Consider the following 205,336-nt stretch of genomic DNA (forward strand, 5'->3'; position numbering starts at 1 on the left):
GACATCACTGTCGTGCCTCAGGGGACCATTTCAGGATGCTCCCTGGAAGTCGTGCCCAGGTCACTTTTGGCATTGGCCAACTTATGCTCAGCTCTGTTGCTTTTCTCCCAGAGAATAAGTTATGGGAGCAACACAGCTGTTCCTGTAGACTGATCCCTTCTCCGTGTATCAGCAGATGTAAAGGGTGATCTGCATTGTACTCACTGCTCTGGGGAAGGCTGAGCATCCGTTGTTGCTGCTTGCACCAATGGTCCAGGTTCAGCTCCTATGTGTCTGTCTTGCAAAGCCTCGCTTAGCTTTGGAGCCTGGAAAAGGCTCTCTGGGGAGTCTTGGCCTGGAGACCACAGCTTCCAAGCTGAGCTGCTGGCACTTCTGCTTCCACTTGTGACCTTAATGACACATCCTGATGGCAATTGTTCTCTGAGCTGGAAATCCTGTCTGCTCTGCTGTGGGACTTGTGCTCCCAAGCAGCTTGAGGTCTTCAGTCAATGCAGTCAACCCTTCCAGCAAGGGAAATGACTCTTGCCCTGCTGCTCAGTGGCAGCCACCTCTCTGGCACAAGCTGCTCCATTCCCTGGGCTTGGCTGCTCAGCAGGACTAGCTTTAATGTCCTTAAATATTTTTCATCAAAAATAAAAAAAAAAAAAGCAAACTGGGGAGTGGAGAGACAAAAGAAGAGGAAGCCAGGAGTTAACCATAAGTGGCTTTGAAGGGATTTTTTTTTTTTTTTTTTTTTTTTTTTTTTTTTACTTTCCTGGCTTGGAAAGCAGCTTGGTGGAAACTGTCCTGAAGCTCTACCTGGGTCATACCTGGGAAGTGGAAACCCTGAAAGCCATTTCGGGTCCGTGCATAGAGCTGAAAGCCCATAGCCAGGAGGGTCAAAGGACTCTGTAAATCTGCTGCTTTGATTTCTGAAACTAAGTTGTTTTTTCTTTTGCCCCCCGTGCCTGGATAGTGCAAAAGCATGTAAGTAGCCATTAGAGCAAATTACTTAATGTCTTGATTTAGGTTGCCTTTTTGTTATGTTTGCACCACTGGCATTGGTCTGTGTTCCTTCCTGACTACATATTTTTGAGGCCTTGGAAACTGAAAGTTGGATGATATCCACCAGGCAAGAGTCTTAGCAAAGCATTTGAGTTTTCAGATCTCTGGGGAAATATATTGACTATTTCTTGGTCTGGGGGAGGGGAAATAACAGAGATTGTGCCATGGTGAGTTTTTCTGGGGAAAGCTGGATTCCTCGGTGTGATTAGTCAAATACTATGATTCAGCCCTCCCCCAACAAATGAGGCATCCAGAAGTATGCAGGGAGTTTCTCTTGCTTGAAATTCTGGTCCAGAGGTTACGTTTGGGCTGTATAACTCAAGTTTTTCTTCGTAGACGTAAAAACTGCACTTGATTACCAAAAGAACTCTTTTGATCACTTTTCTTAAAACAGGGACACATTAAGAAAAATAGCATGTGAGTTCATAGCCCTAAGAAAGACAGCATGAGCCCACAGCATCCTCTTGTGTATCACATTATCTTCTTGCCCAACCCCTGTGCGTTGTCTAGCACCCCAGGGGTTAGTGGCAAAACCAGTATTTTCTAGCTAATATTTATCTGGATTTTTTTAAATAGTTTGCTGAGGCTGGGTTCATGCCTCTCGTTCCCTGCCCACAAAATAGCAGCAGGGTGATGGTTCCTGGCACACTCTCATTGTGGGTATACAAGGTGGGATAGCCCAGCAGGGTGAGTCCTGGAGATGCTGTACAATGATGAACAGACATTCTCAGAGGACCCATTTCCAAACTGGTATGGACATCGCACCCACTCCGAGGCTGTAGCCCGGGGGATGATGCTGCATGTAGGACATGCTCCAGCTGTCCAGCCTAGGCTTTGGAGACCCATGACCGTTCAGAAAGCAGTTTGATGAATATATCAACATAATTAACAAATTGGAAGAAATTACCACAAGCATGCCAAAGCTTCCCTAGAAACTAAACTGGGAAGACTTATAGGAAGTTACGTGCACACCTTTAGCAAGACAAGGCTTGAGAGGAGAGGTGATGTTTTGTTCAGAAATATTAATAAAAGATGTTGTTTCCTTCTACAGACCTGACCTCACTGCTCTGATGACACTGGTATTGGTAAGTGCTGTGATTTTATCCATGACTTATAAAATTTGCACTCACCTGAAGCATCAGGGAAGCTGATAGGGGAACTGAGCGATCACGTTGAAAAGATGCCGCCAGTCTCATGGCACAGGAGAGAAGGTTGAGAATGGGGTCAGATAGGTGTTTTCAAAAACACACAAGTAAGTGATCAGTTGGTCTGGCTTTTTTTTGTTTGTTTGTTTTACACCCTTTTTCCTGGACTTCAGGGCCAAGCTTGTGGTATTTGCATGCTTTGTCTTGGCATGGCAATGACAGCTAGCTCCTCTTTTCCTGGCTGCAACCTCCATGTTACCCATGGGGGAACTGTAGAAGATCAGCCCAGATCCTCCTGCCTGTCCATACTCCTTTCCAAGGTGCTCCTTCACAGACAACCAGGGGCCATGGTGCTCTTCCCTGGTCTCTCCCCAGCTCTAGCACTGCTGCGGTTGCCTCTTCCTCTGTGAACTTGTGTGGTCTTCTCTTGAATCCCTGTGAGCCCCATTGTCCATTAAGAAGTGGGATCTGTGCTTCAGGTTTTCTTTTTGGCTTGTCTTTTGAAACCCCCTTGAACGTTGCAGGGGGTAAGTTGCTGCTGGTGCAGCCAGTTTTGCAGAGGTTGATGGGATCCTGGACTGTTCTCTCTCCAAAACACTCCCCAGCCTGGGTTTGGGCTGAGCCTACACCTTCCCCAGGAGGGCTGCCAGTCTTGGCTTGATGATCACACGGGAGGGAGAATTCGCCCTCCCCTTGCTAGTAACAACGGTTAATCACATCCACCATTGAATAGCAGGGTCTTATAGGGATTTGGTTTTCCCTCTGAGTCACAGTGGCAGACGCCATCTCCCTGGTGGCCAGGGACTGGTGGTCCTAAACCCCTCTTTGAAACACTGGCTGCCCAAAAACTCTCTGAGATGCCCTCAGCAATGCTCGCAAAAGAGCTCCCATCGCTTCACTGGCCCCAGGAGCCAGGGAGTGTCTGGCTGAGAGTGGGTGGGATTCAGGGTGCCAGCATGGAGGGTGCTTGCTAGGGCAGGCAAGCCACCGGGCCCTGCAACACATGGTGGCTGGCCAAGCCCCACCTGCCTTGAAAGAAGCCTCCTCAGCGGGTCTGCAGCTGGTGTTCAGTAGCACAGCTGATGGAGGACCCACAGTGAGGACTCGGTTCATGTGGCTTGGGAGAGATGCTGTGCTGGGCATGCGGGGAGGAGCTGGATCCCTGTTTGTAAAACCAGTCCCGTTCAGGAAAGCTTGTTCCTAAGAACTGAGGTGTGGTGGAAAAATGTTCTGCTTTGCCAGCTGCTAACAAATGCCTGGTTGGCCATGGGAGCCAGGATCCACAGATTTACCAGGTACCTGGGGCAGATCTCCACTGGGAATAAGATGCCGGTTTTGCTTAAGGGCTGCTTAGATCCCAGTGGTGGGCAGAGGTGATGGATGGACCGTGAGAGAAGGTTTGGCTTGGCTATTCCCTCAGGAGCTCCCTCGCCTTTCAAGGATATGGCAGCCAGTCCGGAGAAGGGACTGAAAGCCTTTGACTGTCAGGTGGAAGTTGTTGGTTTTTGTAATAGTGTTAGAAACCTGATTATTTTTGTGACTTTTACCCAATTTTAACAGGGCTTTGTCAGAAGCAAGGCAGCGTGAAAATCTTGCCGAAGCTCACCCAGCAGTTGATAAGCACAGATATCAATGAGTCAGGCAGTTGAAAGCCCTTGGAGCAGTAATTAAGGAGAGCAACCTTCCCTCGGAGGCCATGCACCAAGCTTGTTGGCTCCTTCCCCCTGTGGGCACACTTTGCTTTTTTTGCTCCAAGCCGCAGCTGAGGAAGGCTTTGCATGTGCAGGGCTGTTGCAAAGCCTCCGGAGAACAGGCAAGGAGGAAAGCACAGGGAATCGGCCATGGTTTGCATGGTTTCTGTGGCCCAGAGATGGGGGTTGTGCCTGGGGGTGAGATCAGATGGACAGGAGGAGGCAGTGGCTGCAAGGACAGTGGGATGGGGTGCAGGTGGCCTTGGAGGGAAGGGGACTGGTGCAGCTGGAGACCTCTGGAGAAGGTGGGGCTGCAGCAGGTCCTGCCCCAAACCAGCCATGGGTGTTGGAGCAGTGGCAACTTTGGGCTTCCATTGATTAAAAATTGTATGTTTTCCATGGAAGGTGGATTGTGAAAAGCCTGAGATCTGAGAATCTGTGGGTTTCGGCTCCACTGCCGCTCACCCTGGTCCTGGGGGTCTTGCTGGGCAAAGCCTGTCCAAGGTCAGGTTGCTCTCTGGTGTACTCTGCCTGCACGCTCCAGCAGTTTTGCAACATGCAATTCCTTTTTCTTGTTATTTCAGCTCTGGGAAGAGCACAGCTGGTGCCGAGAGCCCAGCCTTTCTGCTCATGGCTTCCTCTGCTTCGGGCATCCCCGGAGCACGTGCAGGCAGTTTCCGCTCTCCTCTGCCTGAACTGCCAGGCTTGCCAGCACCGACCCCACCACTCCACGCTTGCCCTTCCCATCTGGAACATGGGACGTGGTTGTCGAGAGATCCTCTTGAATGAGTTGCAAAGGGCTTGGGGATAATTCAGCTCCCCAAAACTGAGTGGATGACCAGAGGGAAGAGATGGAGAAGCACCCCAAGGAGAGAGAGGTGAGGAGGATCTCCCCGTCATTTGCTGCCCGTACTACCGAGCATTGCCAGTCGCATGCTGCATGTCTCTGCTCCCAAGCTGGGCATCACAGGGGCAGAGCTGCGGGATAGTGGAGGATAGTAATGTATATAAACATAGCTTCACTGGAAACCAGGTTTCTTAATCTTCCTAATAACTAATAGCTCAGCTCAGTGCTCATCCGTTTCTCCAAACCAGGGGCTGACAGCTCCCTGGCCATTTGCTTCTGAGAAATGGCCTTCCCTGTAAACTGAGATCAACTGATAAAATTTACTGATTTAGTCAAAATTACTCCATTGCAGCTGCTTGTTTGCATGCTTGCATGGTTTTGGAGGAGTTCTAGCAGAGAATGTGTCTTGGGAGGAATCGACTTACTCTAAAAATACTCCCCTTCACCACCAAATCCAGAAGGTTTCAGGGAAAAAAACAAAAGGTGGGGACAAAGCTGTACCCCTCACTCTACCCACCTCCCTGCATATTTCCTAAGCCCATGAAACTGGGTGGGGAAGGGAGTTCCCTACTCCAAAAAATTCAAGGATCAGGTTGGTTGTGCAGACTCTTTGCCACCCTGATGTTTGTAAGCAGATGGTGCATGAAAAGCCTCGATGAGAAGCTCTAGCCACCAGAGTAATCAACATGAAAACCTGCTTCTGGAAAAAGTACTTTCTTCCTGCCTTTTAATAGCCAACTGCAGGGTGTTCCTGGTGGAACACACAGATTTTCAACAGGCTAAATAATTATGTTTAATTAGTTTTCATTAAGGTGATGCCAATCCACTCCTCTATTTGGAAACTCGCTTAGCTTCTGAAATGGCTTGAAAACAATGAAGCAGGGAAAATATCCTACTCACACCGCACTCATTTCCATCCGCCATGGAAAAGAAAGGGACCACCAGGCTCCCTGGGCTATGCAGCGACTTTTCAGACTTGGCAAGAGAGGCTGGAGCGAGTTTAAAATTGTCTCAGTGATATGTTTTCATTTTCCCGCCCAAAGCAAAAAAATAATGCTGGGGTTGCTTCCAGTCCCTCACTTCCCAGAGGCGGCAGCATCACAGCCCTGGTCCTTTGGGGTTGTCTTCTCCTAGGCCAGGTTCCTGTGGTGGCCCATGGCCGTCGGGGCTGTTGCTGGTGGCAGAGGTGAGCCCAGAGCAGCAGCAGGGGAGGCTGTGTCTCCTCCCCTGCTAACAGCATGCAGGCATTCCTTACCACATCCCTGGGCATCTTCTTGGCCCTGACCTGTTCAGTAAGTGGAGGAAGGATGGGGAGGTGATCTGCCTGCAGCCTGCGATGAGTGACAGCACAGATAACAGCCTGGCATTAGCGGGTTTGCTGCTCTGGCAGGCAAAGCTGAAGCCGTATGTGAAATGAGCATTTTGAACAGCTGGGTGTAATTGCCCAGTGCGCAATGCTTAACCGAAAACACAGTGACATCCCTATCGCTCCATCTCTGTCAGGAACGCATGCCCTTGTGCATCCCCTGCATGTTCTCCACTTGCCTGGGGTTGGACCAGCCAGGTAGGATACAGGCAGGATCAGGCAAGACCAGGTCCAGGATCATGTTTCTGCATGGGGCCACCACTGACCAACACTGGGAGGCAGGACCAGAAAGTGCTGGAGCCCCATGGCATGTAGGCGTGGGAAGTGCCCACCCTGGTCACCCTGCTCACGGAAAGCCATCAGATGCCCTGCTGGGAGACAGAGGGGATTTCCCCTCTGGTATCTGTGTTACGCTGTCTGCACCGTCAAGCTGGCATGAACACAGCTGTGGTGGTAGATCCTCGGTCCTCGCTTGCTCTACTTCTGGGTCATTGGTTTCCATCTCCATCCTCCCCCTTTGAATCTACGGCACTCGTTTCCAAATTATGTGTGCTCATATTGGTTTCCTTAAGTTCTGCCTTTTTTTGGTCTCATGTCTGCAATTTTCCATTGTGCTGGAGCCCAGCACATTCCTATTTAATTGGGGAGTTAAACTGGGGGGGCAAAATGATGCCTCTCCAGACCTGCTTTTACCAGGGTGCACCCTTGGTTTGGGGTATCGCTCTGCAGCAATCACCGACTTTAGTCCCAAGTGCTGAGTCCTTACCAAGGAGCATCCTTCTCACAAGTGTTTATTGTACACATGTATTGGTGGGAGAAAATAAAACCCAACACCCAGATGCATACCTCCAGCTGTGTTAACCAACCTGGCAGCATACAGCCACCTCTTCATCTGGTCCCAGTCCAAATCCTGTCAGCGATAAGGGGAAATTCCCCAGTCAGACAAACAGAGGAAACCATACCAGCATTCCAGTCAGTCTTTCCAAAATATTTTTTGATGAAGGGCATACGCCCTCTGTTTGAGCCCAACGAGTGTCCTGTTTACCTTTCTTCTTGGACTCTGCAGGCTGTAGAAGGTGGGAGATGTCCCAGCATCACCTGGCCCAAGGAAAAGGGGAATTACTCTGGGAAGGCTTGAAGTAAGACCCTGTCCTGGCACTTTGCTGAGACGAGAAGATGCCAGCAGCACAAGTGAGGCTTCCTGGGATGGGGGTTGCGAAAGAGGGTAAGAAACATCTGAGACTTGGCACTGTGTGGTGAGGAAGGCTCTACTGTAATGAGCTACAGCTCTTCTTTCGCTCTTCTCACCCCATATGTGTCGGGTTTACTTCATGTCATAAGAAGATGCTGCTTCTGTGAATAGTAGTGTTGTCTTGTAAGTGGAAAGGGGCTCTGTGCTGCAGAAGGAAATGTTGGCATGGGGAACCCATCAGAGATATGGGTTACTGGCCAGTATGGCAGGAGCAGGAGAGGGGCTGGATTTGCCAGGGTACATTGTTGTGCAATGAATGAGAAATTGCTTGTAAAAGGACCTTATCATGTACGAATACTGAGTATGTTAAATCAAACCGCACATAAGATTCCAGATCTTATGTCTGTGCTCTCCATGTGCAATACCCAGCAGCACTTGCAAGGTCAAGCTGGCAACCAATGCACAGCATCCTGCACATTCCTTAATCTGTCTGCAGCAACCCCAGGAAGCTGTAGCTGCACCAAACTCTCCCTATTAAGCATCTTCAGACTGTCCCAAAGATGGCTGGAACAGCCCATGCTCCAGTGCAAACCCAGCCCAGCACCACATGCCCATCAAGGCCATCTTTTCCCTGCAAGAGAGCCCTGCCATGCTGAGGAGCACTCAGGGAGATGGCCACAAGCGCCTGGAGGGGAACGACCCACATGGGTGCAGGTGGGAGAAATACAGCCTCCAGCTCTCATGGCTGGTGCCCAGGAGATGCCCTCCTCACCACAGGCACAATGAGGGGCACAAACCGCTGCCTTCCACAAGGGATTTGGGTGCTGAAGATGAGGTTCCCGTGGCTGGTCCCTCCAGGAAGAGATGTTGGCTGTCGCTTAGCACTTGGCGATTTGCTTAGCCTCTTATTTCTGGTGACGGAGGGCTGCACTGCAGAACGAGGAGTCCTGGGCCAGCTTCCAGATGGGGATGCAAACAGCAGGCTGCTTACAGAACGATTTCTCCTGTTTCGGTGCTGCTGGGCTCTCTTGTGAAATGTCCTGCCTGAACGAAGCCTGTGCTGATACAATGAGGGCTGGCTCCAGGGGTGCAGGCTGGTGGAGGCAGGGAAAGGCTGTGGGCTTGTCTGGGAAACAGAGTCCTCTGCAAGAAGGGGAAGACAGCCTGAACCCCTGCCCTTTCAACACCTCTTGTGTTGATGACCTGTGATGAGGCTGCCCAGTTTCTTACATCAGGGATATAATAGTTATTTTCCCAAACATCTGTCTCTCTGGACCATTACATGGTGGACCAGGCCACACCGCTGCCTTGTGACCTCAGGAAAACCCAGCTGCTTTGTCCATCTGGATGGCACCATCTGCAGCTTAGGGAACCTGCTGCCTGTGCCCATCGCAGATTCTTATTCAATGGGTTCTGTTCACACCAGGCTGTAACCTTCCCCCTCTTTCTTCCAGATGTAATGAATTGTTAAAGCCTCTCTGATTTCTACTTATCCCCAGCTTTGTGTTGCACCCTTGGTGTCTCCTCTGAGAGTTTTCCTGGCTGACAGGACAAGTCAATAACTAGATTGGTTGATGTGCCTGTCCTTGGGTCTTCCTCCACCTCTTGGAGGGGCAGCAGCTGTGCCAAGGCAGGGCATTGAATCCTAATCAAAGACCGTGTCTCCCAGCCTGGTTCAGACTTTGGACGACAGTCCTTTCAACGTCCCACAGGTCTTTGCAGGGTGATATCTGCACCCCCCCCGCTTGGGGTCTCTACCAGTCCCGAAGGCCATTGCTCTTCTGCTGGGTGGGATCAGGATCTCATGCTGAACATCGCAGGGATGGAGGCAGGCACAGAGGACCAGGTGTGTGTTTGTCTGAAAGGCATAGGGTTTCACAGCAGCCCAGGGGTGATTTGGGATTAGTGCTGACCGTCTGGCTCTGTCGCTGTCCTGAAAAATCAGAGTGCCTTTGACAGGCAGTGGGGACGATGGAGGCTGGAGAGGAGGTGCTGTTTTTTAATGACATTGTGTGTTCTGGCCCTGAGCTCGCCTGCATAGCCCTGTTCTCCTCCCATGCAGGCAGGACTGGAGAAGCAGGTGCTTGGGACCAAGCTGAAGCTCAGCACGCACCAGGGGGCTGGGACCGCACATGCAGTGGCCAGCTGATGCTCCACAGACTAGAAACAGCAGATGCTCTCCCCTTCTCTTTCAGCAGGGATGTTAATCCGAGCATGCGCTCCCCACCAGCAGCCAGCAACCTCTGCAGGAGTTAACTCACCCAAATTAAGAAAAATTAGGAACCTGCTTCCTGCTGCTTGGATGGACCAAGTGAGATCTGCACTGCTGTCTATGGAAGCAGAGGGGGACTGACTTAGTCTTAATTCCTCATGGCATCTTCCCCTCCCACCACTGCTGCGTCATTTGTGCCCAGAATGAGTTTGAGTTGGTTGTGTTCATCTGAGAGCAAATCTCCTGGTGGGACTGGAAAAGGAGATGGGTCTCTAGGTGCCTTTGGCCTTCTTTTGGCATTGGGAGCCATCAAAGAGGGCAGCTTGGGTCCCTGGAAGACCCCAAATGCAAGGGCCTCTGGGGATGGGAGGAGGTAGCCTTACAGCCTGACTCATGCGAGAGAGGAACTGTTACTGGGCTCCACCTATTCCAGCTATGTTACAACCCACTTGGTCTAGCAGGGGAGACGGCTCAAGCCCAGAGATACCGCCTATAAGCAATGAGTCAGTCATTGTCCAGAGAGTCTCCACGGGACAGACATAATATCTTCTTTCCTTGGCTGTCTTCTCAGCAACTGCATCCTACAGCTGGCCTGGCTTCTCCTGTTTTGTTTGCTTCCTCCTGGCTGTGGAGTGCTGTCGCTGGAAGAGGAAGTGTCAATGGTGCCTCTCAGTCTATTCTACCTAAATTTAAACCACTATTTTTGTCTTTGCAGGCTCATTGTGTCCTGTTTTAAATTAGGAACAAAAAGTTATGTGAGGAAAGGTGGTGTCCTGTGTTTGGTGCTGTGGTGAGATGAGCCATTGCGTGATGAAGACCTTGTGCCAGAACAGCCCCATGCCACTGTCGGTCATCCTCTCTGCGAGGGGCAGGTTTTTGTTTCTTGTAGTGGTTCCCCAAAGGAGCAAGGAGGAGGCAGGAGTGGGATGGGATGACACGTTTCTCTTCCCAGTTGAATATTTCCAGTCAAGAGGCTCTTTCAAAAGCATGTGAGCACACAGATAACACAGATGGATGTGTTTCAGGAAGCGGTTCCCAGAACCGGCTTGACATTTCTCATTGGTGTGACCTGGACCAAAGGCTGTCCTTGTAAAAGAAAGAAAAGCAAAGCTGGGGTCAAACAACAGGAACAGTCATTGAGGAAACGATCCCTCGCTGCAGTTAATGAACTCACAAGGATAACATGCTGTTCAGTGTGAGTCAGAGCTTTTCCTACTGTGGTGCTGAGGGGAGCACAAGGGTGTGGGGTTTCTGCTGTCTCTTGGGCATCGTGGAGGAGGGAGTCTGGGCTGAATGGGATGAGGACTTCGGTGGTTCCTCACCGAAAGGAGAACAGCACTCAGGAAGGAATGGCTTGACAACCGCCACTGACGTTGTCCCAAAGGCTGTTTGCGGAGGGCTCAACAGCTGGCCTCAAAAAGTGCATTGGTGCCCATGCAGATTTCCATCGTTCTTACCAGGCATTGACCAACCCTGCCAGATGAAGCTACTCCTCCTTAACACCAGCCCCACGAGGAGATCTGAAGAAAGAAGAGAACTGCAGAAGGACTGTGCAATTCTAAATGCTGACCAAACCCCCCTAGTGCAGGTGTTAGCCTCTGCCATCCCACCCATATGGCAGTGGTGTGTGGTCCTCCCTTCAGGTGAGGAGCTCAAGGGAGTTTCTTCTCTAAAGAACAGCATCTCCTGCACCTCTCCTTTTGCTCAGGGTGCAGGGAAACTATTTAAAATGCCACTTCCAAGGGAAAACAGGTAGCTTGCTCCCTGAGCTGTCAGCTCACTCTTGAAATGATTGACTTCAGGTGATCTTCAGTGGACCACCATTGCCCACATCCTTTTTACGTTGGGGCATACCTTCCCTTATGGTTCCTCAAGCTTCCAGCTCTGTGTTGGGATGCCAGAGAGCTGGAGCGGGGTCTCTGTGCAGCCATCCAGTATGACTCCTATTAGTGGGATCTCAGCCATGCCTTTTGCTTTGGGATTCAAACCTAATGACAGGTCCTTTACCTAATGTTCAGCCACAGCTGTCAGATACAGACTAGGAATACAATGATCTTGATTCAAAACAATTAATTTCTAAGGTGCGAAAATTCAGCCCCATCAGGAACATGGTATCTGTCTTGGTCAAAGGAGTTCTTCTAGGTAGGAGTGGTCCATCATGGCTGTCAGAACAATTTACTGATTTCCCCATTAAAAAATAAATATTTGTCTTGTTTTCTAGGGTGAAGTTAAGCAGCCATGGCAGAGGCATACCTGGCTGAGAAGTCGGTCAGTTCTCTGATGGGATGGCTCTGAAGCAAGCACCAGTGAAGTGTGAAGGCATGCTGTGAGGATCATCAGAGCTGACAGCTCTTCACCAGATGTGTTTATTTCTTGATGTTCTGCTTCCTTATTTGTGTGTCAATCAACGACCATTGCTCTTCTTAGAGCAGCTATAAATAGTCAGGTTTCTCCGGTGACATTAAATCTAAGCTGGCCTGGTAGTGCTGAAACCCATGAGGTAGAGGACTGTTGGCTGGACTTGGTCCAAGGATGCAGTGGGTGAGTCACTCCCTCTGCCAGCCCCACCGCAGCGGAGACAGTGGTCCATGAGGCAGGAGGCGGTCCGGGAGCAAAAGCATTTTCTCCATCAGGCTGTTCTTAGAGGGGTGTAAGAGCGTGACTGCACTCACTGCAACCGGCATGGTTTTCAGGGAAGACTCAGGGCAGCTTCTTCTTGGAGGTGCCGAGAACTTCAGATGCTGGCCAAAACCTCTGTCATGCGGTTAGAAAAGGAAAATGAAAGAGGGAAAAGAAACCCTGCTGTGTCTTAAATATCTGGTTCTTCACGAGTGCACCGGGGACAGCAGCATGCTGAGGCTTGAGTCCATCACTCCTGCAAACCCCAGCTCTGATCCTTTCTCCCTGGGGTCACACCATGCTTGGAGGACTGTATCCTGCCATTGATGTTTACTTGAGCATCCAGATCAAGAGAAGTTGTCACTAAAGGGAGGAAAGTGCTGGCTGTGTGAACAGGCTGGTTTTGAACCTGTCGCAAATAGACCCCAAGCATCTCCCCAGCTTGGGAACCTCTTGGTTTGTCCTCACAAAATAAAGGAGAACAGGAAAGAAAGGATCCTGTTTCCAACCTGTTTGACTGTGAAAGCTTTTTTTTCTCTTGTATTAAAAAAAAAAAAAAAAGCACATTTTGTTTCAAACCCAAAACTTTTCACATTCATTTAGAATGTGGAAAAGAAAAAAGAAGTTTCAGAGTCATCAGCCCATTTTTGAAAGGAAGCAGTGGCAGATTACTTTGCTCTGAAATGATTATTTAGGAATGTGAGCCAATCCATAGTACTAAAAAAGCCATGATTTAAAGGAAATGTTTTGAAGTTGTGAAAGGGAAATGTTGCAGCTAACCTAAGATTGAGACTTTGGTCTGTTGATGAAGCTTTTCAAGAATAGGGCTTTTTGTCTGGATTTGGGATGGGAGTGGTTTGAGGTTTCTCAAGCTCTCCAGGTACAAGAAATCTGAGACTACACAAAGCAGGACTCAGATTTCTGAATTATTATCTTTTACTTTTTCCCCCTCCACTTCTTTATGGAAAACTGACAGGATTTTTGAATTCTCTTCTTTCCAGTGCTCCTCTGGTACCTGCACAAAAATTCAGACAGGGTCTCTTCACCTTTAGCAGCCTTACACCAGTGCCACTGGACACAGCTCTCACAGGGACTTGCTCCCACACTTGTCTCCTCCAGCGGCGCGGGGAGGAGATGCAAAGAAGCAGTGTCCTCCTGTCAGATAGAAATCAAGAGCTTTAAAAACTATTCCTGGGCCTGCTGTTTACCTATTTTATGAATTGAGAGGTCTTGTCACATTTTAGTATCTAGTTTTTTCTTGCTCATAGCCCATTTAGATTATAAGGGGATTATTTATTTGTTCACCTTCCCTCAAAGTCTTATGGTTCCTCTCATAATTTGCTCATGCAGACTAAAACGGATCTCACTGGATGTCTTGCCCCTCCATTTTCCCTATTAAAAAGGGTGTTTTCATGAGCTGTGCCCATGGTGACTACTTGTGTTGCTGTCCATCACCCTGGACGTGATGGTTGGATGGCTCTCCATCCCTCTTGGTCCATGCCACATGTGTGTTCGGTGTCTCCTTGGGTCCCTCCTGCTGAAGTGGGAGTGGCTAGAGGAGAATGGAAACTGTGATGGGATGATTCCTATGTGCATCAGCAGAAACAAAATGTCATTTCCATTGGAAAATATTTCAAGGTGTTTCAGCCTTTCAAGATGAAACAAAATCTTTCCTTGCAAAATGTCTATTCCAGCCATTGTTCCAGTTCAACTTGCCTGTTCCAAGGAAAACAAATACATTTTGACTTGAAATGGCTAATGCTGGTACCAGCTCAAAATCAGCCCTTCCCTACCACATATTCAGAGTTAGGAGAGGATCTTGTTGTGATCAAAAGCCTTCTTACTGTTTTTATTCCAGCTTCTCCAAACAGAAAGTTTCCAGCACTTTTTGTACGATGGACATTGCACCTTTCCATCCTGCCCTGGGTGACGCCTGGGTCCTCTTCTCGGGCTGCAGCCTGAGATGGAGCCAGAGCTGCCAGCAGCAAGGTATGGCCAAGCCTTCACCTTAATTTTGGGCTTCTAGCTGCTAAATACCAATGCTGGAGTGAACCCCATGGGAAGAGGCACCCTGCAAAGGTATTTTGCATGGGGACGTAAAGAGCATGCGGCAGTGTCTCTCCTGGGAAAGCCTCTCTGGAGGAGGAGGGGAATGAAGAGATCTGAACTGCTTTGGGCATGCAAAAATGGTTCTGTCAAAACCAATTTCCAGTAGAGCTCTACAAAACACGTGTCAGCAGGGGTTGGTGGCTGCCAAATGTCAGCGTCTTACTCACAACTGCCTCTGCCTCACGTCCAGCATGAGAACAGGTTTTATTGGTTTGTTTTTGGTTTGCTGCTTATTGAAATTTGGGCTGTTTTATTTAGTGGGTTGAACTTTACACAGTGACAGCCAAACCATACATGCACACTCTCACAGTATCAGGGAAATCTGGAAGATTTTGAACCAAACAAGGAGTTTTTATGAAACTTCCAAGTAGCTGGGGAAAAAAAAAATTAGATGATTATGCAACTTTGGCACTTTTGTTGCCATCGTCATTAAATAAGTCAATATATAGTCTAATAAAAGTATTTTGCTGCATATTAGTGGAGACTGAACCATTTTCATTGCAAACATATAACTCTTATTCCATATTTAATGGTGCCCAGAGCTTCAGGACTTGCAGCGGTATGAGTACAGTCTTGCGGAATGAGATGTGCTGAATTCACTCTCTTTTATCCTCTTTTTATTGAATTTAACCTTTTTTCCAGAGGGAAGTGGACAAGCATCCAAACTTTGTGGTTTAACTGTCCTTACCACAACTTCAGGAGGGATCAAATCAGAGCCACGATTGCCGTACATTTGGACTAGCTCCTTTCATGTAATGGGGTAATATTCATTAAAGCTTTTGTCTACTTAATTTTTTTTTAATTTCCATTTGAATGGTGGCTGCCAGAGCACTCTGAGGTCTTTTAGAGGTGGAAGAACAGCTAAATAAAATCATTACCAAGGTAAAAGGTCAATATATCCAACAAGCATCAGCTCTTCGAGGAGGTGAAGATTTCCAGTGGGATGTGACAGATGTGGGCACATTGGGTCTCCCCATCTCCGAAACCATGAAGACCATCTCAGCCCTTCCGCCCCTTTGTGGGGCTTTTGTGGGGACTCTGTGGTCATGTTGATCCCTTGTCTGTCAGAGAGCAGAGACTCATCACCAGGAGTGAATAAGATAAGAGGGTGCCGCATCACTCATGGTGATGCATCTCACACATCACCTGCCAGACCTTCGCAACAGGAAGAGGAGGCTGAAATGAGCTCTCCGTCAGCTCCTTTGCTGGAGAGGCCAGTGTTTCTGGATTGCACCCAATGGAGAGCAGTTGTTGAGGTAGGTGATGCTGAGATGTCACTTCCTTCTTCCCTGTGCTGGGATGTGTCACCTGCCAGCAGCCAAGGCGTGGGATATTCTTCTGGATAGGAGCCTCCTTGAGCTGCTCAGGGTCTGATTCGGTCACACGTCTTCCCCTCATCCCTTAAGATGGCATCTCCCTAGACCTGCTATCAGGGGTTTAACAACATACCTATGAGCAGCAGCAGTTTTTGGTGCTGCTGCATGCAGTCATAACAGAATTGCCCTGCAACCGATTTCAAGGCACAGGAGGGCCTGGAAAAGTCTGTCTCTCCTGGATATGTAGGTCCATGGAGGAATTTTACAAAAATACTTGACTCTATCTTTCTAGGCTGCAGAAGTCTTGCTTAGGGGCACTGTTCTTGAAATATTTACCAACTGTAAAGTTTATTGGCAGTGGGCAGGGTTAAATTAGACTGTCTCATCATGATCACTTGAAGCAATTTCAAGGAAATGCAATCCTGCTTTGAATGGCAGAGTCAGATCCTTGTCTGCCTCACTTAATTGCTTTTACTACAGGATACTGATGCTTTAGATTGCAAATCCTTCGAGGCAAGGACTGTCTCTTTGTTCTTGGTTTGCAGAACACATCCTGCAACGAAGGCCAGGGCTCTGGCCTGACTACAAACATCTGGTTATTTTGAATACTGTACTCAGAGAGTGCCAGGAGGGCTTTACAGTGGTGGCTGGAGGGTGTGAGGGTTGCGGGGTCCTCGCTGGCGCAGCCCTGCTGGGTGCTGACCCCTGGTATTCACAGCACCCACATTGCACTGAGTGAGGCACATCATCTTCCATCCCTGTGACTGCTCTTGTTTATGGTGGGGCAGCATTTATTGTGCATGCAAATGTCATGCAAATGACTAGCTGGGGAGGGTGTGGAATAAATAATCTTAATTCCAATCTCCCACCTCCTGCTTTTACCAACCATCAGAGTTTCTTCTCTAGAACATGCTGAGCAGAAGGCCCCAAATGTGACACCTGGGGGCTGGCATCTCCAAAAGCTATTACAGAGAAAGGAGAGGTGGAAAAGGTATTACAGAGAAAGGAGAGTTGGCTGGTCCAACGGGCACCCACCAAAATAACCCACGCATCAGGTCATCTCCAGTTTAACCGAAGAGCCTTTGGTATATTACAGCAGGGATTCAATTGATGGTGAGACTCAAGTGGCCTAATTATAAACAAGACTTACTTAAAACAGAAAAGACAGAGGAAAAGAAAGTGGCTGTTTAAGAGATGTGACATAAAGCACCACCAGGGCTCATTTAAAAGCATTTCCTCCACTCCCCTGTTCGCTTATAGCACTCTTAAAAGTGGAGGAGCTTTCTGCTTTCCTCTCTGCTCTTCTTAAAGACTCAGCCTGCCAAAATCATAGCCTCCTAGTTTCCAGGCTCTGCAATCACCCTCACGATGCAATTGCAGCCCTGCAAAGCTTGCCTTCCCATTTATTCCTCCAGAACACACCTTTCTCCTGCCATTGCCCTGCAAGAGGTTTGGTTGACTGGGTTTGCATATGGGATGGAAAGCACAACAGAGTTGCTTAATGTATTTATTAGTCACCAGTGCAGACAAATATCCTCTGCTTCAGGTTAGCTGGTTGTGGGTCATGGGAAGGATGGTTTAACGCTGACACGCACCTTTGCCATCATCTTCAGTATAAACTACCTGCTCTCCCATCCCGCCTTGACCTCACTCCTAATCTCTCAGTATGGCTGGCTTCCCTGCAGGGCTGGTGGTGGCCTTGGCCAGAGGGTAAGCAGTGTCACATCCTGCGCTGGGGCTCGGCTGTTTCCTGTCCTAAAGCTCCTCTGTACGTGCCTCTCCACCATGGGGACTGTGGTGCCCCCTTCCTGAGGGCTGGACCACCTCCTCGGGTGCCGGTAAACCACTTTCCCCTCGCTCTCCATCCCCAGGAGCAGGTCGGGCTGTGAGCCAGACAAGCCTGTTCTTCAGGTATGGCTGTGTACCTCCCTCTGACCAGTATTTCTGCTCCAGATCAAATATACATTGCTGGTAAATTAAAACCAGCCTGTCACGGTCTGTAATTTCCATTGCAGTCACGGGCATTGGCAGGAACCGCTGGTGCACGCTGCCCCCTCCATCCCCTTTGGTCCTCATTCCCCACTGTGCCACACCACCAGCCCTGGAGAATAAATGGGGTTTCCAGGGGGTGGGTTTGGTGTGCTGGTCTGCAACCCCAGGGACTGACTCTGCTAATGCAGGGGGGGTTGCTTTTAATCTGCATTCCCAGAGCAATGTTTGTACTTGCAAGTCTGAAACCCTCCAGGAGCCCCAGGGGCTTCGTGTTTGCTTCCGCAGAGACTTGTGCTGTCCTGGTACTGGTGTGCAGCAAGTAAATTGGGGGTCATGCGGCTCCAGGAAGTCTGTTTTTAAGCTGTGTGAGGTTCCCGAGTAAACACAGGGATCACCTTTCACTCCCTTCCTAATCCTACTCGCGACAGCACCACCCACAAAGCAGGAGACCCAGCACATCTCAGGTGATAACCTCTAGGGCTGCTCGTTTTATGAGCTGTATGTAGGGCTCTGATCCTGCTTTTGTTCCTTCCTCTCTCTTGCAGAGCCTCCCCAGGTCTTCCCAACACAATGTGTTTCTCTAAGTGTCTGTCCATCCTCGCATCTCCTCCCGTGGCTGACGTCTGTGGTAGGATCTTCATCGCTGCTATGTTGGAAAAGACCAGAAGTTTGCTTGCTTGGATCACATCTCACTCCCTTCTTCTGCTGAGCCAGGGGGTCCTGGGGTCCAGTCCCTTCTCCAGCTTCTAGTTTTATCCAATGACAGAGGATTTCCCAGGCTGGGGGATGCATACAGGCTTGCTATGGGCTTCCCTGTTATTCCTGGATCACATGAAGCCACCAAAGAGTTGGGAAGCCAGCTAAGTTTTCTGGATCCACACCTTTGGATCTGAGGAAATAACTTCTGATGTAGCAGGAACCAGGTTCCTTGGGATGTCTGACCAAACAGTTCACATTTTGCCATCTCCAAGATAGGAAAATTAGTTCCTTGGCCCATTGTTCCCTTGGGGCCAGGGCCGTCTGGCTCCAGACCATGGATGGTGCTTCAAGCAAGCCTGTATGAAATGAAATACTGACTGCAAAAGTCTGTCTCAGTCCTACATCACTGATAGGGAGGCTGCTGGGAAAAAAACACCTTCCTTTAAGAAGGATCTGCTGGTCCAGCTTCAAATGTAGCAGGGAGTGTCGTACTGTGCATGCATAGCACAGTGGGAAATCATCTTCCATGATGGGATGCAGTGTCTCTTCATCTGGTAACAAGTCTTCCCAGGGGCCAGGAAGATCTTCCCAGTTGAGTCCTAGTTGGACTCGATGATTTTTATGGGTCCCTTCCAACTCGAGATATTCTATGATTCAGTGTTGGTCAGTATGCATCGCCTTTTAAAGCCCAGTGGGCAAATAATCATTGAGAAGAATAGGTTGGGGATATCATGGAGGAAAACTGAGATGCTTCAGTCCCTGCCAGATTGAAACCGGGTGGTGAAGCAGAGCTAGTCTGGTCCTCACCCCATGAAAGCATCAACCCACTGCTTGGTAGAAAGAAGTAAGGAGGATTATGCGGGGAAAGAGAACAACCGTGGTCATGTTGAGTGAGTTTGACCCAATCTCCTCCCCAGCAGAAAAGTGGCTTTTGAGGGTTCTGATGTTCTATGAACAAGGTGAGCATACCCTGGTAGCAAAGAGGGACCTGCCTCAGTTCCTGCATAGCTACACCAGTGCAAGTTTGGTCTGCCCATGGGAAACATGCCTGGTGGGTAGGTTTCAATCGATGGCTTGTTTTGGATGAGGGGAGATGGTGGGGTAGAGGATGAACTGGTGGTGTACATGGAGAGCTGCAGGCCTGATTCAGCTTTGCTGGTTGAAGTAACTGATTCCCGCTCAGTTAGCAGCAGCGAGGTTTTCTCCTTCCAGACAATGTCTTGGCCAGGGGAGTGTGACTGCTGTAGGAGGAACTCATTTCAAAAGCTGAGAAAGAAATGCAGCCCCAGGAGCCGTGTAAAACGAACCAAACCCTGTCGATATGTGATCTTTCCTGCCAGGCACTTAACACCAACTGTATCGCCTTAACGAAGCACGATGAGAAGAATTTGAAATTAAACTCTCCTCCCCTTGTCAGCGCCACTGTAAATCACTTTCCTCCTGTGCACTCGTCTGCAGGCCGAACTATTCTTGCCAAGGCTGTAACCCTGCAGGAATGAAAATGCAGCGGAGAATCCTCAGAGTCCTATTTTCTCATGTGCATCTCATTTTGTTACTCCTGTTGCACAATCTATTGTCTAAGGTCCGTAATTTAAAAGCGATGTCGGTGTAAGAAAGCTAGAGCTGAATTTGTGTCCAAGGGCTGGAATTTCTCTTGCAGCGGGATAAAAACTTGAGAGATGTCAGCAGTGCTCTCCAATGATCCCATCTAGGTGGGCAGAGCCTGCTCAGGATAGCCCTTTGCTTCTGCTGCAAGACAAAGCACCTATGCCAGCCATGGGGAACCTCGTGGAGCTGCTGCAGCACACCAAGTACTGGATGCATCCTTAAATTGTGCCTGCCTTTAATAACTGAAACCACCATGACTGGACTTTTAAATTCAGATTTGTCAACTTTTATTATATTATTTACTACAGCTAGATAAGCTGCCAAGGCTTGGGCAATGCTCCTCGCTTTGGAAAAATGTTCACTGGAAGCTTATTCATGGGAGAGTAGACCAAGGCACTGCATGGCATGGGTAAGCAAGATGTGCAGCCCCGCGGGGAGGTCCCCAGCGCTGTAAGTGGCTCACAGCTGGGTGGGAAGCAGGTGTTTTCTTGCCTTACCTATTGCAAGAGCTGCGGATTGAGAAATACAATGGCAGTGTGGGTTGCCAGCATGATTTCTTCCTGCCTTCCAGCAAATCAGCCCCGCTGGGGCATACCTCCGTGCCCCAGATCTAGCAGGGGCTTGCCGGGGGGTGGCCCAACCTGGGGAGCTCAGTGCTGCCTGGGGACCCAGGTCCTTTGGTTCGGAGCACGTCAGAGGCTGCTCCAGCCTCCGTCCCTTCCTTGGCCAGCCAGGATGTGTGGTCAGTTCCCACCAAGGACCCGCATCCCCGTGGGACAGCGACATCCAGCCCATGGGGGTGTTCACCAGAAGCTGCATGCAGAGAGCCCTGATTCCCTTTTGACTCACTGCAGCCTTTTACTTCCTTTTGTAAGGGTTAACAACACCACCGGCACGGGGTTTCCAACCCCATCCATGGGATGTGTCATCAGGGCAGGGGTGTTTCTGCCCACTGCCCATCCTGCCCACTGCCAGGCAGGGCACAGGCTTGTTGGGGATCGTGCCTCTTCCCCGGTACGTTTTGCTGCATGGAGACAAATTTGTATGGAATAGCTGAAGTTAGTGGCTGAAACAGCTGCTGCATGGAGGTGGTTGTTATAACAAAGAGAGTGTCATGGGTCTCTACAGAATAAACTGAAAAGACAGGGCCATTAGCGAGCAGGTCAGGCACTGCCTGAAAAATAAGCTCAGCGGCACGTCGGGCTCGTGGGGAGGATGGGCGATGAGCAGAGATGTTGGCTTGCTTGAGCTTTTCTATTGGTGAGGCTGAAACTCTGTCTCTTGCCATCGAGTGGCGGATAAAAGGGCTCAGCTAACTCTGATGGGGGGAAAAGGGTCTCTTCACATTGCGTCCTGACCCCAGAACTAGCACATTTGGGGATGGGAGTGGGAAAAGAGAGATGGGAAAATGGGATACTTTTTTTGCCACCCATAGGCCAGTGGTACCCACCTGTCCCTGCAAGCAGTGCTTCTGGGACAGGGTTAGGAAACTGGGAAGCTGACAGCCAAAATTAGCTCTTTTTATCTTAGCAACGCTAATTTTCACGCTGCTTTCAAGCCCTATGCCTAGTCAGACTGGTGCCGGACCCCAAAGATCCTGACCTGGGTGTCCTCGCAGGGTGGCTTGGGTGAAGCAGGAGAAAGGGAGTGCCCAGGGAGCCTCTCCCATGGGTGCAATGCACCCTCTCGTGGCGAGCAGCCACGGTGGGTGCCCGCTGAGCAGGGCTCAGCTCCTTGGCATCATACCAGGGTGTAGGTAGGGACCCGCCAGCTCTTCCATGGGGAAACCATTCAGGGAACTGGGATTTGGTTTCTCCAGGCTCAGGGCACCCCGAGGCAGGCTCCATCATTTCCCATGGGGTCCCCCCACCTCTCTCCCTGCCCTGCTTTATGTAGGGAAAAGCAATAATTTTGACAAAATACTTCAAGCTGGCTTCCCCTCATCTGGGATCAACCTGCCCTTCTCCCTCTGACTTTTTTCCTCCCTGTGAGGAGCCTGCAAAATAAATCAGTGCTTTGCATAAACAAAGCCCTGGAAAGATATTGGTAAAAAACCAGTGCTCAGGACCTTCACAAATGCAGTTTTTTCCATGAGAGAAAAGCAGGAGAAGTTTTTTTTCTCTGTAACCCCTTAACCCAGGGAGGAATTTCTCTGTCTGGCCACCCAATTTCCCCCCTCCCACCACCTGGGAGCCAAATCTCGGTTTGCTGAAAGGTGCCTCCCCTTCCTCTTGCCCCTTCAGGGGGACTTGAATTAAAACATCATTTGCTTTCCCTGCAGGAAGGCTGCGCTGCTGGTGCCTTGTCCAGCTGCGTCCTGCAGCCTCGGATGTGAGCATAGCAGAGGGGAGCTGCTGCAGGTGCGAGTGGTGGGTCGGGGTGCTGGGTGTCCCCCACGGGTGGGCAAGCATTGTCACACTGCCGCGGTCCCCATCCCCAAACCGGTCGGGGCTCGGCAAGCCTTCACTCCCACCTGCTCCCTGCGTGCTGGCATTAGCTTCCTGTGACTTTAAAGTTCCCTCGGCGCACAAAGCAAAAGAGGGAGGAGAAAGGGTTTCATCATCGCTCCCGAGAGCAGACTTATAAAAACTTTGTGCTCACGCTGCCTGCCTTACTCACGGGCTTGGAGGGTTTTCGGTGCAGACCGTGCGTGCTGCTGGTGGCAGGACAGGCCGGAGAGGGACGGGAGCCGGTGTGCAGCCCAGCTATTTGGGGCTCCCCGGGAAACCGCCACGATGGGAGTCCACCCCGAAGCCGGCAAGTCCCCAGTTGACGTCTCCAAAAGGTCCAGCACCTGCTCCCGGAGTATCTTCTGCAACATCAAGGTAAGGAGTGGTGCCTGGCAAGGATGCATGGCTTCTCTGGCGGGGAGGGAGGAGGATACTTGCGCGGAGAGTGACCCCAACCCATCCCATGGGTCCCCACATCCCCGATACAAACCACCAGTAAAACGAAGAGTGTTTGCTAAGATGCAGAATTTGAAAGTCAACTCCTCAGGCAGTCCTGGATAATGCTGCTGAGGTCTGTCCTGCTCAGCACATGGGAAGGGCTGGGGGGCTTGGTGGGTTTTAGAGTGGTATCCTGCACGGCGTGTGGGTGTTGTGCCCCGTGGAAGCGGTGTGGGCAGCTCTCTGTGAGCTGCGGAGCTTACCCACAGCATCCAGTACACAAAGTGCTGCTGCTTAGGGAATGATTAACCACATCCTGGTGCAAAAAGAAAACACTGCCCTATAATAACACTGATTTGCTTTAAAAACCTTGGTAAGCAGGGCATTTTGAGTGACAGAAGCAAAATCTCGGTGGGTTGAAGTGGGTTTTCTGGTGTTGGCTGCCCAGTTACTCACCTGCCCCTATTAGCAAGGCAAGAGCTATCATCTTAAAGATGGTCCTTGCCTGAGCTTCAGGCTCTTGAGCTCACTGCCTGAGTGAGAAAACACCAGCCACCCTGACCACCTCTCATGTTTTAAACCCTGCTAACCATCGTGCTTTTACACCGTGCCTTGCCCTGTCTTTTTTTCCCCATGCAGCACATTTTGGCCCATTTTTGGATGGACACCGAGGCTGCTGCACATGCTGGGACATCCACGTGCATTGGCCAGGACTTCCTTGGGCGGGGGTGATTTTCGTGCCTCGCTTGGCAGCACCTTTGCACATTGGCATCCAAAGCAGCCGGGTGCAGTCTGGGGGAAGAGCAGCTCCCAGCAGCACCTGCCCATGGGCAGAGCAGCTTTGGATACATGAGAGGGGCCACCAGCTGGCAGGACCCCCTTGTGCTGGTGCTGCCGGTCGTGCCCAGGGCTGGGGTGTGATTTTTCCACTAGTGTTATTGAATAGGAGGGTGTGTTTGCTGCAAGGAAGGGTTTGTCAGCGCTTCCCAGCTAAGCATGTTTTCAGGAGTATGCAGCCATGGGTAGGGCATCGCGGTCCGGGATGGGTTTGGGTTTTGTTTGCCACCCATCTTTCCTCATCTTGTGTGAAGGTTGGCACTGCCCACTCCTCTTTGGGCTGTGCTTGCTTGGGGTTGGTTTCTGGGCAGCAAAAGTTTCACCAAATCGTGGGGCCTCAACAGTTCTGTCAGGGTGCTGTGGGGATGCTGTAGGGTACCATGGGGCTGTTCCCAACAGGCTGCTGCTCCTGGGGGCTCCCAGGGCTGGAGGCATCATCCCAGGTGATATCTTCCAGTCCTACAACCCTGAAGGTCCCCACTGCCCGGGCTGGGCTAGTCCAGCAGGTGACTTGATGGCCCTTTTTGGCTGTGAGTTCCAGGAGGAAAAGCTTGAGATTACCCTGGGTAATTTAGTGCTGCCTCTGGGCTACTCTGACATGCCTCTGGAGGGGACTGGTGACCTGTCCCCTCCTCTGGTGGAGGTGCAAAAGTTAGCACTAACCCCCTCCAGGCTGCTCCAGTAATGACCATGGCTCGGTGTGAGTAACGTCACCAAAACCAGAGCCCTTCTTGCAGTTCATCCTCTTTCCTGGAAATATGTACAGCTTCCTTCAGCTGCATGCTTGCAAAAATATCCTGGAACTGAAAAAACAGTGCCAAACTCGATGCCTTTTTCAGGCTGTAAAACTTCGGGGTTAAAAAAAAAAGCCCCAAGAAATCTTAATCCATTTCTGCATCCCATAGGCAGCCGCAGGACGTGGGCTGTGCATGCCGCAGGAGTCGGGCTGGGCGCTCAGCACCCCACACACCCAAGGGTACTTGGTCAGGGTCTGTGTCCAGGACCTCCTAGGGGCATTTGGCTGAGGGCAGATGACACAGGGGTGTCACTTTTCTGGTGGCAGGAGCTCTGGCTGTGCTGGGAGGTGCCTGGCCGGCTGCCTGGGCCCGTCAGCTCCAGCTCAAATCGCCCAGCGTCTGGTGCCAGCTGGAGGGCTGAAGTCTTAATTTCAAAATGAGCAAGGAGCCTGGAGCTCCCCAGACTGGCCAGGCACCCACCACTGAGCCTGTCTGGAGGGTCCTAGAAGGTGATTTTGGAGGGAGGAGTGGTGCTGCAGCACCTGGTGTGGCAACTGTTTGTGGACCACATGCAGAGTGACCCCAGGAGCAGGAGATGCCACCAGAGACACCCCACCTCCCGCCTCCCCTAGCTGGTGCAAATACAGCTGCACTAAGGGAAAACCAGCACGTGAAAAGAAACACTTTTGTTTTAAAAAGTCAACAGGTTTTTGCTAAATCAAGGGGAACCAGCCCTCGATTTATCACAGCCCAACACCAGCACCGTGCAAGCACATTAAGGAACAGTTTGAGCTCTATCAAAACATGCTTGTTGGCATCAGACGTATGATAGGTACCGTCTGGGATGGTGGGGAGTCAGGACACCTATCCCTTGGTGAAAAGTTCTTGCTTTAAAAAGCAAATGTATAGAAATTGACAAGCAATGACATCCCCCACCCTTTCCTGACCTGTTCACTTTTCCTGTGCTGTGACATTTGTGTTAAAAATATATATACATTAAAAAAATAACTGCTTCAAGGTAGAAAAGCACTAGCCTGTGTGCAGTTGTCAGCCCCAAAAAATTAGTAGAAAATCAAAGTGCCACAACTGGATTTCCAGGTTTGGGAAGTTGTTTTGTTGTGAATGGGTCATCAGAGGGCAAGGCGTACAGTAAACTTCTCAGTTTATATGGCTTTATAGCTCTTGTTTGTATAAGAAGACCTTGGTGCTGCAAATAATGTATTATATAAAGTTTTCATCCAGCACCTAATTGTGTGGGAAGCTGCTGGCATCATCCCACAGAGAGACAGGTGTTATAAAGGGGGTTAAATTAATTAGATGCAGCATCCTCCTATAAGCAACGGCAGTTTCTGACAGGGATGGTATTTCCAGCACAAAAAAATCCCCTAGTTGTAGCAGGCTCCAAGTCCTAACCACAAAGCTTATATTTATTCCTGAAGGCTCACGTGCCAGGATCATTTTCAGAGTGCCTTTTGCAGGGCTGGGGCCAAAAATAACAAATTATTTTTCTGTGCAAACTGTCTTGCTCCTCCATGTTCCCCACAACGGGGAGCGCCACCTCCCTGCACTGGTTCCCATTGCTCTCAGGGTGTTTTTCAGCACTGGCCCCATTGCTGCTGATGTCTGGAGGTGCAGGAGCATGATGGTGGAAAGCAGTGGTTTTAATGGTTCTGCAGGGATTTGAAGAGCCGGATGGGGACGGCAGCTCTGGGGATGGATGGTATGGAGGCACTGCTGGGGATGCAGGATGACCAGTGCAGAAGCAGGTGCTCGGGGAGGCAATGCCCTGTGGATGGGGCCGATGGCTCGTATCCGTGCTCTGACATGGGAGGCATTTACAGCTGATCTCTGTACCCTAGGGGAATGCGGTTGGTGACAGTTCCTTGTTGCTGCTGTGGAAGTTACTCCCTGTTATATGTGGGTATTAATGACTGTAGCTAATACTGCAGTTACACCAAATGGCACCAAGGCTCTGTCTAGGATGATATTTAAGTGCACCACCTGGCTCAGCCAACAGTGTGTTTGCTGTCTGCACCGTATCTCATAGCTGGAATAAACCTGGTCATTGTGCTTATGTTTTTGAGTGCCATCTCAGATGTGGCAGGGTTGTTTGAACCCCTCTAGAAGCTGGCTGTTTGTCTTGAATCACCTTGAAGAGAGAAAGCAGAATGCAAAAGGCCTTCAGTTTTTGGGCCTGGGAGGTTGCTGCTGAGCACTGTCCCCTACGAGAAGCCTAGAGTATCTCAGTAATCCCACAGCAGTGGTGGAGATGGGTGATGATGAGCAAGGACAGCCCCCTGCTTTGAAGTTCACCAGAGCTTCCAGGGTTGTGCTGACTGGCACTGGGATTTTGGGGGGTTGCAGTTGTGCTGCTTGGCAAACGTGGGATGAAGCCAACCTTTAGGTGGATGCCAGCACCCAGTGGCACTGGGGACACATAGGACCTCACAGCCTAAAGGAATAAAACAGGTTTGAAAGGTGGAGGAGAAGTGGATGGTTAGTCTTTTTGATACCCATGCATGGCCCATCAACCCCCGGTCCAGAGTCCTAACCGCTGTCCCTAGTCATGCCCACCTTGCCCTTCCAGACATCCCACTGAAAAAGGATTATTTCAAAGGCGTTATCTATTTGCAGTGCCTCAGATGTTTTGGCTTCTTCACCTTTATTGTCTCTTTCGTGGTTTTGTGCTGTTTTAGTTGATAGCTAATTGCTCATTCGGGATCCCCAGAAACATGACAAGGAGGAGAGCTTTATAAATATCTTGTTACTTAGCTGAGTTGGACTGGTTTCAGCTGGAAGCCAGTTAGCTGGAGAGCGCAGGGGAGCAGTGTGAAATGGTTGGGAGCGCAGGCAGGGGGAGGCTTTTACCTTGTCGACCGCCTGGCATGGAAAAGGAAGCAGGAGGATAACAAAGAGTTATTGTCACTTCTGTCAGCTGGAGAGGGTCCAGGGGGACATTTAAAAGCCTTAGGGGCAGATTTAAATTGGGTGCTATATTGGGGCAGGGAGAGGGATGGTATGGAAGAGTGTAGAAGAGGGGACAGGAAGGTCAGGAGGAGACTGTGGGCTCTGAGTGTGATAAGGCTTTAAAGCATCCCAGGGTGAAGATGTTGGGGGTATGTGGGGTGCAACAGCCGGGAGTGGGGAGCTCTTCCCTCCCTGGGGAGGCTGGATGCCTTCTGCAGAAGAAACAGGAGCCTTGCCTTGGGGTCTGAGGTCCCAACAGCATCAGGGCAAGTTTTTTGTCCCTCCCTTTAAAGGGACTAAAGGAATTTGCTGAGAGAGTGTATTTCAGAAGCCTGGAGATGTAACAGTTGTGCTGTCATATCCTGTTGGAAAAGATTATGAATTGCTTTATTTAGCTGTTAGCAAGAATAGGAGATTCATCAAGTCATTGGTCTGAAGACAGCATGGCTGTACGTTTGGAGAGGGAAGCACCGAGAGGAGAAGGTAATTGTTGATTAGGGGCATTGGTTTAAGCAAGAAAATAAAAGGATATTCCAATACTGGGCACTGTGCAAGGAGAGATGGCGAGATGGATGAGCATTTGTAGCAAAGAAGCAAGCAGGGTCCTTAGGACAAGTGGGGTGTCATGGGGAGAGGGACCCGCTGTGACTGGGGTCTTCCAGCATTCGTGGTGATGGTGCTGGCATCAGAAAGCAAAGGTTGGGTTTGGATGGATCCGACACTGTGTTTATGTCTGATTTTGGTGGGATCAGGTTTCAAAAGAGAAGAACCGCCTGGCCTTCACCAGCAACACCGGCAGCAGGATAAGGAAGAAGATGGGGAAGAGCCAGATGATAAAGCAGGTTGGAAAGTTTAGTGGGATCAAGGTCTAGGAGACATGAAACAAGATAATTTTATGAGGGGCGAGGTGATTCAGTGCCCAAACACAACCAAGGAGTGGTCAGCATAGATAAGATTATCATGAGCAAAATGGGAGAGGAGTGTCGCTGATAGAGAGCACGAGGCATGGCCAGGGCTGTGGGCGTGCAAGAGGAGTGTTTACATACGCTTGTGGGTCAGGGAAAACGAAGCCAAGCTGAAGCTACCTTCAAGGAAATCATGATCGGATCCTGATGCACCATAAAGAAAAGACCTTCAGAAAAAATGAAAAAGCAAAGACCCAACCACACAACCTACCTGCATGCTCGGTCTGGTTGCAGGAAGAAAGAAGGCTGCTTAACGATATACATCATATTTTGTAGGCAGGAGTATTTTCTCAGCAGCAGCTTGGGAAGCACCAAACCCTCGCACCTCACATGCTGAGGGTCTGGTCTCAGCAATCCTCCGCAGCCAAAAACCTCCTTTCTTTCTGACATCTGCAATGCACACCTGCACGTTAAGGCAGGGACATGTTTTTATGTCCCCTGGAGCGCTACCTCTACAGCAACTGAGCAAAGCAGGGCTTGCACAGATCTTGCAAGGGCATCGGGATATGGTGCAGGGAAATCCCATGTGTACATTCATTGCAAAAAGAGCAAATGTTGTCTTTGCACTTGACAATTGGGGGTTGTAAAGCATGGATTACTTGGCAGTAGACAGTCATCATTGCAACTAATAATCTGGGCAGCGGCATGCTTCAGACAATCCCTAACAATTTTAATTTTTTTATTAGTTTATTTTTTGCAGTAGAAATAAAATTCAGGAGCCAACTTCTGCCATTGGACCATGCTCCAGGCTCAGAGGTTTTGTGCTAAGGGATGTGTTGTGTGGCAGGGTATTTGGTTCCTTCTGTGGAAATGTTGCTTTTTTTTTTTTTCCCCCCCATCTTTCACGGTGCTTTTTGATCTATAAATCTAGGCAGCTGCATGTAGGAAAGAGATGCCAAGGAGGGACGTATTTCCCTACGCATGTCTGTATACTTTTCATTTCCAGCTGATATATTTCTTTTGGACTGAGTGATCTCAGCCGTCCTACTGCAGGAGGATCTCTTAGTGTAGTGAGTGTTGATCATATATAAGCCCTAAAATAAACAGCCTGTCTTCTCCCTGACTATTAAAATTTTGGGGATATTCTTGCTACTTCCTAAAGTTCACCCCTCCCCTTTCTTTTTGCCCTTTGGAACCTCAGGAGCGTAAAGTGGAAGAAGCCTTCAGTGGTGGGCACATTGGGGTCTCCTGCTTTGGGCCATGACTTCCCACTAAGGTCAAACAATTTTGCTTTGGCCCTCCGGAGCCCAAAATGCAACTTTAATAGTACTATGTGGAGGGAAAGAGCTAACAGAGCATCCTTACTCCTAGTCCTTTCCAAACATTTACTCCAGCCAGATTCATTTTGCGCCTTCCTGCAACAACTCTGGCTCTTGGCCATGTCCTACCTCGGTGTCATCAGTCAGCTAGGAACAGCTCTCCACTCCTCTTTACAGCTCCCCAGTCAGCTCTTGCATCCATCTAATGAATTAAGCCCTGGCTTTTTCCATCCACGCTGTTAGCGACGCTGCCATGGGAAGGCTGCTGGGCATGGAGGTTAGCACCGGTGCGTGCACGTGAGAGCTGGAGCCAGGAGCTGCCAATACTCTCTCCTCGCAGGGTGAGCTGCACCACCACCGTTTCCACTTTCTCTATCTCCAGGCAAGGCTGCCAAGGTGAAGACACTGAAAAACTAGGTGAGGGATGACTTTGGATGTGAGTGCTGCTACTACAGCATGAAGCTGTGGAAGCGGAGCAAGGAATTAACCCTTAACTCCTCCAGGTGGCAGAGAGGAAGGGGCAGTGGCCGTGCCGCACATAGCAGCATCTTCCCAACTCCCTGGTACCTGCAGAGCAGAGCCAGGCTCCTGGATCCTGGAGGAGGCTCCACAGAGGCAGTTCACTCCTTTGAAATAAAAAGAAACCTGAACTTTTTTACCTGGCCTTGACTCTGACCCATGTTGAACACATGCATGCTGGGGTTATGAAGCACTTTGTGTTTGCATTTTTTTCTTATTTAACCCAACTTGCCAAGCATTTTCTTGGCTGCCTTGGAGACCAAGGGAAGCTCCCCCCCAAAAAATCTCTTATGAAACAGTCTACCTTTCATAATAGGCTTTTCTAAAGTCTAGTCTCCATGTACCTGTTTGTTAAGGCTAGTGACAGTGTTAACAGTGCATTATCTTACATAAGCAATATGGAAAGAGAGACACATGAGATAAGGGAATACAGCTTAGTGGACCCAGTATATGACATGGGGTAATGCAAGTACCTGCTGCCTGACAGCAGTGCCCGCAACAGTGCCTGCTTCCAGTGCATTCTTCCAGCTCCAGGAGCAGCAACCTCCCTCTGACCCCAAAAGCTTCTGACCCCAAGAACACCCACCTCAAGGACAGGTTTAACCCTGGCTCTGGCTTCCTCATCCTTGTCTGCTTTATGGGTTCAGCATGAGGCTGGAAGACCTCCTTTCTCCTCCCAGAGCCTTATTTTATTCCCTGTGAGTTTCAGGGAAGTGGAGAGGGTGCGAGTGGGTCTTCTAAGGTGGCTGCAAGGACTGAAACCCTGCCTCAGATATTTCCCAGGAGTGCACCAGCCACTGTGGCCATACCTGGCATCCCACGGGGACATCTTGGTGCCAATATAGGATCTCAGCCTTGCTGCAGCATCCTCATGCCTGGGCGCTGCCTGCAGCCCAGCCTGCCCCCCGCCCCTGGCCCCACCAGCCCTCTGGGTTGAGTATTTGTTGAACACGTCTCCCCTGAAGGAGATTTGGGTTGGGATTGACCGAATAGCTGCCAGATCTCTGCTTTGAACCTGAGAAGTGTTGTCCAGACCATGGAGGGACCACTCCCCTCTCTTTCCTGCAACAGGGTGAGTTTCTCTCCCTTAAAAAAAAGCATTGCCCTGGGAGGTGCTAGTCCCCACGAACTGGGTGGGGGGGAGCAGTGTGTCTGTGAGGGACCTTCCCCCAGGTATTTGCTTCCCTTTTAAATGAAGTGCGTCTTGGAAAGGAGTCAAGTGTCTTGTATAAACAGCCTGGAGTCAGGATCGCTCAGGTGCTCTGAAGGAAACATGGGGATGATTAAGAGGGGATTTTGTATGTGTGAGTGTGGGTGCATGCCTTTGGCCTCTCTGCGCTGCTCCCTGGCTGCCGGCAATTGCTGCTTGCCTGCAGCTCCAAAAATACACCAGGCTGTGATGGGAGCATCTGCTCTGGAGGGTCAGCACTTTGTATTCACGGGAGTGTCCCCGACTCCTTAACCTCCCACCATGCCTTCGCCTTCAGTGCCATTGTGTCAGCTTTGTGTCAGCAAAACCTCCCTTCAAATGAGTTTGGCTCTTCTTTAAAAACCCCTTCTTCATTAAGTGTTATGGAAGATGGATGATAGCAACTCCATCCCCTCCTGGGGTTGCTCGGCAGGTGCGGGGGGCCAGCGCAGCACATCTGGTGCTCTCTGCAGCTGGAAGGGACCAGGTCAGTGCTGGTTTCCATGGACCAGCAGGTTGTGGGTGGTCAGCATGAACATGTGGGGATGGGAACGTATGGGGAAAGGGACAGGGATGGGAGAGACCTGTGAAGACCTGAGAAGACCTGCGAGGGGACACAGGAGAGCGGTGCCCTTCATCTCCACCAGCCTCAGAGGTCTGCTCTTCCCAGCCAGAGCGTCTTGGCCAGTGCCAAGGTCAGGCGGTGCACAGGCTCCTTTTGGGGAGCCCTCCAAGTAAGCCCCTCTCCCAGCTATTTGCACTCAGAGCCTTCAAGGTTTGGGCGATCGTTATTCTAATTAGAATTGAGTCTGCTGAATGCAGGGGAGGTCTTAAATCAGGCACATCTCTTACCTCTGGACAGTTGAAGTGCATCTGGAAAAGCCGAGCTCCAGCTGCACAAGTCCTGGAGCAAAGGTTGTTTTGCTTTGCTCCGACTGTTTTGGGTGACAGCATCCAAGGGCTGAGGCTGCTGTGTGGTCTCAGTGCTAGCAGTAGCAGGGGGCAGGATCGGGTCCCCTAAGCATCCCTCCTGCTCTTCTGCCTTTCCTGCTAATCCTGCTTGCAGGAGCCAGATTAGGACTCATGGGCAGGGGGGGAGCAGTCGTACCCCAAAGTCTTTCTCTCCCCTTGTTGGTGCTCTCTAGCTGCATTTCTCCCACCTTGCCTTCCCTCGTGGCAGGCAGCCCCAGCTTGTTCCCAGGCATCTCAGGATCCATGGCCCCGTTTTTTCCATCTCCAGGTTATCACCAATGCATAAACCCCATCTCAGGCCATCTCCTGCCAGCTCTGCCTTTTCCTGCCTGCCCTCTCTGACCACAGCCTGTCCCTCTCATCTCCTGCCCTCCATCCTCTTGTGAAGCACACGCAGTGCTGATTCCCCATGGTCCTTCCATGCCTCTACCTTCTCTCCATCCCCTGCCAACCCCAGTATTTGGGGGAGTCAGGCTGCCTCTCCTCTTCATCTTCCCTCCCTACCAGCATCCACTCTCTCCCCAGCACTTCTCATCTCCCTGTCTGCCCTGGAATTAGGCTGACATTTGCTGCGCTAAATTCAGCCTTGGTGATCCACCCTCTTCCCTCCCTGTTGGTAAACAGCTTGGCTTCTCCAGCTAATGCCTCACACTGGGAGAGCTCTCCCTCCAGCTGCTCTGCATCTCAGGCAGTCCCAGCCCTCCACTGTTTAGCCAGTGCTTCCTTATTTGAATGACTTCAGTAGGGTCTGGCCAGAGTTGCAGGAACAAAAATTAATGTCCTCTGGCAACAAGATCCCCTCTCCGTTTCTCATCCTCGCAGGAGTCACCTCTCTGCTCCAGACCAGCCCGGCTGGACTAATTACATGGTGATCCCAGGTCAGGATTGGGGAAGGTGAAGGTGGTGGATCCAGCTATCATCCACAGGACCGTGTGCTGGGATGGGCTTTTGAACGTAGGAGTTGATAGCTGGAAGGTGTAGAGGTCATTTTGCTTCAAGAGTTTACTTTCAGATGTTTCACTTCCACTTTGTCCCTATCTGGGAGGGTTTCCCACGTTACACCCCACGTCATTGCTCTGCGGCTTCTGGTCGGGGCAAAGTCCCAGCCTGGGACTTTGTCCTCTCCTGCTTGGCTACCATGGTGGCAGATGCCTGCTTGATGTTAGCCTGTCTGCTGACACCCCTCCAAGATGTGGCTGGGGAGTTCATGATGACAGCTTGTCCCTGTTACCCTTCTTCCCTCTTTTTTTGTCTTTATCCTTCTACTTTTCTGTGGTCTCCAGGTTGTTCACAGCTTGCCCTCACATTGCTAGGGCTCCATTTTCTCTTTCCCCTCCATCTCCATCCTCTTCTCTTCCGCCGTCTGTCAGCATCTGTCCCATCTCTTATCCTTTTAGATACCCAGCTGTGTCTTCTGGCTGGTGCTTTCCTCCCTCGCAGGAGAAGCTTCCCAGGAAGCCATCTTCTTTCCCATCTTCTCCTATCCAAATTCTCTTGCAATTGCCTGACCAGCCCCAGGTAGATCCCCAGGGCTCTGCATCCTCCTCTGCTCCCCAAAAAGCCACTCCACCCACCTACAGCATTTGCATCCTCCGTGTTGGGTGGACAATTTCATTCTTTTTCTGTTTTTTGGGGGTTTTTTTTTCACACAATGGGTCAGGGCTTCTGGGCACTACCGCCATTTCAAATAAATACTAATAACAAGTGTTGCTGCTCTCCTAGCCAAGGACATAAGGAATTTGTCAGCCCTGCAGTACCTTTGATCCCCCATTCATCATCTTGGGCTTCCCGCCGTTATCTTTGTGGGACACGCTTCCGGTATTCAGCAAATATTTGATTTCCTGTGAATTTAAATAAAAAGACCTTTGCCCTTTTTTTTTTCTTTTTTAAATTATTTTAAAATACTTTTGGCACCGTGTGGACGCATTCCATTCCAAGAAAAATAAAGGAAAACTCTTCTGACTAAATATAGATCAAAAGACACTTGTGAGCTGCCTCTTGCATCCCCGGCTGAGAGTGCTTTCCTCTCCCAGGCCACCCGGGCTTTCGACTGTGCTTCTGTTCTGCCCCATAAACTCTTTGTATTCCCTCCTGTGCTCCAGGCAAGCTCTGCCTCCGTTCAGCTTGGTTTCTGGCTCGGCTCACAGCCTGGCTCAAGGGAAAGATGCTGGGTTTAGAATACTACAGAGGTCTTCCAGTAGTGAGACTATGTTGTGCATAATTCATCCTTTCCCTCTGGGGCTTTTAAACCCCATTTTCAACTTTTTCTTGCAACACCCTTTGGAGCAGGTTTTGTTAATTGGCTTTACAGCCGAGTGAATCCAAGAGGCTGACTGGAAATACTCAGGTAGTCTAAACCAGCATGGCTCCCTTTCAGCTGTGGCATGGCAGCTGCAGCGATAGCCTCTTAACATGGTCTCAGGAGCACCCACCAAGTCTATGCAAAGTCAAGCCTGTCTCACTGATTTACCATTGTACAACTCCCAGTGCAACAGGTCCTCCTAGGGTTGGAGGGTTGCTCTTGAGGGCTGCACAAGGGTTGCCCCAGTGCAAATACTAATGAATATTAATAACGGTAAAGCAGAGGAAAGATAAAAACAGAGCTCCTTGCCCTCTCTTCTGAACACTGCATCATTCATTTTGCAAAGCTAAATTAATTAGGGATCCAGGACTCAGCCCTTCAGTAGATCTGTTGCATGTCAGAGATGCAGCCATGTTGGCCATCTTGAGTCCATGTGCATATGACTCTCAAATCCCTCACACGGGGCATGGCCTCTAGCAGTTACACATCAGCAGGGCACTAACTGGGTACTAACTGGGATGGCACATTTTTTTGCCCACAGGTGTTTGTGCTGTGCCACGGGCTTCTCCAGCTCTCCCAGCTCCTCTACAGTGCCAACTTCAAGAGCAGCCTCACCACCATTGAGAAGCGCTTTGGGCTCTCCAGTCTCTCCTCGGGTTTCATCTCCAGCTTGCACGAGGTAACTGGGTGAGATGCTTGTGAGGGGGCTCCCAGGAGTGGCCAGAACACAGGGGGACCTTCCCCAAATAGGGTCTCAGGGTTGTTCACACTCAGTGCTTCCTTGGCCATGCCTACACATGCTGGATGAAGCAGATGTTGCTGTACACTTGGACATTTCTTCACATTTCACTCCTGCTGTACCATATGCTGGGAGGTTGAAGGTGGGGTTAGGTGGTGAAGATATGGCCTTGGAGGGCAGCAGCAGAAAGCAGATTGCGTCACAGGAGACCACTCTACCCTGGGATGCCATACATCTCCAGCAGAGACACGCCTGGGAGACATGCAATGTGATTCTTCTCCTTTGGTCACAGTTCTTACAGCTTTTGCGAGGAAGAGCATTTTATTATGAGTAGTACCCACACAACTACAGCTCCATGAGCAAGTTCCAGTAAAAGTATCTGTTTTCATAGGTGTCTCATTGGCTTTAGGAATGACCCTGACCTGAGTCATTCCCAGCTTTCTCTGAAAGAAGACCCTGGCCAGCAGTCTCTCCAAGATCTACTGCCTTTCTCCAGTGGTCCCAGCTCCTGATGGCCCTGTGGCAAAGGGCTGACTTTCACTGTCATCATATTGCTGAGCTGGCCAAGGATTTTCCCACAGACACTTTCTAATCACTTACTCCTCTGGAATAAGTTTTCTAGTTCACATTGTCATGAATTGTATCCTTTCTGGTAGCTCTTCAAGGCCAACTAGGAAAAGACCTGCCAGGAGAGACTTTCTTTTGATGACAGAAGTGCTTGGTGGCGGCCCACCTTGCATACAGCTAGTCTTCTCACATGGGATCCTCCACCAAGAGACTGAGCACTGGGAATCCTCCCAGGTCCTTGGGGAAGTAGATGCCCAGGTCTCACCCCAACCAGCACCTACATCCAAGATTAAAAAGACTGGTTCAAAGCCTGTTGAGACTAGTGAAGGACTTCCCACTGATTGTGACTAGGTCCAAACCATGCAAAGAAAGAGACCCAGTGTGGACAGTTGTAACATTGGTAATCCTGAACTGGCATAATTAAGCCCTGCAGAGTATCCCACCACGCACAGCAGTGATACCTCTGTAACCTGTGTGTTCCTCATCTGCTAGAGAAATTATTTATACTTATGAGACTTAATGCCTGGAAAAGTAATACCAAAGCAAACATTACATAGAGCAGTCTGTTACTGCAAGAATATACAGGGAAAAGGATTGGAATAGGACATATGCCATGCTGTTAAAACATAACAGCTTTCAGACAACTGATATATCTTTATTTCTCTGCTTTATGAGAGGGATTCCTGCGCTTTACTCCAGCTTTGTGTGAGCTCCCCTGCCTGTCCAGGACCACAATCCTTTCACATTGATGACTGCAGCAATTCTAAGAAAAAAAACCACAAAGAGACAAACAAGGGAGCCCATGTAAACATAAATAAAAAGTATTCTTAGCCATACATGCCAAGGTTAAAATAATGTTTAGCTTGTCCCAAGCTGACAAAGCCCATGTAATGGTAATTTTATGGTGTTCATTCCCTTGCCTGAGTAAGCTGCATGTTTTCATATCTTTTTAGCTGATCATATCTGCAGTTGCAAATGTCCAGAGTCACAAACATTTGCAATGAGCAGGACTTTGTAGCTGGGCTCGTGCCTGCTTAGTCATGGGAATGGAGGCAATATGCTTCATTTCTTGCTGTGTTTGGGGGCATCATTAGTTTATGCCACATCCTATGGGGTGGGGGGCATGTGTGGGTGCTGAAAAAAGCCCCAGACAGATCACAAGGAGGTTGTGAAGCTGTCCATGACAACAAGGGATGCACACATGTGACAGAAGCCAAAGAGTTAGCCCGCTGGCTTTTGATGAGAAGGAAGCACTGTCTTGCTGTGAATGTGTAGGGTGAAGGGCTGTCCCATTCCTGCTTTTGTGGGGATCAAACACCACCTGATAAGAGAGCTCTCCACCCACCCAGACACAGTCATGGGGGACCAGTTATAGAGTCTTGACTTCCTCCGTGACATCTTCTAACGTTCTCCCCATTTTGCTGTGCCCTTTCCAGATTGGCAACGTGGTCCTCATCATCTTCGTCAGCTACTTCGGCAGCCGAGTTCACCGCCCACGGGTGATTGGCGTGGGGGGGCTGCTGCTGGCGCTGGGAGCATTCCTGGTTACCCTGCCCCACTTCCTATCAGACCCTTACGAATACACCACGCTTAGTGCTGGTAAGTGCCTTCATCCTTATCACCATGAGCTGTCCCAGCACAAATCCATCTCCAGTTGCTCTGGGCTGGATTATCCATGCCTACCCAAAAAGAGGGGTTCTATCCAGCGCACACACGATTTAAATGCAGTGTTTGGCAGGAAAGACTTAAGGCAGAGATTTACTATTTTAAGCCTGACTTCAGTATAATTTTGCAACCCCTTCTGAATGCAATAATTACATGTGGCATCCCTTCCACCTCTTCTGTGCATGTCATTTGAGCCACGGTTTCAGGTGCTGAGTGCTGTGGTCATGGTGAAGTACCTAAAATCCCCATAGATGCTCCTGAAGGCCTCCAGAGGGAGCAGTCTGTGTTTCAAGTTCAGCAGGCAGGATCTCTCTCTCCAGGCTGCCAAGACACCTCTCCCTCCCATCAGTGCTCAACGAGCTTGCTGTAGGGCTGAGACCCCTGAGATAGCCATCATCCCACACAGACATGCCACCCCAGGAATATTTGTAAGGAGGTTCAACATTCAGTGAAAGAGCATATCCTTCCATGTGTATACTATAAAATATACTTGAAAACTAATTAACTAGCTTAATATGTTATTTTTAATATGCTTTTCTCCTGGCTGTGCCCACCCATCTCTGTTCAGATCTCTAAGCACGCCATGTCCCTGTTTTCTGCACGGGTGGCATGGGTCCCTCCAACCTGCTCCTGAGCATCCTGGAAATAGGTTTGCTTTCTGTCGCATCAGAAGAGCCTCAGCTGCAGCTCTAAAGCTGCATTACTGGCTAATGATGACAGCATTGTTATTAATGATGACACATCATTCAGCTATCCAAAAAGCCAGCCAGGGAGAGAGTGTGAGCAGAGAGAGCATACAGGGCAGCGGATTTGGGGCAGAAGCCCTGGGATGCACGAGATGCTGGTTCTGCTGCTGATGCCCTGTGTGAGTGTGGACAAATCATTTCACTTCTGGCTTTTCTGGGGCACTGGTGCATTTCCTGAGGGGGCTCAAAGGCTCTGCAGTACCTTGCCACTGAGGCTTCATGCTTTTCTGAACGCTGAGCTGGATTCATACCAGAACAGTTCTTGCCATATCAGTCTCATTTGGATGGCCCTTATCTGCTCAAGAAGTTAATAGCTGTGGCACTGTAAGTCAGTCTTCACATGCTCTGGGGGCAAAGCAGTTCAGCTGGCTGATAAGAAGGCTTGAAAGTGCAGTCTTCATGTGTGTGTATGCCTTGTTGCACCAGCTAGGCTTTGACCTTCTTCTCCTTTCTCCTGGTTTTTGTGCGTGACAAAAGACGTTACTCTTGGTGGTCTCACTGCAGGCAGCTGAGAGCTGTGGCAGTGCAAGGGAGAAGAGCAAACACTCCTGCTGGAGTGTTTCTGGCTTCCCTGCAGCCCTGCTGAGAACCCAGGCTGAACGCAAATGCAGCTGATGGTTCGCCTATAGCCCAAAGCATTTTGGAAAGGAAAGGAACATTATCTTTACTGGAGTCACAGAGGTATTTCAGCATGAGAAGTGAGGTTGTCTCCTTGCTGCTGAGCAGTATATGGGTGACAGAGCAGAGTTAAGATCTCCTGTCCCCAGGGCCTGTTCTGCTCTAGCCAGTAAGTCTTATGATCCATACTGAGGAGAGCTACTGGTTTAACTGGGCAGGCTTTGGGAACAAGCTAGTGTGTACGACAACAGCTCCAGTTTCCGTGCAGAAAGCAATACGCAGAAGAGCCTGCATCATGTGCCACAAGGCTGGCTTTGGTCTTCCCAAAGTGACTTCAGCCCTTAAATCCTTGGGATGCCAATGAGCCTTAGCCTTCTTGGGGATTGCCACCTCTGAAAACCCTAAGTCACCTCAGCTCTGTGCCAAGTTGCTCCCCCTGCACCTGTGCCACCGAGGAGGATGGCAGCAGTTGCAGCAGTGCCAGCCAGGGAAAGCCTTCCACCTGTAGTTAGAAGATACTTTCTCCTGGAAAGGCTTTGAGCCCCGTGCATTGTGTCCTAGCCTGATCCTCTGGGCTCAGGGAGCCTTGGCTGTGCCAGGGAGCTGCTGGGTGGCCTTAGGCAAATTGCTCCCTTTAGTTAGGTCCTGACTTTGCCACAGCTCAACAGGATGCAAGTCCCAGATGGGGAGCAAAGCACAGCGAGGACAGAGCTGCTCACAGGTGCCTGACAATCTCTGCTCCCACCAAAGGGTTAGAGGTCCTCTGGCTTTGCTCTCCCACATCAGCTCTAGGAAATCTGGCGCCGCCGTGGCTGATCTGCAAGCCCAGATCCCATGAAATGTTATTAAAAATGATGGCCCGGCATGGGGCTGAGAGTGTGCTAGCACTGACGCAGAAATATGAAGACCAGCTCTCTGCTGGCTTGCAGCTGCCTCCCTGCTACGCAGCCTCAAATGTCTCCATGTTTTTCAAGTCAGCTGGTTTGGAGAGCGGATCAGGCATCACATGCCAAGTTTTCTGACAGCTTTAATTCATGCGTCAGGCTATGAACTGGTCAGGATTTGGGACAGGGGCTGCTCTTACTGTGAAGGAAACAAGTCGAAGGAGCAGGTATCATCCTGCTCCCTGCCTGGAGCCATACATGTCTTGACACGGTATTTACAGCCCATGAAGATACTCCAGTCCTGGTTGGAGTTTGCATGGCAGTCTTGAGCAGGGTGAAGATCTCCCCATGTCCAGACGGTATGAAGAAGTAAGGTCCTTGCTTTGGAAGGAGGCAGGCTGCTCCTGAGCGATGAGGGCAATGGAGATTCAGGGGCAGGGTGTCCTGCTCAGGGCAGCCAGGTCTCCCCAGAAAGCATCGCTCCCTGTTCCTGCCCGGGTACCACGAGGGAGCAAAGACCACTGATAACAAAAAGCCAGCCATGGGTTAGGTTTGCCCTCATTAAACTGAGAGTGGCCTTGCTCCACAGCATGCAATCTGGCATGGGAGGCTTCTGTGGCTCTCTCTTGCTGCGGTAAAATCTTTATTAGAAAAGGAGCTTCCTTCTGTCTGGCAGTGTGGACCCTTTAGACAACGTGGCTTCAAATGGACTTACATAAGGATTTTTGTGGTGGCCTACTATCAGGAATGTGCTGCCGCACTACGCCAATGAAAATCCCTAATCACCTGACAAATACTTGTTTTTGTTTTATGTCTGTTTGCTCAGAAGTGTAGAAAATCCACAGTTATTACATTAACAAGAAAGACATGATAGGAATGTTGAACTAATTACAAATAATTAAAAAAAAAGAAAAAAAGAAAAGCCAGAGTGGGAAGAGCTAGCATCGAAAGACCAGGACTTACTCTGTTTGCTCCGTAACACCTTCCTTTTGCATGAAAAACAGGTTTTTCCATCCATGAATATTTAGGCTTTTCCACTGGCTTTGACACCATCTGTCCAAAGGATTTTGTCAGTTGGCTGGGTCCAGCATTGTTGCAGCTTTGATGGAGAGCTTTTTATCCTCTGCTGACACTTCAAATGCAGCTCGCTGGAGCTGGGCTGCAGAGTTGACCTTCACAGGAGAAATTAATTTGCTTCCGTCTTCTCTGATCAGCCTGTCTTTAAAAGCTTGATAAAAATCACAGCCTGGCTGTTTGCTATGCTGACCTCAGTATAATACCCCAAAGGAAGGGAAAGGTGATAAGAACTGCTAAATAAAATGAGCAGTCCATCCAAAATCCAACAGTGTGTGCCTACTCAGCAAATTTGGGAGATTTCCGGTATTTAGGGATTTAGTGTGGGAGGAGGCAGGGGACGTGCCCAGCATTGTAATGCTCGTTCTTCTCCCTTTCAGGTAACAAAAGCCAGGTCCAGGCTGAACTCTGCTATGCAGAGAATAAGTTTGTGTGCCCAAACACCACCCAGGATCCCCAGAAGGAGGCCAGCAGTATATGGGCAATGATGGTCATCGCCCAGCTGCTGGCTGGAATCGGGACGGTTCCCATCCAGCCCTTTGGGATATCCTATGTAGATGACTTTGCAGAAGCAAACAATTCCCCGCTGTACGTTGGTAAGTGGGACAGTTGCTGTATGTTGTTTTGTTTCCTCCAGACCTTAGAGGTGAGATGTAGAAGTGCTCATTTGGAGAGGAACCTGTGGACACGGGTTGAGCAGCGAGTGGGACTCAGATGAGATCCTCCCCCATTAAAACGCTGGGCTGTCTCTCCCCTTGATAGTCAGCTGTTCTCTGTAGGGTTATATTTATGGTGTGGGTGTTAGGAAGCCAAAGAATCAGGGCAAGGAGATAAGATGGATGAGCTGGGGCTTCCTCCTTGTGTCTGTGAGAACTTATGCCATCCATGGGGGGAAAGAGTAGTAAGGAAACCTTCTCAGAGGCCATCTCCTGCTCTTACTGAGCATTGGCTGATCATGGTTTAACCAGAGGTATGACAGCCTGCAGGAGCCAATTAATACAGGTTTTGCATCAAGGGTTCAAAATCAACATTTTTGCTGTGGAATCAGTCCCTGCCCAGTGGGGGCTCCCAGGCTCAGGAGGACTTCTTGATTGCAAAGAGATAGGTGCTGGCTTCCATGTTAAACTGCAATTTTTTCCCTGTGAATGGCAAAACCCATCTGCTGCTGGCCTGCCTACGTGAGCTTTGAGCTCAGTCCATAAGTTATTTAAAAACCTGATTCCTCCTCATGCCAAACAATGTCTTTAAAGCAGCCAAAGGCATCAGAGTGATTTAGGAGTCGAAAGCAGATGTTCCAAAATAAGGTGAGCGCTAAAGGAGAAGGAAAGCCTTCGGAATTAGACTCCCAAGGACAGGCTTTGGACAAGCCCTGGAGTGCTTGGCAGGGTCTCTAGACCCACCCAGGCGTGCTTTGCTCCGAGCTCCTGCTGGAAAGGGCTGCTGCACTGCCTAAAAGCCCTGCAGAAAGTCTTCTGGGCAGGTAGTACTCACTCCTCTCAGCTCAAATATAGTAGTCTGGACTGGCAAACGGAGGGACAGAGCATCCTTGTCTTCCCCCTTGCGGCGAGGGGTCACTGTTCTCAGGACCTCTGAGTGCCCTTTGGATTCCAAAACCTGCAGGTCCTGAAGATGAAGGAAAAAGGGACTGGCTTGTTCTTTATAATATAGGTGGTCACTTTAGGGCCGTGGGAATGTCCGTGTCAGGGGGTATGGCTACTGTGAGTCTGGATTGCCTCAATACAATGTAAATACCATTGCCATTTGAGGCTTGTTTTGTTTTAGGTCTCAGTATCTTCCTATGAAAGGGAACACTGCTGTCTATGTATGAGGTTAAATATTCCTTCTCTAAAGACCCTGCCCTTCAATACTTAGTTTATGTTGTAGAAACAAAAGCACTGCTTTGCCTAATTGGAAAAAAAAAAGCTTTTAAAATAGGTGCATAGCTGAGGTATAGCAGTGGGATCAGGCACTTTCATACCCAGTATGCTCAAAGTCTCCAGACCAGCAAAATGCACAGAAATGGCCAATGCAATTCAAGCAAACTGTCTCCTTTTGAACATCTTAAGAAGGTTGTGCAAACAATTTCTTTCAGGGAGGAAACTTGAATCCTTTCATTCCAAAGAAGTCAAAAGGAAACATTTTGACCTTACGGGTTAGGTCCAAGTTATCTATTTTTTGAACGAGATAGTTCAGCTGAACCGAGGGTGATCTGCTGGCCTTTTTGCTCTCAGCATCTTTCACCTCCCCTGAAGTTTGCACCAAATGTTTTTGCTTGGATCTAAGGACTGAGATGTCTTTGTTTCCTTGGCCTCCTGTACCTGTAGGAGATTAAAGTCTCCGTCACCTGCAGGAGCCCAAGATGCCACCATCCTGCCGCTCTCTGGGGTTCCCCCCTTTGTCACAGCGAATCATGGATATTCACAATGTAGCTGACAACTTTTAGCACATCGGCAAAGCCTTGATTGCAGCAGAGCAGAGGGACTTTTTCTGCAGGCAGCTGCCTGCCCTCCTCCTAATCCTGTTAGATAAACACCACATTCAGCATCTGAGCAATGAGGATCTTCTTATCATGTGCCACTTGATAAAAGATGGTTTCTCTCCTCTGCATGTCATAACACAATTCCTGCCTCACGTGGGAAGACAAAAGCCGTATCTGCATTGAAGCTACAGTTCCCTGCTCACACTGGTGCTCTCTGCTCCCTTTTTTCAGCCATCCTCTTTGCCATCGCTGTGTTCGGCCCTGCTTTTGGATACTTGCTGGGATCCGTGGTGCTGCGGCTCTTCGTGGATATTGGAAGAGTTGACACTGGTGAGTATTTCTCAAGTAGTGATGGTCCTCCTAAAAGCCTCTGTGAGTCAGAAGGTCACTCTGAAATGACTGGTGGCTTCTGCTACCAGTCCCGTGACCCACAAAACCCACTTCCCTGGAAAGACCTGACCTGGAATAGCACCCCCAGTGCACTTCTCCACCCCATCTCCCTGTGAGGAAGGCTACAGATGGTCCTGAGCCACCACTGAAGCAGAGCCCTGCGGTAGGGATGTTTCAATGTCCTACTCATGGGCACTCATGGGCACACCCACCCACTGAAGCGCTGGTGGTCATTTTTGAGGTCTGCCCACTGCCACCACGCTGAGGAAGTATCACACTACCCCAGCAGGGTGGTGGAGAGAAGCAGGGACATCTGAAGCATCCAGGGATGGAGAAGACAACCACAGGGCAACCATTGCCCTGCGGGTGCACAGGAAGGCTCAAGTCTAATCATCCTCCTCCCCACCACCCTTCACCAGCATCTGCAGAAAGAGGGACCAAGCCAATGCCACCGCAGGGCTTATTTTCATTATCTGCGGTGTGTGCTTATTATTTCTGGTAACTTAATCGCTAAAGAATTCTCCTCAGCTCCATCATTAATGTGGCTTTTCCTGTGTTTCCTTAGAGAGATCAGAGCTCGCCTGACATTTTTGTCCGGTGCCTGATAAGAATAATAAATGAACCTGGGGCAGGAAACGGCAAAAAGCCTTGGCTTGCTCCCCATGGCGGCAGACAGATTTAGCAGCCTCTGCCCGGTCGCTCCATGATGACGTCCAAGCTCCAGAGTGGAATGGTCCTGTTTGGGGAAGCGGGGCAATTGTTTCAGTGGGGTGTGGGCTCCTCTCCTGCCACACCCTGGCACAGGGCTCCCACCCAGAGGCTGCTGCTGGTTCCTTTCCCAGCCACAACATCCCGGCGATGGGGAGATGCGGTCTCCATGCCAAGCCAAGCAATCTGTCAACCTCCTGTGAGCATCACTTGGCCCAGCCGAAGGATGTCTGTGCTGGAGACGGAGCGGCTCTCACCTTCTCCTCCTTTTTCCGGAGAAGGCGCCCAGAGTTTCATCCACTCGGAAACCAGGCTCATTAACAAGCGCTCTTCTGCCAGCACAGGTCCTTCCCTTGGTTTCTGCAAGCAGAGAGTGACCAAGCCTGGAACAATGGGAGAGCAATTTTTTCCAGGAAAGCGGCTGTGCCCTTTCCCGGTCCCTGTCTCAGCATCCCTGGCAGGCAGCACGGTCCAAACCCACCGTACGCCCCAGGCAGAGGAGGATGGAGTCGGGCCCCCGTAATCACCGCCTTGCTGGCTGGCTCGGCGGGGAAGAGTTGAACCTGTGCCATCAGCATACTTCGATGCTGACTAAATCCATCCTACAGTCATTTGGGAGGCTCGGCACAGTTTGGATGGGGAGTGGCGGTGCAGGATCCTGGCCAGGGGAAAGGAGGTCAAACACGACCAGGGCTGTTCTTGCTACCAATGCTGGTGGGAGCTCCCACCTCCATCCATTTGCTCTTCCATGCCAGTGGAGACACCCTTGAACTGTGCCCACGTGGACCCTTTGTGCTCCACCGGTCCATATTTGCATGGATGTTTGCCCCTTTCACCCTTAGACGTGCAGGAGCAGAGCTCTTACGATGGTTCCTTGTGTCTTGCAGCTACAGTGACCCTGACACCAAGGGACCAGCGGTGGATTGGAGCCTGGTGGCTGGGACTGCTGATCTCCTCAGGCTGCTTGGTGCTGACATCCATTCCTTATTTCTTTTTCCCTCGGTACATGCTGAAAGGAGAGGTGAGATCTCATCTCCAGAGGGCCAGAACATCTTGGTGCCAGGGCTGCGCTCAGGGAGGGGATACCTGGTCCCAGAGGAGAGGGGTGGGAGGGAGGAAGGGAGCCCAGCAACTCTTCTCAGATGTGGTTACAACTTCTCACAAGGGAAAAGTCTTCCAAACAAGCTCTGTGCCTCTAACACGTGAAGGACTAGACCCTTCACTTCCTCACCATTAGCTGGAAAGCCAGAACCAACACAGCTCAGCAGACCAAAACCAGACCTCATGCCCTTCCTGCCAGCTGCATCAACAGCATCTGTTGGGAAGGTTTTGGGTAGACCTGCACCTTCCCTGGGGCAAAGTGATGGCTGGGTGGCTTCTTGGGGTTCCTGCATGCAGTCCTCCTTGGTAGGGGTCTGTCCGTGGGGACTCGACCCTCCTGGGGTGTCTGACCTGGTTCTGCTGGTGATGGCTGTATCTTAACTCCTCACTGCAACACCTTCTCCAAGGTGACGCTCCCCTGATGCCAGCAGCATCATCTTCAGTGACAGCCCCTGCTCGGAGCAGAGCATCCTCAAGTGTGGCATACATGGGAGCAGCACTGGAATAAAGCTGGGCATCGGGGTTCGATAAATGGGCTTTTCCTTTGGGAAAAAAATGCAGAAAAGAGACAAGTTTCCCATTAAAACAAATTTTAAAAGATGCCAAACTATCAAAACATTTCAGTGTTTTCAAAGCCAAGCCCAACTGGTTTAGTTTCAAATATAGTTTTGTTTTGTTTTGAAACTGTTTAATCATCAGTCCTTTCAAGTTCAAAATCAAACCCAAAATATTTCATCGTTATAGCTAGAGGACTCACCAGACTTGAGATGACCTGTCTCCAACTTTCATTTTCAGACCTTTTGCAGAATTAAAAAAGAGGTATCTTGTCAGGGTTCAGGAGAGGAAAGCTTTCCAAGCTCTTAAAACCTCTCTGAGCAGGACAAGCTTTTGTCTTGCAGCTCTGCTCAAGGGCTGCAGTGTTTTTTGTGATAATTCACCTCTTTGCTGTGATGGCCAGGAAAACCATCAAGCTTGGCAGGGGATCAAAGGCATCTGGGACAGACCCTGCTCCTCCCAAGCCTTGCTACGTGCCGGGACGGTGCTACACATGGGTGCTCCCCTCTCACCGCAGGCTGCTCTTCTCTCCCTCCCCAGGAGCCAAACATGGAGGCTGGCATGCTCAGGAAGATGGAGAAGGGGGTGGCTGAAGAAACCTCCCTGCTGGAGTTTATAAAAAGTAAAGGGCTGGCACTTAAAGGCGAGGGTGATCGGGGGCGCCGGGTCATGTTGGGTGGGTGGAGACCACCACACCAGTGTTTTCAAGCTGAGAGTGCTTGTTGGAGGCCTTTGAGTCTTTCCACCACATTGCGTGGAGATGCCAGGGCCAGCTCAGGCACCTCAAGGGCTGTAGCGCGCCCTTCCCTGGGGACTACGGGAAGATGGACACAGCCTCTCTCTTGCTGTAAGACAGCGATGTTGAGGTCTGTGGAGCCTGAATCATCTCTGAAAATGGGTTTGAGGATCTTAAATGGCATGAGCACTCTGGAAAATGCTAGCTGGGTGGTTTAACCCACGGCTCCAGGAGAGGGCATGGGGCTGCCGGCGCCATCAGCTGCCGCCTTGAGAAGGTCACCGCACTGCAGCTTACACCAGTTTGTTTATGCGTGGCTGAAACGGGCTTGAGTAGGGATGTCACTGATGAGACAGATCAGTTTAATGACTTTTTTTAGCTCCATGATGACTTCTTTCCAGCTAAAGCCCCCCCCTCCTTTCCCTCTCCATCCACTGCAGTCATATCCTGCGGCTGTCAGCTCCCTTTTCTCTCACTGGGCTTTGACAAACAGCGCTGGGTCTCCACGGCGCACTCTGCTAGAAGGGGAAAGCTAATTAGAGACCAAATAAACAGAGCTGCTCCTGAGGAGCCTGGAGTCAGTCCGCCTCTGCTGAAAGGCTGTCCTGGCTGGGGAGGGGGACATGATGTCCACCAAGAAAATACAATGTGTTCATCAGCTGCAGGAGCCAGACCCTGCCCATGCACAGCCCATGCACAGCCGGCGGGGCTCTGCCAAAACCCCTGCAGCTTTGTTCGTTTGTACCCCCCGAGGGTATGGCCCCTGCTCCAGAAAAACAATTGCACTGTGGCTGCTAAGTGCTCCGGAGGCTTGTGAGTTTGGAAAGCGTGGGAGGGAGGGTGGTGGGCAGAGCTGGTCCTCCACCTCGTTTCTCAGGGCACTTTGGCCATGGTCCTGACTGTTGCCGGGCCAAATTAGGGTGTCTCTCCTTTCATTTTCCCATGGCCTTAGACATACCTTGTATTGACTCACTGGGAATGGTGTAAGGGTAGGGTTTTTTCACAGTACGAATTGCTGATGTGAGGATCACATGGCCAAAACACATTTTCCCTGCTGTTTCCCTGTAGGATTCCCAAAGATCTTTCTCAGGCTGCTCCTCAACCCCCTCTTCATCCTCCTGGTGCTGGCTCAGTGCAGCTTCTCCTCAGTCATTGCAGGACTTGCCACCTTCCTCAACAAGTTCCTGGAGAAGCAGTACGGTGCCTCCTCTTCATATGCCAACTTTCTCATAGGTGAGCACAGCCAGGCAGCAGCAGCTGTAGGGTGAAAAATATCCATCAACGGGGAGCCACCTGCCCGTATTCCCCAGGCTTTTTAAATCCTGCGGGAGGAAGTCATTGGAAACTCATTTTCAGATGAGACCTAGGGATCACTTCGAAATGGTTGATGACTTTCCTGACCTGAGATGCCTGCAGAAGGCCAGGCTGTCTTGCACCCTCTCTAAGACTGTCTACATTTGTTCGCTCGCTCTTGCGAGCCAGCAACCGCTCTCGTTGAAAACATGCAGCCCCACCAAATGGGTGAAGCAGGTCTGGATCACTTGGATGCTTAAAGAAGTTGGCAAGAGCAAGCAATTATGCACCAAGCTTGATCTTTCATCTCTAAGCCAGACTCCTGAGGCTGAGGTTTCTCATGGGTGCTGATTGCCTTGGGTAACGGTGGGGTCTGTGGGTTCTCCCAACCACCACGACGTCCACATAGCCACTACCTCCACCCCCTGCCAGCAGAGAGGTGCTTGGCAGGCAGGACCCCAGCTAACGCCTTTGTTCCTCTGCAGGAGCTGTGAACCTGCCAGCAGCAGCTCTCGGGATGCTCTTAGGAGGAATCATCATGAAACGCTTTGCCTTCTCCCTCCGGGCCATCCCCCGGTTTGCTGTGGTGGTGCTTGTTTTCTCCATCCTCATCTGCCTGCCCATTTTCTTCATGGGCTGCTCCACAGGGCACATCAATGGGATCTACCCCCCCAGGTAACGCAAGTGCTTGGGTTGTTTCCAGCTTCTTGACCTGATTATCCATGGGGTGGGATACATGCAGGTGGAGGGGAAGAGGCAGTAGACATTGCCACGCTACTGCTTGCTCCTTAATCCCACTGCCTGGAGGAGATCTAAGCATTATACAGCTTAGGAAGGGCATTTATTCCTGATTTTCCGTACCAAACAAGCAGGGGGTATTTTTTCATTCTGGATTTCTAAGGGGAAATTAGTAGTATTAGTGCGCCCATGTCCACATCAACCCCACACATGGGCACCTCGCACACTCCCTTTGTTCCAGCTGGACATCACCTTTCTCCTCACCTGGGTGGAAACTTTTGGCTCCTACCATGTCTTTTTAAGATAAAAATGATGTTTGACTCCACCACAGCCTTGCTGTCAAGTGTGTTGTGCTCATTTCCAAATGCACTGCCAGCAAGGGGCTTTTGTACAAATGTTTCCCTTCGCCAGCAATAAGCCTCCTGTCCCAGGGGTACGGTGGAGGGGTGAGGGACAGGGCAGTTCATGCGCTTCTCCCACTTAAAAGCCACTTAAATAACCATGAAGGAAAGCAACAGCACTCTGCAAACTCATGTGTGGGTGACATGTTTGTATTTTGCTCTGAGATCTGCATGGCATGCACCACAAATTCAGGAGCGTATGGAAGTCCGCTGAGGCACTGCCATCTCAAGCTTTCTGCACGAGAGCGAGGCTTCAAATGTGAGGAGATCCCTCAGCTCAAGATCAGGTGCTGCAAGTGCTAAATTTTGCAGGGCACCTTGGCCTCACAGTGTTCACTTCTTGCCACTAGTGTCAGGTTGACTGCCTGTCTCGGCTCCTCTGCGACATACCAGTCCTGATGGGCTTTGCTGGTGTAACTGGGAGCTGGTGGAGGGACTTGCATGGAAAAGGAGGCTTTTGCCTTGTATTAAATTGGAAACCTGCTCCCTTGCAATGGCAGCAGTGCCTAAGAGCCTTTTGCCTGGGTCCCCAGGTAGCTGTGGGCTACATGGGTGGGTGAACATGAGCTCTGCCCCATCCCACCATGCCCAAGGGCAGGTCCATGGTGCCAGCTTCCCGTAAGAGATGGAGCAGCCCCAGCCCACCATGTCCAAAGGCAGGTCCCTGGTGCCAACTTCCCACAGGAGACAGACCGTGCTGCTCCAGCAGATGAACTCCCTTAGGTAGTAAGGCAAGACAGGACAGATAAGCAGTTTGTCCTCTTGACTTTCACGCTGTCGTCAGGCTTGTTTGGAAATGAGCCCGCTTCCAGTTTCTGTCTGAATGGTGTTTCCAGCTTGGGCTGTTCACACATCTGTTTGTGCAGTTCTGGATGGAGCCCAGATACATTTCTCCAGGCATTTGGCTGATTAGTTTTCAGCTGGGGGGGGGCGGAAAGTAAGTGTGTGAGTACTTGTTTGCAGACATAACATAATTACTGCTAAGTTCACTGTACACTTGCGGAGGTACCTGCAGGGGATCAGGGTCTGGCAGAAGGCCAGCCTGCTGCTGGTAGTGTCCCAGCACAAATAGGAATGGGAAAACTGGTTAACTAGTAAGAGGAATTTTTCTTGCTCCTGTTCTATTTCTTAATATTTTAAATTTTTTTCTTCTCCTTTTTGGCAGTACATTGAGTTCCCAGCAGCAGGTTAAGCCACCGAGTGGGTGCCACTGCTCTGAGCACATCTTTCACCCAGTGTGTGGAGAAAACAACGTGGAGTACATGTCCCCCTGCTTTGCTGGCTGCACGAACAGCACCGCTAATTCTTCCACTCCCAAACAAGTGGTGAGTGAAATGAGTGGTTTGCAAAGCAGAGTATACCTTGCTTGCTGGTGATGGTGGTGGAGGCTGCAGCGATGCTGTACAAACCTGAAAAATGCAATAATAAAGGTGGTAGAGCCTTTTTGAGGCGAGGAGCAGGGAGGTCTACCAGAGGAGCTGAAGTCCTGAGAAGGTGCAATGCAGAATTGCTGTAATGCTCTGGGAGTCTGGTGGAGAAATGGGCATGGCAGCACATCTCATTGCAGGACACCATGGCCATGCCTTAAAATTGGAGCTGATGCTCTCATCAGTCTTCTGCAAAGTGATGTGATCTGGTGCGTCACTAAAAACCCTGCTCTTGGCTTTGGGAGTTTTATGTTTGTTTTTTCCAATTGTTTCCAACAGATCTACAGGAACTGTTCCCTGATCCCTGCTGGAAACAGGCTGTCTTCTGCCAAAACAGGCTCCTGTCCTCTCAGCTGCTCCCACATGCTTCTTCCTGCCATATTCCTCATCTCCTTTGCTGCCCTGGTAGCCTGCCTGTCCCACAACCCCCTCTACATGATGGTTTTACGGTGAGCAATGGGCAGGGGGGGATCGCAAGGCACTGGGGGAAGTGTGGTGTGATAGCTTCTTCACGCTGGGATCAATGGGGCCTCTTAAACATGCAACCAGGCCAAGATACTTGGCCAAATACAGAGCTGCCGTGGCAGCTCTGACCTCCCATGGCTTCTCCCCTGCAGGGTGGTGAACCAGGATGAGAAGTCATTTGCCATTGGAGTCCAGTTCTTACTAATGAGGCTGCTGGGTGAGTGTCTATCTCCTCATGAGGCTGGGGGGGAAGGCAGCAGGGTGCTCAGAGGCTTTCTTGAGCCCCAAGAGTTGTTTAACCTCCTTGGGGACAGCAGGCAAAGCATGCAGGCAGGGCAGGGCAGGCAGCCTGACTCTATCCTCTCTTCTTCAAAGCCTGGCTGCCGGCTCCAGCCATGTTCGGTGCCCTCATCGACTCCTCCTGTATCTACTGGCAGAAGCAGTGCACCCAGCGCCGGTTCTGCGCCTACTACAACAATGACTTCCTCCGCAACAGGTATGGTGGGGATGACCGCGGGGATGGTCCCCAGCTCAGCCTGGTGCTGGCTGGAGGTGCCTCCAGACATGGTAGCTCCCTACTCTTCTCTCGACAGATACCTGGGGCTGCAGGTGGGCTACAAGGTGGTGGGCACCGTCCTCCTTGCCCTCATCGGCTGGAAGGTGAAGAGAAGCAAGGAGTACAACGTGCAGGAGAAGGCAGCGGGGCTGGTGTAGCCCACCTGAGGACTTACTCCACATCCCCCATTACCCACTGCCAGTACTTTGTCTTTTTTGGGTTTGTTTTTCCTTCTAAGGGAGTGACTTCACCTTAGCAGCTCTGAGCTCCTCTCCTGCAGCCCATGGCACCGCCATGCTCCTGGCGAGGAGTGCTCCGTGCCAGCCCCATTCTGGGACCGACTTCTCTCAGGCTCTCCAGCTGCACCTTGTCCATCACTTTGGGGAGGGGGCAGCCCCTCACCACCTGGAGCAGGAGGCAGATGGGGGCTGGAGTGCAGCCCCATCCCATATACCCAGAGAAGTGCCTGCTGTGGGCGATGGTCCCCCCTCCTGTGTGACTTTTCCAGCCGGGTAATGCCCTCCTGGCTGGATCAGGAGCAGGGGAGACAGCTGCCAACCCTGTGGGACTGCCCCGTGTTCCCCCCACCCACCCACACCCCTCGCAGAGGTCAGCATGGACACCACACACATGTTGTGAAAAGTTATCACTAGGGATTTATTGCAGAACATTTTGGGAGTTTGTTGCTTTTTTTTTTTTAAATAAAGGTCACTTTTCCAACTGCGGCGCTTTGCTGGTTTCCCCCTGAGAGCTGTCCCCACTGGCAAGGTGGTGGGGATGCCTGCAGGTCACATCCTGGCAGATGCCGAGTGCATCCCTCGCTGGCAAAGGTGAAGAAATGGTGGCAGACAGGGCATGTGCTCTCCCTGTAGCTCCCCAAGTCATGAGGGGCAGCGGTGCCTGCCTGCGGCCCCATAAAACCTGCTGGCAGCCCCAAGCCCGTGGCACAACGCCTGCAGTCCACTGCACCCTGTCTGCAGCCCTCTGCACCCTGTTTAAATCATCCTGCCAAAAGGCACCTGCACAATGCAGCACACAGCAGGCAGGGTGTGGGGGGGGGTCTTAGGGCATGGCACTGCAGGCACGGGGTTGCAGGGCTGTGCAGGCATAGGGATGTGGGCAGGAGGTTTCAGGCAGGATTCATGGGGCAGCAGGTAGGGTACAGTGAGCTTTGGGCATGGGAATGCAGGCAGAGGCCTGCAGGCAACACACAGGGGACTGCAGGTGCTGTAGGCAGGGTTGTGCAGGATGTATACCTGCCTGTGGCATATCTGAAGGGAGTGCAGCAGCTCCAGGGCCTCCTGAACCGCTCTGGCAGAGCTTCACCTGCCCCGCAGAGCTACCTCAGACCTCTCCTTTCCTGGCAGGATGAAGGCAACCTGCTAGAATGGGAAGAGAAGTGTCAGCTGGTGGGATGATGACTGCCTGCTGTCACCTGTAGAGTGTGACATGGGAGTACCATTTGACCAGTATCACAGGAATTGCTTCATGAGCTTATCAAGAGCCTGGCACCATGCAAAGGACACACACTCCATCTCACTGAGCCGATACTGCTAAAAGGTGAAGCCAAGCGCAAAGGGCTTGACATGAATGCACTAGATCTGAAAAGGTCACATCTCCTCCATGGCTCCTGTAGGAGCGTGAAGCATATTTGCCACCTGTAGAGGACCATGACAGGTGCTGCTGGTCAGGATTAGCAATACCATCCCCAGGGCTGAGATAGCAAAGGGTGCTGGATAGTCAGTTGGTGGGTCAGGACCAGTGGGGTCCACGGCCAGGCACAGACATGCCATGGCTGAGCTGGAGACGGCTACACCTACAACGTAGCTCAGGAAGGGACTGAAGGGCCAGGGCTTAGCTAAGATTGGGCTCCTGGGCCCATGGGCAAGGAATATGGGCCAGTCAGGGCCACCACACCTTCCTCCTCCTCCTTTACATTGTAGCTGTATCCCTTCCTGGGCAGCATCACAGACTAAAAGGATAGGAAGAGATAGCAGGGGAGTGGAGCTTTCTTGGGTAAATGTATTCAGCCTCTGCTGTCCTCACCCCATCACTGTGCAGGGTACGGCATGACTTTTCTTTTCACTGTGCTCTTGACCAACAGCCCTGCTGCATCCATGCTTACGGAGGGACTAAAGGAAAAGGAGAGGAGGGAAGAGGACAGGAGGGGAGCTGCCTTGGATTTGCTCTGGATCAGCAAGTCTTTATGAAAATGAGATCTGTCCACGCTATTCCTATTCCCCCTCCACCTTGCAGGTTTCCCCTTAATGCTCGCATGACCTTCCTTAACTCTGCTTTCTCCACCTTCATCCCATCAGGGGTAACATCAAGCTGGACAAGTCCCAGGAGGTGCTGGCCAGCGAAAGCATATGAGGTGGCCCAAACAGGGCCAACACAGAAGTTCCTGGCCCCAAAGGTGCCAAGGTGGCTGGGGCTGGCCAACGGCTCTATGCACAGGAAAGGTCACAGTTGCAACACCTTGTTTTGGGAGCCTTGGAAACCACCACCACTGGGATGCCAATGTTCAGGCATCATGCTATTTTTGCTTTTCTTTGTCTTTCAGCAATCTCTCCTCCACTTCCATGTCGTTTCTGCTATCCTGGATGTCACTGTACTTGTCGATCTCCTCCAAAAGCACCCTTCCTTTCCAGGGGAATAATTTGCAGGCAAAGCACAACCCATAGTGAAAAACATGACCAAAAGAGCTTTAAAGTACAGTGAAAGCCTCAATCCCTGCAGATGTGTAAATGCAGTGGGGGGACTGACTCTGGGTCAGGCAGCTGGAGCAGAAGGGACTGAGTTTATAACATCCTGCTGTCTCGCCAAAGACATCTAAACACACTGGCTGCCAAGCTGCAGCCTGAGGAGCAGCTTGCCCAGCCAGCAGAAAGCCACAGGCTGGGAGCAAGGTTTATACACAAGAGCAAAAAACAAAGCACAAAGCTGACTGAGGGGAAAAAAAAAAAAAAGAAAACAACATTCAGAGTTTCCAGTTCTGCCCTTTTCCCTCAGCCACTGGGGAAAAAGAGCCCCAAATATTTAACAGGTAAGTCATGGAGTGCAGCCCAAAAGACACATGCAGCTCTGCAACAGCCCAACGCATGCTCCATCCTCCAGCGCAAGCGGCACTGGGTGCCGTACAGCCACCCCCGAGCCCCGCAGCCATGCTCAGACAGGGAAAGCTGAGGTTTCTCCATCCACCTGTAAAGCTGCAGGTTGCCGTAGCCACCTCCGCCACAGAGGAGGGCAGGTGCTCTGTGAACCGCAACAGCCATGCACAGTGCACTGCAGCTGGCTTGAGTTTTCCTGTGCATTTGAGCAAAGTGCCTTTTTGTTAAGTTTTTTGGTTGGTGGTTTGGGTTTTTTTGCTACATGATTATCAAGTCTCTAACATTCAGACTAAGGAGTAAATATGCACCCAAAAAAATACCCCAAAAGCCCTGTGTGTGGCAGAGGCATTGGTTTTTGACAACGCAGACCTGGCCACCAAGCAGGAAGCTTGATCTCCAGCATCATGTTGAGCAGAAGCAAAACCCCAGTCCGGGCGGATTTGACACCACTGAGAAGAGGCCAATACAGACAGACTAAACCACGACTTCAGAACAAACATTTAAGCAAAAAATTTTTATTTAAGGAATACTTTTAATAACAATAACTTAAAACCAATTATGGCCTCATGCTACCTTACCCTCAGCAGAAGCTAGTGCCTGGCCGTCGCTTTTCAAGGAGACAGGTCTTTGCAAGCAGAATAACCACCCAAAGAAATAGCAATATTCTCACTTCAGCATTATGGATTCAAAGCAGGCGGCCTGGGAAGGAGCTCCAGCTAAAGGAGTTCAAAGCATGACAAACATGTTCCAACAATGCTCTGGCTGCAGGAAATATAAGAATATAACGTACTTTGTAAATATAACCATCCCCGCCTCCTGCATGGATAGTAGAAGAGCCACTGGGTTCACAAGACTAGAAATGCAAGGCCCAGCTCCACCACGAGCCCGGTCTTTGCAGAAGACTGTTCTTGCTCTTCCCGATGCTACTAACACTTGGCAATGCTACAGGGAGGCAGAGGATGCCCCAGACAGAAAGGAAAAGAACACAACAGATCAGTTGAGTGATGAAGGAAGCATCAAACCAGGGAGGACAGGAGCCTGCAAAAGACAGAAAAGGTCTACCGGGAGCCAGCCGCTCCCTCCTACCCCAAAAGGGGAAACAACAAAAACAAAGGAAAAATTTCAATGCCATAGGACCTCGCAATTTGCAGTGTAGCATCCTGGAAAGCAATCCTCCTCACATAGGTGCTGCACAGAAATGGCACCCAATCAGAGCACGAAGCTATACGAAGTTGCTGGGCAGGGCAACTGTGTTTTAAGGCCGTTCAGGAAGGGGAAGCTGAACGCCCAGCACAGCACCAAGGTCTTGTCTCCCACCTGACCAACACCAATGCTGCTGGAAGATCTCCCTTTGGACAACCGATGCTCCTGGCCAGAGAATGGGAAGGAGGAGAGCAATGTCCTTTGAGAAGTTCAGAAGCATGCTAAATCAGAGCTCTCCAACACTCCAAGCCTCCGAGCAGCCTGCTGAGCCACTGCGATAGCTACAGCAACAGGCATTCCCTGAATCTTCCCTGCAAGATTAACAGTTGAGATCACACAGGAGACAGACACCTGTCATGCCAGATCTCGCGCATAATGTAGGTATGAATCTAAAAACATGCCTGCCTCATATTTGAAGCTAAGACTCTACTATAACTCTGCCACGTGGAGAATGTGCATACATGTCTGTGGGAGAAGAGCCTGAAGTACGGGAAGGAGAAGCAGAGCAAAAAAAGCTATGTTCAGGACATAGCCCTGCATTAAAGGAAAAGGTCCCAAAGAAATCACCCAAAGACACAGCAAAGGACACAGGCAGTACACAGTGGCAAAGGCAGATCAGCCAGCCTGGTTTTGGCATTTAATAGACCACTCCAGTCCCACAGAAACAGGACTGCGCTGGTTTGGAAGAACAGGAAGGTAGGAGACACGGAGGTAAACAGCTTTTTATACTCTCCTCAATGACTGCCCAACAGAGAGAGTCTGTGCACTTTGCTGGGGCAGCACAGATGATGTGCACAGCGCTCCCAAGCACTGAGAGGCTGGGGAAAGAAGTCAGAATCAGGAGGTGATCAGTAGCTCTGAGAGGTAACAGGGTTGCAATGCTAAACCAAGGCAAAAGACAACACACAGACTCCAATCTCTAAAACTCACCTGGCAGTTCACTTCTTCCTAATTTGCTTGGCAACTACCAAATGAAAAGCCTAAATATTAAGGAAACACAGAAGTCCAAAGGGTAAGCATCCCAGAGGAAGACAAGGGGAGAGGAAAAAAATATTGCAGTGTGAAGAAACAGTCAGAGGAAATCACACCAGCAACTGTGTCATGTTGCTCCCAAGCCCATGAGCAACAGAGGAAGACACCGCAATGCTGGTTTCCAGCTGAAGTTTCTTCTACAGCAAGATGAGATTTAGTGCTTCAGACCATCTTTTTCCTTTCAGTCTCCAAGCGTCCCGCCCCCCCAGCCCTGCCCTTTTCTGTTCAGGCGATCTTGGCCAGCCATTTCTCGAGGCCCTCGAAGTCGGCATCTCCCTCCTCTCCCTTGCTGCCCCGAGCACTGCACTCCATGAATTCCACCTTCATCGGTAGCTGGGAGAAGTCGAAGTCCTTGCCCTTCTTCCCCAGTTGCGCAGGGCCCCCAGTGGCTGAGCCATCCAGACTGGTGGGGGCTGCAGAGCGGGTCACTCGTAAGGTGTTGCTGCAGAGAAGGGAAAGAGTCAAAAACTGTGAACCAGGGGAACGTTACCTACACCGTGGCTACTCAGATGTTTTGGACCCAGCTCTGTCAGCAGGATGCCAGCTACACCAAGGATAGAAGGTGCCATGGCTCTGCACAGGCAGGGACAGGCACTTTGGCCACTTCTCTTAAATACCCGCTGGAAGGCACAACTGCAGAGAGGCTCAAGAGAGCAAGACAGACAGGAGGCCACTCAAGGAGAGGGTGCTTAAACAGGTTTTGTTCTGCAATAAACAACAGCAAGAGTCAGGTGATGATGTCCTCATCTGAATTTCCCCAATATCCCCATAGCAGACACCAGTCACCAGGCGTTACATATGGTTTAGCCCACAGCGCTCAGGATCTGCACTAGTTTAACAGGTTAACTGGGAAGAGAGAGGCACCCGTGGTATCAGGCATCATGCAGGGGCTCACCCCTCTGCTGCTTGAGTGTGCCAAATACCTCTGGGGACTGAGAGTCTCCCCACTGCTCCATGAGCAATGCCTGCCCAAGGACCAGGCTGCAATGTCACTGCTGCTCCTGCCCTTCAGCTTGCTGCAGCATCTCAACTCCCTGCCACATGCAGAGAGGAAGGATGGACCTCCTTGTCCACACTCACCAGGAATTCAAGGCAGAGGCAGCACAGGGAGATGGAACAGCCCAACAGATGCAGAGGCACTGCGATTTGACTGCCTATGAGGTCCCAAAAAGTGAGGCTAGGGAAGTCAAGGGGCTGCATCAGGCACACATGCAAACAGCAATCTCTCCCCAGGTCTTTGACTGCCTAGTAGAGCCTCATGGCCGGACTGCTGCATCTCTTCCAGAGACAGAGCAGCCTGGCAATGCCTGCTCTCAGTCAACCCCAGCTACTCCTTATTCATAGAATCGAGCTAAATTAATGGGGCACAGGGAAAGAACAACACTGCCCAGAGATGCGAGTTCAGGAATAAGAGAGCAGACACCTCCTTGGGTTCTCCACACAAGGACATCCAAGTACGGCAGTGCAGGGAAAGGATAGCAGCAATCTGCCAGCCTGCAGGAATGATACTGCCTAAACAGGGCACATATAACCTACCTAGAAATCCAACTTCTACACACAGCTAACTGCCAAATGCCCAACATCAGAACCAAGGAACGCTTACTTTCCTGCAGAGCTTGAATATGCAGCAACTGATTTCTCCCTTAAAAACAGGAATGTCAGGTATTCAGCCTGGAAGAGGCACCAGCAATAATAACCCTGCTGCCGTCTACTGGCCAAAGCGATTATAGAATCACAGAATCATTTAAGCTGGAAGAGACCCTTAAGATCACCGAGTCCAACCATAAACCTAACACTGCCAAGTCCACCACTTGGCAACAAGATGGTCATATCCCACGAACATGGATTTGTCTGGAGACCAAAGAGCTACACTCCTCCTCCTACCCCCAAGACCGCCTTGCCACTAACTGCAATCCAGCAAACAGGACCCACAGGCAACAGGAAGGCAAAATATCCAGTTGAGTGTGTGTGTGTAAGCAAAATCTCTACTAGGTGCTGGTGGAGAAGTCCACCACAGCACAAGAGCTGCACAGGTCTCTCCTAGAGCAGATCTGACCCAACTACAATTATGGGACTCACAGGCAGAATCTTCATGCACAGAGATTAAATATAGCTTAAAAAAAAATCAACTTCTACTTGCCCCCTCCCCAGATGGACTTGCCAGCTGTTGACGCTGCAGCTATTCAGATGGCAGCTTACAATGCAGCACAGTCTACAAGCCACTTTCTCCTCCTCCCACTTCCTCTTACAATCTAAAATTAGCACCAGATCATACATCATCTGTCTTCCCAGGTTAATGTCCTTCCTAAGGCAGATACAGAGCCAACACAGGGTCCCAAACAGGCTCCTGCAACACCTGTTAGCAGACCAGGAAAACTAGATGCTCTCTCCCCAGCTCTCAAGCTTTGCATGCCAAGCCCTCAGAGCAGCCCTGCAAAAAAAACTGTGCCAGTAGAACTAAGCAGAGCTACTGAGATCTTCACACCATTCACAGAAAGTCTGACATTTGGAAGCCAACCCTGCCTGTACCTGAGAGAGGACCCAGATACCTCCCTGGGCCATGGGAGGTATCGCTTAGCCTAGGGATGGCAGCTTTTAGGAAAGGATTGGGATGTTGTTTCTCCAACCCACAGCTTCTAGAAGGCAATACACTGTCTGTGCTGCCTACTGCTTTTTTACGTGCTTTAGCAAGGAGCAATCTTCTCTCATCCTGGTTACACCTACACAGACAAAACAGACTGCTCTTTCTCTACAATGAACTTAGATGTGGCTCAGGGGAGCTCACTGAGCACTGAGGTAAGAGATAGAAAGGAGGAGAGAGAAGCTCAGAGAGTTTAAGATCCAATTTCATACTTACAGCTCTTTCTCCAGCTGCTGTTGAATAAGTTTTGCTGATTTTGCCATTGTGACATCTAGAGAGAGAGAAAAGAAAATGAAATCAGCTCTTTGGTTTTATGTCGGAATTCAGAACCTGGTTCCTCCTCCTAAAGGTACAGTAAGGTGTGCTCATATTGTGCAGTCATAAGAGTTACCAGGACAAAGACGGCTGTGTCTGCACTAGGATAAGGGATGCTGGAGCTTTGGGTTTGCCGGCATGAATAGGAGCAACCCAAAAGTCTGATATAATGTAGGGAATTAATTTCTTCTTGCTGGGCAGTAAGTTGATTCAAACAGAGGATGGGGGTTTGATGTCCCACCCATGAGGCCCAGGACTCTCACCTGTCCTGGTATTATAGAGCTCAACACAGCACTTTTTAACCTATGGCACGTGGAGTCATGCAGGCCTCAGGCAGCTCCTGAAGTAGTGCACGAAATAACTAAGAAAAACAAATCTGACACTGCCCAAAAGCTTCAGATTGTTACACTGGGATCCACACCTTCACTGTAAAAGTTGTAGGGATCTGAAAATCTAGCCCTTTCCAGTAACTGCATGTTCCTGCTAGTCCAATCAAGAGAAAACATATAATCTTGGCAGATAAACGACTGTCTGATTTTAACATTGAAACTACCAAGTGTGTACAGATAGTTCATTATGCTCAAGTTGATCCTATTTTCTGCTGCCTGCAGATTCAGGAAGACAGTCCTGCACAAGCAGAAAGCCACCTGCCTTACTTAAGCCCATCTAAAAAGCTGTAGCTCTCCCAAGCGGTGCTTCTCTGCAAAGCTATTAGACATACCTGACCTAAGAATTCTTCCGATGGCTGCTAGAAATGTTCCTGCTGAGTAGTCCAAGTTTAAAACTAAGTTCCAGCCTTCATTTTGCTGAAATCCCAACTCCTAAGAAATTCAGTGTCCGTGGCATGAACCCCTATCACTCAAGGACTGAATCTGATGTCCAGCCTGCAAGGCAGCACACAATACCTTGCTTATTGCAAGCGATCAGCAGCGCAGGTGCATTTTTGAGCACAGTGCTATCGATGAGGACCTGGTACAGGAACTCCGCCACATCCTTCACCTCCCGCTGGAAGGCCACACTGTCCACCACAAACACGATGGCTCTGGAGGAAAGAGGGAAGAACATGTGCTGGGCCTGAAGCTCTGCAACCATCTTCCCCTGCAAGTATTCCAGCCTGGGCTAACACATTTGTTTCCACAACTGATCTCATCCAACCCAAGAGCAAGTTAGCATGTGCTGGCTGAAATACACCCCCCATTCAGCCCCAGCAGAAAATCTTTCCCTCTCTGCCCCACGGATATACCACATCCCCTAAACACTCCCCGCTGCAGTTGCTTTGCCTCCTGATGCACTACAAACACAGGTAAGCGGGAAAGCAGAACAGTAACTAACCCCCACTACCCCACTGCAGAGCTCTGACTCTCAGGGCACCACCACACAGAGTGAATCCAGCCCAGCTCACAGCATCCTCGGCACCATCATTTGGTTCACCCCTGTCCAAAACATCACCTGCTCCCTCCTGCCCTGCCAATCTCCTCCAAGTTACCTGGCTGCGGCCTTGAACCTCTCCAAGAACTGAAGCCGCAAACTCTTATGGCCTGGAAGGTCGATTAAGGTCACGTTAGCGCTCTGGGAACAGAAGCGAGAAGGTATCAACAACACCTAATCTAGGGGTACCTGTGATCACAGATCAAGGAAAACCAGTCTGACAGTGGATTCCAGTCAGCCTGGTGCTGGGGCAGCAGTGGGCGAGTGAATCCTGATACGGGGCAGAAGCACGTAACTCTCCCAGAGGTGCAGCCTCTCCAACAGCCCAAACAATTCTGACAGGCAAAAAAAATGCTGAGGAACAACATTCATGGCCAGGACTCAGTAAGGAGGGCACCAACACCAGCAAACCACCCACCAGAGCTGAGAAAAGAGAAAAGAGCTGACCACAGAGAAAAGAGAATGTTCAACCCGTTTCTCATCCACAGTACCCCCCCTACAACTACCACACACACGGTGCGAGTGACAAAGCTTCATCAGTCACCTCTCTTGGTACACCAGCAGATTTACACTGTCCCTGACAGCAAGCAGATCTCTGTACAGCAAAACCACAAACTCTTGTCCTGCAAGTCCCTGATACAGGACACTAATCCCACAGTCTCTGAATCAAGATATCTATTCACGCACAGAATCTACCTAACTGCAAGTCTACCTAAATACACATAACTTCACTGGGAATAACACAAAAATGCCCTTGCAAGAGACTTTTTCAATTGAAAGCTACAAACGTTTCCCTTTCCACAGGTTGCCAGCCAGAGAAAGCAGTGACATTAAAGAGAACGAATGCCTCACGCTCCTGACCGAGATGTGGCCAAGTAGGGCCACGTCACCGTTCAAGATAATGCTCATTGTTCTCAAGAGGGGAGAGAACACTACACAAGACCCTATCTACTCACTGCTCTTTAACGGAAACCTTGTCTACAATTTAAAAAAAGAAAAGCAACAGTCTGCATTGCAGCATTCCAGCACCTCTCCCCCTCCAAATACCTCCTGCCTGCTCAATCTTAGAGACACAAATATAAAAAAAAAGCGCTGCACTTCCCTTTACTAAGTTTTTAGCCTCTTATTATTACCAGTTACTGAGGACTGCCACAGAGAAGCCACAAAAACATCCTCTACTTTTACAATTCACCAGCACATAGTGTGCTGCCAGCTTGCTGCTTTCACTGCCACATGTGTGCCCAGCAAGAGAAACTCTTCTGAAATGAAGGAGATCACCATAAATTGAAAATAACTAGGTCTGTGGTAGCTCAGGACCCAAAAGTAACCAAAACCCTTTTTGAGACCATATGAAGTTCAGCTGGGAGACTCTTTTTAAGCCTGCTAAAGCTTTTAAATTCAGATTATCTTGGGAGACACAGAAATTACTGCCCAGCAAACAAATCAAACACGACAGAACAAAGTTCCCTCACAATCTCCTTCCTGCTCCGAACCACACCGCTGTCCCCACAGTGCTGTATGTTTTACTCCACTTGTAAAAGCAGCTCCTTTTCCTCTCCTATAGGAAAAAAAAAACCCACACGCTACCCACCTTTCAAAACACAATACACAAACATGGTTTTCAGTCAAAAAGGTTTCATAGTTTGACAAGCAAAGAAAAAAGAACCTGTGGAGACGAGAATTCCCTAATACCTCCCAGAATTTTCCTACTTTCTCAGCGTGCACTGCCTAGAAAAATCCTATCCTACACTCAGGCCAAACTGGGGACTGATTTCAAGCTGGGAAAACTGAGGAGCCCAAAAAGCATCAAGTCAGGTTTAGCAGAGGGAGCAGGAAAACAAAGGCACCAGCTGGCTGTAGCAACCACGCACAAGTTACAGCCAAAAACCTGCCCGCTCACCTTGTTGTTGCTGACTCTGTAAACTGCAGAGCTGTCGGTTATCGAAGTCTGGGTGTCGCGGTATTTGCCTGTCAACAGCTGTGGAAAAAAAGTCATTTTCAGAAAAAAGACACTGGAGGAATGCTGGCATGACATTTCATCCACTCAGAAACCGAAGTGATCTGTAAGGGGTAACAGACTTCAGATATCTGATTTCAATTTACATGCATGAAACAATTTCAGGCTTTTTTTTCCCCAAAGAATTTAAAAAACACTCACTAAGGAAAAAAAAAAAAAATCTATTTATATACTGAATCTCCACATTGCTAAAACAAGAAAGAAGACAGCGTGCCTGCAAATCCCTCGGAGCACCTTCACCTCCGTACGAGAGGACACCAGACGGCTGGCAGGGCGGCGGGAGCCGACCAGCTCCCCCGCCCGGGGCTCCTTTCGCGGCCGCTACGAGCCCCCCCCCGCCCCGGCTCCCCGCTCACCCGCGCGAAAAGCAGCGTCTTCCCCGCGTCGCAGAGGCCCAGCAGCAGCACCGCCTTCCGGCTGCTCCTCCTGCCCTGCACGAACCTCCAGATCACTGCGGGAGAGAGGAGGGAGCACCTAAGCCCGCCGCTGGCGGCACGGGCGCCCCCTCAGCGAGCGCGGCCCGGGGGACGGCGCTCCCCGGCAGGCTCGCAGGGAGCGACCGGGGGAGCGGCGTCCCCTGCAGGCCGCAACTCACGGAGCGTGACGGCGACAGCAAGCAGCGCCAAGAGGACGGAGAGCACGGCGGGGTCGGGCGCCCGCAGCTCCCGCCGCAGCGCCTCCAGATGCGGCTCCAGCCTCCCCGCCATGGCTGCCCGCGCGCACACGTCGCCGTACCCCCTGCTCCCGCTTCCGGCCCCGCGGCCTGCCGGGAAGGGCAGGCGGCGCGCGCAAGGGCTGCCGGGAAGGGTGGGCGCGGGTTCTCACGGGAATTGTAGTTCCTGAGGGGGGAGTCCCCGCGGCCGCGGCTGCTGAGGAGGAGGGAAGGGGGAGGCGGGCTGGGGCCAGGCCCAGGGCTCCGCGGCTCGGACCGGCCCTGGAGGTGAGGGAGCACGTTGCCTTGACCGCATGAGGGGGTGTTAATGCACGGCATGGCGCTGGGGGCGGTGGGTGGCTGCAGTGGCCTGAGAGCCATGGAGGTCTGGGAGGTGATTGCCCCCCTCGGCTCAGCACCAGGTCCTTGCTTGAGACTCAAACATCTTGAGATGTTTGGCCACATCTAGGTACTGCATCTGGTTTTGGGCCCCCCGGTTCAAGCAAGACATCCATGAATGATAGCAAGCTCAGAAGAGAGCCACCAAGATGGTCAGGGGACTGGAGACTTGCCCTGTGGGGTGCGGCTGAGGGACCAGGACTTGTTGAGACTGGAGAAGAGATGGCCACATTTGTACCAGGCATCAGGAAGATGGAGCCAGGCTTTTCATGGTGGTGTAGGATGAGGAGCAATGGGAATACATTGAAACAAGAGAGGTTCAGAGCGGGTATGAGAGAAACTTCTTCCCCTTGAGGACTGTCAAGCAGTGGGACAGGTTGCCCAGGGAGGTCATGGAGTTGCCATCCTTGGAGGCTCTCAGTGCCTGACTAGGTCAAGCCCCGAGCAACCTGGTTGACCCCTTTCTTTGAGCAGGAGGTTGGACTGGAGACCCCCGGAGGTCCCTTCCCGCTTGAATTACTCTGTGATCCTCTAGTGAGGTTCCTTTTTTCCATGCCTTCGACTTGTCAGACAAGGGGTTACACCTGATATTGAGTACAGATGATGCAGCTTTTCTTGGGGAAAGTTTTCTAACTGTAGCCATAGTTAGTTGTAGAAGCAGGCTCTGAGGGGCGCTGTATCTCTTTCTATGCTAGTTTTTAAGAACAGGTTAGAAAAGCCATCTGTCCAGTATATTTCATCCTACATAAATGTGAGGAACTAAATTTCATTGCTTCCCGTCACACTCTACATTTCTGTCTTCCAAGGTGATCTTCAGTCAGGCTAGCAGACTTCTCACAACACATACCATATGCGTCCAAAAAATCATCATTGTGAGCCCATCAAAATATTCATTCCCTCAAAGCCAGAAGCTCTTAGCATCTTTCTGCTCTCAGCAGCTCTTCCATGCCTGCCTTGACAACAGGGTTGGGACCTGCTGGATTACTCCAGACTGTTCCTCTGAAGCGGAGAGCCTCAGCAGACATTTTGTCTTGCCTTTTTATTCTCACCATGGATCAGAGGCAGGCTGCCCACCTACATGTTTGTTTTCAGGTTGGCAGCACGTCGGACAGACTACCGAAACACACACGTTTCTAAGTAAGTCCTAGATTTTTTTCAGAAAGGAAGTCTAAGCCCGGACTCTACCCGTCAATATACTTACGTGTTTTAAGAGTACTGCCTGGTGGAAATGACTCAGATCCAGCCAGCTGAGATATGAGATGGAGTAATTTCTATTCAAACCTTCCATTATACAACCACTGTATTTTTTTGGTTTGGTTTGGTTTTTTTCCTTCCCCACCCTTTAGCTTCCCTGACATAAACAATCTCCCTCTTCCTGTGTCCCAACCACACTGGGCAACTGTCATCTGTTGGGGAGATAATGGGATAACCTGGGTGAAGCAAAAGCACAGAGAATACAAAACATCTCTTAATTAGTGTCTAGGGCATATTTAATCCATTTTGCTTTGGCAAATGTTGAAACAAATTTCTCTAACAGGCAGCAATAGCCTTAAGTGGCAATAGCCACGCTGGTATCTGGCACTGTCCTACAGCGAGAGGTACTGAGGAAGGAATGGGCTTAAGGACCGTTTTGAAAAATCTCAGGACACCCGTTTAGATTTGAGATTTTATTTCTTGCTGTGATGGCAGCAGAGAATGGTAAAGTCTCAAACAGCCACTTTCAGAGTGATGAGGAAGGGCAGAGAAAGTAGTGAGGCAGAGGGCCCTCTGCAGGTTGGTGTTCGGTGCTGAGGGCACGAGAGGAGTCATGGCTTAAGTTTCCTCCCCCTCCAGCAAGGGTCCTTCCCATCTCACTACTTGTCCTGAAGGAAGGTGCACACCTGGAGGAGATCTGAAAAGGGAAAGGACAGGGAGAAGTTCAGATCCTGCCTTTAAACACTCCCATCCCACCAGTGCACACCCAGCCATGCCAACAACATCATCGCGTGGAAAATATATTCAGTGTGCCACAAAAAAATGTGTATTAACCACAGATCGCACTGAACACACACTGATGGGACAGGGTGGATTCTTTTTACCATTTCTCAGAGTGCATATTTTCTAAAGGTGAGTAAAAATCTTTGATTCCCATTGATGCCAGAGCAGCAGACTTCAAGACTGTTTTCAGTTCATCCAAGGAACTTTGAGAAAAGTATACTGGCATCTTCATGAGTTATCCTCATTTTGCTTAAAAAAATTAAGTGGACAGCTACAGAAGAAACTGTTCGTGCCTGTGAGGCTAAGAACTGCAATTCACCGACTTCTTCCTGGGGCTGTTACAGTTACCTGATGGATTGCAGGTATTGAGGCTAGCAACTGAAGCATAGTATTGATCTCCGAGGAATTCCTTGTATGTTATTCCATCGCGGAGTTTGACCAGACACTTGGTCAAGTCTTTAAAGAGAAGGTCCTTCGTCTGAGACTCAAACATCTTGAACCTGTCTTTCTCGATTCCTTTTGTTCCAAACAGTTTCTGAAATAAAGGCACAAAGAGATAAGGGTGCGTTAAAAGTAGAAAGCTGGCAAAATTCAACTCATACAAGCCTAGCTTAGTCCTAGTTCTTCACCATCATCCTGCGGAGCCCCCAGTCAAGCTCCAGAAATTTAGGATTGAATCTTCTGTCCATGTGGTTAGACGAGGGATCTCTCAGTGGTAAGCACCATTGTGGCACGACTGTCAAAACAATTTTTTTCCATTTTAACATGTCACTACATGGAGAGCCCATCGGCAGATGCTGCCAGCAGGTCTTATGCCTTAGCCATGAGTTGAAAGCAAAAGGAGCTGACTTCCCAAGTGCCTCTCAGCAAACCCTGACGGTGGAGCAAATATTAATGTTTTCAGTGTAAAATCAATCAGAGGTGGTTTAACCTGGTTACATTTACACCAGTAGCTGTAAGACCATGTGTGTGCAGGGAGGCTGCTGTCCTCCCGGGGCTGGACAGTTTGGTGCCTACCTCGTGCCTACATTGTGCCTGACCCAGCTGGGTTAGAGACCAGGCACCTCAGAGGAGCTTCTGAAACACACTTGCAAGAGCAGGCATAGCCCGAGAAGGAGGTGATGATCTCATGTCACACAAGTATAGCGTGACAACAGCAACCACTATGATCCAGCTGTTACTTAAAGGGGTATTTGCTAAGGTGGCAGAGGAGAAAGAGCAGTTCAGAGGGGATGGAGGGAGGGGGAAGCTAAGGGACAAGGCTGTCACCCCATATCAGTAAGTTAAAATCTTCCACGTTTCGCTGACTCAGGGAAACTCACAGCACCATTGTGCTAAAAATGCAAACATGCCACATAAAAACAACCCCAGAACATTTCTTCTGCTGTCAGTACTACTAACCTCTTGCCTCTCCAGCAGCTCACGGACTTTTTTTGCTTTCTCAGGGCGTGTGATCACAGCATGGGTAGGAACTTTGGCCAGGTGGCAGTCCCTGTAAGCCATGATATTTGCCCGTTGCCCATTAGTGCACAGCAACTCAAATTCGTCCATTTTCAGATTTTTGGCCCAGTCTTCTTTATTTTTGCCTTTAAAGAGAATTGGTTTGGAGATTCAGAGATCTTGTGTAGCAGAAGAATGTCAGCCTCACAACACCTAAGCAAGGCATTTGTCCCTGCCTACATGTGTGCTGGCACTTGGAGACTTGGCATGTGCAAAGGAGGCTGTAAGTAAAACTCGGGAAAAGTCAATGGGATGAGTCAGACTCTCAGAGCAGGCTGGGAGATTTAGTTACATCTCCTTCCTTGCATTTTTTCTCAAATGCTTGGAAAACTTCAGCTGCTGCTTTCAGAAATGTGAACTGAACTTTTAATTTTCAGGCAAGCGGGGAGCTAGAGTGCTGCATTAAGGTGTCGAGGCAGGAGTCTGTGGTTAAGGGACCACCTAAATAATTGCACAGCTGAAATTAAATGATAGTTAGCAGGGAAGTGTCTCTGCAGCAATGCCTGGGAAGAGCCACCCCGGGCAGATGGCATGTGCTGATGCTTGAATTCTGTTCCTCCTGTGGGAGCGGTGAGATTGACGGGATGAGCAGGTAAAGCTTGCTATTACCTTCTGCACTGGGAGCAAAAATAATGCAGATAGGGGAAGGCAGCCCTGCCAAGACCCATGCAAGAGAATAACCACATACCATCAGTGTTTTCCTCAACGATTGAATGCTTAATAAAGGCCACATCCCCCCGCTCGACCAGACACCTGGGAAGTACAAAGAAAGGTAAGTGATGTGGGTGCTTGAATTCTGGCCCTTTCCCACAGATTTGATTCTGACCTAAGTCTTATTTTCTGAAATTAATCTCCAAGGACAGCCAGGTCTAGGAGCTCTGCCATGAATATTTTAAGGATATCTGAAACACAGTCTTTTAACACATTCTGGAAAAAAACATGCATCCTTCTCACATGGTAAGTCGCCATAATTTATTTTATTGTCAGAAAGAAGCAGTTTGGCCAGGTTCAGCATTCGCTTTGCTTTCTGCAATGCCTGCCTGCACGTGTTCATAGCTTTGTAAAAACACTAACCTGCACCAAAAGGACTGCAAACCCTGAAGCAGGGTCTCTTTGCTATTAGATGCAAATGAAACAAGATTCATTCTCTTTTTAAATTCATGACCAATATGAATTACTTAGACTTGAGCTGATAGTGAGTGGGTACAGAGGAGATGGCACTGGGGCTGACCTCTGGTCTCTGCACTTCTTAGAGGACAGCTCATTTTAACTAAGGCAAGCAGCATTTTTAACAGGGAGTGTCTAGGGGCAGCATTGTTTGCAGGTCCCCATCTTTTAATACTCCTTATTTGTATTAAAAGTGTAGTACTGCTGCCATTGTAGGAGGTCTGACCAAAATGCTTGTGCCTCTCCAGGTTTGCCTAGAGGCACCAGGACATTAGTTTTACAGAACAGGAACCTTTTACATCATTTTGCAGGAAGCTGCGTAAAGAAAAAATGTATAGCATATGTATAATATTACAGACATATATACCTTCAGCAGTGTAATGGACAAAAAGAGAAGGTCAGCAAATTAGCATCAATAGTACTCTGTATGTGATCTACCTATCACCTCTGTGATTAGCCCCAGGGTACTTGAGAGCAGCCTGAGTGTTTCCACCACCTACCGGAAAGCTCCAGTGTATCCATAGTATTTCTCATGGCTGCTGGCGACACACTTCTCCGGTGGGACCCCCCCTGAGCCCTTGCAGAGCTGGCAGAGGCGGGAGTTAGGAGGAGACCCGGGAGCACAACCCTCACTGAAGTATTCATCTGAAGGCAGGAATGGGAAAAATTCACTTTTCCTGCACTGAAAAGTTAGGTTTTCTTTTAATAATACATTCCTGTGCTGAATTTGTATTAGTGGTCACTGGGAGCTGGGAACCGGCTATAAGGAGCACAATTCAGTGGACAGCAAATCGCATGCATCCAGTTTTCACTATGAAACTTGTTATTATTGATAATGAAGTGGGGCCTAAGGCTCAATTGCACTAAGCACTATCTTGGCATAAAAAGAATGTTTTTGCTGCAAACCATTCCCAGCTCACGCAGAGCCAGGCCAAGACTCCTCAGCCTTTACAGGTTGGCAGAGTTGTGTTTGGCAGCAATGCCAGAGCTCTTGGGGGAGAAGGGACAGTGGGAAAGGCAGGCAGGAGGATGGAGAGGCTGATTCTAAAACTTACTAACACTAGTATCTTCTTGCGGTTAGAGATTTCCTTTTAATAATTATATGCTTAATTTGCCTTGGTCCATAATATTTCCTGATTATTTTTGTTGGACCGTAATTCTCACCGATTGAAAGTTGAATGTAGAAGTTGATCTTCTGAACAATCTCTAAAGGCCCAGAGCCAATGCAGACTTTTACCCCCTTATTCTCAGGCAGTCAGATCAGTCCCTTTAAGTTTCTTGAGCAATGATCAGCCACTATCCCCTGTTCTCAGCCCTTCTCCTCCCTTCTGAGATTCATAAACCCATCCTTTACCCCCACTCCACAGCCTGCACAAGCACCAGGCCCCCTATACCTGTGGCCGCCTGTATTCCCTTTTAGGGAATACCTTTTGGGCTGCTGCAAAGGGAAGAGGAGAGATGTGAAAAGAAAGCCAAGCCCCCCCAAAGCAGCTGATGTGCCCTATCTCACTCTGAAGCAGTCACCAACAGCCTAAAACTTTGCTCAGTGAAACCTTAAACAAGAGAATCTTCTCCATTCCCCACCTCCAGGTGGGAATCTTTGAGGCCCAAGAAACTTTGAAGATCAGACGAAGGATGGGAAAACATTCTTGCAGGCAGATTCCCAGCTCGAAGAAATGGATGCAAAACTCGACTCACCGAAATTGCAGTTCCCCGTCTTGTTGTGAATCAAGCCCATGGGGATGTTCCAGCCAGCAGTTCTCCCAACAGCGGTGTGGCATGACTTCTTGCCCTGTAGATTGTTCCATGTGATAACGCTGTCAGATTTCTTCACAACAGCCACAGCAAAGTAGGATGCTTTCAGAAGATAAAATAGAGGAGAATTAAGGACTGACCCGAGGATCCCACTGTGCTTCCTTAGGAGAGCATTGGTTCCACTTGGGAGAGGGCACCTATGAACAGCGTAGCAGAAATACTTTGCACTTATAAATTATTTGCCACGCAACGACAACAGAAGAATTTGCAGATGTGATGCATCTACTCCCACCATGCTCCTGGGAAATTATTATCCCTGACATTTCCCCACCCCCCCAAAACTCTGACACTTGGGTATGCAAGAAGGCTATAGCAAGACATAAGTGATGATTTCTTATGCCCTCTGGATTTCTTATCCCCTCTTTAGCAAAGGACAAAAACCTTCGCTCCTCTCCCTCTTCCCATTTCTATAAAGAACAATTTCCTAATGCTACAACTCAGACCCTCTTTCCCTGTTCGCAGCCCTGGCACCGTTATGGTGTGACCATGCTCCAGATAGCAGCAACTAAGCACAAATCTCTGCCGCTATCGTATGCTTTGCCTTGGTATCTGCTTGCAGACCCAGACTTTCCCTCTGACTGCTGAATTCGTCTCCCAAATTTTTAGTATCTACATTGGACACAGTGTAATATCTACTGGACATAGACTCCCTTTGTGTGGAGACTGACCATTTATTCTCCAGTCATGACTGCATATATATTTTTCTACTTATATCCATCAGGACTGTTTTCTGTCCCTCGGTTGGCAGTAATTACCTGGTTCTCCTTCTGCTTTGCTGCATTGACTGTCATCTGAGGGAGAGAAAAAGAAGAAGATATTAGATAAAAGATATGGCAAATCCAAAAAAGGATTGAGCTCACTAATTTCTGGAGAAACTTTATTCTGGAAGTGACTATTTCAGGTAACACCTTGTGCATCGACAGAACAAAGCACAGCCTCCATCTGCTCCTCTGAGCTAAAACAGCTAGTTTTACCGAGGCTGGTGCTAAAGGACAGGGATATCGTGATTAAAATGAAGAAGACAGGAGCTGGAGGTCATTGTGTTCCTATTGATGACTGTCGATGCCCACTCTCCCAGGGCTGTTCCACCTTCGTGGAAAAGTGAGGTGTGCAGCGGTGAGCAGAGCTGCCTCAGAGCACCGTGTGTTTTCTGCAGGATGCAGCAGTGAGGCTGCTTTCTAGATTTCAGAATAAAAACAGTGCTTTTGCACCAGCCTGTTCCCCACCACCTGGACCCAGAGGGGCAGCCCGGGCTATGCTTACCCTCATAGCTTTCTCCCATCACTGGCACCAAGCCACATACACCAGCAGTATAGACAAAACCTCCATCTAAGCTGATAGCATCTGCTTCACCTTTCTGAAATGAAAAGGGCGCAGTGATGAATGTCCCCAGACATTCAGAATGTTCCCAGTCCCAGAATGTCTGCAGCTGTATGTCCCCAGACCAGCGCTTTTCAGAAATCGGATTGTAAATGAAGCACTCGATGTAAGGGAGAAGGGCTTGGGGCTAAGGGGACTGAGAAGCCATCCCTTAGTGTACAGACAGATGAGGTCTCGCTGATGCAAGCAGAAGGAGTTTTGAAATTATTACTCCCATGTGCTTGTAACCACCTCCAGCAGCAGCTCTCCTCCCCCAGGCACTCGCAGGCTCAGGTGTGTGTCTCTCCTAGCCTGCTTCCCTGGCAAACAGATTTCCTCATCTCACCTGTCCTTTCAAGTTTGCATTTTGTGCTGTCATCATGGTACTGACCCAACCCTCTGAGCTACCACCAGCATCCTCGTCTGTGCTATGGAACCACTCCTCTTCTAAGCAGGCAACTGTTTTTCTCTGCACTTTACAAAATCTGTATTTTGCCTTCCTTTTCCAAATAAAAAGTTACTTCACACAAGAAAATTGCTTTTTATTTAGGAAACCTCAAAAAAAGAACACTGTCCAATAAATTTTTTTGAAAAATGTTAATCGGTGAAAAACTAGTCGAGCCTTTTCCCTGTGATGAGGTTGGTTTTCTGGTATTTCTTGCAAAGCTCCCGATACTTTATTTTAAAGTCTAACCCCCCTCTGCCCCATCTACTTGCAGGCTGAAAGAAGCAACACTGTTCTCTGAAAGGTTCACAGGGAGAAGAAAAGAAAAAAAAGCCATACCATGATCTTAATAATGCAGTCCTTGGTGTTGTCTGCCACGGTACACTCCACCTCCCCGTTGCTCACCACACTCCAGAGGTCACACTTGCTCTTCTCATTCTTGCCTACTGCACACCACCGTGTCTTGTTTTCTCTGCGGTTGGAGTTCATCTGATCTGTAAAACCAGCAGAGGAAAACAAGGATAAGCCTAGAGCCCTGCTGAACAATAAGGCAACAAACAGGCTACTTTCTGGGTGCGTGGGACTCAGCCATGAAACCATCTGTACACACCAACCTGCTGCTGCCCAGTGCAAGACATTCTTGTTTAATAAGCCCTGGGCTGGCGTGAATAGAAGGGATGATTCTTAAGCTGAAGGATGCTCAAAAATCAACATACCGGTCAGAAAGGAGACTTTCTGCATGACACAAGCTGTTCACACAGGTTTGTGTTAGCTAAAACATCGCAACCACTAAACTACCATGCATTAATAGTACTTGGTATTGCTGCCTATAATATACTCAGCATTTCTCCAGACCTCACAGCCCAGACAACCATGAGACTAAGACCAGACTGAGCTGGAAAAATACAACCTAGTTATGTTTCTATGAAGTGGCATTTGAATAATCTGTTTCGATGCTACATAAAGTCCATGCACCCCCTTCCATAAATGCCATAGCGGCTGAGCCTACCACAGAGATCTCTGAGCAACTATACACTTTAAGTGGATTTCAGAGGTCATTTGTGGGATGTTTGACTTTCAGAAAGCCAGCTAGGACATCAGTAAATGCTTGATGGGTCTAGATGGGAGTAAAGGACACTGTTTCCCTCAAGTGGCCAATACTGGACCTGGTGTCCCGGGGTGTTCCTTCCTCTTATGTCCCAGAAATGGCTTTTCTAAGCAGCAGTTTTGACCATGCCCAATCCCTACCACCAGCTGAATAACCATCGGCAATTTTTTTTGTTGTAATTGTGATGAAGGTACAAGGGGTAGAGTGTGTGTAAATTTTCCACCTTTGTCAGTGTGGTGATGATGTTATTTTGACTTTGGAATCAACAAATTCCTTTTGCTGATATAAGTGAAGTTTGTGAAGATTGTGTGATTTTAATTATAATACCTTTCACAGGAAATATTTTGCAGAGAATACTGTCTGTTTGAAAAAAATCATGTTCCTTTTGCCCAGACATATTTGCTGATCCCATCTTTTCAATGCAGCTCACACTGGCATGACATTAGTATTTCATGTCCTGCTTACCTCTCTGAAGGCTCTGGATGGCACTGTAATACTTAAAGCCCAGGTAGAGCTGGGAATCCATCAGTGGTGGGATACGCTTCAGCTGTATAGCAGAGTCTTTGAAAAGCAAGTCTTTGAGGCTTGGGTCCTTCTTGCCAGGTGGCCCAAAGAGCTGGAAGGTGCTGGTTGTGCCCACACCAAATTTTTCCTGCCATGAGGGAAAAATAATCAGCAAATGACCATACCAAAGCGCTTGGAAAGCTGGAGAGAGCAAGCAAAGCCAGGGGACAGAAGAGGGGATGCTAGGGGAAGGAAAGAAGAGCTTGACGATACCTGTGCTTTTGAAAGAAAGCTCCAGATGTCATCAACCTTGCTATCATCTCGAGCCACAACAGCGTGGGCAGGCACCGTGGCCCAGTGACAGACTTTGTAGTTGTCCACAGGCTGACGGCGGCCATCCAGACACAGCAGCTCATACTCATCCTTCTCCTCCGGGGCATTTTCTGGAGGAAGGGAGGAACCATGAGTTGCATCACCACGAAAGTAGACAAAAAAGCCAGTCTGGGGCAGCTTTGTAATTAATTTATTTCTGTGGAAGCTCGGGGGAGAATTCTTTGCAGAAGACAGGTTGCACATACACCCTTTGCAATGGTAATTGGGTCATCATGGTCATACAAAGGCAATGCAGAAAGGAGAATACATGTGCCTGTGAAAGAGATTATCTCTGCCTCTGTCATAACTAAACCAACAGTAAGAGGCTTTATGTGGCAGTAGTGCCTAGACATCCAGGCATGTACAAATAGATACAAATACAAATAGATTTACAAACACCATACAAATGGATTGAACAGGTCAGGAGCCGCACATGGTCTGTGAAGGCCAGTAGTGTCAAGGCTGAAAACAGAGACCAGGTCAGAGATCACAGGATTACAGGAGAACTCAGGTGAGAAGGGACCTCTGAAGATCTCCAGTCCAAGCCCCTGCTCAAAGCAGGAGTAGACCAGGTTGCTCCCGATGGATCTGGAAAACCTCCAAGGTTGGAGAATGCACAGCTGTCCTGGGCAACCTGTCCTCTTGGACAGGTTGAGGACAACTTGACTGTCCTCAAGGGGGAAAAAATATCTCCTTGTATCTGGTCCAAACGTCTCTTGTTTCAGTTTATGATTATTGTTTCTCATCTTTCCACTGTCCACGTCCGTAAAGATCTTGGCTCCACCTTCTTGCTAACCTCCTTGTAGGCACAGGCAGGCTGCTCTGAGGTCCCCCCAAAGCCATCTCTTCCCACCCCGCTGAGCATCTCCTCGCAGCAGGACAAGTGTCCCTGCCCCGTGACCATCTTGGTGGCCCTCCACTGAGCTCACTGCAGGTCCTGGGCATGCCAGGCCATCTTCCATCTCCGAGAGGTGCAGAGCCAGTGAACTCTTGCTGTGGACTGAATTCCCTCCAAAATCCCTCCCAGAGGAATGGATGAGCGCAATTACCTACACAATTGCTCACCCTGTGCTTGCTATGATAACGTTACAGCTGGCTCTGAGATATGGCACCAACGATAATACCATTGAACTTAAATCAAGCAGGTTTTCTTTCTTCAAAGAAGAATCCCGAAGAAGAAAACGTGGACCCCACCACAATCATATTTTTCAGTAACAAGGATAATTCAGTCCACAGTGTGCAAAACGTTTCTAGAGATGAAAGGAGAAGAGGTTTGGGGCAAACCCGGAGAGGAATGAAAGCCTGCACAGTGTAGACTAATTGCAGGATGGAGTGGCAGCAAGAGGTTGGACTGGAAAGGAGAGAAACAAGTGATCTCGCAGGCCTACCTTGAACAGTTGTGTGTTTCACAAAAGCCACATCTCCTTTTCCATCTTTCAGACAGCTGCAGGTAGGAGGAACAGAAGAGATGTTAAAAAAACAGACATCTCCTGTTTCAGCAAATTACTTCGGCACAAACTGCAACTGTAGAGCAGTAGTCTTCCCCAAAAAAAGCTATGCTGGCAGGGAAGAAAATGTAATGGCAGAGAAGTAATGCTCAAGAAGCCCAGTTAGACTTAGCACAATGCTAATGTTGCATATTCTTAAGTCTGTGCAAAATCATAAAACCCAGCTGCCTCTCTCATCTCCCGCTAGCTGCCTGATGGTTATTACTAATTGGATCTTTAATTATCAGCACTCCCAGTTGTTCTATAAATTCAGTCTCCTCAGGACCCCTGATTACAACACAGCCCTCCCTGGTATAACAAAGACTTGCATGTGTCAGGGCTAGAACATTTCCCCAAAGGAAAAATAACTTCCACTCACTGAAAAGCTCCAGAATATCCAGAATAAGGTGCTGTGCGGGAACATTTGGTTTTGGAGTCCCCCTTGCACTGACGGCACAGTTTTTGTTCAGTGGTGGCACCAGGCACGCAGCTGGCAGAGAAAAAATTGGCCACCGCTATGGATGAGAAAGAAGCAATAGTTAGTCCAAAATTCACTTTTACAAGGACCTGGAAGGAAGGGGATGCACAAAGCATGTGAATGACTCAACTGCTCTGTGAGCCACCTCTGGACCTCCGCAGAAGATCGGGCAACATTGCTTTCACCGTAACACCGCCCCTGGCTTAACACCAGTCCATTTATCTCGCCATTTCCCACCTCACCTTGCTCAATGGAGCCTGAGTCTTTGCCATCCCACTTGATGTCTCCCCGGTGGAGGAGTGTCCCAATGGGGATGTTCCAGCCAGCAGACCTGCCCAGGCCCGTGTGGCAGGAGGTCTTGCCTTGCAAGTCATTTATTGTGAAGCCTGTTCCTTTCTTCACAACGGCCACGGTGTAGTAGATGATTGTGGAGCCTGCAGTGCAGGAAAAAACAGGAAAGCAATGAAAAAGCAGGATTTATGAACATTTCAAATCCTGCCAAACCCCCAATTTCAGAGAATAAAGTGCTGCACTTCCAAATGATTAGCAGCTTTGCTTGAACACTCATGGTCTTCCCATTTTCTTAGGGGTGAGCTACACTGCTAATACTGAACCAGCGCCGCGCATTACAAATTGTAATGGTAAGTGACCTGAAAATACTATCACACGCAAAATGCTTTGCCGCTGGACAGACATTAGACGTGCCTGTAGTTTTGTAAGAATGCTTCAACAAGTCTTTTTGGCAAATCTTCTTTGGCAAGTCTTTTCTCAAATGTCATTGCCCACTGAAGCATACATGTAAGCCTTGCGAGACTGAAATTCCACATTTAGTCTTTAAAATTATACCTAGGCCATCACGTGCTATGTATGAATAAAGTGACTTAGTTTTAGGGGTGGTAGGAACTACAGCGTTCCATTTAATATCTGTATTTCCTTAGCTACCATGTTCGGAATGACTCTGCCGTGTTGCTTTGATCCTGAATATTGTGTACAAACAGGCTGAACACCAGGGCAGAGGTCAAAAGGGATTGGGAGCTTTGGACGTGGTGGGATTGCATGAGGCGAGATAGACAAAAATGGAGAAATAGTGTCTGTTCAGCTCCCAAGAGAAAGATGGGAGAGACGAAGGATAGTACACAGAGTGAGCAGGGATGGAGCAACAGAGCTAAGTCTTATCAGAAGGGATTGCTGCAAAGCACATTTTATGCTTCTCTTCTTTCTTCTGTGCATTGCCTGCACCTCTTGCCTAGGTAATCTCAACTGAGTGTTCCTCCACAACCACTAATGGCAATGCTGTTGCCTCTTCAATCTTTTTTTTGTCTTGATGACTGCACAGGAAGATACACAGGTTATCTGTGCTATCTAGCTCAGTGTTTTACCCACATAGTTCAAGGTCACTGAAAGCAGATCATCTCTGGGACCAGCACAGTTTTTATGCCATCCTTTGGGACAACTATGATTTCTGCTCATGATGCTCTCCTTCCATGGCCACTGCATTATCATGGGATCAGTGACTTTCATCGCAGCTAATGTCAGAAATGGGGCACTGGCTCTGCCCCTTTCCATTGCAGTGACTCTATGGCCATGGGTAATGATTCACATTTTGGTGTAACTGTCCCCCCCACCTTCCCCTCTGGGATCTGGAAGCCAGGGGCAATATCTCGGACACCCAACAGAAATAATGTGGGAACTCTGCATGGAAAGGATGGCCTTTGCACTATCAGTTTGTTACCGCCACTTGGCTTAAAAATATTGCATGAAAGTGTACCTTCACTTTGTTCGTAGACCTCAGCAGCAATGGGCTTCAGCTTGTAGGGGGCAAGGCCTGCCTCAAAAACTTGACCACTGTCCAAGCTAATGGCATCTGCTTCATTATTCTAAACAACAAAAATATTTCAGTCAATAAACAAAGAGCAGGGATGCATGAGGGAAAATGCTTCCCGTGAGTCTCTCCTGGATCTTTGTGGGTGAGTCCTTCTCTACAGGGGGATCACAAGTAACAACCAGTGACTCAAAGGAAACCCCAACCTTTTCCAGGTGTAACAGGCTGCTGAAACATCCTCGGTGCCCAGCACAGATACTTGCTGCCCACTCACCGAAATGGCTTTTATGCAGTCAAGGTACGTTGCTTTCTGCAGGCAACTCAGTGCAACACTCTCGTGTTGCATGTGATCCCTTAGGCTATTGCATTTGTTCTCTTCTGCTGAGGATATTGTGCACCATTTGATGCTTGCCTTGGGGGGAGCAGCAAAACACAGAGCTGTAGAAAGAACCAGAAATAAACAGTCTCAGAGAGGTAGAAAGGCACCAAGTGGAGAAAAACAGCATCTCTGTGAACACACGATCTCTGGTTCCCTGCAGTCATGGCCTCAGGTGATAGCCGGGTGCAGGATCTCCCTTGCAGATATCCTAAGTCATGCAGGAAGGCCGTTTCTTTCTTGCCTGTTGTGTGCACCTTCAGGAACATCTGGGAGCATCATTCCTGTCCCTGGGCAATGGATGTCCTGCACAGCATTGTGATTCAAGCAGCCTGAGCTCATGGCAACATCCACAGGAGCAGGAGAACAAATCCACACACTTCAATAGAAATCAAACTCAAGACTGCAAAAACGGAGAGAAAAGGTGGTCCACTGAAGCAGTGTCTTTGCAAATAATCCCAGAGGGAGAGCAGCTCTGACCTGGCCAGACTATATTCTGTACGTTGCCACACATGACCTCCTTGGCAGCTAGATGATCTGATATATTTAACTGTCTCTTTGTATCTCACCTCCTCCACTACACCCAGTAACAGAGATGCCATACCACCTCCACAGTCCTCTCTCCTAAAAGTCCCCTAACCAGTAAATGCAGCTGACTGGCTGCTCTGGGAGATCGGAGCAAAGCAAAGACCTCAGGTGGACACAGACTTATGCCTCCTTCAGCAACCTAAACACCAGAAACATTGGAAAATTGCAGTTAAAGTATGTGGCTAGCCCATGCTGCACACTTCACCTTAACTCTGCCCCTTCCTGGCAGGACTGTGCAGACGGAGAGGCTGTATGGACAGCTTGCTCCCTCCAAACCCTTGATGGCACATTTCATTTAAACATCTCCAGATTAACCTGTGCTGTTTCCATTTTCTCTTTCACCTCTGAAATATTCTCTCTTACTTGATTTTTGAGCCATAACCCTGCTGGCAGACACCTCCCCTCCTCCCAGTGGAGATGCTGAATTTGGCCACAGGGAGAATCCTTAGCCCTAATTCCTACTGCCATCATCTACTTTTTCAAGTCTTGGCTGCACAAAGCCATGGCCACCTTAATCTAGTGCTGGCAGCCATCCTACCCTGGGCAGAAGCTGGACAGGGACGTCCTGAGGGAGTCAGCCCAGCTGCACTGGTGAACATTGGGAAGGCAACGGGAGCCTGAGTGCCACAACCTCTGCCACAGAACTCTTGACTCCTTCTGTGTAGGGGAGGAGAAGGGACCCTTCACTGTTAATAAGACATCATTGCGTGCTACTACTCAGCAAAGGTGCTCAAGGACTTTCCTATGCCAGCGGCACAGGGAGCACTTCCCACCAGAGGACATTAATCAACATCACACTTTATGGGGGATCAGAAGAGACCCACTGCCTAGTCCGAGAAGGGGACCTCTCTTTCCCTTTCCAGGCAGCAGTCCCCAGGTCAGGTGTAGACGGCAGCAATCTCCTTGCTGTGGCTACCTGCCCATTGCCTGCCAAAACGGTGAGCAGAGAGAGGAAAGAATAATCACTTCAAGCAGAGCCAGCTCTGCAGCGGCACAATTTAGGCATAAAATACACAGGAGCCTGAGCAAAGTGCAGCCGCAGCAGGAGGACGGAGCAGCGCAGGAGCAGAGCGGGGAGTTTGTGGAGTCGTTCGTTAATTAAGCTCTATTTTATTGTCACTGCCTTCAGGTTTAACCCAACACACATGCAAGGCTTGGCAGGGAGGTCTTGTTCTAGTTTCTCTCCCCCTGGCTGAACCCCTGCTCCTCTCCTGGCACAGCAGTTTGCTGGAGGGTGATTTTTCCTTTCGCCCCACGGCAGCAGGAGTGCAGAGCCTCTCCCGAGCAGTTCTCTCCCCAGCAATGGGTGCTGAGCATCCCTCCCCCTTGCCAGTGCTCAGCAGCTTGCTGTGGGGAGCTGCAGACCTCCCTCCAGCCTCCATGGGCTGGCCCAAGGAAAAAGCTGCTGTCATTAATGCTCAAAACACCATCCTTGTTGACAGAGATCCACAGCTGCCAAAGCAAGCATCTGGCAGGGACTCCTTTGCTTTTACATTTTGGCTTTTACTTAACAGCTGCCTGGGTCTGGTACATGCTGCAGCTCTAAAACAGCCTCATCTAGGGGGAAAGCCTGGGGTCCTGGGAGGTTTTGACTCTTCCTTTCCCCAAAACTGCTTTCAGCAGACACTTACCTGCTATCCCAAAGGACAGCACAGTAGAGAGTACGAATTTCATACTTGAGCGGGGAGTCAGGTGCCGAGGAGGGGGTGCAGCAGCCTTGGTCACAGACTGTCCCCTCCAAGTCTGTGATGGCTCTGGAACTGCTTTCTCCCCCTTTTATAGAGGAACAGCCCTGGCTGTGTTTGCAGAAGCAATGACCTAATACTGTTTGTCCTTCCTTGTTTCTCAATAGCTCCTAAATTGCCCCCCTCCCTGGATCAGCCCATTTTTAGGAAGCCTTTCACTTTGGCACAGGCACTTTTTTCACTCCGCAGGCAGGAGTTAGAGCAGGGCAAGGTGCTTTTCATTTTACAAGGGGCTTCAGATGGAAAATTGCCAAGCTGTGACATTTGAATTCCCCTGCGGGCTGAAACACCACGGGAGGGGCTATTTTCTTTGTGCTAGCCACCCCCTGCCTTGCCCAGCCTAATCTCAGAAAGTCCCTGCTGGATCCAGACCCGAGTTTTGTATGTTTGCCAGTAACTGCTGCTGTCATGCCCATCGCCCTTTGGCTTGCAGCACCCTGAGTGCCTGCCCGCTCCCTTGCACCCTCTTGGCAATGGCAATGGGGTTGAAAGGCAGTAAATGTTTCTTACACATGATCTGGCAAGCTCCTTGCACAGGCAAAGAAAGTCAATGGCAGCAACCAGATGGCTCGATCAGTGCCCTGCAGCCAGAAGGAAACATCACGCTGCACATTTATTAAGTTCTTGGGATGAACCTGGAAAGAAATGCTGAGATTAACAGTCACCCTCTTCCTCCTTCCTCTGCAAAATCTCTCCATCCAATTGTATCACTCCTGAGTTATCTCCCTGCAGCCAGGACCAGTGGCACATGGCTAGGTTTACGAAGGTCTGCCTTCATGACACTGTCCCAGGCTCAATGTCCTGATCTTTGCTGTAGGCTACAAGACCAGCTTCAGGTTGACTTTGGCACATGCACAATAAATAAGAGTCCCTGGACCACATCAGCTAGCCCACAATCCCTGGCAGCATCCCTAGACAGCAGCTGCTAGGGCTGGTCCACCCACCATGCCCACCCGACACAAGCTACAAGAGTGCTGTAGGAAGGCCAGCGGTGAGGTCCAGCTCCCAGGCTTGCTCTCAAGAGAGCCTCCCTTTGTGATCTTCTGGATCCCCTGCACAGGTCCTTCCCCTCCTGTAGCCTGCACCCTCCATGCGGCAGTGCCATGGGCTTGCCCACAGAGGGCTCCTAGCTGAGGTTGGCTGGAAGCACCCTGGGTTGGCTCTTCTCCCTCCTCCCAGCAGGCTCAGGGCACAGTGACCTGCAGGTGGGTAGTGGTGGCCAGAGTGGCTTCAGTGCAGGTGGGACCCCAGTGTCAGGTCAAGGATATGGCTCTACAAAGTGACCCAGGGAAGGGGGCTGCTGGAGACCTTCAGGCAATGACCACCTCCACTGTGGCACTGTGAGCCTGCCCTACCTGTGACTCTGGCTGCTGGAGGTCCCTACAGGCTGAGCAAGAGGCACTCATGGCCATGCTGGTTATTTCAGCATCATCTTTAGCAGTTCCTTCAGCATGGCTAGTTCCTATTTCTCATCCCTTCATCCCCTGCTTTCCCAGAAGTGCAGCACTTCTTGTGTCCAGAGCATCTCCAAACACACTGCAACCTGGGGGGGAGACTGACTTGCTCCCACCGCAAGCCTTCCTTCCCTTTTAAAAGATCTCCCATCTGTATTTGGTCCAGCAAGCTGTGGTCCTCCAAGGTCTTCCTCCACTGAGACACATAGATGCCACTGAAATCCATCCCCAGCTCCCCGTGGGTCTCACCAATCCTTGCCTCATTCAGGGTAGGCTTAGCAATGTCCCCATCCATGGGAAGAAGAGGCACAAGGGCTCACAGGTGGCTGTCCCACATGGTTCGTCCATAGCTTTTTGTTGATTTGTTCCAAAATGCCTCTTCTAACAGATATCCCGAGGAGCCTAGAAATTGCAGTGCCACTGAAAAATCAAAGATATCTGAGCACATAAATAATGGTGAAAATATTTGGACATCTTGACTCCACAAACTAAGTAGTTACAACACTATCCAGAGTAGATAGAGGTATTTTTGCCACATGACAGGTGAAGGGAAAAGATGCAGAAGAAAGTTTGGAAAACATAAAAGATCTGTTCAAGCAACAGAAGAGCAGTTGCTGGAAGAGCCCATACTATCTTGCCTTCTGCACATGGTTCCCAGCCTTTTTTACATGGACTGCCCACTGCTCCTCTCTCCCCTCTCAAATCGCACCTGCATCCCCAATGCACTCTCTGTATCTGCCGATGTGCTGTGATGTGGTGATGTGATGGGTGGTTTCCACTTTACACCTTTTTCCCTTGCCGTCCCAGATGGCATCAGGACAAATCCAGGGACGAAGGAAGAGGCTCGGATTGCAATAGATTTTACTGCTTACCTCTTGTCCTCCAGCCTTTACCAGTAACCTCCTGGATTTCCAGATGTCCAGCCACTAGTCATCTGGAAAGTCACCAGCCACATACAGAGCAGCTTCTATACCTGCTTTTGATGCTATCAAATCCTACCTTTCTCCACGATGGATTTCCATTCACCTCCTGGTGTGCGCCCATCTTGTGGCTGCTCCTTCAGCAGCTTTGCGACCTGTGGCCAAGATCCGCTGCTCCAGCCTGCCGCAGAGCAGCCGTGGGGAGAAGCTCTTCCAACACACAGCTTGCCTTGGAGGTACCCAATGGCAGAAGCACAGCAGATTGGTGATGTGTCCTCTAGGCCACCTGGGCTTGAAGGCTCAGACCTTGATCTCCAAAGGACCCAACAGGCCTCCAAGATGCTCCTTTCTGAGGAGTACATCCCACCAAGGGAAGCCTTGGATGGAAAAGGCAAAGTATTCTGGCTGGCCTCCAGCTGCAAAATGCCTTCCTTTTGGGGTCCAGGAGGGACAAACTTCTTGGTGCAACTGTCTTCTTCCCCTGGATGTCTATCAGACAACTGCTTTTCCAAATTTTGTGTTAAAAAATGCACGTTTATTCACACAGTGTGTCCTCTCTTTCAGTAAATACACACACATGCTTCTACAAGTTCTTGTTAGATCCATACCTCACTGCCTGGGTGCACGTTTTTGTACAAAAAGAGAGCTCCTCCCATGCCCAAATGCATGTGTCTGGCTGACTAAGCTGAGATTGAACAATGAGGGCCAATTCTTACTAATGATGGAAATTCTTGTTGTCTTTCAAGGTAAGAGGTCAATGCTGTGGCTCATGCAAGCAGGAACAGCTTTACCAGAAAGGACAGATCTAAGCCAGTGCTTCTCAGACTTTGTCCTTGTTATCCAGAAAGCATCAAGTGTACATCTTCATGAGATGAGCTGAATTATTATTACGCATCACAAGTTCGTTCTATTGCAACACTACGGATCGCGGCTGTTCTGTTTTCAGAAAGAGGATGCTGCTGAGAATTACACAAATGATGAAGAAATACAAATTAACACACCCTCTGACCAACCACGGGTCATTGGTGATGCATAAACACATCTGAACCCCAAGGAAAGAACAGGGCTCAGCTGCATGCTAAGTAAACTTGAAGGTAGAATAATGCTGCTTATTTCTACATCTCCCTTATTACTGCAACCCCATATGTGTACGCTGTGGTTTGTGGTTGAGATGAGGCTGCACTGGAGTTTTGGTTATGTCCAAAGGAAAGGACATTTGTTGTAACTGGGCTGGGATAAAGTTAGAGCTGGCACAATTGTCTGGGAGAGGGCTCGGCTTTATCACAGTGCTGGCTGCTCCACATGGCAGAGCTCATCCTGGAGCCAACGCAGCTGAACGGAGGCTGGAGCCGAGCTCTGGTTGTGTGTGCATGTGGGGAAAACATTAACCGGGGAGAGGGGAAGCTGCAATCAAGGCACCACACCAACACAGGTATCTCGCCCAACTCTTTGGAGCAGTTATTTCCGTAAAGGTGCTCCTATCCAGCAGTGGAGGCCTTCGGAGCTAATGCTTCTGTTCCCAGGGGTCACCAGGCTGGCAGTTGTGTGATGAAGACCCAGCTCACCTTGAGATACTAAGGAGAAAAAGCACTGAAAATGGAAGAAAAAAAAAAGGAATCAATCGAACCTCGAGGTGGGATGGGCTGAGTGCAGAGGGCAATATACACCCACCAGGACTTTGGGCTTGTCTATAGAGTTGGCTTGTTTCCCTGTAGAAATGGGAATGTCTAGTTTGTGGCTCAGAGAAGGCTGGAGCCTGCCCATGACAATGACATCAGTGTGGTCAACCACAAGAGCTGGGCTCAAGTTCTTGTCCTGTCCTGGCCCCACAGGTCACGTTGCAGCAGGTGAAGCCAAGAAGAGCAGCCTGATGGGAACCCATTTTCCCAGACCATCTTCCCTGCTCCTCTGTCAATAGCCCAGGGTGGGACACAAGGCTGAGACTGGCACTGAACTGGCAACAGTGCCCATCTCAAGAGATGGAAGACGATGATGCTGGGTGGTGAATGGATGGAGAGCAGCCCTGCGGAGAAGGACTTGGGGATATTGGTGGGTGACAAGTTGGACATGAGCTGGCACTGTGCAATTGCAGCCCAGAAAGCCAAGCATATCCTGGGCTGCATCCAAAGCAGCATGGCCAGCAGGTCAAGGGAGGTGATTCTGCCCCTCTAGTCCCCTCTAGTGAGACCCCACTTGGAGTACTGCGTCCAGCTCTGGGGTCCCCAGTAGAAGACAGACATGGACCTGTTATACAGCTGGTCCAGAGGAGGGCCACAAAAGTGGACAAAGGGCCAGCACAAAGAGTGCTGGAACACCTCTGCTATGGAGAGGGGCTGAGAGAGTTGGGGTTGTTCAGCTTGGAGAAGAGAAGGCTCCAGGGAGACCATACTGTGGCCTTTCAATATATAAAAGGGGCTTATAGGAAAGATGGAGAGAGACCTTTTACCAGGGCCTGCAGTGACAGGACAAGGGGCAATAGTTTTAAACTGAAAGGGGGTAGATTTAGATTGGATGTAAGGAAGAAATTTTTTACAATGAAGGTGGTGAGACACTGGAACAGGTTGCGCAGAGAAGTTGTGGATGCCCCGTCATTGGAAGTGTTCAAGGTCAGGTTGGATAGGGCTTTGAGCAATGTGATCTGGTGAAAGATGTCCCTTGCCCATGGCAGGGGGGGTTGGACTAGATGGTCTTTAAAGGTCCTTTCCAACCCAAACCATTCTGTGACTCAACGTTCAGGTACCCAGGAGGGGCAGGGACAAGTCAGGGGGCTTTGGCAGGGCTGGCTTACCTGGTCAGTGTAAGCATCTGGGGGAAATCCCAGCCTCCTGCCCGATGCCGTATCTCTCCCGGAAGAGGGAATCATTCATCTCCTGGAGCCTGGGTCAGCATGGGGCTTGCAGCAGCTGTAAGCCACACTGTGCAAGTGCCAGCTCTGTGAGTGTGGCCGTGGCAAACGGTGGACTGGGACCAGCTCAGCATTCCCCATGGCTCCCAAGGCCTGATGGATACTTGGAGAGCTGTGACAGTCTTTCCAGAAACATGCTTTCAGCCCCTGTTTGGACCTACAGGTCAATTTTGAGGCTGTGCTCCAACTCCAGAGTCATTGTGGTTAGTTTATTTTTCAGGAAATGCCACAAACCAGTTTCCCCGCTGGTTAGGAGAAATACTTGGTGTCAGGTTTTGACCGTGTTGCAATGTGCTGTTTTCTACCTGGGATGAGCTGAACTGGCCACTGGAGAGTGGGAGCTGATGTTGCTTGAACCAATATTTGCTTCTAAGTATTGCTTAATTTCTAAACCGCACACAGCAAACAAAAGAGCTCTCTGCCAATTTTAAGCAGCTCTTCCTGGCTCAGAGCACTAAGCCCAGCTGCAGACTGTAGTCTCTTGTCCAGAGCTGCTTACCATGTCATGCCATTACAGGTTTGCATTTTTAGGTTGGAAACTAATGTCAGCTCAACAGACAGGTACCAGCAGTTCAACCCTTTCTGTCTTGCACAGCAGCTCTGCAGGACAGCACCACTGCCCCACATCCTCTCCGTGCACATCCCCGCCTTCAGCAAACACCAACTGGTCCAGCATCGATGAGGAAACAGGTTTCTCGACCTCCTCTCTCAAGCAAGCCACCACTAACCCCCCTGTCCCCTTGCTGAAGTCAGCAGTAGTTTCTGCTCTGCCAGCCAGTGGTCCATGCAAAACTCACCCTCTCAGATATGCAATTAGTGCCATTCCTCCTAATGAAGGATTCCAGTTTGCTTAATTAACCCAAAGATTAACAGGATTACCAGCAGCTCTGTGCAACCTTGAGAGCTGTGATATTCTTGAAGGGCTTTTGGAAGAGAAGGCAGAAAACCGCAGTGGGTTAACCATTCCTGCTGAATACACGCTTGCAAATAGAGCGGCTGGAGCCTGATAACATTCACCCCTATTCCCGTGTATTTTCCAAAGATCTGTGGGAACAAACCAGTAAATACTGATAACCGGGAAAGAAAGGGCAGGAGCGCCAGCTGCCCTGCATGGCCACAGCGCCCTCGGCTCCCCTCCTGCAGGACCCCCAGGTCCCGCACCAGGTAGTTGCCCAACTTTTCTGTCCACAAAATGGTTGTGTCCAGCTCTGTGGAACATGCCAGACAGTTTCCACAGGGGCCTGTACCCACCACGAGATGCTGGACCATCCCAGAGGATGTGGCTGCGTGAGAACAGGAGAAAGGGTGGCTTATTTCCAGGGGAGGAGGGAGCTGTGGCTCACATGAGCCCCTGTGCACATATCCAGGGACAAGGGAGTAGGGGAGTGAGCGCGGACGTTCCCCTGTGGTCACAGAGCCCAGGTCACCAGGATTGGGACAGGCAAGACGGTGGTGGAGCTGGTCAAGAAGACCCCATGGTGAGAGGGGAGCAAGAGCGGAGAAGCACAAGGTGCACCTGGAGGTGAGCCACAGCCACCCCACCCCACCACCACAAGGGGACACCCAGCTGGGTCCTACATCTTTGGCTGCCAAAGGAGGAGGGGGACATCACTGAAGCAGGCAGAAGAAAGCTCCTGGCAGATCCAGCCAGCCTTGCTCAGGGAGCAGCCCTGCACGTGCTGCAGAGGGATGCTGGTGATTCAGGTGGACCAAGAGTGACTTTGCAGGAGCTGTGGGCACAGAGCTGCTGGTGGGAGCAGGCAGCAGAGGCCAGCAGCCAGAAGGACACAAAAGGAGAAAGCAAGGGGAGACACCAAGAAGGGAAGACTTGTGAACTGGCTTCGTGGAGCAGCACCAGCAGCACAAGCCCCGGGGCTGGCAGTGCTGGCTGGCTGCTGGAGCAGCTCTTGCTGCTGGATCTGGCCCAAGGAGCAGGGACTGAACCTCTTATCATCCTCCGCAGCCCATGGGCAACCCGGCTGGTCTGGCACAGCCACCCGCCACTGCACCCAAGCATTGTGTTCAGCTGTTGGGTAGCCACTCTGGCCAGAAATGAGATTTGGTCATTAAATGAACAGGAAAAGGGTCAGCTCACCAGTGGGTCAAGCTGATCTCTACCACTTGCTGTTCAACCCCTTTCCAGTTAGTTAATTTGTGGTAATCATTAATACCAAGCCCCTGCCCGTATGTGGAGCCTCACAATAGCTAATTTTTGAACTGTCACCGCAACTACACGCTGTTACATGTGTCCTGGTTGAAGCCACCTTCCCGTTTAAACACTCTTACGGCCAATACATTTCCTCACTGATTAATAGTGGTTGTTTTGAAACCACCAAAAAAATCTGTTGGCCAGCATTCTCTTCCACTTTGTAATTTTAAAGCAGCATTAAAGGGAATTAATGGAAATAAGGCTTCAGAATAACAACAAAGCTTAGTGTTTATTGGAGACCCTTTGAACTCTAGTTAAATTAATTTTCCTTTTGCTCTTGAGATTTTCAAACACAGATCTGGCAGTTCAGCAGTCACGAGCCATGCAAACATCTCACTCTTTGGAGGTCAATAGCTAAGTACGACACCAATGACTAAATAGTGGACCCAGGACCTGGGAGGGCATCTCTCCCCTGCCAGCGTTGGTGACCACCATACCATCTGTGAAAGACCTCCCCTGCCCAGGGATCTCGTAAGGAGCCCACAGGCAGGCTTGACCTTTCAGTGCCCCCTCTCCCTCCCAAGTGGCAGAGGAATTTGTTTCCTGGTCATTGGTCAAGATGTTCTCATCAAGATAAAATCCGAGGGGAACAGCTCCTCCCATCCTCACTGCTCCACTCCCTGGTCACCCAGAGCTGGCACAGCCCTGAAGGCACTGCTGGACCCTGGCTCTCAAACCACCTCGTACTTTCCAGTAATTACTATTCTGCAATGTGGAAAATAATAAAAGTCTTGGGACTGTTAAGAGCTCTGGGAGGACCAGAGAGAGGGGAGTGAAAGGCCAAGCTGAGCAGATTTCAAACCCCCTCCTGAGGGCTTTTAGACTCCCATGGCATTTTAATCCTCTCGGCAGTTCCAGCTGCAGGGGTAAAGGAGCAGAAATCCTAGGCAGAGGTGTGGGGGCTTCAGGGCACATGTCTGGCTGGGGCTGGTCCCGGGGAGGGAGCTCTGGGGTGAGGTGGTCAGCAGCCTTCTCCCAGAGCCCCCGCAGCAGCATCATCCATCGGCCCCTTGCCCACGTGCTCTGCTCATGAGAGTGCCTCGGTGCTGGGGAAAGCAATGGCAAAGCCCAGCTAAAGTGTGGCCCTAACAGCACCTGAAAACTGTTGCAAAAATAAGGAAGGAACCAGAAAAATTTCTTGCTTCAGATGCTTTGCTAAAAGTTGCATAAGGTGGGGGAATATGGCCGCGCTCTGTAGGTGTAATGATCGGTTATGTTACAGACAAAGGGTGCTGTATGGGGAGAAATGGCTTTGTGCCACTAACCTTCGAATCATAGTGGAAAAGGAAAACGAACTACTTTTGGGGAGTCTGGTCACTGGCAGTGACTGAGGGTCTCAGGACGGCTGTGTCCATAGCCTTGCAAGACTTGCGCTGAGATCTGTTGTTCTCCCCTCCACCAGAGGTTTTCCCTTCAAGACGCATCCCTCTGGTCACCAACACCCTTCTCCCATCATCAGCATCTGCCAGTGGCATCCACCGCAGGCAGAAAGCCCTGCCATTTTTCTGCCATGCAAAACCTGGACAGACACCACAGCCAGAGTGCACCAAGACCACATGCCGAGGGCAGAAAGAGAGAACAAGTCTTGGAGAAACACTGGTCAGCTGTGCATCCCTTACCAAAAGACATCACCAGCTCTTACAACCCCATCCTCCCTCATTTTCGGCCTCACCAGGGGCCTCCAGCAACAAGCTTCCAGGAGCCCATTCATGCTCAGCCCATCAGTCCCTGCCTCAGCAATACTGGTCCCCAACTCCACCACAGCTCTGCCCCTGCCTGGCCATGGCCCTGTTGGTCCAGACCCCAACCCATGGACAGACTTCTCAGCTAGACCTTGGACCTGCCTGGTGGTCCCCAGGCTGTGTCCGACCCTGCTACTGTCCCCAGACCTGATCCCAACCTCAGACCTGCCTTGTCACCACCAGCTTCCCAGGGGATCTGGACTCTGGGCTGACCCCAGCTGCTATCCCAGGGCCCATCCTGCTCACCTTGCATGGAGACAGTGATGGACAAGTCCCTTGCCCACCCATCTGTGCCATCACGCTGGGCTCCCCATCCCTTCGGGAGCAGTCAGCCCTTGCAGTACCCTGGCATGTAGGAGAGAACACAAAGCTATCTCCTGATTAGACCAGGGAATGGAAAACAAGACCCCGACTCTCTTGTAGGGCTTTGATCCCATACTTCAGTCCATTTACAGCCCACTTTATCCTGGGCAATTATTTTTTGTATGCAGCAGTAAAGATTTTCCCATTGAATCAAACATTTCTACTGAGTGCTGGCTCTCGAAGGAGTCCCACAGCCCCAAGCTGATATCAGCACCACCTTCTATAAACATGCCATGGAGAAATTACATTAACAAACAGCAGGAAAGACTTTATGGAGATCCTATTAGAATCAAGATATTTTTTCCTCTTGCACATTCCCCTTGAGGTGGGAAATCCCCGTGAAAAGACCAGGCTGGCCTTTAGTCAAGGGCATCAGACTTGTGTAATGATGGTGGGCTCCAAGGAAGCTGGAACTGCCAACCTGTGTCTCCTTTCTTGTCTACCACGAGGGATGCTAGCACAGATTTTAAGAGCACAGCAGCAAACAGCTTCTCAGGGGAGCGTTTTACACCAGAAGAGCAATCAGCTTTTTACTCATTAGTGTAATATTTCTATTAGTAACACTTGCAGGTTCTGTCGGTGACAGAGGACTTAATAAAATGGAGAAGCCAAAAGAAGGGACCATCTTGCTCTGTTTTAGCCCTCTAAAAGTTAAATCTGGGCTGCCTCTATCATCCCAGGGGGTAGACATCTTCAGAGGCCAATTCACCCCACTATAGCAGAGGTAGCACGAAGTATCCTGTGGATGTGGTAGAGGACACAGATGGTAGCTCAGACAGGGCACCCACTTGCCTGGTGGCTAGGGGAATTTATTCCCACCTTCGACAATCAAAGCTGAATTAAAGGATTAACTGATTGCAAGTCAATCTGTCCTGATTTTAAGGAGAGACATAGGCACCTGGAGCAGTTCAGGGTTAAATCTCCTGTACTCACAAATGCCAAAGTACAAGTTGCTCATTTATCCAGCAGCCACGGTGCAATTTCTTCGTGGTCACAGGTGACCGCTTAAAAATAAAAGAGGTGGGGGCGGAAAGGTAGCGGAGGGAACTGCAGAGGATGTGTCGTGCCCGCACTCCTGTGGCAGGGACATTCCCCCTGGCTGGGGCACTTTGACGGAGAGCTCAGGGCTGTGGCCAGCTCCTGTCCCAGCTCATGCACTGCTAGCGTGCAGGCTCTTGGCTTGAGGGGACAAGCCAGCGAGCAGTATCCCAATCCAAACCTTGGACATAATCATCTCCTGAAGGTTTTCAGTGGGGTGTTGAGTCTGCTAAACTCACTTTCCTGCAAACTTCAGCAGCAGGGTGCTGAGCCAAGAAGCAAACTCCAGCATCTTGGGCACAAGATACAGCCCTCCTCTCCAGGAACAGCAGCTCTTTTTGCTCATACAGCTTGACCTGGGACTGCTTTTTGAGCTCTAACACATGGCAAGATGGGTTCCTAGTTTGAGGAAAGATCCCACTTTTCTTTTTATTTTCTTTAACTCAGCCCTTACCCTGTTCACAGTTATCAACCTCTCACGTTCATGCATCTCTTATTCAGAGACTTTGATGGTGAAAGGGAAAGTAGGGGAGATCTATAAGATCATGATCTGTAAGATTAGCTAAGGTTAAGGAGCAATGCAAAGATGGAGAAAGGCCTTATGCACTCTCTCCTGGTGTTGGTCTGTTCAAAGGAAAATAATGCTCCCAGACTGGCTGAGGAACATCTGGAAAGAGACACATCCTGCACCAACAGGAGGACAATGGCCCAAAGGTCTCTGAATGCTAATATCCACTCCCTGGGGCACAGGAGCTGTTGTGGAGGGGCACCATACCAACCCCTTCCTGGAGCTACCACGCATGGGAGTACACAAACCACCCTCCAGAGACGGTCTTCAGACTCTCCAAGGCTGGTGGAAACCACTGCAGCTACACAGACATCAGCAGAGCTCTTCCATTCCTTGTGATCTGACCTCACGTCTGTAATTTGTTCTAGGCCATTTTAAGCCATATGTACGTCTGTGGCTTCCCCCTTTTCTCCTTTCATTGCCAAACAGCCTGAAGTGCTCTAGTCTCTCTCTCTCTCCTGGGGCTCAGTTCCTCATCTCTTAACTTCTTCCCAACCTGGACCTGCATTCTCCTTATTTAGCAATTGCCTTTTCGAAGATGGGGTCAACAGATGTGAAGAGGGGAAGACTCCTCCTGGGATGTGGTGTCCCACTAGACTGTTTCAACAGTTTCTATTCCATTCTTCCCTGCTTCCCAGCTGGTTGAACTGCTGAGCCTCACTGGGCAAGTGTCTCCCTTGGGCTACCTTCAACATAGATCTTCTCTCCAACAGGGGAAAGATGTCTAGAGCCCACTGCTGCACAGCCAGCACCAATAGTGGTAACATGTACTCCCTATGCCTGCATGCTTCTTGCTTCTATCAACATTGCATGGCATCTGCATTTCCCTCAGCCTTGTTTCACAGAGAATTAGTTGTTTTCCTAAATATCAGCTCTTGCCTCCTTACAGCATCCCAGAGAGGCACCAAAGAATGTGTCGACCCTAACCAGCTTCATGTCTGCTGGGACAGGAGCCCCTCCAAGGTGTCCTGCCAGCTGCCCTGGGGCAGCATATTGCAGAAGACACAGAGGAAAAGCCCAGACATAGCATGAGGAAGGACCATAAAGCAGCAAAGATAGAAAAAATGGCCCAGAGGAAGGTCATTCCCTTGGCCCACAGCAGAGAAAGGGATCCAAAGCCAAGGGAGTGGAGGTGAGGGGGGCACAAGTTGTAATACCTGATCCCCAGAACAAAGTTCAACCAAACTGTAGCCTAATGAATCCCCTCTGTGCAAACAGCAGCTGCTTGCTCAGCAAACACACCTACCCCAGCCCTGGCTGCCGCAGCCTTGGCCAGGATTTTTGGAGGAGGGGATGTTTTAACAGCTGCAAAGAACTGGGTTTTGGACCACTTATGCAACTGTTGCTTGGCGGGGGTGTACCTTCATATGCAGCCACAGTAAACCCCATTCCCCTCATTGAACCACCGCCATCAGTCTTCAGAGGTGCAACCAGGAGTGCCCTTGCTCTGCTGGATGCAGGAGAGTCCGCCAATGGGACTTAGTAAAACACCCATGTCCCAACCCACAGCACACAAGGGACTCATCCCCACCTTCTTCAGCTCCTTGGCTTTCTGTAGGACTATGTTTGTGCAGCAATTGTGCACTTGGTCCCTCTGGGACAAACGTGCCCTCAGACCCCACAGGAAGAGAGAGATATCTCCAGGCCTAGGAGCAAGATGAGAAAGGACATCAGAGACGTCAGGGCAGGAGGAAGGAACGAAGGCAGCCAAGGAGATGATGCAGGGGTAGAGTGCCTGTGCTCAAGTGTGCAGGAAGGAAATGAGCTGATTGTGCTCCTCTTCCTCACCACATCCTCAGGGCTTCTGCATCCACCTCAATCTTAGCTTCTCCTCCTGCCCCACAGGTCTACACAGAGCACCCACACTGGCTCTTGAGACCACAGCATGGTGCTCTCAGTCCCCAGACCCTATCGTGTCTCTGATGAGTCACAGCTCTCCTCACACATAGACTCCGGACCCAAATCTGTCCCTCTGAACCTCCGACCCGCTGCTGCCAACAAGAAATGGCAACAGCAGCCTTGGCCCAGCACGTAGTGCTGTTTGCACAACCCTTGCTCAAACACAATGGCCGGGGCTGGCTCTGTATGGGGCGCAGCTCCCCACCAGCAATGCTGTGACCTCCCTCCCATGCTGACCTGCTGCCTTAGCAGGATTACAATGCCATGTTGTGTGCCTCCATCTCTGCTTCAGCGCCTGCAGGAGCTTGCAGGCAGGTGTCCACAGTTCAGCTGCAGAGGATGAAGGTTCACACTCCCTCCACAACTCGTGTTGTCGCTCCTCAACTAACCCACGGTGCCTCAGAGGGCACTGACATCCAAATTAGGTTAATTATTGTGGTTGTATATCGTAATCAAGCATAAACCTCAGACAGTATTGTACAGTGGGGCTTTGTTGGTCTTGGAAAAGACAACAGTGACTTGGCCAATGTTCAAGCCCTGGATGCCTTCTGTGTCAACACTGTCCTGAAGGTGAGAAGTGATGGGAATGTGGCTTATCTGCAGCCTCAACACCAGCTGAGCTGTGGCAGAACCAAGCAGAGAGCTTGGGAGCCCCAGCAGGAGCCTGACCTACAGCTGTTGCTCAAAGCAAACGCTCCTCATTTACACTTTGAGCTATGAACCCCCCAAAGCAGCACCAATGCATGCAAAAGCAGCAAAAATAAATAACTAACTAGATAACTAGATAGATAAATAAATAAATAAATAAGTAATAGATCTATCAGCACACACTGGGTCTCCGAAAGGAGCAACTCCTCTTGTAGGAAAGCTTCAAGTCCAGAGTCCTCCTGGCCAAAGGGAGAAGCTGCAGACCCCTACCTTTTGTGTATGTTATGCGTGCAATGGAGTAGATTGTAGGAGCAGAGCATCAGCTTTTCATCCATAGCCGAAGGTGTCACACACTCACTCGTGGAAACTCCAAGGACCAGACCAAGAAGCTGGTGGGACCAGCACAACTCAGACCTTTCTGTGGGGATTTGACTTCAAAAGTCCTTCCTTCTTGGGGTGAAGAGGTCAGTTCCTTTGCAGAGCCAGACCAGAACAGACCAGCACGTGCTGGTGGAAAAGCAGAGGGGCTAAGTGAAGCTTCCTGTGAACTTCTTCAGCTCCTTTGCAGGCTTCCAAGGGCTGCAGATTATTTTCCTTGCCCTGAAAACATTTTGGACATGTCAATAGATTCCTCCATCACAACCAGGGATAGAAAATGCAAATCTCAGGGGCTTTTTTCCTACAAAAATTAGCTCTGATCAGGAAATACTTTATTGTGCCTGTTCTCTGGGCAGCTACCTGCGATTTCCACGCTGCTTTGATGACCCCTGCAGGGACAAGCAGTAAAAAGTCCTGAGTTTTTAATCCCTTCCTCACCTAGAAGAGCTGTGGTGTGGACATGGGCACTGCAGTTTTTGTAGGACAGAGCTATCAAGGCTGGCCAGCCTCTCCTCCCTGGGGGAAGCAAAGATTTAACACTTGTAGGAAGCTCCTGGAGTTTGAGGTCATTGTGCTGGGAAGGATGACTGCTCTCAGTAGCATCCAGCTGTGGCTGGGTATGAACAGAGGAACCAGATACAGCATCTGCTGCATGGAAATTGCTACAAAAGAGCCAAAAAATGAGCATATGCACATTGCTAACAGCACAGAGTGGTGCTGGCCATGTCCAAGGACATCTCCTGATGTTTTCCATCTTTCCCTTGCCTTTGACATACGGAGGTCCTCAATCCCTCCCGAAACTCCCAGATGTCTGGATAGTTGTTTTCAAGCTCATCCGTCTACATAGCCACTGCTTTTTCCCTTTTCCTGGAGGGCACTCCTTCTTCTCCAAGTCTTTCAAGGATGCTAGCGCCTGTCCTCTTGTTCTCTTCCTTGCTGATGGGACTCCATGATCAAATTCCCAACAGATCCGACACAGCCTTGCAGAAGGACTAACGCTCTTGGTATATGAGAAGGAGGCAGCTCTGCTGTCATGATCTATGCTAAAATACAACTGCAAAACCATGATTTTGGCATCCTTCCTCTTAGTGAACTGAGGCTCACATGTGTGCAGCTGGGACTTGGAAAGAGCAGAGCAAACTCTCATGTCCCACCTCCCAGAACACATGAAGAGAAGATGGAAAGATCTGATTTAACTGTGGACACCTCCTCCAATTTGAGCTGACCATGACCCACACACTAATTACATTTCATCATGGCTGCAAGTGTCCCTAATATGAACTGAACCAGTGTTTTAAGAGGTCTTGGACAAAAGGCTGTTAAATTAATATCAAAAGGCACACACCCTGCTGCGATGCCCTCTTTGCAGGGTGCTCGCAGGAGCGCTCTGCAGTATCTCTCCATGCACCCTCCACCACTGCCAAAGTTTTCCTTTTTCCCATCTCTGCGTCAGAGGCAGAAGGCAGGACACTGGTTGTGGCATGACCCTGCAAAGACATCTCAGTCAGCAGGGCAGGTATGCAAGAGATACTCCCCTTGGAGACTTAGCAGAGCAGCCCATCTTGGCCATCATCATCATCAGCTGAGGATGATGACCCTCAGCTTCCCTCCATAACCCAGGGAATATCCCTCAGTGAGAGGTGAGGCCAGGGTAACAGGAAAGCTGTAGCTTTCCTAGAAGCCATAAAATCTCTCCTAGATTTTGCTCCATTTTGGTTTTTTTTTTTCACAGATGAGGCATCAACATTTGTCTGGGTGTCTTGTCATGCTTTCCATAAATACGAGGTGGCATCAGACCATGAGGTCCCCACGCTGTTTGCCTGCTCATTTGTTTCAAAAGGCATTTGCTCTGTAAACGCCTGCTCCACCTGGTTTCCTTTGGTCAACATGGCTTTTCTATCCAGGATTCGTCTGAAAACCGTTTCCACTATTTTGTTGCGGGCACCAGGTGCGGGCCAGGGCAGAGCCAGGCACTTACGCACTCCTCCAGGTCAGACGCAGCTGCACAGGACTCCCACTGGCCATGGAGAGTCCTAAAGACATCTTTGGCCATCCCCAGGTCAAACACAGCTTCCCGAACTCAGCAGCAGCCTCCTTTCCCACTCTGCTTAGCACTGGTGAGGCCACATCTGCAGCGCTGGGTCCAGCTCTGGGCTCCCCAGTGCAAGAGAGAGATGCACTTACTGGAGCCAGTCCAATGCAAGGCCGTGAAGACGATGAAGAGTCTGAAGCATTCTTCATATGAGGAGAGGCTGAGAGAGCTGAGGCTGTTTAGCCCAGAGAAGAGTAGGCTCGGGGGGACCTCACAGACGTGTATAAACATCTGATGGGAGGGAATGAAGATGAGGGAGCCGGGCTCTTCTTAGTGGTGCTCAGCGACAGGACAAAAGGAATGGGAGCAAACTAAAATGCATGCAATTGACCCACGGGAGCTGCCTCTCTGCACCTCTGCTGAGGAGACCCCATGGCACCTCGTGGTTGGGATGCCCACTTTCTTTTCTGCTTCCAGACACCAACAGACAGACCAGCAAGTCCTCCCAGTAACATGTAACCTGGTGTCTTTGGAGAAGACGACATGGACAGTCATCAGGAATTGTTCAGAAGATCCTGGATCCTACAAGGCCCTGAGGGATCTGGTCTAATGTCGAAGCCACCCTAAAATATACAGGTCTTTCAGCACCAAGTGCTGCCAGTGCTGCAGGCTTCAGAGGCTTCAAGACAAAGCCCAGGTTTGTGAGGGATCCCTCTAATCTCTCGGAGGTCTCTGGCAAGGAAACAAAACCAACCAAAAAGAAATGACAAAGCCTGTTCCCAAGGTGAGTGGAGATGTATTTGGTTGTTCAAAGGCTTCTGATAAGGTGACCGAGATTAAAGAACAAATAAGTGTAAGGTTAGGGCCAAAGTCCCAACGCAAGCTGAAAAGCATACAGCCAGAAGCAATGATGTGTTTCTCACCTAAAACTCAGCACATCCAGCTGTTCTTCAGCCTTCACGCCCAAGAGGAGCTCTGCCTGATGCTGGCACAGGCTCTGCCTCATCCCCTCTGGGACAAGGTCCCCACACCAGTGGGGATCCCATACAGCCCAGCAGCCGCAGCATGTCAGCACCTTTCCTATGCTCGGCTCTCTCCACGCTTTGCTCCTGACTTCCCAGCTAGACACATTTACTCCCATTGGCCCTGAGCATCCTTTCGGAGGGAGCTGGTATCGATGGGCACATCACCGTAGAGTGGGCTGACTACAATGTCCCAGGGGAGCTGTTGATGTTAATATGAACTAATTAAATGGGCATGCCTCACTCGCTCTGCAAAGTGTAAAATTAACTAAATACCAATTTAGGTAGGCACTAATGGACTGCCGGCTGCCCAGCAGTGGAAGGGGAGGCCTGGTGTGTGATAGATTTCAGAACAACTTGCACATTGCTGATAACACGGTGCCCTGGATTCCCCAGAGAAAGTAATCTAGAAATTATCATGGCTTGTTTTATGAATAGGTCTGGCTGGAAACTGGTCTGAAAAGCAAACAGAAAAGCTGCACAAAGGCTTTTCTGTGGGTGGGGGCAAAGTCTGTCCCTCTCTGAAGTTTCTCTCCATCACGGGTTTTGCAGGAAAGACTGCAGACCTAGGAAATCAAGATGTCCCAGGCCCCGATTTCACCACTGCATCTGGGGCTGACTTGCTGCTGGGGAGACACACACACAAACCTCCTGTCTTTTTAGCCCCCCTGAGATCCAGCAAGCTCCAGGCTGCCAGGGTACAAATGACAAGGCCAAACTGACCATGTGTAGGCAGAAAATGATGAACATAAGTCCTTGCTTAAGCAAAGCACACCCAAAAAAAAAAAAAAAAAAGCAGCAAAGAAATAAAGATGAAGGAAAAAAAAATGATTAAAGTGGTATGAGCAGGGACAGCCCTACCAGCCTCGCAGCGTGCAGGACTCGGCTGTGCTCCTCTCTCTTGCCAGGATCAGAACAACGAATTGTGGCATTGCTCAAAGGTAGGATTTTATGCACCAGCTCAGGTTGTACTTTTGTGCCTGTAAAAGGCAGATCCCCAGCCTCAGCTCAGCCATTTCTTGCAGGGTGGGAGGAGGCAGCAGCACCAGGCGACTGGAGACCTTAGGACGAAGGACCCAAACTGAGAGGCAGAGGTGAGTTTAGGGGTTTCCTGATGGGATGCTGTGAGCGTGCGATGAGAGACGGGCCAGTGGAGCCTGGGCAGGTGGCACAGGCAGCACAGGCACAGCAGGGACCGACGGTGGGAAACAGGACCTTGTGGTCATCCTGGGTAAGGAATGGGACCCAGTCCAACAATGGACGTGCCTTCCCTGACTTATCCCAGTAGGAACAACCTCCCTCTAGGTCCTCAAAGTCTAGCTGCCTGCATGAGGCAAAGGGATGACAGTCTCAAGCCAGGCGGCTCTGGCTTTGGGTACCAGGACCCACCACAGATGCAGCCAGCGCCACCAGTCCTTCCTCGTGGGAGGGCTCCTCAGCCCCTCTCACCAGCTGGGCTTCTTTGGAGGTCTGCCCTACCATCACGGCACTGCCAAGAGGTCTTCCAGGCTCCTCTAATATGAGATCAGTAGTTTTTTTAACTCCTGGCCCTTCCCAGGACAACTTTAACCCTGGGTATGGTTTTTCTGTAGCGCTCTGGTTTTCCTCCTCCAGCTAACGGCTTCTCTGGGAATTTAAGGGGCATTGACTGCTTCTTTAGACACAAAAAGGTTTTCATTTATTTTGCAGATGTTCTCCTTTGACTTTAAAGTAAAGAGTCATTTCCAGCAGGAGCTCCATCACTTTCCACTCCCTGCTAAGGAAACCTCTGTGGGCCATTCCCACCCCAGGAGATCTCCAGGGGTTGCCCCAACCTCCGTTGGCAAGGCCCCAGAAGCAGTTTCCTCATCTGCGCCAGGACCACAGTCTCTGCTCTCTACAAAGACACCTCCCTGGCTGCCTGTACCCTCCAGGCTACAGCTGCCCCCCTCTTGCCAACACACGCAAGGACATCCGTTCCCCTCCTCGTTAGCTAAGGAAAACATTGTCCTAGAGAGCAGCAGTGGCCTTTCTCCTGCTCCTTGCTTTCGCAGCACTGTCTCGGCATCCCAGCTCTTGCAGGAGCACAAAGCTTCGCTGCTCCTGCCTGGAAAGCCCTTGCTGGCTCCTCACCTTTGCAAGGAGATCTGTCATGCCACCCACCTGAAGGCAGCTGTTCATGCCTTGGGTGTCAGCAGGGAGTGTTGTTGATGGCAAACATATCTACCTTTAGCAAGACCAAACAAAAACGCACATGCAGCTTTCTGCTGTGTTATTTTTATGCTGGAGTAGTCCCCACCCAGCAGGAAAAGGAATAAGGCATGGATGAAGGGAGGCAAACAGCTAGTTGATGTTCATAGAATCATAGAATCATTAAGGTTGGAAAAGACCTCTAAGATCATCAAGTCCAACCATCAACCCAACACCACCATGCCCACTAAACCATGTCCCTAAGCGCCTCATCTGCACATCTTTTAAATACTTCCAGGGATGGTGACTCAACCACTTCCCTGGGCAGCCTGTTCCAATGTTTAACCACTCCTTCAGTAAAGAAATTTTTCCTCACGTCCAATCTAAACCTCCCCTGGTGCAACTTGAGGTCATTTCCTCTCGTCCTATCACTAGTTACTTGGGAGAAGAGACCGACACCCACCTTGCTACAACCTCCTTTCAGGTAGTTGTAGAGAGCGATGAGGTCTCCCCTCAGCCTCCTTTTCCCCAGGCTAAACAGTCCCAGTTCCCTCAGCCGCTCCTCATAAGACTTGTTCTCCAGACCCTTCACCAGCTTTGTTGCCCTTCTCTGGACACGATCCAGCACCTCAACATCCTTCTTGTAGTGAGGGGCCCAAAACTGAACACAGTATTTGAGGTGCGGCCTCACCAGTGCCGAGTATAGGGGCACGATCACTTCCCTACTCCTGCTGGCCACACTATTTCTGATACAGGCCAGGATGCCATTGGCCTTCTTGGCCACCTGGGCACACTGCCGGCTCATGTTCAGCCGGCTGTCAACCAGCACCCCCAGGTCCTTTTCCGACAGGCAGCTTTCCAGCCACTCTTCCCCAAGCCTGTAGCGTTGCATGGGGTTGTTGTGGCAGAAGTGTAGGACCCGGCACTTGGCCTTGTTGAACCTCATACAGTTGGCCTCGGCCCATCGATCCAGCCTGTCCAGGTCCCTCTGCAGAGCCTTCCTACCCTCGAGCAGATCAACACTCCTGCCCAACTTGGTGTCGTCTGCAAACTTACTGAGGGTGCACTCAATCCCCTCATCCAGGATCATTGATAAAGATATTGAACAAGACCAGCCCCAGAACTGAGCCCTGGGGAACACTGCTCGTGACCGGCCGCCAACTGGATTTAACTCCATTCACCACAACTCTCTGGGCCCGGCCGTCCAGCCAGTTTTTTACCCAGTGCAGAGTACACCTGTCTAAGCCGTGAGCCACCAGCTTCTCTAGGAGAATGCTGTGGGAGACAGCGTCAAAGGCCCTACTGAAGTCCAGGTAGACCACATCCACAGCCTTTCCCTCATCCACTAGGCGGGTCACCTGGTCATAGAAGGAGATCACGTTGGTCAAGCAGGACCTGCCTCTCATGAACCCGTGCTGGCTGGGCCTGATCCCCTGGTTGTCCCACACATGCCTTGTGAGCGCCCTCAAGATGAACTGCTCCATAATCTTCCCCGGCACCCAGGTCAGGCTGACAGGCCTGTAGTTCCCTGGATTCTTGTAGATGGGCGTCACATTGGCAAGCCTCCAGTTGTCCGGGAACTCCCCCGTTAACCAGGACTGCTGATAAATGATGGAGAGTGGCTTGGCAAGCTCCTCCGCCAGCTCCCTCAGCACTCTTGGGTGGATCCCATCCGGCCCCATAGACTTGTGAGCATCCAGGTGGCGTAGCAGGTTGTTAACTGCTTCCTCTTGGATTATGGGGGGTTCATCCTGCTCGCCGTCCCTGTCTTCCAGCTCAGGGAGCTGAGTACCCTGAGAATAACTGGTCTGACTATTAAAGACTGAGGCAAAGAAGGCATTAAGTACCTCAGCCTTTTCCTTATCCTCAGTGACAACGTTCCCCCCCACATCCAATAAAGGATGGAGATTCTCCTTGGCTCTCTTTTTGCCATTAATATATTTGTAAAAACATTTTTGTTGTCTTTAACGACAGCGGCCAGATTATGTTCTAGCTGGGCTTTTGCCTTTCTCATTTCCTCTCTGCATGACCTAACGAGATCCCCGTACTCTTCTTGAGTCGCCTGCCCCTTCTTCCACAAGTGGTAAACTCTCCTTTTTTTCCTGAGTCCCAGCAAGAGCTCCCCGTTCAGCCAGGCCGGTCGTCTTCCCCACCCGTTCTTCTTACGGCACGTGGGGACAGCCTGCTCCTGCACCTTTAAGACTTCCTTCTTGAAGAACGTCCAGCCTTCCTGGACCCCTTTGCCCTTCAGGACTGTCTCCCAAGGGACACTCTCAACCAGTGTCCTGAACAGGCCAAAGTCCACCCTCCGGAAGTCCATGGTTGCGGTTTTGCTGGCCCCCCTCCTTACTTCACCAAGAATCGAGAATTCTACTGTTTCATGGTCGCTAAGCCCAAGACGGCCCCCGACCACCACATCTCCCACCAGTCCTTCTGTTTGTAAACAGCAGGTCGAGCGAGGCACCTCCCCTGGTAGGCTCACTTACCAGCTGTGTCAGGAAGTTGTCTTCCACACACTCCAGGAACCTCCTAGACTGTTTCCTCTCTGCCATGTTGTATTTCCAGCAGACGTCCAGGAAGTCGAAGTCCCCCACGAGAACAAGGGCTAGCGATTGTGCGACTTCTGCCAGCCGCTTGTAGAATGCTTCATCCGCCTCTTCATCCTGGCTGGGTGGTCTATAACAGACTCCCAGCAGGATATCTGCCTCGTTGGCCTTCCCCCTCATCCTTACCCATAAACACTCGACCTTATCATCCTCACAATCATTGAGCTCTAGACAATCGAAACACTCCCTAACATACAGAGCCACCCCACCGCCTCTCCTTCCTCGCCTGTCCCTTCTGAAGAGTTTATAGCCATCCGTTGCAGCACTCCAATCGTGAGAGTCACCCCACTGTGTTTCTGTGATGGTGACTAAGTCATATCTATCCCGCTGCACAATGGCTTCCAGCTTCTCCTGTTTGCCGCCCATGCTGCGTGTATTGGTGTAGATGCGCTTGAGCTGGGCTATTGATTTCGCCCCAAAGATTACACAGCTTTCTGCTGTGTTATTTTTATGCTGGAGTAGTCTCCACCCAGCAGGAGAAGGAATAAGGCACGGATGAAGGGAGGCAGACAGCTAGTTGATGTTACAGCAAGGCTCAAGCCCTTGCAAACCCTAGTGCTCTCCCTCGCACCACCCATTGCTCCCGTAATTGGTCTAGCCCCCAAGGTTGAAAATCCGGGTTGTGGGACTCCTCTCCTCCTCACCGGAGAAGTGGTCACCTTCCTACATATTCACCTCAACCCAGGTGCAGGCTTGCAAATGGACCAGAGATGCCTGCTTTCCAGGTGCAGGTGCAGCTTGCCCCACAACCCTGGGAAAAACCCACCAGCAGCCCTGCTCCAGGCCATGGACAGGCCAGGCAGGAAAACCATTGCATGAGAGTGGCAAAGTCCTGGGTGTCTCAAGGCAAGCTGTCTCCTTGCTCATCATCTTAAGCAGGGGTGGGAGTACAGGAATGTGGGATGGGAAGGGACTGGAGGCTTCTGCTATTAGCTGTCTTTGGGGCTCCTCATCTGCCTTCTACTGAGATCAGCCCATCCCTAGATAGTGAATAAGCACACCACCTAGGAGGGTGCACATACCCTTGTAGTATGACCCTATGAGGGTCATACTCAGCAGCAGGCACCTGGGGCAGTTCTGCACCACCAGGACAGTCCTCACATGTACACAAAAGCTATGAGCCCGTTAGGTCACCCCAGCAGGACCTGGTGAGCAGAGAGAGAGCCCAATCCCTCCTACGAAGGCACCTTTCACTTCTCAAGAGACGCAGCTGCAAAAGACACATTTGCCTGCCCATATCCTGACCCCTGCTCCAGCACCTGCGGGAGAGAAGAGACTACTGGGTGTAACCTCAGAGGACTGCCATCTCCACCAAGGCCCTTAGCACTGGTCCACAAGTAGAGCCCCATTCCATCCAGGTTACACTTGGAAACAGCCTGTCTGGGATGCAGTTTCAAGGTAACAGAAGCAGCCCAAGAGATCTGCTGCGGTGCTGCGGTTGTGGCCTCCAAAACAAGAAGCATGCAGGCAGATGACAGCTGTGCTTCACATCGCCAGATCCAAGCAGGAGAGGACAACTTTGCCTTTTGAGTTTCTCTTCCACAGATGCATCAACTCACACCCAAGAAAGAGGCTGCCAGGTAGCAAACAGGAATACAGGCAATCCTGACCAGGATTACATGCCGAAACTGGACCTCCCATGAGGTTCCCATGAACAGATAGGCTTGTCCTTGGGGAAACAAGTGAGCTGAGCAGCAGCAAATCCCACAAGTGGCAATCCAGCAAGAGGAAACAAGCAAAGAGGAGCAGGATCAAGCCAGTCTGGGCACCCTCACGTTGATGAGCCTCTGGATGCTCCCAGGCAAGTGTGCCCCATGCCCTGCAGCAATAGGATGTCTCCCAAGGTCCTTCCTGGGGGATGCTCGCAGACCCCTCAGCCACATACCCCACATCACCGTGGCCTCCCAAGCAGGCTTATCCATCTCAGATTGCATGAGACTTGGTTGTGCAGAGGGAAGGAGAGGGGAGAAGCACCAACCCTCAGTCCCAACAGCAGAAAGGGGTTTGATCCCTGCAACCGGCGAGCTAGCCCGTGGCTCTCACCCAGCCCCGGACTCCCAGATAAGCTGCCAGCCTAGGTAGATAGTTAGAGCACAGGATGGGTGGAGAACATGACAGCCCCACAGTAAACGTGGTTTTGATGAGGTGGACGGGTAGAGGCAGCACTCGCCTGTGCCAGGGTGAGGGGAACAGCTGCCTCCCTGCCTGTGAAGGGGGAGAGAGGAAGCTGGGCCCTTTTATCCCTCAAGAAAGCCAAGGTCTGGGCTGGAAGTGACTTATCTGCCTGGTATGCATTTCCTGAGACCCATGGGCATGGGTGAAGGGAAAGCATGCATCGCCAGGGTCCTCTCCACCAGTGCCAGGAGGCACGTGGGGAGCCTGGTCCTGCAGAGTGGGCGTTGCACAGCCTGAGCCACTGGTCCTCGTGGCACACGTCACAGCCACACATCCTCCATCTCCACCACCGCCCCAGGTGTCTGGTGCCCAAATATGAGAATCATGTGGTCCCACTACCTGGGCTTAGGGCCCCTGGTCACGCAAAGTCATGGCTGTGTCTTGCTGATGCCATGCAGGATGCTGGGATGAGCCTCAAAGGGGAATGATGTGAAGGAAAAGCTACTGAAGAGGGAGGAGACCCTGGTCAAAGGAACAGCTGTGGACCTCCATCATGGAGGGCAGCCTCCCAGTCCTCCTTTGAGTTGTCTTACATTGTCTACCAGCCACAAAGAAGCAGACCCAGTGACCATTTGTCTACTGGTACTGGAAAACTCTTGGCTTCCTAGCAGGGCTGTCCTGTTGCTGGTCATCCTGGCACAGCACAGTCCCAGCACAGGGGTTTGAGGACTTTGCTGGCTTGGGGGAACATGGGAGGCCAGTCTGAAGATGGCAAATGCAAGACATCAACATGTTAAGCAGTGCCTGGAGCCACAGGTGGTTAAACACTGTGCCTGGAGCAGCGAGTATGGCGAGGGGAAGCACAGGAGGGAGCTGGGCATTGCCATAACCCCAGCCCAGGCTGGATGGAGCCAGGCTGCATTGGAGAGGATTAACTCCATGCCATGCAGGTGTGGCCCAGCCTGCACAGGGTCTCAGCAGCACAGACCTAAAGACTGTATCAACATAGGGATTATCAAGAGCTAAACACTCATGACCAAACCACGTCCTCAGCTTTGTCAAGAAGTAAAAGCAGGACACGAGAAGGGAAAAGAAGGGACAACAACAAAGAGCAGAGCAGGAGGACACGAGGGGTCAAAGTGGAATACCAACAGCCATGGGTGAAACCAAGGAGTAAGGCAGGGACGCAGACATGGGTGACACGGCCACTCCCCGCAGTGTCCACAAGCACCCAGACAGCCTGCCCACCACTCTACATGATGTGGCAGCGGTTTGCAGAAGGCAGCCTGCTGCCAGCCACTCACCGGAGCAGGGGCTGGTCACTCCCTGGGGCAGGCGCTGGAGAGCAGGGCACCGGTAGGAAGGTCTGCTGCGGGCTCGCCGTCCCAGCCGTCCCCCCCGGGGAGGGGCCACCAGCCGCAGGCACACAAGTCAGGCTCCGTGTGTTTGCTTTCCATTCTCCCAGTCTGACGATAACCACCCACTCCCCAGCCAAGGCTCCAGCTCACCATGCTGAAATTCAGAAGGTATTTGATCACGTAAGTGGATTTATTTATTTATTTATTTATTTAAGTAAAATACTATTTCCTTAAGTAAAATTCTATTTCCATCCTACCCAGGGGTCACGTCCTTGTAGGTTCCTCTGAGTTGAGAAATGGTTGGAGATTGAAGCGATGATGGGGATGGGCAGAGGAGCGCTTCTGCTCCACATAAATGTGGGGAGGTCTGGGTTGATGGGGCTCTCTCTTCCACTGAAGCTCCAAGGGCAGCATTTATCCCCTGCGTGCTAGGCAGGAAAACAGCATCTTTTGTAAGGCCCAATACCGCAAAGGAAGAAGAATGGCAAAGACCTTGGCGGGACAAATAGGTTGCTGATCCCTCCTGCCTCATCCCAGCAAGGGCTCACCGCTCTCAGCTCTGCACGCTCACCTGCAGAGTAGATGTGGAACAGAAACATGTCTCTGTGCACGTCTTTTACACGGCCAACCCAATTAATGCATCTAGGGTGAGGCATGCTCTTCCACAGCCTCTATTTTGGAGATGATGGAAGAGGAGCAGAGAAGGACAAGGCTTGACTTCACAGCAGTGCCCTTTTGCTGAGGGAGAGCGTTTCAGGGCAGGACAGCCTTTCCACATGTGCTTGCAGCATCTAGGGTGCTGCACACCCTACTGCTGCACACCAAGCTGCAGTGCTAGGGGGCTCAGGGTCTTTCCTAACCCAGCTGCTTCAAGGGTAGGTTGGGCACCGACACAGGCATGCAGTGCTGTTGTGCCCTCACTGCACTACCTTATCTTCCCCTGAGTGTCCTACAGACCATTGTTCCCGTTTTCTCCTTTATTGTGTTGCAAGTGAAGAAAATGGCTCCAATCGCTGGTCCGAGGAAGCGGGCTATCGCTGGTGTACATATCATGTACATTAATTCCCCATGCAACATCGCTTGCTGCCTGGAGCATATCTAGCCACAGCAAATCAATAAAGTCATTTTCTGCCACCTATCTGCCCGGTGAACTCAGTCTCAGCATGTCCCGCAGCACCTGGCAGTCGGCTGAGACCCTGCATTGCTCAGCAAGTGCCAGCCGACCACAGACCCATCTCGACCAGTGCATTTATTTTTGTGTTGGACAGGGAAGGGGCACAGGTCAGAGGGAAGCAGGTCGTCCTCTCTGCTTCAAGCAGAGGGGAAAAAATGGAGGAGGAATCTGCAGTACCGCTGCAATCAAGCAGCACCCTAGGCACCCCCTCCCCTGCCAGGAGCTGGCAGTGAGACATGGCTGGGGGCATCATCTCTTGCAAATAAATGACCAATAAATTGGGGTTTGATTAAATGCATTGAGCCACCATAGGAGGATTCAGCTGTTGTGGCTCTGCTGCTGACCCCTTGCAGCCAAAGGCATCCTTGTTGTGCTGCATCCATCTTTGCACTCTGCTTTGTCACTTTTGGAGGTGACAGCACACAGGCTCTGACCTGCGGGAGCTCTTCAGCTATAGCCTGCCTGCAGCCAGAGGCATTTCCGAAGATTGCAGGTTGCTCTCACAGCCCAACCAGCCCTAAGGGGCAGCGTTGACTCCCACCAGCTCCAAGTGCATCTTGGGCATCTTCCTGGTGCTTTGATCTCGAGTATTTAACTCTGCCCCAAGACACCCACGCCCACGATCTCATCCTGGCATGTTAAACCAAGAGAAGGCTGTGAAGGAGTTTCCCATGGAAAGCAGTTGAGCCTTTTGAAGGCTCGTTGTCCAGCTACAAATCATCCAGCTGCTCCAGCCGCAAAGACAGAGGCTTCTCATGCTACATGTGCCATTTTATCCTTCAGTGCAACTTCTTGGCATCTTCAGCATAAAATTCAGTGCTGCCACAGGTCTCCCTTTCTCAGCACACCCTCCCTGATGCACGTGTGTGCTACCAGAGCTAGCCTGGAGTAAGGGCTCTGTCTTTATGCTAGCCTGATCAGACCCAAGCAGCCAGCAATGTGTTGCGTGTTCTCAACTGGTTGTTCAACCAACACAACAGCCATCTCAAAAGAGGCAGCAGGCTAGCAGCAAAAGGACCTGGATCTTCCACAGATTCTCCACAGGTTGAAAGTTTAGTACCAACCAGGGACCTCTATGGAAGCAAGTCCAGAATTATATCTGCACAAAATACAGATACTGGAGTAGCAGAGGGTGCCACCTACCTCATCGCCACTTGCCGGGGAAGCATTGCATCATTCTGCCTTCACTACTGGCTGTTTGTGCAGATCTCCCCAAAAAGAGAGTTTGCATATATCACTAAATATCACAGTTAGTTAGCTCTTCATTCCCTTCTTGCTGCTTTTCTTAGGCTGGCCAGGCAGACAAACTTACCATCAGCTGTGCCTTGAGTGATGGGAGAGTTGGAGCAAGTCTCCAACAAGATCTGTCCAGCAGAATCACTTCATCCTGGAGCAACTCCTCCTTCACTGCCTTCTCCCTCTTTGGCCTCTCTGGCCATCAGTGATCTTCTATGCAGGGGTATTTCAACAAGCCTTGCAGCTCTGTGGCAGCCCCGAGTCTCCAATTCAACCCTCTCCCTTTAACATGTCTTGGTATTTTAAGCGCTGTTTAAGCATTTAGCATTTTTCTGATCATTCTGCTTGTCATACCCATTTATCTTTGACAGCACGAGGTTCTCCTTGTGCTGCTTGCACAGCCAGGCAGCGAGCCATGCGCACGTTCACCAGCCACCTGTCTCTCATCCAAGCTTGGCAGTCTGCTCCTCAAGTGGAAAATGAGCATGGATACCTCCAGGTTGCCATCAGGTTTTGGGGATGCTGTGCTGCTGACGACTAGTTTGTTCACTGTGCTAGTAATTATGTGCCTTTTGAATCCTCAGCAGCACTGTCATGACCTAAGACCTCCCAGTCTTTACAGTCCCAAGAACTTTAGACATTAAAAATCTCCTAGGAGGACCTTAGCATTTCAACTCAGTAAGTGACATTATTGAGAGCAGGGCAGAACTGTACCCATGAGTGTCCAAACTGATGCGCAACCACTGGAAGCAGTGCTGTAATAAGAAAACTACAGTTGGTCGTAACAGTCGATGATTTTTCTGGAACAAATCCAGTTTTTCAATAGCAAACCCAAATTCCTGACCAGTACCAATGGGATGCACGTGACCACTTCAGGCAGCCCATGTTTGCATCATTGCTAGCTCATGAAGCTAGTGTTTCTCCCACATGTCACAAGACTGCCTGGAGTAGGAGATAAAGCACCATGGAGATGAAGAAGCGATGATGAAGACAAACAGGTCTGTGTGGTCACAGGCCCACTCTCTTGGTCCAAGACTGACCACTGAAGGAAGCGGGCAACATCAACGAACACAGATTAGCTGTTGGAATGTGGCTTCCAAGCAGGCTCTGCCCAAATTTCTGGTTTCATTAATTCCTCATTAATTAGATCCCTCCATTTCATACTCAGCAAAGCAGCCTGTGCCTGCTCCCTCCCTCTGAGAGGGGGAGAGCTGACATCTGGGGCTTGCAGGCTGGACTCCCACCCAAGGAGGAGCCCACAACAGCGGATTTAACCAGACTGTCGATACAAATCATCTCCTGTTAGGCAACAATATGTTCCCTGGGTAGAAACCAGCAGAAATTAAATGCAAACTAATCCTTTTTTCCAGGAAGCTTAGTCCTCTGACTGCTCTGCTTAAGATTAAGGCTACGATCAAGCTCCACCAGGGTTTGCAGCAAGCCCTACAAACAGTAAAAAGTCCTGTGGCAATGTTTTTCGCGGCCTGAATGTCCTCACACACAACCCAAAACCCCATAGCATAGTGCTGACAACTTGAAGAAATCACACTGCTGTTGTAGGCTTGGCTAAAACCAGACTAGAAGCCAGGTCACGCACCAGAGAGCGCAGCTGGGGCCCCCACAGTAGCATCACATCTGCAGCCACAGCTGGAGCCTGCACAGGTGGCAATCACCTCCAACAGCAGGCATCAAGAGAAGGGGAGAGCAGGAAAAACAAAGCTTTATTGTCTTTGTTTATAAAGATAGGGTCCTGATATTTCTAGGCAAGGCAGGGCAGGGCAAATGCAAGCAGTGCCTGCTCCTGCTGCTGAAGCAGGAACTCAAGCTGTGCTGGTAAGGCATTCCTGAGCAGCCAAGGGACTTTGCAGTTATCACTGTTTACCTTTCAGTGCGATATTTGTGTCCCAGCTGGAAATTTCCACTGGGCTACACTGCCTGAGCACAGCCTCCGAGGTTTGTTGGTTATTGCTGCCTCTGCACCTTTTCCACTCATGAAAACGTGACCTTACCTTAAAAAAAAAAAAAAAAAAAAAAAAATCTCAAGGCCTCTTTCCTCCCTGCCTCACACATGCATTTCTTCTACTTACTAATGGTCTGAAATGTCTGCTTTCTTACAGGAAGTTGCAAGCAATATACAGGTGCCAGCCAGGTCGGCTCTGGGTCTTCTTCAGCCTCCTCATCCTCCTCTTGGTCATGCTTCAAGTCGTGGACAAGCTGCAGCCTGCCAAGTAGGTCCCAAGCAGGATTGCAAACATGTACCTCATCCTCCAGCCTTTTGCTGGCCACTGAGGTGGGCTCAAAACCACCCTCCTGAAAACCACCCAACAGTGTCTTCTTTAGACAGGAAGGAAAATCCAGGTGGGAGAGGACCCCTCCGGGGCTTTCTCGTCCAACCCCTATACCCTGGCCAGAGCTGAGCCCGCTCTTGGTCCAGACCAGGCTGCTCTGGGCTTCGTCCTGGCTGGCCTCAAAACCCTATAGCCCTTGAGCATCCTTCCAGTTTGGGGTCATCTGCAAACTTTCCTCCAGCTTCTCCAGGCCACCTACTCTTCTCTCTCCCTGCCTCCTCTTGCTTTGCCCTTTTCCACCAGCCCACAGTGCTCCAGCAGGACAGGAGAATTAGCACATCGCTGCTGACCTGTCCTTCTCTTCTTACACCCACCCCATCCTCCCACAGCAGTGGTCAAGTCCTACACCCACCAGCAATGCCACCCACCCCAAGAAAGACAGGGGAACGCGCTTTGCGGTGTCTGCAGGGGGGTTTTGTTGGGCTGCAGAGGAGCTGCCCTCTTTGCACGCTCCTTCCATCCTCTGCAGCTGAGCCTCAAGTCCTCCCTGTTACAGAAACTGCCGGTGCAAGCTGGAGTGTGCCCTGCAGCAGACCACAGACCATGGCCAGAAGCAGCTCAGCTATGCCCTCCAGACCCCAGACCCGCTGTGGAAGGACAATTCCCCACACTGGCAGAGGAAAGCCATACCAGACACCACTTCGACTGAAAGCGCGCAGGACATTTTTCAGATGCATCTGTACTTCAGACAGGAGACCCCACTGGAAAGCAGCCCAGGCAGCCAAAAGGAGCACTGGACATGGCAGCCTGTGGACAGCAGCAAGAAGGTGAAAGCCCATCTTTCATCCACAAGGCTGAAATCCCAGCTTCCTGGCCTGAGAAAAGCAACCAGAGAGGGTCCTTCTCCAAGTCTTCCTGGGAGGATCTCCACAGTTTTGGGAGATGCTGATGCTGTCACCAGCAAGTTCATAATCTTTGCAAACAAGATGACCACAGAGAAGCACAGGAGAACATCACCACCAGGAACGACACAGGCGGTGGTACAGAGCCAGTCTCAGCCTCAAGCCATGGGTTCCCCCCACCATCAGTGGGGCAGCTCGCTTAAAAACGCTGTGCCAAATTCAGCTCAACCTCTACAGGCAGAGGACTTTTACAAGACAGACCTGGAGAGGGGATTTTTTCCAAGCTGGACAGAAGTCTCTAAGGTTGAGGAGGTGACACTTGAAGAAGACCAGCAGGCCAGAGGGGTCTCCTCTCAAGGGGAGATGTGTGAGCCCAAGACTGACATTGTTTTCCTGAAAGTCCACAAGAGCGCCAGCAGCACCGTCATGAATGTCCTCTTCCGCTTTGGTGAGACACACAACCTCACCTTCGCCTTCCCCATTGGGGGTGGCAACCAGCTCTTCTACCCGCGCCACTTCTTGGCAAGGTTCGTGCAGGGCTTCTCCCCTAGGAGCCATCAGCGGTTCAACATCCTCTGCCACCACATGCGATTCCTGCAGCCGGAGGTACTGGCAAAGCCATGATGCCTTGGGAGGGGCAAACGGGCGAGGGAGAGAAGTGCTCATGGGGAGTAAGGTGGGACACCCGTAGAGCACGTAAACTCTTCAGGGATGAAGCTAAAGAGAGACAGGATTGGCCCCAGGTACCTTGCATGTTATGGGCATCTCCTGAGAGCTTCTGTAAACAGGTTTGATGAATCATTGTCCTGTGATGTGAGACGAGCCAGGGGACAGCATCTGTAGCAGTCAGCAACTATTATCTTGTTCTTGTCTGGAGGGACTTGGAGATGTCTTGCTCCCTGGACAGGCCCAGAAGGTAGCAGCTACAAGAGGAGAACGCCTTAAGTGCATCAGCTCAGGTCAGCTGTGCCCAGCATCCACCCTTCTGGATGCCATTTGATGACATGCAGATCTGGGGAAAGGCAAGGAGATAGATCCTATCTCAAGCCCAGACAGGCCACCCAGCTGCGGCAGGATGTAGTGGGGAGCTTTGGTCACTGCTCTCCCCGTATACTTGTGTCTGGGGGTCCCCACAGCAGACACAAATGCTCCTTTGATGAGCTGCACCCTGAAACCCTCCCCAGCACCCACCATCTCCAACCCCAGTGAGCATTTTTGCTTTCCAGCAGAGCACAGGATTGCGAGTGAGCAGGTTCTTTCTCCCTACCTCACCTTTAAAACCTGCTTTTTCTCCTCCACAGGTGCAGAAAGTGGTGTCCAGCTCAGCCGTCTACTTCTCCATCCTGAGGAACCCTGTGCAGCTTATGGAGTCCTCCTTCATGTACTACAAGGGCACATCAGCTTTCTCCCGTGCCCGCAGCCTGGAGGAGTTCTTCAGCCAGCCCTACCACTACTACAACCCTGCAGACAGTGACAGCCACTATGCCAGGAACCTCATGACGTTTGACTTTGGCTTCAACCCCGACGGAGCGGTCTCAGCCAAGCGGGTGCAACTCATGCTGAAGGCCATCGAGGCGTCCTTCGACTTGCTCCTCATCTCCGAGTACTTCGACGAGTCCATGGTGCTGCTGAAGGAGATGCTGTGCTGGGACCTGGACAGCGTCATCTCCTTCCCACTCAACATCAGGGACAGCAGCACTAAGTCTCCCCTCTCGGACACCATCGTGGAGAAGATAAAGGACTGGAACAGGCTGGACTGGGAAATCTACACCCACTTCAACAGGACCTTCTGGGAAAGGATCGACCAAGACATCGGCAGGGAGCGCATGCAGCAGGAAGTAAAGGCGCTTCGGAAGAGGCAGGCAGAGCTGGCGAGGACCTGCCTGCAAGGGATAGGCAGCGTGGCCCCGAAGGACATCAAGGACTCTTCCCTGCAGCCACTGCAGCATGGCAAAGCGAAGATCTTGGGCTATAACCTCAAGCAGGGCTTGGATAAGGAGACGGAGCGCATGTGCCGGCGGCTGGTGACCCCAGAGCTCCAGTACAGCAGTGCTCTCTACAAGAAGCAGTTTGCCCAGAAGCGTCCCCAGACCCACCAGCCCACTCCCTCTCGGCAGGACAATGCCCTGCAGCACAGGCTGGAGGGCACCCAAAACTGAGCCTCCTTGTCCCCTCCAGGAACTGTTGTCCAGCTGCCTTTGCTGAGGACAGCGAGGTGCTCGCCTCCTGGGCTGCTTCTGCCACAGGGGGACAGGCAGGCTGGGACGCTGCTGCCCACGAGAGCCCCTGGCCACTTCTGCCTGTGCAGGACCATGCAGAAGCTCTTGGGTGCTACATGCTGCCATTGCTGCAGAGCAGGACGGGCTGCAACGGGGGGTCCCAGGGGCTTGACACGACATGACCCTTCCAGGGTAGGTCCTGAGCAAACAGGGCAAAACCCCTGACTGGCAGCCAAAGCCTTAGAGGTGGCGATCTGGGGCTTTGTGCTGCATAGCACCAACTCCAGCAGCAAGGAGCAGAACCAGGAGGGCAGCCCAAGTCATCGGCCCCGTGCCGGAGACCGCAACAGCACAGGGCCAAACTGTAAATCAGAGCTGCGGAGCTTGATTTACAGCTTGGGAACAAGTCTGTCTGTCCAGCTGTGGCCCTCCTCCGCTATGCCTTAATGCTACTGTGCTGGAAAAGCAGCCTCTTAATTAAAAACAATATTCACCGTCACTCCTATTAAGTTCCCCTTAATTACATCAGTCTGCCCAGTAGACGAACTCCCCAGCAGCCCAAGGAACAGACCTCAAACATCTGAAAATGTCCTGAGGAAAAAAAAAAAAAAGGAAAGAAAAAAAAAAATCAGCATTTTTTTTTCCCCTGAGTCTGTGGTTACACACTGCCTTCAGATGCTGCACTGTACGCTGCATTTATAGGGTCAGCATCCTACCCCGGAGCTGATGCCAACATCGTGATGTCAGACTGCGAGTGAAATAGCCACGGGAGCAGCCTCATGAGCATCCCTGCGGCCAGACATCCCAACCCACCACTTGGAGCAGCTGTAGGAATATTCTACGCTCTGCCTGGGGAGAAATACCACAAGAATGGGTTGTGGTGGACTAGTCAACCTTACTTTTCATATCCTACACTTATCCTCAAATCAAAAGCAGAGCCAGCAAATCTGTTTGGATAAACAGAGGCCCCAGCTCAGGATTTTCAGCATGATTTCCAAACCAAAAGAGGTTCAGAAAAAATTGCCAGGGGGGATCTGAGCATCCCAGGCTCTCTCTTGGCCAGCTACGCAGAGCCTCAAATGTTTCGGTTTCCATCTGAAGGTGCCCCATCTCATAGAATCATAGAATCATAGAATCATTGAGGTTGGAAAAGACCTCTAAGATCATCGAGTCCAACCGTCAACCCAACACCACCAGGCCCACTAAACCATGTCCCTAAGCGCCTCATCTACTCGTCTTTTAAAAACCTCCAGGGATGGGGACTCCACCACTTCCCTGGGCAGCCTGTTCCAATGTTTCACCACTCTTTCAGTAAAGAAATTTTTCCTTACATCCAATCTAAACCTCCCCTGCCGCAACTTGAGGCCATTTCCTCTCGTCCTATCGCTTGTTACTTCGGAGAAAAGACCAACACCCACCTCACTACAACTTCCTTTCAGGTAGTTGTAGAGAGCGATGAGGTCTCCCCTCAGCCTCCTTTTCTCCAGGCTGAACAGTCCCAGTTCCCTCAGCCGCTCCTCATAAGACTTGTTCTCCTGCTTGCGGTTTAACTGGGATAAAAACCAGACTGTGTTCCCACCGCTCTTCCCCCAAGGGACCAAGCAGTACCAAGTATCTGTCTGGGCACAATGCAGGGGCATCATTTCCGGGGTGTTTGCTGCATGGTTTTTGAGACGTTGTTTGTTCCATAAAGTTTCACCTCTGAGGCACATCCACATATCGCTGCGTTGGTCCCTTCCCTCATTTATCCTATTGGGATGTGGTGTGGTCTTGTGGTTTGCAGAAGTCCAGCTCCCCTCTCAGGTCCTGGGCAGTCCACGGTTCAGCCCAGAGGGCAATCCCACAAGAGAGCAAGGGAGATGGGCAGCCCACAGACAGCGTAGCTAGGGTTGTCCCCCAAAAACACACAGGAGCCATAGTGGGGACGCGGGGAGAAGCAGGGCTGGCATCTGGGTCAAGGGGCACCGTGTGTCAGGGTACCAAACCTGCATCTGACACCTTCACTCTGGATTTTAAACAGGTGCTACTTCCTTATTCACCATTTGCAACTCAGTAAATACGAGCAGATCTTCCCTGCTCGAGCTGCTGCCAAGGTGACCCAGGGCAGGGACACTTGTATAACCAGGCAATTGCGTCCCCCCATGCCCACTCGCACAAAAAGCACAGCCTGCCCCAGAGCACGCACCCCACAATTGCTGTGAAAAGCTGTACTGCATCAAGAATATATTCAGCTCAGGAATTTTCTGCCCAGAGAGGTCCTGCAAAATTGACTATTTGCTGCAAAATGCAGGAACTGGCCATTTTCTGCAGGGGACGGGGAAATCTCTGGGCAGCAGCTCAGTATCCAGCCATGCCCAGCGGCCCTGCTCCAGGGATGCTGCATGTGGAATTGCCCCAGTACCTGCTCTCCCCTGTGGGGACACCCCCTGGGGTCCAGCACCCATGGGGTGCCCCAGCACTCCCCGAGGGGAGCCCCATTTACCTAGCAGGTGTTTCCACCCAGATTACCCCCCTTCCAGTGCAAGCGGCAGGCAGGGCGGAGTTGATTGGGGCATGTCCACAGCTTCTCCCTTTTTCAGGGATCAGATGGGCTGATCTCCCCCCGCAGAGCTCACAGGAATGACATCATTCACCTAAATGCCAATCACGACATTTATTTTTATTATTATTTCCACAAAACATAATTTTATCTTTAGGAATATTTCATGTAGACATAGAGAGGAGCCCAGGGATGCACTTGCTCACCCACACCGGCTGCCTGGGTCTCGTTTTTTAACCACAGACACTTTATGCACCATTTCTTGATGCCTGACAGCACATGAAACCCAGGCTAAGCACCGTGTCCATGGGTCTCCTGTGGCCAGTGAACTCCCTTGCTCTGGAGCATTTTTAATTCCTCTCCAAGAACTGCCAGATTCAGCCTGCGCAATTCAAGGACCTCAGTTTAACTCAAAGAACACCAATTTTTGACCAATACCCATTTAGTAACTCAAAAGATCAAAGCCTGCTTCCTCCTCATCCCAAGTTGCCAAGGCAGTTACTGGTTTATGCTTTGTTTTTATGGCTGCAAGAGACCCAGTTAGATTATTTCAAACATTGCACAATGCAATAACCTGGGAGTTGCTCAAGCCTACCCACATAATGGTCCTGAGTTTCTGTAAGCTTCCTGGCAATACAAGATAACCAGCAATTTATGCAAAAGTGTTAGGTTTTTTTCCCCCACTCAGCCAACGATGCAGGCTTGAAACATTTCGGGCTCTCCAGGGAGACTTTCAAAGCTACTCCCAAAGGAGCTCAGGGATTCAGGCATCCTGCAAGGCCAGCTTGGCCATTTCCTTTGAAATGCTTTAAAAAAATCTCACCCTGCGTTAGGGACTGAACAGGCAGGATGGATGCTGGGCAGGACGAGCAGCAAAATACTCTGTGCCGGGAAACCCACTCCCCCTGGAGAGGGGCTGCAGGGACCTCCATGGCCCCCGTCCATGGTTCAGGCATGAGGCTCGGAGTTGCTCTTCTCCCCTTTCCTCTTCCGACGCAGTTCGTCACGCTCCATATGTGCCGCCACCCTTGCCTTACGTATCTTGTATTTGCTTTTCTGGCTGTAAAGGAGGTTTTTCTTGAAGAGCCGTGGAATGTTGCCTTGGTACAGCAGGAGAGCAGCAAGCATCCCTGAAACGAGAGCACGGACCCCTTCCCTGTGCTGCATCGAGCATCTCCACAGCTGAGCAGTGATTTTCAGGCCCTTGCCAGAGCCTTCATCATGACCAAAATTGTAGCTCAGCACCACTGAAGTCCCCACTGACAGTATCTAAAAGATCCTTGCTATATTACTTCAAGGAGAATTTAACCATTGTGTCCTTAATATAATAGCAAGGCTTGTTTTGACCCAAAAGGGACATAAGCCACGCCAGCAGCCTCCTTCCCCCACTCTCTGCATTCTAGGCAGCATGTATCCAGCTCCCCATGGTCATCCTGAAGCTGTGGACAACCTCAATAGCATAGCTCAGCCTATCGTTGCCCTAAAACACCTTTGCTTCATCTCCCGCAAACTTGGGCCTCAGGGAGAGTTTTGCCTACGTCCCATGTAGAAATTGGATTAAAAAAAATGAATAGCAAAGGGATGACTTGAGTGACAGGGAAGGGGGACAGAAAAGGACACTTGCCACTGGCAAGACCCAAGTTCAGCCCTTTGCCAGGAACGGTTTGTGTTATGCCCAGCATTTCTGCCTTGCCCATTGCCCCCCATCCCAACCCCTGCCCCTTGGTACCTCCTGGGCAGATCTCACCTGCGAGGGGCCCCACCCAGTAAACCTGGACGTAGTCCCAAAAGCTGTTCCCCGAGCAGTGGAAGGTGGCGACTGTGGCCAGGGCAGGGTTGAAGAAAGCCCCCGTGAATGGTCTGGCTGCGTGGGAAGAGAAGCATGGCCATGAGTCTCAATTGCATCCTTTGAAAGACCAACAAAGAGCTGGACCAGGAGACCCATGACCCCTCCTGCCTGCCAGGAGCATCTCTGTTGCCCAGCTCTGGCAGCTGCATCTCTCAGACTGTGTAATAACAGCACATGAGGAAATCCTACCCTTGTCGCCCTGAGCTTTGCGAGAAGCAGAAGAGCTCATGTAGGACCAAGGGGTTGCGTTAGGGGACGTCCAAGGAAATTGCTCCCAGTCTTGGGGCAAGCTATGGCTTCTCATGTGCCGACATTTAACCTGCTGCCATCTTCATTCCAAAATGAATATTCCCCAAAATAAGTAGAAAACAAACATCTTGGTAATCGTTACCTCTCAAGTCCTGGAAGATGAAAAAGGGACCATTCCTCCCCCAGAAATTAGGTATTTTTCTAAATGACTTATAAAAAGAAAGGCAGGTACTGCTCACCTGTGTAGGTCAGGAAGGTGACAGTTGCTGCCAGCACAGGGACCCAGTACATCTGGTGACTCCGACGCAACTTGAGAAGGACAAGGTGGAAGAGGAAAGAACAGGTGCCTTCTACAAAGGCAGCATGGTGCAAAGACGTGTGGATGGAGGAGCTGCACTCCGACGCTATCAGGTTCTGGATGAGGTGGAAATGCGTCAGCTCCCAGGACCAGTAGAGCTTGGTGACAGCCCATCCCATCCCTGTGCCCGCACCCTGGGCCAGCAGCTTGGCAGCAGTGGCTGCAAGGTTGGACTCGAGGAGCAGGAACTCCTGGAGAGAGACAGTCGGATTGGCGGATGCTCCATCAAAAGAGGCACCGTGAACCACGAAGAGGAGGAAGAGCAGAGTCAGGGCCACGTCTGGGCCAAACCCACCACCCCACGGACCTATCTCCACCAGCATCCTCAGCTCAAGGCAGCTTGTGCACAACTCTAATGAGCCAGCAAGTTCTCTGGCAAGGCAGCCATACGTTCCAGGAGACAGAAGCCTCTTAGAAAGCCGCCTGAGTGCCTGGCACACCCCAACAACCAGGAACAAAAAAGCAATGGAGACATTCAGGCCAGCCATAGCAAAGGCTGTGCTGGGTGGAGAGACCGAACCAAACCCTGGGAAGGAGCAGAGAAAGCTTCTGCACCTCCTCTTTATAAAGCTGCATGTAAGCAAACGTGGCGCAGCCTGACAGGCTTGGGAAACACCACATATGCTGCCTTCTCCTTTGCAGGGCAATATCTGCTGCCACGGGGAGCTGATGGATTCATCCACAGCTGGGTCAGCCGATAAGTTTTTTCTCCCAGCAAGCAGGTCCCAGTGTTATCTCCACTGTGCAGTCACCGAGCCTCCAACCCACAGTATTCATATCAGAGTCTGCAGCAGCTCCCCAGAGCTGCTCAGGTCTTCCAGAAGGAGCAAAAATTTTCATTTTGTTTCTACTTGGCCACCATAAAACGTAACTTACTCCCCCAGTCCCAAAGCCTGGTACGCAAGGGGACTCAGAAAGCCAGCAACCCATGCAAGGAGTTCACATTTCTCCAGGGCAGAGCCACTCTAAGCCACAGCAAAGTCCATCTTTGGCCAATTTGAAAGCCCGGCTTGCTTACTGCTTCCTAATGTTGTCTTGAGTAAGACCTCACCTCATTTGTTGGTGGCACTAATTGCACATGCCATTGGCCTGCAGGTAGCATTTTAGTGACAGTGACATTTCAACTCCTCCTGCTGGTAACACGTGTGTCAGGGACAGGATCTTTCCCAGCTCCACCAAAACCACCCCATGGTGTCATCATTACCTGACTTCTGAAACTGACACCATCTAAACATCTAAATACATTTGGGTTAGACCTTTGAATACACAATGGAGTTGACAGCAATCATAGGTGACAAAATATACCGCATTTGCTCCAGTGGTTGCATCCTCTGCCCCAGCTCCTGCCAGGTCACTGGGGATCCCCAGACTCCCACCACTGAGGGTCTGCAGGAATAAAGGGGATGGTGAGTGATGGAAAGTGCAGGAGCAGCGTAGGCCACAGCAGGAAGCATGGGATGGGGTGGATAATGTCATATTATCAGGGACTCATGGTTAACAGAGCATAAACAATTCCTTATGTGTCTTCTGGGTCACTTCCCTGCTCTGCAGCAGAAATTAAACCACCTGGAGCCCACATTTCCCATCACTACAGTCGGAATAGCATCTCCTATGTCACCAGCATGCTGCAGGGATAAATGTGCCCAGGGCATGCTCTGCTATCATGGGAACAAGTGGTGGGAGGTACTGTCAAACAGCTGCTGGGCATCAGGGCTGCTGTGCTTGGTACTCCATGCCCAGGGCAAAGCCTGGTCCTGCACCCCTGCACAGGCAGCACCAGTGGGTAACGCAGGCTCCTCTCACCGTCCCATCAGCAGCTTAACGCATGCAAGAAGCCAACAGCTTTTATTAATGCCATTTTATTTTTCCCCCCTAGTCATTTATAACAGAAATTGCCAGGAGACGCAGGTTTGAAGCATGCTTGAGCCAGGACACATGAGAGAGATGGGCAGTTTGCACAGAGGAACACCACAGATCTTCCCATACCACGTCTCAATCCCTCCCACCAGTATTTGAACCTTCGTTTCAACAGAGGGTTTTGATAGAGCAGACGAGAGCTTTCTGACAGGTCCCCTCTGGAGAGCATCTCAGCCATTGAGCAAAGTCCATCCAGATCAACAAAAAAAAGGGGGTTAACGCATACCCCTTACACTAATATTTCTAGCTACTCTTAGAAGAGAAAGCTGCCACATGCTAATGCCTAAAAAGCAAGTGCATTATTCTCCTCCCCTTCCTCCAAACACAGCTGTGAGATGGAAAACATTGTGACACCCATGGTAAAACTGGAAAAAAGATCCCAACATCTCTTCCTTCCCACAGGAACTGGTTTTCCCCTCCTCCTTTTCAAGCATTTTAACAGTTGGGCCTTAGGAAGTAAACGTTCAGAGGTCTTTAAAAACTATTTCCCATCCATTGCCTGTAACTATGCCCACGGCACATCCTGCAACTGTGGGACACTTAACCCAGGCTGGAGAGAGGAGCTGGAAGCTGTTGCTTATGAGGATAATTATGGGATCAAATAACACCAGTGACAGATAGGCAAGCGGTTCATTTCCTATCTCCCGTTAGTGCTGACAGCAGAAGGGGGCACGCTGCAAGCTCTGTACTGCAGTACATCTTCAGACCACTGCAAAGGCACAACCAAGAGTCCACACGGCTTTGCATGGCTGCTCTTCTAGAAACAAGACTCTCCAAAAATTCAGATATCCACACTGAAAACCACTTTTCTGTGGCTGGAACATCAGTGTCTTTTCTAAACCAAATTTGCTTTCAGGGCTGTCAAGAACTACAACAGCTTAAAATGCAGGTATTTTAAATGGGGGGGTTTTTTAGCCATGGGATAGGAACAAGCCAGCATTTCCACAGTTAAGTAAAATAAACACTCTCCAAAAACACTGAAGGGTAACAAAAGCTGAACAGAACCACACTGGCTCCCCACCACCACGCTATTTTCACCCATGAAGAGGTAACAGCTACAGCTGAATACAGATGTAAGGTTATTTAAGGAGAGTTTTACCAGGCAGGGGAGTGGATAAGAGCTTTCCAAGAGCAGCCACCTGTTATCAGCTGCTGCGATACAGCAGCAGAAACCCCGCAGCAGGTTTCCTCCCACAGGCAGCCAGGTGAAAAGGGCTCAAGGAGAGCCACGGGTTAACTGGGCTTCATGAAAAGACCTGAATCCTTAGAACAAACATTCGCTGTGAGGAAAAAATAACAAAGATGGGTTGTCCTTGGCTCTAGAAACCTTGAATTCAAGTGAGATGTCTGTCCCTAGGGAGGTCACCCCTGTTCCCCCCTCCAGAACATCCCGTGGAGATGCCCTGAGTCACATCAGCATCTTCTCCATTGACCTGCAGTTATAGTCAGCCAGATTCATTATTCACAAGCCCTTCAGAAAACACCAGAAACTTGAGTCTGTGTGTTGAGACATATCTGTGCATTGAGACATACTGTCTGCTATTCCAATCCCATCCTCCTCTCTACTGACGCAATACATCTTCTCCAAAGCAGAATCTGGTGGCCTTTTAGTGTCCTAAAGAGAACAAGCAATCATTAACTTCCCAGTGGGCAAATCCCATTAAAAATAAAAAGAAAAAATAACAAATCATCACTCCCTACAGGCTGTTTCAATAATCAGGTCAATAGGTAAATGGGTTTTGAAATGAAGTTACAATGCGCTGGAATATATTCCCCCTGCAGACACTGGCTGGTGGACAGGAACCAGAAAAAGCAGTATCACCATTGCGATAAGGGAACGACAGCATGAGAAGCTGCATCCGCACTGCCCTCCTCCCTCATAACAGACTGCAGATAGAGAAATTGCAGTCAGAAATTCACTGTTCTCACTTGTTGGTATATTCCCTCCCAAGAAGAAAAAAAAAAAAAATCCTTCCTTAGGCTGGAGTTCAAAGTAGGGAGAAAAGCTCTGGGAAAAACCTGCTTCCTCCACACATCTAGAGAGCAACATCAAGAATTTAGCTGAGCTCAGCACAGTTTCACGTACCTTTCTCACATGACTGCGGATGGCTATTTTTATTAAAAACAATCTTCAGAGCAAAATGCAAGTTATAAAAATAGGAAAAAATGCAGCTGTACAATTCCCTGGGAGCAGGCATTTGCAAACAACTGCTGTGCTCGCACACGAGCTACACGAATTGCGCTGAAACCCAACACTTTTCTTCAGGCACCACTGCAGAAATGCTAGTTAGAAATTAAGATCCTTTTCAGTTTTCGGCCATCCTGGTTGCTGGCGTAGTCCGAATAATTGTGCTCAGCTTTGCAGTAAACTCACTGCAACCAAACAGCAGCCCTGAAAGGGAGAAATTGTTGCCCCCAACTTTACCATCTTGAAGAACAGTGTTTTAAATATCCAATCTTGAATAAAGAGATCCAAAAAGATGGGGCTGCTCTTGGTTTTAGTCTAGGCCAGGTATATGCAAGGGATGAGCAAGTTCACACAAGACTTAATAGGATTTATCAAGCAAGGACTAGCAACTTTCAACTTGTGCAAACCACATTCAGCCAAAACCCTGCTCTCCTTCAAGCGGCACAAGTACCAATATCCAGGTAATTAGCGAGTTCCACTAAGCACCTTCTTCTCCCTCCTGTCATCTTTTTCCCCCATAAATTAAATGCAAAATCACTTAAATGCAGAGTTAGAGAACATCAGTTTAAATGCATAAAGGGTCAATTATATATAAAGACAAAGATACTACAACAAATTAATTAACCTGAAGAGACAGTGCTTTGTGCAAAACAACATTCTCATGTCTGGTTGAAAAGGCTTCCGAAGATGAGTGGTTTCTTCATTTCCCTTTGTCAGTGGTATGAGCAAAGGTTGTACAACATGCAAGAAAGGAGAAGAGATGATTTCCCAATAACACATGGGAAACACACGACAATGAGTCCTTGACGTTCACAACCAAGACAGAAACTTCATCTGGATTTCAACTGAACCAGTCTCAACCCCAAAGTAAATTCGTTTAGATGTCCTTTTCTTTAGCTAGACTGCCACGCCAACATGCCACAGCATTTTTGTAGTTTCAGTGAAAAACATGAGCGAGTCTCTGCAGCCTACCAACAGGCACCATCAATCTCATCCCAAGTCCTAGGCAAGCTGTTGACACCCAGAGTCCTCACCCTGTTCAGCTCTGCCACTCAAACGCTGATCAGCAGGGACGGTGCAGAACCAGGAGCAGCGTCTTCCAAGCAGGCACCAGGACAGCTCATTCACCACGTCTCCTGTGCCATAAAGTTTATATGCAGGATACTGGATGATATTCATGGTGCAAAATAAAGCAGTCTTGTTCGGAATAGTTACTGGAACATCATCATATTGCCACGATCACAGTTTACTGGCCCATCAGTCCCATCCCAGTCACTACCAAAAGGCTACCTTACAGCAAATGAATGGTGGAAGATGCGACTGTGATGAACTAGGCCGGTCTTTGCTTTGCTCCCTTTGCAGAAGAGCAAGGGATCTTTCTTCCACAGTGGGTGAAAAGGGTGTTGCAGAGCTGCTCTCCTCCCGTCAGTGATCTGGAGCATTTTGCAGGAGGCATAACCATCTGCCAGCAGTGCATGGTGGCAAGGAAAGCTTGCAGTTATCACAAGGTTGGTAGAGACACTGATGAGTAATAAAATTTTAAAAGAAACAGGACAGGCTAGTATAGCATAAAATGATATCCATCATAATTAAAGCATTCATAAGAAGCTTAATTACAAACAAGTACATTCTGTTAATCTCATTAAGACATCTAAACATGTACTCTTTTCAGCTACTCTCGTCTTAGAAGGTATAAACTCATGATGGGGGGGGGAACCAAATGTTTTTTAAAAGTTTATTTCTAGCCCTGAAAGAACAGTTATTAAACAAAGTCAACAAATACAGTAGTTAATATTGCAGTAACAATTAAATAACATAATGGGATTAAATTACACAAAAGGCAACATTAAAATCTGAAGACAATTAAAAAAATAAAAAGAAAGCTTGCACCTACTTCCATTTCCATTGACAGCGTGAGGAACAAAGGGAAAAATGGACCAGAGACATTTATTTATTCAACTCCAGCTGGAGAGACCCTTAACAACCTTCTTGCTCCCTCCCCAGCCTACCCACCATCCCCTCTGACAAAGGGACCCAGCCTCTCCCATCTGCTCTAGCCACGCCTTTTGCACCACCCTGCGGGGGTGGCAGTGGGGGGTGGGGTGAAGCCTACAATTAGTCTTGTTAACACCTAAGGCAGGTCAAAGTGCACATTCCCAGCACCACAGTTGCTTTTAATGAAAAGCCTGGTTTACTCCATGGTAACAAGAAAATCCCAGGAGTCACATGTTCCCTGCACACTTGCAACTCAGCCATAAGCTGCCTGGCTCCGTATACCCAACTAACGACATCATTGTACATTACACTTCATATGCATCACATGCATATTTGATTAGAATCTGACTCAGGATCTTATGCTGGCACCCAAGAGAGAGCAAATCCCAGCACTTTCAGATGCAATCCTTCCCTTACCATCTACTCAAACTGTGGCTGGTCTCTGCCCTAGTGATACAGCAGAGTTGAACAACCCTGCAGCAAGTCTTAAGGACACTGATCTGCTCCCTTCAGGGGAAAAAACACACGGCTTGCATTTTTTAATGCTGCAGACACATCCAGCTGACATCGTTAGAAAAGCAATGGCTGACCCACTAAAACAAAATCACAGTACGGCAACCTTCTCCTGGCTCTCCTCTTCTGCCAGCTCCACCTCTGGCCCTGATGTCTGGCAGCAGAGGTTGAGAAACCTCACCACGTAACAATAAAACTACTGCGTGGGGAAGGGGAGATGTGGACACTTCTCGACTTCAGAGTTAAACACCATTCTAGGTCACACAGCAAGCGCCAAGATATGTTTTGATGACTTCTGGATTGGGCCAAGTTTTGTGTGCTAAGATGGCTGAAAGTTTGGAGAGACCTAAGTAGACTAAATTGGACAAATTTTGTAATACAGGTTTTAAACCATTCTTATTCATCAATAAAAGTGAACTAATAAGTTAAAATTACTTATGATTTCATGTTTTTTTATTTAAAAAACCCTAAATTTATTGCAAGTTATCTTACTGTCTAGATTGTGCCATCCAAAAAAAAAAAAAAAAAGAAAGAAAGAAAGAAAAAGCTCCCAGTTTAACTTTGGCACAAGGAGTTTCACAAGGTCCATTGCCAGCAATGGACAAAGAGGGAATCATCAGTACAACAGTTTTTTTTTCCTCAGCCAAGCCTCCTTGCTACTTCATTTGATCAGGAAGCCAGACACACTCAAGCCGGGGCCATCGCCATTACAGTGTTTACAGTGTCCATGGCTCGTAATACATTTTGCCTGGGAAATGCATCTAGATTTACTTGCCTGGAATGAGACGCTTCCTTGAATTTAAAACCGTAACTATTCTTATGCTTATAGCTAGAGGGATTTATTCCTGTGATGGAGCAGTTAACATAATTTACCCGACATAAATATTGACTACCATGCAAGAGCAGAATGCAAGCTGAATTGCAATACTGCAGTGCCCTACACAACAAGGCATCTTGTTGGTACCACGCCAATTCCTAGAAGCTAGTGAGTCGCAGCAGATGCTGGGAGACCCTAGCCCTGCTTCCCCTCCCATCAGCAACACAAATAGCCTCCACCGTTCTGGCCAGCTGCTCTCAGTTGGAAGTTGGTTTTGTCATACCTTGGCTACCAGTCCCCAAAACATAGTTAGCTCTATCGCTATACAAATACAGAAATCATGTGAAAATCACTTCTATCTTCTGCTAGCAATGTTTGTAAAAGCGTGCAAAAAATTTTTATTCAGGGTCCTCCGTCCATACCCAGCCATAACCCTATCCGTCCCAAGTCCTGCCCCACTGGGAATGCAATAAAATCCCACTGAAGTAATGGTTATTCTTTCACAGAATCATTTGGCACATTGTAACTAGAGTTGGCTCTTCGTTAAACTGCTGGGGAAGTTGAAATGCATAGACTGTAGCACTAGAAGAAGCCGGGGCACAGGCTCTTCTATACTTGCCCCTGGTAACACCCCAAGAACTCAACCGCTCAAGTTGCTCACTGTCCTTCAGAGGGAGGCACTTTTTCTTGCATTGAATGTTTGACCTCAGCCATTCTAGCTGGTCCAACGTCTTTACTGAGAGAGGATCAGTGTGACTCATCATGGCTCCTCAGCCTCGAACTAGCCGGTCAAATAAGCCCCATGAATGTCTGATGGCACTGTTCTCCCCTCTCAGCCTTCGTCTTCTCAGAACAGTGCTTTGGCATTTCCAGGCATTCATAATCTTCTGTTTGAATCATATCTAAAAAATCCTGTATCTTCAGTGTCCTCAGATCTGATTATTTTGTTCTTCTGATTTCATTAGTACAAATGGAGCACATACAAAATCAGAAAAAATTCTGACAACTCCATAGGTTGATGCATTATTTGCTTGGGGAAAAAAATTACAACATATACAAAAATGTATTTGATACAAAGAAGGGAAATGTAAAATAAAAAAGTCAAAGGCACCAGCATAACTTCTAAAGCCCGAGTCAGAGCACAGATACAATACATGTTTTTGAACCACCCACCACACCAAGCACATTATCCCTTAAGCTTCTGGCCAGCAAGTCTAATGGGAAAAAAAGAGCAGACAGGAAGACAGCTGGAATTTTTTTCTTGCCCTGACTATAGCTGATCATTTGATCATAAATAAAGTATCTGACCCCTACCTACAAATCCATAAACTGACATCCAAAGACTTGAGCAATCATTAAGTTTCTACAAAGAGGCCACATCTTTGATTAAAAGTCCACAGAGCACAGGCATATGAGAAACAGATGCATACTTCTCTTCCCCCTCTCTCCATATTAATCTTAAAAAGCAAAAAACATCTCAATACATTACGATTTCTTAAGTAGCCAAGTTGTCAATTCTACAGTACAGTAACAGCTAATCCGTAAAAGAAATGACAGGCAAGATGTACCTTCACATTTGTCACACTTGCCGTGAATCTAGTCATATGGAAGCTTACTAGAGTGATTTAAAAGTAAACAGGTAGAGGGAAGGAAGAGAAGAGTGAAAGAGATCAGCAGGTAAAATTAATACTGCTCTCTGAAAGCTTGAATCTGTCATTCAAGTATCGAAAGTACCCAGAAGGGTACAATGAATGGGAGCTGTTAAAGCAAAGTTGTTAAAAACCCTTAAAAACCCGGGCACAGTAAGTGGCTTTTCTGGGCTGTCTGAAAAGAAGAAAAAAAGAAGAAAAAAAAAAAAAAAAGGCCAGTAATTCAGTCCTCAGTTCCTTCTGGAACCCAGACAGGGATCACTAGAGTCACCACCATTTATTTTGGGTGTCTTCTGGATGAGAGTTTCTTCCCTTTTGCAGACGTTTCCCCCCCACCTCAAAATCCCTTCCCTCCCCCCAGAAGTGTAACAATTTCATATATTATAAAGATTTGTAAAATACAAACAAAAAAAAAAAGAATGAAGGCTGTGGCAGTAATGTTAGCGGTTACTCTTCATTGCTTCTTTGGCTGCCAAGATCAGTGGCGTCAAACTAGACAGAGGTTTGGCCAGTTTCAAGAAGGGATGCTGCCAGGAAGAAAGAAACACAGTAAATTAGTGAAAGAAAAGGTTTAAAAAGCCAGTAAAAGCCATATATCTACACAGCCCTTTTCATTCCGAGATATGAAAAGCAATGCAAATGCTATCAATGCCCAGCTCCTGAAGGGACAGATCCAGAGCACCTCAAGCCTGATAATCATTCCTCCTCATCCCAAAAAAGCCTAGGCCTTTCCTTTTCCAGTAATTCACTACAAAGAAGTTTCCTGCTCAAACATCATCTCTCAGTCCCACTCTGCTCACTTCAATGGCTCTATTACAGTAAGTTTATAAATTGCTGGATGCTTTAGCAGTGGCAGAATGAAGGCACAGATTACCGATGGAAAGACTTCAGAGTACATATTACAATCTTTGATGACTGTAGTTCCTACCAACTGCTCCCCACTAGAGTCCTCAGAAGAAAACACAAAAAAGAGGATGCCAGTCTACAGTGCAGTTTATCACAGGCTGACCTTATTCGTGGCTTCTGTATCTCAGACTGTGAGAAGAAGCTGACTCTCACCTGCAGCAATTCTTTGGCTGATCCTCTTTTCTCTACATCCATTTCCAAACATCGGTTCAAGAAATCCCGGAATATTGGGGACAGTTTCTCGGGGTTCTGCAGCTCTGGTGTGCCATTAGTTGCTATCAAATATAAAGCCTGTAAAATGAGGAATATTGTATAACCAAGCCACATCTTTAAAAGAAGCCAAACGGACCTGCCTAGTGGCAATCCCTTAGTCTAGATGAGAAAGGGCTCTGCAGCCTATTTCTCCTCTCCCTGATGAGATGAAAAACTGTAAAAATGCCACAATTATAGGCAGTCATGACCTTTTCTTGCTAGTAGCAAAATAACCTTCAAAATCTTTTGGCACCAGATACATACCTTGACAAAGAAAATATCAGGTTCTGACACAAGCAGCATTTTTCATAACCTAATGGATTTACTTTCCCTAAACTATCACAGAAGACTGAGTTCAAAGGCCAATGTTTTAGTTACAAGCAGGTACTCATCTTCTAAACAGAAATATTCAGGGTAGGGCTGAATGCAAATTCAAGACAGCTGTCTTCCTTTTGGAGGAATTTTCTTGCACTATTGAAGCTTGTTGGTTTTTTCGTTTCATTTTCTTTTTAATGTAGATACTATTAATGAACAATTACTGAAAACGTTCATATGGTAAACGCCCGCAAACAGTTCTAGCCACATCTGGGCTTCTTACCCTCAGGGGGTTTTCGTTGAGGTATGGGGGCTCTCCTTCCACCATCTCAATAGCCATGATGCCCAGAGACCAGATATCCACCTTAGGGCCGTATGCTTTCCGTGTGACCACTTCAGGAGCCATCCAGTAAGGAGTTCCAACCATAGTGCTGCGCTTGCTCTGCTCTGGGGTGATCTGAGCGCAGAAACCAAAGTCGGCTGTAGGATAACAGAATTTTAAAAAGTTAAATTGGTGCACCCCAAGTAAGTGGGCTTCCTAGAAGACTTCTCTATTACTACACATATATTTTACTCCTCTACAATTGAGAGGGACTTGGGGGGGTGTCTCCTCCCCCCCCCCCCCCCCATTCTCCATACTACAAAATCCAACGTGCAAGATAGATACAAACCTGAAAGTGTTTAAGCAGGGCAGAATTCTGTGGAATGAAGATAAGGCTTTTTGTCCTCTGGAAAAGGGACACAGATATTACCCTGTAGAAGAACAGTACTTTGCCCAGTCCTTCCTTCAAGAATCCTAGACTGGTAACAGCCAAAAAAAGTAATCAAGCAGAACACAGAAGGCAAATGTTCTGCACATGGTATGTTATACAGCCTGAACTAGAAAAAACAAATCCACAAATCACAGCTTCTGCCCTGCTAAACAGATTTTATTTGTGCAGCTATCGAGTTCAACATTCCACAGCAATTTGGCCATCAAATACAGGTACTACAGCTGACAGAGACATGGAAACAAGGCTTCAGATAAGTGCTACCCCACTCAGCAGAAGGAACCTGGACAAACAAACCTTTCCACAAGGTAACTACCAAAGAGAAACAACCACACTCAAGAAAACGAGAAAAGTCACCTATTCCTATAGCCTTCAGGTGCAGCAGCAATGCATGTTCCATCATGTTACTTTATCCAGCTGCAGCACTCCCACTTCCCAGGCATGTAAAGCATCAATAAGAACACAGTTAAGGCAGGAGACAGATATTACCTTATCATTGACACTAAGTTTGAGAGAGAAAAAGAGAGAGAGAGAGAGAGAATTTAAAATTTCGAGTCAATTTTGAAAGTGTTATGCCAAGCAGTGCTAACAAAAGAGCCAGTCATGAAAGTGCTAAGTTGTACCAAGAGGACAATTTAAAAAAAGAACTACTCCCACCCTGATGGTCAAAATGCTGCCTTAAAAAAACAAAAACAAACAAAAAAAATCAAACCTATCAGAGTCACTGAGTTCCTCACCAGCACTTTTTGGCCTTTATCAAGGTGTCACACTCAACTCAAAGCACAGCTTATTTCAAGGAACACACCAGAGAAGCAGCAGCAATGTGTGTGTCCTGACCTACCAGCACCATGCCACCAGCAAGGAGAGAAAAAAGACAGGCAGGATGTAGAACCCAGTTTCATCAACTAGTAGTGTGTGTAGGTACGTAGTGGTGACAGGCAGACTGGTATCTCTTACTTCTCCTGTCACCAGTCTCCCAGAAGCCAGACTCCCCCAGAGAAGGGGAAGAGCTTGAAAAGAAGGTGCAACTGTTTCCACCCTCCACCCTAAACAAGTGCTAGAAGCTCTATAATCACACAGCCAAAGAAGAGCTAGTCTCAACACTGATTACAATACCTCCCCTTCATATAGGACATTTTTACAGCTGACTCCTGTTTTCTCCTGTCTCTCCTTCCTTCTCATCTTCCCCCAATCTCCTGGGGCCGATGCTTCTTTACATAGGGTGCTAACCTTGTCCTTTTGCTACTCTGCTTTGCTTTGACAGCTCTTGCATTTTTGAGCCTTCTCCAGGTAACTCTTCTCAGCCACATCCTCTACTGTAACTATTCACTTATCTTCAGCCTCTGAATCCACACAGTTTGTGCACAAACACATCACACCCTTAAAAAAAATAAAACCTCCTATGCAAGCAAGCAGTCCATCCAACAATGCTGGTAAGCAGATCAGGTTGCTCGTAATCTTTCTTCACACTCCATCTCATAAACAATATGAGACTGCAAACCATCTAGACTAAGGAATATTGCTGAGATAGATTTTCATGGCATTTCAAATTCCTACCCAACTGTAAAAACACCATCCCTTAACTCTTTGGTCACTTTATGCTTTGCACATTCCTACATACCAAGAAGTCAGATAATGCACCTTTCTCTCAACAGTCCTGACAGCTTCTTCAAGTGGTTTCACATTTTTTTATTGCCACACGCGCTTACACACACCAGAAACTGACTTACTGTACACAAGTCCATGCATGCATAACAATTACCTGAAAAGCAAGTAGTTTCTTTTGTCATTTCACGATTATATTAATGAAAGTGTGTTACACTTTCAGTCCAAGAAAAGGAGACCCAGTACAGGCGCAGCATAAGACTAGACTGCAATATAAATGGTTAATAATGTACAGTTTTCTTGTTAGTGACCTTCTAATGAAAAGGGCAAAACATTAAAAGCAAGGCATGACAACCTGAAGAGACTAACAAAGCAACTGCAGTTAGCTGCAACTTTTCTCTTGCAATCATTCGCATCTTTGCTTCACTTTATGGTGCCAGTTACTTCATATTTACCAATGTATTCATGTGGCAACAGCTTTGCTTCAACATCCTTCTGGCCTAACACATTCACAGCCTTAGTCTTAAGGCCCTCAGAATTTCAATACCTGCTACTTGCAAGTTATACATTTTATAACACAGAATGAATTTCTATTACTCACAGTCAATAAAAATTCACATCGAATTTCCCTGCCAACTCTCCTTCTACCAATTTACACTCTCCGAGTCAAAGTTTACTGGGAAGGGGAAAACAGAACATTGAAACAATTGTCTGGTACTCACTTAGTTTAACTGATCCATCCATTCCTAACAGCACGTTGTCACTCTTAATGTCTCTGTGGATGACCTGGTTGGCATGTAGGAACTCGAGTGCTTGCAAGCACTGCATGGGAGAAAAAACAATATTCAGCATATGGAAACACAATTTGCGTATGTGAACACAAATTCAAAAGCAATGCTTACACCGTCAGCCAGTGCTGAGTGCAAAAATATTATTTAAAATAACCAGCAGAGGAAGCTCTTGTGCTAAAAAATACTCTCCAGATCTCATGAGGTCAAAAATCATTTAACCATGGAGTTTCTCTGCTATCTTAACAAACCCATAAATTAAACTCCTCATCACCCAGTCATCACCCAAAATGCTCTCAAAAATCCCAGATGTTAATTTAGTACATCCCACAAATTCTACAGAGGAACCATAAAGGATTAAGTGAGAGCTTTTTAGCCTGAAGTCTCACCAAGAGGAATTGGTGAAACTTCATTCTCAACATGCATGCAACTTCTCCTACAGTGAAGGCTGTAAAACATCTTCATTATGAAAGTCACTAATACTGTTTTTGCATTGTTTATAGATTAAAACCTTCCACACTAAGTTTTTGCCTAAAAACATAGTGGAATTTACTTTTGCTATTTGACAATAAAAGACAAAAAAAGTTGTAAGATTTTTCTCTTTTAATATAAGCAGAACATTTACCATTTGCAACTTGGCATGGATGTAGTCCCCAGTGAGTTTTTTGTGTCTGTCTTTGCTTTAGCAAAGTGGCACTGATTTGCAGAATGAAGCATATCTAACATACTGGGCAGCAGAGTTTTGATGAAGTACAATAGTTCAATATTAGACTTTTTCCTCAGAAAAGTTAGTTACTGTTACAGTAAATAGTTACTTTTGGTTCTCTGCTTCTAGCTCTGGTTTCTCAGGAAACCATTACCTGTCCATACACGTTAATGTACAAGTTTGCTTTCCATCCCCTCCCTTTCTGTGAGTCATCAAAAGCAGATGTCATGTTGATGTAGTCAAATGGGGTTTTTAAAAGCCTAAGTTTCTCCTGCACAGCAGATAATACAATTACTTCTCCTTCTGCCATAATAAATCAAGACTGAGCTGGATGCTGGCACTCTGACTCAGGGCAGAAACCACTGATAAGTTGTGACATCAGCTATTTTTAACTCTTCCATTTGAAATCTTACTGCAGTCTTAAAATTATTCCAGCTACAATCTTCTGAAGAATTATTTTTCTGAGAAATCAATAAAGAAAGCTTAACTGTCACAGAACTATAGATTTCACACACTATGAAAACATCTAAAATGAGAAGGGATAGTCTGCATCAAATTCATCTTTATTTTAGTACATGTTTCTTAATAAAGTATTCCCGTTTCATCAGATGCACTTTCACACTCTAAGCAAACACAGTTCCCCTTCTTCCTTCTGGAAAACACTCCAAAGCTTTCAGGCTTTTTTCTTTTTTTTAAATATGTTCACATCTCTACTTTCTACATTACCTATATATGAATACTCAGTTTTCTTTTCGGTGCCTTTGAATATTCTTCGTCAGTCAAAGTTAAAAAAGACATTCTTTCCAGCTGCTAAACTCCTCCATTGCTCTTCCTTGAACTTGAGTCCACATTATTAGTATCTTTCTGTTAACATTGTCAGCAGGACTAGGCAACCCAGGTACCAAACCCAAATTCTTTATTTGCTCCATCACCTAACATTCCCAAACACCCAGCTCAAAAACTGCCATAGCTTTTTTGTGTTACAACTTGCAAACCCCCAATTTTCTGAGTTAAACTCATTTTGTTATTTTCTGTAATTTTAATATTGATTTCTGCTCTCAGTATCATTCATTCTTCCTAACTCAATGGCTCCAACATCAACTGTTGCAATTAGTCCTAACCTAAGTGTACCATAAAACCTAGGGGAATAGAGTGCATCTTCATTCCTCTACCCATTAACTATAATACTCACCTCTCTGCAAACAGCAGCAATCTGTGCTTCATCCATACATGTTTCTGTGACCACATCTGTTAGTGAGCCTCCAGCTAGATACTCCATCACCACAAACAATTCATCTCCTACAAGGTAACTACAAACAGAAAGCAAAAAGCATGCCCGTTTGCCATCAAGAGATTGAGAACTGAAAATTTACTGATAAGAGCTGGTAAATGAAATGATTCATAAGCACTTCAAGACAAACAGTAAAGAAAGTTAATCTCTGGAAGGTAGCCTGAAATGTAAATGCTGACAATAAAAGCTGCATGCTTCTTACTGCCTAAACAGGCAGGATAACACCCTACATATCTCATGCACAACTGTGCATTGCTCCAGGTGTGCTGTTGTCCACCACTGATCCCCAACTACATATAGCACGGCATTCATGACAGAAGAAGCCTTCTTACTGAATCATCAAGACCATTCCCTATAACAGATTACTTTTTTTCTTTTTTTTTAGATGACAGTCGAAATACAGTCTCATTTGCTTATAAGACCCTTAGGTACAGGAAGCCCGGGTCTGTTTAAGTACATCAAGTTATAAACTCTTGAAACCCTTGGGCATGAAGGAATCAGCCAGCTGTCTACATTTACCTGTCCAGGAAGTTGACTATGTTGGGGTTCTTTAGCTCCTTCATTACCAAGATCTCATTAATAATCAACTCCTTCTTGGGCTGTTTCTGCAGGTTTATCTGTTTAATAGCAACCTGAACAGGACAAAATAAACCAGCAATCACTCAAACCTGAGTATCAAAACCTTTCAGTCATTCTTAATACAATGAAAAGTTAGAAGAAATTCTGTAACTGGATTAAAGGAGTTTAGCACAGCTTGCAGCTGGCAAGTTATTTATTTATTAGCATACAACTTAAAAGAATGCAACTTGATGAGCATACAACGTGCACCCATAGCCAGTATCATCCTCTTGCAGCTGAAAAGATCCACAAACAATAACAAAGGCCAGAACAGACAGCAAAGGAAACATTCAGGAGGTAAAAAGATACTTGCCCAATTTCATATGAACAGGCCTAAAGCAGAAGAGAATTGCGTAGCAACTAAGAGAGAAAGTATAGGCCTTCCAAAGCAAGGCAAGGCAATTTGTTTTTCTATATTCTGACCAAATTAGTGTTTGGGTATAAGGAATGCTGGGAGACAGAAGGAATTCCTCTCAAAGCAATTAAGCCAATGAACTATCCCAGAGAGAGAAGGGAAGATAAAGATCTATCTTGTCCAGGAAATAAGCTAACCAGGACAAGTATTCCAGACTTTAAAATGGAGAATTGTCCCAGTTATGTTAGCTACACTTTGAGGAGGCAGTTCGGAGTTTTACAAGATAACCTACCCATGAGTCCAAAACCAAACACAAGAACCAATATAATCCTGTAGAAACAAGTGTTATCATATTGCCAAGGGCATTAAAAGGGCACAGAATCACAAAATAACTAAGACTGGAGGGGGCCTCTGGAGGTCATCCGGTCCAATCCCTTGCTTAAAGTACAGCCAATGTGGAACAGGTTGCTGAGGGTTTTATGCAACTGAGTTTTGAATGGAGATCTCAATGAGCAGATATTCCACAACCTTTCTGGGCTCCTGTCCCATGTTTGATCATCCTGACTGTGAGGGGAAAAAATTTCTAATATCTAACCAGAATTTCCCTTATGGCATTTTTTGTCTGTTACCTCTTGTCCTGCCATTGTGTAGCTCTAAGAGGAGTCTAGCCCCATATTCTCTACACCTTCCCATTAGGGTGCTGAAAACAGCAATAAAATCCTCCTTTGGCCTTCTCTTCTTACCACTGAACAGACCCAATTCTATCCTCAGACATTAAGCACTGAGGAAGCCAGAGTACTGCATCCGTTTAATGTGTGAAGACTGCAAGCAATCAACTGTTAGCCCACCTGCCTGGCAAGATGCAGAGGAGGTCTAAGAAAGGAACTGGACTACAAAATTTACTCTGCAGTCAGTAAGAGGACACGAAGTACTGCAGTATGTAGAAAGCAAATTAAGAGACAACATATTGAGATGATTGAAAGGCTTATGTTTTATCAAGATGTGGTACTCCACTATAGTACTGGTAAATGTGGTTACTGTTGAAATGGCAATTACTTATCAGTGACCTAAGGAATGGCTACTTCTGGACATTTAAAGGAAAATTAAGGAAATCTGAATTTAAAGAGAAGCAAATAATTTCTAAAATTTTAGTCCCAGGAACCAGAGATGACCACTGGATGACAAGCATGCAGAGTATTGCTGATGTCATCAACTTCACCAGGTGAGTTTGGAGACATCAAGGAGTAAAAGCAAAGAGCAGGATGTGGAGAAAGCATTCTAACTAGAACAAAGAATCATACGGGGCAAGCTGTTTCCATACAGATAGGCCCATCCATCACCTCTACTGAGGCAGGACTAGAGAACAAGCGTGCAAAGACTAAACAAAGTTTTATTTCTGAAAACGCACAACACCATTGCCCGCAATTCTTGAAGGATAAACTGTTTTCAAAAGCCATTTCTGGAACACCTCGCTCCCTCTGCTTTTCACTGGAAAGACAAAACTCTATTTTTAGCTTTCATCATCTGATTACTACAGAACAAGGCACACACTGTTACAAATGACTATGACAAACATTCTTCTGAGAGGTGATAGCAGAGATGGGAGCCACAGAAAGAAATCTAGTCAAATCATTTTGGCCACCTACAGAAGAACATTTATACAGAAAAAGTATTTTCATTGCAATGAACACAGAAATCTTACCTCCTGCCCCGTTGCCACATCAATAGCTGTGAAAACCGTACCTGAAGCCCTGTGAAGAAAAACGTTACAGCCAGTTGCATCTCTCTGTGTAACAAACATGCATGTGAACAGACAAATCACAAACACAAAATTGTGTCAGCTCTCAACGTTGCAAGAGCTTTATCAAAAAGAAGGCTATTAAAAGTAAGTGGTATCATAGAAATGCCAGTCAGTTCACACAAAACAAACTAAATCACAAATATGCTCTCTTCTGACACCAGCTATGCCTCCTGCATTCAGGATGTCTAAGCCCCCAGAGCTTGTGCTGCTTCCTATGATCAGATAAGCTGGGCAGACCTTTCTGTAGTAGGTATTACTTTTCATTTTCCCCCAGGGGAAGCCCTCCCACAAACGCACACAGACCTATTTGGAAAGTATACAGTAGGAGTTAGGCATATATATAATCAAAGCTGGAAAAGCTAGAACCTGTATATACTTTTTTCTCAGAAGGATTCAGAGGACCACTAAAAGAATAACTTAGTCAAGGCAGTATTGTTAGCTTCGTACACAGAAAGCATTCTGATGTGCCCTCATGCTATTCAGCAGTCATATTGCAAAACAGAAGAACGCATCTTACCGGGAAAGGAGAGGACTAGATAGACCCACAGAGAAGTTAGAGCTACGCTTTCGCATTAAAAGACACAATTCAAAATTTCCACCACTGTGTAAAGCCTTCACCATCTGTTTATCACTGCTTAATACAGCCAACATTTCTGCCTGCTTCAGTAAGTGGTGGCTACGCGATAGCATCAGATAGAGAACAGTACACTGCTTTTAACACTGGCTCACTGGGAATAAAAGATGGGGTGAACACTTACCCCTGCCCGATTTTTTCATATCTGGTGTATTTTTTCTTGGGATCTCCTATGCTCACAATAGTGCCTAAAAAAAACAAATAAAAAAGTCAATCCTGCTGTCTCCCTTTAGTAGGGCTGGCCTCGCCAAGATACCTCCAAGAGTGGGTCAGCTCAAGTAGTAAAGGCTGATGCATGAACAGCCAAAGCTTCCTGATTCAGTTCTAGTCCCAAATGGCCCAACTTCAGACAATCATTATGCTAGGTTATACTCTTAACGAGACAGATCATGCCATTTCCCCCAGTATCTCCATTTAATTATAGTCTTCTGTGTAGCAAAACCCAGTATGAGGTTATGACAAGTCCATTAGCTTAGCCTAGTCCAGAAACTAGTCAGTTCTCGACTTAAGCACAGGAACATTAATATGGTGAAAAATTATCTTCAAGATGATTATGGAACAAGCAACAGCAGAAACTATTTTGTGTTATTATGGGTTGTATATACACGCAGATCACATTATCACAACTGAACTTCAATCCAGAAAAACTGTTCTACAATTTTTTTTTACCCAATAGGGCTTTGAAGCATATAAATCGGCAAAACTTCTGAATGCAGCTCTCTCAGCTACTGCCTGACACAAAACCAATCAAGCACAGTATTCACACAACCCTTACACAAAAAATAAGGACGAGGGCAAAAACTTAATATTCTTCCCCCAGTCCTAAAGCCTTTGTTTATCTGAAATAAAAAACACCTACGTAGTTTTTCCATGATCTCTTCATCCGACATTTTGGTCTTCTTTTTCTGCTTATCACCTGATTTCATCGCACTGTCAACAGAAGTGTCACTGGCTGGTGCAGGGATGGGGTCAATTACAGACCGTGTATAAATCTGTTAAGAGAGACCATTTACCTGAGCATTTTCTTTGCAATCATTGACCTTCAGGTGAAAACAATCACAGTTCTTCAAAGATCCCTAAGCACCAATTTACATAACAGGTTGGAGGCAGAAATTAGACCTAAGAAACATTAAAGTCCAGTAAGTCAAGATGCTGGCAACCATACTGACCTCTGAAAGACAGACCCAGGCACCTCCTGAACAGAGTGGATGCTAGGAGATTAACTTCCACAGACAGACGTTTTGTGAGTTTTCTACCTGATTATCCTTTATAACCCATGCTAGTTAACAGAACAGAAATCACTCTTTAATAGTGAGATCAACTACTATTAAGATCTAAAGGAAAAAGATTCATGCTTCGCCATGAAAAGAAGCATGAGACTCTCAGAAGTTTCCCAGTTGCCCCCGGTCTAGGGGATTTTTTGGAACTTTATTTAATTTCCTCCTGAGCTGTTCACAGACATACACAGCTACTCTAGAAATATCACACTGTAGACCTGTCACATTTTATATGTCTACATACCCAGAGTGGGCAATTATAAAGCAGTATCACTTGACAAATAAACACAATTCACATTTGCACTCCTGGAGCAAGAATAAGTGGGCAACAGAGCGGCAAAATGTACACCTACCACAGTCAAAAGAATGAGCTGGAGTAAGTGTGATCCCTGGGACATTATTAACAAGGTGTGTAGTTCAGGATGACTACACTAAAACTTAATGAACAACTTCTTAAGCATTTAACTTTTCATGTAATGCTGATGACTTTGTGAGTGAATAAGCTTTCAAATCTTAAATTTGAATTGTTTTGGGTTTAGGTAGTATATTTGGTGAGGCTATCACACTGCAGTCAAATAAAATGAAGAAAATCACATACACTACACTTGTACCACTGTACTGTGCAAAGTTACAGAAACTAGCTATAATTTTTTAGGACTAAAAAGCCTCGTCCTTGCATGCTGGGTTGAAGGATAAGCATAACTGGATACCTTCAACACAAGCCAACAAACAGCTCATTGCACAAATATAACACTTTGCTACAAAACAGAAGTAGAAAAAGTTCTGCAATACTGAGAAATGCAGGTCTGCACTGTAAATTTTACAGCTGCTCACCGATTTTGTGTGATCTGGCCGTGGGGCAATAACAGGAGGAGGAGCTTCTTCATCATCCTCATCATCATCTGCCACAGCTGTTGATGGTTCTGAACCTTTGGCATTGGTCTACATTTTTACCAAAGTTAAAAAAAAAAAAAAAAAATTGTCTCCCCCACAGTGTTAAAGACTTGCTTTTCCCCACACACACACGAAGGCAAAAGAATTCTTACTGATGTCAAAAGAAAAGGATAGGTTGAGTGGTTTAAGTGCCCTATTACATTTTATTACGAGACTCAAATACTATTGCTCCAGTGAAATATGCTCTGTTGACCCCCCAGTTTATTTTTTTGTTACACAAAAAATTCTCATTTTGTTTTACACAGCAAGATTCAGTATATAACAAATACAGAAGACCTGAACTTGCATGTGCCTAAGATACAAAGAATAGTAAACACACTTACCGTTGGTGTTCCTGAAGGGAAACCATCTTTTTCTAAATAGGACAAATAGCAGAATACATAAAATCATCAGAAAAAGAATAAAAAGTGAACTTTACAGAGTAAAGAACACAGACTGCTTTGAAGATTTTTTTTTTTCATCTCTCAGAAAGCAAAGTTTCATGGTCACAAATGAGAGAAACCAGTATTGCACTGTAAGACCATGCAGAAGGAAGCTGTAAGTTTCTGAAATCCTCCTCTAAGGGTAGGCAAACCCACTCATTTCCCAACTTGCTCTTCACCTGAGTACCCACACACAGTTTTCCAAGTTGAGCACTGCTCATCACACTTATGTGTTCTGTCTTACTGAGATGTGAAATCAGGATCAAATGGGTATTTCTGTTCCCTTAGTGGTATCTTGAATCAAGGATGAAATATTACAAAGCCTTATTACTAAGCTGTTTTCAGAAATAATTTGGAAGAAAACTAGGTAAAACTGCATCTGTTGGTAGGACAGCCATTCTCTCAGCCCCCCCACATAGCTCCCCATCTAGGAGCCACAACTTATTTTGCATCTTTGATGTCACCACATGGTAACATCAAGTTCACAGATAGATGTTTCAGCCACAGAGAGGAGGAGCGAGGTCTCCAGCACGAAACCAATTAATCACAGTCTCAGAGCCCCAGCTTCATAAACACAGCCCATTAAAGTTAATTTTGAATTATCCGGTTCCATTTCTTCCCCTCTCCACTTAAAACAGGAAATAACTGGACAAAGCCAGTTTCCAGTAAGTTTTAAATCCATCTTCAAATATTTGTTCCTCATTGAAAAGTAGCTTGCTCTTTCAGCATTTGAATCTGATTTATTATTCTGAAAGAGAGGAAGACTGTGTTCCAAATACCCAGCTCCTCTTCAATAGGTCTTGCACACATTTGGATCTCACCTGGAGCAGAAAAACTCAGATACTTCTGTTTTGCTGTGTCTTTGGAGTCGTAGAATTTCAGCACATCTAGTACCGCCTGGGGGTTTTTCTTCTGTTCTAGCTTCGTGATATTTGAGGTCTGAAGCAACCGAGCCCATTGCTCTGGCATTCCCTGAAAAAATAGGCTATTCCTTCTAGTATTTTAAAGATTTTTAAAAAGCAGAACAAATTTCTTTCCTCTATAAAAAGCATAACACACACAGCCTTAAACACATGAACAAGCAGGATGGGGTTTTAAAGGGGAGCCATATGTCCATAAGTGACACAACACAAATCACTGTGCCAACATGACACCACCTCTTTCAGGTGATTAAGCCAGATGCGAGGAATGGGAATACAAAAGCGCTCAACAGAACCAGTGTTACCCACTAATGAAAGTAAACTGAAGAGGGTTTCTCAGGGAAGGCTCTCCCAGGTGACACAAAGCATCAGATCTGACATTTACACTGCAGAAATACTAACAGGTCACAGTCTCATTACTCTGCGTGCTGTACAAATGCACAGTAAAATTATTTCTTTGATAAAAACAAAGACTAACTCGCACTTTATTCTAAAACATTGCAATGGCTTCACTACAGCATTGACCCACAGCTGTTTTCTGAGCAACTCCAAGGCAGATATACTTACAGTGAACTCTCCAGTAACAGCATCAAAGCCAACATGGATGGTATGCTCAAAATCTGATGGTGGGGAGATTTCTGGCCTTTCCTTTTCCTTCTTCTTGCTTCCTGAAAAAGACATTCAAAGATCTACTGAGCAAAGATTTAAAGTCCTATTGTCTCCATTTAATAGAATCAATCCAAGCATCCTACAACAGTTAGGATGAATGTAACCATTATTCTGTTTACTGGATGGAGGTGTTTACATATGCAGCACAGTGATTTGATATTTTCAAGTTGGTATAGACTTCACGTAAGAATCAACAATTTGTTCCATTCAAATCATTTATACTACGGTAGCAAGCAAACAAGAGATCAAGAGCACCAGAGTGCAAGGACCTCTGTTGAGCATATGAAATGTAAACATATGAGATGTTTACAATGCAAAAAAGGACATTTTAATATGGATTAAGAACACCACCAAAGACAACTTCAGTTCAGCCTCAAGTTCACCCTAAAGACCGTTAAAACTCAGTTGCCTCACTGCTTCAATTCAAGGTAATTAATGCAAACTAGGACTTCCTGTGATGAAGATAAGAGCTTATAGCCTCAGAGCAATTACCTAATTTAAATTAAAAGGGCGGTGGGGGAAGCAAGCATAATAAGTACCAGAAGCAGGAACAGATAATGAGAAGGACTATGTGCACAATCCAACCTAGATTCAATTAAATTTGTAAGATGTTTTATAATGCCTGGGGCTTGGGTTTTTTTGTTTTTTATTTTTTCTGACAAAGAGAAAATAAATAAAAATGGTAGACAATTTGTAGCTAAATCTAAATATAAAATACACCATTCTGTTCCATTTACTCAGAAAAGGTTCAGAGTTAAGTTGGAAGGTTTCAGGAACCTGTTTTCTGGTTCTTGGAAAAAAAGCCCGAGCCCTGGTTTCTTTCCCTGCCAGAGCAGAGGGGTGTACTTGCTGTTTGCTCTCCAGGTAGAAAGATGATGCTCCAGGCCTCATCTCATGGCCCTCTGCTGAAAGGCAGAGAGGCCTGTCAGTGAGCTGTAGAGCATGTCTAACCTGATACCAAGAAAACCACATGTGTAATCCTAGGAACGCCTGTGGGCTCACAGAGCATATAGCTGAATCAGCTGCATTACAGCTGCATGAAGCTGCATATTATAGCATGCATGAAGCCAGCAAGAATGCCATAGTGCTCATAACCACAAAGGAAAGCAGCACACCATTTTGCAATCTAACTTGATTACCATTTTACATTTGTATGTTTAAAAAAAAAAAAAAGGTTTTTGCTTCATTTTTAAATTCATCTTAAAACTAAAAGTCATGTAGTTTCAGTACAGAAAAAGAGCAGCTAAAACAGCACCCTCTTCATTACTACATGGTAAAAAGTTACTGAACACGGGGCAAGCATAGCTGGTGCTGCTCAGAGCCAGAGAATCCATCTGAAATTCCCTCACGCTGGCGGGAAAGGAAGGACGGGGAGCCGAGGACAATACTTACAAACGAAAAGCCATGTGGGCTGCCTCCAGCTGAACAATGCAGTGGAAAGACACAGCTATTATAAACAGGATATCTTTAATATGGCTGCACAGGTCAGAGCCAAAAAGCAAACAGACTGTCAAATGTTCTCATTATCATCGTTCAGTCACAGGACAGGAGAAGCTTGCTTATGTGAAAACCTTTAAGGAAAGTACTGTTTCTTCCCAATCTCTTGCAGTTGTTTATGTGAAAGCAAGGGGGGGGGGGGGGGGTAAGTTTTATTCCTCAGGAAGGTTCCTGCTCAGGAGCACTCGACATCTAGGGAACAGGAGCTGGTGCTCAAACCCTCCAGCATGTGCTGCGCAAACAAACCCGCTCCTTCCAAAAATACACACATCTTATTAGTAGGCTAGGCAAGGAGACTACAAATCACTCCTCTGCCCACAGGAACAGCAGATCAGAGCAGCACTTCAAACAGACGCAAGCAGCAAGCTTCAGTCAAGAGGCAAGTCCCGTGAGTCATGTGTTGGCAGGATGTATTCGAGGCTCTGCGAACAAGGCCACTGTGAGGCCATGCTGCTTTTCAACCTCTGATTATGTTTGCAACACAGTTCTGTATTTAAATGGGAATCCCTTTAATAAACGGCGATGCTTGTTTCAAACCATGAGTGAATCTAAGATGTGGTTCCTTGGCCCTGCAAAGACAGCAGCACACAGCCCCCCTGTTCCCGGGAGGGGGAAGACACAGGTCCTTCAGAAGGATTCAGAGAATTGGAGAACTGCTCTGTCTGATTAAGAAAGTGCCTCAAATAGTTGGGCTCTTCTCTTCCCCAAATGAAGCCACAGGCACTCAGCAAGGCATCACCCAAGGTACTTCAGACACCCTCCTGCATAGCAACCCAGCCTCGAGCATCCCTCACTCCCCACCAGTATGCGAGCCTACGGTGTGCTCTGGCCAACCTCCATACACAAAGCAAGAAACACAGATGTTTCTCAACAGCCTGGTCATAGTAGCTAGATGACTCCAGATGGTATGCTTTGAGTCACTGAACCGCAGCTGAAACCATGCAGAAATCTGCCCTGAGCCGGCGTTCTTGAGCATGTCACATGCATTATCCCGGGTCCTGCGTGATGCCCCACAGCACCTCCTTCTATAAGTTCTGCTCAAAGACAAACATTTCTTGGTTTAGGGGACTATTTTAAAGCTTTCCAAAAAGCACACGCAGGTTTCATTTGACTTCAGAAGTCTAGCCAAGGAAATTCATGGCAATTAAGTACTCTAGTAAAAAGATGACTATCACTTCATTTATCCTAAACAATGGAACTAGGGGGAAAAAACCTCCATGACTAGGTCATTAAATAATCCCTTCAAACTCTTAGGATTATTTCAGCACAGAACTAGCTCAGACTTGGGGCAGAAACTCTGCATTTGCTAAACCTCACCGTCTGCAGCGAGTCCTCCAAAGCATACCACCTCCCCAACGCCATCTCCTAAGCCAGAGAAACCTCCCAAGAGAGGAGCCAGGGAGGGGGGGGCAGAGCTGTGGCAACAGATACGATGAAGCTGGCCAGGAGGGACCTTGCAAAATCATACAGAGAGAGATCTGCAGAACAAAGCCAAACAACATTATCCAGTAACAAGTCTATTCACAGTAGTCTTGTACATCTCCTGGTAAGGCATCCCTTCATTTTCTGAAAAGGAGACTTTACCATTTTTGTAGTAATTTGTTAACTTTGGCACTGGCTGGAGAAATTTTTCCCATGAAAAAACTTCTACCCCAGGTTGACAGATTATTTTGCATGTAGTCCCAATATATTTTTAAAATCCAAGCAGGAAGTTAATATTTCTTTAAAGCTTCCCAGCAGCAGAATTAAAAAAAAAAAAAAAAAATTAAATGGGCATTTCTGGTGAGGGTGCGCCTCAGCCATGCTAATGAGCAAAACAACTAACATCTGACTATTGTTTTAGTGCCAGAAAGTCATGGTGTCCATTTATATTCCGCTTACATTTGACAGCCAGTTTTGCAGTCTTGAGGTCCGAAAACATTTCTTTGGATGTTTACATTATCCTTGCTGCAGGTCAACCAATTGACAAGTTTTTTTCCAAATTTAAAAAAAAAAAAAAAAAGGGGGCAAATTTTCAAGGAGTTTCTTTGCACTAGATAATTCAATTACTATTTCTCCTAACTACATTATCTTGCCATGCAGTAAAACCTTCTGCTTTTTTTCAGAAGGACATTACTTCAAATACTTTTTAACATCTAGAAAAGATAAACTGACACCATTTTCTCTAAAATGTACTTTTCTCAGCAGAAATTATTTCCTCCATTTTTAGTTTGCATCACTAAATATCAGTAGGTATACAGACACATGCTAAACAAATATGCAGATTAATTTCCATAAATTTGGTACACATCAGTATTTACAGAATGGTCTGAATAAGCTTAAGTAATGGGACTCCAAAGCAATTTCAGATGAGCCAATACAGCTTTAGACAAGTCTTCAACCACCTCCCCAGCCATTTCAGCAACGAACAAACCCGCCGTCAAGATGGAAAGAGGAAACATCCAAGGAGAAGTAAAGGCGCTATAAAATGTCACAAAGCTCTCCAGCTGTGCTGCACCCACTTGCATTCATAATTTGTTTCAGAACACAAGCAAGTCTTACACAATATTACTAATTCAGAGCAAGGAAAAAAATCTTCCTTCATGTGGGGTTTACATTCTACTTCATTATATCCCTGTCTGTAAAGAAGGGCCACAAACGCTCTGATGAACGATCAATGCAACAGCATGACAAGTGCCATCCCAGCTCCTAAACCATTCTCCTAGTCTGAAGATGGACAGATTTGATCCTTCCACTAGATTTTCTTGCAGCACTCACCACAACAATTTCTAGGCAGTTCCTCCCATGACCAACGATATAATGGTAAAACACCAGTTTCTACAGTATTGAAGGGCTAAGCTAGAACCTGCTCCAGACACACGGCCCTACACCTAGCTGACAGCACCCAGATTTACCACCTTCACCAACCTCAGAGGCCTGGAGTCTCTCTTGGGGTGCTGCCACCAACCTGTAGTAGCTTCTCACATTCTCCTTACCTCTTTAAGGTTCTTATCCTTGCCAGAAAAAAGACCACCACTGCTATTGCTGTAATCCAGCCATGGACAGTTATTTCACAATAAATGACCTTGTGAAATAACTACTCTGCTTCCAAAAGCTACACTGGCCAAATCTTTCCATCCTCCAAAAAGGAAAACACACCCACCGTTCAGAGCAGAAACTCTGCCAGATCGTGGAAAGCCCGATCTTCAGAATACAGGGAAGCCTGCCTCTAGCGTTTGTCCCCAGGGTTAGGCACGGCTGCAGAGGGACTGCTCACACAGCTAAGCAAGAATAAAACACAGCCCTGGGGAAAATACTTAGCCAAACAAATAAATAACCAGAGGAGCAAAGTCTCTTGAAACAGTCAAACCTGTGTCGGCATGACTGAACCAGTCCTGCCCAGCACATCAGCAATGAGGCACAGGAAGCCAAGAGCAGAACTAGAAGACATTAAGAGCAGCAGGGTCTTCCCCTTGTACATCTTAATATTAATGACAAAACTGCTAACTGGTAGAGATTAATAAAATGCATAGCAGTGTCAGGTCAGGCTTATAAGTCCCTGCACAGTTTTATCGTACCAGATGTTAGAAGATGTTTCTACCTATGCACTTTTTCGTTGTACATGGATACAGACATCCTGGAGAACCAGGATCAGGGCTCCAGTGCTGTACATACATACATTCATCATGAAGAAAAGAGGACAGAAACAAAGCACAAACACAGTCTAGTTTCATTACAGCAATTTTTTCTCAGAAATAATCCTTGTTTACAGCAATCCAGATTTTTCCCCCACTAGTAATTAAACCTAACAGTGCAGTTACACAGACAGAGGGACTTAATTTTTCTCAATTCCCCTTCATGCACACTGCACCCTTCCCACTATGTCTTTACTACCTTTTTTCCTCCTCAAGGTACCACATAAATGGTCATCAACATGAAGTACCTTCCAAAACAGCTGGATGCTCAGTTTAAACTACAAATCTGTATTTAGCGTAGCAAAATGGTAAGTAATATGATACCCAGGAATCACAAACATTTTTTAGGGTTGTTTGGAAATGCATTACTTTAAACTGGGCAGCAAACATGAGAAGCAATAGGTGGTGGTTTTCCTCAGTGAGCTATTTAATTTTTCTTACTTAGCATTTCATCTTCAAACATCCCAGTGCAAACAGAAAGAACATCTCAGCTCACTGAACACACATCCAACTTTCAACACTTCCTCCAATCCCCTACACTTGGACAGGCTGGACTCAAATGTCTAAAGCGCTAGAAAAACTTACAAGAAGAGTAAAGGAATAAAAGTAGTAACCTTGGAAAATACAGGCATCTTACCTTTTTCAGTGCTAGAGAATATGGAGATGATTTTATTCCTAGGTTTCCTCTCTTCTGGTACAGAGGGCAGGGGTTTCAAGCTGTGGTTGGCAGACAACTGGTCTTTGCCCCCTGTACTGCTCATCCGGACAGGAGGAGCTGGTGGCTTGTCTTCCAGTTCTCCGTTGTCAGACATGGTTCTCAATAGCTACTGAAAGCACTGAAATAGAAATATTTGTTTTAACATAGGAAGAGAGCATAGAATACATAAATGTAGCATTTCTTCTGTTGGTCAACAGGGAAAGGAACTCGGCAAGCACTTGCACTGGCAGAGACTGATGTCTCCACAAAAGGAAGCAGATCTCTTCCTCACTCCCGCTTCTGGGCCACCCATTCATTTGGGCCAGCAGCAGCATTTGTGGGATGGAGTGACAAAGTTTTCCAGTGACAAAATTAACCCAGTCAAAAAGAACAGTCAGTTATAATGTGGACCAATTCCCAGGTCTGGTTCACTATCTGTTCACACAAAGGTTGCGTACGTGAAAAGGACAGGGCATAAGTAAGGGCATAAGTACAATTTCTTTTAGGGGTAGCTCTAGCCCAAAGAGCTTCATGCTCTAGAGTCAAACTCCTGTAAAAGCCTTAGATGCTTTCCTTCTTGTCATTTATCAGACAAGATCTTGGGGAAAAAAGAATAGCTTATGTTTATAAGTCATAATTCAGCACACTGTCCACATCAAGTTGTATTAAGAATATCTCTACCCAAATTATGCAGCCTACATGGGACTAAGATCCACTGGATGCATTCCACTTCTGAATGAGGACTTGCATTGCTTCAGCACTTTGTGCCACACTTTCTCCATTTGTAAAAAGAATATATACTATCACCACAATCCTCTGAGTCCTTAACAAAAACATGAGCGAGATCCTGAACAAATAGCTGCTAAAGCTAAAAACACAGCACAATAAAACATCTACATGACACATTCAAGAAAATCTGCACTGGCCTTTCCTCCCTCCCCATAATATCCTGGAGATTTTTCTCTGATCACCAAGAAACAGGCGGCCTCTCTGCTACAGAGTAGATAGCACAAATAAAGATTTACAGAAATTACCTTGTGATGACAGCTGAATAACAAATACACCCCTCATTCCTCCACACGCTCAAATGATGAGCTACCTTTTTGGAACAGGAGCCAACACATGTCCTCTGTGTTCACCTCCTCCTCCTCCTCTCATGACAGTTTGGGAAATGAGTGGCCCACTGGTGTCTACCAGCTGCCCATCATAGTCCCAAAGCATGACTCAGTGCCAGCCACACCACTAGAGCAATCATTATTAGTGTCATTGCAAAAAGTCAGGATAAGACAGTGCAATCAATTCTTAATTATCACACCTTATTTCCAAAGTATAAATATTGTGCTATACAATGTCTCAGCACAACACGGTCTTAGCAGAAGAACTAAAAAACAGGTGGACTGCCGTTCCCTATCGTTGCACTGGGTGAATACTGCCAGATCCCAATGAAGAAAAACAAAGCATGCTAGCAGCCTGAATTCATGCAGCACAAGAGCATACTGTTTTATGTCATGAAGCTCAAGAGAGATTAAAATTAATTATCACCATAAATGCCCATGAAAGCATATAATTTCTGTACAAATACCTTCAGAGGCACAAGCAGCACAAAGCAAAGTTCTGGCAGTGCAAGTAAAAACTGGACATGTGCTGGTTGCCCCATCTCCTTAAAGACTGATAGAGAACAGCGGTCAAAGCTGTGCAACACCCGCCTAGACAAACCTGCCTTTGAGCCCTTTTCTTGATGATGGAGCGATAAATAGACCTGCAACACTTGAACATGTCTGCAGGGATGCAGTTGTGAATCAGAATACAACTCCCATCCTCCAACAGTCTTCCAAATTCGCCTACTGATTGCTCTTTCAGATGTTGCAAGTTATCTGCAGGATCTTCTATATTTTCCAGTACCTACACTGCAATATGGGGAAAAAATTAAGAACCCTGCAATCTAACAGCAGGTCTGAGCAGCCTACCTACAGGGATTTTAATTCCAAACACTTCCCTAACAATACATATTGCTTGCACAAAGTGCATGCCACCAATGTGAGATGTACAAATTTCTGGTCTGAGCCACCAAATCAGATATAGGGTATTCAAGAGTCCTGTTGGAAGTTAGGCTTGGAGTGATGGCAGTACAGGGGACCATAATCCATTTCCCTTATGTTAATCAAGTCTCAGAAAAGAGTAGGATATAGGGTCCTTAGATATCCAAATGGGAATAGACATTTAAAAGAAAGCACTCCTCCTTTTGAACAAAGAAATACAATCAGACAGCTAAATAAATCCTAGCTGGTAAATCATAGAATCATTAAGGTTGGAAAAGACCTCTAAGATCATTGAGTCCAACCGTCAACCCAACACCACCATGCCCACTAAACCATGTCCCTAAGAGCCTCATCTACACGTCTTTTAAATACTTCCAGGGATGGTGACTCAACCACTTCCCTGGGCAGCCTGTTCCAACATTTAACCGCTCCTTCAGTAAAGAAATTTTTCCTCATGTCCAATCTAAAGAAGCACATCACATAACTTTAACATCAAAATTATATACTATGTGAAGAAAGCAACATCCTGAGTAGTCTTTTGTATTTTTCTAAAGTAAACCCTATTATTTCCTCCATCTGTGCAGTTCTTTGAGCTGCCTGATATTAGCAAGAGCAGGATATAAGGATAAACAACTAACCTGCATCTGAAACTGGACAAGAACAGACTTGGCCCTCCAAGCCCATATTAATTCCCCACACACTCCCTCGGAGGGCTCAGTCACTGAATTAACAATGCTATACCATGGTATTCAGGTTGCAGATTTTAAAAAAATCTACTACACTTTTGTTTACATATTTTTATATAAATTTCTCACTATAGGAAAAATTCTCAATTTTTAGTGACACAAGCAGCGCAAGTCAGCTCATCGTATACTCAGTATTACAGCTTCTTGATCTGAAACGAATTATTTCTTAGTGCCTTGAGTGCTCAAGAGAAGAAAATGTTAAGCAACAAGTTGGAAGCAAGTATATGGAAATCCAAAACTCATCTATTCCACAAGAAAATAAGGCGCTTCAAGAAACTGGCATAACAGCATCTGTGCAGAACCCTCAGAGCTGCAGTTCTGATCAGTGTTTCATGTTCAAAGTGTTCAGAAACATCCTTGACCTTGCGCAAAGTAGAGCCCAGGATCTCTACAGGAGGAAGACAAGCTGCGGGGCTGGCAGAGGAGACTGGAGTGGCAGAAAGAGCTCAGGCATCGGCTTCCCACCTGAGGGACTGGTTCCGTCATTTGCAGTTAAACAAAATCCTTCAAGCTCATAAAATCTGTGGTTTAGTAAAACCTCAGCTTCTAGGAAAAACTTAAGAGATGTGATTTATTTAATAACACAAAGTAGTATAATTTCTGGGCAGCTGTTTCAAAGACCGTTGTTAAAATAAACTGCTAGATCCAAAACTATTTTGCACAAAGGACCATTTCAACGCACAGCAGCTTTGAATTCATAGTTTAAAGAAATTACAACAGCTCCACTCACAACAGATCGCTTTAGGAAACAGAAGTATGATCCTTCAATCATCATCGGAAGTTAAAAAAATCAATCATTTTGTTCAGGTTCAAGTCAAAACAGCTAGTCTCTTTCTGACAGCTGAGCACAGAAAAAAAGAGCAGTTCCTCTCTCCTTTATCCTTACCCTGTCTTCATTACGCAGGGAAAGTTTCCACAGCTTCAGGAAGTACTTTTGAAATTGCTGCAGAGGTTTGGCATTATGGGCAAGACTGGAAGAGGGATTAAAAATAAATAAATAAATAAATAAATAAATAAATAAATAAATAAGAGGCGTGGAAATACACACTGAAGCTCCTTTTCTGCTCTCTCACTCCCCCAAAGAGGGAAACCAGCCTGTTCATTTCACAGCAGATAGGCGTAATCACTCTTGCACCATCACCCACGTGGCTGCCTTGCTGAATCATAGCTTGTGCAGGGAACTGCAAGGACCAAGGGAATTTTCATTTTTTCCAGTGCCTGCCAGGAGTCTGTATACTGGCAAAGGGGACGTCAGGTTCATATTTCTCTGACAGAATCAGACAACACAATTAATGGTGGGGCTTTTTTTAGCTTGGTTGAAAGACATTTACTAAAATGGTTAACCTAAGTTTGAGCAACCTCATAAAAGCATGCTAAATCTGGAAGAAAGACGACAGAAGGAAGACGTAATCAGGGGAAAGGGATTCACTTTCATCTTTGCCAATGAAGATAATACCAGTAATAATAATGTATTCCAGCACATTGGCAACTCCCCCACAATCACTAGTTGCACTACATTTAATTACAAGAACTAGAAAGCAATGGAATGAACCACAGAGACAAGCTGCGAAGCTGCAAACAATACTTAACTACAGACTTCAGACAGATTCGTTCCCACCACAGGACAGCAACCCACTACACTCACAAAAAAAAGACACAAAAAGAGCTGCTTATTCCACAAAACATACTCACAGGTACCAGCGCTGGTGACCACAAGGCTCCAATTCTCAGTCCTTACCTCCAGTATATGACACTACTCCCAATAGTTGTCACCTCCTTTTGGCAAAAGTTTCTTGCCCTGCACTGGGGCAGCAAAAATGGCAGTACCCTTTTCATCCTCGGCAGCCTTAGACACCATCATAACATGAACTGCAGCAGCTGAAGAGCAAATGTGCTCTCTCCTCTGCTGCAGAGCCAGCAGCAAGTGGCCAGCCAGGGTTTGTGCTGTCCTAAATCATTCACCACCAACAGTGGGAGATCTGAAGCCTGGTTCCTCAGAAGTGCAACTCTTTCCTTTCCACCTTTGCCCAGTGAGGCTGAGGCAAGAAAAGCACAGGGAAGCTCCTTGTGTAGCTTAACCCACCCTATTCCTCCCAGCCCCTGAAGAGACCTGCAGTGACCAATTTGCACATGCATTCAGAGTTTCATTTTTACAACCATGTTCCAGGAGTCAGTTCTGCTGTTCACTAGCTTTCTTCCTTTTGGGGAAGAAGAGGGCCCAATAACCTACGGCATACCCAGGTCACAGAAGAAAGACAGCAGTTCCTGTCGCTGCCACTGGTGGGAAAACACCCAGAAACATAACTCTGACAGCGAGTAAAAGCTGGAAAGTAATGTGAGAATTGGGCAGCATTTTCAGGAAGCTGATGAACAGACACTGCTGCAGCACATCAGTCAGAATGCTGTGGCTTTGACTTGTTTTTTTGTTGCCCCCCCCCCAGTTCCCCCTTGCGTGAGCATCAAGTGGGGCTGCTTCCTGAAGAACTTCCTAAGTGCAGCTCTTGTGCCTGTCCTGGCTCCCTCGGCCTCCCTCGTGATCAGTATCAAGGCTGACACCCACTCCCGTCCCAGCTGAAGCGGCGTGTTTGTTCAGCAGCAGGCTCCACCAGAGTCCCCTCTCCACCACGGGCTGCTATTTAGCTCCTCTGACTTCTAAAAAAGGACGAACATTTTTCCTCTCAAACTTGTTTGCAGAATGACTAAAGGGAAATAAAATGAAATTGAAGACAATCATTTTCCCATCTGCTATAGCACACAGTCACATTTTTCCTGGAGCACTTGTACTTGAGCAGATTAAGTTTTAAATATGCATTATGCGTGCATACACATCAGTCTTACAGTGTAGTACTGCAAGGCCCCGAGCAGGGGTAGGAAGACGGTACCATGCATCAAATGAAACGGCTGGTGTAGAAAGTTCTCATATCATGAGTTGAATTTGTCTTCTTAAGATGTTCAAATTAATGTATTTGAGGAGTCTAGACTGCATCTGTATTTCACTGCCTGGGATTTGATGCAAAAATAAATTGGACTACTGCTTGGAAAAAAAAAACCCAACACATCAAGCTCAGAGCTGTTAGATAACATGCACATAAATTCCTACTCCTGGCACACAATATCCTGGCTTTACACTGCCACTTAAGCAACAGATCTCTGAGGAGCCACAACTAAATCAGTGAAATAAATCAAATTCTCTGTATGTACATACCTTGACAGGAGGCTCACAGAGCTGCAAACTGAACTCGGTTCTGTTTATTGCAGGTAAAAATTACTCAACTCATTTACTATCGGCAATGTAACACAGAAGGAACAACATGAATGTCAAATTTAAGTCTATTTTGCAGGGCTGACCAAAAAGCAGAAGTAATGGATTTCAGGCTAACAATGCATTAAGAAACATAACCACTTTGCTTTTGAAATCATAATCCTTGATGTGCCACTACAGCTGCAGGACCTTATTGGGACACCACCTGAACTGTTGCAAGGAGAACTGCAGAACATTTGGGCCACGGACACAGACAGCAGGCATGGTGCTTGAAAGCAACACAGCAAAACGGTTTGTTGTCCAACAGAAGGAATGGAAGAAGAAAAGAGAACCGATCAAAAGTGAAAAAAGCCCTGATGGTAAGTGCATTTCCCTGTCCCTGCTCTAGCAGAGGGCATGAGGGTTGAGAAAAGAAAGTTATCCTTACAGCAATCTGCATGGTGGCGGCTGTCATTTGCTGTCTTCCTGTAGAGCCTTATAGGGTGCTACTGGCAATGTTTGTCACGCACAGAGTGGCATCCGGGACAGCCAGGTCCAGAGCAGAGGAAAAAAGCAAAATAGATGTCTCGCAAACAAATCTCCAAGGCAGAAGATGTCAAGTGAAAAAAACCCACAGAGTAATTAAAAACAACACAATAAAAGAGCTAGTGTGTGATGCTCCAAGAAAAGACCGGTGTAACAAGACATATTTAAGATAGTCATGTCCCACCCTTGGTTTATATTATAAAGGTCCTTGTTGAAAATGTCTGGAGACTCATTTCCAGTACATTGACCCAAAGCCTCCAGTGGTTTCAGTAGCTAGCTTATCCTCAGCCTCCCCACACCCACCACCTTTTAATACCTGAAAAAACACCTTACTGGAAGAGATGAGACTTGGTGCTTGATTATCCTGGAAAAGAGGGCAAACGGATATACACGTTGTGCAGTTTTTAAGTGGAGATCAGACGGCTGTTCAGTTCATCAGATATTCCATTTTCTTGGACCAAACAGATTTTGGAGTACAAAAGCAGAATGAAATGTCTGCATGGGTATTTTTCTTTCCCCCTTTCTCCTCCCCCCCCGCCCCCCTTTTTTTTTTTTTTTTTAAAGGCTCCTGTTGAGCAATAGATTTCCTGTGATTAGCTCACTTAGTACTGATTATAGCTCACTTCCTCCCAGGGATTAGCTGAAAGCAGCTTTCTGACAAGTTTTTATTCAGATGGTGCTACCTAGCCACAGCTCACTTCCTGCCCCATCTCTAACAGCATGGTAGTTCAACAGCTCATCAATTTGAAATTATTTCACTGCTGCAAAAAATTCACAGAACCAGCAAATCTCAGACTGTCTTCCCCATGAAAAGCAAAACAAATCTTTTTGGATGTTTTGCTTTCCAACTTGAAGCATTTGGATCCGTGAGATTTATTTAATCAGATCCAAAAAGGAGTTTTCTGAAACAGTATGAGACTACCTTCAGAGACTGAAAATACTTATCTCTTCAGTTCAACTCAGAAAAGTTGTGCAAAAACAAACCAGCAGTGGCAGACAAAGAATTACTTTCTTGCAGACTTGGCAAACACAGTCTCAGATCTTCTGCCTGCCAAAAGAGGACTTGTGCAAAAGCAAGAACAAGAGTAACCTTGATAATGGCCAGTAAGAGCCAGCAGGATAATCTGTTCCACCTACAGTTATTAAAAACACGTGCAGATGCTCTAATACAACACAGCTCTCAAAAAGCCTTCCCACCTCTAAAAAGGCAGGCACCAATCTCCACAGGACTTGCTGAAACATCTCTTTCCAGCTTTAGGGGGTCTCAGATAAAAGTATTTGGTCAGTGCCAAATCACATATCTGTGAAAGCTAACAGTTATTTTTATTTAGGAAACGAGACTAACCTACGATACTCCAAACAAGCACAGTTCTCCCTAATTTACAAGCACAAACAAGCAAGATACCCCTTTCAAATGATGCAGTTGAGAAAACAGCTAAAAAACAGAAATAAAAAACATCTGAGCCTGTCAAACATTAATTTTTCATTAAGATTTATGCAAGGACACAGGTTAACCAAACTGACTGCTCAGCAAGGCTGACCCACTAATGGAGACGATAAATTGCCAGCATCTTTTTTGCAAAATTAACAGCCGCAAGCACCATTTGCCTCCTTCAACCAGCAAGGCTACAACCATGAAGTTTATAAACAGGTCCTTTCTTGCTATCTCCCCCTTACTGCTACATGTGACAGAGGCAACATGTAATACTCCCACTCTAACAACAGTATAGGAGAACCTCAGTCTTTTGCAAAATCAGACTGGATGACACATATAACATACCCAGCTAAATTCTTTCCATTTTGTCTTTTTCCAACCCCTCAATTTCCTTATGATTTTTGCTGAGTGACACAAATAGAAGGGAAAACATAGCACAGAGAAAAATAACTGGTGTTTAATTGCCAAGTGAAGAAGAGAGTTGGGGAAAAAAAAAAATAGAAAAAAAAAAGCATGATTTCTTCTGTTTAGAAGGAAAAAAAAAGCAGAAAGGAAACTATCTTTTGTTCAGAAGAAGGAATAGTCTCTCCAAAACTGTAATAACGTGCTTTCTGTGAACCAAGTTACAGAAGACAAATATCCTATTCATGGGGTATTTGAAAGGGTTACTAAGGCTTCCTAAGGAAAAATATTCTTCAAACCCATTGCCAAAGTACATTACAACCTAAAGCAATTCAACTATTTACTCCTTAAGGCATTTAGCAGATGTGCAAAGTCTTGCACTGAAAATGAGCAACCAGTTGGCGAAAATGTCATTTTAGAAATAAAGACAGATCCCAGTCTTCTAAGAAGCAACCAGTGGTAGACATCACCTTCTCATCCCCCAGACAGCCGACACAGAAACAAGTGTATTTCAGCTAGTACTTCTTCACCACGCAGTGCTTATGTCTAAGTCATCCTCACCCCTCGGTGCCGGCACAATAAAGTAGAATTTTCATATAATCATTGATAAGGATAAGTGAAAAAGACCACACTTCTAAGATTCTGGCAGCCTTCCAAACTGGCAGATCAGGTTCACAAAGTCTGTATATATAGCAAAAAAACCAACATAGCAATAGCAGAAACCTTGGTAAGGACAAATTTTTCTCCCAAACGTTCAGTTTTTAACTTTCTGAATTGGGAAGAGGGTATAATTCTTAATTATCAGCTATGTTTTGTGATTGAAAAAGATATCAACAGGGAAAAATCAGAAGAGGCACAGACTAGAGACAAGATGTGCAAGTGTCATGGTAGAAGCCCATTAGTGCATAGAAAATTTAAGCAAATTAGTGATACTTGACTTCACTGTATACTGCATCCACCTGCGAGTCTTGTGATACAGCTCCACTTTCTCCCTTTAAGCCATGCATAGCAATCAACTCCCACCTGAATCGTCATTTCTGCTTCATAAAATCAATTTGGCACTATTGAACTGCAGTGGCATATTTTACCACCAGTGAGCTAGAAACCTCTTCTCTGCTTTATCGCCTCTGAAACAGCTCAAACACCGCAGGCGACAGTACCAGATGGGCCTCAGAAGTGACTTCCCAACTGCCTTACTTCCCATTTCCCCTAAGTTTGGCCGGAAAACTCACTCGGTGAGGCTACAACATTGTTATTGCCAGCCGATGACAGCAGCGCACAGAAATGAGCCAGATGGCTGAGATGACATCCACGGATGCCCATTCCCACCTTGCTCAGAGAGGCAGCCCTTGCAGGTCAGCAGAGCACGATGGAGGAGAAATTAAATCAGGAGGGATTGATTTCCACCCTGTACCCCAGGGCTGGGTAGTTACGCCTACCAGCTGAATTCAGGCCACGCTTCATTTTATACAGCCCACAGCCACAGTTTTCCTTCAACGAACCATTGTGCAACCCTGTGTAACGATAACATGTACTCAAAGGCATTTGAAAAAGTCTATTCAACCTTCAACAAGGAAATTACCCCTGCTCTACCTACTTAAAAACCTGAGTCAACTAAAGACAGACAAGACAGCCTGCAGCATGCACATCGCATGCAAATCCATGATTCAAGGTGTTCGTGCTTACTCATATTTCATGAACTAGAAGACACTTTTCAGCCTTTATTTTCCTGAGCTGAGGTTTTCTAAAGATCATAGGAGAATGGGGTAGGGAAAGTTTACAAGAAAAAAAAGAAATGAAGCTTGCATGTCATCTTTGAGATTCTCAATTAAACCTGGCATTTACAGGCAGGGAGGGATCACACATTCCAGAGCAAAAGTTACTTGAATAAAGGGTACCCTGCACGAGGTACCTATATAGCTCGGTGCACTTTTATATTTCTAACAGCATTCACAGCTGTTTAAACTAGACAACCACCACTCAATAGAGCAATGATACAGCTCTAAAAATGTCTGGCTACTGATGTTGTGCAGAGAGATCACCAGTAACTCTAATAGAAAACAAAGGCTTTTTTTAACCTCTGGAAATATTATTGGGCAACGGCAAGACAAACCCATGGCTTACCCATCCAAATTAGAGGTCCAGGGCTGACTGGAAAGAGAAGAGGAAACACGCAGTGTGTACCAGGATGGCAAAAAAAAAAAGAAAGAATCCAAGATTAAGGGATCCGTCACTCCCTCATCACACTGGTAGAGCTGTCAAATGTCAGCTACAGAAAAAAGAAATAGTAAGAGAAAAGACGAGAGAAATAGCTCCCTCCAGAAAAACTATCTTTTTCATATATGCTCATGATAGAGCTCTTTGTTTCTCTCTAGTGGCTGGCCAAGGCTTGCTTCAACTGCAGTTACCGCTAGTGGATAGCGGGAACTTAAGCTCAGCTCAACAGCCCTGGGGGCCAAACCTTTGACTCTTCTTGCAGCACTGTAAAACAGTGCCAGCCTGGCACAAAATGCTACAATGGGAAATTCTGCCTCTTCTGAGTCAGTTTTCCCAGCCACGGTGCACACCAGTGGACGCCAGTACAGCCCTGCCGCCCGGATAATCACAACCACTTGGAACGGTTCACCAGTTTGCCAAAAACCCTACGTAAACAGACCCAAGCTCAAGATGCTTACTTCTTCATACCCACACTGAACATAAATTCAGCCAGAAAGAGCAAAGTCTACAAGAAATCAAATGCAGGGTCTGTAAATACAAAAAGCACTTGAGCATGGCAACAGGTCTTTCAAAAAAGAAAAAAAAAAACACCACCAAACCAAAAAAACCCAAACAACCAGAGATTGCTTGGGTGGACTTAACTCATTTCCTAGAACTCATTCTAGCAGCACCATACAGAAAACTACAGATCATTTCTCCTGGGAGAATTATATTCCATTTGTGCCATGACACACAAGTACAATGACTTCTTCAAACACTCAAACTCCTACATGAGAAGAGTTCCCTGCAGCATCCGACTTCTGCACCGGGCAAGTTCACTTGCCACTAGCTGGGAAAGCTATTCTTGGCTAGTATCCACAAATTGTACAAGCCTTAAGCCCTCTTAGAAACACACATAACCTCTAGACTTCACTGTCGCCAGAACAACCTACAAACATAAATCAGTGCAGTCGTGTCCAAGGCTGCAGATAACACTGCTGTCACTAACGGTTTTGCCAAGGTCTGGCTCTCTCACCCCTAACCAGGGTCCTGCCCACATCAGCAAAACTGATAATCCCCCCACCACAGCCAGACTGCTTTTGGTAACAGGAAAAGTACAAAGCAGTGTTTATTGCTGCAGATACTTGGAGGAAAACCGGGAACAGGGGACAACAGCAAAGTAGTTTCCCTGCAAACAGTTAGCAATAGCCAGCTGTAGATCTTGATGGGGAAGCAGAGTGTCCTATGAGTTTGGAAGTGAGGCTGTCAATTTATTAAAACAAAAATATCAATGAGAAGCAGCACATTCAGGAAGGGTCACCCCAATATTTCTCCACCAACAGCCGCTGCGGACTGTACAATGGCATCAGATCTTAGTAAAATACTCCCCAGAGCTCAGCGACGAAACCTCACTAATACTAGTTCTGCCCACAGCTACTATGTACGAGTGTTTCAAGATTGTTGCATTCAGAGACAACTTCATTACACTGCTGAAGTTTAAGGCTTTACAAATTTTATACAGAGAGACAAGTGATTAGCCTATTTTTTCCTGGCATATTTAACTCTATTAGGAGAGGTAAAGATATCTAGATGGGGCATACAACCAAATTCTGCAGCCATTGCACAACATCACAGGCAATCCCTTCCCCATTATTTCAAACAGCAATAAACAGTACAAAAAGCACAAACTGCAGCTGTCACAACTCAAATCAACATGAACTTCTAAGATCTCTACGCACATAAAATTTTGGACATGAAGACCTGCGTTCATCAACAGAAAAACAGCGAACTGTAATACCTAGAACAACACGGGGAAAAGCGAGCAAGGCAAACTGGCTCTGTAAATCATTCACCCGTGTTCACACTCCAGTACTCTTTTGGTGACGCTGCCTTGGTTTGCCTTGCATGCTGTTACAGGTTTTCTACTTTTTTTCTACTTTTCAACTTGTATGTTGCACTCATACAAGCAACATATTAATGTATGCTTTGATGCAGCAGTTCCCTGAAATTTGGGCAAATGTTCTTGTATGTCTTTCAAGGAGCCAAAGCACTCATTTGGAAGCTTGAAACAACAATTTGCATTCCAAAAACTGGCTGCCAGAATGAGTTTTTAAACTCATTTTCTAATTTTTCTACAAGTCATTCCTAGTAAAACTACTTCTCTCTTCTCACTCATAAACAGGTTTTTATCTAAAATGCTGAAGAAATGGATCCAAACCAACTAGAACTGGTGCACAAACTACAAATCAAAATATATTAAAAAATCAGCCAAAAAACCTTAAAATTGTATCATAATTCAAAACCAACACATCTTTATTCCTCATATGCTGATGTGGAAACTAATTTTTGCCAAGCCTATAAGACAACTATAGGAGCCAGTAAGCAGAAAAAACAAACAAAAAACGATAAAAACCCCCAACCTCTTCTGTATATTATTATTACTACATATGCTTCTTCCAGTTCACAAATCAAACGTATGATAAAAATATTTACTTACATCGATGTTTAGGATAAATGTACAATGGTTTAAACACCAATTGTGAGTGGTCAAACAAATTTATCTCATTTTCGAAGTGATGTAATACATCCTACCATTTTATGTCGAGACACTTCATGAAAGTTACTATTTTATCCCTGCTTTACTGATGGAGGACTAGACACCAATTATCTCTAGCCATCTACGACTGTTTATATAGGATGTTGCAGCACCAGGACCACAAAAATTGATTTTACAGCTCAAGAATTAAATACTTTGTAAAAAATAAAAATACAAAATGAAGAACACAGTTACCAACTGAATAGACAAAAGGACTATGAAAATTACAACGCAGGATAACCAGCACCCTGTGAAGCAGAAGAGCTTCCAAAGGAAGCTGTCGAGTTAAAATAATATTTAAACAGTTGACAAAACATAATATTGAACTTACAAGTAGGTTTTTAAAGTCTTTCGCAGCTTTCTATCATTGTACAAATTATGACAGGAGTTTAACACTTGAAGCATATATAAGAGAGCAAACATTGTGTGAAAGGTCTCTATCGCTGGTGACAGGTTGTCTTTGGGCATCTATCTATCAGGTCGCTTAACAATTTATACAAGATGTTAAGCAACTGTAAATGCGATCCTATTGAACTTACTATTCAAAGTGTTTCCTTAGGGTGTTTTATACTATTAGTATTTCAGCTATCACAGGTAAGCTGTAAGGCCTGGGCTGTCTAGGCAAGGATGCTGCAGTACTGCAGCACTTGGAGAAGTTTAAGCTTAAGTAGCCCTTCCAGCTCCACATACTATAACTACGTACCCGTTCAATAAAGAATGAGGGAAATTCTTATGGGCAGAATGATAAGATTTCAGTGAAATATTACAGAGCAAGAGTAAAGCTTCAGAAAATGCATTTATGTGAGGCTCAGGCATTTACATATGAAAAGGATGCAGTTCTCAAACTTACTTCTACCTTATTATCTTGCTTCCAATAACAGTTGTGCAATTATAAAGCAGCTGAAGATGTCTGTGAGGATGAAACTGAACTCACATAAAACACATCTCAAAGACTAATGTCTACAACCTACAAAACACAAAAACTCATCCATGAAATGGAGGCTTCCGTCCACGAGGTCCTCACATACATGCATACCACCTCAATAAAAAAATTAAAGCTACTTACTCTAATAGAATAAGAGATACCCCACTTATCTGAGGGGCTCTAATTCCATTGCAAGGGATGCATGATAATAATCTATGAAAAAACAGAAATACATCGCTCATGCTGTGCCATCAACACAAGAACTGAAGACTTGCATTATAGCTTACCTTAATCTTCAGCACTAGCTGAGCCCTAAATCACAGGAAGATGAAGGAAGTATCAGGGAGGCATCACTCTGGGATTGTCTACTCCTTCACCTGGAGTTACTACAAAACCAGCGTACTGCAGACAGCAGCCGAAGCAAGCCCGGGGCCACATCCCAGCTCCAAAAAGCCATTTGAGAGAGTCCTTACACTGAAGTCGATAGCCATCAAGAAGAGACTGCAGTCAGTACCTTGGGCGACACATGTCAATGGCCTGACCCAGCGCAACAATTTTATGCCTTCCAAGTCTTCCTCTTTTTAATTTACAATACTGTAGCTGCTACCAATGAGTCTGAATATATGAACAAGGGTATAAAACACTTTTGTTGCAACAAATCAACATGAAAGACTTACAAATTCTGTGATTATGAAAATCAAACGCACATTTTTTTAATACCAAAAAAAAAATTCTCCTCTCATAAAATTTATTGTAACTATGGAAAAAGTTAACCCTAATATAACACCTTTAGAAATGGCCAACTTTCCAAGAGCTTGTCACCTAAGGGAAAATTTTCTCAGGTCCTTTCAATTCTGCTAAGAAAACAGGAAGCGAATTTCAGTAAGCCATTTCAATAGAGTAAAATAGAGATAAAGATCTCCATTAAACTTGGCAACAAAGAGAGAGCCCAAAAAATATCAGTTTGAGCAGTCATTTGCCACCAGTCTGTGACCACAATGCTCACTGGAAAATGGCCCATCATCCACCATTGACCAGGTATGTATGAGCACATAGGCAGCACATGTGAAGACAAAAAGAAAGCACTGATGATACCTGTACCTCGTTTAGGAAATTAAAAACATAAACAAGAGAAAGGGACAATTAAGACCCCAAATGTTGAGGATTACTGACAAGTTATTTGACAAAATGACAAAACTGTTAAGGGTTAGAGAAGAGAAAGCAGTTCCAGCAGTGTTGGAAACACTATCACTCTCGTTAATCAGAGTGACATGGAACAGGAGTTATATCTATTTTCAATCTTGACCAAGATCCTTGAAACAAAGAGATTTCTCCAGTTAAGATGCAGTTTTAAATTTAGAAAGCTGGCATCTCACTTTGGCCCATGGGCTTTGGAGGGGCTGAGGAAGTAAAGTACAACCATCACCAGTACTTAGCCAAATAAGACCTGGTAGAAAAGTGCTGCCAAAGACTAACTTCCAAAGATTTTCAATACCAGGGCAAGGAGAATCCCCAACGAGTCATGCTTAAAGTGTTACAAGATAAAAGTCAGTGCCAATCGTGTGTCTGACAAGTATCTCTTAGCAGCAATGAGGGAATGGAAAAAAATCATTTAAATCCTGTTAGTGTTAATACAAATTTTGTTTTGCTGGAGTAACAAAATCATCACTACCATGAATTAAATCAAATTAAAAATAATTTCATCTTGGTATTGTTACTTATCCTTCATTCTTTTAGTTTATTCCCCAATCCTTCCTTCTAATTTTTTTTTTTTTTTTACGACACTAAAACTTTATTACATTAGATGCTCCAAGCTCTAGTAATATTGCTGTGGATGTGCTATCATACAGGTTTACCAGGTGTCTTAACTTCTTCCACGAGTAATACTCAATCCAGTTTTACCAACCATGAGTACATTTGCTTATGCTGCGAAAAGACTGTAAGACTTTCCAGTGTACACACAACAAGCCAAGGAGAATGAGAATTATGCGTCTCAGAAGTAAAATATTTTACAATGGAATAATTATTAATCAATAAGAAAATAAAAGACATCACAACCACACACTAAAACACACAGCACTGCTCGTGAAGAAAGCAGCTGTACTGAACTATTCTGAATTTTTATTTTCCAACAGCTACCTGGAAAAATAATCTACACCTAAAAATCTCAACACTTATCCCCTCTAAAAAAACCGAAAAAACCAAAACAATACTATACCACGTCTATAAAATCCCTGCAAATAGGTCTAGAAGGGCTGGAAAGAAAAAGTAGCATTCACAAAAGCAACGAGTCATCAGAACTGCCAACACATACTTTGGTTACCTTGAAATAGTCCTCATCCCACCGCTCTGCCATATACTTTGCAACGTGCCAGAAACTAAAATCAGGAGGAGGTACTTTCATGAATTTCTTGACTGTGGCAGTCAAGGCCCTCTTTACCACAAAGAATTACTTCATAAGCTTGGACACTAGTATCAAAGAGCCTTAGCATGTTAGCATCAGATTAAAATTAACTGTTCTTGTTGCTAAGTATCTTTGAAAATCCCGGACTTCATTTGCACCCTGGAGTGGAAAAAGCAAGGAGACAAGCAGAAGAGATTTTACGAAGTATTTCACACTTGGTGATAATGTCCCAAGTCTGAAAATCAAACATTTCACATAATTCATTTTTGTAATAGTGACAGCTAGCATTTCACACATTAAGAAAAAGGCCTCTTTCAAAGTAATAAATCATTTAACAACATTATAAACCTATTTTCTATGCCATAGAAAATGATGCTAGTATTTTGTGATGAAATCTACAAATAAACACCCATTTGTTCATTTTGTGTTTGATCTGAGGTAACATTCCCAAAAGCTCAGAAACACACATGAAAAAGGCAGAAAGAGCAGAAAGCCAGACACACAACTCTCCAGCTACTACAAACTGGGCCGTTAGTGTCAGATCACTGAGCAAAATTTTCAAGGCAAGTTCAACAACAGTGATTCCTTTTCCATAAATTTAGCTCCCTGATGCAGATCACCGCAGACTCAGTGATGCCACAGCACTAGCTCGTCAGAGTGGGTAGAAAAAACTGTTTTGGGGCCAGGGAAGAGCAAGACCCTCTCCTTTCCCCCTCCAACCCAAACAGCTGGTTCTCATATTTATCTAGGTGTAGAATCAAGCAGCACCCTTACAGTCGCATATTTCTGGTCTAAATTAGTCACAGCAGGTGGACTTAATGTCCTGGTAAAAATCTCAAGGACTCAGCTTATTTAACAGTAGTATAAAACATCAAGTATTTCATGAACTGCAATCAACCTGTTGGCCCAAAGCAAGCAAACACAGTAGCAGCCATCCAAGATCATATAGGAAGTCAGTCAGGTTCAGAATAAGACTCAACTAAGATCCAAATGTTTTGAAGCTGCCCGAGGTGACCACTAACCCCATTGCTACATTTTGTATTCCCAAACTACATGAGCTGCAAAACTAAAATCACATCTTTTTATGCCACCAAGTAGCCGCTGTTGAACTAGGAAGCACTGCACGCTTGCGGCACACCAACACAGCGGTGGGAAAACTGCCTTAGTGTGCACACTTAGAGCAACGTTTCCGTGTGAATTGGCCAAAAAGAGCTTACGGACATGTAGCTGGGACTCTGTATGGATGACTGTTCTCACCCTTCGGTCCTTTCTTCTCCAGCACCTTCAGGGAGTGTTTGTTGGTGGCATTTTAGGCAGCCTCTGGGCTGTCACGCTGATATGACCTGCCCATAGCAGGTGAGGGAGATCCTTTCCGTGACCTCCTAAATTCCAAAGAGGCCCTTTTCAGCCATACCTGGAATTGGGCCAGAAATTGCTTTTCCTCGATTCTGATATCCTGAATCCTGGCAAAAAGGTCAAAAATGTTTAATTCCTTGTCCTATGAATTCCTGATTGGTCAAACAGTTTAAAACAGAAGAAAAAGTTGAAAGACTCTTACGTTTCTTCTCCTTTTACCTTTTAAGTAATGTTTCGGAATTTTAAAAGTTGCTCACTTTAAAACATTAACAAAACTTATTAAACAATTTTTATTTTTTTTTTACACCCTAAAGCAGATAATACACAAGCTGAAGCGTACTTTCAATTCAGCCCCTTCCAATGAGCTATTTCCACAAGAAACTGCCCAGCCAACTTCTGTCTAACCTCTGGATAAGTGAAGCCCAAATGCCCAGAAGACCCCTTTAAAAGAGGGTGGCCTTTTGCAGTAGCCAGGCTTAGGGGAAAGATATTTTCATTTTCATTCCTCCAAGTTCTCACTTTATCGGAGACCTTTTCAAGAGGAAAGGGCTTAAACATTCAAAGGTGATTTTAAAAAGCATCTTCCAGAAACAGCCTTTTCTCCCTCTTGTCCAAGAGATACCTCTGTTAGTTAAAGCAGTTCTAGAATGATTGTAAATGAAGAACAAATACAACTTAGAGTAGAAAGTATTACATTTGTTTCCAAAATAAACCCCACGTTATTGGAAAATTTCTAATTTCACTCATTAAAGAAGCTATGGGAAAGCCTACATATGCTGACAGTTACAAACCCCTGTGGGTACACACTGAGCCAAACATCCAGCACCTAAACAGGAAGCAGAAAACTTCAGAAAAAAAAAAAGTAGAAGTTGAATTGGAAAGACTTTTTAGTGTATTTCCATCCCTTAATATACCTGCCAGCTGCCCTCATTCTGGTTCACCTTGTGTTAAATCCCCTTCTTAACACGGTACACGACTTTTAAAATCACACTCACTGTTGCCCTAACATGTTGGTTCCTTCCTACAGCTGCTTTTCTTTGAAATGAAACTACAGAATTAAAAAGAATTAAATTTCTCTTATCAAAATAACTCCTTTAAAGATAGGAAACAATTTTTGCTAATTGGCAGAGAGAACAGCCCTGACCAAAGATTCAAATATAGTACAGTTGTTGGCAACAGGTAACTACATACCTTCCAGGACAACATCCAGTATTTCAGTAACAAACTCATGCTGTTGAAGCATACAACTTTGGGCAAGCTTGTCATTGCCAGAGCTACACCAACACCAGTGCTGGGCTTAGATCTTCTGGGAAACGACAACCTATTATACAAAGTACCCAATACTTTCTAGGAATCTTAAAAATATTCTATTTCCCTAGTAAGGTGTGTTCATTAAAACAATACTAAGCACCAGTACATCATTAGCAGCTGAAGCGAAGATTTTTAAAAGCACTTTGAGATTTCTGAACAAAGGTTACATACATCAATTTGAGAATTTCAAAATCTACTTGTCTTGCCTGAAAAAAAAAAGAAGTCTCACCAATTTCTGAAGTATTTCAATATACCATAACCTCAGCCTTTCAAAAGCATAAGGAATTCCTTTTGTGAATTCACAGATAGGGTGTCCAATCACTCAAAATTTATCTAAACAGCAAAAACGAAACTCCTGTCAATTTTAAGGCGTGTTCCTAACATTTACATCTCTGCTTGCCTGCCAAGTGAGACATTTTCAAAGCCTGATTAATCCCTGTTTCCCAGCTGGGAAAATAGAAAGGAGCTAAGAAAAGTGAAAGAATGATCGACTTAAAAAATTGGTAAGTCAGATACAGAATTGGGACCAAAACCAGTGTTTCCAGCTCTCGGTGACAGACACTGTCCACTACATCAGTCAAAATACAAGCACTAAAGCATGTATTTTCCAATTAAAATAAGGCACAACTTTAGGTAAAATCATGCTCCGAGATCTCACAAACCTTGAGTGGTGAAGTAAGGCTTGAATATAAATGGTGAGCTCAATCTACACCTCACAATCTGGGCCCCAGTTAGGCAGGTCACTAGGAGGTCTTGTATTCTCACCTGAAAACATCCCCTACCCTCTTACCACCTGCATTTAAATGCAAATAAGAGCTTTCTAAAAATCTTACAAGATAGCAACCTCAAGACACCCTAATTCCAAACAGCAAAGCACAGTAAGAATCCTCAGGCCTTCAGGGAACACTGTTTCCTTGCTAAAAGACATTAGCCACATCATCCTGCCTTCAAAACTCGTGGCCTTGCCTAAGGGTTTCTTGCCCTTTGCCACAAGGCGAGCACCCTGGACTCCTTTCCTCTTCCCTGCCTACTGTCCCCCTGCACAAGCACGGCTGCCCTCACACCACATCAGAGTCCAGAGCTTCCCCTCTTGCTCGCACATGCACATGCACCGCTTGCCCTACAGCCTCACTATGCCAGAAGGCTGGAGAAAACACTGATTTTTGTCTAACAAAGTCCTGCAAATACTGAAAGCTCGCAGGAGATGCAGTCTCCTCCATGGTGCTCCCCCGGTCAAATTGACCTTGCCGAGAGGCAGAATCAATACAGCACCAGCCAAGCGCTGCACTAAGAGGACTGTATCATTTCTGAGAGTCAACCTGGTAGCTCAGCCTGGCACCCAAGCTCTTGGAGCAATTAGTTATCTTTAGCAGCGCTGTAGGTCACAGGGCAAGTGGTAACCTCAGCATTTGCAATGTTAAACTTAACTGAAAAGGTACATTCAGTTACTGTTACTACCACAGCAGGTACAGAAATCTCTCCAAGATGACATTGTGCAATTACAAAGCTCTCTCAAAGTTTTGGGCCAGACAGTCAGATTTGATTTAGATTTAGGAAGGAGGTGCCTACTTGGAAAAATAAAAATTGAGCTTGCTGCAGCCCTTCTGAACCTCTCTCCTAGTCCAAGAGAGTGCCTCTGCTTTGACAAGAACAGAGCAGAACTGATTGCAGCAACTACATTTCTAAAAAAAGAAGGGAAAACTCCACAACCACCTTCTTTTGGCAAAGCAGTTGCCTTTTCTCAACTGCCAGCAGAAATACAATTCATTAGGATGCATGCTAATACATGGTGCCTGGCTGCTGAAGACCTCTCTTTCCCCTTGCTCTCCTCATCACCGTGCCCCCACTACCTTCTCCTCCTGGACGCTTTGGTGAGACAACCCACTTTCAAAGCTTTCTGCCTGCGTCCCAGTTTCTGACCCCAGGATTTGCATCTCTGCTGGTGTTATCACTGGGCCCGGCCATCTAGAACAGCATGTCTGTAACTAGGGATTGTTTTCAGAACAAATAGCTTTTTCTTTGTTGTGGCTGCCACACAGACATCTCAATAAATGTGCGTGTTGTAAGAAACAAGAATATACTGGCACAAAACTCGCAGGGAAGCTCTCAGTGCCTCAGAAACCTCCTAATGCAGAAAATAGATAAAAGGTAAAAGGAAAAAAAAAAACCCAAACCCAAGACTGATGCAAGAACTCTGAAGCAGAAGTATCTCTTATTAATAACACATAGACCTAGATTCAGATCCCTACGGCTTTTCATACCATCACAAGAACAAAGTCTGCAGCATCAATACCCTTAACACTTATTCTAAAGTTATTTAGAAACCAAAGGTGCTTGAATAATTTTCCCTTTTAAACATAAATGAAAGGCTGACTTAAACAACGCAAGCACACATGAGTTTTTAAAAGGATACATATTAAAATAAGCACAAGATTAGACCTGCCATACATGGTCAAAGCATTCACCCATCCACTCCAGCATCCATCCCAGAGAGGGAACACAAGCAGGTGCCTCTGGAAAGAAACTACCCCAGTTGGCCAAACGTCCAAGTTGTAACTCAGTACAAGTTTCATCCCAGTAAATCAGCCTCTGACAAGCTGCTGCACAGCAGCTCAGAGAGCACACGCCTTGGATGTGCCGAAACACATTGCACCATGTTAAAAAGTGCAAGATATATAGACAGAGGCACTATTCCCCATTTAAAACCCAACATTTTTGTTTTAACAACTATGTCTGCACAAAGCCAAGTCAAATTCCACATACAACTTAGACAACACAGAAGATCTGAGTTACTCTTTCTCAATCATTTTTGTTCTGGCCTCAAGAACTGAAATATCCAACCAGTGAACTTTAGAGTAAGGCTTTTCCTCCCTCCAAAACATTACTCGGTGATTTTTTTTTAAAGCGCTCCTCTTATCTGAAAGATTCTACTCAAAAACTCGTAAGACAAAGGCTTTGCATTTTTACGTTTCTACACTGCTTCTATTTCAGTCTATTAGCCTGTAATAATGAAATGACTAATTCGTTAGTTCTCTGGTAACATAAAACTGGAACAGCTCATTCGGTTACACACGGATATTTCTTAACCTGCCTCCACAATATCTCTGTGAGTTAAATTACCTCCGTCTCCTAAATGAAGAAACTGAATCACGAAGTAGCTAGTCCCTGTTTTTTTAGGGAGGTACCACCCCACAGTTCACATTGTGAGGACATGCCACACTGCAAAGCAGATCCTAGACTTTCACAAGAGCGGGCCCACTTTTCAAAGTATAGAAAAAAAACAAGGAAAAAAAAAAAAGGCAAAACCAGAGAAAGACAGAAATAAGAAGATAAAAAAACCCACAATACACCATGTTTGAATGGCACCTAACATTGCTATTATTGCAAGACCTCCAAAATAATGATTATTAAAATGCTGCAATATCTGGACTGTCTTCACTCACTGTAAGGCAGCATGTTTATTTTGGCTACAGGCAAAGTGCAACCTTGCTCCTTGAAAGCCACCTGACGAACTCTCTACTCCCAAACAAACCTTTGGGCAGTTGCTGACACATACCAGGCCAAAACCAACTTTATTCTCCCTGCTCCCCAAACAGCTTACTATTAAACAACTAAACCATCCTGCATGGCTTTGACAGAATACAAAAAGCAGTAACAAAAATAAAGCAGGAAACACAGGGAAGAGAAAAAACAAGCAGGCGAGGTGCACAAAGATCAAGTTTTTAACTGGCACGGAAAGACGTGGGCTAATGGCAATCCAGGTGTCACAGCGGCTGCAAAGACAACCGATGCATTTAACAACCTGCCTCAATACCTGCATCGCCTACACTCGCTGCATGGGATGGGGAGGGCTCAGCCCGCCGGTTCTGTATTTAAACAGATTTTTTCCGTAAGGATTTATAACAGCAATACCCACACCGATGTTTTCCCCCCCGAGATTAATGAGGTTTTCACCAACTTCCCAAGGAACCCCCAGGGCGGCGATGTCCCCTCGCGGGGGGCGGGGGGGAGCTCCCGGGGGGGGGCCGAGGCGGGGCCCACCGAGGCCCGCAGGAAGCCGGGGCCGAGCTCCGGTCCCGCACCGCCGCCCTCCTGACGCCCGACCAAGCGAAGCGCCCTCGGCCCGGCCGGGCCGGCAGCCCCCGGTGCCTGACGCCGCGGGGACAGCGGGCCCGCGCTGCCGGAAGCGCCGTGAGGGGAGCCGCCGCCCCGAGCTCGCCGCCCGCCACAGGCCCGGCCCGGCCCGGCCCGGCGGACTCCACAAAGGACGGAAGGCGCGGCCGGCAGGTGGGAGCGGACTCACCGGGCTGGGGCGGCGCCTGCCGCCTCGGGGGACGGACGGGCTGAGCGGGGCGCGGCCGCCACACGGCGCCTCTGCAATGGCGGCAGCGGCGGGACCCACCGAGGCGGTGGCGGCGGCGGCGGCAGGAGCCGGAGGGGGAAGCGGAACCGCCGCGCGTGGCCACAGCCCGCGAGGGCGGGCGGGGGCGGGGCGCCGCCCACACGACTACAACTCCCGGCGGGCACCGCGCCCGCGCAGGAAGAAACATGCCGGCGGCGCGCGAGAGGCCATGGGAGGCGCAGCCCGTCGCTCGCCTCGCTGCGGGGAGCCGGCACCTGAGGGAGCGCGTGGCCTCGGAGCGGTGACCACGCCGGGGAACCACCGTCCCAGCCTCACCCCTGAGGGCTGGGGAGGGCTCCGGCGGGGACGGGAGCAGGAGAGGCCCGGGGCAGCGCTGCTCGAGGCCTCCATCCCCCCTCGTCCTCAAGTCCGCGGCACAGTGGTGCTGTTTTCGGGTCACAGCATCTAAGCTTTACATATGTAACATTTCCGCTTTTCTAGGGCGGTGGGCTTTTTCCCCTGTAGCTGGCTATAGCCAAAGCCTGCTGCCCTAGAAAAGCAGAAATAGGCAGACCACTTGTAAACTGCCTCTTCTTCACACCTCAATTCCATCTTCTGGTGTTTAAATGTGAGATGATTTCCTCAATGCTTCATTTCATGAGGAAAACCGGTTCGGCACAGCACAGGGGCTTCATGCTGTGTTTCAGTGTTTCCTCGAGGTTCATCCTGGCTCACTGAGGCAATGGGCGGCAGCCCACTTAGTCTGCAACCAGGAGGTTGGGAAGGGTGTCTGAGAGCACCAAGGTAGTCATGCTTCATGTTCCTTATCTGTGCTATGCTCACTCTTCCTCTTGCCCTGACGGAACTGGAAGGGGCTGGCTTTTGTATCAGTACAGCTGATAACAAATTAACACTTTTCCCACCAACTTTTCAGGTCCAGGAGCCCACATGGCTTGGGGTGCAGCATTACCAGTGAAAGCAGCATGCGTTAGCTACAGCAGCAGGACACAGGGCGGCTTTCCGTGTTGCCACTTTCGACCATCAGCGACCTAAGCCACCACTCGGATGCCCAGGTTCCAAGAGATGCGGTAGTAACACAGCTGAGAAAGCAGCGTATGTGCCTCAAGACTTCTCCCCCCAAATTCCTGCGATACATTTAATCTTCCAGATGACTTCCCCAAACATCCACCTGCCCTGCAGCTTAGACCTCACCTCCTCTGTTAGTCCAGGCTTGAAGCAACATCTGATTTTTCCTTTAGAAGGAGAAGGACATGCATCAGGCAGCTCCTCTTCATAAAGGTCTTGGGAGGGAAAGTAGCAGGCTTCCACTAAGGCCTCAAACCTCCATGCAGGTTCAGGAGTGCAAATCAGACTTTCCAGCTTCTGTTGCTTTCAGCCAACGCTTGCTGGCTATCTTCTCAGTCTCCACAGAATTACTGCAGAGTGAATGGTCACAGAAAACTTGCCCCTACAGACCTGCCCTATTTGAGCCCCATTCTTCCAAAGTGATGCTGCTGTGGCTGCTGGAGAGTGCTCTGGTCCGCTTCCTACTGCAGGCAAGGCCATTGTCTTCGCTTCTCTTTGCCTATTGCTTTGTCACCCTCCAACTCTGACTCAACTCTATTTGATCCTCCCAGGATCAAGCTTTTGCTAATTCATCTCCGCACAGCAGATTTCTGAACTTCACACTTCCCTCAGCTCTACTTTCCTTCCCAATAAGGTGACCTTACTTCTTGCTGCTTCAGCCTTGTACCTCCAAACCCACTCGGCTCCTGCTCTAAACCATTTTCAGAATCCTTACCCCCCTCACGTTCTTCTGTCTCCCTCCTCAGGCACATCTTTTTAAACAAACTAGGAGGTGTTTTTTGGTTTTTTGTCGTACCCATTAATTAGTGATTCAGAAAGTCTTAACTCCTAACATGGCCTTTAACACCCCTGCCCCTCCCCTTTTTCTTTCATTGCTCTAATTCAGTCCTTACACACATTAATAATGGGTATGTTTGCGTCTGACCCTTGTATCTACGTTCTCTTGCTAAGAACTCATAGCCACCTCATTTCTGTCTCCAAAGTTGCCAGAATTTTTCCACAGGGAAACAACTGCCTTACAGCTCATCCTCTGTATCTGCCAGTAGGGCTGGCACCTGCATCCTCCTGTGTCTGGCACACCCTCAGGGCATGCCTGCTAAATACAGTGCTTGCTTAATAGCAGTAGTTTCTGGTATGGGAGAGAAAGTTTAACTGGGAAATTCCTTCATACTTAACACTACAATAGTTATTAGACTTATGTACAGCTTTTAAAGAAAAGCTTGTCTACTATATTTATAATGCAAACACCATGGATTTAAAAACAGCAAATATTTGCCACTTGCCATAACAAAAAACATCCACTGAGAAGTTCTGTGATTTCTCTCTTATTTTACATTAATCAGAATCAGTATTACTCAAGTTCAGCTGAAAAGCTTATCAGTGGGATCTTGATGAATTTTAGATACACTTAGTGAGCCACGTGCCAGCCAAACTGATTAGTGCACATTGAAACTGTTCTGAAATCAACTATTTGGTTAGTACTGACAGTGCTAAGGCCCCTGTAATTCAAGCCTCTCCTGCCTCAGTTTCTCCTACGGCATCCTACCACTCATGTGGGTTTCCATTCTCACATCCTCACTCATACAGATTTCCAAATCATCCACTCGTATATTTTGTCACTTGCAATATTTTTCCTCATCTGTCACAAGGAAATGACCATTTCCTTTCACTAGGCTGATATCAGGCAGCTTGTTTTAGCTAAGGAATTCACCTGTGATTTTCAACTGGTATTATCTGATGTTAAAAAAACCTGTGAGTTTTCAGGCAATAAAGACCTGCCAGAGCTGAGTGGCAATCTGGGATGTTGCCATTCCAAGGGTCAGACTGCAACACAGAATTACTTACCTGTGTAAGAGAGCACAAGAACAAACTCAACTCTGAGAATTAAGAATCCCACTCGGAGACAAGCGTTACAATACTGGTCTGCAGCCCTGCTGCGCTGTTGTGGTTAAACAGGCCACCAAATCTCTCTGCAATTGTTCTCTTTAATTTCTCCCTTCCCCCAAGCAGATGCAGTGCATGACTCCTCTGAGGTAGTGGATGAAGTACTGGCGCAGCCATCATCATTCAGCACAGTCAAGGGAGAACAAGAGCCCAGTGTCAGAGCACTTGCCAACCTGTTGTGGGCGAAGTCACAAGACGAGCTCGCTATTGAATTCCAGCAGAATCAGAAGAAAGATGCCCAAGGGATCCTGAAGCTACAGCTGGACAGTGACCAAAGGCCAATTCTGCTGATGGGAAGTCTCGGCTGCACACGGAGCCCTCAAAAGCAGGTCAGAATTTGAAAACCAGAATTTTCATTCATGCCCCTCACACACGCACTCCCCAAACTCGCCTGCTTTCACTAACTTACTCTCAGCTTATAAGGAATAAAATCTATTTTCTCCACCGACAGTCCCCAGGAGTTACTGTAAGCTCACAATGCCACCTACTGACAATTAGAAACAGCAGCCGAGCTCTTCTGTCAATCCAGAGCAACTCAGGTTTTCCATTAAGTAATTTCCTCTTCATTTCCTTGTATTTATCAACTGTCCTGATGGCTGAACGCAAGTCTTCTAAATATTTGCTTCTAGTTAGTATTTTTTCACCAGCTTTTGTCTTCCAAGGGTTACTCTTTCTGATTCTGAAATAGGGTGAAATTTCTTTCAAATTTTCTAAACTCTTTCAACTCTGACTCATTTGACCAAGAGCAGCTAATCCCTCCCAATTATTAGAATGGCAGAGATTATTTAAGCCTTCTCCTGTCCCAGGTAAGCACAGAAGGTCTCTTCACAAAGTCATGTGTAACCCATCTGGACAGTGTAAACAAGCTTAAAATTCAGAAACTTTAATGACAGATAATGTTTTTCATACCCTTAATGACCAATCCCCAAGTCAGTTGGTTTAAATTCAAGAAATACAAACACCTCTGCAAGAGGTAGCACTGTAGTCAAAGCAGGCTCTGGGCCAGGGGGAAGGAATTGGAACCAAGACTGTGGCAATCCTTCCACCTTTTTGCAGTGCTATTCCTACCCTCCATCTGCTTTGTCTATTGACAATGCACCAAAACAGTTTTCTATGTGTGAAAAGCGTTTGTAAGAATTAGGCCAAGGAAACTATAACCCATTATGGGATCCTCACGCATTAGCGAGATATAAATAACAGTAGAGTAGGATTCGTTTAGGAAGCTGATTCAGTGAGTTTTGCTGGACGGAGATCAGTCATTCTGTATTTCTTTATTCTGAGTAGGTCACAGGAGAGAAGTGTCCGTATTTGCATACAGCTGCAAGAATCAGACTGGAACAGAGTACTGTGGCAAGAAGAGTCACGACACACACTAAGGAACTATGTTGCCTGAGCCCCACCGGAACCTGCAGAATCAATTCCTTATATGCCTACAAAGAAAAGTAAATGGATTACACGTATTTAACAAGCTATTTCTTTTTGACTGCAACTTGGAGGATTAGTAACCAGACCACTATTTAACTAGCCCTTTGCTAAGGCTTCTTCTGGGATTCGAAATCAAAACCGAGATGGGATGTAACCTTTCAATTTACACCAAACGGAGCTCTTGCAGTACAAAGCTCAATAAATTTATCTGCTACCATTTTAAATGGTAGCCATTTATATCCTCTGTATCTCTGTTCTTACAATAAGCTTGCCATTGAGGATATGTACATAATACAGCACGGAAGAGAGAAGCTCTCGGAACTAGCATGTCACAGACCACTGAGAAGCCAGTTTTCTCCAAGGCGAACAACTATTTGGTTTCTCTGTAATGCAGGAAGCTCCAAAACAGTTTTGGACAAGAGCTGCAGATATCCCAGACATCTGCAGGTATCTTAAATACAGGAAGGCATGTGTGTTACAAAACCAAAAGATTTGTTATGAGACAAAGTAGTCTTATTGCTGAATCTCTATGCTACTGCAACCCTTTTGAGTATCACAGACAGTTGTTGACCACATTAAAGATCCAGTTTTCCTTGGTTTTGAACATGGAATAAAGAAACTTCATCTTTTCCTAGATACTTAGCCAATCAGATAACAAACAAACAGAAGTGGCCTTTTTTTAAGATGTTATTCCTTCAATCTTTGGGGTTTTACCCCTCCTTTAGTTAGATCATAAAGTAGTTTTCCACTTTACTACTCTGAAGCACCCACGTTGTAAAGACCTTTCTTAATTTGACCAGTGCCAATTATATCCTAGAACTCCAAGTAAATTATTAAGGAAAAAAAAAAGGTGAGGACAGCAGCCCCATAAAGGACTAGAAGAGTACGGAGTGACTACAAGCATGTCAGAAGGGTAGGATGACACCCATTAAAAGCTGGTCAGAAAGGAAGAAGGGAGCCTCCCTAAAGAGGAATCACACAACTAGTCTTTTACAGATTAGTTCCTGTGCTATGGAAGTTGCTAATCACAGAAAAAAAGGCAGCAATTGTTAAAAGAGAACCAAGAATTCCCACCAGAAATAAGAACTCACAGGTTTGTACGTTACGCTGTACCACTGACAGGGACTGACGTTTTTGCCTGAACAGGGAGCTTCCACTTCAGCAGGCTTCCAACACTCTGCTGACAGGCGATCTAAGGAAGACATTAATGTGTCAGCAAGATCCAGACGGGATGAAGCAATATGGCCTGCAAGACTTTTCCAAATGAGGTCTCTTTCCTCCACAACAGCTTGACAGATCAGAATCCCTGAAAGCCAATAGGTGAAACAGCACCGACAGAAATGTGCCAGCTAGCCTGCACAGTCAAAGTGGTGCTGGGCAGTCCTTTTCGTGAACTTTGCAACTCTTCCTTTCCTGATACAGTAGATACCCAAGAAAGAATCTCACCTGTGTGGAATCTTGGCCCTTCTGTCCTTAACAGGGCAAAGAATTCATCATTGGCCTGTAGACCCCTCGACTTCAGCCATACAGTTACAATTTCTCTTCCCCCAAAACAAAGTCATTCTTCCATTTCTCCTTGTTGGCCTCCTGTTGGCACATGCAAGAACTCCCCTCCAATATTTCTTATTAATATTAAATACGTTTTCCTGCTCATTAGTAATGTGGCAGAAAAATGGGAAGAGTTCACACCCCTTTTTCAATTGACCAGACAGCCTTCCCTGCCCCTAAGTTTATCCCAGAAAATCACTGCTCAAATAATGCACAAGTGAAGATAAAGGAGCTGAGAATCATTGGCACATTTGACTTGGCAGCTAGCAAGAATGATTTTGTGAAAGGAAATACAATTTGTAGCAAAAATGTAGGATTTCATTGTTCATGTAATTTGAAATATTCATTGTCAGTGGATATCAGGTTCTTGTTTCACAGGAGTCTGATACTCCAACCATTCTAACCTTCAGGCACAGAGTTTTCTACATTCCTCCCTTATATATAGGGAATGCAGGAAGAAAGTGTTAGAAACCACCAGAATACTTTGATTACTCTAAATACCTGATAGTGAATATTAAATACGCCATACATGGCTTCAGCTGCCAAGAGAAACACTGTGAAGACGCGGTCTGAGCAGCTGACCTTTAACAAACCAGGGCCTGCAGGGACTGTGACAAACAGACCAACTGCCAACACTTTCAGTACAAGGGTACAACGGCAGCAGCACAACCCCAAGAAGTCTGTTGACAATTAGTCTGCCTTGGTCAGGCAGCAGCAGCATTCAAAGAGGAATACAACGTGGTCTTTATCAGGGCCACTATCTTCCCCTTGTGTTCACATGACTACTGAGAGCTCCATCTCCAGAAGACAAATACAGAACCAGATTCCAAGCTCCGGATTGCCCATGGTTATTCCTCTCCCCCCAAAAGAACACGTAATGAGAATCTCACTGTGACAGCAGCAGACCAGTACTTCTGGGCTCTTCAGAACAACCAAAGCTTCCTCACTCCCTTCTGCTGGCCGGTGGTACCGCCCATGCACAGGCAAGGCAGCTCTAAAACAGCGAGAGCACCGAGGGTCAGGTTCCATGTACAAGAGAACAAGAAGATCTGTGGCTAAGTACTCAGGAGCCTCCACATCGATGACATCAGGAATTAACACCACCTGCAAGTGGAGAAAGATACAGATGTGGTTGTGATCAGAATTGATACAAGGGAGGGATGCAGGAAAAAAAAAAAATGTATGAACATTTTGTGCATGATTCTGGGATTTAAGAGGCCACTGTGCTGCGGTAACCTACTGCAGCATCAGAAGGGAAAACTATTTTCCTCATCCTATTGTCTAACACTGGGTCCAATTTCGTTATCAGGAAGATCAAGTTGGAAATTCTGTCCTTAAGCTGTTCCAAAATAACTTTTCAAGTCCCTCTCCAATGAGTGATTCTTACGTATGAAAAGTTTACAGTGCAACCATGCCTATAGCCAAACCTAAGACACATTACCTTAATGATGCGTACAAGCAAGGCCATACCAGCCCTCGCAAGCATCCTAATAGCAGAAGCTGCCCAGAGTCTTTGTATCTGTATGTTTTAACTGAACTAAGTGCCTAAGGAGATTACCTTAAAGCTACAGCCTTAGCACATTTCTCCACCCAAAATGCGAAGCGAACACTGGAAAGCAACACAGAAAGCTGTGATGAATACGAAGCTGTGAAGCTACTCAGTCTGAATGCGCAGCACACTACTTAGAGCCCACCACCACCTCTTTTGTGGGGGTTAACCTTCTGTCTTTTCAACCTGAATAGCTTGTACCATAGTTGCTCATCTGGGGCTGAGCAGACTTGCAGTGGCTCCCCAGTACGCACGCCTATGTGTAGAAATATCAGCAGCACACGACACAAAACGCCCTGCACCGGGCGATGCTGATCAAGCTGAGAGATACAATGAGATGTCACAAAGATGATACCATGCAGCATCTCCTTCCGGGAAAAGGAATTAATCACCTTGGTTCAACGAGCCAGATAATGACCAGAGATTACAACTTCCTGAGCATACTCATCCTTATCTGAGTAACTGCCAGATGTCTTAGCTTTGGGGTTGTTACCTTTGTTAAATTGTGCTGCTGCAGCGATGCCAGCTCGTAGGGATCCACGTAGATTCCTGGTGGAAGACGAGTTCTAGCTGCCACTGCACATCCTCCTGCATCCTCCCCCACTACACCAAGTTCTACCTTCACCAGCAGGTCCCTTCAAACAAGCAACAGAAGCAAAACGTTTATACCTGCACTTCAAAAGATGGCACAACCCCTTCCCCCCCTCCCCCACCCTGAGAGACATACACATAAATGCGCAGAGATTAGACGCAGCTCTCACATGCCATGTGCGACAAATTCAGAAAACAGTTCCCTGTCGAGCCATGCTGTCCTTCTCTGGTTAGGATGATGTACTTCACCCTAACTCCACATCCATGACCAAAATGAAGTTTCACTTCTTTGTTAACTTCTCAGAACTACCAACGGCCTCCACAGAGATCTTAGAAAGGGGCCTCCTGTTCCTCCTCCACTATAGCCTGTAATTGTTAATTAGTTGATCATGCTAATACATTCCTAGTGCCCAGCCATGCCTATGGATCACAGCTCAGTGAGCTGATACAACTGTGCACGAATTAGAAGACAAGCTTCCTCACACACAAAATTAACCGGCACATTATTTTGATGCAGCGCCAGGGTGACAACTTACCTGTGAAACCCCTCTTTCAGAAGCTCCTGCGTGACAGTGGCATCCTGACAAGCAGCCTGCACGTCTAAGATAACACAGAACAAATGAGTAACGGTGTTTACAGAATAGTACGCATAATTATCACATGGGCAGACAACCTTAACAAGTGGTCGTATCATCTACGAACACATCATCTGCAAAACCTCTCACAGCAAAAGGGAAACAGTATTTCAATTTAGTACAACCAACAGCCGTTTTGTCAGTAGAACACCAAGCTTCAGCTACCATGAAGGCTGAAATATATCTTTTTTTTCCAGCAGAGCAACTTTCAAAAGTGTCCTTTAGTTTTTACTGAGGAGTCTGTAATAATCCCCACTTTTTCCAACTGTAACCCCATTCCAGGTGCAACTCCTTATCTCCTACTTCTGTATCAATCCCTCTAAGATCCAGAGATCAACAAACTTTGTGTTGCAGCCATTTTTTTCTCTACATTTCCACAGGATTTCACTTTCAGATCTGAAACTCCAGTCATGTTATGTACAACATCAGTATCTGCTTGAGCAGAGACCTAAAGCAAGGCAATGTTGGCTTAATATGAAATTTTGCAGAAGGTCTTGCAGCTGTTTTTCAGTTACCTAATCTGGAAAATTTCTTGCTTCTGTATTAATTTCAATAATAGAAGAGACTATTTCAGTTGGAAGGGACCTACAATGATAATCTAGTCCAACTTCAGGGCTGACCAAAAGTTAAAACGTGTTATTAAGGGCGTTGTCCAAATGTCTCTTAAACACTGACAGGTTTGGGGCACCAACCGTCTCTCTACGAAGCCTGTTCCAGGGTTTGACCACCCTCTCGGTGAAGAAATGCTTCCCCATATCCAGTATGAACCTCCCCTGGCACAGCTTTGAACCATTCCTAGGTGTCCTGTCCCTGGATCCCAGGGAGAAGAGATCAGCACCTCCCCCTCCACGTCCCCTCCTCAGGAAGCTGCGATCGACAGCAAAGGAGGTTTCCTGGGGCCCCGACCGAGCCGTGCTTCCCAAATCCAGAACCCAGCCCTACAAACAAGTAGGCGCACACAGCTCCACACACGTGTAAATAAGTATTTCCGAGACGAAAGCCCGAATGACCTGGCCCGAACCGTTTGATGTCAGTACAACGGGATCCCAGGTGCTCACGCCGGGATTAAGCGGCCGCGGCGGGCACGGCTGGGCGCAGCACAGCCAGCTGCGGAGGCCCAGACTGCGCGGAGCCATTTGCTCCACACCGATGTTTACTGACACACAGCCCGTCCGGCTTTAACCGCCCGGCACCACCTGAAAACCTCGGCTCGGCCGAGCTCTAACCGAGGGGAAGGGCCCCCACCGCCTCTGCGCAGGCCCGGGGCCGCCTCGACGGCTTCACCCAGCCCCGGCTCCCGCGGCGGCGGCCAGCGGGAAGCGCAGGGAGCCGCCCGCGGGCCCGGCTTCCCTCCGACCCTCCGTCGGGCCAACAGGGAGCTGCTCCCCCGCGGCCGGGCCGGGCCGGGCCGGGCCGGCACTTACGGAGGGCGCACAGGAGCACGGCGAGCGCGGCCAGCCCGGCGCCTCGCGGCGCCTTGCCCCGCCGCCGCTGGCCGCCCGCCATGGCGGGCCCACTCTCGCACGGCCTCGCTCCCGGTCCGGGCGCCCGCGGCGCCCGCCTGACCCCGCGGGGCTTATCCGCCCTTCGCTCCGCGGCGCCGCCGGGACCCGCCGCTAAACGCTGCCCCGACGCTTCAGGCTGGCCGCTGTCCCCACCCGGTGCGCGGGTCCGCTTCGGCAGGGGCCGGCCAGCCGCCGCCGCGTTCCGCAGGCGCTGGGTCGGGCAGCCCAGAGAGGGCCTGCGACGGGAGGGCCCGGCGGCGCGGCCGTAGCCACGGCAAACAGACAGGTGGATGCCCTGATGGAGCGGGACGGGCCCGGGCCGCCGCCTCTCGTCCCCGGCGCCGGGAGGAGGCCGCCGCCGCCAAGGAAACGCTTTCCTGCCCGGTCTCGCCGCCGCCTGAGGTGAGAGGAAGGGGCGAGAGGCGGGAAGGACGAACCCGATCCTGCCCTGCTTCCCTTCTGCCTCAGCGTTTAGGCTTCGACCGCGCACGACCCCGAGGGTTTGCTCGTCTGGCGGAAACAAGCAGTAGAAAAGCGGCTTTTTAAAGGCAAAAGTAGTTCTGCTGCAGCACAGAAGTTGGCTGGGGAAAAAAAAAAAACAAACACCTGTCCGTGTTTCAGAGCTACTGAAACCAGCGTTCCGTGCCTGGCAGCGAAGGTCTCTGCTTGTGTTACCTGATGATACGAAACCCCTTTCCCTTCTTTTACGTGGATCCGAATGGCTTCTTATGTCTGTATTTCTCGTCTAAGGATTTCTGTGCTATTTCAGAGATGGCGGCCCACTCTCGCGATTGTCAGTGACCCTTCAAAAAGCCATTTCAGTTCAGTTTGAAGCATCATTTCTCATTTTAAGATAGTGAAAGTGGCTCTTAAGAGACTTCTGCTTTCCTCCCCGACTCGTAGAACTATTTAAAAGCAAAAGGTATAGCAGCTCTAGTTAATTTTCAGTATTGAGAACATTACTGCAAATTTGAACTCTTTCCTACATGGTTTTTAACAAAGAAGGAAGACTTTTCAACTCAGCTTCACAGTAGCTTTCAAGATTAACGCAGTTTTTCTTGGTTGGAGACATACGTTAACATTTTGGGTATAATTTCTTACCTTGCCTTACTGCAGTCTCTAGGGTAGTCAGAGGAGGAAACAACCTTCATGTTTGGCATATTTTCACTTATTTAAAACCAAAAGTAAGGTGATGCATGCACTCAGTGTACACTAAGCTGGGAAAGAGGATCTGCAGCGGATTTGGATCTGTAAGTTTCCTCTAATATTTCAGCTGACTCGAAAAGGGGAGGGAGCCCAAGGGCAGGGCTGATGCTGAGGAGTTCTCGAGCATTTTGGGTACGGACAAATGCGGTAAGGCAGAAAAAGAGAAGTTGTCGCTGTCAGTCAGACTGACATTCCCCCTCTCCTGTTGCAAGACAAAATGCTTCAGAGAAGAGTAAAAAGGATAATTATGGATTAACTTCCTAACCTCATTCAAGTATCAGTGCATTGGTCAGCTACTACATGAGAGTTTAGTAGTCCTTACTTTAAAATTAAATTCTCGTGCGGATGGTATGTTCATACTATCTGTATAAATGCAGCCATATGTTTAGTGGATCAAGTCAGCCCTTCCTCCCCACACACCCTCTTTCTCCACCTTTTAAGTATGACAAAAGTTCCCGGTTCCTCCGCGCACACACGCAGCAGCTCAGCATTTTCAAATCTTAAGACATTCTTGACCTTCATGAACGTTTTATAGCTTAAGCTCTACCAGTAGTAATGTGCTGTGTAAAAAGCATTTCCATTTGTCACTTGTAAATTCTCAGCTTTTCAGTTTCATTGATGTTGTATTTTAGTTTGAGAAGGAGTAAACAGTTGAATGTCATCTCCGGTCTTTAAAATTAGTTCATATTTTCATTGTCTCCTAATAAGGGGTTTAATTACTTTTGTCCTTCATTTCTGAATCTCTTCTCTCTCCTTATCCCATCTGTCATCGGTTACAGATATGTTGCTATATTGAGGTGACTCTGAAACTGTAAGAAAGCTTTACAAAAACTGACTGGGTACCCCTCCTCTTAAAATGTAAAAGAAAAAAAAAGAAAGGGAATTCCAGTGTTACATACGTCAACATTATGGATGCAAGATTCTCCCTTACTATATGAAATAAGGAATACGATATCCCCAGGCTTGTGACAGAAACAGAGACAAAGGAAATTTGAATCAATCAATTTGTATCTTTTCAAAGCAAATATGTATAATAGACAAATGTGTATAATAGAATTCTGTCTTTTCTTTATTGCATCTCTTGCAACATTCATATTTAATTTTGTAGGAACTCTTTCAGGGGGGTACCAAGACGTTTCAAATTTTTGTTTTAGGTGCGTTTTTCTGAAAATTTTTTTGAAATGTGCTCAAATAAGCTTACAGCAGAAATTTATTGTTATGTCTTTACTGAAAAATCAAATTCTCCCTGAAGTCACACCTGGAGCTTTCATATGAACTATTAGGCAATACAAAGTTAAAAGCATGGTGGTTAGAGCAGGAAAGGGCTTGGTAGGTAAGCAATTCCTAGCTCTCCAGAGCAATGGATATTGCAGTAGATGGTGTTTGTGAAGAAACTGTAATACATTGATTTACTATTTAATTACACTTTTAACTTTAAAAAAATGAATAAATATAAAAAACATCTTTTAGGTATCATTTGACTGTGCAGCACTTTACTTAGCTGGTAAACCAAAATGTTAACTTGTGTGTGATACGTAATTCCAGTTCAAAGCCCAAGTAGTGACACAGGTGTAAACCAGGAGTTGGGAGTCACTCTGCTTCCTGGCACCCGGCTCACAGAGCATGCAGGGACATGTTCAACTTCCACTGAAATCAGAGAGACTTACGCCATGGCTGCATGTTTTTGCTGAACTTGGGTCACTCTAACCCTGATAAAAAGAACAGCAACGAGAGACACTCACACTTTCTTTCCCTTTTTTCTTTTCCTGTTTTTCATTGAGCTTTGATGTTGCTGAGGACAGCTCTGATAAAGCTGACCACGCTTGAGCCAGCAGCAAGAACTGTAATGACTTACATTGCAAAGAAGTGTGGTATCTGCTTTCAGCCTCCATCCATTATCCTGATCTACAGAGAAGACAACAAGGATAAGACTCGCCAGCGCGTCATGCCCGTCAGAAATTTCTCCAAGTTCTCAGGTGCGGTGCATTTACTTGTAGCATTCCCCAAGTCCTCTCCAGACACAGTGAGAGGAACAGATAGTTGGTAACAGCATTTTTAGTAACCACTGGGTAGCTTCTCACCACCATGCAGGGAGTGCAAAGAGGGATTGTTTTGGGGTAATGCTGCCTCCCCTGAGGAGCTCAGGGCTACATCTTAACCTGAGTAGTGGCCCTGCTAAGTCTGGAGGTCTTCGCTTGTGAGGGTTTGGGAGAAGAGGATCTGTTTATGGGAGGAGATTTGCTTGCAGCTGTAGGTCCTCACGGTGGCTTTCTCTTTAGACTGCAGCTTGGCTGCTGAGCAGCTGAAGAATAACCCTCGGCACAAGGCTTACCTAGAAGGAGTCTCACTGCGTCAGCTAAAGAAGCTGTACAGTTTGCTGAAAGGTCATCTGGGAGGAGAGAGCCTGGCTGAGAGCTTGGAAAAGTTTCGGCAGCAAGAGGCCATTGACCCAGAAGAGGATATGAACAGACTAGATGACAAGGAGCTAGCCAAAAGGAAGAGCATCATGGATGAGCTCTTCGAAAAGAACAGGAAGAAGAAGGACGACCCAGATTTCATCTACGACATTGAGGTTGAGTTTCCACAGGATGAGCAGCTGGAGTCCTGTGGCTGGGACATGGAGTCAGGTGAAGAAATCTGATTCCGGACAAAGATGTCTTGGATGGGCAGTTCAGAGACAAATCTCACAGTCCTAACAGAGAGAATGATGTCAGCGTACGTATTCTGCTGCATCGTTTTCAGTTCATGCCATTGATGCACATTACAGTAGGTCTTGGGTTCTCCATAGCCAAGGTGCTACAGGTTTAAGTGAACTTTAATAAGCCAGACTCGATGAAATGGAAATTGAGCAGCCGAACTTATTGGGTGTTTTTAGTCTTTTCCTAGTCTTTTTCCTATTTAATAATTTTAAATTATTTAATCTTTTGTTTATTTACATTTCAGTCAGCTTTGGCTGAAAACCTCACCAGCTTGCCTTGCTGCGATTTCTATTCAGCTTTGTCTGAAAATGAAGTGTTAAATACTTATGTCTTGAAAGCAATCCTAAAGCTTTATTGTATGCATATGCTATTTATTATTACTTGTTGGAATGTTAAATATATATTTGTCTTTCTGGATAAATCAACATTGCATTGAGAGTATTACTCTCACATTTCCTGAGTGATGCTTAAATCTCCAGCTTCAGCTTACATAAATATAAATCCTTATGTTTAAGAAACGGAATATCTAGAAAGTAAGTTAGTCTTGAAAGTACTTTTGAAAATACAGTGATTTCAAGCTGATTAAGTGAGGTGTTTTGCTTCCTTGTACTACTAAATGATGCTCAGTTCTGGGAAAATGTGCTTAAACTATCCAAAAAAAAAGTAGTGTGGTAGAAACTCACAAAGGCTGGGGGTGGTTTTAAGAGTAAAACAAAACCTTTACCCCTGCTGCCTCATCAGACTACAGTTCCCAGCTCACTCTAAATAGTGCTATGGGAGAACCTGTTATGACAAGTAAAGCTACAGCAAAAAGTCCTCCATGTAGTGTTTTGACGGCCACTGAGAAATTCATCTCTGCAAACGAGTATTTTACTTATCCCACTGAAGTTTTTAATCCCACTGTCTACCTCAGCTGGTTTGTACTAGCCAAATCCTGCTCTCTTGTAAGAATTGGAAGACTAAGTTTAGGATTCTTTAGAAAATTATGCGACTCCAGAAGCTTCCCAGGTTTTGGCTTTCTGAGTCTGGGTGACTTGTGAATGGGATGGGCCTTCATCCCGAGTTGAGTGGCCTCAACAAATTCATGCCTGAGGTAAGTAAGAGGAGTTGTAAAGTGCCTCCAAGACCAATTTATTTCCTGACTTCCTTCTTGCAATCACAAATGAATTAAAACCCATCAATTTTATCAATAAGACATCATATATCATAGTGCAGAAGCTGGGGTTTGGAAGAGCTTTCCTCCTATGCACTGAAATGACAGAGCCAGTTCTGTGAAAAATCTGAAATGAATGTCAATTAAACCGCTGTAGTTTGTCATCACTGGAGAAGATGAGCGAGCTTATGTTTGTCCAAGGGAGTCTTCAGTTCAGAAGAGAAATGGAAGCCAATGCTTCATTTGCCAAAAATTTAAAAAAAAAAATAAAGCCTGACTCAGCTCTTCCACCCACAAAGGGGTGTGTAGATTTCCGGCACAGGCCTTTCTCTGTTTCCAGCCAAAACTTGCAACATAACAGCATATAAAGATCTCCCACTTGGGTGAGAGGGGATCCGTGGGGACCTCTCCTCCACACCCAGCCTGCCCCGGGGTCAGGCCAGCCTGCACCCGGCTTTGTCCTGGCCGGCACACCCCTCCCCAGGCGTGGCCATCCTCACCGGATGAGGTCTACATGAGGTCTAATGAGTGCTGAGTTGAGGGTGGTAATCACCTCCCTGGATCGTGAGGTTCCTGCCGGCCTGTTCCTCCAGCCCATCCTGGTCCTTCAGGACGGCAGCCCTACCCAGTATCAACTGGTCCTCCCAATTTGGACTCGTCTTGACATGAAGGCACTCCACGGCCTCCTCCAGATCATGGACAAAGACATCAAACGGGACAGATCCCAGATCAGACTCCTGGTGTTTTCTCACCAGCCTCCTGGTAGAGCACATCCTACTAACTGCTACCCTCTGTGCTTGATCATTTAACTGATTTTTTTGGTTGTCCACCCATCCAGACCATGACATCCTCACTTGAATGCAAGAATGTTGTGGGACACAGTATTGAAAGCCTTGCTGAAGTTGAGGTGAATGGTACCCACTGCTCTCCCCTTGCCTACAAATCCAGCCGTTTCATCGTGAGAGGCAAGCAGGTTGGTCAGGCATGACTTACCCTTGGTCAATCCACACTGACTGCTCCCAGCCACCCTCTTCTTCTAGAAATGTGCTCCAGGAAAGCACATTCCATGGTTCTCCCAACATGAGGGTGACCATCCTGTTGCTCCACAGGACATCCGTTACTGAAGATGGGCGAGACATTTGCCTTTCTCCAGTCACTGAGGACCTCCCCTGATCGCCATGACCTTGCAAAGATGATGAACAGCAGCTTTGTAAGGACATCAACCATTCTAAAAGTGGAAGCTCACCTTGTTGCCCTGACATCCCTTGCAGGTCCCAGCTCTGGGTGAGCCTCGGCTTTCCCAGCACTGTGCCCCCGTGCCCAGGCAAAGCTGCTAACCCCTCCTGTGATGGAGGAGTGTTGAGTATCCCCCACATCGGCTCAATATGAGCAACAATGCCCACGATTTATCCATGCCCCAGACAGTGCCAGGCACTCGGGTTCCTACCTACGTGCGCACCCACGGCTGCGCCCCACATCCCCCTGCCAAACGGAGAGGCAGCAGTGGCCACAGCGGTGGAGGAAGCGCACACATCCACCCTCCAAGGCCGGACCTGGCACCCACAGCAGGGGGAAATGGCCTCAGGGAGTGGGGTCCTCACAGGGGCACCCTGCCCACCCTGCCAGCGGAGAGACACCGAAATAGGTTGAGGGATTCCCCAGCTGGGGCCTGATTTGCTTTTGGCTATTTTGGTCTAAAATAGGGCCAGAAAGCGGCCAGACAGCAGCCATTTTCTGAGACAGATTTGACAGCTGGGTTTCCAAAGCCTTGTCTGCACTCAGCCCCAAACCCAGTGCTGCTGGCTGGTCCAGCATGGTCCAACCTACACCGTTTTTTCCAGCCTGGCATAGCAATCAGCCATGCAAGGCTCACCAATGAACCCCCCAGCACTCACCACAGCTCCGTTTTGGCCCCTGACTGTGCCGCAGCCCATCCTTACCTGATGGCTGCCTGCACATTGAGGCAGCAGCATCTCCAAAAACAGGCAGGGATGCACCACTCCATCTCCGAGCCTGCCTCCCCATGTGCTGGCTCCATGCTCAGAGGTTGCTTCACTGCTGCAGATGCACTGGGTGATGTCTGGGCTGCGGCTGACCCTGGTCCTCCATCCCCACGCTTGTGCCGGGGAGGATGCTGCCCTGATGGCCCTGCTGCCTGCACCTGCCTGTGCTGCCCCCCCCACCATCACTCCTGGCCCCATGCCAGCCTCGGGCATCTCCCTCCACCACCTCCCAGGACAATCCCAGTGTAAGGTGGAGTGACACGGGGCTGGCTGGCAGGGCTCGATCCCTCAGCACACCCCACATCACCCTGCCGAGCTCATCTGAGTCCAGGCAAGGACAAGCTCCCATCATGCCCACGCTGGCACCGCCACTTCCTTCCCCACACCCCATGTTCCCATTAAACTCAGACATGCATTTCACTGGAGACATCCCGATGCAGGAATAAAGCTGCTCTGGTTCTCAGCAGGGCTTTTGAGTTAGCACAAACCACCATCACTTCTCATTTCCACCCACAGTAACACTCCGAGGAACAAAGCAGCACTTCCCCAGGTAGCATGCTGCTGGTACAGGAGAGCTGGTATGTGCTGAGACTGGGGCTGACTGGAGGAAAACCCCCTACACTGCCAGAGCCAAGAGCCCACAAGAGCAGGGCTTGTGCAACAAGGAAGAAGGCTTTCTCTTATTTTATCTCCTTTGCAGCTGTTTAATCCAGCAGTTGCTGGAGGAAAAGAAATTGATGATAAAATATTACCACTGATATAATTTATTCTCATATCTTTTAGTCAATATTTTACATCATTGCAACTTGGGCTATTTTTAATGGGCTGTTCTAGCCAGGATCACACTTTAACCAAGCAAAGACACCCCAAAAACGTGTTTTTCAGCCCTGCTGACAACGCCTGTCTTACCAGCACATGCACACGGGTGCATGTCCAGGGCTGCCTGCGAGTTTGCCGGGGCCAACAAGAGTGGGGCAGGAAGCTGCAGCCACAGAGACCCTTCTCCACAGCACCCAGGTGATGCTTGCTCCAGCCCAGGGCAATTCATGGAGGCTAGTTGCAGAGCTGGAGAATGTTTTGCAGCAGAGAGTTGGCTACAGGGGTGAATAAATAAAAGGAACTGCCTGAATAGGGGCAAAAAACAGCCCTGGGGCGCAACTGTCCATGCCCCTTAGGCCAAGAGGTGTTCAGTGTCACGTCTGCTTGGCTCTCACCAACATCAGCTGGAGGTTTCTGCTGAAGATGTGTCCCTTGAGGATGCCCAGCACGGCCCCAGGCTCCATCACTGGCCATGGCCCCACACCCTTTGAGCATCCACAGCAGGAACAGCAGCTCTCCCCGCACCCCCTGGTCCTCCAATACAGCAACTCTCCATCTCACCCACCTCGGAGGGATTATCGCCTGTGATCCTGACAGCCCACTCGCATTCACCATTCCCGAGCCCTTCCTCCTCCTCCTCCTCAGCCATCAGTAAGGGCTGGACACCCCACATTGGCTTTTCACCATTTTCAGCAGCTTTTGCTTGAGCATAAGGAATACAACAGCGAAGGCCACCAGGAGTGTCAGGCAGGTGGGCAGAGCCAGCACCAGGTAGAGGAGCGCCAGGTCAGCCGTTTGCCAGCGACAGCTCCACAGGACAGGCTCGGGCAGCGCCCTGGGGCTCAGTGTGTGGGAGGCATAGCTGCAGGTCACCTCCTGCCCATCAGGGACGCGCAACCCCTCAACCCGCTGCAGGGCGTCCCACCAGCTCAGTGTGCAGCAGTTGTAGGGGTTTCGGCTGAGGTAGACCTCCCGCAGGCTATTCCCCAGTGGTGTCCGCGTGACATCTGGTGGGAGAGCTGGGAAGCAGTTGTCCCGCAGGTCCAGGCTGCGCAGTTTCAGGACACGCAGCGAGGTGGGGAAGGTGGTCAAGGAGTTCCCCGACAGGTCCAAGTGCATGAGGCTGTTAAAGGCAGAGAAGTCCATGGCGGTGGAAGAGAGGCTGGTGTTCCTCAGAGACAACACCTGCAGTGTCAGAGCAAGGTCCTGCAGCCATTCCAGGCCCCCAGACAGTGCCTGATGGTTGTCGGAGAGGTCCAAATGCATCAGCGACGTCCCCTGGAAGGGTTGGCCACCCAGTCCCCGCAGACCACAGCCAGCCAAGGAGAGATGAGTCAAGGTCTCAATACCCCTGATGTCCACGCAGGGGGGACTCTCCACCTCACCTGCAACAGCTGGCTGGGGACAGAGGTCGACCCGGTTGCGGCTGAGGTCCACGGTAGCGATCTTCCTGGTATAGGTGAAAACCCCAGGAGGAAGTGCCTGCAGCCTGTTGGTGCTGAGGTTGAAGAGCTGCAGGTTGGGCAGGATGTCCCTGGTGCCCACCTCCGCCCCCAGCTCTGCCAGCTGGTTCTGGCTGAGGTCCAGCTCCGTCAGCATGGCTAAGGGGTCCCCCTCCGACAGGTGAAACATCTCCAGGCAGTTCTGGTTGAGCTTCAGGTGGGTCAGGGAGGGCATCTGGGCCAGGAAGCCTTCTGGCAGGTACCAGACCTGGTTCTGGCTCATGTCCAGGAGGCGCAGGGAGGAGAGGTTGCTGTGGCAGATCTCATCCCAGAGGCTGACCGTCGTGATGTTGGTGGAGTTGCCATCAATGAGCAGGAACTGCACTGTGACATCCGCCAGGGATGTGCCGTTGGGGAGGCGCTGGTAGAAGCTCATCTCGTTGTCCTTCAGCAGCAAGGAGTGCAGCTTGCTCTGCCGGGGCAACACGGGGAAGAAGAGGAGGCGGTTGTGGGACAGGTCCAGCACCTCCAGCTGAAAGAGGTCATCACTTTCCAGGGCCAGAAACCACTCAATGATGTTGTTGCTGACGTTCAGCACCCTGAGCTGGGTCAGGCCAAACTCCACTACACACGGGAGGTAGTTGTAAGCTACATTGAGCCTCTGCAGCTTCTGCAGCCCTTCAAAAGCTTGGTCAATCTCAAAGATGTAGTTCTTCTCCAGGTTCAGCTCCAACAGCTGTGTCAGGTTTGTGAAGACGGACGAGTCCAGCCTCATGATGATATTCCTGGCCACAGACAAGGACTCCAAGGAAGACAGGTTCCAGACCAAAACCGACACCATGTCCTCAGTGAGGCGGTTTCCAGCTAGATCCAGTGTCCTCAAGGCTGGCAGAGCAGAAAGAGCAGCTGCTGTCAGTGAGTAGTTGGTGAAGAGGAGGTTGTCTGCCAAGGAGAGCATGTGGAGGCCTTGGCTGCTGAGGAAGGTGCCAGGCTCAATGAGCTCCAGCCGGTTCTTGGTCAAGCTGAGATGCCGCAGCTGGTGGTACGAGAGCAGAGAGGCATTGCCCAGAACCTGGACAGTGTTGTCATCAAGCAACAGCTCTTCGGTATCGCCTCGAAGATTTCCTGGGACAGAGCTCAGCCATCTCCCAGTGCAGTCCACGGTGCTCTGCACCTGAAGCAAGAAGTGGATACGTAACGCGGCTCTGAGAGGTGGGAGATGGGGGGAGATGAGGAGGGAGAAGTTTAGGGAGCAGAGAAAGGATGGAGGAGGTGGCTCTATGATTAGAGCCTTGGCACCCCAGTCCACTCTTTAGCTAAGCCAGTAGCTGGGAGGGGGAAGGTCTGGAGATGCTGAGGTGCCTGGGCTTTGCAGGGCAGGACCAAGCAGACAGAAGGGTGAGGGTTTGCAAGAGAGGACTTACGAGCTCGCAGCTGCCAGGAGATATTGCCCAGGCTGCAACCGCCCCGCTTCCCCATCCCACTGCCAGGAGGACCAGAAGCAGGGAGAGACCAGGGAGCGGGGCCTCCATCTCAGTGGCAGCACTCCTGCGGAGATGGAGCAGAGGTGAGAAGGTCAAAAGCTGCAGACTGCTCATCCTGAAAGGCCTAGGTTTTCCCAGGGAGCCCATCATGGCAGCAGTGATCCTTGTGCACAGCTGGCCTCCTGCCCATGGCTGCTGCCTGCAGGCAGGCGCACAGCTCCCATCGTTGCCCCCAGGAGCACCCAGAGGTGACGGGCTCCCAACATGCCATAGTGGTGGCCACCATGCCCCGCGAGACCTGGGCCACCACAAGCTGCCCATGGAGAAACAGCAAAGAGCCCCGGCACTGAGCCCACCCGCCCCAGCAGGAGCCCTCATGGGGGTCTACCAAGGAGAGCCTGGAGGACAGGAGAAGAGAAGGGATGGGGAGGTGGCAGCCCAGTCCCTGCACAGGGCAGCACACGTGGGAAAGGCACCGTCATCGCTGCACAGCTGCACACAAACACCACTGAACTGCAACCCTCGAGCAGAGGCTTCCCCCCTGCCAGGGCTCACGTCCCCCCTCTCCAGCCCCAAACACTCCCCCAGGGGACACCAACCCAGTCACCATGAGTCCCCTCCAGCACCCGTCCCTGCTGGAGGTCCTCCTGGGGAAGCGGAGACTCTCCAGCACGAGGTGCCCCGTTACTAACTTGGCGGAACGGGAGCTGACGGCATTTGCATCTGGGGAAAAGCTGAACCTCAGGCAAATGAGCAGCGAGGTCTCGGCAAGGGCTCAGCAAGCGGCGTTTTCATAACTGCCAGTGCTTGAAGAAGAAATGGGGGGTTATTTTTGGCAGCCCAGGAAGCCGGAGCCTTGCAGCACAGAGGGAGCAGGCAACACGTCCTGGGTTGTCTCCTTCCTTGGGACAGCCAAAAGTGTTAAGCTGGTGTCTTATCAAAGCGGCATTTATTAATCTGGTGGGGATGAAGAGAAAGCCCCCCTTCCCCGGGCTGGAGCTGATGCACAGCAGCTTGCACCCTCCCAAGTCCTCAGTCTCCAGCAGTGCCTTGCACCCAGGCATGGTGGCAGGAGAGAGACCCTGCTGTGTCCTCGCTGCACCCAAAAAACAGGGGCTTTGGCTCCAGCTTGCCTTTGGCCCTTGAACCCCTCCACAGAAGCTCACACTTTCCTTCACCCAGCTCAGCCTTTCTTTGCCGCTCAGCATTGGCTTGCCCCAACATCAGAAGCGCCTCCATCCTCCCACACTCCGCCCTGGGGCTGCAGGGATGGCACCAGCACAGCCAGGAGAGCAGGCAGCAGCACAGGCAGGAAACCCCTGCCCGCAGCCCCGCAGAGGAGACCACATGCAAGAGGTCTGGGAGCGCCCAGGGTGCTCCCCATGGCGCACACCAGCCCCGGCACTGGCCCACACAGCCACAGCTCTTACAAGCGTGGGCGTTAGCAACGCACGGCCACCACGGATCTTCAAGCTGGCAAGGGGGGCTCCCAAAAAACACCAGCAGGGTTTCCCCCCCCGCCAGCAAAGGTATCAGGGGGCAGTTACTCACCACGTGGGGCAGCATGCAGGGTTTGCCGCAACTCATCCTGCAGCGAGAAGCCCCTCTGGCTACGCTTAGGGGGCTCTTGGGGCCAAGGGTGGGTGCGACCCACTGGGTTTCTCTCCCTCCCGCTTTCTCGCTTAGCACTAATATAGCCTTTGCGGAAGGAGCTAACGGAAACTGCAGTCACATGGAGGCAGAGAGTGCGGCCAGGCACTTCGCTTACTGATCTCAGCACTTACAACCCAGGTCATGCACTCGCAAACAGCTCCCCAGCAAGGAGGAACCGTGGGGGCCAGGCAGGCAGAGAGGGGGATGCCAGGGGGAACCGCCCCCCGCCAAGGGTCACACAGCTCCTGGCTCTCCCGCTGCTCCCAGGGACAAGCCAGCACTAGGGACAACCCTTGCACTGCGACTCCTCTGCACAGCTCCAGCAGCAAAAACCCTGCAAGAGTTTCAGGCAGCAAAGCTAGTGACCCAGGGGGTTTCCTCCCTGTGGAGCCATGCCACCGACCCTGCCGGGGCTGGAGAAAAACCACCAGCTGGGCAGTGCTCCCCTGCATGGCACCTATTCCCATTGTGTCCCTCTAGTCCCCCGCTTGCCTCCAGCGCCCAGCATAGGGGCTTCGACAGAAGCCAAGGGATGCGCTTCCTGCAGGGGAAGAAGGTGCTGTTATTTCCTGTTGCATCCCAAGCCGAGGTTGAACATGTTCCCAGATGTTGAGTCCCCAGTGCTCAGCCCCTCACGTTGTCTAGGCGAGATTCGGGATTCTCAGATGCCACTGCCCGCAGACCTTTGGAACTCCTGGGGCTGCTTGGGATTTCGGCAAACCCAGCACCCAAGGTGCAAGTCAGACCCATCAGGATACAGGGACCTCCCAAGTGCCAATGCCCATGTGAAATTCAGCATAAATGGCTTTTCCCACAACTGCCAAGGCAGAGAGAGACAAAAATCCACGTTTCCAAGGCAATATGAACAGGGAGGCCCCCTTCCACCTCATCCCCACCTACCCCTGCTCTTCATCTCCCTTCCCACCCCATGGATCCCCTCTCCCAGGGTCCTCATGCATTCCCAAATCCCCAGCAAATCCAGCCGCTGAGGGGGAAAACAGTTTGCCTGGATTTACCTAGCTGGGAAAGGGTTCAAAACTATAGAGAAAGGATTCAGCCCTAAAACAGGACCCTGTCCAGTGGGATCAGTAGGTAGCGCCCTGCAACATCCATGCTCCATGTCCCAGGCACCGGTGCCAATGGGACCTTCTGCAGCAGCCGGGAGATGAACCATGTTATTGCGGCACACCAAGCACCCCACCAAGGGACATCACAGCCTGGGTCACCCCCACCTGCCAGGCCAAGTGGCCCCCAAACTCCTGCAGCCAGCACAAGTGACTGGGGAGATATTTTTTCTGCCTTCACCCTAAATTTCATTTCTTCTCTGGAAGGAGACTGAGCTCTCCTATGTCACCCACGAAAAAGCCCTGTGGTTTCATTTCCTCCATTTTCAAGGAAGTTTGAAGTATAAAAATCAAGAAGGAAAAAGAGAGAAGCACTCCTCATCCAAATGAACCAGAGCAGATGGCAGGAGCTCCGCAGCAGGGCAAAATTCCCATGGCGTTGCTCGAGGTCACACGAAGGGCTGAGACTGTTGACGATTACAAACCCACTCCGCATCCCCTAAACTGCCACGAGCCCAACCCGCACCAAAACAACTCATCTGACACTTGGAGATGCATGAGCCAGCAGAGATTTGCCCCTGGGCTGGGAAGTCCTGAAGCCGTAAAACTTGAGCATCCTCACCTGTGGCAATACTCCACTCTCAGGTGATCTGCAGGCTCCTGGGAGACCTTCTGATAGGATTCCTTCACGTGGTGCCACCAAGCAAGGTGATGCCACAAGGGTCAAACCAGCTTCCTCCAGGAAGGAGGAGCTGGGAGAGAAAACAATGTGCTTCATCATCTGCTTCATCCCCAGCCCATCGCTTTAGCTGACTGAAGCCAAGCCACCATAACTCCCTTTCCCCAGCAGCGAAGGTGCTCACTGACAGAGCACTGTGGGATGGGAGAGCCGCCACTATGCCCGGCTGCGTTTCGCCCACCCTGTCCTCCCCAGAAAGCAGCCGCACACCAGGGCTGCTCCCCACAGAGCGGCCACTGGCTCTGTGCTGGGGCAGCTGGCAGCAGCATTGCATTTCGCACTTTCCCCACCTCCTGCAGCTGGATGGTTTTGAAAACATCCCCAAGCTGCTGCTTGCTGCCCTCCTCTTCCTCCCAAGCAGCATCGTGCCCCCACCCAGCCCTCCCAGTAAGGACTGGATGTGTGCTTTGAGGGGTTTTTATTTATTTTTTTAATATCAGCACAGTAAAGGGATAGGGATTGAGCTTCCAGGAGCTGCTGGTCTGATCAGCACTTCATGAAGCTCCAATCCAGCTCAATGGCACAGGTGGGTTAAATTGAAGGCGATTCAGCTGCTTGGGGCAGTGTCTGCACATGCAGCTGCAATTCCTGCAGCTGTAGGAGAGGACCAGGGATCCCCATATGGTTTTACAACCAGTAAGTTTCCTCCATTCCTCCCACCTCCTCTTCCCTCCAAACCATCTTTTTCCCTTAAGAACCCTCAAATTGTCAAGCACAAACCAAGAGAAAAGTTGCAACCAGAGGGCAGCCTCCTGGTCGCCCCAGGACTACTGCACCCAGCACCAGACCCTACGGGAAAGGAGAAACTGCAACAAAAAACAGCAACCCCATCGCTTCACCTTGGCATGCCCCTAGTTTTCCTGCAGGAAATGTGATTTCTTTGGTAGTGGAAGGACCAAGAGAAAGGTCACCCAGTTCACACACCAGCAGGACCACAGCCTCGGACGAGTCAGGGCAAAGTGAAACAGAGATGTTTCTCCATGGGCTTCCTCTACTCCCACTGCGATGGAGAACTGGAGGGAATTAAACAAGTCATTCTGCAAAGGAGGACGGTGCAAAGCATCCCCGAAAAGACTCCAGCTCTGCTCTGTCTCCAGCATTTTGCCCAACAAGGAGAGGATGCAGAGAGCACCCCTGCCAAGGGAAAAATGGATGGGGAGAGGAACCAGCTGCTCTGGGAAATGAGCCTGGGAAGGCTTAGATAAATACCTACAGAAACATCACAATCTCCAGGCTCATGGGAAACTGCAAATGGTGTTACAGAAATTATTAGGTAGGTTCGAGTGACCGACTGTTGCCAGCAGCATCTCACCTGTTGGACCTCATCAGAAAGGGAGGAGCGGCCACAGGGTGAAGACCAGCATCTCCCTCCAGCCATTCATTCCCAGGCACTGTGGTCAGCAACAACTCCAAAAATTAAAGAAAATCCAAATTTTATCTTTAAAACCCACATGAAATTTTCACTTGCCACTTGGCTGAAGTGTGCACAGGCAGCGCAAAGGTATCAAGGCAACACAGGTGAAGAAGTTTGTTTAATAGGGACCATTAATTTAATTTAATCACCTGCTCTAGATAAAACAAGGGAAGCTGAAGGTCTACTGTATCTCAGAAGCTACTGGTAGCGATAGTTGCCTCTAATTTAAGAAGAACTATGAACATAAAAAAGAAAACAGATCATTTGTTACGTGGCCAAAAGCAAAAAGCTGAGATGGCCAGCTGGATGGCTTAACTTTAAGCTAAATCTCTGGAAGTTCACCTGGCTGAATTTCTCGATAGGAATCCACCCAGTTTATCCCCAGGGAATAGTGAAGGACGTGCCACATCCCAGGATGGCGTGGATGCATTGATGTACACAAGCATGGGCATCTCTACAGCCCCAGCACTGCAGTTGAACTGGAGGCTCTGCAAGAAGCACGGCTTCCCTCCAGTGTATTTCTTGCAGGGGAAACTAAGAGACAAAAACAGCAATTTATAATCAGCTTCAAAATCTTTTTTTTTCCACCTCAGCTGTAGCCAAACAACCTGCTTGCTTGTCTACCTAGCCACGCTCGGTCTTCTTCCAAGGAAACACATGTGCTAGCACTGACATTAGTCACTAAACTAAAGCTTCAGGCTCTGGTTTCACAGCAGCTCATGTGCCTGGGAACGCCTCGTAGCCAGAGCATCCTCCTCTGGCCCGACTCCACCACCCCACTCCTGCTCCCTTTCCAGCAGCAGCCCACGCTCCTGGCTCACTCTCGCTCTACAATTACCCGTTTATCCACAACCAAGCTCACCTCTGCTCCCCCATTTTCAGCCATCAGGAGTCTCCTAGCTCTTGCCAGGTTTTCTGATGGAAAGAGGGAAGAGAGAAGACTTCTTTGAAACCAGAATTAATTCTGGGTTGCTCTGAGCAGAGAGTGGGGCTTGCTCACTTGCCTTTGCAGCTGGTTGCTGACACCTGCAGACATCAGAGCTGCGCGAGCTCAGGGAGGAGGAAGGGGAAGGAAATAACCCCCCCAGACTGACAACCTCCAACAAGCCCGCAGGGACCCAGGTGAGCTTCCAGCACGAACAACTGGGAAAATGACGCATTTGGGCTTGGAGGACATTTGACTGAGGACCTAGACACCAACCAGGAGCCCCACAGCAGCAGTTTTCATAGAGGATCCCCCCTTTGACCCTTTAAGTCTCCAAAAGGTGCAAGTATCCTCTACGGGACTCAGAAGAAAGGCAGAAATAGGTCTTAGTAGAAAGCAAAACCATGTTTCTGAGAGTGCAGGGCTGTGCGGGAAGGGAAGAGGGGAGCTGGTCAGCGGCTCAGCTGCTTCCCAGACACCCACGCCAAGGGGCGAGGCTGTGCCCCTGTTCCCTTCCTGCAGGTAGGTCCAGCCCCCAGGCAGCTCCGTCCCTGCAATCGCCGCTCTTCCTTCTCCCACATCTGACAGCGTGCGAGATGTAAATGAGGAGGAAGCGGGCCACAGAAGGGAGAGCCACAGAAGTGATCTCATTTCCCCCTCTGCTCACCCACACGCGTGGCCGAGCCCACCCTGCGGCCAGGCTCCTGCCGCCTCTCGTAGCCTTCACCCACCCGCCTTTCCCAGGCTGGGGGTTTGAGGTCTGCACAAGGGATCCACCACCACACCTAAGCGAACCTCCTCCTCAGAGAGCGGCAGAGCATCCAGATCACAAGGTCTTCAGAGCAGAGCATGCAGCAGGACGCATCAGATGTTGAAGTAGCAGAGCATTGTATTTCTGTAGCAACTGGAAGCCAAGTACATCCACTGCCTTACGAGTCATGATCTGAGATAGACACTAAAGGAAGTTCAGATGCTCTAGAGAACTGCTTGCAATCCACATGCAGGAGAAGCAAGTGCCTGAAGCCAGAGAAGACAACTGATCTTTCCTCCTAGATCTCCTCAAGAGCTGGAAAGCCCCACCACCAGGTTGCTTACATCTACAGTTTGGTCTTTGGTTGCACCTAGACCTGAAAGTGTTGCTCAAGTTTTTCCCACCGGGTTGCCAGATGTGGATAAATTGATCTCAGTTTTGTACTGTACAATAAAATAAACCATTAAAAGCAATAAAAACCCCTGACCTATCTACTCCAGCACATTCACCAAAGTTTTTAGCATAAAACTGTCAGGACTGGAGGCTCTAAGTCCCCAGGAGGAGAAGGTATGGACAAGTCACTGCTGTGACATCATTCAGCAATGCAAATTATGGCAAGAAAAACTACTCCCATCTGTAGTCACACGTACTCCCTTCCTGCTGCCATTCTGCTTAAGAGAAGTGAGTAATTGTGTCATTAATGCCAAGGGAAGTGAAACTATCTCAGCTCCTTACAGAACTAAGCCTATCCCACCCAGCTTTCCCCTCTGGCCAGGAGAGCCAACATCCCTGCTACGCAGTGTTATCTCACAAGCAACTCTTCTCAACGTGGCTTTCAATCAGGACTGGAAGCAAGTCAGAGCGTTCACACTCCAAAGTCTTCCTTTCCCGGGTCTTCAGCCTTGGGGCTCAGCATCCCTCCTCTCTAGCATGATACTTGCAGGACAAGTGACAGAGAAAAGCCAGTCTGCAGGGTTTCAGGACTGGCGCACACTCTTGCACTTAGGGCATATTCCTTGGTCCTGTGTAAGAAAACAGAAAAAACTGCCAGGATATAAGGTTCTGTTTGTTTGTTTATTTTTTTAAACAAACTCTAACACAAAAATGACATCATTGTTGTATCTGAAACCTCATCCCCACAGCTGTATCTGGGAGAGACTCAAAGCAGGCTTTCACCTTTCAATTTGAGACCTGAATTAACACAGGAATGCAAGAGGGGGGAAAGTTCAAACAGATGCATCGATTAATAAAGTAGATCTTCCCCTCTTGTACTCCATTTTCCTTCTGAGAAGAGCCGCTAATGGTCTGTGAGTAAAGACAAGCCACGTCCCAGAGATGCACAGCACAGTGGGGTGAGACCACCAGGCCACAGGCTGACACTTAAAAACAACTTCTTTCCATATTGCACACTCTCCTGAGTCCCACGAATGTTTGTTCCAACTCTGCTCCAGTTCTACATGCGTCAATTATTTTTCCAGGAATAGGACAAAATCATATGCTGAAGCTGAGATAAAATCTCTTGGCCGTTTACAAAGCATGAGATCCTACCCTCGAGCTCTGCTCTTGCACAAGACCTTGCAGAAGGGCTCAGGTGCCCAATGTCAGATGGGATCCGGCGTGAGAAAAGCATTCTCTGTCACCTGAGCACAAAAAAAAAAAAAAAAAACAACAAAAAAAAAGCCAACAAAAAACCCAAAAGGTGATTTGGAAGTGGCAGATATAGAGGCTGAAAAGCTTTAACCACTGCAGTATTTGGAATATCATACAAAAAAACATTTTGGTCAACATCTGTTTGGCAGGTTTGTCCAGCACTTTATAATTATTAAGTCACATATTGAAGGTGGTGGAGCGTACTCTCTTAAATTACTATTTAAAAGCAATTGGATACGGCTTAGTTCTCCTAAATGTAGGATGCTAAAGAAACAAAAGAACTTCATAACCTTGGTTTAATAACTCACTCGCAGGCTTTCAGTCTCCAATCACTGAAGTCTTTCTTGCAGCTGAAGCTGCAACCAGCAGTTTCTTACCTGTAAACAGGTACCATGGAGGTTTTGTGGATGGAGTACAGCCCATATCCTGCTCGCTCTCAGATTTAACGCATTATTGAGCTACGGAGAGTCTAGGGAGAGGTAATACACACAGCATACACTCACCTACTTGGGTTGAAAATAGGTCTGTGCTTCCTGTTATTGATGAGGTTTTGTCTTGCCTTGATTTTCAACTCACCGGCTGCAAACCAAAGCTGACGGACTGCTTTAAACAAAGGCATCAGGAATGAAGGATGCCAGTGTGCCTTGCTGCAGGTATGTAACTGAGCTTGAACGTTTGCAAGAGAATGGCATTTTGTAGCTGTAGCATACACAGTTGTAAAACAGCTGTTTTGACATCTGTCCCTGTCTTTGGAGTGTGCCTCTAAAGATGCGGAGACTGCACTGTGCAAATGAGAGCAGGTTCACAATCTGAAATTAGAAGTTCAAGAAAGGACAAAAACAGAAAAATCACCTTGCAAAACATACAGCAAAATATTTGGAGACCTAGCGCCCATCCTGAGCAGTAAAACACTGTAGATGCATAAAGGTGATGTGTCCTAGGTCACTCATTTACATGCACGGTAACATTCCTGCTGCTTCTGGATAAAATTTGCAGATGACACCAAGCTGAGTGGTGCGGTCGACATGCCAGAGGGATGGGATGCCATCCAGAGGGACCTGGACAAGCTGGAGAAGTGGGCCCGTGTGAACCTCATGAGGTTTAACAAGGCCAAGTGCAAGATCCTGCACCTGGGTCAGGGCAACCCCCAGTATCAATACAGGCTGGGGGATGAAGGGATTGAGAGCAGCCCTGCCGAGAAGGGCTTGGGGGTACTGCTGGATGAAAAGCTGGACATGAGCCAGCAATGTGCGCTCGCAGCCCAGAAGGCCAACTGTACCCTGGGCTGCATCAAAAGAAGCGTGGCCAGCAGGTCAAGGGAGGTGATTCTGCCCCTCTGCTCTGCTCTGGGGAGACCCCACCTGGAGTACTGCGTCCAGCTCTGGAGCCCTCAGCATAAGAAAGACACAGACCTGTTGGAGCGGGTCCAGAGGAGGGCCACGAAAATGATCAGGGGGATGGAACACCTCTCCTATGAAGAAAGGCTGAGAGAGTTGGGGTTGTTCACCCTAGAGAAGAGAAGGCTTCAGGGACACCTTCTTGCAGTCCATCAGTACTTAAAGGGGGCTTATAAAAAAGATGGCAGCAGACTTTTTAGCAGGGCCTGTTGTGACAGGTCAAGGGGGAATGGCTTTAAACTAAAGGGGGGTAGATTTAGACTAGATATAAGGAAGACATTTTTTACACTAAGGGTGGTGAAACACTGGCACAGGTTGCCCAGAGAGGTGGTGGACGCCCCATCCCTGGAAATATTCAAGGTCAGGTTGGACGGGGCTCTGAGCATCCTGATTTAGTTGAAGATGTCCCTGCCCACGGCAGCGGGGTTGGACTAGATGATCTTTAGAGGTCCTTTCCAACCCAAACTATTCTATGATTCTATAAAATTACCAAAGGTTTAAGCTGCAGAAACCGGGAGCTCACAAGAAGATCAGACACTACGCAAAAGACAAGAACAGGCAAGGTTATACCTTCATACGCTTCCTCATTCAAACATTGCCTGCAGGTAAATATATAGCTTTTAGCGTAAGTAGACCAATACGGATTAAAAAGACAAAATAAATCAAGCAAACATGAAACAACTCAGCTAGTTCACAACAAATCTGCAAGTGCAGGCATGGAAGGAAAAAGACACCCTTGTTTGTTGAGCTTGTAAAATTGCAGAAGAATAAACAACACTTGCAATATACAACAAGTTTTATTTTAAAATCCCTTTTCAATGATTCGGGGGGGGGGGGGGGTCCAACTGCAATGGAATTTATTTTTTTTTTAAATAATCTTTTGGTGATACTACTATTTCCTGGTCATAAATGCCTGAGAGGAAGAAAAGCAAGTCTGGGAAGAAGTAGACCTTGAATGGCAACAGTGAGATTTTGTTTGAGCCTCTCAAATCCCTTTGTCTTTTAAGACGATCTCGGAGTCTCAGTTCAGTGTGCTCTCACTGAAAATAATTTTCTGAACTGCAAAGATTTGCTCAAGGATTCAAATGAAGAAGTATATTTCAAAAATTCTGTTTCCATTATCCACTTCTCCATGATCATCTGTTTTGTTGAGGTTTTTTGGTTTGGGTTGGGTTTTTTTGTTTTTTTAAGAGGCCAGGAAGCAAATGCTAATGGAGAAGGTTCCGCATTAAACGTTTATTTTGCACAACACTTAGGAAATGCAAAGTATAGGCTCCCACAGCAATGTTAACTTTGCCCTCTTGTGGGGAGGTGTGAGAATTCATTCAGAAGCCACACAACATGTACAGCATCATACAGCAGTATGAAAAAAGATGCTTATAGTATAAATTAGCATCACTACAGGAAAAGCTTTCTGTGTTCATTTACGACTTAATTAATTTTCCTTTCAACCGAATTATACCTTAGTGCAAGGTGGACTTCTATCACGTATAGAAATCAAACACGTCCCACTCCTAACCATTTAAAGACCTGTTTTGTAAATATAGAAAGGATCCTAGAGCAGATGTCAATTATGCCTTTTCTGGCTACAGATTTCACCAAATTATCTGTATTGTGCAAGAACTGGCACTGTTCTGGAGAACAGCAGCACATATAGCACTTATAGCTGCGTTCCTGCCAGCGTCCAGAGCTATTTATAGCGTGTAAAGATTTAGCTAGGACTGAAATACCAGTATTGAAATACCCCGGTTCAGGAATCACTGAGGGCTGGTTACCTCTCAAGTACTTAGAGAAAATAAGTTTTGTATGATCAAACTATTATCAGACCAAGCATTATTTTAATTCATCACTGTTGTGTCATCATCCCAGTGAAAATGGAAGAGGAAAAAAAATAGAGGTAGCCATCTGGAAAACACACCCGTGTGTTAAGGAAATTTAAGAATGTAGATCATCGGTAAGCCGACAGAAAAGCTAGTACGTTCCAGCTTGCTACCGGATTCAGAGGCAGGCAGAGAACAATCCAGCTACATGCGAGGCAGCAGAAGTTCAGCCCACAGGATCAAGGCCATCTGCTCCTGGCTAGTTTTGTCACCTGAAACACAGCCAAAAGTAACAAAACCAAATGGCGTTTGCTAGTAGAAGGCACACACAGGACTCCCAAAAATGCACACTCACCACTGCATTTTAAGTGGGGGAAAAAAAACATTTTCAAGAAAATATCCCTACCAGGGTGAGTTTCCCATGCCATCTTGATTTACTAGTTTGTGCCAGCAACACCTCTGTCCTCTCACGGAAAAAGAAGTCACACAACTGACTTCAGGCCAACACAAGCCACCACCAAAGCCAAGAACAGACTCTGCCCCCAAAACAAATGGCCATATCGAGCTCTTCACTTCCTCAGACACAGAAACGTGACCAGGTCAGATGACCAACTGTTAAAGCTCCCAACAGGTTTCACAGCACACTTAAACCACAAGAAATTCTGACT

General features: G+C 48.0%; 9 protein-coding genes across 16 annotated transcripts; 3 read left to right on the plus strand and 6 right to left on the minus strand.

The window, feature by feature from the left end:
• The first annotated feature begins 22,473 nt into the window (after positions 1-22,473).
• Positions 22,474-52,337, plus strand: SLCO2A1 (solute carrier organic anion transporter family member 2A1). 2 transcript variants are annotated; one of them, XM_076341801.1, is made up of 14 exons: positions 22,474-22,665; positions 35,017-35,154; positions 37,218-37,380; positions 41,149-41,364; positions 43,479-43,577; positions 45,233-45,366; positions 46,542-46,623; positions 47,806-47,970; positions 48,516-48,705; positions 50,335-50,494; positions 50,876-51,045; positions 51,214-51,278; positions 51,437-51,557; positions 51,655-52,337. In XM_076341801.1, the coding sequence occupies exons 1-14, from the start codon at positions 22,576-22,578 to the stop codon at positions 51,773-51,775; spliced, it is 1,914 nt and encodes a 637-aa protein (XP_076197916.1). In that variant the 5' UTR covers positions 22,474-22,575; the 3' UTR covers positions 51,776-52,337. The 2 variants fall into 2 exon arrangements, with proteins under 2 accessions (XP_076197916.1, XP_076197917.1); XM_076341802.1 differs by lacking the exon at positions 41,149-41,364.
• Positions 52,338-55,225: 2,888 nt separating this feature from the next.
• Positions 55,226-64,087, minus strand: SRPRB (SRP receptor subunit beta). The gene is made up of 7 exons (XM_076341806.1): positions 63,959-64,087; positions 63,720-63,814; positions 63,247-63,324; positions 61,405-61,487; positions 60,824-60,960; positions 59,820-59,874; positions 55,226-57,404 (listed from the first exon to the last, which is right to left on the minus strand). Exons 1-7 carry the CDS (start codon positions 64,068-64,070, stop codon positions 57,188-57,190), a joined length of 777 nt encoding a protein of 258 aa, XP_076197921.1. The 5' UTR covers positions 64,071-64,087; the 3' UTR covers positions 55,226-57,187.
• A 1,979-nt stretch (positions 64,088-66,066) lies between these two features.
• On the minus strand, positions 66,067-81,138 carry TF (transferrin). The gene is made up of 17 exons (XM_076341804.1): positions 81,044-81,138; positions 78,723-78,886; positions 78,395-78,503; positions 76,869-77,060; positions 76,528-76,663; positions 76,050-76,105; positions 74,563-74,732; positions 74,251-74,437; positions 73,017-73,171; positions 72,137-72,230; positions 71,629-71,664; positions 70,757-70,915; positions 69,559-69,703; positions 68,580-68,644; positions 67,793-67,977; positions 66,740-66,926; positions 66,067-66,305 (listed from the first exon to the last, which is right to left on the minus strand). The coding sequence occupies exons 1-17, from the start codon at positions 81,084-81,086 to the stop codon at positions 66,268-66,270; spliced, it is 2,121 nt and encodes a 706-aa protein (XP_076197919.1). The 5' UTR covers positions 81,087-81,138; the 3' UTR covers positions 66,067-66,267.
• Positions 81,139-109,974: 28,836 nt separating this feature from the next.
• Positions 109,975-114,342, plus strand: LOC143161494 (galactose-3-O-sulfotransferase 2-like). The gene is made up of 4 exons (XM_076340580.1): positions 109,975-109,991; positions 111,111-111,221; positions 111,838-112,789; positions 113,485-114,342. Exons 1-4 carry the CDS (start codon positions 109,975-109,977, stop codon positions 114,340-114,342), a joined length of 1,938 nt encoding a protein of 645 aa, XP_076196695.1.
• A 2,705-nt stretch (positions 114,343-117,047) lies between these two features.
• Positions 117,048-119,938, minus strand: LOC143162075 (aquaporin-12-like). The gene is made up of 3 exons (XM_076341805.1): positions 119,279-119,938; positions 118,689-118,805; positions 117,048-118,071 (listed from the first exon to the last, which is right to left on the minus strand). The coding sequence occupies exons 1-3, from the start codon at positions 119,883-119,885 to the stop codon at positions 117,890-117,892; spliced, it is 906 nt and encodes a 301-aa protein (XP_076197920.1). The 5' UTR covers positions 119,886-119,938; the 3' UTR covers positions 117,048-117,889.
• Positions 119,939-121,240: 1,302 nt separating this feature from the next.
• Positions 121,241-172,228, minus strand: PAK2 (p21 (RAC1) activated kinase 2). The gene is made up of 15 exons (XM_076341807.1): positions 172,128-172,228; positions 148,568-148,766; positions 142,658-142,758; positions 141,992-142,142; positions 141,072-141,103; positions 140,629-140,736; positions 139,377-139,509; positions 138,642-138,705; positions 137,785-137,833; positions 135,629-135,741; positions 135,011-135,128; positions 133,047-133,146; positions 130,233-130,429; positions 129,536-129,673; positions 121,241-129,003 (listed from the first exon to the last, which is right to left on the minus strand). The coding sequence occupies exons 2-15, from the start codon at positions 148,740-148,742 to the stop codon at positions 128,917-128,919; spliced, it is 1,566 nt and encodes a 521-aa protein (XP_076197922.1). The 5' UTR covers positions 148,743-148,766; positions 172,128-172,228; the 3' UTR covers positions 121,241-128,916.
• A 3,835-nt stretch (positions 172,229-176,063) lies between these two features.
• PIGX (phosphatidylinositol glycan anchor biosynthesis class X) lies at positions 176,064-182,450 on the minus strand. The gene is made up of 6 exons (XM_076341808.1): positions 182,369-182,450; positions 180,846-180,909; positions 180,212-180,353; positions 179,060-179,273; positions 177,713-177,813; positions 176,064-176,626 (listed from the first exon to the last, which is right to left on the minus strand). The coding sequence occupies exons 1-6, from the start codon at positions 182,448-182,450 to the stop codon at positions 176,468-176,470; spliced, it is 762 nt and encodes a 253-aa protein (XP_076197923.1). The 3' UTR covers positions 176,064-176,467.
• A 181-nt stretch (positions 182,451-182,631) lies between these two features.
• CEP19 (centrosomal protein 19) lies at positions 182,632-186,936 on the plus strand. 6 transcript variants are annotated; one of them, XM_076341814.1, is made up of 3 exons: positions 182,632-182,851; positions 185,541-185,631; positions 185,935-186,936. In XM_076341814.1, exons 2-3 carry the CDS (start codon positions 185,601-185,603, stop codon positions 186,294-186,296), a joined length of 393 nt encoding a protein of 130 aa, XP_076197929.1. In that variant the 5' UTR covers positions 182,632-182,851; positions 185,541-185,600; the 3' UTR covers positions 186,297-186,936. The 6 variants fall into 6 exon arrangements, with proteins under 6 accessions (XP_076197929.1, XP_076197928.1, XP_076197927.1 ...); XM_076341813.1 differs by having other exon boundaries at positions 182,692-183,802; XM_076341812.1 differs by having other exon boundaries at positions 182,692-183,699.
• A 3,322-nt stretch (positions 186,937-190,258) lies between these two features.
• Positions 190,259-194,819, minus strand: NRROS (negative regulator of reactive oxygen species). Of its 2 annotated transcripts, none has more exons than XM_076340704.1 (3): positions 194,807-194,819; positions 193,196-193,319; positions 190,259-192,945 (listed from the first exon to the last, which is right to left on the minus strand). In XM_076340704.1, exons 2-3 carry the CDS (start codon positions 193,301-193,303, stop codon positions 190,978-190,980), a joined length of 2,076 nt encoding a protein of 691 aa, XP_076196819.1. In that variant the 5' UTR covers positions 193,304-193,319; positions 194,807-194,819; the 3' UTR covers positions 190,259-190,977. The 2 variants fall into 2 exon arrangements, with proteins under 2 accessions (XP_076196819.1, XP_076196818.1); XM_076340703.1 differs by lacking the exon at positions 194,807-194,819 and adding an exon at positions 193,855-193,880.
• Positions 194,820-205,336: the final 10,517 nt, after the last annotated feature.

The sequence above is a fragment of the Aptenodytes patagonicus genome, chromosome 6 (genome assembly GCF_965638725.1).
Source record: "Aptenodytes patagonicus chromosome 6, bAptPat1.pri.cur, whole genome shotgun sequence".
NCBI classification, from domain to species: domain Eukaryota; kingdom Metazoa; phylum Chordata; class Aves; order Sphenisciformes; family Spheniscidae; genus Aptenodytes; species Aptenodytes patagonicus.

Coding starts and splice junctions, on each gene's coding strand:
- SLCO2A1 (XM_076341801.1), top strand. CDS start 22,576: ATGGGAGTCCACCCCGAAGCCGGCAAGTCCCCAGTTGACGTCTCCAAA. Junction 43,578..45,232: donor TATTGGAAGAGTTGACACTG/GTGAGTATTTCT, acceptor TGTGTCTTGCAG/CTACAGTGACCCTGACACCA. Junction 48,706..50,334: donor AATGGGATCTACCCCCCCAG/GTAACGCAAGTG, acceptor CCTTTTTGGCAG/TACATTGAGTTCCCAGCAGC.
- SRPRB (XM_076341806.1), bottom strand. CDS start 64,070: ATGGCGGGGAGGCTGGAGCCGCATCTGGAGGCGCTGCGGCGGGAGCTG. Junction 61,488..63,246: donor ACAGAGTCAGCAACAACAAG/GTGAGCGGGCAG, acceptor TTCTGTTCCCAG/AGCGCTAACGTGACCTTAAT. Junction 60,961..61,404: donor AGGTTCAAGGCCGCAGCCAG/GTAACTTGGAGG, acceptor TCTTTCCTCCAG/AGCCATCGTGTTTGTGGTGG.
- TF (XM_076341804.1), bottom strand. CDS start 81,086: ATGAAATTCGTACTCTCTACTGTGCTGTCCTTTGGGATAGCAG. Junction 76,664..76,868: donor CTCAGGCTCCATTGAGCAAG/GTGAGGTGGGAA, acceptor TCTCATCCATAG/CGGTGGCCAATTTTTTCTCT. Junction 69,704..70,756: donor GACGGGGAACTGCAATTTCG/GTGAGTCGAGTT, acceptor TCCTGCCTTCAG/ATGAATACTTCAGTGAGGGT.
- LOC143161494 (XM_076340580.1), top strand. Junction 111,222..111,837: donor GACAAGCTGCAGCCTGCCAA/GTAGGTCCCAAG, acceptor TCCCTGTTACAG/AAACTGCCGGTGCAAGCTGG. Junction 112,790..113,484: donor TGCGATTCCTGCAGCCGGAG/GTACTGGCAAAG, acceptor TCTCCTCCACAG/GTGCAGAAAGTGGTGTCCAG.
- LOC143162075 (XM_076341805.1), bottom strand. CDS start 119,885: ATGGCTGGCCTGAATGTCTCCATTGCTTTTTTGTTCCTGGTTGTTGGG. Junction 118,806..119,278: donor CACCTTCCTGACCTACACAG/GTGAGCAGTACC, acceptor CTTCCCACGCAG/CCAGACCATTCACGGGGGCT. Junction 118,072..118,688: donor CTGGGTGGGGCCCCTCGCAG/GTGAGATCTGCC, acceptor CTCTCGTTTCAG/GGATGCTTGCTGCTCTCCTG.
- PAK2 (XM_076341807.1), bottom strand. CDS start 148,742: ATGTCTGACAACGGAGAACTGGAAGACAAGCCACCAGCTCCTCCTGTC. Junction 135,742..137,784: donor ATGTGGCAACGGGGCAGGAG/GTAAGATTTCTG, acceptor TGTCCTGTTCAG/GTTGCTATTAAACAGATAAA. Junction 129,004..129,535: donor CAGCCAAAGAATTGCTGCAG/GTGAGAGTCAGC, acceptor TCTTCCTGGCAG/CATCCCTTCTTGAAACTGGC.
- PIGX (XM_076341808.1), bottom strand. CDS start 182,450: ATGGCGGGCGGCCAGCGGCGGCGGGGCAAGGCGCCGCGAGGCGCCGGG. Junction 180,910..182,368: donor CGTGCTCCTGTGCGCCCTCC/GTAAGTGCCGGC, acceptor GTGTTATCTTAG/ACGTGCAGGCTGCTTGTCAG. Junction 176,627..177,712: donor ACAGCGTAACGTACAAACCT/GTGAGTTCTTAT, acceptor TTTTCTTTGTAG/GCATATAAGGAATTGATTCT.
- CEP19 (XM_076341810.1), top strand. CDS start 185,442: ATGTTGCTGAGGACAGCTCTGATAAAGCTGACCACGCTTGAGCCAGCA. Junction 185,632..185,934: donor AAATTTCTCCAAGTTCTCAG/GTGCGGTGCATT, acceptor CTTTCTCTTTAG/ACTGCAGCTTGGCTGCTGAG.
- NRROS (XM_076340703.1), bottom strand. Junction 192,946..193,195: donor CTCCTGGCAGCTGCGAGCTC/GTAAGTCCTCTC, acceptor TTCTTGCTTCAG/GTGCAGAGCACCGTGGACTG.